The sequence below is a fragment of the Aptenodytes patagonicus genome, chromosome Z (genome assembly GCF_965638725.1).
Source record: "Aptenodytes patagonicus chromosome Z, bAptPat1.pri.cur, whole genome shotgun sequence".
NCBI lineage: Eukaryota > Metazoa > Chordata > Aves > Sphenisciformes > Spheniscidae > Aptenodytes > Aptenodytes patagonicus.
The window spans coordinates 27,864,388-28,152,745 of NC_134982.1; the positions used below are offsets into that span (position 1 = coordinate 27,864,388).

Sequence of the window (288,358 nt, forward strand, 5' to 3'; positions counted from 1 at the left end):
CTAAAGATAATTCAAATGCCAAACAGTCATTTTGGCCTATAGTAGTATAGCCTGTAGTATAATTACAACAGGGCAAAATTATACAAATCCTGCTCTCAGATCTTCAAGCCAAATGATTATGCCAGCAATACTGTTAAAGATTGCAAAGTTTACTCCTATAATACAGAAATCCCAGGTCCCTAATCTGAGCTGTGAATATTGGAAGCCATAAAACCAGCTGGAAGAATACAGTTTACATAGACATCAGTTAAGGTAAATGACAATTAGCTGAGCAGGCTTACAGCTTAGCTGAGAGATCCCAGAGATGCTTGGAAGCAGACCCTTTACTGTAAGCTGACAGCAGTTCTCAGAATACTGTAATAAAACACAGTGTACAGTGCTATGTTAAGCAGCTGTCCATCAGTAAGTAGTTGATACTATCAAATTGCAGTCATAGTATTTGTATTCCATTCCAAAGACTTAAATTATTGTAGAAAACTGGTAGAGCAAATACTACCACTTTGTTCTTATTAATGTTTTGTGATCAGATAGAAAGCAATGCTTTGCAATTGATGTTCATAAGTTAGGTTGAAAGAAATAATAAAAAATGCTCACCAAAAAGCCCTAAAGTGTTAGTGTGACACAAAAGAGTAAGAGCTATAACAAAGTGGATCGACAGACACGTGACCCACAGACAGGACCTAGTATTACAAAAGTGACAGAATAGAGATAAAGGTTTGTTTTATTCTGTTTTTGAAGACACAGTCAAGCTATAGTCTTGCTTTTATGCTAAGTAGTTCCAGCCTCAAAAGTTCTGACTGCAGATACTGGGCAGCTTTTGTTAGCCCAGCTGGCACCCATATAGGGAGACAGTTCAGCGTCCTGTTTCTCTGTGCAGTTAACACTCCCTCACCTAGCAACCAATCCTTTCTTAGGTATGTGCATTTTCTACATCCTTTTCGTACTCCTGTGCTTGCAGTTTTCCACAACAATTGAGTACTTTTCCAAGCTGAGTTTCACTCTGCCTGACTCACATATAGAGAATGCAGTTGACTTGCTAATCTGCCCACGGGAAAAGCTTCCTTAACATCATGGGGAAAAACATATTCTCCTCCCACAACAAAAGACCATTTCAACACCTTTGCCATTTGTCCAGAAGACATAACCCACTGCATACCAAAAGAAGGATTGTGCCTACCCTGCAGACACAAAAGTGATAGCAGCACAGGGTATCCAAATTAACTAGCTTAGGTCACGATAGCAATATCCACACAGAACTAAGGTTAAGATTACCCTGGTTTTTGGATCTGCAGCTCATATTCACCACAACCCCATAATGGCATTAGCCTGTTTGAAAACAGCCACAATCATATGCCCTGGCTTATAGTGCATCTCCCTTGGTTGGGATGGGATCACGCTTCCAGCTCATTTCACCTCCCTACTCCAGAAGATCAAGCACCCACCTAAAACTTTTAAGCAGACTACTTTACCCCCCCACAAGATGATTCCAAATTCCCCCCCCCCCCCACACACACACTCTCAGGTCAGATAACTAGGATATTAAGAGGCAATCTAATATCAGAAACTCCGCTCTGAACAACAAATTTGCACCTATCTAGTATCTATGTGTTGAGAAAATAGGACCTACCATAAGCTTGGCTTCAATATTTACACAATCTTTACGCATATACTTTTATTATGTAAATAAGGATGAACAAATACAGAAGGACACAGTGCAAAGGCATGCGTAGATATAGCAATGGGGTTTACTATAAAAAGTAGTGAAACATGAACCTTAAGGCAGTGAAATATTAATGACTAGGTTTTTTTTCCCCTCAAACAGCACTTGTGTTCAATAAGCAATAATATAAACTAACAAAGATAAGAACTAGGATTAAAAAAAAAAATCCTAACTTTTCAGAGTTGGGAAAAAAGTGAGAACACAGTCTTTAAGATTTTTTTATGTTTATATACAGCTTTTAGGCAGGTTGCTAGCCGAGAACCAGACTAGGTACAGCGCCGATGCGGGTGAAGCCACGCCACGCGTGCCAGGCAGCTCCCGCGGAGAGCCCGCGCAGGACCTGCCGTCCCGCAGCCCTCCCCGCCGGCTCCGTGCGCCCCACAAGGCCAAAGAGGGCTGGAAGCCGAGCCCGGCTGCTTGCCCGTCGAGCTGCTTTCCCCGACCTGGTGGGGAGGCCGGCCGGCCGGCACCGCCCTCCCCGCGGGTCCCGGCAGCTCCACAGCCACCGGCTCGAGTTTTCCGAACCCGTCCGGCTCCGCGGGAGCCTCCCCCAGTCCGCTCTGGGCTCCCCGCACCCCAGCCGAATGCCAGAAACCTGCTCTTCGGCGCGGTTCAGCCCCACTGCCGCCGCCGCGCCTCGCCCGCCGAGAGCCCAGTCGTGCCCCCCGCACCGCTCTCCGCCTGAAGCGCCACCGCCCGCAGCCCAACCCGCAGCCGAGGGGCGCCGAGCAACCAGCGCGGCACCCGCGGAGCCCTAGGAGGGCTCGGCCGTCCCCAGCTGACCCCAGCCGAGCCGGCGGCTCTAGCACCCGTCGGCGGCAGCTCGCACTCCTCCTCTCACCTGCGGGAGTGGCGGCTCTTAGCAGCGCACAGAGCAGCAGCAGCAGGAGGCACAGCCCGCGGCGCCCAGCCATCCTCCCGCCGCGCTCCAGCAACTACTGCCTCTCCCGCACACCCGACCAGTTTCACCTGATACCTGAGCTGGGAGGGGGCGGAGGGCGCGGCCCGGCCGGTATCAGCCTGGCGGCGGGCGGAGCCGAGCCAGGCCACATCCCCCACCCCCGAAGGGCTCTGGGGCTGCCCCTGAGATGGCGGGGTGAGCGTCGCCGGCGGGTCTGCTGCGCCCGCCTCAAAATGGCGAGGGCGCCCCCGCCCCCTTCGGGTGGCGGCTGGTCTCGCCCCTCGCCTCGTGCTCCGTGGCTGCTGGGGCTGAGCAGGTGCCGCGGGTCTCGGCCCTCCCTCCCTCCCTCCCAAGGTGGCCCTCCGGCGGTCGCCCGCCCTAAACCCGCCGGTGGGAGCCCGGCCGCAGGGCCGGGGCGGCTCTTGCCCGCGGCAGCTGCTCTGTTACCAGCTTGTAGCTGAGTAAAGCCGAGGCGTACTGTTTGAGCGGCCAGGTATTTGGAGGTGGTCGTGGTTCACGCCGAGCCGCTGCTGGAGCGGAGCAGGCTGGTGCCGGGGGCAAGCGGGCGAGGAAGCGGGTCAGAGGGGCGTTCCGTCGGACAGTGTTGCTCCTGCTGATCCGTAACGTATTGCTTTGTGTGTGTGCCAGGTTTCTTACTCTTCTTTGTTACGTTGTCATATGACAGACGGGCAGGAACATGTGTAATGGCTGCTTAACCCAACTGCATTTGTGGTACTGCGCTGGCGTGACCCGGGGTAAGAAAGGAGTGTTTTCACTTGTCGGCCTTGCTTAAACTCGGAGTACGCCAACTTCCTTTTGCCTTTGCAAACAGGGATTTCGAGCACAAAATTAAGCACACTGCAATGCTAGCAGTGTTTTCCATTTATCCACACAAATATGAATTTAAGAAATGTTTTTGGGTTTGTAAAATAAAGCACACGACTTATCAAATTCCAAAATTAAAACGACTTGTTCAACCCTGGTTCACACTTGTAGACCAGTTCTCCAGTTACATCAGTAATGCTCCCTCTCTGCTTCAGTCTGCAAAATGCTTGGTGTTCAGCTGGTGATAAAATGGTGGTTTTGGGGTTTTTTTTTTCCTTTTTTGAATGCATATGTTATGAATGTACTCTGTTCTGTGTTGTTCTGAAGAGAAAATTGTTCCTTTTGTGGGCTTTATGTGGTGGTCATGAAATATGGCTGTGAGTTGAGGAGGTCTGCATTGTTCCCATTCTATGGATGGAAAATGGAGTACAGAGAGATGAAGGTAAATGCACTTGGAAGTTTTGGGTGTCTGAGCTGACATCAAGGGCCTCTCTTTTTTGAGTCTTTGTTATAAGTTACTCCATACTCAAAGCATGGTTCCTGTCTGTCATCCACCCCGCTAAGACTGTTTACAAATTTCTCATCTTAGTCTCAGCGTCCTTGCTAAGTACCGAGAAAGTCATAGCCCATCCCTCCAGACTCCCTCCCTGTCTCTTTCTGTCTCACTTGCAGTGCTGTTTTGTTTACTTTACCATTACAAACTGCTTCATGAGTACTTAACTCTGCTCCTAATCACCTTATCCAGTGAGTTGTAGTCTTCTCATCTGGCTTTTTATCTAATCTCCCTTTCAAACAGGCATGTACGTATGTGCTGGCTACTGGTCTCCACAGTGCTTTCCCTCTCGGGTCCCTGGTACTAAGGAGTGGCCAGTCCTCCTCTCATCTGGTTCTGCTATAGCCAGTGCTTTCCTGCCAGCACCCAGTCCCAGTTTTTACTGTTTGTTTTCTCTTGATTTATTCCATCCAGTCTGTCTTTTTGTCCCCTTTACATTCAAAGCAGACAGCTCTTCCCCTCTTTTGCTTGGATCCAGCAACAGTGGAAGGGACTCAGAACGCAAGGGAAAAGGATTAATTGCTGTCACTAAACAAAATCTGCTCTAGGCTGTCCCATGATAGGTCAGAGCTGCAACTGGAGAAGTCTTGTGGCTGTGTAGAAGCAGGTGTCACTGCAGGTGTATCTTCTGGAAATGCAGCTCTGTACTTTGCCTCTGTTGAGTGTAAGGAAACCATGTTAACAGAGGTTTATAATTTGGCTAGGTTTTCATAGGGATGTCAGAAACATGTAATTGATGTGAAGATCATCTCCCTTCAAAATCTTATAAACAATTCATTAGATTCCCAAGCAATTAAAAATGGAGCTTATAAGAGGGGGTGTCAGGCAACTTTAATACCAGAGAACTCTTATCAACCTGCCTTACTAGACAGACCTTATTGTGGCCTTTCAGTACTTAAAGGGAGCTTATGAGAAAGATGGGGAGAGGCTTTTTACCAAGGCCTGTAGTGATAGGACAAGGGGTAACATTTTTAAATTAAAAGAGGGTAGATTTAGAGAAGAATAAGGAAGAAATTCTTTACTATGAGGGTGGTGAGACACTGGGACAGGTTGCCCAGAGAAGTTGTGGATGCCCCATCCCTGGAAGTGTTCAAGGCCAGGTTGGATGGGGCTTTGAGCAACCTGATCTAGTGAAACATGTCCCTGCCCATGGAATGGGACTGGACTAGATGATCTTTAAAGGTCCCTTCCAACGCAAACCACTCCATGATCCTATAACAAACTAATGGTCTCTGGCACTTGTAAGCAGTAGTTCCTGGTGCACAGTCTGTGCCTTGCTAACAAGGCTTTTGTTCTGGTTTTGTTCTATTTACTTTTATCGAGAAGTTGGTGTTCCTAGCTAACTTCTACAACAGGGATAATATTTGTTAGGAATATTCCCCATTTATAGTCTACAAAAGAGTTCTGCCTCATGACTTAAAAAATATTTAATAGAAACTAGAAATGGTCTTGCCCCTGTTCAAATCACTGGGACTTCTCTACAGAGCAATGTCAAGCCTTCACAATTTTTAATTGCCTTTATTGAAGACAACTGATTTGTCAAACCTATTTACAGTTCTAGTGTGCCATTTATCAAACAGTTGGGAAAGAAAATTTAACAATTTGTAAGTAAACACAAAACAATTAGGTTCTTGTTCACACTTGTTTATCATTGGAAAATAATTGCAATAAATACAGCTGCCACAGGAAGAATAAGTACATGACTATAGATGCTTATTAAACCTTAGTTCTCCATTACAAATTGGTAGTTTCTTGGTGTTTCTGCTACACAATTTTTTCTGCTACAAATACATACATGTGTGTGTATATACTGCTATATTATACTATAACGGGTTGGGAAGAATCATCTTGCACCTTTATACAGTGGCTTGAAGGGAGCTTTGAACATCATAGAATCATTAAGGTTGGAAAAGACCTCTAAGGTCATTGAGTCCAACTGTTGACCCAACACCACCCTGTCCACTAAACCATGTCCCTAAGTGCCGCATCTACATGTCTTCTAAATACGGCCAGGGATGGGGACTCAACCACTTCCCTGGGCAGCCTGTTCCAATGTTTAACCACTCTTTCAGTAAAGACATTTTTCCTCATGCCCAATCTAAACCTCCCCTGGCGCAACTTGAGGCCATTTCCTCTCGTCCTATCGCTAGTTACTTGGGAGAAGAGACCGACACCCACCTCGCTACAACCTCCTTTCAGGTAGTTGTAGAGGGCGATGAGGTCTCCCCTCAGCCTCCTTTTCTCCAGGCTAAACAACCCCAGTTCCCTCAGCCGCTCCTCATAAGACTTGTTCTCCAGACCCCTCACCAGCCTCGTTGCCCTTCTCTGGACACGCTCCAGCACCTCAACGTCCTTCTTGTAGTGAGGGGCCCAAAACTGAACACAGTATTCGAGGTGCGGCCTCACCAGTGCCGAGTACAGGGGCATGATCACTTCCCTACTCCTGCTGGCCACACTATTTCTGATACAGGCCAGGATGCCATTGGCCTTGTTGGCCACCTGGGCACACTGCTGGCTCATGTTCAGCTGGCTGTCAACCAACACCCCCAGGTCCTTTTCCACCGGGCAGCTTTCCAGCCACTCTTCCCCAAGCCTGTAGCGTTGCATGGGGTAATCATTGGTTATTGATTATTAAAGCATACCCAAAACTGACAAAAAGACAAGTGAGCATCAGCTCATAATTCCCTGCTCTAGCAATGTTTCTCTGGGGCATGTTATCAGGAAAGTCTCGTGCACCTTTCGGCGAAGGGCATCATTGGAAATGCACTCTCCCTTGCACTTCGAGTAGCTGGTGGGTGTGGTGGTATTAACAGAGTTTAGCGCAGGTGTTCCAAAGGGGACCTTCCAGGGTATACCCCTTAGGTCTTGATTAATTTTTGACAGCATAATGATGTGATGTAATCATGAAGATGTGTGACTGTCAAAGATACTTGGTACCCCTTTATTAAATGAGAAGTGGATGTGGTTTCATTGCAAGGCACTTCTCGGTACTCATGCAGTTTGTGCTGGGATAAATGGGTGGGAGCATTTTCCATATACAGAGCTTGTTTTGTGTTCTTTGTGTCTCCCTGGGAATTTCTGACTTCAGATGGCAAATGTGTTTTCAGTGTGTGGCTTATTGTAGTCATACCACATGTCTGTTGGGGGAGAAGGTTAGGGGTGGCCGTTTGTGCCATATGTCTTACACAAATAGGGATTTTTTTTTTTTTTTTTTTAAGGTGCAAGAAGAGCTTGGTTTTGGAAGGGAGGAAATAAAAATCTGCTAACTTTAAAAATCAACAAGTCTTGTAGGGATGGCACAAGCACTTAAAATATCCTTCAAACAATGCAGTTAGTGCAAGGCTTCAAGGAGGGAGGGTGAAGTTTGGTTCAAATGAAACAGCGTGAATCATTTAATTTTAAAAACTAATTTAGTTTTTGATTCAGAAGACGCTGATGCATCATCTCTCAGTGCTTTAGCCTTTCCTCAGGGTAGCCACCTGGCATCTTAGAAACTAGGAGAGTACCTGGGTACTAAATCACTGCAAGGCTCTGCTTTTGCAGTGCAAGACCAGGTCTCTGGGTATAATAAGCCTTTTTGATAACTATTTCAACACTCCTTGAACGCCTCTATCCTTCCTCCTTGTGTTTCTCATTCGTAAAAGCCCCTGTGCCATCTTAAGCAGTCTCTCTCACTTGTTTTCCTGAGCCTTTGAACAGGTCTCTGTATTTCCTGCTCAGTTCTTGTTGGCAGGCTTGTTAGGTACTACATAATGGTTGTTACCAATGTCCTTGACGCTCTATGTGTGTCCAGCAAGGATCCTAGGAAACAAGAGGGGTTACGGGCAGAAGCTGTATATTGTTCTGTTTCTCCAGTAGCAAAGATCCGTTTCATTTCACTCTGTATTAAGGAAGTCACTTCCATTCCCTCTCTTACCCCATCTACTCCAAGATTCTTGCAGTTTATGGAAATTCTGGCCATGGCAAGTATGTGCTTTATGAGCATGTCGTGCTGATGTGCTATTGTGTTGTTACTACTTGGGGTGCCAATGTGGGTAGCATATTAATTCATGGCATTTTGGGGTCACTGTGTTGGGGGAAGGGATAGGTAGTACGGGTTGTTTAAGGTTGTTCCTTGACGGTTAGTGGGTGTCATCCTGATTTTTCTGACCTTTTGTCAGCAGCGTCCAGTGTTTGTTCCTGACGTTTGGCTTGTATTTTCACTTTTCTGAAAAGCGAGGAGATCCAGGGCTTGGGCTGGAGGCATGACAAAGAGAAGTGGCAAAAGCTCTAGAACAAAATGTTAGGTATGCCCAGTGCCTGGGGGGTAGAAACATAGATGGCCCAAACCTGACTTCACACTGACATAGAAGTACAGCTGTGACTCCTGTTCACCATGACCTTGCAGTAATAGAGGACATGCAAATGTAACAAAATGGCTTGGTCTAAGCGGAATATAAAGCAGTGCTTCTGCACTTGTGTTGACAGTTGCTTAACCTGTATGTCTGTCTTAAAGTGTGCCTACAGCTACATGAAAAAAAGCATGTTAAGGTGCCAGAATCAAGCAATTGAAAATTAGGAAATGCTATAATTTGGGCTTCTTGTGCAATCTTAATTCAGCATGCTTGTGCACATGCATTTTAAAGGGGTTTAGTTATGACATCATATCCAATCTTTCCATGGTGCACTGCATGGAGTGTGCTCATGGATAAACAGAGAATCTCGTACTTACACCTCAACTTACATGTGTAGATATACTCAGGATACTACCATTTAGCTAGTACTGACTTCTTATCCTGCTACTGTTGTAAACTGGGGAAGTACTCCCTCTGCATAGAGAGAGTATACACACTTCTCATGCAGAGAAAGGATGTGCAGATTGCTTGCAACTTATCAGTGCAACCACTAGGTTAGACTGAGTTTGTATCTGTCTGATGTACATAGCACCATTCTGTTAACCTGTGCTGAGGAAATGAAACAATGGATCATTATTAAGCTAGGATAAAAATATGTAATAGCTCAACAAAATGAAACATTGTTATGTGTTGGCGTGTTTGTTAGAGTGGGTGTTACTGTGTCCTTTGTAATAGCCAACTAGTCTCCAGAGCAAACCACCTGCAAGCAGACAATGATAAATGGGAGCTTGCATCAACACATGGAGTTTAAAATAAGGTCAGCATTACAACAATGGCAACAAGATTATTAAAGAGCTGTATGCTTAGGTATGCAACTTATTTGCAGTAGAAATATAGTGGGGAAGGTTGTGGTGGAAAATTAATCACAGTATTAGTTGTGATGAACTGGATAAGGATTTTCCACATCTTTCTCTTTCAGAATCTTGTTGGTCCATCTCACATAGGAAGTTTATTGATGGCTTATCTTGGAGATAACTCGGTTTGTATTGACACTATGGGACTATCCAAACACCAAATTACTTTTAGGAACGAATCTTTATTAGGTAACCATTAAAAGTGATTACTGAAAATGTTGAAAGCATTATGAAACATCTTAAAAGCCCATAACATTTCTCAGATAATTTCTACCCTCTGTATTCCTTTTTAAACCACACCAGTTCCAAGGAATGATTTAACTTAAATTTTACAACAAAACCTTTCTGATGCTAGGAAAAGGTTGCAAAGTCTGATGTGAAAGTATAGTGAAATGTTAATCCTAGCCAGTGAGAATAGGTAAATGGGTTTCCTTCTGGAGATTAATTAAATGAATATTGGGATACATTGACCAAACTGAGGAGGGATTTCTTTTTCCTTTTTTTCCTTCCATTTCAGTTGAGCTACTATTTGTATGTACTGGTTTGTAAAACTGTTTTGAAGGGAGTTGAAAGTTATTTTCAATATAGGTCTATTACAATTCTTGTCTAGTGTTTCTACATCTGCACTGGAAGGAATGTAGGGCGGAGCGTATGAAATAACAATTCCTCTTAAGGTAATCTGAATCATTACAGTGAATCACAAATGCAATGGGAGTCAACAGTATTGTCTTGTAGCAAAGAGGGTTGTTGTCTGTAACGTATGTGAAGAAGTCCTTCCTTCATTCAGCACCAGTAAGTTATTTGTTGGAGGATATTTTTAACTTAGTCCATATCATCCTTAAAGAAAACTGGACAAAGTCCAGAGAAGATGTGAACAATCTGGAGAATGTTTGGAGCAATTAATTTTGTTTGCTCTAAAGAAGATTGTGGAGAGACATGATGACATACTTAAAGTATGTCCAAGACTGCAGCATGTTTTCCATGTTCACTGAGTAGGCTGAAATGTTAGCAAAGTTAGATATTAGGGAAAAGGTTCTAACAATTGGCACTAGTTTTATTGAGCTCTCACTTTCTAGGGAATCTGTAGGATCTCCATCACTGGCAGTTTTAAAGCGGTTTAGACAAACAGAAATGATGTAGGTAAGTATAGTTCATCCTGGTAGGAGAAGTAGGTGATGCCTTGAGTAACTCTTCCAGCCCAGCTGTTAGTGACTCTACAACAATGTTCCTAGCAGAATAAAACCCTAGTCCTTTATTACACTGTGTAATAAAGACCACACTCAGTGGTCTTACTCTTGTTTGGGATCTGCATACAGTAAGATTTGACATGGTGTTCTACACTGTGAGTCAGCCTCAGTGGTTTCATACTTGCATACTTCTGTTCAAAAACAAACCCTACTGAAATGCTATCTTAACCTGATTCTAGCTAGGAAGAGTTCAGATCCTTGGGTCATGCTTCTCGTTACTCAGTAATCATGACTCAGGCAACAGCAAGGTCTCCTGCTGAGATCCATCATGTTTTTGCTTCTGGGGAGAGAAGCTTGTTCAAGCCCCTCTGCATTCTTGCTTCCCCACCACACAGACGACAGCAGTTTTCCAACCAAATGAAGGACCAGGAGGCCAGAGGGAGAAGCATCCAGGTGGGGCACTGAGGGAGAGCAACACCAGCTAGGTTTTAGGGTGGCAGTAGACCTCTGGGAAACCCCATGGGATTTCTACCCATTTTGAAAAGCTAGACAACAGGAGTGGAAAAATACCAATCACGAACCACAAAGTTTGGTGGTCGCTGGGGAGAACTGTGCTTTGTGAGTCTGAGATAAAGAGCATGAAGAGAATGGCATTGAACCACACACCTGGTCACCTTCAAAGAGCAGCATCAAGACGCAGTCTCAGAGACTTGGGAGCTGACTAAATCATAGCCAGATTTTGGTAACTGGGGAGACACAAACCAAAATCTGGGTAGGGGGCCATGGGCGGTTAGTGCTGCCAGACATTTCAGTAGTCCTCTGACAAGAAAGCATTATAAGAAATTAATCCTGTGTACAAACCAGATACGATCATAGTCATGTATGACTTAATGTTTTCCCCCAGAGGGATAGGCAGTATATTGGGGGGGAGGGGTTTAACTATTGAAAAAAATATTTTTTTTAGTGTTTGTTTATTTTACTTCTTCTGCATTTAAAACACAAAAATGCCTAAAAAAGAAAGTCGTTAGTAGAGCACTTAAAGCATACTATAACCTCTCCCTTCTCTTTCTGGGCAGTAAGATTAAATACATAAATAATTCTTCAGTTAAGCAATGCAATTCCAAAACAATCTGTAAGGATTTGTCCTTTTGCCTGTGTTGAGCTACTCCAGGTTGGGAAAACACCATACAAGCACACTGGAGTATGACACAGTTTCCCGGTTTTATCATGACCTTTTTGAACTGATTCCTTCTCTGCCTTGTGGGCATATGTCTCAGATTATTAGCAATCTGTAGTAAGAATAACCCACAGTAGAAATAACCTACAGATACGCTAATGCAGTTACTAGCCTGACTGTTGGCTTCCCTACTGCCCTTGTTCATTTGCATTATTTCTCCTGCTCCTGCCAGCCTGCAGAATGGGATTGCCTACCTCATGCATCTGCTTTCACCAGCCATTCCATGTTTCCCAGTTTAGTAGAAGCATGCATATTTTTCTAGTGTTGTTCTGCTACCACACAGTTACTACTCCTCACAGCACAGTTCCCAGAACACTCTCAGAAGAGGATTTTTTTCCTCCATCACCTCTAGGGGATGCCTATGGAAAAGGAATCCACAAATCAAGGGAAAAAAGCGATGATTTATGAGTGGTGACCTAGAAATACTTTTTTTTCTTTCCCCCTCAAGGTCCCTTCACCTGTTGAGGTCTTGCCAGAATTACAACATACTGTGCAACGTTTAAGTAAATCCATGGCAAATCTACAGAGGAGAAAAGTGTATGTGGACATGTAGGGGTGGGTGGAGGAGGAGTTGTGTGAAAGGAAGAACAGTCTTCCTCAGAACAGTGTCATGAAATGTACACCATATTAAAGCTGTAGGCTTACAGTGACCTAACCATAGTCAATAAAAGGCAGGTCGTGCTTTCACGCATGCGGAACTGCTGAAGTGAACAGGCAGTAGAATTTGAGCTGTGATTTGGCCAGTGCATTCTGCCCCTCTCAGTTTCAGAAGGTATTGGTTTTGATTACCTCAGTTTTATTGACATTACGTAAACATCTTGGTGTAGATAAGGCCTGGGACAGCTGTAGGGATGGATGAACTCTGGCTGAGAATTGTTGATGGCTCCTGAGGAACTTAAAATTTGCCCAAGCAGTAATGCCATTCTCAGTTGTGAATGGATGCCAAGAGTCAGCATCTAAGAAGTTATTTAATGGCAACAATGAGATCCTGTCTGCACCATTAAGCACTTGCTAATGTTGGGATCTGTCTAATCAGAGTGTCTTTTTAGAGTCCAACTGGTATTTGCAAAAAGCAAAATGGAAATGAATTCTGAGAGCTTCACAGAAGGTTTCTATGCCAAGCTTTTAGTTCAGTTGAACAGATAGACATGTGACATTCATTCACAACAGTGCCAACTAATATAAAAATTACATGAACAATTCCAGCATTGTAAAGTAAAGGAGGACTTGAGAACAAAATTTCTAGATCTGAAAACCCTCTTACTCTAAATAGTATTTGTCTTTGTGATTTTGTGTTTGCTTACTCAAATTTCTTTTTTTAGGACCTGTCTCTTACTCTTCCTTGAAAATTGATACTTGTAATAAACAATAAAAGTCATAACTGCTTTAATAGATAAGAAAATATGATTTGTTGAATCACAATATCATTTTCCTAAACGGAAAGTGAACTTAGTCTAAGGTTTGTGCAGTATCAATCCATCTCCCCTTCTTTATTCTGCACTCTTTGGAAGTTTATGATATGCTGCTAGTCTGAATTGTTCTGTAAGTTGCATGTACGAAATATGGCATTTTGACCAAATTTCCTGACTGATTGTGGAAATTTTAACAGAATCATGCATTTATTAACTTCTGACCATGAATTCCATTTCAAGCACTTAAGCTGACTGTTTAGCTGATCTGTCGGTATCTGTCATGTGTTCTGGAGTCTCATCCATGTTATATCCATATGTTCTTAATTTATCAGTGATCTAAATAAGATATGAAAAATTGTAACTTTTCTAGTCATCATGATAGCGAAATATTGCAACAGCCGTCTGGTAGGAGTATGGGGGGGAAAAAATAAATGCTTCTAAGGCCATAGCTTTTTTTTTTCCTCACCATGTGCGTGGACCTGCACTATCCCACTCCACCCCTGTGTGCTGGCCCATAGGTTGGTACAACCACACAAGGATCACGGGATACTCATCCAAAAAGAGGCGGAATTTTAACAGGATCAGTTCTCCAGTCTAGTTGATGGCATGTCTGTGTCGATGTAAAAGAGGCAGTGTTTCAGAGACATGCACAACAGTCCAAGGGCACTGAGCAGGTTGGGCAGTTCATGTGGCAGCAGTCCTGGCTTATGACATTTAAATAGTACATGGCATTAGAGTCCAAAAGGCAGCATGGCAAGTAGAAGGAATTATTGTTTTGGCATTGCCTGGTTTGGCAGGGACTAATATCTTGCCTATTGCAATTTTATGCTAATAAATTAAAATTAAGGAAGTTAAGCAACAGACAGATGAACGTTTCTTAAAAGCTAGATTGAATGGGATTTAAGTTAACTTCTACAGCTGGAAATAATAGACAATATGGTGATCCAGTCACGTTAACAATTTAGGCTCTGATAAAGTCCAACAATATTTATGGCACGTGATAGAAATGATTGAATAACTTCTAAGCAGCCGGGAACACTTCAGTCTGTCTGTTCACATCCTTTACTACACAGCTAGGGGCTGGGACCATCCACTCAAATACTGGTAGCCAGGTTCAAACATAAAAAACATTGCACAAGGGACACCCAGCAGGTAGGAGACCTGTGGAGCTCCTTGCGGAAGGATGCTAGAGATACAAAAGGTTTCTGTAAGTTCCCAGGAAGACTGGGCAACACTTGCAAGAGAGATCCGTTGAGGATTACTGAAGAGACAAACCATAATTGACTTGGGAATTTCCCTGAGCGGAATGCAGTGTAAGAGTGGGAGAGTAACTGGGGAAAGACCGTTTATGTTTGTCCTCCTCTTTTTCTTTTCTGTGCATCTGCTTATGGTCACTGTTGTGGCTGGTATCCAGGCCAGTGGGCCTTCCTTTGAATAGTGTGGTCATTTGCCCTAGTTATCAGGCTCTTCTGAGATGTAGGTTAAACTTGAGTTAGCCAGTTCGTCAGCTGCTTAAATATGGCCATGCGGCATTATGGATGTCATTTAGGTTCCACTCTGATGTCCTCTAGTGCTTTTCTGTGTTTCCTTCTGCGTGCCTAGCAGAGACGCAGTTTGCTGATCAAGAGGACTCCTGGAGCAGCTCTGTGCTCTCCAGGGAGAACAACTGTGTCATGTGTCGGCAGGACCTGTGGGCTCAGCTGGGCGAGCGCAGCCAAATCCCGCAGCAGCAGTCTGCAGTAAAGCTCACAATTCAAGGGCAGCGCTGGCACTTCTTAACCCGCCTTTGCAGAGCTCCCTGCATCATAAGTTATCTGAGGAAGGATAGGGCAGGTCTGTCCATGCTAGCTTGTGACATACCTTACCGCTGGTTTGAGAACAGATACTGTTAGCTGTGGCTTGGGGACGGGAAAATTAGAAAAGCTGAAGAAGAAAAGGTATCTGTGCTGGAAACTGGGCATCTCCCAGCTCTCTAACATGGAAGGGATGTGTCTGTCTGGTTTTAAGCATATATGGCCTTTTCATAGTTTCAATGTCACCCCTCTCTCTAGCTCTAATAAATGCTGTTTTACCATACTTCAAGGGGTTTGCAAATTGCTTTTTTGGGCATTCCTGCCATCATTGTCATTGAGGTGAAAGGGGACTGCTTTTGTCGTACTTAGGGATTATTTGTTAAAAAGCACAGAGATTGGAACCATTTATGTAATTATTTTATCAGCGGGATTGTGGCCTGCCTAGAAGCAGAGCCCAGTGTCCACAAAGAAATGAGTTTAATGGCAAAAGTATGCCGGTTGGCCATGACTCCAGAAAATTATTTGGAAACTCCCCACACTAAGAAAGGACTTGAGGAGGAGATCCACGCAGCTGTGCTGAGTCACGCTCTTTCCACGCAGCCGTCCCGTCTGTTCTCACAGTGTTTATTCAGTGTGGCAGGATCCAGCCTCGTCCCCTCCCAGCGTCTCAGCCCACGTTCCACTGTCTGCACGATCAGGGAAAACCACAAACACTTTATTAGATCAAATGCTGTTATTTGGCCCAAAATTTAGAATTACCACACTATCAAAAAATGCTAGTGTTATGACCAAAAATAATTATTCCATCATTACATTTTGAGGAGGGAATTTTATTTTTGTAAAATAACTATTTGTGATTGAATTATTTAATTTGTTATGGGATTGTTTAATTTCTTTTTAAGTTTAATGAACAATATAGCCATAATTATTATTCACATTTAGAAAAATACTTTTTCTTCTACTTAGCTGAAACTTGTCAAACATTTAAACTCCAGATACATAACAGTCTTATATGATCTAGATGCTGACTATGAAAATGCTTAGTAAATGTGCATTTAGAAATGAAGTGAACAGAGCTGTTAGGATTTGCAGGTTATTTGCTGCACATGCACAGCAGCCACTTTAACCGTTAAAGAGGTGAAAGACCGTGAGAGGATGGGAAGGACAGAAAAAGGCGCTTCCCTCTGCCTTGCTGCAGGGCCATGTAGGAACTTCGCTGCAACCTCCGGATGCCACATTGTCCCTGCTCCTGCCCGGGCTTCCTTTGGGGGTGGCAGGGGAAAGTGATTCCACACAATACTGTACCCCAACAGCCCTACCCTGGTCTCTTGAGCAACAGCACAGCAGTACAGGAGCCCACCACAAATATGGGGCTATTGCTGCAAGGCAAGAATCGGGAAACCTTTCCTTTTCCCTTCTTTCTGCCTGAAACTGTTCAGTGTCTTTAGGGGATGCACAAGGTGGAAGCAGGATTTGGATTGTTAATCAGCCCCTAACGTGAGGAGTAAGCAGTTAATTCCTTCAGGTGGGGTGAAATCATAGAATCATATTTTCTTCTGGCAGTTGTGCTTATTCCAGTTATGCTGGATTGCACCAGTCCCAGGCAATTTTCAACCCTTTGGTGGCCAGGTGACTGCTCCTTGCAGTGAGATGCTTCACCCCAAACCACAGGCATAACAATGCTCAGTAAAAGCCAGTCCTTCACCTGCTTCTTGTGAGGGATAATCCTCTTTTTGTGCTGGCCAGCTGTTCCTGGTTCCGAGGCAGTGGTGTACTGGGCCACTGCCAGGGTCTCTTACGGAGGCTTCAGGTCCCTGCTCCTGCCCAGGTCCTGGCTCGGCATCTGCTATAAGCCTGGGCTTGGCTTCTGCAGGCACAGCTCCTCCGGGGACCCTCTTTCTGCTGCGCTTAAGGCAACTAAGCTCACGATTCTGGCTCTTGCTGACTGAGGAATTGTTCTCCCCTTTTCTCTCTCTCCCTCCCAACCAAGCATTGCTCCAGCAGGGTGAGGTCGGAGATCTCCTGCCAGATTCTCCCACAGCTGGGGGAAGCTCCCACAGGCTTGGCCATGAACTCACACCCACCAGCTTCCTTTGCTAAATCCAAGTAAATACTTTTACACGACAGTTAATAATTTTACATTTAAACAATGTAATCTTACTTCTGCATAGACTTCTAGCAGTCAAGGACTGTCTTTTTGCAAAACAGTATAAAAGGCTGAAGTGCAAAAGCAGCAGTACTTGCATTTTAATTGCATAAAAATTCTGCGTGGTTGTTACAGGTACTCAGTGTATTAGCTATCATCGCTGGGTTTGATGGTAAATTAACTAGGAGTGTGAGTGTGAGAATTAAGAAAGTCTAAATGTTCCACAAATGTTTGCCCAGTGAAAGCTATATTCCTAGGGTTGCAAAGGTTAATTCCCCATATTTAATTCAACATACCACTTGTTGATGACAGCTGCAACGTTAGCCTTATTGCTGTGCATTTTCTGCAAAATGAAGGGCAATGCTTTCTACCTATTTTTCTCTACTGCGGTACCAGGGATTTGAAACAAAGAAAATGTTGGATTTTATTCTCCCCACTGTGTTTAGGTTTATTTATGCTTTGGCAGAAAAGCTGGTTGATCTGGTTTTTCTAGGATGGAGTCATTACTGTATTACCTTCCTGACCTGGTGAAAGATCTCTTTTTTTTTTTTATAGCATGTATATCATGGCCTACACACAAAAATAATTGAAATATGATTAAATTACCTCTACTTATAGAGATAAATTACATTTAAAATCTGTAATTAAATACTCAGTACAGGTCATAGGAGACTACAGTGAAGTATTGTATGAAGATTTGAAGGATTTATAAAAAGTAATTAGGTGGTTCAGGGTGAAGACCCATTCCAAAGAGCTAAAACTTGTGGTATCTGGCTTCTGACTCCCTGCAAAGAGCGTAGCCTTGTTCCTGCTAGCCTCCCACGCTGGGCAGAGCAGCAGGAGGCAGCCCCAGCGAGGTTGGACATGAGCACTGGTAACCTCTGGGTGAACTGCAGGCACAGGCTGTCTGTGCTGGAGAAAACCAGCTTCCTTTGGCCTTATTGGGAGTTATCTGTATCCTCTTGTGGAAGAAAGGTCAAGACGGTTCGTGTGAGTGGAGCTGGGGGACAACATGAACTGCGGTCTCTGCTCTGTAAGAGCCTGACAACACAGTAAACACCCCGATTGCCAAAAAAACCAGCAGGAAAAACACCTGTGCTTTGGAGTGTGATTCCTGCAGGCACTGAGCTAGGGCCGTGGGTGCCTAAGGGCTCAGGTGGAAACTACTGAGGGGACGGGTGCAGCCTGCCCCATGCCTAAGAGACATCAGGTGTCTAATCCAGAAAATCCTGTTTCTGCGTTGCCACTGGACGTGGCAAAACAAAGTTCTTTCTTGCTCTCAACCTTCTTCTCCCCGAAAGAAAATCTACAGAGGAAGAGAAGGAAGAGGAGCAGCACTCTTTTTTACCCATTACCTAAGGATTGTGAAGATCTAGGATCAATGTGTAAAGGGGATTTCAGCTCACGTTATCTCCTTATCCTAAGACAGAGCTCCTACCTCCAAGTTAAAAGATACCGTAGTGCTTGGACGTTTTCATTTTCTCCTAGTGAAACTACTCCATTTTGCTTAAAGCACTTACGTGTTCATTGGCACGCTGGCGTCTCACATCCTATTTATTAACAGTGACCTAGCAGGATGTGACCTAACACCACAAAATCTTAAAAAATGTGAAATAAAAACATGAAGGGACGATCTGTGCATTTCTTTCCACATTCTCAGTGCCTACAACAATGAAGTGAAAAATTAACGTGCAGCAAAACTTCACAAAATTTTCAGGTTCATCCCCAAGAGCAATGAATTCCCCTATTTCATCACTGACTTTGTAACATAATGGCAAACATGACATCCCCACACAGGACCAGCCTTTCTTAGAGTGCTTGGTTGTGGAGCTGTGAAATAAGGCTTGCCTTTCATTTGAGCTTGATAGTGTATGGCTTTTTAACCAGTATGTATTTTCCCTCTTTTTAAGCCTCTCTCTTTAGTTCACAAAACTTTACCACATACCAGACAATTGGAAAAAAATCGCATCTGTTGAAAACTAGACAGTGGTAACAGCGTGTCTGTAGTCAAGAGTTAAAAAGAAGGTGTTGACAGTCCCCACCCAGGTTCATATTACTTTGCAAGTAATAAAGATCAGCTTTTTATTTATTGCCTGTGGCTTGAGCTATCAGAATATACACAAGTTGCATTTTTAAAGGATTTTTATTTCTTCTGCAAAAGTCAGGACTTTATTTTAAACAAAAGCTGGATTCTCATGTAATTAAGTTCAGCATTAAAACTTTAACAAAAAAGCAGTAATTATTATAATCCTCATTATAAAGTCTCTTGGGTGGTAGTTATCAGCTCTTCAGGGCAAGGATTGCATAGTGGCTTAGTCACTAGGTGCACTGTTTTAGCTTGAGTTTTCTAGGTGCTATCAAAATATACACTCAGCTCACTTATAAGGAAAAACCTAGCCTGAAGTGAAGAAATGAGGAGGTAGCCTGGGGTGATGCCAGTGTGTGCTGATGCCAACACTGAGCCATTGGCACAAGAGCTCACCGTGCACAGAAGGCAACTGGGATACGCGTTGCTGCATATACCTTTCTCTTTTCTGTTTTCTGTTCCCCACCCTTGTGTAAGTATTCCTGTTACAGTAAAATGAGTCAGATGATACTATGCCGTATCTTCCCTTCCACAGAATACAGGATCCCTTCCCCATTGGACAGCACTAAAAGAAAGGACTTGAGATCTCTCAGTTCACCCAGTAAGCCTGTACTTACCTGACACTACCTGCATCTTCTGATGATTTTCAGCAGTCAAATACAACTGAACGATATATGCCAAAAGATGAGCTGGTGGGGAAGAAGACTGGCCTGACTGAACAGAGGGCTTTGGCTGGAACTCAGGAAAAAAAGGAGTGTTTATGACCTTTGGAAGAAGGGGCAGGCAACTCAGGAGGACTACAAAGATGTCATGAGGTTATGCAGGGAGAAAATTAGAACGGCCAAAGCCCAACCGGAACTTAAGTTGTCTACTGCAGTAAAAGACAATAAAAAAATGTTTCTATAAATACATCCACACCAAAAGGTGGGCTAAGGAGAATCTTCATCCTTTATTGGATGTGGGGGGAAACAAAGTGACAAAGGATGAGGAAAAGGCTGAGGTACTTAATGCCTTCTTTGCCTCAGTCTTTAATAGTAAGACCAGTTGTTCTCAGGACATGCAGCCCCCTGAGCTGGAAGACAGGGACAGGGAGCAGAATGAAGCCCCCATAATCCAAGGGGAAATGGTTAGTGACCTGCTACACCACATAGACACACACAAGTCTATGGGGCCAGGCGGGATCCACCCAAGGGTACTGAAGGAGCTGGCAGAAGTGCTCACCAAGCCACTTTCCATCATTTATCAGCAGTCCTGGCTAGGACTCCCTGGCTAACTGGGGAGGTCCCCGTTGACTGGAGGTTAACAAGTGTGACGCCCATCTACAAGAAGGGCCAGAAGGAGGATCCGGGGAACTACAGGCCTGTCAGTCTGACCTTGGTGCCAGGGAAGGTTATGGAACAGATCATCTCGGGTGCCATCATGCGGCACGTACAGGACAACCAGGTGATTGGGCCCAGTCAGCATGGGTTTATGAAAGGCAGGTCCTGCTTGACCAACCTGATCTCCTCCTATGATAAGGTGACCCGCTTAGTGGATGAGGGAAAGGCTGTGGATGTTGTCTACCTAGACTTCAGTAAAGCCTTTGACACCATTTCCCACAGCATTCTCCTGGAGAAACTGGCTGCTTATGGCTTGGACGGGCGTACTCTTCACTGGGTAAAAAAAATGGAAGTCCGTGCCCAAAGAGTTGTGGTGAATGGAGTTAAATCCAGTTGGCGGCCAGTCACAAGTGGTGTCCCCCAGGGCTCAGTATTAGGACCAGTTCTGTTTAATATCTTTATCAATGATCTGGATGAGGGGATCGAGTGCACCCTCAGTAAGTTTGCAGATGACACCAAGTTGGGCAGGAGTGTTGATCTGCTTGAGGGTAGGAAGGCTCTGCAGAGGGACCTGGACAGGCTGGATCGATGGGCTGAGGCCAACTGTATGAGATTCAACACGGCCAAGTGCCGGGTCCTGCACTTCGGCCACAACAACCCCATGCAGCGCTACAGGCTTGGGGAAGAGTGGCTGGAAAGCTGCCTGGCGGAAAAGGACCTGGGGGTGCTGGTTGACAGCCAGCTGAACATGAGCCGGCAGTGTGCCCAGGTGGCCAAGAAGGCCAATGGCATCCTGGCCTGTATCAGAAATAGTGTGGCCAGCAGGAGTAGGGAAGTGATCGTGCCCCTGTACTCGGCACTGGTGAGGCCGCACCTCGAATACTGTGTTCAGTTTTGGGCCCCTCACTACAAGAAGGACGTTGAGGTGCTGGAGTGTGTCCAGAGAAGGGCAACGAGGCTGGTGAGAGAGCAAGTCTTATGAGGAGCGGCTGAGGGAACTGGGGTTGTTCAGCCTGGAGAAAAGGAGGCTGAGGGGAGACCTCATCGCCCTCTACAACTACCTGAAAGGAGGTTGTAGCGAGGTGGGTGTCGGTCTCTTCTCCCAAGCAACAAGCGATAGGACGAGAGGAAATGGCCTCAAGTTGCGCCAGGGGAGGTTTAGATTGGATGTGAGGAAAAATGTCTTTACTGAAAGAGTGGTGAAACATTGGAACAGGCTGCCCAGGGAAGTGGTTGAGTCACCATCCCTGGATGTATTTAAAAGACGTGTGGCTGTGGCACTTAGGGACATCGTTTAGTGGTGGACTTGGCAGTGCTAAGTTTATGGCTGGACTTGATGATCTTAAAGGTCTTTTCCAATGTAAATATTTCTATGATAGGCAGTTCTTTTATTTATATTTGTAAATTCTTAGATTTAAAAGAACAATCTCTTGTAGTTAGTGTTATTTCTCAGAATGGTTTATTATCTCACTCTTTTTGTCATAACGAATGTAAGGTTCCAGTAGATGTTAATGGCTAGTTTCCATCATCTGCCTTTCCTGCGGTCCATATATTCTCAATTCATCGTAACTATGTTTGAAATAGGGATTGAAACCTGGCTAATGGGATTTTTTCCTCTAACTTTCAAGGGATGAAAATAATCGCACTTCATCCTTTACTGGGGTTGGCCTCTAAGGAATTGAGGCTTATGGGTTAAATGGCACACATTGTAGCTATTAATTGCTTTCAAAGGGCTTCAAAAGGGTATTTTATTGTGCTTAAATTGGAAGACAGTTATCTCAAAGTGCTTCACAAAATAAAAATACTAACTTTCAGATAATTCAGAAAAACCTTGCATTACTAAATTCTGATACACAATATGATAAAAATTGTGATGAAATATTTTGTGGGATTAAATGGATCTCATTTCATCACGTGCTTTACTAGAGTGACCGGTTATGACTAGAACTGTTCTATAAAAAAAAAAGGACAGACTTTTGAATTTGGTTGGGAAGCATAAGCCTGAATATGATACTTGCAGAACAAAAAAAGGAAAAGCATGAACAGTAGCTCCAGTTTATGCATCCAGACCCTGAACAGTCTGTTGTCCTCCCAGAAGTTCAAAGGGACAGATCTCTGTCTTTCAGCATATGTTTTTTTAATGCTGTTGATTTAATGCTTGTGAAATGTTAAATGCAAACATAGAGTTAAGATATTTTAATTAGTCAGTTAAGATACATTACAAGTTTTCCCACCATTTTTTTCCTACCTCTATTTTTAAGCCTATGGTGTGTTCAGTCTGATTAGTGTAGTGGCAACTGGAAGTAGCTGTATTGTAAGAAGCTACAATACAGTTACAGTGGTAAAAATGTCTTAGTCCCAATAATACCATTCACTGTTGTTGCAAGTAGAATGGCAAGGCAGAGAAAGTAAATAACTAGTTTTTGCTGGTAGACAAGTGTCAAGAGAGATCAGCATAGTTTGTTTCCTCTGTTCGATCACTGACAATACACACGAAGGCTGTTACAAACTGCTATTGGCTTTCTTTTAAAGCAGATGAATTAAGAAAATCTGTGGAACTGATCGTTAATTTGGGTCTGGATCCTACTACAGCTGGATTTCCCACACTGATGCTTGTACATAAGAAACTTGGTTAGGCTACAGAGCTGCTTATCAAAAGGGCTGTCTATACTGAACCAGTTCTTCCCCCACTGAGCTTCCAAGTCCCAATTAGCATCATCTCCAGAGTACAGAGAGGAACAAAAGCTGATTATCAGTCAGCTATGTCATGCTGTTGCAAAAAAAAAGTCAAACACCATACTAGGTGTAGCAAGAAGAGCACAAACTGGAAAATGAACCACATCAATGTATTCAGCATCAACAAAACCTCAGCTGGAATATGGTGCCAGAAAAGATATGGACAGAACAGAGAGGCCAGGGAAGGAGAAAGCAAGATCTAGAGAACAATCTGTTAAAGACAGCTTGAAAGGATGGGAATTGTTTAATCTAGAAATGAGAAGACCAGTAGAAAACTTTAAATACACAACAGATAGTTGGGGAAAAAAAAATGAAAAAAGAAAGGGAAATAAACAGGCCAGTATCACATGCTGAAGGAAGTTGTGGAGTCTCTATCACTGAAGGTTTCTGGAAACAGGTTAGACAGGCATCAATGAGGAGTGATGTAGGGACAGCTGATCCTGTCTTTTGGCAAGCCGATAGACAAGTGCTTTCCTGAAGAGCCTTCCTTCTATCCTGTTTTTAGTGACTCTAGGACATTAACATTACTGTTCCTCTACACTCCATAATTGCTGAGGTGGGCATACTGCCATGAGATGCCAGGATAGTCTTTGCGAGCTCTATCTGTCTCCTAACTTTGTTCCTCGGTGCTTCTTGTTGCCATACAGACTACAGAAATGGAATCGCTAAACCTACCCCTTGGCTGTAGCAGGACTGAGTAACTCCTGACCCTGCTCAAAGCACATATCTAGCTATGGATCTATTTATTGTCTTGTAGGCAATTAGACATTTCTAAAACAGCTGGGCTCCAGAACCAGGAATCAATGCGGATAGAACTGGGGTGACTAAGCATTTATTAGAGGAAAAGGTTTTCATGGCTATTAACTTTGTTGTGTTACCATACATGTGAGTGATAGCTTTTCTGACTCATTAGGACACCTGCCGTTACACAATAGTCTGAGTAAGCCACTTATTTTGTACATGTTCTGGGTAACGACACTGTTAGAACAGATCAGTTCATTGATATTTGACTAGATGATAAATAAGGACAGAATTGTGAATGCGGACTTGCTCCTACAGCATTTGAAGACAGGAGGGCTTCTTCAGAAATTGTGCTCCTGTGTGCCTCCTGAGCGCATGGTGAAACCCCGTAACCAGTGTATGGTGACAGTCGAAGAGAGGCTCCTCTTTTGGATAGGAGCCCTAAGGACTGTCCTCTTCGGTTTAGGCATCTTGGTTTCTTCCAGGAACTTCAGTGGGAATGGGCTAAATAATTAAACCTCTCCCATCAGCAGAGGCACACTTGTTTTTTTTCCTTTCTTTTCCCTTCACCCTGACAATGGAGGGACTCTGGGATGTGTGCAGAGCACTAAGCTGGGCTCCGACTTGGGGAGAGGCCTCCCAGGGCCTGTGCATTTAAGTAGGAGGAGAGTCTGTTTGTGGTACGAATTGAGAAGTCTGCAAGAGCTGCACTTCAGCACATGGTTAAAAGCAGAGCAGACCTTCAGCAGGTAAAAGGCTCTGCAGTCCTGCCCAAGAGTGGGGAAAAGGGAAAATCCCTTGAACGCAATAGTGAAAGCTAGTGAAACAGTGGCAATCTCATGGTTATTAATGATTACCATATCCTCTATTTAGATCAAAAAAATTTATTTTACGAGCTGGTAGAGAGTGTTTCTCTACTATCAACTTTTCCCAGGCCTGCTTATTTGTGGAGTCATAATACAGTGTCAAGAAGCACAGCAAGAATAACGTGTGGAAGGAGGTAATCTGCAAAACAGCTTAGTGTTTGGACAGTTATGAAGTCATGCTTTCTACCTGACAGTGAATTTTACAGTAGCTGTTGCAGAGCTACATTTCTGACACACTTGGCAATGCTGGTGTGGGTTGTGCTGAATCTCACTGAAATTGCAGGTGGAACAACTTGCCTTTAATTAAAGAAACAGTTATACTTGATAGAACTGGCTGTTACACACAAGCCCATGATACCAAAACCAAGATACGTGCAAAACGTGTTGGTGGTGACTCCAACAGAAACCTCAGCAACAAAGCCTAGAAAGCTTTTCTGGATTGAACACTGACTACAAAACAACAGGAGCTCTGAGCAGAGAAAGAGAGCCCTGCTAGTGTCTAGGTAATACCTTCAAACTTTGTGCAATTAAAATTTTTAGTGCAATGAACAGAATTGCCACAGTAAACATCCAGCTTCATAATTTGTACCTTTCCGGATGAAGTGCTCACAACACTCAGTTGGGTTTTAAAATAAGCAGCAAATGTACTGTCTGCTGAAAGTTGGTTATAAAACTGGGACTGTGATAACAAGCTGCACTGGTCATAGTGCAAATCAAGCTGTCCTTACTATGCTTCAGTCAAAACATGTTACAACTATAGTAGGTTCTTGTCCAATACAACAAGCAAGAGTAAAAAACTCTCTAAGGAAACTCTTACACAAAGGACAGCAATGCTATTTGTCCCTACTATTGTCCCGATGCATTTTTTTGATGAGTTTAAGGAGCTACTACCACATGCAAGGACCCTCACACACGCTATTTCAACTGTGCTTATAAAAGTGAGCTCCAGATGTTTTTCCATGTGACATTTGTTCCCAGTGAACTGTATTGGAAGATCATCCTTAAAATATTCTTTCTTTTGTTACGTGCAGTCTCATTGCTGCAGAATGTAACTTGTGGTTTGCTAGAGAAGACCTGCTTTTAGTCTGTGGGGCTGGATGTCTTTATCAGTGTCATTATAAAAAGTGATTGATTCTGGTTATGGCTCATAAAACATCTGGTTTCTGCATTTGAGAAAGAAATACAGGAAATGCCTGCTTGATAGTGCTGCTGTCACAGTTACAGCAATGGATTAAAATAAAGCACTGATAAGTAAGTAATACATACACATATACATGCTGGGCATGGGGCTGTCAGGGTGGGTTCTCATCTTGCATACGCTCCAGAGCGGCTGCATCGTGGGCATCAGCAGCATTTGGTAAGATTGCTCTGTAATCCCACATGCCCGCAGGTCCCAGGCCAGCAGAGAGGCTGTGCCAGTTCACTAACCCAAGGGTGATGCCACCCCTAGCTCCATGGTCCCACCCTCCTCACATAGTTCCTTCCTCCTCCTCCCCCATTGTAAGGTCTGATGCAGGTTGTTCCTCTTAGGAGAGGAGTAAACCTGGGCTGTTTGTACATTGCTCACACAGGAAGACGAGATGCTGAAGGAAAGCTGGAGGCAGCTAGGCTTTTTTCTTTGGCACTGTGACCAAGAGACGTTATTCCTCAGTCAAAGGGAAGTCCTGAATGAAGCTATCCAAGGTCACTCATGTGGACAAAACCACATGATTTTAGGCGGGAGAAGCTAATTTGCCATCTCATTAAGCTAAGTCCTGTCTCCTCTCACCAGAGGTGGATAAATCTTAATGAAGTCTTGTAAAACTCAAGAGCTGTGCCTGCTTTGTGGCACAGGCAAGGCTGGCACCTGCCTATTAATGGGGGCAGCAAAAATCCTTGTCCTGTGTATGCTAGAGGAAGCCCAGGCTCTGCCTGGCCCAAGTGCCCTCAGGCATGGCTGTCATTGTGCTTGGGGCCAGAGGCTGGGCAAGCTCCTGAGCCCCAGAAAAAAGTGAGGCACAGGCTTGCTTGCTGCGCACCCAGAGCTTGTACGCTGCTGCATGCGAGAGCCCAGGCTGTAGCAGAGACCTTTGGCCATGGGGATGGAGGAAGGAGGAGGCTGCCTTCATCCTGCCTGCCCCTCCTCCTCCTTCTCAGTTTGGGTGTGCGACTGTGTTCACAGGAGTTGGGCAGGTGGGCAACTGAAGGGCCGGGAGGGCCGGGACAGCTGAGCCACAGCTGCAGAGGCACCCGCTGCTGCCCCAGCTGTCCCCAGAGACCTGGGGGCTCCTTGTCCCCAGCCTGAGCTTGGGGAGGTCATGCTGGGCTGGGTACATGAAGCTCTGAACGTAGCTCCAAATTGTCTGCCTGCTCTGCTGAGAAGCATCTCACTAGTTCTGTAAGAATAGATTGGCCTTTCTTTAATGGTTTTGAAAATCATGATAATTAAAGAAAATTTAAAATCCCATTTAGATTCCAGTATCACTATCCAGCCACTACAGGTACCTCTCTCTCCCTCAAGCACCTGGCTAAGCACGCAAAAGTTTAAAAGAAGACACTGTTAATATCTTTGTAGAGTTTCCCGTATATTCATAAGAGAACTGTAACCCTCATCTCTGGGCAATGCTTCTACAGACCTCAGATTACGTCCCAGTGTCAAAAAATAGCACTGAATGGAGAAGTGGCTTCTCCTTGAAGTTGCTCTTTGCTCAGTTTGGTTTTTACGTACTAGTCCGGAAGTAGGGGGTGAGGAAAGAAAAAAAAAAATCTTGTTTCATTAGAGTACAAACAGAAGATACTGTGATCAAACAAAGATAAAATACTTTGCTCAAAATAGCAATAGCTCTTCATGACTGATTTTCAAGTTAGGAAATATTCTCACTGCTTCAACAGAACATGTCGGTAGTTGTACAGAGTCTGCTGCACTACTGATCTTAGTTTAAAAACTAAGATAAGAAAATACAAACCCAGAAAGCTACTCAGAATGGTTTAAAGTACCCAAAATATTGTTGTCTTTTTTTTTTCCCCCCACCACAATGTATCAGTTGGGCTAATGAAAGATAATATACCTTTAGACAAGCCTGTCTCTTAACCAATCTTAACATTTTAAATGTAATTTTGAAATAATTTTCAATACTAAAACTCAGTATCTCTGATGCAGAGATATAAAAGGCTTAGAAATATTTTAATTTAACCATTTAATAAAAAATGTCCATATAGTTTACAGCAAATTTACAAATATGTTTCATCTAGTGACTAAAGTGCAATAAGTCCCTCCTTTCACAAACTTTTACTAAAGATAATATGCAAATAAAAATGGGAAAAAAATGTTAAAGTGAAGTAAGATATCTAAGCTGAATTTCAGAGCTTCTGTAAATATAATTTTCAGTGGTAGGAGTACTATTTTCTTGGTGTCACTTCTGTCTGGCTGAAACAGAGATTTGAAAGGTTTGGTCTTAGGATCCTAACCAGGTTTCCATATTGCTTATGGTGATTGCTTTTTCCTGTTTATAAGCCAAAAAATTGAAATATTTAAACATATATCTGAAAAAAAAGAACACTATAAGGAACCAATAGTGAGAAATATTTATAGATAATCTGGCTCTGAAAGTCTGTTCAATTATTTTTCTTTTCTGTGTTCAGGCTTCTGAGGGAAGCAGTGGTGTCTTGCCTGCCATCTCTAGCTGAGTCGAAGGGAGAAACACGGCAAGCCAATGTGAGCATGCTGTGAGCTCCGTGGGACGATGCACTGGGAGAGCCCTGTGCCCAGGCCCTGTGGCACCACCTTTGCTGCTGCCTGGGCACATGCTGCCCCATCCACAAGGATGAAAAAGCATACGTGAGAACTTTCAAAGGATTGCTGCCTCTAGTACATAGTAGTGCAGCACAAAAAAACCCCAAAGACCCCAAATTCCTAACACAAAACCCAAAACTCATCAAACAAAGGCAAGGACAGTGACTTTCCCAGGCTTACTACAGAATGGAGATGAATTTGACTCAATATGTCATTAATTTTTATTTTGGTGAGGGAACACCAAGCCAGATTTTCATTGTAGGTTGACTTTATCAGCTCTGACAGAGTTGCTGTGTGCGATGCATTTGAGCTTAGTGCCGTGCTTTAAATGTCAGGCCTTGCTTTTGAGAATAGAGGCTTGTTTGTGGTGCTACAGGCACCACTATTATAAGGCTGGTAGCACAAAGATAAAAAAAATTATTCCCCAAAACTTTGCTGAACCTTTTTACAGGTTCTGTTTAAAATAAAGCCATCCACTTTTCCAACACAATTCCAATACTGTTTCACCTTTCCAAATCCACGTTTGTTTAGAGGGCTAATCAGTATTTCACAGTTCAGCATGATGTTCAGATCTGGTTCCTAATGATCTCTTCCCCAACAAGCCAAATTACAACAGCCATACCTAGTTATTTTAATGCTTTCTAGTGTTGACTTGGATTATAGCATGTTATTTGTTCAGCTGCTCCAGCTGTATTAGCTATCACTGAGCCATTTCTATAGCACTTGCAATATGCAAAATGCCATGAAAAAGCACTTATGTGGGTGTCCTGGTTTCAGCTGGGATAGAGTTAATTTTCTTCCTAGTAGCTGGTATAGTGCTGTGTTTTGGATTTAGCATGAGAATAACGTTGATAACACACCGATGTTTTAGTTGTTGCTAAGCAGTGTTTATACTAAGTCAAGGACTTTTCAGCTTCCTATACTCTGCAAGCAAGGAGGTACACAAGAAGCTGGGAGGGGGCACAGCCAGGACAGCTGACCCAAACTGGCCACAGGGCTATTCCATACTATACAATGTCATGCTCAGTACATAAACTGGGGGGAGTTGGCCGGGGGCAGTGATGGCTGCTCAGGGACTGATTGGGTGTTGGTCAGTGGGTGGGGAGCAGTTCCATCACTTCTTGTATTTTTTCCCCCCCTGGGTTTTTGTTTCTCTCTCTCTCTCTCTCTCTCTCTCTCTTTGTTTTACTTTCCATTACAATTTATTATTATAATTACAATTACAATTATTATTATTATTCTATTATTTCAAGTATTAAACTGTTCTTGTCTCAACCCATGAGATTCTGATTCTCTCCCCCATCCCACTGGGGGACAGTGAGGGTGAGCGAGAGGCTGTGTGGTGCTTAGTTGCCGACTGGGGTTAAACCATGACAGTGGGTCATTAATTTTAAATGTGTGAGAGGTCTCGTTCATTTTTTAATTTGCTCAGCATCTTGCAAGATCAAACTGTGATCAGATCAAAAAATGTGAAAATTATCAATAAAAAAGGGCTTACCCAGGAATTTACTTAAATATTGCACCCAGCACACCAGGCCCAGCTCCTCCCCCAGCTCTCGGAGAGCTCCAGTGTGGAGCCATAGCTGGTGGTCTACCAGCCGGCTCGTGCTCTCTTTCCATTTCTGGATCCCATCTCAAGTAGGGAGAGGTCCAGTGGCCTGATCGAGTTTGCCTGATGCAAAACATCATGAACACACTTTGCAGCCATGCTCACATTTCTGGCTAGGATTCAACTAAATAGGGAAACAGAGCTAGCAGCCAGCAGACCATTCTTTGTCTGCAGTCAAGCTACAGGGAGCAGGTTATAAGGCAGATGCATGCTTGGTATTAACTGATAAAATGCTTCTAGTGTGAACGCACCAATCCCTGCAAAATCCTTGCCATGCTAAATTAAGCAACCCTTCCCCTGTGAAATGTTATACCAGTGACAGCCACTATATGAGGTGTTTTACCAACAGAAGCCATGCTGATTATAAATCTTGCCCCTGCCAATATTGCTACAACATGAAGCTGGCATATCTGGAACATTAGCAAGCTTTTTTATGCATGTTTAGTGCCTGACACCTCCTCACCTACAAATGTTACTTGGCACAAGTTTGTTAGCTTCCTTCATACAGAAAATGATGCAGCCTAAACCCAACATTATGAAAAAAAAAGAAATAATGAGGAGGAGAAGGTATGGGTGAAACAGCATGTAACATTGATGGGTTTCATTTCTTTTGGTCAGATTTTCACTCCTTCCCCTTCCCCCTGAAACAAGCCGTTCATTTTCTTTCCCAGCTAGCAGTGCAAGGGTGCATCAAGCATGAAGAGATGGTTAGCTTTTCCTGTTAGCTTAAGCATGTCAGTCTAGATTGCAGTACATTCCTGGTTCAGCTTCCTCGAAAGGCTACCACATAGTGCTTTGCTGCATGGCCATGCTCAGCGGTTATAACCTGTTTTGCAAATGCTGTTTGTGCCTGAGTTTGGTTCCATAAACTGCTGCTGCTTGAGCAGGGCTCGCCCTTGCTCTTGCCGTCAAATACAGCAGCAAAAGCAGACACTGAGAACTGTAGCACGTTCCAACTAACTGGTTGCACAGAAATGCCAAATTCACTAAGAGTTGAGCTGCCATTGCCTTGGTATGAGACTCCCCAGTCATGTAGCAGTTTGCTTATTTTTGCAATCCAATCAGGCTGAAGCCTCAATAAAATACAAACAGAAAGCAGAAGTGTGACACTAGCTGTGGGAGCTTAAAAGAGGAAATAACTGTTAATGCTTAATTTCTATGAAAAGGTGGTATTTGCTGTATGTTTTAGCAAGTATAAGGCTGTGCAGCAATTGACTTGTTAATCACCTCTCCATATGTAGCAGAAATATGCATTTGTAGGCTAGCAAGAAGCTTGCTAGAAGCACTTGCAGAGCATAAGTATGAGTAGGATGCCTATGAATGTATCATAGAATGGTTTGGGTTGGAAGGGACCTTTAAAGGTCATCTAGTCCAACCTCCATTCCATGGGCAGGGACATCTTCAACTAGATCAGGTTGCTCAAAGCCCCGTCCAGCCTGGCCTTGAACACTTCCAGGGATGGGGCATCCACCACCTCTCTGGGCAACCTGTTCCAGTGTCTTACCACCCTCAGTGTAAAAAAATTTCTTCCTGATCTAAACCTACCCTCTTTCAGTTCAAAATCATTACCCCTTGTCCTATCACCACAGGCCCTGCTAAAAAGTCTCCCTCTTTCTTATAAGCCCCCTTTTTATATATTGAAAGGCCACAGTAAGTTCTCCCTGGAGCCTTCTCTCCTCTAGGCTGAACAACCCCAACTCTCTCAGCCTTTCCCCATAGGAGAGGTGTTCCATCCCCCTGATCATTTTTGTGACCCTCCTCTGGACCTGCTCCAACAGGTCCATGTCTTTCCTGTGCTGAGGACTCCAGAGCTGGACGCAGTACTCCAGGTGGGGTCTCACCAGAGCAGAGTAGAGGGGCAGAATCACCTCCCTCGACCTGCTGGCCACGCTTCTTTTGATGCAGCCCAGGATATGACTGGCCTTCTGGGCTGTGAGCGCACATTGCTGGCTCATGTCCAGCTTTTCATCCACCAGTACCCCCAAGTCCTTCTCGGCAGGGCTGCTCTCAATCCCTTCATCCCCCAGCCTATATTGATACTGGGGGTTTCCCCAACCCAGGTGCAGGACCTTGCACTTGGCATTGTTGAACTTCATGAGGTTCACATGGGCCCACTCCTCAAGCCTGTCAAGGGTTGTGTTTTCAAACATGCTCAGGCAACATAAAAATACTTTCTAAAGGCAACTTCAGCACTTTAGCTAGTTACCAGGAAGTCAAGAAGTCTAGTTAGATTTGTAAGTCCTTTTTATTTAAGGGTTCTGTGCTCTAACAGCCTTTCCTGTTTGGTTTTTGGTTTGGTTTTTTTTTAATTTGCATGCAAGCCAGAATAGTCAGCAAACCCAACTTCAGCAGTGTGCATGGCAGAGCTGGGAGACTGGTTTACAAACATGCATAAAATCTTTTTTAGTCGTTCTTATTCAGGGTCTTTCTTGATGCTCTTAGCCATGAGGATAAACAGTTGTGTTCACCCCTCTCATTTTTTCACCCTACAAGGTAGGAAGAAGTTGCTCATGTGCAAATGCTCTTGAGCACACAGAGGTTACAAGTGAAAGCACCCAACCACAAAGCAAAACGAAGTAAATAATCACTATGGTTGCCAAGCTGGTTTCCACCTACCTTTCCTTTCCTCCTAGCACCTAATACTGCCCTTAGCACAGCAGACTAGGCAGTCTCTTTTGGCTACCTAAAAATAAACCACTATCATGAAACAAAATATCGTGACATTGAAACAAATCCCAACTATGTAATAGATCTAAAAAGCAGTCCCCCAGCCTGTAACTACAGGGAGCACAGAGGTAATTTTTCCTGCCAGCAGGAAGTGGATGACCATAGTTTTAAGATGCATTTGGATTTTGCTGAAAACCAAACCCACGCCTAATATGATATTAAACAAAATGAGAATGTATCTGAGTATGTCTCATAAACATTTGTGGGGTATTAGCCTTACAAACGATATATACATATATTTTTAGCGCTCATGTACTTAGAAAGTTGCAAATAGTTGAGAACAAAACTCTAGAGAGACCCTGGTAATGCAATACTTAATTATGCTTAAGTCCGTTAAGGAACAGACACAAACCAACACAACATCATGGTTAGAAAGAAGTTTCTCACTGTCACACTGTATGCAGAAAGATTAGGGTTTTTATCATTTGTGCTGGACTGAAGACAGCTTTTATCCATTGCCATACTTCTTGGCAGATTCCTATTGCAAATCCTACATTAACCAAATTCCTGCTTAATTTAGTTTCTGTTTTCGTATGCAGTCCTATTACCTTGTCCTGGTTTCGGCAGGGATGGAGTTAATTTCCTTCCTAGTAGCTGGTACAGTGCTGTGTTTTGGATTTAGGATGAGAACAAAGTTGATAACGCACCGATGTTTTAGTTGTTGCTAGGTAATGCTTACACTAGCCAAGGACTTTTTAGTTTTCCATGCTCTATCGACTGAGAAGGCTGGGGGTGCACAAGAAGCTGGGAGGGGGCACAGCCAAACTGGCCACAGGGACATTCCATACCATGTGACGTCATGCTCAGTACCTGAACTGGGGAAAGCTGGCCGGGGGGGGGCCGCTGCTCGGGGACTGGCTGGGCATCGGTCGGCAGGTGGTGAGCAATTGTACTGTGCATCACTTGCTTTGTGTATTATTATTATTATTATTATTATTATTATTATTATTATTATTATTATTATTATTATATTTAAATTATTAAACTGTTTTTATCTCAACTCACGAGTTTTTCTCACTTGTGGTCTTCCAATTCTCTCCCCCATCCCACCGGGGGTGGGGGGGGAGTGAGTAAGCGTCTGTGTGGTGCTCAGTTGCCAACTGAGGTTAAACCACGACATACCTACACACTTGCTTCTAAAACCGATTTCCTGTTATTTGGCTTCAGCATCCTGTAGTAAAAGAATGCTATACAGAATGAAGTTAGCTATTGGGCTCTACACCACAGCAATTTTAGTAGACGTGGACACAATGTAAAATATAAATCCATCCAGACTTGGCAGGGATAAAGGATATTTCCAAGTCCTAAACATGTGCGTGAAGATTAATCATGTGCAAGAAAGCACACGTTTGCAAATTGCGTAACAAGATGATGAATACAGCCTTTTCAGTATATTTTCTGGAGAGCCATTCAACATTGATTCATTGTGAAATAAAATTTCACGTTTTTTTGTGAAATTAATTGTGAAAAATACATTCCTAACCAAGACACCTAGCATACACTAATGGTAGGAATACCAAAAGAAAAGCTAGTTCCAGCTGCTGAGAATTATCTCCCCTGACACATTACACCAATCAATAGCTGGTTTTCATTTGCTCACATTCCTACAACTATACTGTTTTGAAGTGGAATATATGAAAATGTAAAATAAACAGTTTCAGGGTCCAAGATGCAAAATAATGCTAAGAAAATGAAGTTTACAGATAATTCCAGAAATCATGACAAATAGTGGGGAAAAAAAAAAAGCCTGGAAAGATATTTTCACTTTCTTCTGGAATACTGCACAGATGGAGGGGTTCCATAAGTAAGAATTTAATCAAGCTGATACAGTTCAAAATCCTAAAATGGGATTTCATAAAACCCCTGCAATAAACTGAACTAACAATGCAAAGGATTTGTCTGAAAAAAGGAGTTTATTTGAAAACACTCAAAACCTATTATTAAGAAATTACTTTTCCCCTCTACAGTAACCTATTTACATACACTGTATGTATATATACTATACATATACAGAGTTATAATTTGAATTGTGCATTACTATAATGAATCCATAGAACTATGTATTGTACAAGAATTTGGTTTAAGGTTTTGCATTTCTTGGATAGAATACAGTCTTTTTTTGTCTGAAATTGTCTAAAAATAAAGCATGTGTCAGACACGTTATCTCAATGCATTGCCAGTAATTTCCTGTAGACACTGTTATTCACATTAGTAGAGCACGTAGCCCTTCTACTAGTGGTAGATATTGACTGGCCGCTGCTGTTACTACTGTTAGGATCAAAAGTCTCTTTACAATGGAAAAGACTGAAAAGTTGTCTCTGATACTGAGAAGAAGCATAGTAGTAAATAAAGGGGTCAATGCAACAGCTAACGCTGCTGATGCAAACAGAGAGTAGATAGGCAAAGTAGAGATACTCTAAGCTGTTGTCGTAAGAGAAATGGATATAATGAACTAATAGGAGGACATTTGTTGGTCCAAAGCAAATAACAAAAACAGAAAAAACAGCCACACACAAGAACAAGGCACGTGTCTTCTTATTTTGTTTTGCAACAACAGTAGAAGAACTAAGACGTCGAATGATACACACGTAACAGACAGTAGAAATTATAAATGGCACTACAAAAAACACAGAAGAGAAGATGGAGAAGAAATGGAGGTAATAGCCGTGAAGTTCAGATTCTCGTAGCACATCGTGGCAAGTAGTTATATTTAACTTGGGTATTTCCATCGTTTGCTCTCTGATGAGAAAAGGTATAACCCCACTTATTGCTACAAGCCATATGATGAAACAAATCAGCGAGGCACGTGTTAATGTACGCCACCCAAGAGACTGCATGGGATACACCACTGCTAAGAAGCGATCGAAGCTTATGCTTGTCATTAGCATTATTGAACAGTACATGTTACAGTAGAAGGCAGCAGTGATGAAACGGCACATTTGAGGTCCAAAACCCCAGTCGTTTCCAGAAAAGTGATAGGCAATCTTAAAAGGAAGCACGCTTACAAACAAGACATCTGCAAGGGCCAAATTCAGCATGTATACTACAGCTGGCTTTTCAATTTTCATTTTTTTCAGAAACACAAGTATCGCTGTAACGTTCAGGGGGAGACTCAGCACAAGCACTAAGGTGTAAACTGAAGGAACAAAACGTGTCAGCCATGGACTAGTGAGGTATCTTGCTGTTTGCACTGACACTGTCCGTTGTTCACGTAGGAACGATCCAGTCTGATTGGTGGTTCCTGATCCGACTTCCGAGTCATTTTCAGTATCACCTTCAGTAGGTATAGGGTCATCCTGGTGATTTACAAAAGAGAGTACAAAACTTCTGACCCGTGGTAGGCTGCTGTTATGTGGGAAGGCTGAAAAATAAGAAAGTATAAAGATTAATAAGCAAATATTTACATGCTATGGGGAAGCAAAAATATCTTTCAAAAAGGAAAGCTAAGATCATATCGGCAACACAAAATAATAAGGCTAATTCCTGATTCAAAGTGCAGACTGCCCACAGATGTTAGTCCAGCCCTTTTTGTTTTAGCTCCTGTTACAAGTTTGGGTAAGATGTCTCCTATCTCTTCGTTTGGAATGTTTTTATGATAGGGACTCTATCTGTGCTTAACAACCCAATCTCGCCTACGTTCTCTTTGGGCTACTTCCTCTAAGTAGCCCGTCTCTCTTTGGGCTACTTTAACACAAATACAGCAGTAAGTTTGCCACCCTTGAACTGTCTTTGCCAGACCCTTCATACAGTTTGTAAGAAATGAGATGCTGGGATAAATGCTGGTGTTTCATGCACAAAATTCCCATTAGAAGTACTCGTCACCAAAGTAACAAAAAGTTAAAATCCAATTAAAACATCAAATTACTGAGATATTTCTCTGTGCTCGGGAGACATCCTACTCAATCTGACAGCACCCATCAACACAGATGGCAGAAGTCTGCATGCAGTTTTCAAGGCGGACGTGGCTCAACCTTTTGCTTGCATCAGACAGGTAGCCACGGATTGCACTGAAACATTTTCCCAGTTCTACTTATCCTGCCCAGTGTGCGTCGGTGAGGACAGCACATGTCCAGTGTGCCCTCGGGGCACTTCTGAAACCTGCCACTAGTGTTCCCTCTACGGCAGGGTCTTCTGCGGCATGGTTCGGTGGCTGTGACTGAGAAGAAAAGCGTCAGGACAGGGTGTCTCTGCTTTTTGAACGTAGCTGTAACGAGTTAGGAATTTAGCATTACAAAGTGCTGAATGTGTGGCATGGATTTATTTATGTAAAAAACCCCCACAAACAATCAAAAGAGCTACTTTAGACATTATTTCAGAAAAGTTGTTTGTAGGGAGACTTATTTTGGAAGACTGTCGTTTTCAGCTTCGGCTTAATCTAGTTAGGCATAGGATAATTCAAACATATTATGGGCAGACAGAAGTCACAGAGTTACTACTACTTAAGTAATCATTCATCTGCTTAGCTGTGCAACTGACCCTTTGTTGAATCCTAGACAACTAAAATAAAAATGAAGGTGTGTTAGCTTACATCACTGAGCTGAAAGTACATAGGCATGATTCACCCGTCTAAGATGCTATTCGTTAGAAGCAATTATTTGTTCTACCATAATTCAAACCATTTTTTTATGCAGATGAGAACAAAAGCATCTTAAGGAGGCAGATGGCAAAGAGAGGAGTGGCTGCAGCTTTAAGCAGGCAGTTGCCTCCCTCTGTGCGCAGGCTGTACAAGGGCCCTGCCCAGCTTGAATTTTGGTGAAATTCAGACTTGAATGTGGGGGGAGATCAGAGGAGTGGTAGGGACATTTGGGGATTTTTTAAAGCTGCTGTGCTGTATGTATCATGCTGTGTTACAGCAGCATTCTGGGGGCAGAAGGGACAAAAGAGGGGAAGTGTTTGAGACAATGATTTTCGTATGCAAAGTGACTAGACTGCAACCTCTGCAGGCCAAAAAAAAGATGCTGGATGAGAATTTGAGCCTGGGAGCTTGTTGCATAGACTGCCGTGGGAACAATTTAGTACTTACACTGAAACACAAATGCGCAGAAGTATGTGAGATTCAGTGTTCACACAGAAGGGCACTAAAGCAATTTATACAAGGGTCTATTCCGCCATCTAAAAGAGAACACTAACAAAAGGCAAAACTATAGGTCCTTAATCTTTAACCTTACTTTAAAAGTTTAGTCCAAGCGGTTGGATGGCTTAAGGAGTCAGCTCCTAGCTCAGCAGTTCAGGTGCAGCACAAGTTATATTTAACACCTCTAACTTCAGCCTGTGGCTGACATTCATCTGTTTGCCTGTGGCTGACATAGAATAGTTAGGTGATTTCCAGTACTTGATCATTGCAATAGAAACCTGTCGTAACTGACACCATCGGTATTCATCTCTTTTGGGAGGATCGTAATTGAATGAATGAAAAAACCCCTAATTTCTCATGCCCAGAGGCAAGTCTCCATGGTAAAAACATCAGTAAGGGTGACAGAAAAGCTTGAACAGTACCTCTGGTATCTCCAGTACATACAAGTTTTATGAATTCAAGAGTTTGAATGCTGTGAATATATATTTATTCCACTGACATTTCTAAAATGGAAAATTTCTGAAATGGGAGACAATGGCGATCCTAGTCCCCAAAGGTCTACATGTCCTTCTTGGTTTCTCCATCACTGAAGAACAGTGGAGAACCAAATGAAGAGGTGACACGGTTTCACGTGAGGAAGGCATGTTTTTGGGGAACACAGATATAAATGGACTTGATGAGAGGGAGGGTAAACCTGTGTCTGGACTCAGGAACTGTATTGCCAGGATGACCTCCGCATGACGTGGTAACTAATTGAGGTGCTTCCAGCAAGCACCTCTCTCATCCCAGTATCACTGAACTTTGAAGGCCTTTGCCTGTGCTGCCTCGCCTAAGCTAGCAGCGCTGCAGCAAAGCCACAGAGGAAGTGCTGCAGTGCCTCACTTTCTGAGGACTAGCGAGCAAACCCACCAGTCCCACTGACCCTTTAATGACTGAGGTTAAGTCACTTAATGCGGAGGCGCTTGGTGGTAAGCAAACCCATTTCTCGCCAGTGACTCCTAACTTGGAACAGTATGAAAATATGCTAAAGGAAAAAAATGATTATTGGGCCAGTTACCTTTTATCGACTACTGACCTTTGTCTTAGCTATTGCTTATAGTTAGTTGAACGTTGCTAATAATTTTAATTATATCCTGAATTCTTGGAGCTAACTTATTTACAACTTTCTTATATTAAAGGATTTAGAGTCTGCATAGCTCCATTATAAAACTTTTCTAAAAGTAGAATCCTATTACAATAATTCAGGACATTTCATAAATCATTTTAGTTTAGTTAAAATTCTCTGGAATAATACTTTAACTTGGTGAAAACTATGTGTTCTTTGTCTAAGCAAAGACTTTCTAAGTTCAGAGCTGAACTCAACCTTGATGCTGTTAACAACACCTCCATGCTGTGTCCTGTGCTCAGTCCATATCTACACCTTGAACTTAGATGACAGGAGGTACTACTTGAAAGCCAGCTCTATGGAAAAATGCAATGAGATCTCAGACTTGCTATTTCTTTGCCACTTGATAATATAGAGAGTGGGAATTTAAACTCTCATGGTGAAATTCAATTTAATTTTAATTTAAAAATTTGATAGCCACATATCAGTTCTTTTCCTTTGTGAAGCTGCTTGCGTGTTTGTATGACACAGTGTCTGTGTATTATTAGAAAAAACAATAGTGCACTTCATGCTTTCTGAAACGGAAAGGAAGATAGTAACTGCCCTGAGGTTCTGGATTCCTTTTGTGTCAGTGTTTATTTGAAAAAGCTGATGATCAGAGATTTACACACAGAAGGGAAGAGGATGAAATGATGTCATATTATTTCAAAAGATCTTAATGAACCTTGACAATAAACATAAAGGTCAGTAACGGGAAACAGGCATTACCTATAAGCTGGGATAGTACAAGACAGCCAATACAGTAGCTCTACAGAAAAGATTTTAAAATTACTCTTACATAGCTACAGCTATACCAGAATCTGTCAGATGTTCCTTTCTAGCCATTTAAAAGCTGTAGATATCGATTGTCTCTAAACATTTCTAAATATTTGTCTCTGAAATATTTCACTACAGCTTAAGTAATTTTTAATAATACAAATAATCTGTCAGGCAAACAGAGGTAAAGCTTATATAATGATCATAAATGTTCAAACAGTCATCCTATTTTTGCTAGGCTGTCATCCAATCCTTTTGGAAGAGGTCAAACCTGGTGGATTGCTATTTTTATGACTAATAGTATTCTCATTGCTGATATGACAGAGTTAACAGCTGTATCAAAGTACTTGTAAAATATAAATAGATATGAAAGAACAGGACTAAGAAACTAAGAACAAAGAAAGAGTGGGATAAAGCATTGAGGTTTTCTCCTCGTGGTGTGCAGTCAGGACACTGAACAGTATATATACAGTCCTTCCTTTTCTTCCAATAAGGACTTTGAAAGGCAAAAATTACATTGAATCAGTACGATACTCAAATTGCCTGAAGTTTTGTTTTACTGCTTGTGGTGTTTGCACTGATTCTCCAACAAGGACATAGAGAAATGACGTAGAAAGCTGAGTAAGTTTGGGATTGTTTGATTTTAACAATCTATACTGTGCTGTTTTCCATCAAGTACTACATATTGTTGGTCCTGTGATGAGCATACACATATTCTACTTACCCTGAAAGATACTTTTTTTTTTTTTTTTTACACAGAGCTATTTTATAATTTCCTTTCATGTCTACTTTCATATGCAAGGGGCTACTGCGCATACTGTTCTGTGAAAGGAGAAGCAGAGGCCAAAAAATAGAACAGCTTCAACCCATCTTAACAAGCACTCTTGAGCTCCAGCAGAAAATTTCAAACTATTTCTGTAGACCCATAAATCTGGACAGGATGTTACAAACTGGTCATGCTCATGTCCCAAGGGATATTTCTGTGAGGTGGAAAACTAAAGATTAGGCTCCTACTCAGTCCAATTAAATACGTTCCCTATGTGCTGCTGGACGACTACTAATACCGATTTCTGGGCATTACTGATGACAGGTGCACCCATACAGCTGGCTTGTAACACAAAGTCAGTTCCTCTTATCTCCCCTTTGTATAACCCACAGTAATAAGAGTCTGGAATCTAAATTACTCAGTGGCCATAAATTAGGTACTCACAGGCAGAATGTGAAGTGCATGCCAGACATGTTTATAAACAAGGTAAGACATAATCTTGTAGGACAGATGACAATTATTTGCTTTTGTAAAAATAAACACCTTGTTGTCTTTAAAAAATACTCTTTAGCCCACAATCTCCATTTATATATCATTTGTTATTGTATTACACAAGTGATGTAGTAACAATTTGAACACATTTTCCTAAAGTATTGTTTTCTTGCAACCAGATGTCTGCTCCTTTTTTGCTTTCCTTTCTCGATCGCTTTCACCACAGGTCCTAGCTTCAAGCAATGGTAACAACTCTCTATCCAGCTATCGTTGTCCCAACGCAGGACAGTCTGGGCAGGTTCAGACCTCAGCCAGCCACCTCGGCAGCACCTGGCTGGCTAATCTGCAAGCACCTAGCGCCAACCCTCTGCCAAGCCATTGCTTTTTCACCCACCCGCAGGACCAGCACGGGTCAGTAAGGTGTGAACCATGGATATAGGAGGACCAAGGGAAAAGCGGTGGAGAAGTTGCAGGTGCAAGGGCAGAGCAGACCTGGGGATACAGCAATGCATGGGTGATGGGAATTAAGTACATTGTGGTAGAAACAGGGAAGGTTATCCAGGACAGTGGGGAAATTACATCATTACAATGGGAGTGAGCACAAGGGGAGCAGAAGACATGTTCAGATGGCCAGGCTTTATTAGTTCTACTGCACATGAAGTCACTTGTTTTGAATTTTTCTTTTCCTAGTGATGTAATACAGTAACTATTTTGATCATTGTTTCTTAAGGAAGCAACAAATAAATAGTGTAATTCAGGGTGCTCTTTAATGAAGAAAGACTGTAATTGCAAAAGGCAAGAAAACAAGTTTGAATGTTTCCATCAACTGGAAGAATAGCACCCAACAGTACAATCTTTTTTCTCGCATTAACATATACAGTTTGTTTTTTACACACACACCTTTTTTTTTAAATAAGGACATTTTACTTAGACTTCCAGTATGAACATGGTTGTGGTCTCTTCATTCCCACTTTTCCTTGTGCGAAAAAGTTGTTTAGCCAAAATTATTTGCCCTCTCTGATACTTCCCTCCCAGCTCTGTCCCCTTTCAGCCTTCATCTCCCCTTAGCTGTTCCTCTGATCAGCCCTTTTCTGTATGTAGAGCTTGAACTCAGTCTTCCCAGCAGGCATCTCACAGGGCTGTTATTTGTACAGGAGCACTACGATGACTATGCGACTGAAAGAAACATTAAACTGAATTTTACAGAAAAAATCATTGCTAATCTCTAAATGCATAATCTTGCCCTTTGTGCTGTTGAAACTCTACCAGAAACTGGGAGGTTACACGTATGCGTGTCTTCTCTTACCTTCCTTCCCTCAACGTCTGCATTGTCAGACAAGCTCTGAGCTATACGGATCCACGGTCTCACCAGTTGTAGCACTGATGCTGCTATTAGTGCTATTTCTAATTGAATAACCATGAAGGTCATCTGCTTGGGGTGGATATTCTTAACTATTTTGCGTTGGCGGATCTTCCAAACTTTGTGCTACCTACAAATTCAGCCAGTACTCTACCATCTGAAGTTGTTAACAAAAGGCAATGCCAGTTTTTTAAGGAAGTCCACTAGCACGTCTCGCCAGCCTGGCCACTTCTTTCCATCGTAACTTGCTATTGCCCGGCCGCCTCCTAAGCTGCGGGACAACCGTAAACCATTCTTCCCCACCTTACCCGTGGCATTGCGTCTTTCTCAGACCTATGGATTTCAGATCTATGACATTTCCTTTATTCAAAGAAATAGTTCTCAAAAAGTATCTGTCTGACGTTGCTTTAGCCAGGCTAACCGTGTTTTAGCCTGTTCTCTTGCCGCTGCTGTGAGAACAAACCTAGAGCAGCCTTTCACAACGCCAAAGAAAACGCAATCCTCAGCTCCAATTAAAACTTCAAAGCGGGAGACCCTTGCCCTGGCTACGTGCAGGCCAACGATGCTGTGCGCTAACGCGTATTTTGTTTATTTTCCTCTGCCAAGGCGCACGGCTCCGGCCCCGCTGCCGAGGCAAACGGCGCCGCCGCCGCCCGCAGCTCGCCGGACGGCCGGGCTCCTCGCCCGCCGGGCCGCCCGGCCACCGCTTCCCAGGGGGGTCCCCTGGGACGGGAAAGCTCAGGCCCGGCGGGGCTGGGGGCGCCCCTCCCCGCCCCTCCCCTCCCGTCCCGTCCCGTCCCCCGGCAGCTCCCCCGCGCGGGGCGGGGGCGGCGACTCACCGAGGCGGGCCGCGGCGGCGGGTGGCGGGCAGCCCAGGGCCGCCAGGGCGCAGAGCAGCGCGGGCAGTGCCCGCGGCCCCATGGCCGCTGCGCCGGGGAGGGGGAGGGGGGCGCCGGGCCGCGGGGAGCTCCCTCCGCACCCTCCGTCCGTCCGTCCGTCCAGCGCAGGGGGACGCGAGTGCAGCCGGGGCGCGGCGGCTGGCAACCGCCGGGAGGCTGGGGCTGGGGAAGGGCCGCCCCGGGACCGCCGAGGCTTCCTCCGGCGGCAGGGGAGGCGGGGGCGCCTTCCTGCCGCGCCGCGCCGCGCCGCCCCGGCGGAGGGGGGCTGCGCGCCAGCCCCTCACCGCCCGCCGCGGGGGCGGGGAGGAGAGCCGGGCCTCGGCGGCCCCGGGAGGGCAGGGCGGGACAGAGCCGGCCGCCGCCGCAGCACAACAGCCCCGCCGGCAGCCCCCGCGCTGCGAAAACGGCAGCGGAAAGCGCTGGCACCCAGCTGGGAAATGGGAAGGGGTCGTGGGCTCGGGCAGGGTGAGAAGGCAGGAGGTGCAGAACAAAGGGTTATTCTCAAGGAATTACTCTAAGCTAAGTTTGCCGATTTTTGTTTGTGCAATCCAAATTGCTAATGCCCCACAGGAGCACAGTTACAAGGCCAGCTGAAATACCTGCATTACTCGTAGCTGAAAGGTCACGCTCATTCAGAAAAGCTCCTTAATACATGGATCTGCTTTGTATAAAGTAGGCGACATCAAAGCTTGCTTGTATCGCGTAGGTTCAGTAAGCTGACCGCTCTACAAATACAGGACAACCTAGAAGCAAGTCATTACCCAGCTTTGCAGTCCTTGTGTCTGTTCTTGCAAGACCTCTGGGGAAGTGGTGCCACTCCTGAGCTCAGTGGCACCTGCCTTTGATGTAAGTTTGCAGAAGGCTACCATTGATCAATGTTGCAATTATTTTGTCCAGTGCTTTGTTAACTCTTCAAGGTTGGGGAGGTTCGAAGTAAATACTTGGCATGGCATCTAATCCCAAGGGAGATAAATCAGAAACATCTTGGACAAACAGGGCATCCTGGCTGGTATAAATCAGGCTGTTAGGAGATAACTTGTTTTGTCAGCAAAACCACAGGGATTTGGCTGCAACAGCTGAAGTGTGAAACTGAAGGTGAAGGAGAGTTAATTCTGACAAGGGGAGATCACGACCACCAACGCACGGCCCACCAACTCAAGAAACCCTCCGACCCAAAAGAAGAGAAAGACTGAGTGTGCAGACTAATTAGCATAAGAAGCGAGAGAATCATTTAACCAATAGGTGATAGAGTATAAATAGAGTGTGAAGTTTTGATAACCGGGGAGCTAGTCTTTTGTGGGCTACCACCTAGCTCCCTACTTTGCGCAAACGAGAATAAAAGAAACAGGCATACCTCTCCTCGGTGTGTAAACGGCACTGGGTAACGAGCCCGTGTTCGGCACAACAGTTTTTGGCGACTGTCCTGGTTTCGGCAGGGATAGAGTTAATTTCCTCCCTAGTAGCTGGTACAGTGCTGTGTTTTGGATTTAGGATGAGAACAAAGTTGATAACGTACGGATGTTTCAGTTGTTTCTAGGTGGTGCTTACACTAGCCAAGGACTTTTTAGTTTCCCATGCTCTACCGACTGAGAAGGCTGGGGGTGCACAAGAAGCTGGGAGGGGGCACAGCCAGGACAGCTGACCCAAACTGGCCACAGGGACATTCCATACCATGTGACGTCATGCTCAGTACATCAGCTGGGGGGAGTTGGCCGGGGGGGCCGCTGCTCGGGAACTGGCTGGGCATCGGTCGGCGGGTGGTGAGCAATTGGACTGTGCATCACTTGCTTTGTGTATTATTATTATTATTACTACTATTATATTATTACTATTATATTTCAATTATTAAACTGTTTTTATCTCAACCCACGAGTTTTTCTCACTTGTACTCTTCCAGTTCTTTCCCCCATCCCACTGGGGGGGGCAGGGAGTGAGCGAGCGGCTGCGTGGTGCTTAGTTGCTGACTGAGGTTAAACCACGACAGTCCTTTTTGGTGCCCAACGTGGGGCACGAAGGGTTTGAGATAATAACAGATTAACCGGAGTGTATTAAGGAACTTATATCTGTTAATAGTTGTGGGTCACAATGTTGGTCTCTCTGTTCTCGATACTGATTTGTGTAACCTGCATCATGCTCTTTTTCCTGCTGTACATGTTAAAGATTGGTGTTGGGTTTTGCAGTTTGCTGTGGTCTGCAGTGATTGGTGATGTCTCGCTTGTGAGGTTTGTTTTTAGAACATTGACCTTGACGTTAGTGTGGTATGTAAATTTCGCAATGAAGCCGTAACTGTACCACGGAGACCATTTCATGGAGACAACTAGCAATTACAGTGACTTTTCTGAGAGTTTCTTTACGGAGGAAATACAGAATGGCAGTGTCACTACCTTCTTCTATGACGTTTCCTCCTTCATTACAGTAACTTTTCAGTATTTTGAACATCCTTGGGTAGTTAAGATACTTCTATTGGTACTTCTTTGGAATATTGTTTCGGTTTTGTCTAAAGTTGGTAAGCAATTTAAGAATATCATCCAGAGATCTGCCCCAAGGCTGGATAGTTATGAGTGGCAGGGTGTGTGGGACAAGATGGGCAAGTACCTAGGCCAATGGGCACCCCCAGTGTTTTGGAACTTCACCCCTGAGCAAGTGCAGAATCCTGAAAAGTTAGTAGAATATTTGGACAAAGCATGCTGTCACCCTGGCGACTCCAGAGAGATGCAGATCACTGCAACGTGCTGGGGCCTGGCCCATGCCTACTGAGCCGTGTTCAACACCATTCAGTACCCTCAAGGGGATTTGATTTTGGGTGAGGATAGCCAATGATCTGAGTTATGTGATGTTAAGTACTACATAATATTATATGCCATACTAATGATATTACGATAAGAATCACCCAGATTAATGAAGAATAATTTCAGTGAAACCAAGCAAAGCACAGTGATGATGGTACCAGAACTGACTTCAACATGAAACAATCCAACACCACATACCATCTCCATTTTTCCTGCCCTGGAAGATTATTACGACAGATGGAGCCCGAAGTCATGGACTAAATGAACTCACCGAACATTTTAGAGGGATGGCCCACAGACTAAGGGAATGATATCTCTGTGTGTGCGTGTATATACATATATATATATTAAAAAAAAAGGGGGGGGTGGTGATTAATGAAAACGTACTGGAAAATATGAGACTTGAGCATGACGTAGATGGTATAGAATAAGGGGTGGATATTGTCCTGGTTTCGGCAGGGATAGAGTTAATTTCCTCCCTAGTAGCTGGTACAGTGCTGTGTTTTGGATTTAGGATGAGAACAAAGTTGATAACACACCGATGTTTCAGTTGTTTCTAGGCAGTGCTTACACTAGCCAAGGACTTTTTAGTTTCCCGTGCTCTACCGACTGAGAAGGCTGGGGGTGCACAAGAAGCTGGGAGGGGGCACAGCCAGGACAGCTGACCCAAACTGGCCACAGGGACATTCCATACCATGTGACGTCATGCTCAGTACATGAACTGGGGAAAGCTGGCCGGGGGGGGCCGCTGCTCGGGGACTGGCTGGGCATCGGTCGGCGGGTGGTGAGCAATTGTACTGTGCATCACTTGCTTTGTGTATTATTATTATTGTTATTATTATTATTATTATTATTCAATTATTAAACTGTTTTTATCTCAACCCACAAGTTTTTCTCACTTGTGCTCTTCCAATTCTCTCCCCCATCCCACGGGGGGTGGGGGGAGTGAGTGAGCATCTGTGTGGTGCTCAGTTGCCAACTGAGGTTAAACCACGACAGCGACCCAGATGGGACCACTATTTTAAGCCTTGCCCAGATTGTCCTGCTGCTCCAGATGAGAGATGGGACCGGGAAGGACTCCAGTGTGAACCAACCTTTTGATCGGGGAATCCACCGGTTCCTCTCTGCAGACAGATGACAGGCAACTCAACAGTGCAATGCTATACAGAGGTATTTCTCTAACAGAAGGGGAGGGTGACTGGGAACTTGCGAGAAGTAATTTGGTTTAGGTTTTATTGAAGCTCTGCATAAGTTGCGTCATGGAGATACACAGCAGTAGCATATAATTGTTTCTACACTGTGGTAGACGTGCGACGGTTAAATTATTGCTCACGTTAGGCTTAACTGTGTGCACTGGGATAGTGTATGAAACATTGGATTAGGATATTAAAATGGGTTCCTCCACTTCAAAGGAAGTTCCCCGTTGTTCCCCTCTCAGGTGCATCCTAAAATATTGGGATGAATTTTGGGGAGATCCAACGGCAAAAAAAAGATGAAAAGGTATTGTAATCAGTGGTGGCCACAACACGATTTAGAAGACGGGGAAAAATGGCCAGAAAATGGAACTTTACAATATACTACAATTCTTCAATTAATGTTGTTTTGTAGAAGAAATGAGAAATGGGATGAAATACCATATGTGGATGCATTTTTTGATTTAAGAAATAATTGGGATCTGAGAAGGAAATGTGGGTTAATAGATTCCAAACATCAAGTGGGGATCTACTCAGTACAGAAGGATAAAAAAAGGAAGAATGAAAAACCCTATTGTGTACTGGCTAGGGCTGATGATACTGAGGAGAATGTACAGCTGTTAGTAGCTCCACCTGGGAAACCTGAGGATTCAGACTCAGATGATGAAGGGAACTCCAAGGGTAGCCTGATCTCTGGAAGGACTAGGGGAAAAAGTAAATTGAGTAAGCCAGTATTGCAGGCTCCCTTAAGGGAAGCTGTGGGGCCTGCGGGGGAACCGACATATGTACATGTGCTGTTTACTCCTTCTGATCTATTGAATTGGAAGCAGAGCATTGGATCTTATCGTAGTAATCCAGATGGAATGTACAGTATGATTAAAACTGTAATGATGACACACAATCCTAACTGGGGAGATATCCAAGCCTTGTTAGAATATTTGTTTACATATGAGGAAAGACAGACAGAGCTAGAAAAGGCGAGGGAAGGACTGAGTGGAAAAATTGAAGGTTTGAATGAAAAGATTGGGGGCGCACCAAATCCTGATGATTTTCTCCCTAAAGAGGATCCAGGATGGGATCCAAATAGGAGTGCAGGGTTAGAGAAAGTAAAAATATATCAGATGTTGATTTTGTGTGGGATTCAGAATGGAATTGAGAAGCCTAAGAATTTGACAAAGTTACATGAGGTAAAACAAGGAGAAAAGGAAGCCCCATCAGCCTTCTATGAAAGGCTGTGTGAAGTGGCCCGCAAGTGGACTGATCTAAACCCAGAGGACAAACGCAATAGGATGCTGTTTAATACGCTTTTTATTGCTCAATCAGCACCAGATGTTAGAAGGAAACTTCAAAAGGTAGAGGGGCCGATGGAATGACGGTTTTGCAATTAATGTCAATTGCTTGTAAGGTACATAATAACAAGGAGGAAATAGAAGAGAAAGAGAAGAGAAGCCAAGTGAGATTACGAGTTTCTCTAATAGCACCGACTAATGGTTTAGGGAGAGGAAGATGTTAGAATGTTAGGCAAGGAGAAGGATTTAGGGGCCGAGACCGAGGAAGGGGAGGTACGGATACCACCCTATGTACAATGCAATGTGCATACTGTAGGCAGGAAGGCCATTGGAAAAGAGAATGCCCAGTGCTCTCTAAAAAGCAGGAGGGAAGAAGCTAGGGAAACTATAGGGGTAATGACAGAAATTGGATTAGATTGAAGGGGACCAGAGGCATCTATTAGAGTTTCCCCAGCCGATCCTCTGGTTCCAGTGAAGCTGGGGAATGAGACAATAATTTTTTTAATTGATACCAGGGCTACTTATTCCATGATAACTAGTTGTAAAGGACCTTTGAGTAAAACCAAGGTAGATGCTGTTGGTGCAACAGGGCAGAGCTCTCTCAGACCTTTTTTATAACCAATGAAACTTCTAATTGGAAATACTAAATTGACACATTAATTTCTCTATATGCCAGAGTGCCCCCTACCTTTGCTTGGATGAGATTTGCTTTGCAAATTAAATGCACAACTAACCTTCTCTGAAAATTCTGTTCAGTTACATACTCCTTCAGAAAATGCTTGAAAAGCTCAGATTTGTCTATTAATGGAGAAAATGACAACAGAAGGAGCAGACATCCCAGGAGAAGTTTCAGATGCTGTGATCCCATTGGTTTGGGCCTCAAAGGTACTGGGCCGGGCTAAGAATGCAATTCTGGTAAAAATTGAACTGAAACCCGGACCCGCACCGGTAAGAAAAAGACAATACCCTATTAAAATTGGAGGCCTGGAAAGGACTGGAACCTTTAATAAATTCTTTCTTGGAACATGGGTTGTTATGAGAATGCCCATCAGATTATAATACCCCTATCTTACCCGTAAAGAAGCCCCATTCACAGGAATATCGGTTAGTACAAGATTTATGGGAGGTCAATGTGAGGACTGTGGATGTGCACCCTGTAGTCCCTAACCCATATGCCTTACTTGCGTTGATTCTTGATACTAATGTCTATTTTACCGTGCTAGATTTAAAGGATGCCTTCTTTTGTATGCCTGTGGACGAGCAGAGCCAAACTATTCGCCCTTGAGTGGGAAAACCCAACCACAGGCAGAAAGACGCAATTGTGCTGGACAGTCCTTCCACAAGGATTCAAGAACAGCTGGTAATATTTTAGCAAAAGAACTGGAACAGTGACATCGTGAGTATGAGACTGTGACAATGCTACAATATGTAGATGATATATTGATTGGTTCTGACACACTTGAGGAATGTTTGAAAGCAATTACAAGTCTACTTAATTTTTTGGGTTTGGCTGGATATTGAGTGTCAAGAAAAAAGGTCCAAATTGGAAGGGAAAAGGTCCAGTATATATGGGGTTTGAAGTAATGAAGGGACAAAGAAAGCTGAATGCTGAAAGGAAGGAAGCTATCTGCAGAATCTCTGTGCCCACCTCAAAACAGTTACAAGGATCTTTAGGAATGACAGAGTGGTGCCGATTGTGGATCCCTAATTTTGGTCTAATTGCTAAGCCTTTGTATGATGCTATGAAGGGACCAGAGATGGTGCTGGAATGGACTCGAGAATGCCGAAAGGCATTTGATGAGATCAAAAGAAAATTAATGGAAGCTCCCGCTTTAGGACTTCCTAACCTACAAAAGCCATTCCAACTGTATGTTCATGAAAGACAAAAAGTAGCCTTAGGAGTACTCACTCAGAAATTAGGGAGTTGGAAAAGACCGGTGGGGTATTTTTCTAAGCAACTGGATGAAGTAAGTAAGTGCTGGCCTGCCTGCTTGAGAGCAGTGGCTGCGACTGTGACACTGATTGAGGAATCTCGAAAGTTAATGTTGGGCCAACCCATCACTGTATATGTACCTCACGCTGTAACTTCCCTCTTAGAGAATAATGGACTTCACTGGATATCTCCAAGCCGCTTGGCCAAATACCAAGCTGTGTTACTAGAACAGGATGACGTAACGCTCTCTCTCACCTCTACACCCAACCCTGCTACTCTACTCCCAGTCTCCGAGTCAGGGGAATTACAACACGATTGCTTAGTGACTATTGGACAGGTGTATTCCAGTAGACCAGGTCTAAAAGATAACCCCCTGTGTGAAGCAGATATGGAGCTCTTCACAGACGGAAGTAGTTAAATGGAAAGCAGAAAGCAGGATATGCAGTGGTACAAACACTCAAGTACTAGAGAGCAGGCCGTTACCAAATTACACCTCTGCCCAGAAAGTTGAGCTGATTGCCTTGACTCGTGCTCTGGAACTTAGTGATGGAAAGAGAGTTAACATCTGTATGGACTCTAAGTATGCATTTGGAGTGGTACATGCACATAGAGCAATTTGGAAAGAGAGAACACTGTTAAATTCGTGGGGAACCCCTGTGAAATATGGAACCGAAATAATGAAATTGCTGCAGGCAGTCCTCAAACCAAAGGAAGTTGCAAAAATACACTGCAAAGCTCATCAAAAGGGAAACACAGAAATTATAAGAGAAAACTGAAGGGCCGATCAGATAGCCAAGGAGGCTGCATTAAAGGACCCAGTTTTGGAAGGGGCCTTAATCCCACGGCCCCATGTAGAATTTTTACCACCAAGATACACTGAAAAGAAAAATCAACTGGCAGAACAACTAGACTGTACTAAAGTTGGAAAAGGGTGGAGGATAACACTACAGAAAAAATTGTTAATTCCTGGAAATATGATGGAAAATTTGCTTTAAAGATTACATCTGGAAACGCATGCTGGAGCTGATGCATTAATATTAATGGCGAAAAGGAATTTTTTTGGACCAAGAATGCAAGCCTATGCTGATGTAGTGGTAAAGAAGTGTATGACCTGTTGTGCCAACAACCCGAAAGTAGATAAGAAAGTCACAGACTAGTAGGTGGAAGTGTTAAAAGAGGAATAACTCCAGGGGAACACTGGCAAATAGATTTTTCAGAATTGATTAGATGTAATCAATACAGGTATCTGTTGGTATTAGTAGATACTTTTTCTGGTTGGCCAGAGGCTTTCCCCTGCTGTACCAATAAAGTGAGAGAAGTCATAAGGATTTTACTGAAAGAAATAATCCCTAGATTTGGAGTTCCAGAAGGGATCTCCTCTGACAATGGACCTCGTTTTATTGCAGAAGTAGTGCAGGGGAGTATCAAAATACTTGCAAATTAAGTGGGAATTACATACCCCTTGGAGACCCCAGTCTAGTGGCAAGGTAGAAAGAATGAATCAAACTATTAAAAGACAAATTTCCAAATTGTGCCAAGAGACCCATTTAAAATGGGTAGAAGTATTACCTTTAGCCCTTATGAGAATTCGAATAACCCCTAGGGTAAGAGAAGGAGTTAGTCCTTTCGAAATACTATATGGGAAGGCATATCCTTCCAATCTCTTAACAGGCAAAGGGCATCAGATGCGTATAAAAGGACAGGCAAATATAAAAGAATATTTAATTTCTCTCACACAGACCTTGTCGTCCTTGCATAGGTATCTTAACCAAAGAACTCCTTTTCCTTTGGATACACCAGTTCACTCCTTCCAGCCTGGAGATGCAGTTTATGTCCGGATGTGGAAAGACGAACCATTGCAGAAGTGGAAGGGTCCATATGCTGTACTGTTAAGGACATATACTGCTGTAAAGGTGGAAGGAATTAACGCTTGGATACATTATACTCAGGTAAAGGAGGTACCGCCAAAGAAGTGGGACCTTAAAGAACTTGGGCCTTTAAGGAGAATACTATCCCAAGTCTCACGAATTGTTCTTAGTATATTGAAGAATCTTATGCTAAATTAGATTACATTCAGGGTATCATTTTGTTAGGAGGAATGTTGGTGGTTTGTAGTGTTACTTTTAGTGTATTATTTGTGCTTTTATACTCTTTTGAGCCTAGAAATGGAAACCCAAAAGAAAATCATATTCCTCTGTAGCTTATTGATGCAAGTAATGACCGATGACACCAATTTAGTGTTAAAACTGATTCAATCATTTGGGAGAATCCGTAATTCTAGTAGTATAACAGCGTGCCTTCCCCTGCCAAAGTCAGCAGAGAATCCTTTAGACTGGGGAATTTTAACAATAAAGTTAAATGAAACCTTTACGTCCATGGTAAAACAAAAGGGCGTACTCTTTATGCGTTATATAATACAAAAATCATTGGACAACATTATTGGTCACCAAGGCAGATGGGAAAGTGTCATAGAGAGAATCGGGATACTCGAACTTTAACAATAGGAGCTTTGGAAGGTTGTGAGAAATTCCTGTGGGGAACTACCGTGCCTACAGTTTGGGAAGAAGTAGAAGGAAAATGGACACATATGCAATGCACTTCTTGGTGTTTTATGTGGAAAGGAAAGCCAGCAGTAAACGAGCCTGAAAGGGTGACAATTTTCTTTAACTTAACAGAAGTAAGGCAGGAAAACAAAAATATACATCTGCAATGGAATTGCTCACAAATATTTGATTGTAACTCGATGGAGAAGTCGATACAGGTTATAGCTCCAATAGCTAGGGCTTTTGAGGTTGGGATGTATTTGTAGAAATTTTTCTAGTGGGATGAAGGATACTTAGACAGGAATAACTATTGGAAATAAAAGATTTCACTGCAGGCTCAATACTCTACCTACTATGGGCCACCTTGTTTGAGTAAGTGAAGATGGTACCTGGACGTCCAGATTACCTTTGACAGGTAACACAAAAAGGTGGACTCTGGGAATGCTGACTCTCTGTCCTTCATGGAGGCAAAGACCTCTAGATGTTAAGTGGTGGGGAAGAACAAAACATGATGCAGATCCCTGGAGACATCCATCCACTGGGACAGTAGTCAGTTGGGTATTGGAGTCAATCTTTTCCCCCCAGATAAATTCTTTACAAAATCATATGTGGCTATATAATTTGACTGAGCAAGTGGAAGTCCTGGCAAATGCCACCCGAACTGGGTTAGCCCAGCTGAATACTCAGCTACAGGCCACATCAAGGATGGCATTACATAATAGGTTAGCCTTAGATTTTATGTTACTAAGAGAACATGGAGTGTGTGGATATTTAAAGCTGGGAAACGAAGAATGTTGCATTCATATTCCCAACATAACAAATAATCTAAACCAACAGTTAGACAAGATTAAGTTGGTTGCCAAAGCTAGCAGGGAATTACAGGATTCAATTGCTGAGGGGTGGCTAAACAAGTTACTGAATGGATTTGGATTCTCCCTCACGGGGTGGTTAGCAAGTTTGCTTCGAACTATAATTGTGTTAATTGTAATTCTGATTATTATTTGCATTGCTTTAAGTTGTATTAAGAAGTTAATTGTACGATCAACAGTGGGGACTTATGTGATGGTAGCAAAAAAGCAGAGTGAGGCTTACGAGTCTCGTCAGAAAAACAAGTCTCATAGCCTCAAAGTGGGGAAACGATGTAAGTTTGCAGAAGGCTACCATTGATCAATGTTGCAATTATTTTGTCCAGTGCTTTGTTAACTCTTCAAGGTTGGGGAGGTTCGAAGTAAATACTTGGCATGGCATCTAATCCCAAGGGAGATAAATCAGAAACATCTTGGACAAACAGGGCATCCTGGCTGGTATAAATCAGGCTGTTAGGAGATAACTTGTTTTGTCAGCAAAACCACAGGGATTTGGCTGCAACAGCTGAAGTGTGAAACTGAAGGTGAAGGAGAGTTAATTCTGACAAGGGGAGATCACGACCACCAACGCACGGCCCACCAACTCAAGAAACCCTCCGACCCAAAAGAAGAGAAAGACTGAGTGTGCAGACTAATTAGCATAAGAAGCGAGAGAATCATTTAACCAATAGGTGATAGAGTATAAATAGAGTGTGAAGTTTTGATAACCGGGGAGCTAGTCTTTTGTGGGCTACCACCTAGCTCCCTACTTTGCCCAAACGAGAATAAAAGAAACAGGCATACCTCTCCTCGGTGTGTAAATGGCACTGGGTAACGAGCCCGTGTTCGGCACAACACCTTGGACAGGAAAGCTTGTTCTGTCCTTCAGAGTTGCTCATGAATCAAGAGCTGCTTGAACTGAAACCTATATGAAAGCTATAGAGGAAAATATTCTGGTAACTTTGCAGCTGTTATTTAGGCTCTTTTCTTTGAAAATACTTATTCCACTGGTGGTTTGAGTGCTTTGTATTTCTTAGGCCTATAACACAGTCAAAAGCTTTACAAGTGGACACTCTTTGCTGAGCTAGGGTATGCTGTCCCATCCTCAACTGTATATCCTTCTGTTTACAGCAATACAGACAAAAAAGGGGGGGAAGCTCCATTTAAAACTTGTTCACATGTATTAAGTGCCTTTATTACTGCAGAAGCACTGACCTTTGCTCTTAACTGAGAGTAAAAAACATGGAAAATAAATACTCCTGATTGCAAGTACCAGTTCCCAGTAAGTTCTACGTCTCTATGATGTTCTTCCCACAATCCTACTACTTGCAACGTTATAGCACTGTTAAGGCTGACTCCAATATGCATAGAGTAAGGGCAAGTAATAAATACAAGTTTTACAGCTGGCCAGCCTTTCTACAGTGCTATCATCCCAAACACCCTAAAGAACCCACACAAAACACCTTATACTTAATCATGAACTATTCTTCTTCATCTGTTTAGAAAATGCCTTAATCAGAGATAATTTCTTTTCATCTATTTGCGAAAAGAAAGTGAAGATATTCTTGGGCATTCCTGTGGTCTCACAGCTCTATAAACATACCCAAAGGTAACACTTAAAAATTTCTAAACCCAAAATAGAAGTGAACTAAATATCAGTCTTTCTTAAAATAGATGTGTATTTGTAAATGTTATACCAGACCTCAGAAAAGCATACATTTTCAGTATTTGTATTTCTTAAGTTTCAAGAAGCATTAACCAGTGGGCCAGTGCTTGAGGGATAAACCAGTCTACAGAGTTTGTGAAAGATACGAAGGGAAACTCAGATTGTATCTGCAGGGAGTACCTTAGTTGCAGATATAAGGAACAGTCATAGGGCTATGTCCTGTCATCTTTGTAAATTAGATTACTATAGATATAGCAAGTGAATAAAAAAACCCAAACCTGTGTTTGTTAGATTTTCTGTCTGCATATGGGAACCAAATTAAAGTTAATTTCTGTATCCTGTAGTTACGCAAGTCAGCTTGCTACTTTCTCTCTAGATAAACTGATTGTAATGGAGGTGAAGAGTTCATGCCTTCTAAAGCTTTTACCAGTTACCACTTTTTAATTCCACTTCTTGCACCTTTTTCAGAGCTTTTTTTTTTTTGGCAGAAGCATGTTACAGGACAAAACTTCATTCCTATTAAACGTAGTAGGTCTACCAAAAAAGCCTACAACTACCTAGTAAGATTGCTACATTATTACTATTTGGGGAAGGAGCCATCTTTCTGCTGTTTAATAGAGATTACTCTGGTGCATGCCTGGGGTGATTAGTTAGTGCTCAAAGAGGATGAGGTCAGAAGCATATCTCAGAGGCAAAATTAGTCCTCCAGGAAGAGGGTTTTCTATCTAGTTATGAACTTTTTGAAATCAGATGTGACTTGTCACTCTTTGGATTTGCTGTTAGAGTGAAGTTTGTTGTGTTGCTCCTGTATTCTTTTAAAAAAAGACAGCTAAAGAAGAAGGTTTGCAGATAAGCGCGAAGTGAAACAGAACAAAGCTATTGCTTGTGATGGTGCTTCTGTCTGCTTGGCCAAAGAAGAAAGATGCTATTCTGCAATTTTGTGGATAGTTTTAGAGCTTCAGAGCCCCATCAGAATCAGTAAGTTCCAAAATAAACTAAGTTAGCTGCCAAGCACCCTTAGTCAACTCTAAAGACAAGTGGTAGAAAAATACAAACTGCGGGGCTAACAGACTATTGGCTATTATAATTTTTTTCATTACCACCAGTTAAGGAAGACAAAGTTGAGAGATAGGCAAGTCTTTCAAGGAAAGATGCATTTTCTCCTATGGTGACAACTGATGCATAGGCTCTATTCAGCTGTACTGGCTTTTTCCTCAGGTTTTGCACCAGCAATGCAAGTCTTTCCACAAGACCATTTCATGAATGAAACTGGTTTCATCGAGTCCTATCTAACTTTGAAGACCCTAAATTGCAGCTTAGAGCAGCCTCCGAAAAGCCTTTCTTTTTTGTTGTATTTAGTAGCTGTCAGCAGCACAGAACGGCAGTGGGTGGGCACAGAATTACTTTGCTCATTTGCATGGTACTTAGTACTACCGTCAATCTTATATTTAGGCAGGAATCATTGTGGTCAGTCCTGTTTAGCAGGGGGTCATTGTTTGTTCAATGACAAGGCCCTAAGCTGAAATAGTTAATTATGAAAAAAAAGCTTCTAAAGGAGTTTAAAGAAATTAAATGGAAATTACTCTTTGATGTGCACTAGAAGAGCAGGAAGCCCAAGAAGTGGTTGGAAAAGGTGAGTGCTAGCACACAGACTGTACCTTTTATATGTGTCATTACCTGGGAACCAAATAAGCTTTCCAAACTTGCATACATCAGGAAATAACTGAGGAACATGCTGTTCACATTAGAGCTAAGCAGTCACTAGATGTGTCAAGTGCGTTAACACAAAACAGCGTATCCAGGAGTGACTTACTCCCAGCAAAGGCTGTGGGGCTCTAGTATGTCTCACCCGCAGAACTCCGGGCTTTTGACACATTACATCAAAGCTCCGGTCTTAGGATCAAGATCTCACCTGTGCAGACTTACCCGCTCAGCTAGAATTTGTCAAAAATATGTAGGGATTAGTCAAGTCTGTTACAAATAAAAAGGGAAACAAAAGATCGAGAGTTTAATTCATATTCAAGTACAATTCACTTCTCTCCTTTTGAAGTAGAAGTAAAGTGCTGCTTTCACCTTCGCATCCAGCTATTTTAGGTGAACCGAGGCATTAATACTGCAGCATTTATGTCACGTTAAAATGGCTTATACATAACTGGCTAGAAGAAAAATGGAAGCATGCAGGAGCTGTTTATCTTTTCATTAGGGATATTAGCTGTTTTAAAGTAGTCAAGTGTTCAAATTTAATGCCATGCATAAATGAATATCTCTAAGTGTAATCATTTTTTCAGCTTGTGTAATACCACAGGTCAGTATACCAAGTAAACTCGTGGTCTATATATCTGCCACTGACTTTACACTGTTTTATTCCACCTTCAGAATTAATACTTGTTTAATATTTGCTTTTACAATGCATTCCAGAAGGCCTCACTGTCCATCTTTTAAAATGTTTGTCATGAGGAAAGTGAGAGTAGGAAATCTTTTCTCTTGGTTTATGTATTTATCACATTACCTACTGTACACACTTTTGCTCTGTAGATATAATTGGTAGTTCATCAGCAAAATCATCATCACGTTCAATGGCATAAAGGCCATGAAGTCTTCACTGCTGAGCCACCTTCCCAAAGTGTACTGTGAGAACAATCAAGTTTAATTAGATTCAATTTTATAAAAGCACTGAAAGAAGTTCTTTCACTACCATCCGGATTGCTGCTTTAATGACTCTTAAATGAAATTTAGGAACCAAGGCAGTTTAATTAGGTAATGTTTATTTTACATAAAACAATCTCCAAAGAATATTTAAAAAACACAATCTAAATACTGATTTTATTGCATTTATTTTCTTACAAAAAAGACAGACAGGCACAATTTACGTATTCAAATACTTCAAAACTGAACAACAACTGTTTGCTATTCAGATTTCCCCAATGCCACTCCAAAGGCTGTGAAAGTAGAAAATGTCATTTTACATGAGGCAGTAGTGCATTTAGTAGGAATGAATCACAAAATATATTTTTGTACAGTAAGACGTTATTGTCACTTTATAATTACCTATAAAAATTTTTGAATTGCACAATAAGTTTGCTTTACAATTGACAACTGACAGAAAATAGGCTTAGTATGTAGCTAAATATTTGCCCAAACTATCCCTTAGAAACAAATTAGGATTTCTTTTTGTAAATACTTAAAAGTCTAATAAGAACTATATTATATATCTGAGGTAATTTAAAAATGTTTTAATAGGAAGAGGTTTATATATTCAACTAAATTCAATTTCTGCCTACCTTAAAATCCATACAACCACAATAGCTGAGTGTCCTAAACAATATTTTGATTTGAAAGTACCAACACCAATGAAATCTGGAACTGTTTAAATTAATCTACTTCCTATTTTTCTGCTTCATCATCAATGCTGAAAAGGCACTGTGCATATTCCTCTGAACATTTGGTGTTTTAGGGTTTTTTTAAAGTTAAAAAGCATCCAACGACAAACTTCAAACAAATGTTTAAAAGCAAAAAAATACTGAATAGACTTCCCACTGATGGATGCAGTCCATGATATCTGAAGACACTCATTTTCCATAGAACTTCTTATTCAACAAGAATATGAGCAGATTCACATTCACTTTAGCTTTATCGAACATTTTCATTACAGCCACACCTTCATACTGCATCTGAAGCAAATCCTGTAATCAGAAATAAAATCATTAGTCTCTGTTTGAATCCATAGCTTACAGCAACAAGGTGGGGTCACTTTCATCATGTGATAACCATCTCAAACTCCAGGTCCTTCACAATTTAAACAATTACAAGCAACTATTGGATAGGTGTAGAAAACATTACATGTCCTCTAGATCCCAAATTGTAGACTGTCAGTAACAGCAACCCAGAAGAAATACTGTTTTCTGTGCATTTTTGTTTTCTCTTGGTATTTGCTGCTTGCCACTGAACTAATGTGGCATTTGGTTTCATGCAGTTGCTCTAATATAAACATTAACCCAACACCATGCCCGGCATCCTATGGAAGTTACATAATTATTCCCCACATGATCTGCTGCTCTGTGCTGATTGAATAGTTCATGAATACATAAAAAAATATCTGAAATAGTTTATATTTAGGGGAAATGCAACTGTGACTATATAGCAAAGTAACAAAATTCAAACTGTACCTGGAAATGGAGCTGCACTTTTTCCATCTCAACCCCCAAAAATTTTGCTTTGATTTCAAAGTCACCCACTTCTTCTCCAGGTGTGATATCAAACATCACGTTCTTAAACCTCAAAACAAAAAGAAGGGTAATTGATTATGTATGCTGTGCAGTTTTATATAGTCCAGAGACAGTTTTGAGAAAAAAGCATGCAGAACACAAAAGAACTTTGACTGCAAGTAGTGTAAATGGTGTCAAATGAACCACTCCATCCCTACTGCAATGTCTTCCTGGAGACTTTCTGGTGTACATACAGTATGGAATACAGAGCTCTCAGATCTTTTATATTGGAAAAAAACGGGCTGTGGGAAGTTCAGGGAACAAAGATGACCAAGTGTTCACAGCGTAGGAACAGGGCAGCCAGATTTTCGTTCTGCCATGCCTGAGCATCTCCTTGCAGGTGCATACACACTCTTTGGTTTCAGTTTGCCTTATGTGGCTTCCTCTGCCTGATGAACCCACTTGGAAAAAAATTGCAACCTGGAAAACTTTTTTCCATGCAGAAGATGGATGGAAGGGTGCAGAGGATGGAAGATTTTTCACTACAGCAGCCTCAAAATGGACAGATACAAAAGGGATGTTAAACCACCACATCCATTCACCTTGCCATAGTGAGGAAGTGCAGAAAACCAGGTGTTTACTCAGTTATATGAAAGTGATTGGTCAGTAAATGAAAAAAATAACTTCTACAACTGCTTAACAAGTCAGTCATTAGCAGTGAGTGTGCTGCTGGACTTGTACTGGTTCCATTTAAGTTAATGCCAAAATAGGCTTATTCAAGTATTTTCCCCCAGGTAATCATATAGCAAGGTACAAGGGAGAAAAATGAATTATGACAATTAGGCTTTATCATTCTTCTGAATGTAAAAGTCTGAGGTAATTTTAGGTGTGGCACAGGAAATTGCAAAGATTTCTTTTAACAAAAGTCAGGCCCCTTAAGCTGTTGATTAGAAAATGCTCTGAATTGTTTTATACCACACTTACTGGTTGGTTTGAAGATCTTCAATTTCTAGGATGACACCTTTTTCATGCAGTCTTGCAGCTGTGTACTTTAATGATGCCTGCTTCAGTTTTTTGCTTCCCTTCACCTCCTCTTTTCCATCTAGTTTAATTGACCTCCGTGAATTTCTGGGAAGAGAACAAGAAAAATGGCTTTTGATTTATCTACCAGGTCTTTTATACTTCAACTACTCTTCTAGCTGTATTTAGCTTTCCTTCACTCTTTGCCTTCTTGAACTCCTATTAATGAACAGAATTAACATTCAAAACAAATCTAAGAATTAGAGGGATTTTTAGCACACAGTGAATAGTCTAAACAATTTGGCAATGATTTTGAATCAACATTTTTAGCACTTGTTTAAACTCTATTGTGAAATGCAACCCTGATCCAAAAGAGTCCACAATCATCACTTTAAAATAGCAATTTGTAAGCGTACAGTGACATAGGTGTTAAGTAAGATTGGCCACTAAAGTTCATTTTTGGATCAATGAGGTATGAACAGGAGCTTTCCCATTGCATATCAGTAAAATGTTTTCATTTTGACACTTCAGTGGCATTGGCAGGGGGGCTTGCTCTCGAGTAACTGCATCATACCTGAAAAGTAAAATTCTTTAGGCATTTGTTTCCCCCTTTTCCATTCTAAAGACAAAACCCAATCCTTTTAATGAAGGAAGAAAATCAGTAATTACTTCCCAAAGCTGCATGACTTCAAAGCACGCTAATGGACCTGCAAAGTAGCACCAATATATTCAAAACACATATACATCTCAGGCCTCTTTCTGTAAGGTAGCTTTAAATAAATGCAAGACTTTACTTTCCAGGTTTTGACTCAGGTCACAGTGACAACCCCCATGGACTTTTTAATCCATGGATTGTCAATCTGTTGGAATCAAAACTTTCAACTACAGATTAACACCTGCTCTCCCTCCTGATACAAAACACTGAAATATTAGAAGACAAGAAGACTCAACTCACTTTCTTGTTAAGTTGTCTAGACAAGTTTTTATATAGGTGTTGTAATAATTAATTTGTTCTTCATAAAATGCTGTCTTGGAGTTAAGTGCATTCAAAGTCTGCTGGAGTTTCACCAATTCAGCTTTTCGATGATGTCTGTATCTTCTCTGATTCCGGATATCCTAAATAAATTTATTAATGTAATTGGTTTATTAATTTGTTATTTTAAAAAGTCTTAGCTTATTACCATACAAATCTGTAATTACACAACCTGACTTAATTACTGGGAGAAAGCATGAATTGCCATGTTAGTTCTCACAGGCATGGTACCAGTAGCGAGTACTACAGTTTACATGACTGTATGGAAGACAACAGTCACATTGCCACTCCTGTATACAAGTGGTGTTATCTGGAACTCTGCAATTGTCTCCAGGGCACGACAGACACAGAAGTCATAAGGAAGACGTCGTCTTCATGCTATAAATGGAAGCTTTCTCACAGCTAGTTTCTGGTGAGAGGCCTAAGAAATGAGAGCTTGGGCTTCCTCTAGGTAAGAACTAGCTACTGCTAGACTAGAGCTTGGGTTGAAGGTAATGGTTGAGTTGAGGTAGTCAAAAGCAGAATAAAAGCAACTTCCAGTCCTAAGGCTCATCCCAATCTTCAGATTGCCTTAATGGCTCAAAACAAAGCATCTGGGCTTATAGATAAGAAATAAAAAAGAATGGGGCACTGAATACACATGTAGAATGGTTTTGTCTCAAGTAGAAGCAGATGCAGACACCTAAATCATGCAGGGCTGTAAAATGGCACTTCAGAGTAGATGCAACATGACATACTTAATTATATTAGAGACTTAGCTCACATGAGTAATTTACTCATTTATATATTCAAATATATTTGCAACTTTAAAAAATACAAATTTATAATATGTAAATCACTCATGAGCTATGAGTAATATACTCATGAGTAATTAAAGGTAATTCAATATTACTCATGAGTAATTAAAGATAATTCAATACACTAAGATTCTTACAGCCGGTACTGGGTGTGGATTTGGAACAGGATTTGCTGATTTGTACACAACAGGCCCAGTGCTTTATCAAGTATGTTAATTCAGTTCAGGTAGTTATGCATGAGAGTACTGTCTTTCATTTATTTTGTCAGCAAACAAAGATGATTTGTTTCTTATGTGGATACTTCAGCAATTTAGTGCAGCATTCCCTGGAAAATGTTTATTGTACATCTCTAGCTGGAACTTATTTAGGCTAGATGCCTAAAAACCATCAATATACCGGGAAGCATGTTCCATTTACCTTAGCGATCTCATTTATAATTTCTTGGTACTTAGTTGCTGAAGACACTAGTCCTGCTTGTTCCAATGCCCGGAGATTTCTCTGAATTTTCCTTTTCTTTTGTTCTATTGGTAGCTGCCCGTCTTCAAAAATAGGCTGACTGTGCTTCATTTTCTCTGGAGTTTTGGAATCTAAGATGGCACGCTTTTCTACAAGTTTCAAGTGCTCAGATTCCTGGATGAAAAAAAATCCAGAACAGTTATTTTGCAGCTCACGGTAACAGTTAAGTATTCAAGTACATTGAATTCTCAAAAGAGATTATCAAGAATCAAGGTGCAGGCTTTATTTATATCCTCTTATCACATAATCTTAAAATGTTCCGTTTACTATGTCTTTTGACATACCTTAAGTAACTAATCACAACACCTAGACATGTATTTCAATTAATAAAAAAACATGTCTAAAATCAGCCAGATGACTCAATGACTTCACTTAGTTGTGGGAAGACTGTCCGGATCTCACAGGTATCCCCTCCATATGCACACACTGAGGTAAGCTAAAATGTGCACATTATTGAGATGTAGCTTTGTGTGTCGGTATCTACAGGGAAGTCTTCAACTGGGAGCTCTTCCCCCTCAATTCCCATACCAAGGATAGCTGAGTTCCCCAGGCAGATATTTGCTTGTATTGCTTAAGCAAATAAACTAGGTGTCAGGGAACTTGAGTTAAGATACTGAAGTTCATGAGGGGGGGGAAAAAAAAAAAATATCTAGCAGAAGGATTCACCTCAGGCTATTTGATTGTATTATAACATAGGAGAGAAAAGACCCTGTTTACAAAAAATGTAAAGAAAAAAACTATTATTCTAGTTGTGCTAGTTGACAGCAAGACTTAATTTTTCTTTTCCTCTGAAGCTGTTACCAATTATACAGTAAAAGAAAATTTGCAGGTCTCACATTTTGAAGGCTCTAGATCTGAATAGTCTACAAACAGCAACAACGATTTCATTGTTATAAAGCGGTGGAGAAAGCTGTCGGAGATCTGTTAAGGCTTTCAAATAGCTATAATAAAATATGTACTTTCTTCCCTGTTTCAGGCATAGTATAGCACTTACCTGTTGTGCAGTGGCTGGTGTTTCTAATATTTCTAAGAGCGTATCCCCTGGTTGTGTTCGTATCACATCCACAGTAAGTCTTTTGGTCCTTTTAAAAAGGATATATGGATATTACAAAACAGTTGTCACTGGATCACTTGTGCATTTCATTTCTTCAACAGTAAAAGTAGCAAGCTCCCCCTTTATTATGGATACTTGGTAATGTTTATGATTCCTAGCCTTTTGTGTTTCAGAGCTTCCACTAATAATGTTCAACATCTGGCTTCTACACAGGTCTGAATAGAGAAATACATGTATACTTTTCCCCCTTTTATTTTAGAAAAGTTAACCAACTAGCACAGTAAAACAGTTACTGTTAACATAATAAAAATCCAAGCAACAACTCACATGTGGATTTTAATTATAATCATGACAAAACAGCAGATAGGAATGTAATCTTTGCAAAGCCTGAGCTATGCATGGTTCCATTAAGGGTCATATTTACTGACTAAAGTGGAAATGCACTCAAGACTGTTGAACTTCTGAAGGAATTTTACATCTGACGCAGTGCATTTATGCACGCCACTTAAAGGCAGATGCTTCTCTAGCAGCAACAGACAAGGAGCATTTCCTTGCTAAAAAAAGGGAAGCTGCTACACCCCGATATGTAAACCAGTTCTTTTTTTGGTAAGAGTTTATCTCATTTCTGCTGCCCCTTCATCCATAATACTTCCAAGAACACCCTGCTACAGAATTCTGTTAATTTTGAGGACATGGTTACAAATGAGATTTAGCTCATTATTCTTAAAAAGTAACAGATACTTGAAGATGCAGCTTAAGTTTCCCAGGAAAATGTCTAAATATGATCAAGGCTTCTGTGATAAAACCTCATGACTTGGTTTAAAATGATAGTTTACCTACGTAAAGTTGGGGTTTCTGTTGGTGTTTTCAGGGCTAGAAGTTCTCACAAAAATGCAATAGAATGGGACAAAAGATTTACTCATATGCAGGCAACATTATCCAAAACCACTGAGTATTTGGGTATCATCCAAGCTTCCATGGAAGGGGCAGCAAGGTAGGAATGACTGACAGCACAGGCACACCTGAAGCACTGCTCCTTCCAAGTTAGAAGGCAACCTGCTAAACCTCCTGGAAACTAGTTTGCTCGTCTAGTGCTGCTGTTAACTGCACTGAGTGGTTCTAGCACATTCAACAGCTTCTGAAGGACTGCTGTTAAATGTATTTTTCCTTCACAAACTCTCTTGGAATCCCCTGAAGTTTGCCAGGAAAAAACAAAACAACAAACCAAAATCAGGAAGGTTTCCTAAAGTTGGTTCACTTGGGCTATATCAACACATTGCTGGCTTTCTCTGCCTGACACAACCTTTGTCAGTCTTTGGTGGTCACCACCAGAGTCTCCAATAAAGTACGTGGGACAGCGTTATCGTTTTATGCACCGCCTTAGAAACAGGCACCGATATGGCCAATAAGACATGAGGCTTATTTTCACTTCCTCTCCCTTCAGCTTCCTCTCCTCGTGTACCAAACCTGCTCAGCTCTGTTGTTTTCCAGAAACACCCCACTCGGGGCTGGACACTTCCCCCTTCACCTGTCACTTGGCATGCAGCACCTGCGCACTCAAACCACACAGACCAGGCACCTCACGTAGAGTCCTCTAGACAGGGGTACCAGCAAATCTTAGGATTCTTCACAGAAGCCTTAACAAAACCATTTAAAAAGCAAATATATCGATATTTCTACAGAAGAGAGATGTCACTTGCAGAGAAACAAGGAACATTCAGTGAATCAGCTGTGACTTGAATTTTAGCCAGGTGCCTAACATTTCACAGTTGCAATAAAAGACCTCTCTACAGTTAAGGTAGGAAAGCTAAGCATCTGTATACATACATCTCTTGTGTAAAAGGTAGTGGTAAGTATTTTAACTTTTGATATTGCTGCAACTTAACACAGGTTGCTCATTATTCTTCTGTCAGATTATTTACTAAATTTCCTCAAAATATGAGAAATATTACTTGAAAGCACTTATGCAATAGAGAAGTTAAATTATTTCATTAATTCTCATGCTATTGTTTCAACGTATTTCCACACAGTGTAGAGGATTAAAGATATTTCTTTTGGCCTTGATTTTGCATATTTTTAAGGATTCTATTAAGGGGTAGCATTTTACTCCTACACAGAGGAAAAAGGACAAGAAGCACAATTATTTTTTTTTTTTTAGGGGACAGCAGCAGGCATATCCTTATTACAAAACCGGCCTGGGAAAAGCTCTAGAGCCTTGGTCTCTGGAATACCAAGTGACTAACACAGTTTTGATTTGACATTGTCCTTGCAATCTCTTTACCTTAGATTTCAAATTATATTTGAAATAATATAAGCTAGAGAGAAACCTCAGTGTTTTCTTGTTTAAGATTCAGATCAAATATGTACAATTACAGTGGAAAAACTCCTCTTCCTTTTAGGATAAATAGTAAGAGTTTTCTTGCACTTAAAATTAATTTTTTTTCGCAGACTTTAAACAGGCATTTATGGCTTTTATAGAAATTGCACTACTTACTACAGACATAATAGCTAAGAAATTTCTTCAGAAGTAAGACTTCACATATTACCTAATAAATTCAGTTTACTGATTTGGAAAAAAAAAAAAAACAACCTAACAGATTAGAGTTGAATTACAGCCTGCATCTACACTCCTAATGTTTGCAAAGGTTTAAAATCCTTACGCTGTATTTCCCTTTATAGTGAACTTCTAACCTTCACACTTGTGGGGTAAAAACAAGCATAGTAACAGAGGAGAGCAGTGTCCCATTCTCCCCCTTGTTCAGGAAGCACCAGGATCTTAAATAAGCCAATCCTTATTCTGGACAGCTTGAAACAACTTCAAAAGAGAGATGCCAATAATTTGATAGTAGGTGCTTTAATAAAAATATTTTCGACTATAAAGTAGCCTATATCCCAGGATATTCCAGTAGCCATTTCTTAATTTTCTCACCAAATAGAATAAACATCATTTTCTTTCCCTGGATAAAAGCTTGCACTATTCCTGCTGAAGTGACAGTCGCATCCTTTCCAAATGCCTGATGGCCGTATGTCAGGGAAGTGTTTTCCTTTGAGGGGGAGGAGAGGACAGCGTGGTACTGTCTGTCCCTTACAAGGCTAGACAGATTTTCATCTCTGCTTTCCCAAGGCTGTAGTGTTTTAAAGCAGAATGGTTTTACAGCTTCATGGAAAAGTACTTACTAGGTTAGATAATGATCCAGTCACTGTCCATAACACAAGTGGCACTATGCTTATCTTTCTGTAAGCTTTCCAGAAGAATTGACAGTTTCTCTGACTTTTGCAAGTTTGAGTAGGACTGAACACAAACTGGCTTTTGAAAACTGAGTGCACTCAGCACCTCAGAAATGCACTTAGGCAGGGCAGCAGGGTGGAAGCAACTTTTTTAAAAAAAAAAAAAACAAACAAAAAGCATCACCAGAATACAGGTTTTTGAGCAAAACTTACTTTATCATCAGGCTTTTGAGATCCTGATCTTCACCTTCTCGTAACTCGTATTTGCTTGTTAGAGACAGTGAAATCTCTGTTTTCGCAAGTTGATTCAGTGTGCTTTCCCTGTTGGGGTCATTGGGATCAACAGCTCCTTCCCCTGTAAGGAAACATCTTTTACTTCAAGTTTGCCAACTTTCCCATGATTCAATGCATGAAGCGAATGAGAACCTAGGTAAATTGCTGTAAATCATCACAAGTATTAAGTTTATTGAACAGCACACCCATTCCTACCATTTAGAAACAGACTTTTTTTGGACACTGAACAATCAAAACCATAAGCCAGCTATTTATAAGCCCGGTTAGAATATTTTGGAAATGCCACCAATTCTTGCTTTTCAAGCTACTGATGTGCAAGAGACTCACATGTCTTCTTCTCAAAGAAGAATACAAACAATTTAACATCCTTTGTGCTAACATGCAGAGATAGTGAAAAATGAAAGAGTAGCAGCTATGTTAACAGGCTATTTACTTGGAAGCTGGTATTATCCATGACATCCTAGCTACTTTCTGAACAGTTCACTTCTTACTACAATTAAGGCAAATTAAATATCAGTCACATTTATTCCTTATAACTTTCTAATAAATTTGCATAATTTTTAAAACTTCATTTTTATTTGGATAATTGTCAAAACAAAAAATAGCTGTTTTAAGAATTCTCTGTGTACTTCTTGTAAGTTTCTAGCCAACACTAGAAAATCTTAGTATCAGGTTATTAAAAATCACTTGTTTTCTACCTGCAATTTGAGCACAACTGGATCATTCTGCTCGAAACATTATTAATGTTTGGATTTTGAATCACATCATTAATCTTTAGAGTGAATATTACAGTTAGAAGAAGGTTCAACTATAAGGAGCAATGTTGCAAAAAGTGTTCCGAAAAGAATTCTACAGTAAATGAAGAAGCTGTCACTATGAGACACATGAAAGTATTTAAATCAAGCCCCCATTTAATTCTGCCCCTAGAGTGAAGTTAACCATAAAGATGAAGAACAGCATACCAAGGAAAGACTCTACATCAGGAACAGGTCCCAGCCCTTCCAGCAATTCGTTCAGCAGGTCATTTGGCTCAGTGGCAATGGCATCCTGGTGTTCCAATAGTAGCTATAAACAAATGTAAATGAAGTCATTATCCCAAAAAACCCATTGCCAGTGTCTTTACGCTTGTAAATAAATCTCAAGACTAAGTGCTGAAAAACATGGACCTAGTGTGATCAGGATTATGGAGGACCCAAGGGAGGAAGCCATGCTCAGTTCTGGACTACGAGTTTAGAATTGCTCTTGCTGTAAGACAGCTTGCCGTGCTCCTCCGGCAATCGTCTCTGGAGTGCTGAACATCACAGCTGACCAGAAGTTTAAGATTTGCCTTTAGGACTAACAGAGTATTGCAGAGTAAAGGGCGATAATCCCAAGCAGAGCATTTCAGTGTTGCATCCTGAACTAATCACACAAAGGAAAGAATACAGGGTTGGTGATCCACAGAATAATACCTATTTTCTGTATATCCATTCCAGTAGCTTACAATAGTGGCAGTGATATAAAATATAGTCATTTCTGAAAGGTAAGGAGAAACCAGCTATGCAGCACCTCCTGCACAATTTCTAATAGAAGTTGCAGGAGATTTGTGAACATGTTGCACCTGGGCACATTCTCAAAACTTTAAGCCACAAAAATACTGGTAAGCCAAGTTAATAAAGAGCATGAACAGGACAGTAACATTTTCTTGAAAACAGGCTCTCACTATCCATAAGAAAAGTAATGCCACGCTGAGTTAGATAGAGCCAGTGGCATTAGCGACTACTAGATTCAACAGTCCATTCCCCATAGAAGCAATAGTCTTTACTTGGAGGACTGAAGGAAAGACAAAGTGTCATCAAGCTTCACTGAAATTTAGCTACAGCAAAGCATGCACAGTAGGAAAAAATTCCAGGATTCTAAGTATTTTAAACACTGGACAACTAAAAAGCCTATGTCCAGAAAAGAAAGGCATTACAGACATACTTACAAGACAGAAGTGAGCATTATAAACCCACCTCTCTTACGTGCAGCTGCTACCCCACACTGTACGTAATGTTGACTATGATACCGTGAGAACTGCTGAGAAACGCTATGTGCACTGATTACAACTCCACCATGCTTGATGCTATACAAGCACAGAATGAGAGAGACATTCACAGGACAGATTCTTTGGGGTGAAGGCAAGAGAGACATGGGGAAGCACCAAAAAACAAAGCTGATGAATGCAACAGATCCCTCATTCCAGCTACATCCTACAGAGGTGTGCAATGAAAATTAGGTTTAGGCAAGTGCCATGGGAGATGATGACAGAGGGCAGATTTGACTTTTTCTGAAGCTGAGCTACACATGACAATGGACAAAATGTTTATGCATCTCCTGTTATTCAAACTAATTTTTTCTGGAGCTCTGTGACCAAAATGGAAAGTTTAATTTACACTTGCAGGGAAGGTGCAGTAGAAGACAACTCAGATGAAGGCTCAGGCTCTCAGGGGAGGTTTGGAGGAAGAGGTGTCGCGGGACAAGGAAGATCACCTGGTAAATATACTGCACCCAATTGCTTACTTCCTCTAGGCAAGCAAGTGCGCATAGTCATGTTATCAAGAAAGACCATCTTCTTGACCTCCTTTGTTTGGCAATTTACTGTCATTAAATTACTTCATATTTTGTATTTTATCAGCTAATATAAAATTCCATAGTAATATTTGTCACATTAGGATCAAATAACGTTAGACATGCCACAGATCCACTAAAAGGCATATTTGATCAAGACTATTGTTTAAATGTAACCACTGATCATAAACATGCAGGCATAGGTCTATGCCTTAAAATTAAAAGAAAGAATAGGCACAAAGACAATCCAGCAACTATGTTTTTAGCAGACTAGGCTATTAGTTTTCACTTGAATAAAGCCAACTTGTAATGTGGTGTACTGGGAGTTTGGTATTCTACCTTTTCCATAGTGTATCTGACAATATTTGTGAGAGGTTCTTTTGGGGCTTTGGGGGCTTTTTTGGGGGGGTGGGGTGGGGAGCGGGCAGGGGCCAGTTTGCAAGCCACGAAACAGAGAGCAATATCGCAGTTTTAGGAGGACCATGTGGCAGACATTTAACTTACACCCTAATGAGTCATACTACAGACTGCAGTTAATCTGTTCTTTATGCACGATAAAGAACTGGCAGGATGCCACAGTTTCAGTCCTTCTAAATCAGATGTTTGCATCTGCTTCCAAGAAAACATATGACAGAATGCCAGAGTCACGAAACACACTGAATTATTGTCTATTCCCAGAGTCAAAGGAGCTTCTTCAAATTGGTGTCACTTTCTTAGCCAAGACAGGAAAGTATTTGTAAGTATAAATAACTTAGAAATGTCACACTAGATTAGAACAAAAATGTTCCTCCCTCCCATCATAAAATATTATATTCTAATTGTTGTTCAAGATGATACTTTTACATTGAAGCAGTCTTCTAGGAAAAATGCAAACTAATACTCAATTCCAGACCATTTCAGAGATGAACTGAAGAAGTTATTTCAAAAGGAAGAACGAACACAAAGCCTTCCCCAGAGACTCTTTGTTGCAAGTATTTCATAATCTATACACTTTAGTCTGTTGACTAGTGTCTTTTCATTGACTTACTGAATGGGTATTGATAATTTCTTCAATGGAGATATATATGATAGGTTTGCTAAGGGTCACCATGTCAGAGTATTCATCGATATTGAATTTCTCCTCTGGTTCAGGAACATCACATGCTGCTTGAAAAAAATTCCTAAGAGAACATGAGAAAGACTTCAATAATTGTCCCCTATAAACTCACTTTAGTTAGCCTGTGTAAAAAAACCACAATCAAGTCTTTGACATACATTATATTTCCCTCATAATCTGCAATCTACACTTAGTGTTTGAAGGAACCTTTTGGAGGCAACGTATTAACACACCAATACAAATGACGAAGCATTCCATCTTTCCTGGACAGCTGGTGGAAGATTGTTTTAAAGGTAATTTTTTTTTCTCCTTATTCAACAAGGAGTGATAACTTGGTAAATTTTAAAGACTTAGAGAAGTCTGTATTTAATGCTTTAGAAGTGATGAAAGGATTTCCACAGAAAGACCCTCCGATTTTAGGAAGGCACTTTGTAGGATGAAGTGTGCTGAGAAGAAATTATTTGAAATAGCTGCACAAAATTACCGCTTGGCCTACAAATGTTTAAATTGCTGTTATTCAGAAATTGAGCTGCTCGAAATGACAGAAAATGTGGTATTGTTTATAAATGCAAGAATCTTGAGAGGAAAAAATGCAAAGTATGGTTGAAGCGTTACTTCGACATGACTAGTATGTACATGGAGAGCTGAGACCTGCTTTCCAAGATGACAACAGGTGTCTCTCCAAGCTACTGAGAGCTTCAGGGATGTGCACAGACAACCAAGAAACAGCAAGGTCCTCCTGTCAGAGGACCACTTTGTTTTGCAAAGTGAGAGGACCTGAATTGGAGCAGCTGTGAGAAACAGGGTTTTAGATGAGACCTATAGGGATGCTGCAGGAGCCGTCCTGCCCTTCACTGTGCCAGCCCTGCGCTGTTGAGGAGGGTGCAAGTTTCAGGCTCAGAGGACCTTTAAAGTTGGTATTAGGAAAAAAAAAAGGGGGGGGGGGGGGCTGGGATTCCTCAGTTTGGAGAGGAAAAGCTGAGGGATATGATAAAGTTGTACAAAATCACGGTGGTGATGCATGAGGTGGGTGCAGAATTATTTTATCAAATCCCACAATAATGGGACAAGGAGGTTTGCAATGAAACTAGCAGGAAAACATTAATTTCAAATAAACGAAAGGAAGCACCATTTTAACCGACAGGTAGCAAACTTCTGTACATTGCTACAGGAGGAGGTTGTGGAGGCAGATGTTCTCAAAGGTTTAAGAAGGGTTTGGACAAACTCCTGCACAAGTTCATAAACGCACAGTAAAAGATCTAGGCAGGACTGGGAGCTAATATTGCAATTGCAGTTGCTGGGTGAGTACAAGGGGAACAGGCAGCTGAGAGCAGCCACTGTTGGTGTCTAAGGAGGGTTAGTTAAAGTACAGAGCACAGTCACACAGGGACTCAGTTTTGTATAAAGTTAGCTTAATTAGTACAGGAATTCTTCCTCTTGTAGTGATCAAAGGGCCAGCTAGAATAGGATCTCTCTTTTCATTAGCGTTTGTTATTCTTGCTATAACACTTTCTACCCTATTGTTTCTTCATGTTTATGTCATGCCCTTAAATACTTCAATAAACAGAATGACTAAGTTTCAGTATCTTTGTGTTCATGGCTGATGTCTCAAGGAAACCCATTATATGAACAATGCATTTGCTTTCACGAAGGGCAGACACTAAAGATAGAAGTTCTGAAAGTGAGTTTGTCGCAAGACTCAACAACACTTCAAGCTAATAATAGCAATCACCCAAAAAGATAAGCAATAATCCCAAAGAACTTGTGTCCCAGAGTGTAGCAAAACATGCAATTTCCTATGACTGTGCAAGATGAAAGAATAAAATCTGTGTGGAATGTCTCAGCAAAGATGAAAGAATAAAAACAAAACCCACAACTTTTTCCTGACCAGTAAGTTTTTTCCTTAGACAAAATATTCAGCTGTCCTCCCGACCCAAAGAACACATTATTTCTGCTGGATAATGAATCACCCCACACTGCTCTCACAATCTCTGTTTGCAGTAAGGAAGCCTTACTGCAACCAAGCCAGCAGAGATGATCAGTTCTCAAACTAAAGCTCAAGCAGAAATACGACCTGTTACTCCTGCTTCAACTTCCTCAGCAGTGAGAATTTCTCTATGGCAGATCACGCAACATTTTTAACTCTGAGCAGGGAATTCTTATAAACGAGGAGTCCACCTCCTTTACTCACGGTAGAGGAGAGCTCTTACTGTGGAGGTATTTGTGAGGGCTTTGCATACCTGAACTTCTGGTATGTCTGTGAGAGGTAAGTGTTCATAGATGATAGATGTTCGCTTTCTCCTTCAAAGAGTTTGTTAGAAGCAGCGTGCTGAAGGACTTTTGCCACACAACCTAGGTTCCTCCTCTGGTCAGGGTGTATCTGGCCCCCGGCGGTCATATCAATTATATCAAAACCATCAGGAGCGACAATGGCAGGGTTCATGTAGCGATAGTACAGGAGGTTGCTGACAATCTAAAAGAAAAAATTAAGAGATCTTCCCTTTGCATACAATGATTACATTTTACAAAACACGATCAATCATTTCTACTTCTGGATTAGACCATAGGAACCAGTGCTAGAAGAACCCCTGACATACCTGTTACCTATGTGGCTAACTGAAAGAGCCTGTGGTCTTTTATAAGATGTGCCTCTTACAACACCTCTGTGAACACCAGTTATGGACTTTTACAACCACATTTCAATTTGGTGCTGGCTTTAGGTCAGCTAATGCAAGACATTGAGTTGAACACAATGACAAATACAACTCTTCTTTCTTCTAGATTTTGCAAGGTTCAGCTCCAGAGGTTCATTCTCTGAAGTGCTACAGGTATCTGCCACCATTTAATGCATTCATTGAGAAGGGACTCATTGTTTCTCACGAGGACTGCATGCAGCCCTAAAAGACTAGAGAACAGATTTTCCAAACCACAGTTTCTATAATGATGTTACAGTAACTTGCATTGTACAGATGGTGGCTTCAAATCATTCCTGGTCTCAGAAACAGGCAGGACTTTTCTTTCTGCAGTTTGCCTCAGCTTATGTGTAGTCACCTGCAGAACTTCCAACTTACACATTTAAAGGCTTTCAGTTGGGTGCCTTATGCTCCATTTGCTACTTTTTTTTTTTTTTTTGGTAAGTTCAGCAGTGCCTTGATCTGTATTGCTGGAGTGATGGACAGAAGTACCCCATAAATGCTGCTTGCAAGGATTTCCAATGCATTGTTAGAACACACAAAGCAGAATTAATTTTTCAGCTGAGAAGTTTGAAGTCCTCTAGGCACCAGGAGATATATATATATATATATATTTTTTTTTTTTCCAAACACTAAACAGTATCTTTTTGAATAGTAATAGGGAATTCCTACTGAAATGAATACCTTGTAATTTTAGAACCATTTCATCAAACACTAATGAAAGCATCTTTATTGAAAAGCAAATAGTTCTAATTTGAGAGAGTTGTCAGTCTCTCAGCTGGCTGGAAGGCTCATGGAGCAATTCCCCTAAGCCCTCTGAAGAGGCACCATGGCTGTGGTAGGTTAGCAAAGGCCAGTGTGCCGGTTCCATGCTTATCACTCACACTTTACTTTTCAGCCCATACAAATGTCATTCCTGCAATTTTTACAAGCATCTTAAATAAGTGTAATGTAATGATCTACTTGCAATTCGTTTTTAGAGTCCTTCCTCATTGTATTTAAATTACAATATTAATGCAATTTTTTCTAATACATTTTTTAATATGTTAACAACTTCAGGTGGAAGGGTGGGGGGTGGGGGGAAGATGACCACAGTGATCCCCATGAAAGGATTGCTGGTGGTAAGGACCATAGTACAAAACCAAAACCCAAGATGATTCAGATAAACTCTAACCTTCAAAGAACAGTTACTATCCAAAACAGGTTGAGCACTGTCTTCCATAAGAATTGCTGAGCACCCAGATTAAGATAGCTAGGTTGTGGCAACAGAGTTCCCTTCTCCTCCCCTTGCACCACCCCTTTGTAACCCAAGAAGTGCCAAGTTCCTTCAGTAAGTGCTGGTGTTCTCAGTTCCTTAGAATGCTTAGTGTCAATAAAAATCCCCTTTGGCATTAAAAGAACAAGCTGCTGGCAGTTTGCCTTCAGAAGTCTACCTTTAATAGTTCATCTTCTGTTGCATCTGGGAATTTCTCATGGAGTGAGCTCTTCAGAACTTTGGCTATATATCTCATTCCATAACTACATGTAGAACAGATGAAAAGGAAAAATATTGGAAAGACTTAGATGAAACAAAACATTCACTCTAGTCAGCCAAGTAATTGGCTTTTTCCCTAGCCACTTAAAACAGAAAACGAGGTTATAATGGAAAATACAAAAAGTTTCAAGTACACGAGACCTTCACGAGGCTGCTAAAGCAGAGTAGAAGCGGAGAAACCACTCCCTCTACTGGGGGAGTCATTCAAGAGGCACATATCAGAAGCCATGTAACTTGAAAGGGTCTCCATTGCTGAGTTTCAAGTGAAGCTTCACCGTGCACATGAACTGCAGCTTGGAGAGTCCTAACTCAGCACTTACGGCATCATATTGAGAGAAGAGAATATTGACGTAAGAACTTTGTCAGTTACTGCTCGCAAACTCTGAATCGATGATTCCAGTTTATTGACCACCTCTGTGTGTGTTAATGCTTGTTCTGTGGTTACATCATATGGCAATTTGCTGCAAAGCAAACAGATATTAAACCAGGCTAAACGTATTTGAGAATAAAATACATTTTTTTTTGCTTCATAAGGGCCATCAGTGAACAGAAAAAAAAAGTCAGACAAATACAGTTGAAGTTGGCTAAGTAACAAAAGTCTCAGATGCATTAGGTTCCTTTTTTTGGAGGGGGGCAGTTTGTTTAGGCAGGGGTGCACAGGCCACCATGTACCTTCCCTTAATTACAAAAGGGGAATCCTAATTTAAGGCATGCATCTCCACACCCCAGTCCCAGCATAGGTCCTCAAAAGCCTGGGACACTATTAACATGCTGTTATAAAACCTGGGAAAAAGGCTATAAATTCTTCCATGACATAGTCTACTACACTTGTAAAGATTAAGTAATTGACTTTTGAAGTTCATGACCAGGAAAGCAATCCCTTTGTTGTTCAGAACAGGTTAAAGTACCTGTTTTTCAAGCACCTCTCTCCAAAAACTCTCATTGTGCTGCAGGAAGATGGGGAAGGGATGCATGGGCACAAGTGCAATTTGTCAGAGAAGGAAAGAGAGAGCAGAACTGAGGGATCCCTCAGGTATTTAAATGGTACAATATGTCCAGCTTCCTCACTCACCTGGCCTCACCAGTCTGCATTTCTAGCTGGTTTACCCATGACTTGTACACATCCACAGGACTAGTGTTAATTATGAGGGACTTGTCCTCCATGATCTCCTTCACCACTGGGGCCAGGAGCTGGCGCAGAGTGTTCTGTCCACGAGCACCTCGATTGAAGCTGACGACCATCTTAATGACAGTGGGGTTTCCAGTAACGATATCCTGTATCTGGTCTACCTTAGAGCTGTATCAAGAACAGAAGAGTTCTCAGATCTGACTTATGTATGCAGTTATCTATGTTTTCAAAACCCACACTTTTTAAGTTATCCTATCTCTATGCTGAAACATGTTTATACAGTCTATTTCTTAGGCTTTCATATAAAACAAGATTATAGAAACCACTACCCGAATTCTGTATGTGTTATAATAATGTCCCTGGAACATAGCACAGTTAGTGGCAGCTAATATATACCTGATTCAGGCCCAAGTACTTGTTGAGCAAATACCTGTTAAGGGCATAAAATAAGGTTTTATTGTTTCAGGATGAGCCACCACCATCCCCTTACAGATCATACATTTACACAGAGACAGAAAAGACTTTCTCCACCCTTAAATACTCAAGCACAAAAGCAAGAAACCCTAGTGTATTTTTTTCCAAGGGATTTTTTCATACAAAAATATTGTCCACCATAGAAAGATTTTTTTCTGAATTGGAAATAGCTTGAGTTAATGAGTAAGTTACCCTGAAAACAAATGTCTCTAGTAACAAAAATACGTATACAATTTTACAGCAGTTTAAAGATTAACCATCAAATTCTTTTAGGTATGAAGTATTCATTGAACTGTCTGCAACACAAATTAACTAAAGTCTTCTTGTGAGAGCACATACTTTATCTCCTCTTCTAGAGCAGTTTTGAAGAGTTTGAGAAGCAGATATTCTTCTCGTTGATTGGAGGCATAGTTGTATAGAGTGAAGATGACCGTATCCATAAACTTGGTTGATTTGTTTTGTGGCATCTGGAAAATCAGCTTTGCCAGATACGTGGGATTAGTCTAGAAAACAAACAAATTACTTAAATACTATTTTCCAGGACAAGCTGCCCCTGCTTGCGGGGCAGCTCTCTACATTTCTGTTAACACCAAAAGCATTTATGTTGATTCCCATATATGTCACTTTTCTACACTGGCTTTACTTTTTTCCAAATCCTAATGCATAAGAAACACTGAATACTGCACAATTAGATATCTGTGAGTAGCACCAGTAATGATTTTATTTATAGTCTCTGAACAGTACCTCTGTGCATCAGGTCTATGTATCTGATGATGACAATTTACCAAACGACAATGGCTATCTACCAAGACGACATTGCATACTACACGTCCACTTAAGTATTAGCGGGCATCTGCCCTGGAAATATCTAAAATTCTTCTAGAAAAACTTCAGTGAGATGAGATAAAAAGAGCACAAGAACAGATGCGTTATATGCTGTCAGCTGCACAGCAGACAACTTCCTTTCCACCACATATAATGCACAGTAATAGTGACAGTAATTTATGTGGACTAAAAGTTATATGGACGAAAACATTTCTTTAGTTTTCAGTACAGACTTCAGTACGGACTGAAGTTATTCTCAAGAAAAAAACAGTTATATTTCTTGCACAGTTTAAAGACAGTGAGGATTTTCTCAATTATAGGAAATATTAGAAGTTTATCATAGTATTTGCTGCAGTCTGCATACTACTTTGGAAATCTTTTCATAATCACTACTACAATCACTAAAACAAAGCAAGCAATATATTTCTAGGTTTTCTTTAGCAATTTGCTGCCATGTTAATTTGTACATTAAGATTTACCTGTAAAAGGTAGAATAAATGTTGATAAGCCTCCAGTTTTTTTCTTCTCTCTTTACTCAAACCTTTGATACCCTGTTTGTCAACCATAACCATCTCTTCCAGCTGACTTTTGCTCTTTTTGTTAAGTTTCTTACTGTGCAGTACCACATCCTGCAGACAGATGATCAAAAGTCTAGATTATATAGTCACAAAACCGGCAAATTGGAAAAAATTAACATTTTCCCAACCATGTTAAATGCAATATTCCTCCAAGGAAGGAGTATATTTTGCTGCTCTATTCACTAACCAGTCTTTTGAACATCTTTATCTTGTCACCAGTATGGCTTGACAACAATGACCGTCTGGGAAACACGATCTCATGTACCGACTCATTCATCATTTAGTTAACAATGAATAAGCTCTCAAATATGATCAGAAGTCTACTCCATTCTACCACAGAAAAGATGCTTAAAATCTGCCAAGCAATTACTATTGTCCACAAGTAGCAAAACAGAGTGACATTCAGTAGCAAACTGACATACCACGCAGGACAACAGAACAACCTCTACCACAAGGTATTTTGACAAGATTACTTAAGACACACAAAGAAAGCGCTTAATTTACCAGGAGTATTTTAACTAATTGAGGGTGACCAAGCGCCAGCACAGGTTGCTCAGGGAGGTTGTGGAGTCTCCACCCTTGGAGGTATTCAAAAGCTGTCTGGACATGGTCCTGGGCAACCTGCGCTGGGTGGCCCTGCTTGAGCAGGGGGGTTGGACCAGATGACCTCCAGAGGTCCCTTCCAGCCTCAACTGTGCTGTGATTGTGTAATCCTGAGCTCCTTCAACACGTGAAAGTACTCAGTGCATGCTACCAAGGGAGCCTGAACAGAGCCTGCTCACCTGCAGAGTGATTCTGTTTTTCACCAACAGTCCAATCTTTATATCCATTAAGTTCAAGTCCTTCTCCAGCTGTTGATTGGATCGAATTTTTGTAACCACTTCTTCCCTTAACCTTGTTACTTCTAGTTCTTCTTGGAAGTCTAAGTCACTTTGGTCCAAGAGGTAGGCAAATTTGCGCAGGACAGTCAAGGGTGGATTTTCAGCACCAACTATAGTTGAAGTAAATAGGCTTGTTAGTTGACATAATACTGAACATCCCTAAAACCCTCAGGAAACTGATCACTGCAGAAAATTTTGGAACTGCAGAGAGAAGTTTATGCCAGTTAGAACAATATTTTTGTCATACTGTGTAAGTACAGCTATCCAAAATAGTTTCAGCTGTAAAACAATTGGTTTACAAACACTTGCACCTGCTTTTGAAGGGGAATAGGAGACTGAGAAATCCTGGGTGAAAGTTTAAAAAAAAAAAAAGACTGAACACAGTAACATACTTCTCTCCAAATATACAACATTCAGCTGTTACCACTTACTTAGTGTTCTGTAGTCCTCCCTGGCTTTGTTTGCTCTGAGAAATGCTTGTATCTTCACAATTTCATCATTCTGGAAGGGACCAAGATTAGGCAAAAGAATCTAGTTATGACACATTTCTGCTCAGAAGCACATTGCAGAAGCTGTACCCTCTTTCCTGAGATTCCCAAAACTGCCCGTGTGGTCATATTACCCCATTTTAATGCTTCATGTTCAAAATGGAGAAAAAGGACTTACGTGATCCTTGAAGTATTGCAGCCGTTTCGTGTAAGCTCTCTTTGCTAGCCACATTTTGACCCATGACTGAATCTGAAAATTAAATAAAATTAAATAAAAAACTTAACAGACACAGCACAAACTGTTTTGTGTGTGTGTGTTTTAAACTCACTTCTGACAGTCCTCTTCTGCAGGCATGCTGTTCTCACATGCTCGGGACCATAGATGACTATACCACTGGGCTCCTACAGTCCAGTGACCAGATTAATGGGCTTCGACTGAAATAGCAAGTTGAGTTCAAGGCTCTACCATCCATGTGTAGCATTATCTTTGGAAGTCATTTCTACCTTCAAGTCTCAGCTCTCAGTTGTAAACCAGTCTCCTTCAGAGACAGGAGATCAATATCCCATCTGCAATCTACAATCTACTCATGACATAGTATCCCATTAGCATCTCAGAAAAGTGAACACTTTTCAGACACGTAGATTTGACAGCTTTTAATGAAATGATAACACACTGTCAGCTCAAATATTTTCTAATTTAGTATTATGGAAAGGGAAGCATAAGTAAATCTCTATTATGAGCCACCCAAGTTTAGCAAAGCCTGATAGAAGTCAAACACAGAGCTTTCAAGAAGCAATTTACTTAAGCTGTCATCTACACAACTTTCAACATCACACAACTTTCTGGAGCACAAGTCCCTCCCGTTTGTGTTCCTAGTCTCTGATTCTCAGCTGGTGGAGGACCAAGCCAAGGGATAAAAAGCATACTCAGGCCCCAAAACACAGTGGGATCTTACCTTAACAATAGCAGCAACATTTCCTTGAAGCATCTTTAATCTGTCAACATAGCTTTTCCTTTGTTTGAATCCTTTCCAGAAAGCCTATTTTATAAAAGGCAGGAGAACATTATTACTAATAAGAAACTAATATTTATTAAAATCTACATATATACCCTAAAATCATTAACAGTGTTTATCTTGTAGAGAAAAACTGCCATTGTGGTAAAAAGATAACTAAGGTGTAAGTAAGCTTGCCTCTATATTTTTAAGGTGCCCTGATACATTTCATGTTAATTTTGGCCAGTCTCAGTGCAAACACTTTGCCGTCCAATGCCATTTCCTTCCCTCCCCTGAAGCCATTCTTACTCTTATCACCAGTACACCCATATCCTTTAGCATCCTAGTCACTGGCTTCATCCCACACAGGGAGACTTTGCCAGCTCTTGCCCATTACATCCAAAAGCTGTCCCCTACGTATTTGGCCTGGCCTCCTTCCCAGGTCTCTTGATCTTCCAGAGTCACCCAGGATCATCTTGTAACACAGATAACAACCTCCCAGTTCCCTTACTTGGCTCTCCCTTTGCTAGCTCAGAAGCAAAGTCTTGGCAAGGAACCCAACGACAGGGATAACACAGATACTCTCGCTGCCTTTACCATAATTTGCCTTTCATCTCTATCCAGCCAGTGACACCAGCCTCGTCCTCTACTTGTTGTCTTTTCACAAGTCATTTCTACTTTAATTCCCATAGAACACAATCAGAGAACAATTTTATTTACCTACATTTCTCCACATTTTTGAACCTGTCCACAGACCCTGAATTACTCAAAGAACAGTACAGTTCTTTACTGGGCTCAGACAGCATGCCAGAAAATGAAAGGCCAATCCCAATGACAGCTGCTAGTGGTAAAGGTATTCATCATCATGAATTGTTAAATTAAGTTTCTATAGATTAACAAAATCAGTTGTACATTTTTCTGTAAGTTTTTGGGAGGGTTGATTGATTGTTTTTCAAGACTGGAATAAATTGCTTCTAAACAGGAGGTAGCTATTTCACCATTTAAAACCAGTGTGCATGCATTTGTCAGTGTTCACACCCTCAGCAGAAAGTTTCCTTTATACTCCTTTCAGAGTTCAGCGAACTGAAGACATCCAAGAAATACTGCCAGAGCCCGAGAATACCAGGGTGGCTACCACTCCCTACCCAGCTATGACTTCATGGAGCAGAGGCAAATCACTTCCAAGTGGGGATAGTCTAGAAAGGAATGTATTTCTTAAGTCATGCTTTGCCAAGGAATTTTTGCTTTGGTACTCAACAAATATCTCCTGATCTCGTACTGTGCATAGTTATGTGTACCACGCAAAACCTCAGCACCTCAGAATAAAGCCAGGGCTATGTCTTTCCGAGCTTCTCCCACTGAAGTAACTTAGACTGCAGGTGGATATGATCCATTCTTTTAAAACTGGATGTTTGCTATTTAAAAGCACAATTACTCCAATGAAGGCAAGAACATATTTGCAGATGTAGAAGTTTGAACTGCTGCTAATGAAAAGAGGGAGACAGACCTATTTCAGAATTTTATCAGTGGTAGTAATCAGCCACATCACCTGTCACATGCAGAAAGTTGCCCAAGCCATGTTACCTTCTTGTTCTGGAACAATACCTGTATTTTGATGGCAGATGGTTCCTGGTTTTGAAGGTATGCTTTTCTCTCCTGATAATTTTTTCTGACTAAGAATCCCCTTGCTCGGGCTTGCAGCTGAACAATCAGATTTTCATTAGCAAGCCACAGCTGCTCTCGATTGTAATCTGCTGTAACTTGCCCAACAATGCTCTGTTAAGAGATCATGGGAAAAGGTCATTTAAAAGCAAAAAAACCTCAAGCCAAAACCATCCTGGAATTTGGTCTGTATTCTCTTCATCATCTGTACAGCTTGTGTTCATCCTATCCAAGCCCCTCTGATTTACCCCTAGATTTTAATCAGTATGAAGGAAGAGCTACTTTGCTACCACTGAATTTTATATGAAGGGTAACTGAACTCCTTTCAAGCCTCAGTTACTCAGCTGGATACGCTATTTTGAGAGAGGTTTTTTTATACTTTAGGAGAGTTCTGCTTTCCTAATACTTACAAGTTTTTTGTACAAGTCAGACATCTAGAAATACTAACTGAATCAGGGAGCTCTCTATAGAGAAGCACACTCAAGTATTGCTGCAGTCAAAATTTCAGAAAGACCTACACTGACTTGAGCTGTTTGTGCAGCAGAGTAAACCTGTAAATTAGATGGGCTGCATCAGAATAAAAAAAAAAAACAAATTGCACAGACACTTGTGTGATCTACTTTGTTCTAAGTTATATTTCATGCTAACACAAAACCTCTACAGTAAGGGAGTTTAATTATCACACTCATCCTATTGAGCTTGGAGATACAGGAATGCTGTCAGATGATTAGATTTTAACATAAAACAGTGCTTCCACCTGCCCCCAAATACATAATGAAATTCCTTGTCATAGGCCAATGCGAAGTCCAAAAAATATAAAAGGACAGGAAAGCAATCACTGTCCTCCATCAGTGTCTGCTGGTGGCCATTAAAAGAAATGCTGTAACTTCCAGTTAGGAAGTCCCTGAATCATTGTCAGACATCAGACAGGAGGCTGTGCTTCACTGTCTGCTTAGATTTAAGTTGCTGCTACTGTCAGAAGCAGATACTGAACTAAAGTGATCTTCAGTCTCACCCAGCACAGCAAATGTTTCGGCCACCTACCTGGATTTCTTCACCAGTTAACCATGAAGTTTTTGGTACAACTCCTTCAGGGGCAACACAGGTACCTTCCTCAGTTTCCACATTGTAATAGTAATCATACATGTTTTTCATTACAAGTTTAATCCATGGACTTTCATTAGAATCTAAAAGCAATACATACCATTAGTACACATTTGTGTCCTGTTACACTGATAAGTCACAGCTCTCCCTACCCACTTCCCATCTCTACATTGGCTACGAAGCCATTTTACATGCAGAGTCACTATATATCTTGGGCCAGTTTGTAGTAAGGATGTTTTCAAAATATCCTCTTAGGTGGATCAGGATCATTCATCTAGAATGAAACAGCTATAAGGTTCGTACAGATCCACTGCCAGCTTCTCCAAACCCCAGTGTGCCAAGTTAGTGCTTGCTCCTGAAACAGTGTGAGCTACATCTTCCACCATCACTCACAGAAGTGGAACTGAGACCGTGTTTATAAAAAAATGTTGTTCTTGTCTTCAGGCCAAATGCTGGCCTTATTGACACCTAGCTCACACAGGGCATTTCCGATATCCACATCACTGTGCTGTTTAGTGCTTTGGTAAACAAGGCTGTATCCTGACAGGCAGCAAAAGCCTCATTTCCTCATGGACAAAAGGCCCCAAGGTAAAGCTGATAAGGTCAGTTGTGCAAAATACCCTCTCAAAACTCAAGTTGCAGGATTAAACATGCCCATCTACTGTAAGAAAGTATACTACATTGACAGTAACTTTTTTTTTTTTATTGTTAGCTAATCTTGGCTGCATTAGCTATGACCATCTTGCAGCTCTAACATGACAAAACATCCCATCATCTTGCTATGGGCAGATTCTAGCCCCAGCTTGTGCTGATACCTGCTGCTCTGGCAATGCACAGGGACCATAAATGGGCCATTGACACTCTGGCAGAGCCTAGCTTGATCTTTGACAGTAACCCGTAAGGCTGAAGTGTGCAGCCTAACCCTTCTCTGCATCTGCTAACAGGAAAAAAAATAAATCAGAGTAACATGGTTTTTGGAGAGGATGGACTAGTCTATTGACAGTCACAGAGAAGCTGCCCTAAATTCACTCAGAGGCTGGTTTGAGACTCTAGAAAGTCTTAGGTAGACTCTGGAAATAGCTAGACTCGTTTCTCAGCATGTACTGTGGTCTGGATGATATGTGCAACAGTTCAACATCACATAAAAAGCACTTCGGCAAGTATAACATTTCTCAAAAGATTTAAAACCAGCAACTGTCTTCCTCAGTTTACAGTGACTTTAGGTAAGTCTTCTGTGCTAGTTTTCCAGTTGCCTCAGTGATACGGACATGTGGAACCTTTAGGAAGGTTTTTACCTTCTCTAGTTTTCAGGTTCTTGGCTTCAGAGAGGTTCCTGAAGTAGGTGTCAGCACACTCAGGAATGACTCGTAATTCAAACTTGGACTGCAGTATCATCAGGACTGGCTGTGAATCACCTTTCTCCAAGCTCTTGTTAATCATTGATGTTCCAACAGCCACTAGGGTAAAATAATGACATAGAAAATTAAGTGGTTTATACTCTATGTACCCACAACTCTAGCCTCCAGCAACTTTGATAATGGACTTCTAAGGCTGGCACACACAGACAGCATGACATATACACAGCAATTCAGTGCTTCACCCACTTGCAGCCTCCTTCATGCTTGTAAGGACAAGTATTTCAGAAAACAGCAAGCTTGTTAGATAGAAAGCATGCACTCCGCCCAGGCTGGGATGCAGCCACAGCACAACTGAGAGCAGTCTGAGGGCATAGCTGCTCCCCCATCAAGTGACACACCAGATGACACCAGGGCAGGTGTTGAGGATAGCAGGTAGCCCCCCTCCCATCGTGCCCTAACAGAGACAGGCCATCATCTGCTGATTACTTGAGAGCCTTCTAAAGATGCATGAAATCATTATGTTACAAGCTGTAAACCTTAACATTCACTTTAACTGTACAATGGGAATAAAAACTGATTGCCTTGAGCAAAGTCTTGCAACACTAACAGCATCCTAGTTGGGGATCCTGAAGTGACCCTTTCTTGTCCTCACCCCCTGGGAGCTTGTTTAAAGCTGATGTAGTAAGTTCATAGAATCACAGAATAGTTTGGGTTGGAAGGGACCTTTAAAGGTCATCTAGTCCAACCCCCCTGCCATGGGCAGGGACATCTTCAACTAGATCAGGTTGCTCAGAGCCCCGTCCAACATGACCTGGAATGTTTCCAGGGATGGGGCATCCACCACCTCTCTGGGCAACCTGTGCCAGTGTTTCACCACCCTCAGCGTAAAAAATTTCTTCCTTATATCTAGTCTAAATCTACCCCCCTTTAGTTTACAGCCATTCCCCCTTGTCCTGTCGCAACAGGCCCTGCTAAAAAGTTTGCCACCATCTTTGTTATATGCCCCCTTTAAGTACTGATAGGCTGCAATAAGGTCTCCCTGAAGCCTTCTCTCCTCTAGGCTGAACAACCCCAACTCTCTCAGCCTTTCTTCATAGGAGAGGTGTTCCATCCCCCTGATCATTTTCAGGGCCCTCTTCTGGACCCGCTCCAACAGGTCCGTGTCTTTCTTATGCTGAGGGCTCCAGAGCTGGACGCAGTACTGCAGGTGGGGTCCCACCAGAGCAGAGTAGAGGGGCAGAATCACCTCCCTCGACCTGCTGGCCACGCTTCTTTTGATGCAGCCCAGGATACGATTGGCCTTCTGGGCTGTGAGCGCACATTGCTGGCTCATGTCTAGTTTTTCATCCACCAGTACCCCCAAGTCCTTCTTCACAGGGCTGCTCTCAATCCCTTCACCCCCCAGCCTGTGTTGATACTGGGGGTTGCCCCAACCCAGGTGCAGGACCTTGCACTTTGTATTGTTGAACCTCATGAGGTTCACATGAGCCCACTTCTCAAGCTTGTCCAGGTCCCTCTGGATGGCATCCCATCCCTCTGGCATGTCGACTGCACCACTCAGCTTGGTGTCATTTGCAAACTTGCTAAGGGTGCACTCAATCCCACTGTCTATGTCATTGATGAAGATATTAAACAATATCGGTCCCAATACAGACCCCTGCGGGATGCCACTCATCACCAATCTCCATCTGGACATTGAGCCGTTGACCACTACCCTCTGGATGCGACCATCTAACCAATTCCTCACCCACCAGACAGTCCACCCATCAAATCCATACCTCTCCAGTTTAGAGAGAAGGATGTTGTGGGGGACCATGTCAAAGGCCTTACAGAGGTCCAGATAGACGACATCTGTAGCCCTTCCCGTGTCCACTGATGTAGTCACTCCATCATAGAAGGCCACTAAGTTAGTCAGGCAGGACTTGCCCTTGGTGAAGCCATGCTGGCTGTCTCAAATCACCTCCCTGTCCTCCATGTGCCTTAGCATAGCTTCCAGGAGGATCTGTTCCATGATCTTCCCAGGCACAGAGGTGAGACTGACTGGCCTGTAGTTCCCCGGGTCTTCCTTTTTTCCCTTTTTAAAAATGGGGGTTATGTTTCCCCTTTTCCAGTCAGTGGGAACTTCACCGGACTGCCACGACTTCTCAAATACAATGGATAGTAGCTTAGCAACTTCATCTGCCAGTTCCTTCAGGACCTGCAGATGGATTTCATCGGGTCCCATGGACTTGTGCACCTTCAGGTGCCTTAGATGGTCTCGAACCTGATGTTCTCCCACAGTGGGCGGCTCTTCATTCTCCCAGTCCCTGCTTTTGCCACCTTCTGCAGCTTAGGCGGTGAGGCTCGAGCACTTGCCGGTGAAGACTTGCCAGAGATGCAGCTTTTGCTTCCAGGGCACATAAAAGTGCCCTGAGAGGTGATGCTGTGAAGCATGTTCAAACTTTGAGGTTATACAATGTTATCCACACTCTGATTCAGGAATTCCTAAGCATCCCGTGCTTTAAGCAGGTCCCACCATCACCGAAGGAGCTGATACCACCACACCTGACAGCATGAAGCAGCACACCCACTTCAAAGTGCCTCACACACTAGAGGTATATGCTGCTTTAGAAACTGCTGCTCTGGTCTTTAATGGTGTTTCTTCACATCTAAATTCAAGATCCATGCACAGAGGAACAAGTGAATAGACATATGGCTAGAACATATACATTAAATACCCGCTTAAGTGAACCTGGCTACCTTTGCTGCACTTCACACTGCAACACCAAACACTTTATCTTGTGTATATCCAGATCAATACAAAAAAGGTCCCTCCCCACACTCAGTGCTCTGCCTACACAGAGCTGACTCAAAAGGTGCTCCGTATCAGGAGCCTACATACGGGAGGCACTGCATGAGACTGAGCTAGCAGGAGAGCATTTCAGCAAGAGAAACAGTTTTTCTATGTGGTTAGTTTGGCTAAAGTGGAATGGGTAGCTTTGGCTAGACAGCAACAGATCAATCTCCAAATACATTGGCAGCCAGCTGAGAAACAAAGTGAATGCACGACACCACACCACCACTGTCTGGATTTCTACCAAATAGCATCCTGCTATTTTTCTGTGCTATGAAACAGACCCCTGCCAAGCATGCACATGCTCCACACAAGAAGGAGATGACTTTGTACCACAGGTATTGTGATGCCCAGGCATCCAGCCTCAGCAGTGAAGAAGCAGGAAAAACTGGGAAGCCACACATTACCAGCTTGCTGCTGCTGGCCCAGGTGGCTCTAGGGGCTCAGCCCTACTCATACACAGTGCCATGTGCCTCACCAGCTCTGGTCACCAGTATTTGAACGCTTTTCTTCCCCCTTTTCATCCTATAGTTACGGGTGCTGGAAGCTATTGTTATGAAGACAAAAGAGCACACAACCTAGCTAAGACTTGTTTCTGTAGGACCCCTGCTGTCTGGCTTTTTCCTCATCTTTTAATTAATTATGCCTTTATTTTTGAAGGAGAAAGTAAGAAGAATGTTTAGTAGGGAAAAAACACAATTCAACAGAAATTATTCCCTTCCATTGAAGTGCTAGCAATACTGAGGCTGTTGCTCTAAAGGGCCATGTGAACCCTGTAAAATTATAAGCTAAACGGAGCTTAGCCATCCCCAGCTGCAGGAGAACGGTGGGATTCAGTTTGCTCCTGCAGCAATTGGGATGCCAGTACCAGATCAACACTGTGAAGGGCTCTTTCCCGCACCCATCCTCCCTTCAAACAGCTATGATATATAAAGATGCAGCTGTCTGGTGCAATAAGCCTGAACTCTCAACAGGGCCAAAGATCAGCTTTTTCCTATAACATGGACTCTCTCATGACGGATCCTGCTTTGACAGACAGACTCTTCCTGTACAAGACTAAGGTCAGTATTGGTGTCTATTCCTGAAGGCTATACAGCTGATATTTGGCCAATCTCATTTTGTCCTCCACTTAGATAAGGAGTACAATGGTTGAACTGATTCCAGAAGTGAAGCAAGGTGATGCAAACTGCACAGCAAACACCAGAAAGAATTAGGAAACGCACCAGCATTTACTAAACACTTCTTCCTAAATGAAGATACAAGATACAGAGTCCTTTACTGACAAGGAAGACAGTTTGTAAAAGCCTTTTAAAATGTTAATATTTATATAAGGCATAAAAATTAGTTTGGAAGGGATCAAGACTGTTTCAGTACAGCTATCAGTACCTTCTCTTATTTTACTGCTCATTTTATTGCTATTACTGCAGCAATCTCAAAAATACACTTTGTTCTGACTGAAAAATAAATCTTTGATTGCCTTGCAAAAGTTTTGGAGTGGGACATGGGGAGTTGTTTCCCTTTCAAAAATAACATCTCTGAGATAGGTCAAAATAAATGTTTATTTCCAAGGTGTGATCAACCTGAACTTCAAGTTTAGACTATGTGAACGTAACACGCTAACTTCCTGAGACAGGATGTGTTTGTTATAGGAATATCCGGTTCTGTGCTGTGGGGAAATTTTAAATATCAGTTTTTAGCTGCGAAACCTTAGAGCTCTTCTGAAGAATGTGCTGTGCTGACACTGCTTCCTTTCAACCCAGAGGGCAGAGTACAGTAGATTAGTAATTATTTCCACAAGTGACTTGTTAAAACACTTCTACTGATCATACTTGATTGTGAAAAGCTGTGTATTTGCTTCAAACACAGATTATATGAAAAGATTTTAATACAACATCTAGCTAGTGGATGGAGCAATGGCCTATCATTAGCAACATTGTATGGTATTGGTATATGGATAATGCTGTGCTAATTTCTGCAGGCCATTTATGAGATATATTCTTAATGCTTTTACACCAGTGGACACAAATGAGGATGTTTTCAAGTCGCTCTTTAGCTTTAACTTACATCTGTTTATAAGCTATGCATTTCCTTCCCTTCTCTGCGCTCAGATGTTTCCTCATGCCTCTGGGTGACATTGATGGGAAGCCGTTTTTGTCCGCAAAAGAAGGTATCAGCACTCCTGAGTACAAGAGTTTGGTTGGGACAATGCGTGTGCATCTGACCCCATCTCAGAAAACACAAGCCAGGTGCTTTTCACTACAGATGCATGACCTATGAAAACACTTCAAGTGTCTTCAGTGTATCTGACTGGTTACATTAAGACTGTATTAATTGATTAAATCAATTCTAAAGTAACAGTAACACTAAATGCAGTGTTTCTGTAGCAGGGATAGAAGATTTTGTAATAGCTAGTGTGTTTGTTTTCTTCCACCCACAACTTCCCAAGCCCTAACTACTGACATAGCCTGCCTATAAGTAAACAGGCTGCCACACTGCACTAACGAAGGCTGAATACAGCGCTGCAGGAATGCACCGACTTCAGCAGTTGTATTCACAAGCTCTTGTGCAAAAGAGGGCGACACTGACTCACCCGAAGCCAGGTCAAGCAGAAGGTGAACCCATACCCAATGCCAAGCTCACAGCCTCGGCTGGTCTGTGCTGGCCCCAGACAGGAACAGGCAGGGATGCCATCCTGCTCTCCAGTGTACCCTATACACCCAGCTACACTTGCTTCTACATTACTTGCCAAAGTATATTACGTATTATGAATATTTTTCTAAAATTATTATATTCAGTCTAAACTTTGACAGAAGGTGTTGAGTGCATCCAGTATACAATGCTCTGGCAGAACAAGCTTCACCATTTTTCCCTACAGATTTCTTCCTCTTTAGGGATTGGAAGAGCATGCACTTCTCCAAAAAGCCCAAGTGCTCTTTTTACACTACTTTTAAAGTTAATATGTTCCTAATCTTTGTTTGTTAGCACTTAATGAAAGGCATTATAATGAAATAGGAATAAGCAAAGTTGTAAACACGTAAGAATTTGCTCTTACAACATGCATCAAGATTTGAGTCTTATATAAGCAAAATAAGCTTCTGAATAGTACATCCCTTCCCATTCACACATCCTTCTGTTTCACCAGCTATGTGAAGATACACTGACACTAGAAATCTTGGTCATGATGTTAATCTATATAACCAAATCCACTAAATTATTAGCCAAGGCTTAAGGATTACCACTTTAGATAAAACCAACACCACCCCTGGACATCTAAGTCACGCTAATTTCAGTATGACAAAGAACATGCATTCATTTCTTTTGATGTATTTAAAGGGCTGCCACACTTCCTTGAAGAGGAAAAAATAAATTACCAATTTCAGTTTTTCAAGACTAAGAAAAACAAGAGCAATGCAGATGCAGGGTAATGCTTACAGATTGCTGCTTCTTTTATATTGTTATTGGCATCACTGATTCCTTTTTGTATTTCATCCAGCCACAGAAGCACTGATTCATCTTGGGATTCCTGAAAAAAGAATAGAGAAAAGCCTTGAAAAAACTGGATTATAACAAAAGTTGTCTGAACATACTGATAGAGCTCCGATACAGTCTCCTCTTGCGAAGCCCTTGGACACTAAAATTAATTTGACTGCTTAAAATCAGCAGTAAAACACGTTCATATTCTATTTACTAACTTGAATAAACTCCTGTTCAAATACAAAGCTCTGAAAGTTTTCATGTATAGAAGACACCATCCTGCTAAAGATCAATACAAATTTTGAGCGAAGCTAGAAACGTTTTCATTTCCATGATACGTAGGCAAAGTAATCTGAGTGTGAAATAAAACCATGCATTCTCAGGCAGTACTGTGATAGCAGCATGAAGAGCACAAAGCAGAAGACTGCAGGAAGTTGGCTTTCTTTCAGAATCCCTTATTTGGAAAGGGTCCGCATGTACACCTGAGTACACACTACGTTAGAAAATAACAGCAAAAACTGAAATAGAAAGACAGCTCAGGTTTAGTAATGATGACTTAGCCCAGGTGGCGAACGTTTCAGGAATTAAGCAGCAGAGCAGGTCTCGCTCTTCCTACAGGCTAACAGTGCATGGCATTAAACCCAAGTTAAAATAGAAGGTGCAGGGAAGTGGGCTCAGCATCCCCACTAACCAGTCCTGCTGTGGCTGTCCAGGTTCACAGGTGAACCAACACTTCAGCTGAGAAAATAGGATTTTGGAGCTAAAGTGACATTTAAAATCTAATCCAGTAGGTGGAGGAACAAAATTCATTCTAAAGAGGAAATAGGAGTGCCAGGACTATAATAAACTAATGATGAGAGAAACTGGAATGTACTGATTTGATAAAGATCTAGGAGTATATACACACAAACATTTCAGGAAAAAAAAAAAAACAAAACCAAAACTCTCTCAAGCTAAAACAGTGTGGACAAAGGACCAGCTTCGCAATGAGTATCCCTGGTTTTGCACCCAACTCCAGGTCAAAAATCCAATAAATCTGTTATCTGCAGAAATTACAAAGAGAAAACAGGGTAAAAAATGCTAAAGACAGACTCTTCAGTTTGCATCATATATGTAAACAAGCCAGCAGAATAGCTAAATAAAATCAAGTAGTGTCAGGAAATTGCATGACAGTGGACACGCACTGCAAGTTTTTCTAACAAGAAAATTAGAGTTAACACTTGAGAGAGTGTATACTAAATTCTCAAACTACAGCTGGCAATTTTTAGAAAAGGATTGAGAAACTGAAAAGAATTCCTTATCTGGTGTCCAGCTTTTACACACTAAATACAAGACAAGACACAAATACTGCTCTGGAGCCAAGTACAGCTTATGCCGAGCCTTGCCACTAGCTTGGAAGCCAGACCAAGACTTGAGCTAATTTCATCTGCTGAAGCAAGCCGTTGTTATTTGGCACTCAAGGGGGGTGGGGGGTGGGTGAGGGGGGGAGCAAAGCAGAGGAAAAGGAAGGTATCAACAAAACAGCAGATGAAAATAGGGGAAAGGTTTTAGAGGCTGCAGGCTGTGGAGGGGTGGGAACTGTCTGAGCAGAGCCGGCAGCTGGATTGAAGGAGCACAGACAGCTAACAGTGGGTAGGGAGGTAGAAGGCAAAGAAGGGCACAGTTTTCTTAAGGCATGTTTGCATGTGTGGCTTGCTTTCACGTTTGCATTTGCTAAACTGAGATCACCACACTCTTCCCCAAGCCTGGCTTCTTCCTCGAGAAGGGTACAGAGTTCAGCAACATCGCATTCGATCTGTGGATGAGACCCTTGAGGATTTAACTAAGCACACTCTGATTTTTCCAGAAAACACCTTTTTACCCCAAATACCTGTATGTACAAATTCCAGTAGAACCCCTTACATCGGCTTCAGGCTCATGGTAAATCAGGAGTTAAACTGCTGCTGTAAAGCAATTTTATCTCTGTGTTGGGCAGAGGCTGAAACTGAGTCATGTGTGCATATTTGGATACGTCACACCCTCTTGCTGTAGTAGACAAAGAGCAAACTAGCTCCTTACATAAACCTCATGCCTACAGGATGCTTCTGGAGGACAGATCAATTATTCTTTAGTCCCTCACAGAGGGGGAAAAAAAAATCCCCCACAAAATGCCTCTTGAGATGAACTAGAACAGCATCGTCGTTTGGCTAGCTGGATTTCACATACTACAATGAAGATACTGGTTTTCACTGGACTGCTCTCTCTTACTTCCAGTCTTTTCACAACAGGTGAGTTGTCCTTTTTGTATCTATTCCACATTTTAGTCAATAACATAGGCTTTTTGATAATGTTGGCGCTTCGCCAGCTTAAATGGATTGTACATGCATCATTACAAAAAGCAATACTCTAGGAAGTCTCACTTAAGGCAGATTTTTATTCTTCCATTTCAGTGACACCTTACCTCCCCCGAGCCACTTTCTATAAAGAATTTTAAGGGATCTTTCTGCTCTTACTGAAGATGCATCTTCTCTCTAATATTTCTGTAGTGATATGATAATCTTAAACCTGTAGAGTCTTGTTCTTTCTGCTTTAAAATGGTCAATAGAATTACAACTTTACAGATGGTGCTATTAGAAGGAAATGATCAGATAACTATTGTGACAAAAATAACCAAAGGAAATGATCAAATAATAAGCCCATTTTTTTTCCTCACTAGAATTAAAGCTGTTTTCAAACCAAGCTCATTTTTAAAAGCTATTTTATATATATACTATATATATATATATACACATGCATGCACATATTTGTCTTTTAAAGATTGACTAAAATTAATCTTCTGGATTAACCATACAGAAAATTACTAAAAGGGATGCAGTCTACTAATTATCATTTCAAAACATTCTACCATTTCAAAACATTCTACCATAAATCTGCCAGTGAGCATTGAGAAAACCGTTTTCCATATTTTATTCCAATATGGAAGGGTAAAAGAAAAACCCACAGGTTTTCATCCAAATTTCAGTTCGCTTCTGAATTCCAGATTCAAGATGCATGCTCTAAGCTTTACACTAAGTCTTTTATGCATTAAACACAGCTAAGAAAGTTTTTAAATGACAAAATTAATTACACAGTTGTTCATTCTGCAAAATCTATTTTGCAACACATGGTTTTAGAAAGTATTTTGAACACATTTGTGCTTCATCTGGAAATGTCAATGTCTCGACAAAGTTCTCTACTAAAGACTGAGGAACAGGCATTAATAAAAGTGGCATCACTGGCTTTGCCCACATGCTAATGATATTTACTCACTGAAAATTTTCCTGCTGCATGAAAATTTTTATTCACTTACCAATAAATTTGATCTACTATCAGCCCAAGCATTTGTTTTCAGTTCTCAAGACTAACCGCCCTTCCTCATGTAGGAGAAGCTGAAAAGATCTGGTTTGCTTTAGTCAGAACCTGAAGAATAACATTAATTTGATATGCAAGACCAAAAAATTGAGGGTTATTTCAATTTTCTAATTTGAAAATTTCAGCCTGTTTTAGGCAAGACAGTGCTTTTTGCATCTTTTGCAGTCACGCATTTCATCCATGAAGTGACAAGGACAGTACTGCTGTTTGCTTTGGAAATTCTGATCAAGCCTAGACTAAGGCTGCTGCTTATATGATGAATTACCAACACTGCTACTACTGGGAAAAACCCTCTACAGGTGATAAACATTACACAATTGTCTGATATTTTGCCAAAGATTACTGAAAACATGCAGAACGATCAGCTTAACACTAAATTCACGATAAATTTTCAAGGTTGGGTGTGAGATGACAAATAAAGTGAAGATTGTCCTGGAGTACATTTGATATGAACACCCAAAGCAAAGGAGAATGCCACCAAATCTTTTAAACATAATTGCTTTTTACATGGAGATGCTTACCTTTCTCCATATCTGAAGGTGAATTATATTGCTAATCCAGTAGTTTGCCCTTTTTAACAATTTTAATTTTTTTTTAAGCTTCAGAATTTTCACTGAATGGCTCTACAATCAAAACCGTGTCTCTTATCAAGACTTTCCGTGGAATTTCAGCAAGAGACTACGATTACATCCCCCCTTATGCTATAGAAGGGGAGACAACGACCATTCATATCAGAGAACACAAATGCTCTTCAAAAAAGTCAAATGACTCCACTTTAACAGAAGTGAACAACACCACGCTGGAGTACCTGACCAGTTCTCTGAGCACCAAGCTAATACCCGCTGTCTACCTCAGTGCTGTTTTATTGGGTGTACCATCTAATGCCATCATTTTGTGGATGCTGCTCTTCAGGATCCGGTCCGTGTGCACTGCCATCCTCTACACAAACTTAGCGGTTTCAGATCTGCTCTTCTGCATCATGCTGCCCTTCAAAATAGCATACCACATCAATGGGAACAACTGGATTTTTGGGGAAATGATGTGTCGAACTACCACTGCAGTGTTTTACGGCAACATGTACTGCTCCATTCTGCTGCTCACGTGCATCAGCGTCAGCCGATACGTGGCCATCGTTCACCCCTTCACCTACAAGAGCCTGCCCAAACGTGCCTATGCCATCGCGGTCTGCGCTACTGTGTGGACCATCGTCTTCTTGTACATGCTCCCGCTTTGCATAATGCAGCAAAGCTATTATGTGAAACAACTGGACATTTATACCTGCCATGATGTGCACAATGCCTGTGAAACGATATCTTCCTTCCAGTTCTACTACTACGTTTCTTTAGCTATCTTTGGGTTTTTAATACCTCTTGCAACTATCGTTTTCTGCTATGTCTCAATTATACGAACACTCAAGACTCATGAATGGTTCTGGTACGTTAAAGTCAGTCTTTTGATCCTTACCATCTTTGCTATTTGCTTTGTGCCAAGCAATATTATCCTTATTATCCATCACATCAACTATTACTATTACAACACAGATGGGTTGTATTCTTTTTATCTAGTTGCTTTATGTCTTAGCAGCTTAAACAGTTGTCTTGATCCTTTCCTTTATTTTCTGATGTCGAAAATTAGAAATCAATCCAATATTTATCTAACAATGGTTAAAATATCCAGGGAAAAATGAATTTAGTTTTATATTTATATTATTGGAATTATGATTTTGTACAGTATTAACCCAGGCAGCAACAAACCTCAGGTGCAACAATTAAACTTAAATTAAAAAGTGTTAAAAAACCACAATCTCAGTAAAATTTACTTCCTTCCACACACCACACAAAGGATATCTTCAGAAATACACTTCTCCAGCTCTATAATTTTATCACACACACTGCAACATCTGGTGTACCTAGATTCAGGGCAGTGGCTCTGTGCCTCCATTTCCTTCTGAGAAGTTCGCTTTCATGGCCATGGAGAAGAAACCAGAATATCAGTCACCATAGCCTCTGAACACCAGAAGAGGAATCAACATCCAAACAGCACTTTTAGGCCCATTCATGATTCCCAAATACGTCAAATTAGCTCTCAGCCCACAATCACTGCAGAAGCAGTGATGTGGAAACAAGTTTTTGGCCCAGTGGAAATGGGAACAAGTAAAAGCGCTTTCTACGTGCCTGGGAGCTGTCAAGCTTTCCAGAAGCTCCCTGTCACATAGCCAACAGCAAATACTGTCCTGGATGTTGGAAATAAAGAGCCACAGTCCTTGTAGGTTCAAGGAGCCGTAAATCTACAGCTGTAGACACGGAGCTTGACACTTGCAAGGCAGCATCGCCTATGAGGCTGCTTAACCAGCTTTGCACTGGAGACTTGTTCTTCCACTTCGTCAGCGCCTGCACCCCTCTAGCCCATGAGGATTGCTGGGAGCTAACCCTTATCAGTGTGAATCCAGGCATGTATTATTCTTGCTTGGTAAGCAAAACAGGGAAGCTATTTTGTAGTATTCTCGATTTCCACATCCTCACAGGAAATACCTACAGTGTTAGAAATACTGAAGCTAGTTGTGATTGATTGTCTACATTAATAAAGCAAAGGGTCAGCTTTTACAGAGACTCAAAAGCTACATATACACTGAGTATAAGTTCCTACAAAATGAGCTCAGTGGTTGATGTTTGTATTTGTAACTGCAGCGTGTAAGACAGTGATGAGAAAAAGTGTTTTACATCAGTTTGAGTACAGCATTGTAAAAAAACTTTACTTAAAGTAGTTTGCACTGGAAAATGTCTTCAAGGAATTTGCAGCCTGGAAAGACTTCCCCTCTTCAATTTCTTCTGTCTTCTGATTTAAATTAGTTTTAATCATGCCATTCCCTCAACATGCACAAGAACAGATTTTAAAGATAACTTTAAAATAATCCAGATGTTATACAACCATTGTAAATATAAAAAACGTGAACCTAACTGTAAAACCTGTGTGCCTATCACTCAAAAAATAAAATAACACAGGTACCATTTCAGAGTTTGGCACACCTGTTTAACTTTTCAGGTATCCATAATACACTCCCTAAATACAGGGTTTCTCTTCACTGGGACCTGAAAACAGTTGGTTTGTAATGGCCTTGAGAACTGTTAGAAGCTGTGGTTTAAGATTACAGGAATAAATAAATTGCAGGTTTGCGTTTTCAATTTCAAGCAAGGAACAAGTAGGTGAGATCTGAGATTAAGACCTGTAATGGGTATGGGGAGATTTGGGTGCAGATTCTACTTCCCCAAAGCCACCACAGCTACAGGGACGTGACAGCAGGCTGGTTAGAATAAGTGAGCAGGTTTGACCCATGTTTTTTCAGACGCTGGGAAGCACAGGAAGTTCAGAGGCAGACCTATCTGATCCTTGTAAATCAAATACTTCCTTTTACCACAGCTCACTCTTAAAACATGCTAAATACAATTAAAGGCAGATCTGCTTTATAAACAGGGCTCAGAAAAAGTGAGTAATAGACAGACTTTAGACATTGCACTATCTTTTCAATTCTGTTTGGATTTTTTTTTTTTAAGGAATGTTCAATCTAAATCATATCGTTACCTAAAGAATAGTGAATGTCCATGTGATTGACCAGCATAGAGAGTAAGTCAGATTAATTCATCTGAGTATTTCTTTTGAGAGCACATATAGTACTGTGTTTTGCTCTCTTCCTAAACAGGAGCAATGCTCCTGTTTACAGAGGAGATGTTTTAAGCAGTTGTCAAAGGACTGCAAAAACAAAATACCTCAGGAGAGAAAGGCCAGCGGAAGTCTCTAGGAACATCACAAATTTTTGAGTGAGAAGATTTCAGAGAGATTGCACAATTTTTTTTCCAAAACTTGGAGACACCCATTTGTTTCCTATCAGCACATTCACACAGGGACAGGAGCAGGCACCGGGTTTGCACCCGGGGAGTACAGCAGTGGCTGCCAGGAGTGAGCCAGGACAGGGCTGCTGTGTGCAGGCACATGGGTGCCTGTGGGCTGTAGGTCTCTGCCCCAGGGACATCCCGGCTCTCTATGCATGCACAAAGGGTATGGCATGTCGGGGGCCAGCACTGTGCAGCCACCACCTGCACGGACACTCTCTGCACGCAAATACCAACCCTGGCCCTTCCAGGACAGGTAAAGTAGTCAGCATGCACTAAACCCTCCCCAGCACACATGGCAAGGGAGGAAGCTTTTCAGGATCCAGGGCTCAGTGAAAACAGCCCTTACCTGGGAACCCAAGCAAGAAACTGAGATGTGCAAATGCCTTTTGAAAGCTCTGACAGTGGACTGCAGAAACACAGTTTCAGAGCAGGTACCACAGGTGAGGTTGCGAGATAGCTGGAAGATATTTCTACAAGCCAAAGTTCAGGGACTTTCTCCAGCTGACCATATTACTTTAGGAACGCATTATGTGGATTTTAAGCATCTTTTCCAAACACTGGACATTTTAAGTGCTGTGCTAGTAGCTTTAGCTAATCTTGTGTTCAGTCACATCCTGCAAGCTGTTAGGCTGATCTTTGTTTATGCTTCTCTGAGCTGTGATGTTAACCTGCTTTTGGGGAAGCAGATAGCAATATCCTGCTGAGATAGGTTTAAACTGAAGGCACATACAAGACGGCCAGCTTGTTGCATGATAAAGCCAGAACAGAAATATGTACAAACTCCACTACTATAGAACACCAGGTTTAAGCAACTGAGACTCCTCAAAGTACTTCCCAGAGGTTTGTTAAGGAACACCATGACTCCTTCAGCATGACATGACTCCTTTCTGGCAAAAACCTCAATTCCCATCCATACTGTTAACTCCTGCCTGACACAGTCTAGTAACTAGATCCTTGCACAAATTCATAACTACGTCAGGGCCACTGCTGCCCACGTTTTGTAATACCTGCAGCAACCTAGCAGAATTAAAAATAAGCAAGGTTACGTCAAGTCAGCAGTGACACACATGCAGAATATGTCTTAGTATTAATACTTTGAGAATTAATCCCTTTTGCCAGTCAGAATAAGTTGTAGCGGAAAATTACTTAGCGCCTTGTTGTTATTGGCTTATTTACAACCCCATTGATACAGCTAATCCAAACATCAGGGGAACAGGACAGGGACACACATGTAAGTGAAAAGAACTGACATTTCAGTTCTGACAAACAGCAACAGTCAAAGCTCTAACCTTGCATTTCTGTGCTTTGGCGTGGTACAGAACATCCTGATAATGCCTTGCATATACTGGTCTCACATCTTGCAGCTTGGCTGTGGGCAACAGTAGGGTTTCTAGAGTTTTCTCGGGATTTCCTTGGTCAATTGCTTCATTAATGTGGCCAATTGCAATGATTCCTATGAAACAGAAAAGTTATTAAAGACGTAGTTATCAAAGAAAGATGCAGCTTATCCGATATCAGGTACAAACAAAGCAGTAACATGAAGAACAGAAAAATCAAGTAACAAGAAGCAGAGGCAGCAACAGCAGCTTGTTTAAAATTATTTATGCTCAAATATTCACGTGAAGCTATTCAGTTGCACCGTTTTCCTTTCTGCCACAGTTATTGATTCATCTGAATCTACCTCTTCATAAAAATCAAATTTATCCTTGCCAAAAAAAGGAAAACAGACTTCCCTACTTTCAGGGCAGCAGTATCTACATGAAGCTTAAGGAAAGGTTGGGCGTCACATCTAAATATTCACTTACATATTAGCTCACAGTGCTGAAAGACTTACTTTCAAATTATTTCAGACCAGATTACTTGAAACCCTGATTTGGACAAATACGTACATACTGACCTCCCAGCTACAGCATTACATATCAACTTAACCTAATTTCTTTAAATTTCACCTTAAATAACCAATCTGATAATGTTGACCTTATGAGAAATCACTTGATTGTTCAGACCATTGGCACTCAGGACTTCAGTCAGCAAGTTACATGGCCCAGTGTATTTAATAAAACCTCTAACTCATTTTCTTCAGGCTGGTCTCAACATTTTAAAATCAATTTCCTCCTACCCCCAAATGGTGCTGAAATGTGCTGCTCAGGACACTTTCTCCCTAAAGCCACCCCAGAAGGGCACCAGGCAAAGGGCTTCCCCATCACCTGTGAGGGATGGCATCCCTGCCGGCAGCGGATCGTCTCTCACCAAGTCTCTCCCAGACCCACCACAGCCCAGCTGGTGGGGTCACAGATCCATGCCCTCATAAGGCTTTGGGAATGAACAGTTTTTCTGGAGTGCCACCAAAGAGGAACTGTGCAGACACGTGGGCTTGCTTATGGAAACAGAGGTCACCTTTCTTCCTCCCCTCTCTGCCCCAAATAACCATCCCCGGGCAGAGGCCAGTGTCACTGAAACCAAGTGCAGCTATTTTAGTACTAAAGACTGACTCTCCTAATGTAAGACCACCTTTCTTAAGGCCCGTTTCAACTCCTAGTGACTGTAGAGATTCACACAAAAAAGTGATTATGTCAGTCAAATGAACTGCTCAGCATCCCACCCTGCCAGAGGGCACACATTGCAAGCGAGCTGCGACGGTCTGCAGCAACCACTTGACTAGGTTTAAGAAGCAATAATCCAGTCAGTTTTAGCATTTCTGTAAAATAAAGCTTCTCTTACCCATATGAAACAGTAGCACATACAACACTGATGGCAGTGCAGGAAGGGCACACGCACCATGTGTCAGTGCCCTGGAAACAGCCTGCGCCTTATGAAGGCTCTCAAACTATGCTCCAGACTGTTTCCCAAATGGCAAGTGATCTGAAAGCTGCCCTCTCCTTTCCTTGCTCCAGCAAATTGGGCATAACTTGATAGCCTCAAATTTTAGTTAAAAAAAAAAAAAAATCATACTTCTATATCCAGTGGTGAGACTTGGTCCTTTAGCATTTTTGAAGGCCAAATGACCAGCTATCACATCTAATATAACACCACCCTTTTAGGGCAAATGAAGTTACATTCAGCTTCAAAAATAAACTCTAAATCTATTTATATTAGAAAAAGTGGGCACAAGAAACTCCCGCATAGGATATCAAGTTACCTAAAAGGAGAGCAGGACAGGTAATTGCACTGTCTTACCAACTCCCTTGTGAAAAACAACTGCTTGGATATCATTTAACATTAAAAAACTCTTTTCCACAGGACACTGCCTGTAATTTCTTCCCCTATCCCCCAATATGCTCTTTGCTCACAATTTCTGCAAAATCCCCAAAGCGAGACCGTCCAGCGCAAATACTGAAAGGTACTGCCAAGTGGGCAGAACCACGGCATTTGCAACACTGCAGAAGGCAGGCACCCTGTGATATCCTTCAGCCAGCCAAAACATAACCAGGAATACTTCAAGGACATTTAAAGACCAATGGGCGTTCAAAATTACTTAATGCTCTTCTCTCTTGACAAGTGTCTGTACAAGGCCATTCAGCACAGAAATTTATGTACCAAGGACCAGACTATCATCTCTGTGGGCGATGTAGAGGAAGAATTACTTACTTTCATTTTCTTCTTGAATTTGCATATTAACCAAGTCAATGCAGTTCTGGATATCATTCCAGCTTAAATAATCTTGGCCTTGAGATGAAGCCTCTGACTTAATAGACAATAGTGTATCAGCATAACTATAAGAAGATATAAAATACATAAGTGTATTTCATATAGAAGATAAACCGCCATAAAGAATTAGTCAGATGTACCATCCATCATTTAGTGCCTAGTATTTTTTTCAATGAATGAATTTCAGACAAACTCATCTCTTGCCAGAAATTATACAGACATGCAAGCTGCCTTGCTGGCTCTACACATGCATTTCAGGACCTGAAAAAATGGCCCTGTACACTAATTCAGAGCACTTTCCTTGGCAACGTGGGATGATGGTAATATATACACTGGACATACACTTTGCTGCATGGTGCTACAGATAAATTTGGGAGAAGCTATGGTCGCCTTCTTGCTACACTAAGTCAAAGACCAGAGTTTCTGCCCTAGCATCAGGTAGCAGCACCTCCTGCTACCTCCATGCTCCCTCTATGTGGAGGATGATGGGCCATGGGCAGAGGAAGGGCATAAAAAATGATGCTACTCTCCCCACAACTCAAGGTCCTCCAAGCACAGGCTCTGTAGCCTCTGTCTACTCTTCTTAGAAGTATTACAGATCAAGATGGGCTGGAAACCTGCACAGTAGTGTAAACTCATGTATACATAAGTTAAATAATTTTCATACTCCTGAATCAAGCATACAACTGCCACAATATATCAGATCAAATACCTGTCATCTATTTCCAGCAGAAGCCTGAGAAAGTAATGGTTGCCAGAAAAAATACAAGAGAGAATCATCATTTCCTCCTCCGATTTGCCCTTTCAGCAGCCTGCATTTAAGGGCTTCCTGAGCTGGAGGCTATGTATCACTTTAATAGTTAGAAACAATGCTGTGCTCCATTAATTTATCTACTCTAGTTTGAAATCTTATATATTCTTGAGGAATGAGTCCCACTATTTACATATTTTGTGAGATGGTAGTTTCTTATATAAATTTTTAATTTGATATTTGATAGTGTCCAAACTTTTCTCGCTCCAGTTCTCACAAGAAAATAAAAACTAAAGTTATAAGAGAAGCTGGCAGCTTTTATTAACCTTCCCCACAACATGCACACTTTTGCAGACCTATGTCGTATTTCCCCTAAATTCTCTCTTCTAGGAAACACATTCCTAACAAGTTCATCTCTTCTGGTAGAAAGCCATTGAACATCAACTCCCTCACTGAACTTTTTCTAGGCCTACTGTATTCCTTCTGGCATTGTGCAATCAAAGCTTCCTGCAATATTCAACATACGGTTGGCAGCACAGATTTACATAATGGCATAATAAAGTTTTATTTTATTCTCTACTCCAACTAATTCCTAGTGTTTCGTTTGTGTTGACTGGCAGCTTAATCTAAAGATCAGGTCACAGTAACACCAGCCAAAAATGCTGCACTTGGGACACTCTGGGGCCCATTTCTGTATATTTATAACGTTGCTTCTCTTGCCCACAAGCACCACCTCACGTTAGCAGAGGCCAAGTGGCAGATTGATTTTGCTCCACCTTACGGCATTCTGCTCTCTCTAATCAAAACACTGGCCTCTTATTCCTGTCCTGACTGCCCTCCTTCCAGCTTTGAGACACGTAGCAAGAACCATTCTCAGATTCACGTCCCCTGGCAGTCTGGTGAAGATCTTCAGCCACTGCTGTCCCTTTTGCCTAGTAATGCCTTCCTGCAGCACATGGACGTCACACCCGTGACTGAAAGGCAAGAATCAGCCCATGCTCCCACACCCTCCTCCACATGCTGGGTGCTCAGGTCTCACACAAATTGTAGTGTTGCCTGATATTTTTTGCAGATATGCAAAAGGTAGCAGCACATGGCTGTGACAAGTCAGGCATGTGGCAGTGCAAGCAGCTGGCAGCTGAGTGAAGGCTGTAATTTAATGTTGGACATGCACGCGTGCCACAGCGTTGTACTCAGCTTTTTAGCAAGCAGGACTATGCTACATTTTTCAGACCTTTGTAATTCTCAAGCGAAAAGAGTCAGCCATGGTTTAAGGGACCTCCTGGACCTTAAGGCATTAAACACTACCTCATTCCAAAGATCTTTCACTATTGCAGAGAGGTTACTGATTAACAGTTTCCAGCTACGGTTGGTTCATGTGTTAATGTCTGCAAAAATTCTTGTCAGACTTTAATGTTTGCTTTCTGAGGATATTTTCCCTGCACCTCACGCATCCTCTGCCCTCAAACATCTGAGGTTGTGCAATTGCTTATACTTACAGATACACAACTAGTTCAGCAATTGTCACATTATCCCTTATTAACTTATAACACAGATGTTTATCCTGCAGCTCTTTCAACTTCATAGCCACAACACAGGACAGCCCACCTAGTAAAATGCCTGCTTATCCTTTTGCAGAAGTTGCCAAGTCTCATCCAGACAAGACAAAATGAACCTTTACCGTTGAAGGTTTTCCTCTTCCAGATTATTGAAGCCAATGCATGGGTTTCTGAGATGATTCTTTATCATTAGGATGTCCTTATTTTCCAAGGCCTGGTTTAGCAACACAACAGCTGACAACATTTCTACTGCAATAGACAGTTCATCATGTGCCAGGTAGTTCTGTAGGACAATAACGTACCGCAGTCAGGAAGCTAAATAAGCAGTGTAACAAATTTGAGTTACACAATCTAGATACCACCAAGGAGATGGACTTGATTTAAAAAGCCTGGCAAATTTCCTAGTCACAGGCATGTCAGATTAACACAACACTGGTGATAGAGCTTACTGGGTTTGCTACGCATCCCTTCAGCCTTTCCTTCTTTTGCCCCACAGTCCCATCTATTCTGGTCTTACCCTCATAGCAGGGGATTACTTTTCTACACAGTATATAAAACAGAGTTAGTCCTCATTAAAAGCATGCAACAATTAAAAAATGTCAGTCTATTTGTTGCAACACAAGAGCTCAGCCAGAGCAAAGTGTGTCAAGAAACAAATTCTGTGATTCAATATTGCCTATTCAACCAAAACCAGTCATGCAATACGTAACACCATGGCAAGAGAGTTAAGTCTGATTTTACACAACAACATGCTATGTTTGTGCTCTTTCATGGTTTGACTACATAACATCAGTGAGCAGGTCATAAGCTTTTCACTCTTACCACAGCATTCTGTTGTTGGAGGTTGAACAGCTCAGTCTGATACACAGCAGCAGCAAATGAGTGAACAACAGGCAGCTGTGCCTCCGGTTTCATCAGTGCAACCAGTGTTTTACTAGGATCACAGTTACGAATTGCAGTATTGATATTGTCAACTGCTATAAGTTCTAGAGAACAGCAGGGAAAGAAAAGCCTATTATTTTCATATGCCGTTTGCTCTTTATGCCATGTAGATGACAATTAAGTTATTCCAAAGAATATAATTGCTGTCATTAGAGAAAAAAAAAAAACATATTTGTGTGAGATTCTTCAAGGCACAACTGCTGAATGTTGCAAAAAGTGTCTATTCAAAGGTAGGCAGCAAATAATGGACTGGAGGACTTTAAAGTTTCTGGACTTTTAGATATTAGAGACTGCTTATTGTACCTTTAACCCAAAATAAAGAGCTGACCCCATCCTAGCACAGAGGAAGACCTAGCATCCCTCCTGGGTTTGCTTGCAGCAGGTACTGCTGGGTATGTCAGCTCCAGCACCGCAGTCTTGCTTCACCCCAAATGCACCTTTCCTTCTGCACCGCGTTTCCTCCCTTGCCTCCTCTTTTCGGCAGGACCTAACTCAGCTAGCTAGAACAAGTCTGTCCTGCAACACCAATGACATTTTTATTGTTCATTTCAGGAGGCCTGGTAGAAATCAGCCAAACACGTTGGGGGATTGGGATTTTCAGAGGCTGAACTGATGGAAAATGACATGCTATGGCTTCTAGGACTTCCTCTGCATGCCATCACCTGTTTGTTTGTTTAACGGTGTGGAAGATCAGTCCTCACAAGCACTGCCACCTAGAAATTATCCCCTTCTCTACAGCTCAATTTTCAAATTAAACTGACCACCATAGAGGAGTATGAATGTAACCCTTTTCGGTACCTGAACAACTCGCCTGTTTTGCTTTTTGCTGAACTGACTTCAGCAGAGGTTTGAACCCCAGCAGAAAAATGCTGAAAAACACTTCCCACTTGGGTAGCTGCAGAAACCTTACAACACCCCTGAGCTTAGTCACAGCCACTGTAATTGCACACTTGGAGGAGCCAACTCTGAAGAAACCTGGGCCAGGACACACCCAGGAACACCTTGTACAAGGGACTGCTCTGGTCTTGCGCAAAGGGAAACAACCTTGAAGGTTAGAGCACGTGTGGCGGAGTAAAGAATGACAATTATGTAAATGCCATTTCCATCAGCAAAATAACCCCCATCTCCTCCACCTTATCTTACGGCTTTTCTGTATACTATTATCCAGGGAATCGCTTTTAGTCACCACTGACTACTCAGGTCTGTACAAGACTGCTTGTACAGCAGACACCATCCACAGTTCATGTATGCAGCAACACTCACATCTGATTATACAACACAACGACTTTGAAAACCTTTCTAAGTAACCAGGCCCACCTAAATAAGCCCCTTGCCTCTCATTTCAATTGCTCTGAAGCATGGTCATATGGCACCATGTTGTTCTTGAAGGCTCTCTTTATTGGCTCTTCCTGAGGTTAGAAAAAGCAAAGGCTCTCAAAGCTATGGTGTGCATGCTTTTTTAGAGAAAAGAGCAAAGAGGAAAAGAGTCAGAGTCCACAAATGGACTAGACTAGCTCCGCAGTGAATAACCAAGCTACTGATTTCTACTTCAGGAACTGAGCATGCAACTTGCAAAACACACTTTACATTGTTCACATTCCAGTAACAAAACCCATTATTTTTTCCTTTTCAAATGAAACACAAGAAATAAGTTGCTCTCCAGATCACTGTTACTACTTTTCATACATCACATTTTCCTTCCTCATTTTCTTTACCAAGGAGCAACTCTTTTGGAGAAAGTATGGCTCACCACACCTAATGAATCTAAATAGGCTAACTTTTGAGGTAGTAAGTCAAACTTAGCTTCTGGCTTAAGTTGACCTCACAGTACAGCCTTTAAGTCACATGACAAAAGCAATCAGCCTGGATTCAAAGCATTAGAAATAATACCAGAGACAAAACAGCCAGTAAGCCATGCCCAGATATAGCATGAAATGACAGCAGTTTAACTGAAGCTGAACTTCCTAGCAAAGAAGTTTCCAGTCAAAAGCAGCAATACATGCACTGCAAATTTAGATCCCCCTTAACTATATTTTTTACAAACTGTAACTTGTGTCTTGTGACAGTCTTAGCAGGCTAAGAACAGGTTAGATTGAGGTACATATGTCTAAAAGTGAGAATAAATTTCCTCTGCGATGTGACTGCAAAATATTCTTCCATGTGATCATTCTATTTTAATTCTACAAGGACGGTCATCGCTCCCACGTAAGGATTAATACTGCACTGATAAATATTTGTTCTAGCCATCAAGCCATGCATTGTCTTCAGTTTTAGCCAATGTGTTTACCAGTGGCTCAAGTTATTAAAAGAAAAAAGATACCTCAGATAAAAAGAATATATCCAATACAGCACAGATTGGTGACTTGGCAATTGTGACACTGAGAAGAACAGTTACAAAAATAAAATGCAACGCATATGGTTTCAGTTTAAGAAACCTTGTTTACATGCAAGGAATGGGGGATTCAATTCATCAGCTTAACATAATTAAACGGTGATGGTAAAAAAAGGAGTATTAAAACAGTTACTCACTAAGCTTGTGAGCCTCAGCTTCCGCATTGGCAACACTAACTTCTTTCTGTATTTCACTTTTGTCGAGCATATTTGGAACCCCTGCTATCTAACAGATCAGAAAAAAAGATTTAATTATGCTTTTAAGTTTGATGGGAGTTAAGGGCTAAAACCCCTTGATGGGACACTAGGATTTGATTGTACTATTCCCTGCGCATCAAATACCATGTCACAGTAAACAGAACATTAATCTTTCCCTTTGATTTTCATCTTACTCAAAATGATGGATTTTCTCCTTAAAACCCAACTGACTAATTTGCTGTTAATGATTCAATATTACCTTTTGTTGTATTCAAGTTATAACTCATTTTCAAAGCAAACATAGTATTAGGGGCTGCATGCTATATCTAAAATTTTCTTCTTATATCTTAGTAACTACTTATAAGGGCATCATGCTCTTTGGAGCAGATACAGCTACTTTGGCGTCAATTAGTACATCAGTTATTCTAAAACCTTTATAAAACTGTTTCATTAAGTGACGTTGAAGGTACAAGTAAAGGCAATTTCTCTCTGGATTAAAATCAGCTAAAAAAATGCAAACTGATGCATAATACCCGTTCCATTCAATTACCTGCATTTTCTGTTCTTTAGAATCACACAATTGCAATAGGTACCATGAGGAATTTTGCGGCAGAACTTCAAGTAGGCTCAGAGCAGGACGGTTCAAACCTGCCATCAGCGCCACTTCATCTTGCCGGTCAATAGCCTCATTCACTTGGACTAAAGCTATGTGAACTGAAATGAAAACAATGCTCATAAACAGCAAATACGCTTTTGTGGAAAAAAGTCCATTGCTGTCAGCATCTCACTTTTTGTAAAAGCCAGCTAGGGTGGCAGTCTTTATCCAGCAGAGGATTATTTATTTCGAGACCAATCCTACGAAGGGAGTTTCTGGCTCTGTGCGAGCCCATGTGGGAGCAGTTCAATCACAGCTAACTGGAAGCTTATGAATGAATTTTGGCTCTATATAGAAGAGGGGGTCAAAATTTACAGTATTCTGCACACAAAAGGAATTCAAACGTAAGGAAACAGAGCAGGCAATAAATGATTCGATTCTGAACTGAGGAATCCTTACAGCAAAAACCACAAACACAGACATTAGCCCCCCAAATGATTAGTAGAGAAGGAGCAGCAAGAAAAAAAAACTGTTGTAGACAGAAATTAGCTACTTCTGCGTATTTCATAAGTTTCCGCAGAAATATTTTGCTTGTTCCTGTGGATTCAAGTCATGTTCAGCTGGAATCTGGAAGATCATGTGTTACGTTCACACTTCCGCAAGGATCCAGAATGGCTTACTGTTTATCTTATTGATATTGCCTTGAATCTCAGCTTGTGTCAGCAGCTCCTCGTAGACATCTCTCTCCTCCTCAGAGATTGAACCGTTCTGAGAAAACAAAATTGTTGCTAGTACACACAAATCTTTGCAGCGAGAAAAGCTATCAGTGGGAGTCATTAAAACTGCATCAGCTGAAATATTTGCTGGATGTATTTGTAAAGGAATTTGTTGACCGCATGAACCAAAGAAATTAGCACTTTGTGGTAACTGGCTGAACAATATTTAAAGCATTTTCTGCTTCTTGTAAAATAGTTGTGTAAATATAGTGTAGCATTTTTCAACTACAGAAAGCATTAGATCTCAGGCAAAAAACAAAGCAAATAATTTCACATTAAAGATCTGTGGCAGAGATTATACTTTATGCTCAAAAAAGGTATCTTTTTTGGCAACTTTTTAAACAGAAAATTTGTAATTTCTAAAGCAATTGATAGAGGAAAACCAGTCTGTTTTTGTTTTTAGTCTTCCAGCATTTAATTCTTTGGTCAAAGTTAAGCTACAACATACTCATAGTAATCATATATTTATAAAATGGGCTGTCACCTTGTTGCATTACCATTATTTATCTTATTTAGCTTAAAAGTATTTTTTTTCCTAGTTGCACTAATTTTTAAAATTAATTTAACTTAATTTTTAAAATGGTGATACTACAGCATGAGAAGCAACACGAAGGAACGTGTATACTAGGCATGCTAATAAAATACCACTACCTTAAGTCTTGCATTCGATTCTTTTCTCCTTTTAGCTTCAAAGAGTTCATTCTGATAGTCCTGTGCAAGTTCTTCATCCACGTTTAGCAACATTGCATTTGGGTTCCTCAGAGTTGCAATGGTTTGCTCAGCTATTCCCTTCTCAATAGCTTCGTTAATTGCTATTACTGCTGCATGCACTAAAATTAAAAGCACAACCCAAAATTTCAGTAAGCAAAATATATTCCATTCAAATACTTTTAATTCCTTGACCCCAGGCTTCTTTTAAAAAGGAAAAGCAAATGACGTGATTGACAGTAGAAACAGAACTTCCTTAATTAAATCTGCGGAAATCACCAATCAACAGGGAATCACTTAGCTGTTGCAAGACAACAAAATAATTCTATTAATAGAAGTAGCAGTAAAAGAATCAAAGAACAACAGCTTGTATGTATGTATGTATGATCATGTGAGTAACTGCAACGTATCTAATTCCTGCCCATTCAGTCAGCTGCCACATGCAAGATCTCTGTTCCTTCAGCTTGATTCCCTGGGACTGACACCTACCTCACCCGGGACGCTTTCAGAACACCAAGTTGGAAGCCTTCCTCCTCCCATACATGTTCCTTGTATCTGTTTATTATTAAAACGGCCACCATTTCTTCTGATTTATTTGAAATGAGTGTTTAATATGCATTCAACAATTTACATATTCCCCTTCAAGCATCCCACTCCTAATGCTTCCCCTAGATCACAGCAACAAAAGCACTCAATGTCCGCTCAAAGGTGGCATGTTGCTGTTCTATGTTCACCCTTCTTCCAACTAGGGGTTAGTATTTTACTGACAGAAAATAAGACACGAGTTACATTTTATTGTTCAAGTCCTATGTCATTTAGAAGGCAATTATATGCAGGAATTGAAAGCATTTTCAGTAGTTTTTCTCTTAGTTAAAGCTTCTTTCACGTCCATAACGATACAAGACATATGAAAGTATTGTATAAACCAACTATATCTGAAAGATACTACACAAGAATAAGAAAATTCAAACTCCATGAAACTTTTCCCCCAGAAAACATAGTTAAGACTCCCTGGGCAGGGTGCAACCCTGCATACCACATCTAAGCCTGTCTGGGATGAACTCCTTTCCTAACTGAGGATCTGCACGAGCAGCTGGGGAGCCAGAGAGACAGCGATGTAATGGTCTCTACTTCTGTCACCTGCAAAGCCACAGGACAGCAAACTTCAAAAGGGGTGGGGGTGGGAGAACACCCAAAGGGCTTTGCAGGGTTCCCAAAACATTGTTGCACAGGAAAAGGGGGAAAAGTGCCATAAGACATGCTACAGCCATTGACCAGCTTAAGTGTTAAACCTTTCCTTTGAGAAAACAAGAAAACTTCAACTACTAAATAAATGCTTGACTCCAAGATTTTAAGGTTCAGAAACGCTCTTGTTTTTCCACACAGCAAATTTACATGAATGTACAAAATCAAAACCACTTGCAGCTGAATTAGGTGTAGAGTAATGGCTAATACACCCCACCCAGGTATTCGCTGCACACATTTGGCCCCAAGATCAGTCTAGATGAAGGACTTTCTCTAGAGCTACAGTTTATCTAGACCTTCATGCCACAAAGAGACCCCAACAACTGTCTGGTGGCACATCCATTTCAAAGATTTTACAGTCATTGCTATGTAAAATGTAATTTCTGGTAAATGTTTGTCTAGATCCTACCCCAAAGGAGGAACACAGCAGCTCCCCATTTATCACCACAGCAGCTTGTCTGGGATTTACTTTCATGCCACCAATGAGATGTGTGAGGGAAAACACAAATGCCATCTTTCCTTATTTTATCAGTATTTACTTGCTATGTGGCCTTGCATGGTTTTGCTAAACTGGAGAAAAGCATTCCGTAAAAACCACTTTTTTGGATTAAGTTTAGCTGAGGGTCTATATATTTGAGTTTAGAGCCTTCATTTTCTTTCAGTATATGAAAGAAGTAAGAGATGCTTGTCAATGATTAGGAAATTTGAGTTTTTAGAAATACAAATGTATGTACAAATTTAGGAAAGTAGAACAGAAGAGGAGACCATTGGAAACTCAACATGGACAAATGAAGCATTGTGCTGCTTTTGGCTGGGGTAGAGTTAATTTTCTTCACAGTAGCTAGTACAGGGCTGTGTTTTGGATTTGTGCTGGAAACAGTGTTGATAACACAGGGAAGTTTTAGTTACTGCTGAGCAGTGCTTACACAGAGTCAAGGCCTTTTCTGCTTCTCACACCACCCTACCAGCGAGTAGGCTGGGGGTGCACAAGAAGCTGGGAGGGGACACAGCCAGGATAGCTGACCCCAACTGACCACCAGGGATATTCCATACCATATGACGTCATGCTCAGCACATAAAGCTGGGGGAAGAAGGAAGGAAGGGAGGGAAGGACGTTCGGAGTTATGGCATCTGTCTTCCCAAGTAACCATTATGCGTGATGGAGCCCTCCTTTCCTGGAGATGGCTGAACACCTGCCTGCTGATGGGAAGTAGTGAATGAATTCCTTGTTTTGCTTTGCTGGCATGTGTGGCTTTTGCTTCCCCTGTTCTTAACTCAACCCACGAGTTTTCTCACTTTTACTCTTCCAATTCTCTCCCCCATCTCACTGCAGGGGGAGTGAGAGAGCACCTGTGTGGTGCTTAGCTGCCAGCTGGGGTTAAACCACAACAAGCATGAAGTGAAGCTATACATTCTCAGAGAGGGCAGTTAGTGGAAGAACTTACTTAGCTGTTGGTGGATCATCCATTGTTTAGCATTAAATTCATGCTAGAAAGTTGTTCTAAAATGATTTCACTCTAGCTCAGTTCAGCACAGCATCAGAGGGGAAACATAAGCAGCTGGCATGATGGAGGAGAAGCAAGCAGAAAGACACACTGCTTCCATTGACACTGAACTCTACAAACAGAGGAAGTTCAGATTGGACATTAGGGAAAGGTTTTTCACTGAGAAGTTGGTTGTATAAACCAACTGGTCACTGGAACAGGCTCCCCAGGGAAGCGGTCACGGCACCAAGCCTGTCTGAGTTCACAGTTTAGTTTTAGGTAGTCCTGCGAGGATCCGGGAGTTGGACTCAATGACCCTTACGGGTCCCTTCCAACTTGAGATATTCTATGATTCTATGAACACCCAGATCAACTTCAACAGGCTAAGAGAAGACTGGAGTTCTTAGACACACATATCATCCCCGCAACCTCATATAAAACACAACACATAGGAAGAACGTAATCTCTTCCACAGTTGTCTAATAGGCCTCACTGACATAAGTGGAGGTAGCAAAAAGTAGTCAACAGGTAGATTCAAAGTTAGGAAAGACATGAACAGGTATTGGTGGTTGTTGTGAACCCATCTACCAAGAGAAACAGTAAGAAACCTGATTGGACTTGAAAGAGTAGTCTAGAAGCATGGAATAACAGAGGGGGTTACTTGCAGAATAAGCTCGCTTTGAAGGAACTTCAGCTTACTCTTTGCACACTGATTTCTACTATTGCTGACAGCACAGCAGGAGTCATCAGCAGTTGCTTCACTTCATACATCCTTTTGCTTACTCCATTTTGGAAGCAGGGTGGTAAACCCTTTCCTCCGGCAGGATCTCCACGTCCAACCTCACTAGTGCATGAGGGTTCCCATAGCAGATGTTTCCTGTTCTGGGGCAGGGCTTGTTATTTACAGCAGACTCCTTGCCCAAAGAGACAGAACCAGCATCAGGAAACCCTGCTTTTCTATGGAAGACTGAAAACACTTCAGAAGTTAAAGGAAACCCTACACACACTATAAAAAGCTTTCAGAGAAGGAAGTTTCAGCCCTTTCATCTTCAGGGAAGGAAGAAAGCTCCCTGAAAAAGTACTTTGTAGTCACTAAATCTCTGAAAATTTGCTAAGAAAGGAGACAAACTACCCCCACATCCAAAGGCAGTATTTCAAGAGCTAGCTTTGCAGAAGCATGCACATATTAAGCTATAGCAGGCTGCAAAATACACAATACAGAAAACGTGAATCAACACAAGGAAGCATGTTTTAAGTTAAGGTCTGGAAATTTCAGCACACTAAGTAACGTCATGAATCAGCTTGTTTCAATTATGCTACTTTGCAAAGTTTAACAAAGTTGCAATGGAACTTAATTATAACGCAGCCTTTATTTCCCTCCTCTCCCCCATCCCGTGTACAGATTGTGGTACTGTTACTGGTTTGTATCAACGATCCACTGTGCTGTTGAACGTACTCAAGCCAGCCCTTCTGTTCAGAGTTTGCCCCTCTGAAAAAGGCTAGGATTTTGAACAAAATAACTAGACATCAAGTGTGGATTTAAGTGGACACACTTCATTTCATGTCATTTAAGTTCAAGCTTTTTTTTTTTTGGGGGGGGGGGGGAGGAGGGGTGGTTTGTTGGGTTTTGTTTTTTTTTTTTAAATATATCTATCACTTCATTCCACAAATAAACTGAAATGGAGAAAAAACAGATTTACAGATGGACAGGCTTGGGCAGCAAAAAAGCATTTAATTTTGTTTTTGAGTGGAAGCTGTTCAAGACAGACTCAAAAGGACCATAACTGTGCATCAATCCCCCTAAAAAGGAAAAGTTTATTTCAGATGCATCAGCAGGATGTGCCCTCGAGCAGGGTTCTACCATGCTGTGGGTCACACACCAGCGCTCGGTCAGATAGAAGGCTGCCCATGGAGGCAAGTGGTTCCTCCACGTATGCACCACCATACGTGAGAGAGTTGTCTATCTGGAACAGTGCCTTGTCCTCACAGCAACCTGATCGGGTGTTTGAGGAAAACTGCAAGAGCCCATCACATGAAGGAGGTACAGAGAAGACAACACCTTGTTCCCATGGCCGTCTCTATTGTACCCCCTACGGTGCAGAGGCACACGCAGAGCTCAGTTCATCATCCTAGAGGAGCACTAGCTACCAAAACATTAAACCCTTGCAAAAGACTGTAAGAAATCTTTGTTTCTGGTAGCACTTCCTATGGTTCAATGGAGATGCTCAAAAATACAGACTGAAAAATTGCAGGAGGTCTTGTAACAACAATGCAGTGGGATAGTCAGTGAAAACTTGCTTGCTTTTCTTATTATTTATTAAAAGATGGCAAACTAGATGAATTAAAACACAGAAAATATTTTGTTAGCGTTCTGTCAAGTTATCCAGTAGAAAACAGAACAAGAGCCACACTTACATGCAGCTTCATCCACTGATAATTCGCTGGCCAGAATCCCACCAATTTTACTAAAAGATGGCATCTGTATACCGTACTTCTCTAGCTCCTTTCGCATGTTGCTGATTTCTTCCTCTGTTCACATAAAAAAGAAATATTATCAGAGCAAAAGCATAAGAATTTTTTTTATGAATCACCATACCTACAAATACGGGTGCAATGTTTTTGGAAGTGCTTGTGGCCAGGGCTTCTTAGCAGTTTTTCCTCCCCATTTTGAAGGAATCTAAGATATGACAAGTATTCCATGCAAATTCACTCCCTTCTGTCCTTCAGAGACTGACATTCATTAAAAATAGCAGCCTCCCACCTATTTAATTAGGATGTGTTCAGAACAACCTTGCGGGAGGAGAAAGACCATAATAGAAAATATGTACAATGTTAGCAGATTTACTGGGTGAAGAAACCATCTAACATATGATTAGATAAGCAGTTTATTACCTGTGAAGTCTACTTTTCCCAGTAGGTCCTGAATCTGTGGTGCTAATCCTAGTTTGAACAGATATAAACTGCAAAGAAAAAAATCAGAATTTAAAGTCCTGCATGTGGTTGAGGTGTTTGCTTTCTGTACAAGAGAGAAGTGCTTTTATGAAGCTTGTCCTTTAACCCTGGCCTTTCATGGGCTGATATGGAATAAATTAACTCCACAGTTTTCTTTATGCTGTATTTTTAAGTCTTACATAAAGAGAAGTCTTTTTCGACTTGGTGTTTCAAAGAAGCATCTCTAAGAGAGAGGCACTATCAGTGAATCACAGATCACAGGGGATGTGTAAACAAGTAGAAAACCTTAGCAGAAGACAATTAAAGAAATTCAAAAGCTAATATTGGGAATAAAAAAAAATCAAGATGTGAATGCACTTTAGTACAGCTTATAGCTTTGGATCTATGTACTGTTTTGACTTAGAATCATAGAATCATAGAATCATTGAGGTTGGAAAAGACCTCTAAGATCATCGAGTCCAACCGTCAACCCAACACCACCATGCCCACTAAACCATGTCCCTAAGCGCCTCATCTACACGTCTTTTAAATGCCTCCAGGGATGGGGACTCCACCACTTCCCTGGGCAGCCTGTTCCAATGTTTCACCACTCTTTCAGTAAAGAAATTTTTCCTTACATCCAATCTAAACCTCCCCTGGCGCAACTTGAGGCCATTTCCTCTCGTCCTATCGCTTGTTACTTGGGAGAAAAGACCAACACCCACCTCGCTACAACCTCCTTTCAGGTAGTTGTAGAGAGCGATGAGGTCTCCCCTCAGCCTCCTTTTCTCCAGGCTAAACAGTCCCAGTTCCCTCAGCCGCTCCTCATAAGACTTGTTCTCCAGACCCCTCACCAGCCTCGTTGCCCTTCATTATTACATCCCTTAATTAATAGCTGAAGACACTCAAATCACTGACACCCTTCTTACTAAATGTAGAGGAACAAGGGCCTGTAAGTCCATCCAAGCCTGTCGCGAATATATTTGTGTCATTAGCTGTTTAGCTTTTGGAAAATGAAGTAAGCTCAATTTAAGTGCTACCCAGGAACTAGTATTTTTGTTTCAATATAGCATGAAAAATATCTATACTCATTATTCCTAGAGCTCTGGGGTGCTATCTGAAAAAACAGCTGAGTACATACATATTTTCTCAATATCTTCCAAATACAAGGCATATCTTTGTCTACAGAAGACTGGTGTTTCTATAATTCATCAGTGAAATTCAATAAACAAGTGAGTTTTGCAAGCAGGGATCAAAAAGGTAGATTTTAAAAACAAGACTTAAATAATGCATTCCTCCAAAAGGATTATTTTGCACCTCTTTAAGTGACTTCACCCCAACTTCATACATTGCAAGTGTGCATTATGGCTGGGGGGTTTGTTTCTAGAAGGGCACATTTCCCTTTTGTGTTTTGTTCTTGGGGTTGGTTTTTTTCCTATTAGCAAATTACAGGATGTATTTCAAAGCAAGTATTTGTAGCTGTCACATTTATTTCAGAGCACACAGAATCAGCATTTCATCTTCCACGCTACCACAGCTACTCCTCTGCCCCGTCACAACCTGGATGGTCACAACAGCACATTTCATGTAGGTCGACACTCTTTTGACTGCTGCAGCCCCTCAAAATCATTGCCGCTGCAATTCTCACCCTTCAAAGCAGTCTTAAATGCAAGTTAGTTACAGCAGGAAAAAACCCACATGACTATAGTAACGAACCAGGTCCCTCCGTTACCCTGATCTGCCTGCCAGTCTTTCCTTGTGGGCTTTTTAAGAGCTTTTACTCTTAAGTTTGAGACAGGGACACAGCCCTGGCTGAAGCGCTGGGTGTCATACAAACAGTTATGGAGATCAGCAACATCACTGGGCTACGCTGGTTTTTTTGGGGTCACTACAATAAAAAGACAGAGGAAAAAAAAGCGGTATGAACATTAGAGACGCATGGTTTTGCTTTTCAGCACTTTGAGGAGGATACTGAGCCATGTGCGTTACTTCTTATGCTCCTTTGTTTGGATAAACTTATAACCACCAGGTGGTGCTGAAAATGTGCTTCTACTCTGTATTAAGGTATAATTTCATTTGAAACAGCTCACTTAATGCTTTTCTAGTGTAACTTGAACCTCAGGGAACCCACATAAAATCAAAAGCAGGGGGTCTTGGGGTTAAGAAAGCTGGACATGAGGCATCAGGAGCAGGGGAGAAACAGAGGGGAAAGGGCAGTTCCCAGGTGAAGTTCCCTTTGCATCGCCCACGCAGAACTGCAGTTCACGTCAGCCAGAGGTTCCTGGGTCTTGTTTTAAGCTTAGCTCACGTATAACATGTCGTAAAAACCAGATCTGAAAATAGTGTGCTTTTGTTTTTTTAAACATATGCTTGTTATTCTACTGCTTCCTAGGAAAACAATGTTTTGAAGCTGTCCGGCTTCAGAGGGATAGTTTGTCCAGGATGTAGCAGTGATCTGCTTGCAAAGATTGTTTGAAAACTAAATTTTTTAGGGAAAAAAGTATCTCATAAGCACTGCTATTTAGGAAAAAGAATCACTGTTAGCATCTTAATTTAAATGAAGCAGTTCTTAACCTCATTTAGTCCAGGACCAAATCCAAATCACAAGAAAAATGGTGCAAGAAATGAGAGCTATGCCTTTGTATTTTTCAAGCCTGGCTTGAAGAACTGATGTTTCAACAGGAGAAAAGCAAGAGGGTAATTATATTCAACAGGAGTCTAGAAAGCGTTTGCTAAGTCACTCCTTCCTGGCCAGAGCAGTGCTGTATTTGACAGTGCAAGTTGTTCCACATACTGTAAGTGCAATGGTCTTCATTTCAGACTTGAACCAGGACATATCCTAAAAATATATTTAAACCGTTTCGCTTAGAGTCATTGTCTATCTTCAGGCCCTCTAGCAGCTCAAAGATCAGCAAAACCCCCAAAACCCAAAGACCTTCCCTGTGAAATGTTAACATTTCAGATGTCAAATAGACCTTTTGGATAGATGGAGGTTTTTGCTTCTCTTACCCACAGTTAAGGTTATTTCATGCTTCTTAAAGGGGCAATTAAAAATTATCTTATCAATTTTAAGCACTTAAATTATGCACACTGACTGTGCATAAATGGATTCATGTAGGAAAAAATCTCAGCTAAACATGGCTTCAGGATTTCCAAGAATGGGAGTAAGAAAATACCCTATCTGTGTTAAATTTACATAGTTTTGTTGGAAAGCTCAAGAATCATGTTGCTTCAGAGACATGACTTGATAACAACTAAGAAAGAATGGGAAGTAGGTCAACCCCTCACCTCTCTGAGAAAGTGCTCAGCTTTCCCAAGTTATAAGCCTTTGAAATTTGAGCATGTGCTCCAAGATGCATTAGAATTTAGCATTTAAACCCAATGGTGATTCTTCATATAGTGGTCATGTGCATATGCTACAGCTGCAAAGGTGAAAAGCCTGCTTGCAATTGCCGTTTCTAGATGCTGTGGTGCTGGACCCCGAGAACAACAGGGACACGGACTTCTCCAGGGTCAGTGAACCCTGTTACTGATTCCCTGGAGAGGATGTCTGACAAACCCAGAGAGTAGAGCAAGTGGGGTGCATGGCGTGGAGCCAGTGGGAACAGACACCAGCAGGTCAGTAGTTACAACAACACAGAAGGGGAACAGAACTGGACTCTGGCAGCTCAGTGTTCCTCTGACACCAGCCCAACTCAGAATGCTGCTGGCCCAGCAAGTGCCCTGTCCTTATTTCTGTTGTTTCCCAGACTGCTTTCAATGTAGGCTGTGTGCCATTCAATACTGACACTGGAGTTTGATTTGAAAGACTCCAGTGAAGGACTTACAACATGCATTTTAGGAAAAGACATGGAAATAAATGAAGCTCAACAGTTGTTTCTTCGATTCTTACACCCTGCATGGGATGCAGGCTCAGGGCCCTATACTTTTGTGGGAAAGCATCATACGTGAACGCTTTGCAGGCCTATTCCCCTTCAGTGTGGCATGACACATTTGGTAAGAAGTCCATTTCTAAAATAATAGCTTATAAGTACAGAGTTATAGCTTTGTGTTGATATGCAGCAAAGAAAAGTAATTTAAACAAGACAAACTTGAAAGTGAAAGCTGAGACAACACAGACGAATTCTGATATTGGCATAAATCTTGGGGCACGTCAAGGTGGAGAAAGGAAAACTTCTACCAAAGGGCAACCCATTGCAAAATCCAGTTCAACATGAAAAGAGCTATTGCCATTGCAACGATTAGGCAGGTCTTAAGAAGGTACCTAATGGATGGGCTTATTGTTCATGTAGCATTCAAATCCACAGTTGATAAAGTTCTCCTCCATACATGAGGAAGCAAATATCAGAAAACCTCATCGTGTTCTTCCACCTCCTGCAAAACGTCTGAGCCAGCCCATAACGTGGCCAGAGGGGCATGCAGCCCACTGTGTCAGCCTGAGCTGGTTAACATTAAAGCCCCATGCGTCCGCTTCAGGAAATCGCTTCAAGCTTACACAAGACACTTGCTGACAGAACAGACCACACCACTAAGTTTTAGGTGAGAGCCACCCCAGTCCTGGTGATACTGTCCAGTTAGTATTACACCAGGCATAATAATTTCGAGTGGCAACACTTGTCAAAGATGACAAAAAAAACCCCAAACAAACTAGGGCTACCAACTCTGAACACCTAGCATTCAAAAGAAATATGATGAACTTTGGTGGTATGCCCTGTTTATTGGCAGCGAGTGCACTTAGCAGAATGCAAGAGTGGGCACATCATTTCAAGGATTACATGTTAAAAAATTTCAGTTACAGCATGTATTGAATAGTTTCTGACCTATAGCCCTAGAGCAGCTGATGTGCCTTTGAACACCATTAGGAATGTAGAAGAGAGTTTGGGGCATAAGTTAATTATGTTCTCTGCAAGCCTAATACACAAGAAAGTAATGAAAGGAAAAGGTCTCCATGTGCAGGAAATGAGCTGGGAGAGCCACAAGAGGGAGGAGCTGTCTGCCCACACCACTGCCTCTCACACCAGGGACAGCATGAGGCAAACGTTCGTTACTTTTAGTGCTAAACATCAAGAAAATCCTTAAGGCAGGACATAAAAAAAAAATTAAGCTCTACCTTCAGTGGTGTGGTCAAAGCCTTCCTGACTTTACATTCAAAATCAAGTTGCTCAGAACTTCAAAGCTTGGAAAAATGTTAATTTTTACATTAATTACCTCAGAACACAGTAATTATTTGCTCTTTTTTTGGGACAGAAGGGTGTCAGTTCATCACCATTTTCACTCTGATCAGCACGTCTGCCCCATGGTTATACTAATATTATGCTAAGTTTTTGTTCATTTATTTGGATTCTGTTGCAGTATGTGTTTTGAAATGGTATGTGCACTTTGTGAGGGGGTGTACTCATTGAGAGGGATGTCTACACTAAATTCAATAGTCCTTCATTTCTATTTTGAAAATAATTTGCCCAATAGTCCTGACGAAGTTGGACTTTTGTCTCCAACTTTAGATTAATGAACTTGTAAATTCTGATAGATTTTGATATACTGGTTACCCCAAAGCCATTTCAAGACTTACACTCCTAGATTTGGCAGTTACTTTAACTTTTACTCCCATCACCAATTACCTTAGAGCGTGAATGCAATATATCATCCTAGGGATGTTTTTCCTATCATAGACATCTGTAGTCTCTGGATAAAAGATCTAAAAAACAAAGAACATGCAGTTAAAGATGACGACATATTACTGAGCAGAAAAGTAGCTAAAATGAGCTCTCTGCAGAACCATACCTTAAACTTATAGAAGTTCAGCTGTTACTTCTATACAGTTATGAATCAAGCCTCTTCTGATGTTATTTTAACTTTATCAGTAGTTTTCATAAGGAAGAGTTTAATAAAGCATAAAAGCTACTTAATAAAAGGGAAAAAAAGGGAGATAAGCAGACAGGATTTCAGCAAGATATTTAGAGTCCTTCGGCATGAGCCCAGCCAGTAGGGCTTGTCCTCCTACAGGCACCCAAAACCTGGGATGCAGTTACAATTTGCAAAGCCTCATTGCAAACCAAACCTATCAAGTATGATTTAAAAATGCAAAACTTGTAATTGCCAGCACCCCTAACTGTGTGGATACATCATTTACAGAGAAAGATATTCAGAGAGAGGAATATTAAGCAATTTAGCCAAAAAGTCACATCATAAGTTCCAATTCTGGTTCTACCACTAATTTGTTCCTGGCCTTGGTCCCAGTCACTAAACACTGTTTCTCCACAAAAGTAAAATAAAAGACTTAGCTAACTGTGAGTTGGCAGCGTCATTCCAGGCCAGGCTGGGCACTTGGGTCTGCGCCTTCCCACGGTTAATAGGACAAGACCAAGTAAGTCAGGAGCACAGTGCCCTCTTCATCGTTTGTTCACAACAGGTTTGGGAGGGAGACTCAGGAAAGCTTTTCACCATGACCATCCTCCGTAACAGAAGCAAAACCTTTCATAGGAGGGATGGCAGGGTGGAAATCAGCCAGCTGAATGGAGGACTCAAGTTGGGGGAGGAGGGGGGAAACCTGACCTGGGAGAGGCAGGACCCTCCTCACCTCTACTGCATTTCTGATGGCAGTCACAGGTACCCCTTTCTGCTTATGGGCACCTGCAGCAAATTAGCCTGCAGTGACCAGCCACTAGCCCCTGCAGTCCTTCAGGCAGCAGTCTGAACATCCCTGCTGTGCCCAATCGCACAGCACATGGGGTAGCGGCTCAGGCTGCCCCTACCCAGGCGTCCCAGGGCGGCTGCTGGGCAGCCTGGGCAAGGGAGTACTTGCCCCAGGATGTGTGTGGGTGCCAAAGTGTCCAAACAAGCAGAGTAGGTATTTCCACACAGTCCTTTCTTAAAGGATTTTCATCTGAAAAAGACTCACTGGTGCCCAGAAACAGCAGCAGAGAGGGGAGATGACAAGCGAAGACCCACAAAGAGGAAGATAAATATGAGAGGTGACCCAAGAAAGCAGCTGGTGGAAGAGGAGCAGCAGCATAGCCACGCAGACGCACTGGAGCGTGCAAGGACAGTCTGGAAACAGGGCAGAGGTAGGGAAACTGGGACGTACATTAAGAGGAAGAGGCAGAAAGAGACACAATGAGAGGTAGTAACCTAAAAGAAGCAAATACTTAAGTTTTCCATTGTAAAGCATATTCCTTTCAGGCCCCCACAGAGACTAGACTAGCAATAAGATATAGCTAAAACACTGCTATGCTATCGTCCCCACTTGTCTTCCCGCAGAAGCAGCACCCTGAGCATTTCCACCCACAGCATGCGTCCACAGCAGCCTCAGCCCACACACACCAGCAGCAGCACATAACTAACTGCCACTGCCACTGCTTTCAGCATCACCTTCTCTTCAGATTTGTTTCCTGAATTACCCCTACTGTAAACCGCTGTTTATGCTCAAGCAGATGAAAGGGGATCTCAGTGAGTCAGCGCCTTGAGCCAGTTTCTTTGCTAAAATTTAAAGGCTTACCTTCGGCAGACCAATGGACTCCATTGCTCTTAACCACTGCACAGTGTTGTCGGTGTGCCGAAAATGAAGGCCAGATCTCTATTGGAAACATAGAAGGAAAAGATGATAAAAATCACATAAAGCAAATTCTCTAATTATTGATCCTTCTGTTGCTTCCCAATTTTATATCCTGAAGTCAAGTTCAGGGAATTTTCCCTTGTTTGAACCTGGAGACCAAAGCGGCACAGCCGCAATCCTGCTAATGAAGCATCCTAACACATCAACAGCCCCACGTTGTCCAGCTCATTCTTTTATATAACATAAGCCAGATTTGTACCCATCTGGGTGGACTGTGACTGAAGTGGCCACTTGTACAGCCCTTCAGTAGCCTTTGGGAGTAAAGGCTGGCTGTCAAATACCAGGAACCACTACCTCCAAAATACAGAAGTTGTAACACTGCTCAGCACTACTGTGAAAGAGAGCAGATAAGGAGCTCTTAGTCACTCTTCAGATCTACCTGAATACCTGACCCTCCCTATAGCCTACGCAAGCAGCAGTTAAAAGAGCAAAGTAAGAAAGTTTGGTTTTTTTTTTTTTTAATTTTTAAAGAATCAGGATAAAGGGGGAAAAAGAAGGCCGAACTCAAGTTTTAGAGATTTTCAAGAGAAGCATTTAAATGTAACCAGGATTCTTAACCATGGTTCTGTCAACCATATGGGACCTAGAACAGCTTAATTTCTCAACTCTCGAACAACAGCCAGTGGTTACACCTTAAAAATATCCATTTCAAATTTTTTCTGCCTCCTCTACATGTTGAGATAATGCATTCCATGCAGTGGGACTACTGCATATGCATATTTATATTTCTGTATTATTGAGGAACTTGAAGTTAACGAACAGTTTGCACAGGTAGCAAGCTAAGCTTAATTACTGGTAGCTTGTTTTTTTGCTTCTCAGTGTTAAATTTGGTAAAATAAACACACAGATCTAATATGAAGTGAATGTCCTCCCATACAAAATGAGTAAAATTCGGAATAGTTATCAAGTTTAATCACTGAATTGCTTTTGGCTCCTATTCCTAATGAGAAATAATTGTATAAATGGTAAAGCTCATGTTCTCCCTGGAGCCAGAAGTGTAATTTGTTAAGCTTTAAAAACATTAAGTGACACTAACATAGTTTTTCTAAGGGTAAAACAGTTCTAACTTATCATGCTGGCTTCTTAGTGCTGTGTGTCTTCCATGTAGTCCCGACAGCCTTACGAAAGAGATGCAGAAAGTTAACCAACCACACTTAGATATCTTTAAGAGTTGGAAGACAGACACTACATTTATTTTTTTTTGCCTTGTCAGTGAGAGAACTGAAAAAGTTATTACCTTGTAGCGCGCCTGCTCCACATCGTAGATCTTTTTGTCTGACACCACGTTAGGGGCAAAGAATTTTGCAAGCTTGGCAAGGTAAACACCATTTCTTAAGCCTTCCTCCAGCTCCGTAGTTGGGGGCAGCTCTTCTTCCAAGCAGACCTCCATCCACCTACAGAGACATCATTTGAGAAACATTGTTATTTGTGATTTTAATAGAAATGACATCTTTCACCCACAACCATCATACTTTTAATGTCACTACCACAACATAATCATAATCAGTAAGAGAAAACAGCGCAGGCTAAGGAGAAAATTCTCGTATTCGTTCACGTGGCAGATTAAAATGACTAGAGAATCATATCTGCACTGTGTGGTCGTGATCCATCAATAACCAAACAACATGCTTTAATGTATACATCTCCTAGGGGGTCTAACTTATTTTGTGTTTTTACACACTCAGATCTTTTGAACAGCACTAGGCTTTTAAATAGATAGTAATTTAAGCTGAAACCAGAAGAAAACACAGAGTGCTGTGTATTATTGATGTTTGCATTTAAAAAACTCTGTGATAGCTATGCCAGGGCTGAACCCCAAGAGCATCAAGGACAGCAATGTGCTGGGCAAGGCTGGTTGCTGCAGCCAAGGTGCTCTGCAACCCAAGCTTGCAGCAATGCTCATCTTGGTACAGAGCACTCCCGTAGCTCATCCGCCTCCCGCAGCAGCTCTCCATGTTCACCTGAGACACATAGTGCCGGTGCTGGAGGAAGGAGTGAAGCTTTTTGTTGAAACAGCCCAAGGTACTTTATGCATTTGAGGTCTGCCTGGCAGTGAGTCGGCTGAAACACTCCCGCTGCCCATCAGGTGGAATGGCTTCTTGACAAACAGTGACTAAATCCTTCAAGGTGGTAAACCAGTTATGTTTTTGAGACTTAGATGTGATAGATACGGTACTAGATAGAAAACAGTAATTATTAAATACATAACCAGTTCAGAAGGCTAGTAACAGACATAAAACCATATTATCCAGTATGTTTATATTGAGTAGCGAAGAGAAACTGCTACCAAAGCACTCATGAAAAAGGTTAGCATCCTAATCACTGGACCAGAAGTTCCTTATATTGGTGGTCTAAGTGTTTTGGCCCTGTGATATTATTCTTATTTCTAGCAGCTAAATCACATTACAAGAGCTATAAATCTGGTTAGTTCTTTCCCAATATCTTTTTTTTTTTTGCTTAGGCAATCTCTGCTGTTGTTAGAAGGACATTAATACCATTACAAATGGACAAGAACAAAGCTGAAGACATTAGTTCGCTTTACTTACTGTCACTAAGGCAGCGGTGCTGTATGCTGCGTGAAACAGCATTACAAATCTAACATCACCTCCACAGGGGTGACTTCAGAAACCAGAAAGCTGGGATCCAAGTTGAAAATGAGCCAGTTTTTTCCCCACCATGAAGAAAAAAGCTCACTACATCATTTTATTTCACGTTAAAACTCAAGACAAATGACCAACTCCTTTACACTTTTGGATTTGTTACAGGACATATGAAAGTTGTTTCACTGAAGCACAGACTACCCAAATAGCTCTTCAGGAAACCACCAGCCATAAATCTGGGACGATATCACACAAAGCTGCATGGAGCGAGTGTCATTAGAACTGTAGTTTACAGTATAAAAGATGCTTTGGTGAGAAGAATCATATCTCTGACAAGTTTCCCTGCTCCGTCCTGTGTTGCGTGTTCACTTGTTACGGGTCCATGCCAAGGGTCCCAAAAGTCATCCTTATTAATGACATTTTATAGACTAAATAGATATACACACTAAGGTAAAACGTCACAACATTTGTCTTCTCCAAAACAGAGGGCAAGAAAGAAGAAAAAACAAAGAATGTATACTCCCAGCAAATGTGGGTTTCACCTGAGCCAGTTAGCCCTTTCTATAGAATTTAATTCCTAAAATGTGTCGTCTAGAAAAAGAGTTATATGGATAGCAGGAGGAGCTTGCTGAGCCACAGGAGGTATTCACCATGAGCTGAAGCTGACCCTGTTGTCCAATGGACCATCTCCAGTGAGATGAACCATATGCCCCCAGTGTAGCATTTGGTACCTTGCACTTGATCCTTTATGCTTCTAATTCTCAGTTTTCTTATGAAAACATTTTTCTGACATCTTCAGTCCAGGGCACAAAAAAAAAAAAGATTATATTGGAACTGTCTTTGAAGATACACATGTGCCCCCCAAAATTGCTTTTCTCCCTTCTGGTACAAAAATTTGCTACCTAGAGGCAACTTCCCCTGGCCCAAAACCAGCTGGCGCAGGAGCTCCCCCTAAAAGCCAGCCAAGCTCTGCTATTTGCCCTTCCATCACAAGCAGCTCTTCCTTGGGCTTTCCTTCACCATACAACTGAGGTTCACCAGCAGAAAGAGCTCCATGTGTCAGCACTAGCCCAGGTATTACATTTAACAGCCTTATAGTTGAATGTCCATTAGCAAGGCATCACTTAGTGCTAAGAAAGAAGGGCTAATAGCAACCTGGGCACGGAGAGAACAGCAGCCTTCAGAGCAGGTCTAGGTTATAATTTATAACCCTTCAAATTCCTGTTCTTGTGGCACGAAGAGCTTGCTATTCATAACCTGCTGCTGATTTTGGGAGGCAGAGGAAAGGATGCATTTGGGTGGATTGGGTCTGGTTTCATAAAAGGGTCCATATAAAATTGAATCATTCCTCAAGCTCTAAATGAGATGCTGATCCAAGGTGAAGCTATTCCTCAGCTTTTCAAACCTCCTGTTATTCAACAACAGCAAAACTGGTTTGGATTTGTTTCCAGCATGGCAAAGAGCCTTTGAGATTAATCTGGAACCATACTGTCCTGGACAGGGAGGCTACCCTGTCTAGTGGGTAAATGCAATACACTGAGGAACAAACAGGAAACAGTATGAGGAAGCAAAGAAACCAGAAGGAAGAAAAAAAAAAAGGGGTAATGAAGAATACGGTTGTCAATCCAACAAGTCCAGATAAACATACAAGCAAACAAGTCTCATAGAAGGAGAATGTTAGTAACTCAGTGGAAAAAAGGAAAAAAAAAACCCATAGAGAGAAGTAAATGGAGCACACCTGAAAGATGCAGTCACAGGTCTGCAATAGGGCAACTGTAACTTACAGCTTTTAGGAATCAGTCTCCAAGACTGAGAACACACCTACAGCTGTATTACATGTAAGAGAGGTTTTACCAATGTCTGGAGTTGCAGAACTTAGCTACAACAAGATCTACTGTGAAAGGATTTACTCCATTTTGCACATGTTTAATCAGAGGAAGGAAAAGCCTCAGCATTTGCATGAAATCCTGCAAATATACAAACAACCTTGTAAGTTTTAGTTAGCAAACAGCTGCCCAACTCTGTTACTCTCTCTCCTAGAATTTATTGAGACATCTGTACCACTTTTCTCCCCAATGCTTGCAATTACAGTAGTTTTGTTCCCTTTACACTGATTCAGTTAAAAGGGAATTGTGGTTTTAAACAGAAAGAAGCATTACTTCAAGGTTGTGAGGTTCTGCTTTTTAAGACACAGTTCGGTGAGTTTATGAAAGTTATTACATGACCTGGTGCCGACAGCAGGAGTAGACTGGACTGAAAAAAACAGAATCTTTCTACTTCTGTTTCTTTATGTGAAAGAGAGAATGTCCACCTGACAATAAGGATTTATAGGTGCCTTTGGAGCAATTTATTTTTCTTCGGGGCTAAAAAAGCAGCATTGCCTTTGGCTCGCCCACTGTTTTCCTGAGCACACAGTATTGCAGCGTCAGCACCAGATTTAAGTCTGTTGCAGAAACTGTTCCCCACAAAAACTAGTTAATACCATGGCTAATACAAGAGGAAGGGCCTATAACTGAACGTTAGATAGTATGTTTTTCTTCAATATGAACCTTGTGGAATAAGACTGTTATAGCTATCAAATGTGCGTGTGCATTTCTGCCATTTCTTTTTCTACAATGCAATCCCATAACTAAAACGGTGTTTTTAACAACCTTAACTTACTGACAGATGCATGCCATGAAAATCTGCCACAAATGGCAGAAAAAAAAAAAAAAAAATGGTGAATGTGATGATTGACTTGGTCACTCACTACAGCTAAACCCAAGCCCCACTCCATGGTGGAGGGACAAAAGGCAATCTCAAGAAGCAGACCAAAACATGCAACATCCCTGAAGTCCTGGGTAGCACCATCAAAAATTAGCAATCATTAGAACAGCCCTGTAGAGCTACCCACACCAGTTTCAGGTCTTATCATTTGGCTTCAAACATGTGAAAACAGATGTTTTCCTGAAGAGAGATACTTGGGATCATATACCAGTATGCATAAATACAGCCTGCGTTTATTTTCGTAACACTGCAGTACTTGCCAACACAGAAACTGCCTTTTGATTTGCCTTAGACAAAAACCCAAACCCAGACCTGACCAATGGAAATAAATCTCCAAAACTTTAATTCCAGTACATAGTACTGGAAAGCCTGCCAGGAATGAGTATTGAGGTACAGTTTCCTTTTGCTTTGCTCAGTTCTGTTTTGACTCTTGGCAATCCAAGGCAGAGCGGTTCAGCTGTGAATTTCTGGCAAAATAACAATGATGACTTCTGTGCCAGACCCACAAGCAGTAAACATCATGCTGCTCACCAAGAGATTCCAGTTTCCACATTTGACCACGCAAAACAGCAGCAGTATAAGGAGCTCAGGCTTGCACTTTAAAAGCAAAAGAAATCCTGAATCTCGTTCAAGGCAAGGGTCAAGGGAACTGGAAGCACCAGCGCTGCACTGTGAACTTCACCAGTTATGAAGTTGTCATTGACAGTCGATGTGATCAGCAAAGCACACGCTGCTAGCAGGCTAAGGGACTGGAAATGCTGGAGCCAGTGTTCAGCAGAGAAGAGAGAATATGTTGTATAACCCACCCAAAGCCCATCACATTTGGCACACACTGGCTATTGCAGCAAAATTTATACTTGTGCTGCCCTGTCCTTTTGGATTTATGTTGCAAGATGCAGATCCAAGGGCACCATGTTTTCACCTCCTGGGAAGCAGACCATTGGAGAAGCAAAGACAGGACTCCAGAGCCAAAGAACTCGGAACACTGGATGCCACTATGAAAAAAGGTGTAGTAAAGACAAGGTAAAGATAAGTTACCACCCATTTACTACCTCCCTGGCTCACAACCACAGCCGTTCAGTCTGGTTCAGCACACACACACTGTGAGGAAGTGAAACAGACTCTTGACCTAGAGATTACAATACAGCCATCTCATTCCAAACAAAGGGTGAAAAAATCTTGTTGCTAGAAAATAAGAGTAACAACAATCAGTCCCAAAGCAAAATGATAGATTCTAGCTTTAAATGTCTGTGAAATGGTGGGATTATTTTTTAAGTCAAAACCTTTATCTGAAGATACTTAGAAATATAGAGTTCCACATTATTATGTCTCTAGTTTCTGAATCTAAAGATTTGTTAAGAAATATCAGCTCTTAACTCTCCATTTGCTTTTACTTTTTTAAACACAAAAAAGAGATTTATTTCCACCAACAGTCCCATAAATATTGCTTTAAAAAGGAGGGTGAGAGCAGCAGAAGCAAGCTAGGTGTATTGCTTGGCTGAGCAGGAGTGGTGGTGGTGGCATTAGATTTGTTTATAAGGAACAACTGTGTGTTAACTTTGGAATTTGTTCTCATTTGTTCTCAGTCTATTTGGAATAGACTGCAAGCTTTAGCATGATACTTTTCCTAAACCAGAAACCCTAGAAAAAAGTTATTTCACAAACAGCCACATGCTATTTCCAGAGCAAAAGCATGCAAAGCTTCCATGAAAACAGATACAGACAATTTGAATACCATCACAGCAAGAAGTTCTATAAAAAAACTACACAACCTTGGAGGCTCCACTTAGAGGCTGTGGAGAGCAGTGACAGAGCAGGCAGCTGAGAAAACTACTTTCTTCAGACCTTTTTTCTCACATTCTGGTACATTCAGCCCCAAATCTTCCTTACAGTTGGGAGCCTTGGCTCAAGTTAGAGCTACAGCCCTCTGCTGCCAACTTACTCCTCGAGCCAGACATGCTAGAAACGTGGTCTTCTAAATTTGAGGCTCTAGATTCATACTCCAGTGACAGTCTCTACTGAATCTCAAGTTTTATCCATCCTAAAACCATACTTTGCCTGAAAGAAGACAACATTTTGTGATCATGGGTCACTGGAGAAGTGTGGGGAAGCAAGGCATGACCCAGGTCATTCCAGTCACCACTTCTCTTATGTTGCATACGAGAAGTCACATGAAGATAGCATCGTGGAGGACACTGACTCACTTGGCTACACAAGATCTCAGAACTTCAGCACATAAAATGAGTGTCAAATCCTTTAGCAAGAGATTTTGCTCTAATTGTAGTGCTCTAATTTTTTACCCTTCCATAACTCAGTTCAAATTTGAAGTGGCAGATCTCTGGGTCTCCAGCTAGTGTTAGATTTAGCAGCATCTCAACTTATTTTTATGATTATGATTTCACCAGAGAGGATACTGACTTTCAGGAAGAGCTACACTGAAAACTATGAAACATTCATGTACGGATTCTTTGTGCATAAGTATTAAAATAATACAGATCTCACTGCGCATTACTGCATTTTGTTGAGTTGTGCACACCTGCGTGAAGTTTGCTGCAACATTCATTCCCCTGATCAAAGCTCTTCTGATGCACTTCATGCTCAATTTAGATGAGTAGAAGTGAGCAGCAGTGACGACTTGCCTGCCCCATACAGCGCACTAAACCAGCAATAAATCATTTCAGCAACATTTTTCCACACCAGATTTCTGCTGCCATGGCAACACTGCCTTATTTACAAAATAACCTTAAAGGTGTTATAAAATTCTGATTCACAAGATGGCAGCACAGACACTATTTGTTGTTTTAATCTGTTTTATTCCAGCCATCCCTTAATGTGGGTTAATCAGTGATTAGAGTCCACAAGGCAAGGTGCTGCTCAGGAAACCCGCTCTGGAGCCCCAGCACGGCCCCGCGGCTTGTCGCAGGCTGCTGGGAACCCGGCAGCAGCCAAGTCCTGTTTACTCAGCACTTCTAGGGCAGGGGAAAAAAATAGTTAGAGATTCTCCAGCAACACCCCTCCAGGCAACAGCAGCACACGCCCCTGGGTTACGCGCCTGGGTTTCACGACAGGCCCCCAACCTTTGCAATCAGAACAGGCTTTGTTTTGCTGTCTTCTCTGTTTGCAGAGACATTAAGATTTAGCACCGGGTATCAACCACAAACGCGACAACTGCTCTGCGAGATAACGTGCTGAGCGGGGCCAACGCTAACAAAGCCCAGGCTGGTGGTCACAGGGATGCCTCATCTTATCCCCCTGCTCTTGGCCTGGCTCCAAGCTGCCAGCAGCTGGGGACAAATGCTGAAGAGGCAGGAGAGAAAGCGGTACTGGGAAGGGAACTCACCACACTGGTGGAGGCTGAGCAGCCACAGCGAGTATTTCTCCCTAAGAAACCTCACCTAATTCTTCTCAGCAGAAAGAACAGTACCCAACAGGTTACCTGAGCAAATGAGGTGGAAATACTAAGTCAGTGTTGAAATGTCTCAGGGGGAAAAAGTATCTGGGAAAAGTGTGGGCTGAAGTATCCCTTTTTACAGGAGGAATTGGTTTTTCATTTGGATGAAAAGGCGAAAAAGGATGAATCGGTCCTCTCTTAAAAACCTTGTAAACTCTGTGCGACTAAGTTAACACAGTTCAGATTGACATGAATTACCCGGCTGCAGAGTCTAGACCTGTTTTAACAGTCCTCTCTCCAACGGGCAGCAGAGACCAGAGGCAGAAACACAAACCTTTCCCTGTGTTACTCTGGCAGTGGTGGCTCAGTGGCCTCTGGAAAGCATAATTTCAGGCAGATGACATACTCAAACCACTAATGAAATTTCAGGTAGTGCAGACACAAGCTCCATAGCAAGTCCCACATGCAAACACAAAGGGTCTCCCTCCAACCCTACAAATCAAATAATGTTTTTATCTGAAAAGGAGGGAAGCTAAATTTGGCATGTGAATTTATCTTCATCAAAAACTTAGTATTTTGCCAGTCTGTATAGACACTGATTTGATAAACAGAAGCAGACACAGCAATAAAAGCATTTTTATACAATACACCATTTGTTGGTGTGGAAATGTTGCAAAACAAGTTATTCCCCCAAACACACAATGTTTGCCTTAGAAAAACACTGTGATTGCAAACTCCAAGACTATAGTTTAGGCTTGCACATTATACTGTCTTGCTACATGCTACTGCAGTTTGCTTTGCTCTATTATGTCTTCTACAGCTGCGGTATGGTAATACAGTTTAAGGCACCTTTTAAAAAAACCCGGCATATGGTATTTCAGATTTACCAGTTTAAAGGGTTCTGGCCTGGCATAATTTAATACTCTTCCAAGCAACTCACGTGAGCAGAAGAGTAGCAGAAGATACGTGTCCTTGGCAAGCCACAAAAATGTTACAGTAAAATAACCAATAATGGGTCCTTCAGATAACCTTCACACTTCTGTCATGCAATAGCCCTTCTAATCTTAAGTCACAGTTACAGTAAGCCTTTACACAAAGTCTACACCCTGCCACAGCAGTAATTACTATCCAAATCCATAGAAAACAGAGCTGTAGTCTCTACAAAGTCATCTATCCAACAGTGACTTTGATGAAGCTACTACTAAAGCTAAACTAAACCTGTCCATCAGGGAACCTGCATCTTCAGTTCACCCTCTCCCAAACTCCAGTGCATCACCAGATGTGCTGTTTCTAGCAGCTGTCAAGCTAGCCACACATGGAAGGACAGCTAAAGAAACATCAAAACAACACAGTCATTTTTACATCGAGATCTGGTATTTTATGGTTTTGCCACTCGCACTGCACAGTGCCTTCCATGCAAGTATTAGTCCTCAGCTGTCCAGAGGGATACGCTATTACCTTTCTTTGCAGGTAAGATGACAGGCATAAACATTACCACCATGGCTATAACAGACACACTTTTCTAGGGTAGGAAAGTGACCCAGCAAAGTACCTCCAATGTAGATTCAGCATAAAAGCTTGTACATTGTGTGGGTGTTAAAGCCAAGTCCATGATTAAAGACCAGCAGCAGAAAGAGACACAGCTGTACCTGCAGACTTGCATATTTACTTGGCGACTGATGCAGCTGGGTCAGCAGAAACCCCCAAAGGAGGTGCAGACTAAAGAGTATGTCAAGGCCATACAGGAGACCTATGGCAGAGCAAGAAGCCAAACTCAAGCATGGCAGGATGCAGGGTGCTGTTCTGACTCCTTGACCAGTTCAAGTCCACTGGATCAGATTCAGGTATTTATATTTTACTGTCTAACATCTGACAAAGGTTACTTTTGCGAAAGCAACTAGCAGCAAGTATGCAGGTATAGAAACCACAAAGAGGACCCAAGAAGTACAGCTACTAGACAGGCAGCTGGGACTCTTAAAGAAAGGTGCAGGACAGCAGCCAAGTAAGAATTAAAAGACATGGATGAGAGAACAAGATGTTAAAGAAATTAAAAGACTGAAAGATCCAGCTTGTGAAATGCTGAACTGTTGTTAAAAGTATTTAAGTTATGTAAACACTGCAAAACAGCAACAAGAGGGAGTTTGCAAAGTTTAAACTTTGTCCCACGTCAAAAAGAAACACAAGACAGAGGAACAAAGTTAAAACCAAAGTATTTAGGTGAGAAACTCCATGCACAGCGCCTACAGTTACTTTTTTCTGTTTTCTTCTTCCCATGGTTATGCAAGCAAGGCTCTCCTCCCTCATTTTCACTTTCAGTGGCTGGAAAAGACAGTACTCCCCTACCTACTCAATAACAATCCATAAAGTTTTGAGAAGCATATGCATACAAGTTAGGCCTGCAGTAGATGAGAAAAATGTAGGCAGCAGTGTAACAGCATTTAATAATCTGCAAAGAAATGAAACCCCAAGAAATTAATGGTATTGCTTTATACTGGTGAAGATAAGCAGCCTTTCCATGACAAAAACAACAAAAAAATTCACAAGTGCTCTGCAGCCTGACCTTTATCACCAGAACATAAACTAAGAATTGTTGAACAAAGCTTTGGATCCTCCAGGACCATATCATTATCCCAGTTTCAAAACTACATACTGTTTTCTACAGAGAGCTGAGGCAGCCAGTTAACGCTGATTTACACTAAGGGCGATCTCCAAAATTTCTATACAATATGTAGATACGAGCTCTTGGTGAAGACCTGGCCACAATTTTGTCAGTGCAAGTTGGAATTTTTATTGAGGACATATGACTACAAGCTGCATAAAACAGTCACAGGCATCTCAAACACATCTTTCTAGACAGTATTTAAGAGTCAGGAATAAAACCATTCCTTTAAGAAAATGAACCTGAGAAACTAAGTGTTAGAACAAGCTGATTTAGCTGCAAAACTCTAAAATCTTCCCTTAGAACAGTTTATAGGTAGCTTAGGTAGCAATAGGACAGACTGAAAGTGAAGCAGTAGTTTGAAAACTGGGCCAGGAAGAAAAAACTGATTGCGATCAGTATGGTAAAAATTTAACAGTGTAATTAATAGTATCTCATGCAACAAATACCAGGTGTCTGGTGACAGCACTTCAGTTTAAGGGTTTTGAGATCACCATTCCCAACATCTGTGCACACAAGACAATCTCATCTCCGAGAACAAACAGTGAAATATCCCTATCAATCTGAGCAATCACCAAGTGATAAAAATCTACTGTCTATGCCCCAGTATTCAGGTTACTTAAGACAGTAAGAGAGGTTCAAGAAATACTTAATCAGCCAAGAGCCTGCCAGTCACTAGACAAGGTATTAGGCACTAGCAAGCGTGAGCTACCAGGACACCACTTGATTCAAAGGCAACAAACAGGTGAATGGTACATCAGGTCTGGCTTATGGCACCTAGCACCAACCAAGAACCCCACTGCCACATGACTTAAAGTACCAGTGCATAAAAATATTTTCTTCTATCCTGGAAAAAAAAAAAAAGTGTTTTTCAATCATTTGAATGGGCAAACCAGCTGTCAGCATCTATGTCATCGGCTGACTCCCCCAAGCCAGCCCACATGCTCTGCCTAACTCACCCTGTAACACAACCACCGCTCATCCACGGCTGACCCAGGCTCTGCTGCCCTGTAACACCATTCCCACTGCGGCTACCACTCAGGGCAAGCCATGAATGCCTCTGGATACTCAGTGTCATCACATCAACCACCAGCAGAAAAGCAAAAAGGCAGGCAACTCCTTGCCAGTGGTACCCCAAGACAATAGCATTGCACACAGCAGCTGCACAACCCCAGCCAGAATGCTATAGCCATTACTGGTGACCCCGTTTAAACACAAGATGACATATGCATGAAAAGTCTTATTAAACCCACTTTTGGATGTTGAAGACTACTTATGGGAAACCTCAGTGGTTTACGGGAAGTGGCAAATGTAAAACAAAGTGCTCCTTTGTTTCCTTGTTCATGCATGAAGAGGAAATAAAAATGGAAGAAATTTAAAATCAGAAGGAAAAACTTGACAAGTTTTAGAGACAGACTAAAACTAGTTATGGAGCTCATGTACTACAACAGCTGTGTTTCCAGAAAGACTTCAGCTTGCTCTAACCCTCTAGCAAAACTTTAGGTGCACAAACCCTAGAGAATGGTTTGCCCAACTTCTATAGAAGTCGTTTCTCTGAAAAACAAAAACTACAGAGAAGCTCAATGGAAACAAAGCTGGTGCAAACTGCTTCAACTAACACAGTGCTTCTATTTGGAAACACTCCTGTACCACCTCCCCCAAGATCTCCCAGTTCTTTCAGATACAGGAATTAATGTAAAAACCTCTGTATTAGAAGACAGAGGTAGCGCCAGTCATTTTTATTTTGAAATCACCAAAATGAAACACAGGACAGGCACCCAGGCATCTTGATCAGCCCCCTTTCCTTAGAAAACTGATTTTTAGGCTGGTAAAGCTCGCTTTACTATTGCCACAAAAAGATTACTTCATCTTAAAAAGGCATAAGGGGCTACCATGCAATTTCACGTTAAAAAGATGACACATTACTATTATACTGAGACTCCTCCAAAGATACTTAGTACCACTGCGTTTACTGAAGTGGAAATTAATAAGACAAGAGAGAACAAACATTAAAATGCTTTACAGGAGCACTCTCTTGATTTTCTTAATAAACAGCAGTTAACTCAGTCTCTGAACTGCGGTCAGCCAACAATTTAACACAGAAAAAAAAAAAATCCCCTACACTGATGAACTTGAACCAAAAGATATTTTAAGTCAATTTACCTCACTGCCAAGCCTATTAATGACCTAGATACTTCCATCAAGTTAATCAGCAAACCATCACAGCTTGTTAACTCTCAGCCCTACACTAAGACCTAAGTGACTTAGGTTGCTATTTTGACCTGCAAATTTGTTCCTCCTTTTTCTCTTCCCATTTCTCCACACTTTATCCCAAATGAGTACAGTGCCTGCACAGTGCTAATCATAGAGGCTGGGAAGATGCTGCTGCAGTTACAGCCCAAAGCCACAGAACCCTAAGAACTGGATCCCACTTCCCCTTATCATTTGTAGGGCATGTTTTTGTATGGTTTTAGGAGGGGTTGCGTATTTTGAGCTACTGGTAGTTGCAGCCTGCAAAGCCTGAGTGTCGTGGGTAGTATGAGTTCTCCTGTAAAAGAGGGCCACAGAGATGCTACTAGCTTTCACAGCAATCTCCTCTGCAGCATGCTGAAAGTTTAGCCGAGAATATTAAAAAAACCAATACAAATAACTAATACACCAGCCTGCGGGGTGGCAGGCAATGCGGTGATGGAGAGCGTGGAGACACTAGTCATACACCAGTGCTGGGAAAGCAACTGCCACAAGGGAGAGGAAGAAGAGTGCAACCGTCACTGTGCCACACCGTTCCTGTCAACAAGAGAAATGGGCAGGAAGAGCCGACCACAGCAGCAGCCAGATAAGGGGGACCAGCAGAATGGACGCCAGGATAGCAAGATTTACAGTGGGGAAGAGAAAGCCCGGTAGACAATGTTGACAGAGGTCTAAAAGGGGGTGTGGAGGGATGGTGTCCCTTAGCCCAGGTCAAGAACAAGGTGCAGCAGTACCCCAGCAAAAGGAAGATGTGCCCAACTGTAAGGAATGCACAAGATCCATGCAGTCAGGTCAACTCAACTGGTATTATCAGAATTCTGGACATGAGCACTGGAAGAGGTGCTTGACCACGGGAGGGGAGTTGCCTGTGGTCACAGCAGATTTTGCTGAAACACTGAATCTAAAATTACTCAAGAAATTCTTACGAAAAAAGAGGGAAGAGCCCAAAAGAGAGCATTGGAGTATGTGCACAATTACACTAGCAGATACAACTTGAAACTAAGGAATACACAGTTCTAACTCTGACACAGAGCGCCTTCATCCTTAGACATTTGCCTTCATCTAAGATTTAAAAAGTATGTCTTGCAGAACTTCTGCATGCTTCCTTTGATACCCAGCCAAATCCTTAAACAGCATATTTTACTTCAGCTTTCCATATGAAGATGCAACATAATCAAAATGTCGCCACACTCTTCCTCCTCAGGAAAATAATATGTATATTCAAAGAAAATTAACAGCCCAGTTGCTCCTAATTTTGAACATGAGCATTATATCCTAAAACTGCATTTCAGGAGTGCAAATGTTCTTGCAATGAAATGAAAAGCCCAGCTGAAGCCCCATATCTACAGATGCAGATTTTTGCTGTGCAGAGATGCAAGTCATTTTTTCTCACTAGGCTGCAAAAACACCCAAAGACTCTGACGACAACAACTTCCCTCTACTTCAAATGAAAAAAGGGAATGAGCATGGTCCTCTTGCCATTCTTGCTCCCTCATAACAGAGTCAGCCACTAAAACTTCAGCTGCTTCTAGTACCAGCTTACAAGCAGGAGACATTTCTGGAGACAGCCATGTCCAAGTTGCTTAGATTGGTGGTGCGTTTTCATTACCACACTACAGTAATGGGAGTTTCTCCAAAGTGGAAAAGCAGATCTCCATCTGGTTGCCAAGTCATATCTCGCCCAAAGGCAGTGACCCCATCTCCCATGGCATCAAGTTCTCAAACAAACCAAACCTTTGCAACAGAATCCAAACTTATAATTAAGCGTTCAGCTACTTTCAACATATTTGCTATCGGAGGACTGTAGGTTTATGCTAGGTCCAGTCCCTTGAAATTCAAAAACTGTGTTCAGAAGATACCTGCATGTGTCCTTCCTTGTACCCCCTCACCCCAACACCACATATAGATGAAGCCCTACTGAGATTATGCAGTAAACAAAACCGTATGTCAGGTGTTATGGATCTGTCAGAAGTAGGCTTCTCATGAAGGGAACTAATAAACATTCATACAGAAGAAAGCAAAACCAGCACTACCAAATTCTTGAAGGTAACCTGAAAATCTAGCATCTAGGTGGGAAGGATGTTTATAGATACACACATATAGACATTTGAGGAACTCTGATGCCAACACACAAGACAAGTATTGAGGCATGGCAGTCAAGCAAAGCTAGTAGCTGGGCAAAGGGCATTCAAGAGCTGAGCAAACCCCAAGTGTTGCCCACCCAGTGGCTCAACATCTATCACTCATACTATACCTCTGCTGAGCACTGCTGTGAGGAGCAGGCAGACCACAAGGACATCCAGGTGACAGTTTAAGGTGGGGGGCAGAGGAAGCATATGAAAGTAAAAAAAAAAAACCAAAACCAAAAACCCATACATCCAACCTAATGAGCCAGATGGGGATGGGAAATAAGTAGGCTAGATGAGATGTGCACAGCTCCTACCTGAGCGGCAAGTTTGACAAACTCACTTAATAGCTACTGGAAACCAAAGTATTTAACAGCAACTGTTTTTCCACTAATACTCTTATAGCTTATGTTGTTATTCAACAAGTGTAAGTTATGTTTATGCACAGTAACAGACAGTGAACCTGGCATTGAGAGAAATCCCAGACTAATTCTTTGTCCATCAACTGATCGCTACAAGTACGTAGTCTTTACTCCTCTTAGCTCTACTGAAAAATAGCAGAACGTGCCCAGCATACACACAGCATAATGTCCTAACTCTAAGATATCCCCCTTGCTCAGACAAAGAGCTGGAAATTATTCTTTTCTAGATATCTGCACAAAAGTGCTTTGTGTTCAGTATGGCTGGCCAGGGAAAAAGGGTAAGCACTTATCCTTCAGAAAGGTTTTTTTCTTTGCCAATTGATTCTTTTACAAAAATGTTAAATGAAAGATAAGCTGTTCTTTTCAATACCACTCTGGTGGCAGATGTAGTCTTAAGAAACTAACAACTTGTTAGCAAAATCCTGAGTAACTTAATTCTACATTTATAAATATATATGTTTTTCTTGAATTATAGCATACTCCTTTCACACAGCTTACTTTACATAAACACTGCCTCTCTGCTACATTCTGGCTTGCTTTGAAAAAAATACTCTCCTGCCACTGCAGCACTGTACAACAAGCACACCACATCTCAGGCTGAAGTATTTACAACAACTGGACAGACAAACACCAACTGTGTGGAGCAAGAAACACAGTCAAGGAGATTTAGAGGGAAACTAGGCTTAGTTTTTTCAGAAAGCTTTCAGGTTTTTTTTTTCATGCATTGCATTTTTAAACTAATTTCAGTAGATGTGTATTCTACTACTGGCAGTGCTTACTGGCAAATGACCAACTCCCAATCTCTCTCATGTTGGGTGTTATAGTTAATTAGACCTTCCTATATGCAAATTTTTGCAGCATTTCTATGGGGTTCCTAATCACACAAACTTTACATGCACCTTTTTTTTTAATTAAAATGAAGATATTTGCTTAAGAGGCAGCACCATACATCAGAGTAATTGTTATATAGCAGTAACCACACATCTGCCTTTACTTTGAGGAGTTTTATTAGAAAATGATGGTGAGCAAAACTGAAAAATTGTCTTTATATTACCAATTACCACCATTCAACAGCGGCCAGAACTCAAACACTGCCTTTGTATTATTATTTGTATTGTATTCATTCCTGCTATTTAGATGAAACAGCAGCACTATATGTAAGAACAAAAACTAACCTGTAAAGAGTTGTAGTTCTTTGATTTAAGGAAGTCTTTTTCAATCTCTCCTTGGTCCTCTGTCAAAGTAACTTAATTTTCTATGACAAAATACCTGCACAAGAAATCTTAATCCTATTTGTTTTCTCTAGTTTTCAGGAATTGCCGCTGCCTTCATCTTGCAGTCTATTGCTATTTTACCAAGACTAAAAATAAATTTATATTATTGTAGTAACTTCCATTAGTAGTACGCATGCTTACAAGCACACATGTAAGGCTGCCCAACAGCCATGCAGTTACCCCATTTTGGATCCACAAATCTTGTCACAGTGAAGCTCCAGTCTAAGTGTTGGAATTGTTTAAGCTCTGTTCAACACGTGTGAGTTCGCATTGCCAGAGTTTTCAGAGAGGAGACTATACATGTCAAGGGAAAGCAGAGTGTTTACTGACGCTCAAAAGCATCTAGAAATATTGAAGTAATGTGGATGCAACTCAGGGTCAGGGCTTGAAATAAACAACTGAGAAGAGGAATGCATTGCAACCCATTTTAGTTTTGCAGAAATTGTATCAAGTAGTTCAGTACTTTGCTCTCCTAACACGTAACATTTGATTTATGGGTTTGTTTGGGTTTTTTTACACCTATTTAAAACCATGCACTGTGGACATCTCTTGGGCAATGCATTTCTGACCTCTGAAGAACAATTAGCTGCATTGTGATGAACAATATCCGATGTTCAATGCTCCACAGACTGGTGGAAGAGTAATCTTTTCTGATGGTACCTGTCACATCAGTGCGTAAATGGAAAATCCTGCTCCAGAAGTGGCAGGCAGTCAAATAATGACCCCCTCTAACTCCTTTAAGTTACAGGTCCAAGATGTGATCTGGGTTAGGGACAGTCGAAGGGCAAAGACCTCTTTCAGAAAAAGTTTTAAATTATGATGAATTTGAGTTCAACGCTATATTTAACAGCCTTACCAGGAACATCTGTTTGTATTCTGTTTGCAATAATCAGAAGCAGCAGGAGCAACAAAGCACGCTGCTCTAAGAGGCAGAGCCAGCACTATATCACACAGGGAAATGAAGTGCACAGGCTGAACATGTAAACTCATCTTGCTTAGTGCTGTGCTTAATACAGGTGGGTCAGTTTACATGCCAGTTTTTATTCACTGTTTAGTTTTTAATACAGAACACAGAGAGAGAGATGAAGTAATAAGAAACATGCTGCTCAGTTCATTTATCTTGGGGATACACTGTATACTATATTTCCAGGCCAGGGTCAGACATTTGAAAGAGTGATGATTAGTAGCAAATGAAATTCCACCTACATTCCCAAAGCAGCAGAATTCAAGTTGATACATCTGCCAGCAACAGGAGAGGAACAAAAGGAGAAGAAAAAAAATACAGCTTATATGACTGTTCATTTTCCCCACCAAATCTTATCTGTTGGCCTCTTTTGCCTTTGCCATTTTATAAGGAAAAAGACTTTGGTCCCAGTCTTATTTGATACAGGTTCACAGCATTTCACCTGTCCGTGCTGGTGAATTTTTGACCCCATCCGCTGTGTGTCAGGGTTAGACCACCCTGAGCAACTGCGGCAAAGGAGTCCTGGGGATGGCAGGTTGCTCCCCAGGGCAGCCCTTCCCTTGGTCCCACCAACAGCACAAGGGCCATCAGCAAACATCGGCTTTTCGGACCATGTGGCAGGGTGGGGAAGGGGACACAAAGAAACATCTCATGTCAATACATTAGACATTTGCATCTGAAATTACGTCAAGCCACTCTAGTGAGGCTAAGACCATCATTTCAGGGTTGCTTTAAGGTACAGATAAATGGCCACTGGACAAGGTAACATGCTTCCCCCCCTTCCCTTCCCATTCTCCACTGCTCATTCTTGCCTGTATTTTCCCTCCACTTTTTGGCCACACCAGTGCCCCAGGGGCTGTGGGGGAGAGTGGGACCAGGGAACTGATCCTGATGAGAGCTAACGCAACACCACAAGATACATATGTTAGTGCTTGACCAGATCAATTCCCTGGTCTGACACAGCTTGGCTGCATGAACTACTGCTGGCACAAGGCAGACAGCAGGAGAACAGGATTACCCACCCTGCAGTCATCTGAAAATATGGTTCAAGGAACACTGCAGCTTTTCTTTATGCCTTTTGTACTACCTCCATATTTAATAAGTGCACACACAATTATACAGATTTAAAAATTGAGATATGCATCCGATATGCAGCTATTTCCTTTTTATTCTTGTCAGCCCCATTTCTAAATAGCCTTTGGTTTGTACGTGGGATATTACATTATCCAAATTACATCATTTTCTGGCAACTATGGCAGGCCTAGCTTGTGAGTCACTTTCCAAAATGAGGGGAGAGCCACACTAGGGAAGAACGCGCAATTCAAAGGCTTGTATTGTTCTAGTGGACTGTGGGGTCCACGGAAGTTCAGTTGCTGCTCAGTACAGAAGAGCAGCTAAAAGTCTCACTATTGACTTAAATGAAAAGGAGCATCTTAGAGAAGCAAACAGACAGATAAAATTGTACAGTCCCAAAAGCTAGAGCTACGTGATCACATAGTTTGCATGTATTGGTTTATTAATGGTCGATACATAGCAGATATGCAAGCACACACTGAGCTGCAAGTTACTTTACCTGCATTTGCCAGCTGAGAGTTTCCATAGCTGTAAGCAGCAGTTTCACTAACCCTGTGCACAAGGCAGGGCCATGGGACTACAACAAGCCTTCTCTACTCAACCCTGTCTAACCTTTCAATTAATCAATCCAAGAAATAGATGGAAAGAGACCCAAAAGACTAGGGAAACAACTTCTCATTACAGACTATCTTGAGGAATAATGCTAATTATCACAGAAGTGTTTCCAGTTCGTCACTAAATCCAGACACTTATCTACCCCAAGAAGAATGTTTCCTGTTTAGTCACTAATTGGATCTTGTTTGTAAAGCCAATCTCTGTTTCAAAGTCTGACACAGTTTGGGAACCAGGGTACTATGAGGGAAGAAGATTAAAATGCCTCTCCACAGCTGACAAAGACACTAGAAACATTGTCCATACATAAAAGGATAGAGCATATTAACATACGTTATTTTCCTTTTTGCCTTTATTTTATAGCTTAGGTAAGATCTGACACTAACCCTTTTCAAGGTATATTGGAAGCATCTGATCTTGGTCAACTGCAGAGTCTTACTTAAAGTATTTACTAACTGGAAAGGCTAACTGCATGCTGAATCAGTCACTTTAAATGCTAAGCTATGCAAATGACATTTATTAATTGCTTAAATTTGGGAAGTTTAGGATACAGCTACTCCAAAAAAGAATGAGCACTGCTCATTGAAGGCAGTGGTGCATACAGGAATAAAATACAGGTTTGCTGCACTGGTGTCTCCCCGCTTCAGACTCAAACCACCCTTTCTCCCTTCCCAAATAATGGGGATACCTGAATACCAGAAATGCCGTGGCTGAGTTTGCTGCATGTGTACATCTCCTTCACGTGACACCAAAAACCTCAGACTTTTTCCAGAAGTTGCTACCTCTGGTCACTAAAGTAATAATGACTGTTTAAAATTAACCACAATTTTTATGATTTATATCCAACTTATGTACTTTGCATGTGGTTCTGCTCATCACAAGATTAAGAAACCAACACAATTACCATTAAAAGAAGCTGCCCCCGTGTTACAGTATTGTATAGTGAACTGTACTTTCTTTTAAGTCATCTGCTACTTCACCTTTCTGACCTCTAGTCAAGAAGAGGCCAAAGCTACACTATATTCTTTCAACTCTAGCAGAGAGCGCAGCATCCTGAAGTATTTTGGGCTCCAGCAATGGAGCACACTGATTTCTCCCAGACAGACAGTGCTAGATCAGTATTCAGACACATGTACCAGATCCCCTCCATGGGCCAAAAAGTCCTCAGCAGAAGAACGGTATGGAGCAAGGCTGATGCTAAGCTATCTCTGTCCTGTCCCATCTCCACCCTACCCTGAGTCAGTCCACACTAGTCACTGAGACATCAGTGGTCTCAACCTCTCCCCTCCACTGCAGCTGTGCCTCTGACAGCAGAAGAGCAGCAGAGGGGCTTCATCATTTGTGCCTTTAGATCTATATACAAGAGAAAACTCGCATGTGCTAAGCTGTCACATCAACTGCAGCACCACTCTGCAGAAGTGCAAAGCTGTCAGGTCCCAACAGGACCAGCGGCCCAACGTCCCCCACTGGCTACTAACACCACTTCACATTTAGTCACTGAAAGCACAGGGGCCTTCATCATGTTTAGGTTTTTGTACCATGTTCAGGTTTTTGTACCATGTTCAACTACCAAAAAAACCCCCTCAGTTGCACGTCTTGGTTTTTGCTACACTCATGGAATGCTACATTAGCAGTACATTTCTTTGAAAAAATAGTCACTAGGAAGGCTCCCTGAGCTAAGCTGTCTTACATTTAGATGCTTTTAAAGTTCTGTTTCTGAATGTTAGAAAAAAAATTTATTCCATCAAACCATGATGGTATGTTTTCATGCAGGGGTGGAACAGGCTTACCAACGCAGTTTGCCATTTAACAAAAATGTAAATGAGGATTTCTCAACATTAATCATTTTAATGCCAGGAAACCCTACTGGTTCTTGTATTTTATATCAAATTATTGAAAGCAAAATGCTTCAAGACAGACAAATTCAGGGTTTTCTATCTGCTTGTCTAAAATGGAACACCACTGCCTGTGGCTACACCCCAACACACTAAAATTGCATGTTAAGCTAAAAGTAAAGTCAGATAGAACTTATAACTTCTCAAAAAGGTGGAAAAACAGGTCTTCTCCACACCTGTGAAGATGGTAGAAGATAAGAGGAGGGCATGGCTCTCAAAGGAGTGGAGGAAAGGCTTTGTCTAAATCCTGTGCTCCCTGAATCTGGGTGCAGCAATCACTCATGCTCTTACTAGGCAGATCAGGTCTTTGATTAAAGAGCAACTGTCCCACAGGTTGCTTGCTAGCTGAAGAAGGAGCAATAACAAATGCCCACTTGGGTGAGTGGAGTCTAATCAGTCAAATCTATCATACCTACGTGCAAGTTAAAACCACAAGAGGAAATCACTGTGTTTCTGATGAAAAACTGGAGACCTAGAAAAGCTAGTCAGCAGTACCATTTCAGGTTTTGTCAACCAGAATAAAATGTTGCACAATTTTGTATGTGCTGTTTATCCTTACACTCAAAGGCCAGTACTCAAGACAAACCACTGGACTAGCCAGATCTGTTGCCTGCTTTGTTAAGTCCTCTCCAAATACTTACAAAAGCACTTTTTGTCTGACTACGTCTGATATTGTTACTTTTAGGACCAGGTTCTCATCTACTTATTTGAGCAAGTATCTTAATTTCACATTCTTCTTAAGTCACTCTCAGAGAAAGATTTGTCATCATGATTAGGTGTATTGGGCTCTCGGTATCCAAAGGTGAAAGTTAATTGCACATTTTACAAAACAAGTCCAATGCAATGCAGTTTCCTCCTGCCATCAGGACAAGGAAGGTGCATCGCCAGGAGACTCAAAGCAAATAGTTTAAGACAATTCCAGTCCTGTGCCTAAAAGGTTACCTTCTGAATAGGATATGTTTGTGTTAATTTCAAATTTTGTTATGAAAAACAGCCTGAATATCAGAAGCATGCCAGAGAATATAAATGGAGTGAGAGTTACACAGGCTGGACAACAGATCCCATAGCTCTATACTTTGCTCCCCAGCATGTTCAACACAAAGATGTGCAAATATGTTTACTAATTCGTCTCAAAACCCCTTGAGTCTCAATTTCTCAGAATTTAACAGAGCAATTTTTTTTTTTTTTTTTTAAACACGTCATTCGTCTGAACTACCTACTTCAGCGGATCAACTCATAAGACCTATGGACAACTTGCGGATGCAGGCATAACCAGAGCCTGAAGAAATGCAGCGGGTTTGTAGCTAGCTTCAGTTCTGAGTACCATTAGCCCTAAATTTAAGGTACAATAATTCAGGCTTCTTTGCACACAAACAGTATTGGAGACTATTCAAACAGCTGTGAGAGCACAGTCATTAATTCCAGCAGCTGCACTCTGAGAATGCACAGGTGTGTGCAGATGGTGCACAAGAAAAGAAGCATTCCCAAGGACCGAAGGCTCAAAGTTACCCGGTTGCTTCCAAAGGCATTTAAACACAGCACTTACAGAGCCACTTCAGGCTGAAATTTAATCGATACTTTTTTTTTTTAATAAATATGTCTAGACATTTTTCTGTGCATTTACATGGAATGTACAAATGACTAAGAGGGACTAGTCTAATTATCCTTAGGAGGGTTGAGTTGCTTTCCTCAGCTGCTGCTTAATATTTTGGCTAGTACAACAGATGAGAACTCCTCAGCTCCATGGAAAACAAAGGCTGTCATCAAATTATAGGTCATTACCCCAACATCTTAAAGAAGATTTACATGCTTGCTCTTTGTTGAAGAGGTCAGTGTGTTTCATTAGGAGATATATTCACAATTCAGATGTTTTACCTGATTTGAATACTTGTTCTATGTATGCTTGCTATTAGCATCTCCTCTACAAACCTAGGCATTGCCATGAGTCTGAGGACAGTGGTACTGATAATCTTCTGGAAATGCTTTACTCTGCCCTCGAGGCACAAATGGCCAGAGCCAGCTAGGCTGTTGTGCAGCTCAAAGTAAGTTTACATTCTTGCCTGAATTCTTAGCCTGGGACTTATGAGCCATATCCAGATTATTAACAAAAAAGTGATGCCACATACACAGCATCTGAAGTTGACCATCTGGACACAGCAAGTTAGATGCTACAGCTGTGTAACCGATCCACCTTCAGCAGTGAGAACAAGTACAGAAAGGCTGCGTGTCCCTGTCACTGCCCCTTCAAGTGACAAGCACACTGACCTGCAAAGGCTGCTTTCCAATAAAACGGCTCAACGCTATCACTGAACACACCAGATATATTGCTCTTTTTATACTTAACCTGTATTTAAACCTTTTTTCTTGTAACTAAGTGGTATTTAAATGCATCCTCGATGGGAATAATTTTAAAACAACAAGAATTCTTTTCTTAAGAACCCAAAGCTGATGCTTTGGAATAATTTAAGATTGGAAAGGAGAATATGGGTGGGTCTTTTGCTTCCTTTCAAAGCCTGAAACAACCCCTTCATGATAAATTTTTATCTGCTCAATAGTGCTTACACAGAGGGCTTCTCTAATATATCCATTTCATCAGAGGTAATGACTCTTGGATAGAAAGGAACTTGGCAACTGTCTCTAACTAAGTGTGGTTACTCAACCAAACCAAAGCAACTAAGCCTAACCCATTCTGATCCAGTACAGGCTACTACAATTGCTGAGATACCTCCAAGATCTCTACAAGTACCCTGATGGAAGCAGCAATAACCTCAAAAAAGTGATTAGTACCTAGGGAGAAAACTTGGCATCCAGCAGAAAGCTATTTTCATAAAGTTTCATTATTGCTTTTCCACATATTATAACCAGCCTTTGACTCACTACTGTCATTTCTAGTACTGACCTCCACTGTACCAGAGAGTTCCCCAGTAAAAGGGAAGCCAAACATCTCCTTTCATTACTTGAGCTAACACTTATGAGTAAGAATAGTTAGGCCACAAATATTGGGATTTATTTAGACACTTCCTACTTAATTGTGACAATGTCTAATCAGCAAGTCAGTGATGGGTATGTGGACTTAAGCATACAGGCACTCATGGGGAGAATCAGATGGGACCACAAGCCTAGAAATATTGAATGTTAATTTGATTTCCAGATGAAATGGAAGTGAAATGAAAGCCACAGCCAGCACTATTTTTCTTCACTGCCCAGCACACTGACCCTATCACACCACTCACTGTTCCTACCTCAAATGCTGAACTGAAATACCAAGTGAATTGCAGTAGCTTCCAAATTTAAGGATAAAAGGCAATCACTGTTTTAATGCCTGGAACATGTGGGATGAAGATTAACAATGACTAACATCTGGCTACCATCAAATCACCCTTTGAGGATCAGAGGAGAGCATTAGCTGAACCAAAAGTATCTGGTACCTTCAAGTACAGCAATTGGGGGGAAAAAAAAAAAAAATCAGTCATCAATAAAACTTCCCTTCTGCTCTCCACAGTAGGGCCAAAAGGTGTTGCACAGACTAATAATCCACAGGACAGATATAAAGGAGCATTGGAGCAACAAAGAGCAGATGTAATTTGACTCTGGATTTCCATTTCAGGATGACTTCCTATCTAAAAATATATTCCAGGTAACTAGCAACAGATCTCTTATCTCTCCTTGACAAAGCTGCCCGCAGTAGGAACGGAGGAAAGAGGAATTGCACAAACAGAAGTGAACCTAGCATGCAACTCTGTTGTAGGGAGGCCTACATATAGCTTACACCTTCACTTCAGCAAGGGTTTTCCTTGCCAGAATATATTGCTACCATCACAGCAATAGTATCTGCCCTGCACAAAATAACAAACAGCTGTACTGAAGCCAAATCGATTCTCTTCTTGAGCGATAAACAACATCAGCCAGCAAGGAGCACAGTGCAGGAGCCGCAGCAGTGCCATGGCAACCGCTTCCTTCCCCGGGACCCAGCGGTTGGAACCGGTAGGAGAAAACCTCTCCCAGGTTGCGTCACAACCGCTTCTTTCCCAGGTTGCATCACAGCTGCTGGGGTTCGACTCTGAAAGTGGAGGAAAGCTATTCAGGCCAGGGAGGCTTAGGCTGTAGCAAGCATGATTTGCATGAAAAAGAATCCTCAATGCAAACAGACTACGCCAAGGTGTAGACACATGCTTATTAATAAATAAACCAAATGTCTAGGTGATTTATTTTGACAAATTTTGCACCTATTAAGCCCCAGTGTGAACATCAAGTGAGAATCAACAGATGCAGATCTGTTTTCCATGTCATTATGCTTGTTCTCATGTAAAAAGTTGATAGTATGCAGTTATAGGGTAGGGTGGCTTAAAAAGACAAATATTGCACAATGATTCCTTTCAAGCACAGTGTATTGGCAAACCTCCATCCCTTGCAAACAAGAAGTTTGACCTGGGGGAATGAACTTTCCTAGAATTTAAGATCTCATTAAACTATATAGTTACTGTTTCTCATTAGAGCAAAAAGCTTAAAATGTGAAGGTAACGTAACTTAAAAGTATCACCAACTTTCTGAGCATGCAAACAGACTGCTACAGTGCTTTAGTCATCATTTACTGTCTTTACAAAACCAGGGAGATTATATTGATTCTGTACACTTTTGCTCCTGATGTTCAGGATAAAGAAAGACCTATACCTGTTTGAGGCAAAGCAGGGAACACCAGTAAAGGGTGGAGACTGTCAGTTATATGGAGGTGGCAAGCCTCAGCCTCCCCAAATGCAAAGGCTGAGGAAGACACAAAAGCAGGAAAAACTGGGTTTGGATGTAAGAGAGAATAGTAGGAGGGGAGCCAGAAGAAAACCTCTTCTTTCTTAAACCACAGATGAGGAAGCAGAACAGGAGTTATAAAACTTCAGGAGGTTTGTATTTTGCTTTTTTCCCCCTCAAAAAAAAATAGAAATACACTAACTAGATTTCATCTGGGGTTGGGAACAACCTGTTGAAAAATACAAGATCTCAAGCCCACAGCCACCTTCTTTCCCACTGATGAGGCATGCTTCTTAAAAGGATGCTTCCCTGAGCACACTTTAATTTTCCTGCTTACCACTGGCTAGCAAGCAGCTTTTTAAATACCGTTCAGACTACCCAAATAGTCAAGGATTTTCAGCTAGCTTCAGATCAGGCATACCAATTTGAGGCAAATGGGAAAGACAGCAGCTAGGGAAAGCCTTTGAAGTAGGGATACAGCAGGCAACGCTGTGCCTACAGGATAGTAAAACTCTGCATCAGTTAGTAGACGGCAAGTAAGAAACAGAGCTCTTGGGTTTTAGGATTTCTTAAAAAATGAAAACATAGACAAATAGAAACAGCACAAAGAAAGGCTCAATATTCTTGCACAGATTACATTTCTCCTTCTCAGTGTTAAGAATAACTGCTATAATCAGAAAGAAGACACACACTTCCTACGTTTTACTCAGGAAAATACTGCTTGAGTTTGCACAAGATACATCTGCAGTAAGCCAAATGCTTAAAGTTTTCCTCCCATGCAAAGTCAAAATAAGAGAAGACAAAAACCACAGTAAAAGAATTGGAACTTAAGTTTCACATTCACTTCTCAAAGATGACAAATACCAAAGTCAGGAGCAGATTCAAAATTAAGCATGAGGCAATGAGTGATCCTGAACAGCTGACCCAGGGAATACATCACGAGGCTTTGTCTGGCTGAGTTTTCTTTTTAGACAATTCACAGGTCACAGATTTTACCAGGACAGTACAAAATACTGGCCAAACAGACTCCATTCCTCCCAAGAATAATCCTCATCCCAAGTTTTGATGACTCCTTAGGTTTTGTCTTCTCTCCCCGTTCCCAGACTACTTCATTGGTTTGATGGCTTTTTAACTGTGCCTCTATAAGCAGCACAAGTCTCTTTCAAGTGCTATTTTGGTAAATGTTTTGTTTTGTTTGCTTTAAGTGTCTTGGTTACTCAATCCTTGACTATAAGTATAATGCACATCTTCAAAACAAAAAACACGGCCAGAAAACACATTTAGATTAAGTATATTAACACCGTGTTTTTAACCATCAGAATTACTATAGCAAATTACCATTTGATTGTCAGGTATCTTGGTTATAGAAACTGTTTAATCTGACATGTTCAGAAGTTGTTTAATCTAGGGGTCAGTGACTATCAGGTCTTATGCACCCCAAGAGATGCAAGCTAGAGACCCACTTCCAAGGATGGGCCAACCTCGTTCCCCTCTCTGTAGCTAAGTCCCCTAACAAGTACATAGCTAGCATTCCCTAAAAACTACATAGCTAGCATTGATACACTGACAGTTAAAGCACATCTAAGGTACTTTTAAAAAGCAAGGAACACAGTGTGCTTTAGCAGTTCATCATTAGCTGCAAGTCATTGTTTACAGCGCGAGTAGACAAAATTTACAGCTCAACATTTGGATGGAGCAGAACAAAGACCTTCTTATCTCTACAGAAGCAAGCACTCATTAGCACAATGTTTGAACTGTACCAATTCAGAATTTCCAAAATCAGAAAGAATTTAAAAAAAAAAAAATCAAGACTAATATCGCTGTTCATAGCATTACATAAAATATTCCCACCTCAGCTGCTAAACCGAGGGAGGATTCCAGCAAGACTACGTGCTGGCAGCCACCAGAAACCCACCATGGGGCAAGCCTGCTTCACCTGACGGTCATCCAGGCTGCTATCTCCCCGCACACCATGTTACCCCCTGAGTCCTTATCCATCACTTTCATGGCAGCTCCAACCAGACCAGGTGGAGAAAGATGACAAGTCTCATCACACTAAACACCAACCCTTTCTGCCCACTCCTCAACAACACAGCCTTGCGCTCCTGTCTATCCCCCTCCCACCTGCCTTTTTAAGGCAGAGAATGAACAATCTATTTTCATCCTTGAGGCTTGTTGCCTCATCCCAAAAGCCATCCTCAGGATCCCAGGCCCTCCTTCACTGCTTTTCCAGCTTCTTGGACTATTTGACTATGATCCTGTCGGGACAGGCTCTTGGGAGAGGCTTGCGGAGTTTGCTGGAGTTCCTCTGCTCCCTGTGTGGGCCACCCCTACCCCCACACACCATCAGGCCACATGTTTGCCTCTGCTCTTCATCTGTTTCCTCTCCTTCAAGCTCACACTTCAGTTTGTCTGACATCATCCTGGTGTAATTTCTGCCATAAAGACCATTCACGACTTTGCCAGCCGATTTTCCCAGGACATAGTCTGAGGCTCAAACAGATGAACAGCAAGACAAGCTTTCTTCAAACTCAGGAACAGGCTTTATCAGCAGTGGCTAGCTAACTGCAACCCTGACTCTCTCCCTAACTTTCAGATTCAGCTGATGAGACAGAAGTGCCCGATCAAGCCTCACACCCAGAACAGAGCACTTCATCTTTCTCTTCCCTCCTTCACTGTTGACAAAAGCATTTGGTTGCAATATCAGAGGAAACATCTTTCACCTGTTTCTTTTACCAATGCACATCCAGTCTATATATTGTTATTTCCTTCTCCAAATCTTATGCTTTGACACACACAATGACAGCAGTAAACCATCTGCACTGCACCGTGTTCAAAAGTTTTCATTCTCCACCTGCCTAGCAGAAAGCCATGTGCATTACAGCAGTGCCATTCTTACTGTGCAATGTCTTTTATAGATACTGAGACAGGATATTCTCTGTATTCATCCCTAATCTATCCAATTAGGTCACTCAAAGTTCAGTGTTGCATGCACCACTGCCAGACAGGGTATCTGAAATAACAGTATTTTCTCAGGTACTCAGAAAAAGCATGACAAAGGCAAGCCTCAATCAACGTGACTACATATAAGAAAGCAAATTTAAGCAATGCAATAACAATGTCATAGTCTGAACCTTTAGCCCTCCTGATATATTCAGTTGTAATACCTTATTATTGAAGCACTTTTCTAATATGAGATCTAATGGGAGTGGAAGGAAAGAAGTGGCAGAAGAAAAACTATCGTGAAATACTTCGGCAGCTAGCATCAGGTCTGTACCCTTAAAAGCATTTTAGTCTCTCCAATACACATGATCAGGGTAAAGATTTGCCAGCTGTAATTCTTCCACACCAGAAGAATGGAGCTGCTGCTGGCTTCAACAGGGCAGGCACAAAGATGAACATGTAAAGAGCCTAAGAGATTGCATTTTTGAAGTTTTAGGAAAAAAGCTATTAGCAGGCTCCTTAGCGACTTGGGTGCGCGTTTCTTTACCATTCACATAATGGAAAACTGTGAGGCCCACTGAATACATTAACAAGTCAAACAGAACAAAGCTATTGGTCCCCTCTCGTATCCCGGCACTTTCCCAGGGTGACAGGAAGAACAGGTCAGGTTCACTACAAAGCACCTACTGAGTGTTTCTCACACGGTTTTGCTCAGGAAAGTGGCAGGAGTCCACCTTCGACTTCCAGGCAGGTATGCCAAGTTTATAATTCAAAACACTTCTTCCAGTCTCCAACCTTGAAAATCCACAATGGGACTCAAGCTATTTCACCTACTATTTGCAGCGGTTAAAAAAAACACTTCTGCAGATCAAGTCATAAATCTTTAATCTGTCTTGACAAGTTTACATCAATTAATGAATTGTAGTTTGAAGTCTTACCCCTAAGAAAACCCAGTACAGTTCACTAGTAGCACCATAAGCCAGCGTAGCTAACAGAAGTGAGTTACAACAAAGGCTCATTTTTATCACCAGCTCAAGCACTTCTGACCTTTAAAACATGACCTCTATTCAAGTCAGGATTGCACTTTAAACTCATTAAGTCACTTTCTAGTCTTTCCATACTATGTCAGGGTACTTCATCACAATTTCTGAATGTGCGCCTTGAGAGAAACTTTCCAATAGATGATGCAGCAGGAGAAAAAAAAATGTCTGAGGTTATTCAGTTTTTTGGCTCCTTGATCAGACTCCTCAGAGTAACAGTCATCATCAAAACATTCTGCAACACTGACTCAATAGTATTTCAACATTTAAATGTCAGACGTGGATGAAAGCTGTATTGTGCAAAAGCTCTAACAACTGTTATTTTAGAAAGTGCTTTATCAGACATTACCAAAGCTGTACTTCTAAAGAAAGCAGTTTTCTTGTTTTACTTGCATGCTCTAATGTTCCCCAGACAGAAGTTTTACTAGCAGGCAGCCATATGAAAGGATTCACTGCTTCAAGGTGATAGCCATTTTACACTAGACACATGCTAATTTTAATAGTGGCACTCAAAAAGCTGAATGCCTCATGTTAAATATTTGGACACCTAGTTCAGCCACCAAATTTGCACATCCTTTTCCCAAATCCTTGCTCGGCCAGTCTTGAGAAAAGCAGATGTTCCTCTTCTGTGGCAGGAGGAGGAAAACCCCAGCTGCAGCTTCTATTATATCTGCTTCCGCTGTTCTGCTACAGATGCTCAAGAAAACCAGTGCCACCCCTGCGAGGTGCCTGCTCTGTCATACTGCTGCATGTTCCAGCACAATTCTCTGGCCTGAAACAAATGGCTAAAAAAACCCCAAACGTGACCAGCAGAGAAAGGTCAGGAACTTTGTTCACCTGCCCCTTAAAATGAAACTGAGAATTGGGAGACCTAAAGCCAACAAGAGGAAGTCATTCCTTTGGTGCCTTCTTAGCGCAGGCATGAGCCAAGAGCTCAAAGTTTTGTTCGTCAAAGAACTGGACTGGTTTTCATGCCTGCCAAAAGGACAAGAAGCTGTCATAGCATTTAGTTTACAAAAACTGAATGTTTGTGTCATCTTATTCTTTCACTCTTGGTTAAAAAAAAAAAAAAAGGGCTATTGTGGTGTACTGTTCTTAAAGGCCACATCAGTTTTATTTTCATCAATTGCAGGGCAACCAGGAAAAAAAAAAAAAAAGAATTTGCTCTTCCTTGAAAACTCCCAAGTGGTCCTCACACTTTCTCTCAGCCCTACTCCCTGCCATTCCTGTAAGCAAGAGAAAGTTAAAGACACAGGTAAAAACAAAACATTCTACAAATTTCTTACGCTTTTTTGTTGCTGATGAACCAAAGCCTTTGATATGCAGCAAGCAGACAATTCTTAGTAATAGTCGCCTCTTTATTCACATGCTGGGTTACATGAAAGGCCACACAACACACTCAGCATTAATTATTAATCTAATAATGTTATCAAAATACCAGCTAAGCAGGATCTTCACAGAAGATACGATTCCTCCAGTGTCACACAGTTCACAGACAGCACAGAAACAGAGTAACTGGAGAACCTTGTGAACTCTGCCCTGAGAAAGTGGTTTCTTTTGCAACACATGGATCTTGACATCACTTCAAATAAGAAGTACTGCATGCATGTTTCATCTTTGAACTTGCCAGAAACTAAAGAATTAATGAAAATTCTGCACTGCAATGTAGGTGTCAAAGTTTTTAGGAAGCCTGTGAAGAAACAGCAGAGTTCAACTGTATATTTTTAAATCTAATGACAAACCACAAGAAAGGAAAAGTCCTTAGAGGTGGATAGATCCAATTCTTTCTGCACTAAAGGAGAATCCAAACAAAAACTACATCAAATACAATCTTTTGCCAACATACAGATTTTGGCCTCACCATCAGAAAGCCGAGTAAATACAAATAACAGCTTTGCTGACCCCAGTGAATGTTTCGTACATCAGGAGCCCCTTCTAGATTTCAGAGGAGGTCTCAATTCAGCAGCTGCAGTCTGTTGCCTCTTCGTTAGTATCTGTGCTGGTTTTGGCTGGGATAGAGTTAATTTTCTTCACAGTAGCTAGTATGGGGCTCTGTTTTGGATTTGTGCTGGAAACAGTGTTGATAACACAGGGATGTTTTAGTTACTGCTGAGCAGTGCTTACACAGAGTCAAGGCCTTTTCTGCTTCTCACCCCACCCCACCAGCGAGTAGGCTGGGGGTGCACAAGAAGTTGGGAGGGGACACAGCCGGGACAGCTGACCCCAACTGGCCAAAGGGACGTTCCATACCATATGACATCATGCTCAGCATATAAAGCTGGGGGAAGAAGAAGGAAGGGGGGGGACATTCAGAGTGATGGTGTTTGTCTTCCCCAGTAACTGTTATGTGTGATGGAGCCCTCCTTTCCTGGAGATGGCTGAACACCTGCCTGCCGATGGGAAGCAGTAAATGAGTTCCTTGTTTTGCTTTGTTTGTGTGAGCAGCTTTTGCTTTACCTATTAAACCGTCTTTATCTCAACCCACGAATTTTCTCACTTTTCCAATTCTCTCCCCTCATCTCACCAGGCAGGGAGCGAGCGAGCGGCTGTGTGCTGCTTAGTTGCTGGCTGGGGTTAAACCATGACAGTATCTCAGGTTATTAAAGGTCAATCTTTTTAAATCCTCCAGTTACCCCTGCTTTCCTAGTCTTTTTTTGTACTGCAATGGACAAGTTCAATCTTTTGTTACATATCTTTACAAAGGTCTGAAAATGCTGTTTAACACATTTTTCTAAGAAGCAAAATAATTACTGTTGACATTCAAAATAATGTTGCAATCTCAGCCAGTAACCACCACAGCAATGAGTTAGTCCCTACCAGTTTCAGGGCACTGAAAACTCAAGCAGACCCCATCTTTTTAACTTATAGTCTTCCCTGATGATAAACAGCTTTTAAAAGGAACACAAGATGCTAGAAAAATACCAAGAAGTCTCCCTGTACTCCTAGTTTCTCCTTAACATAGTGAGAGTGCATAAGCCCACAAGTAAATAACACCTTCTGGAATAAATTCCTGTTTTAAAGTATGTTCTCTCCTATTACTTCTCACTCAGGAAAATAGTATGTGCTACTAACCATCATGTGATACCACTTTGACCTTGAGGAAGTAGAGAAAATGTTGAAATTGGAATCACAACAGAAGTATATTTATTTAGCAGCAGCAGATCAAGGTCTCTCTCTGTGGGGACAGAAGGCAGCAGGAATATTAAAGTATCCGCCAACTTTATAAACTGGACACAGAAATATGCTAATACCACTCAATACTCTTGCATTTACCAAGACTTCAACTAAAGTATTCTCCCCCCAAAAAAAGATAGTAGCCATCCCAGTATAAAGCATTAAGTTAATCAGAAAGTTAGATCAGTGCTCCTGGGGAGGAAAACTAAGGGAAAGGGACGCAAACAGGAGATATGAAAATACTGTGAAAGCATGCTATTAAAAATCCAAAAACCTGCAAACACGCCGCTCTTTCAGTGCCATCAATACATTATAAAGAGCCCACTTTTTCCCCTCTCCCAACAGCTTGTGTTCAACATAAAGAAGTGAAGAGTTTTGATTTTTGGTTTTGAAAGCAGCTGAAGAAAGTGATACACTCAGTAACTCTTGAGTCGCAAGTCAACTCTTCCCTATTCTGTAGATGTTCATCAGAAAAATGGGAAGCCCTAAAACCCAACTTCAGTCACGAATCCCATTGAACTCTGTTCCAGCAAAGAGTGCAGCTGAGACCAAGGGATGGCAGTCCCTCAAACATACTGCAAAGCAAATCCCACATGAGCAAGTCTGTACATCATGTAAACACAGACGCGCTCGAGTAAAACGCACTGAGCTTTCCTTGGGCCATAACAAGGGAGGTGATACAATCTGCAGCTTGGAAGCTGTCAGGAAAGAAAGGTGTTCCAGCTTTTAACATTCACCGATGCTGCACTATTTCATTGCTTTGTTTCTTTAACAGAGCAAAAGAGGTTTGGCACAACATTTAGAAAGAGGTTTGATGTAAATCATGCTATTTATCCATCTTAGAGGAGCCTGTTTGACAGCCAGGCTTTAAAGACACTTCTGTCACAGAGCATGACTTAATAGTGCATTTGATGCTCTGACGCTTTCTGTAAGACCAGTGACAGAGTGCCCTGTGAGTAAGCATGGCTGGCACACAGCAGCATCCTCCATGCACTCACCCAGCCTCCCAGTCCAAGAGCAACAGCCAGGGTCTGTACCCTGCATTCAGTGGTCCTCCTCAAATTCCTCCCACTTTTAAGCCTCCGGTCTGGGGTACTTTTTGCACAACTCCAGCGCACCATTCCCCTTTCCATGCTCCCACTGCTTCTCCCTATTTCCCTCACAGGGAAACAAACACACCGGTGCCCTGAGCGTAACTATGCCGTAGCAGGGCAATTCCTGTGCGGTGAGGGGTGCCTGGCTGCAGGAATCACTGCAGCTTTATTGCCTTCATAGGCAAATTCTTCCTTTGGCCCTACAACAGGCAGACTGTTGGGGAGCAGAACGATAAAGGTCATGAAAAGCATTGGGTTTAAGCCAATTTCATTCATTACAAGAGTTCCTCTTAGACTCTTACTTACTGCACCAAGTTTTATAATACTCCCATTCGCTTTGATGGTAACCAAGTTTTAGAAATAGTTAACATGCTATAGATGGCAGAAGAGCTCGAGCTGTCAGACTAGCTTTATCACTTCCCTTGCAGGGCAAATGCACCACCAATAACCCAAAAGCTTTAACAACCCAGGTGGAAGAAATAAGAGCCAGGGTCAGAATCGGGGCTCTCAACTCTGCTGCATCTTTACAATTGCAAATCTACAAGCTCTCATCCCAGGGCAGGCTAGCTGTTTGTCCTCTGTGTAGCTGGAAAATTATGCATGCAGTTAACCATCATCCTGACAGAATAAATCTATACTCAATGCCACAATAACAACTCACTTGCCAACACTTCTCAACTCAAATAAAAACAAAAACCTGCAAGATTCTCTCCCCTTCAAGCTGGTAGAGCTGTTACTTTCACTAGTTGCAAGTGTCTCTACTTCCAAGCCAGGACCTGCCTAGCATGTATAGTCACTGGAACCCCTGTGAAATCCTTCCTAGCACTTCAAGCTCAAGAGCAGCTCCATTCATTCACTTGAGAGGATTCATTTACAGCCCTTCCCCCAGACTCAAATTTGTCAGGCTCAAAACCCATTCACAGTTCTCAGTCTCTACTTGTGAAACCAATTTCAGGCCTTGGCTGTCAAGAATGATGCTAGCATGCAGTAGAAACAGTGGAATACATTAAGTGTTCAAGGCCATGTCCTGCTGCCACTGCAGAAACAGACAACCACTATCAGTTCTTTATCTTGCAGCTAACACAAAGCTAGTTCTGAATGCATACACTGGGGGCAATTACAGCGAGGACATTTTGGGCCACCACTTCTCTTTTAACAAAGAGAAACAGATAACTCCATGGATTGTTTTCTCATCTACACATGCACAGAGGTCCTCTGACCACCTCATGTGATTTGGAACTGCAAAATAAAAACCTTGGCAAGGAATATTTTTTGTTTGGGTTTTAAAGAAAACATTTCTTCACACACACGATTGAGTAAGTTTAAGCTGTACTAATTCAAGAATGCATGCCAGCTCCTGAGCTTGGCTGAAAAACAGACACATCACTTAAATTTTCCAAAGAGTGACTTGGCTTAAAGAACATTTTCCCCTGTCAGTGCTAAGATCTGGGACTGAAGAGATTATCCTGATCTGCATAAGTATCCTTATGCACTCCTGTGCACTACAGAAAGTGCATAAGCAACTGGAAGAAGTGTGGGCAGCTGGAAAACAAGCCAACAATGAAGAACCAAGAGCCATCTTCACAGCCCTCTCTACCTCAAGTGAGGTGGAGAGAACTTGAGGGGTTTACTTGGCCCCACACAGAAGCTTGCACATGCCTATCTCTACATCTATCAACAAAAATAGCAAAAGCAATTATGGGAGGCTGCCACACCATCAGCTTCAAACGACAACGGCTCCACATCAAGAAGAGAAGGTCCAAATATCCGAGCTCCTGCAAGGTGCATATGTGCTCTTAGCAACCCTGGGACACTGCTATACCCCATGTCTTAATAGATCCTTGAATTTAAATGCTGGTCAGTAGAAAGCCATCTTTCTTAAAGCATGTGAAACACTGAGACCAACAGCAATCAGAAGCACCAGACAGTATACACAGCGGGCCACAAAACCCCGCTACTTAACCAACTTGGTTATATGTCTGACCACATGTTGCTTTAAAAAGCATCTTCCCAAGTCATAACTGTCAGCAACCTAGCCCCTCACAGAGGGCTGCCACTCATCTCGTAGTGGGGAACGCTGTGGGGTTTGCAATAGTTGTATCTACTAACACAGGATTCACATGGTCTGTAGTGAGCAACATCAACAGCCAAAGCACTTTCTAGCATTACTCCGTACCTAAGCTAGTAAGTACAAACTGCCACAGTGCTCCTTCTCCAGTCAGTGAATTGCTGAGATATTTGCACCAAAAGTGATTTTTAAGGTAACCCAGACCTAAATCCCTCAGCAGCTGCCTTATCCCATGAAGTGTTTGCCTGCAGTAGCTGGAAGGCAAAAGCCAGGTGCAAGGTCACACCTCCACATTCAGTGAGCACTGACCCCTCCGCTCCCTGGGTTGTTTTTCCGATCCAGAACTGGAGGTATAGTGGCACATTGGTTCTTTTGCAAATCTCAACTATTACTGGACCAATTTTACGATCTCCAGTCCCAAAGCTGCAGCTAAGCAAGTCGTAGGGACCTGGATTTCTAGCATCCACAAAGCTATAGCAAAACCCTCCTGTTGCAGAAGCATGTTTCTTGTGAACACTCAATTTCTTGTTTCCAATACAGTGAGATCCCACCAGCACATACCTGTTGGCTCCTCACTGGCAGCAGTGGTCTACACAAAGTAGTCCTATAAAGGTCACTAAGTGAAGTTGCTGCTGCACCTCTTCTGATCTATGAGGAGCCATTCACATCTCCCCACAGCAGTTTCCGCAAGAGCCCAAAGAAACACTTCTTCCAAAGATCAACAGCTCTCTAGGACATGGCAGTTGAGAAAGGAGGATCTCAGCATGTGAAAAGTACACTCCTGCAAGGGAGCTGTTAAAAAGCAGATTCCATCAGCCCAGGTAATTTCCTCCTCTAGTCCAAAGCAAACAGACACACAGTCACATAAACAAAGCTTTTTGAATGCTACGCTAGGGTTACAGCATGATGGGATACGTGCCAGGCAGAATGCACCACTTGCTGGTCAGCTACAAGAGCAGTGCAGCATGCAACCATCACAACCCACAGTCCAGCATGGGTGGCACGGGCATACAGCACGCGTGCCCTGGCACACAGGCTGTGATTTATTCCATCATTAACACGCAGGGAAGCAAAAGCCTTGGCTGCTCTCAGATGAATAGGAACTACACCCCAACTTACTGAGCAGAGTCCAAACAGTGCAGAAGGACCTACCCAAAGGTTAAGAGCAACAGTTAAGCCCTTCAACACTAAGCAAAGAATAAAACAGTGCCCTTCCATCCCAAAGTTACTGCCACAAGTTCTTCCCAACAGCAACTTCATATGAATGCCTCAGGCAAGGTGCAAACCTCAAGTCCATCTCCTACCTCTAATACCCACAGCTCTGTTCCTCCCTGCACAACTCAGCCTCAAGCCTCCCTTTACCATCCTTCCAGATGTGGAAGTTTTGGTCAGTGATGTTCAAGAATCCCTTGGCAGCCTACTTCCCTACTCCTTGGTTTGCTCCATACGCTACCATAATGACTCAGCTACTACTGATACCTTAGTGAGGCCACCTCAGGTTACACTTAATATTAACTAGGAGCTACTCAGGGTGCAAAATGAAGCCATCGGTTTGATCTGACAAGCAGCTAGTCTTATAGGTGGAGTATAAAGTCAAACAGGCTTTCAAGTTGCACCACAGATAATTTAAGTTGCAAAGGGGAAAGTGAAAGAGAAATGAAAATGCCGTGTGCTTTCCTGGTAAAGCTGAACCTACAAACTACACCAATATAAGGGCATCAGAGCATAAACTAGCTTCAAATTTGTCGCTTTTCTATTTAAAAAAAAAAAAAAAAATCACAAGTCCTTTTACAAGAGGGTGGTGCCTGAAACAAAGGTGGAAAACTTTGGGAAAGAGAACTGCTCTGAAGTGACTGTACTGTTAGCTTCAGTGCATGCTATGGGATAAGTGCCATATGGTTTAGTTTCCAAAAAACAAAGGTCACATCCATCATTACTCAGCAGCATTATCCAGCAACTATACACAATGAGCAATGACCCATAACATGTGCACGAATTACCTCAACATCCCAGTGAGCAGGTCAATGCATCCTGTACAGAAACAGGAGTTCTCTCATAGTAGCACAAAGGTTTTTCTCTCCTTCAGATCTTACTATTAAGACTTTTCATATGCAAATATCGCTATCCAAGCAATTATTCGATTGATTGATATCACTGACACTTGCATATGAAAACTCTGGCATATCTGCACAATTGTTCAACTCAATAGCTGGCAGTCTGTCTGCTAGGTAAGTACCCTTGAGGATGAAAACATGAAACAACGAGTATACTTGCTGATCGATACCTGTGTGTGGACTGAGCTACTTCAGGGATGGGTATATCCTGGCTAAGTAGGATTTTTCCAAGAACTTTATCTCTTGAAGCATCTTAATTTCAAACATTTGGCCTTTACAGAGCTGCTGCCAGCCATGTTCACTGGTGTTTTATTAGGCTTAAGACAGACAGAGGGGGGAGATGAGCCAAAGTTCATAGTCTACAACGTGTCAATAGACTCCACTCCCAGAAGGATTTTATTGACAAACCCACACAAAACAGGCTACCAAGAAGTATCTTAACATTTTCTGCTTATAGTCACCTAGTCGTACAGCTGTATTACAATTTTACGCATTTACCTCTAAACGCAATGCTTTAAAGACTTCCTGTAGCCTGAAAGAAATGGACTCAAAATAGAGCATTTGAGTAGCATTAATTTACTCATGAGCTGCCAGGGCTGCACAGTTACCACAACTTTGCTTATGGAGAAACAGCAGCACACAGCCTTGCAGAATTCACTTGTACCAAATCTTTGTAGGACCTTGGTAGTCACCCCCCAGGAACAGGGTGGGCTCCAAAGCAATCCTCGCACAGTCCTGACAACTGGAGCAACTTGAGCTTTCTATGGTGCAATGGTACTGCAAAACCGTTAGCTTTAACTGAAGCCAGTTAAGCACTTCAGGGCTTGACCTTTTAAGTATATTAAACTGTATGTACATTTTTACACAGCAGCTTCCAACTGTGATCTCATCAGTGACCAATACCACAACTAGCCATTGCAAACCAATTTAATAAAACCCAATACAATGAAGGAGGCAGGTTTTGGAACCTTAAACATATGGTTTGATTTTCTATTGTGAAGAAATTGGGAAAGAATGAGGATTTACATTTTCAAAATAAAAAAATGGCTTCTCAGAAGAAATTTCCTGGATAGTTTTCCTTCACTGTGTCTTCATTGTCCAAACATTGAAGCTAAAGCTTCAGTGTTTCACACAACTTCTTGTCCTATTGAACGGCTGAGTAAGAAAAGTAAAAAGAAATAAGACAAATGCTGGCAGTTCCGGTTATGAAATTGCAGCATATACATTGTGGAACAAAGTGTATTCCGTTTCATGCAGAGAGAGACAAGTAAAATGAGGCCTCCCATGGTTCAAATTTAAGCTTAGCATAAGAAGGTATAATTTCCAAGAAGCAAAGAGAAATACTACCTGCTTAATTATGGGTGATTATAACCTTAGCCATTCACAACAGATTTACTGTAAACTTGATTTGCATTATATGCCAAAGCTTCAACCATGGTTTAAAACCCCTCAAATCTGTATTATCATTTACAGCGAGCTAACTGCACATCTGCAAAGAGACAAGCAACAGCAAAAGCCGAACTCAAGGCAGAATCTATGTCCTGAGTATTACAGAGATAATCTTTGGGAAGGAGGATTGTGGTAAATTTTATCTGTTAAAATTAACCTAATCCAATAAGACATTAGGGCTTGTGACACAGCTGTTCATGCCCACCTTAAGCCTTTGTTATTTAACAGAAGAATTTCCCAAGCAATACTGGAAATGCATTCATGTAATCTCTGAAGAGCTTCTGTTCGAGGCACCCATGGTTACATTGCTTGAAGTGAGTAAATCCCTACTCCTAATTGCTTATTTTTGATTTTATTCTTCTCGGGAGTTCAAGGACACTGGAGACTATCCATTGCTCTCTACTTTTTTTAATAGGCAATGAACTTTCCTTAAAGACAAAAGTAATAAACCAAATGACATATGAGCAACCAAAACCTCAATTTATCTGGTATGTATCAGATTTTGGGAGGAAAGGGACCAGCAATTTAACAGAACAAAATGTTTTTCCTCCATTATTAAATATAACACCCTATTCAAACAATACTGACCTCTGCAGATATTACAAGCCTGCTCACAGTGTTTAAAAAACAATTTCCTATGCTGTATACATATAACAGACACTGTGCCTAGTACAGAAGGTATTTGCAGAAGCATCAGCTACCAGCAACAGGATTCTTCTTTCATGTTAAACTTGGAAAGTTTTTATTAAAGCTGGGCTACAGGAAGTAAGTGTGCAAACAGTGGTCTGAAAAGCAGCTGAAAGTACACATTCTTCACCCTTTTAATTAACTCTGGCATTTCCAAATACAGAGCTGCTATAAAATAATATTTTGATTACAAATATGGCAAGGAAAAAACATAACTCCTGCCACGGTACTGTATATAAAGCTATGCTCTGCCTCAATCTTTTGCTATTTATTGCTTATTTCAGTATTACTTACTCTTCAATACGGGCCAAAGCACATTGTGTTTGCACACTGCTGATTAGCTGAAACAGTATTTGCTGCCATTTCAGCAGCTGCCAACTGAATGGAAAAACTCACCTTGCTTTACTCATTTCAGTCTGTTTATTGTCATTGCTATCTATAGCGTCCTGAATACTAAAAAAATCCTCTCCATGCATTCAGGTTTTATAGAAGCAAAACCAGCTTGCAACAGAAAACAGAAATCAAATACATCAGAGAGGAAGTTCCCACTCCCAGGTTTCACCCAGGAGGGCGCTGCTGGGAACAAGAAGGCAGCAGCCGCAGCTCAGGGCAGTTTCACAACAGGCTGCAGCACCTGGGGCCAAAGGCACCATCAACCCAGGCCCACCACCGCAAGCACACAGCTGGGGAGGGGGCCCTGTGCATCCCAAGGGGGCTGCTCCAGCGCTGGGGAGTAGGGGCGAGCACCCAGCTGGGACCCCTCCATTCAGCAGCAGCAATAGCCGATCCATCAGCTAGCACTGCCTGTGAAACTGCACCCCCAGCATGCTGAAGGGCATGACCCACCATGTGCCTACACCCAAGCCTCCCAAGCTTGTGCTGGTCTCCTTTTGCCGCAGTTTGAATTACGACCCTGTTGCTCCCTCTGAGGCTGCTATCTCACCTTCCAGAGTCCTCAGTTTTGTTCAGGCTCTGTTGTGACAAAGAAAATGCTATAATCATCTGCAAGCACAGAACAGAGACCGCACATCAACATGCTTTACCCCTAATCAAGTACACAGAGAGGGCAATAACTGGGTAGTGAGAAGAGATATGGCATTTTCTCATGCTGCTGTTTCACCAGGCTGGGAAGAATGCAGCCGTGCACCTTCACCACCCCAGCCTGTCCCTGTCGCCAGCCTGGGCCCCCCAGATGGCATTACTTGCCTCCTGAGGAAGCAGGGCTAGGGGCTACACAGCTATAAGACACAGGCATTTCTGCTTGTTTCTGCAAGTTTTCTGTACATGTTCATTGCCAGGTTGTTTTCACATGAGTAAGAGTCCATCTCGGGGCAAAGTCTCATGATGCAACTGAATTATCCCAACAGTTTGCTGTGAAAGGAGAAGTTTCCCTCACGCTCTCTTTTCCCCCACAGCAGCTCTGTCCACCCGAGAGCACCCCCAGAGCCTTCACCATCCCACCATCACCATCCTTTCCTCCCTAACAAGTGATGGGGTTGGTGCACTGAGGCACAGGAGGAGGACACTCCACAACATTGGGCTGCCACATCAGCTCCACCCGTGACAACCCAACCCCTTGGTGGGGGAAGAACAACGCCCCTTACACTGCAGCACTCATCCCCACTTCATGCATTAGCAAGCATTGGCCACGAACATTACCAGCAAATTCCAATTTTCCAAACTGAGATCCAAAAATGCTTCCAGGTACCTAACAGCCCTGGGAGTGACTGTTCTGTCTGCAAAGTCCTGCTGGCAGAGCTAAAGGAGCGTTTCTTCTAGAAAACTGCTGATGGCATGAACCCATAGGAAATACAAGGAAGAGGAGGGGGTTACTCATAGCAGATGCTAATTTAAGTCATTAATTGTAAAAATAACAACATTTCTTTGTGAAATATCAAGGGAGATGCTTCAAACGAACTAGAAGACTTGAGCTCCAAGTGACAAGTAGCCCTGGGAAGGGGGGGAGGGTGAAGAAAGCCAGGAAGATACGTTAGTAATAATAGTAGTAGAAGAGAAAAGACTGGCTTTGGAGACTAATTGTTATTCCTATCTTGCCAGAAGCCAGCAGGCAGGTGAGTTGCAACAAACCAAGAAGGAACCTTGAGTAAAGTCAAAGCTTGACACAGTGAGGTTTCCTGAGATGGTGGAGCTGATGTAACCTCTCAGCAAGCGAGATGGAGACCTGTTCGGCCCCCCTCTCAAGTGTGCGGCTGCAACCCATCCCCTTCCTCTTGCCAGCACTGATTGTCCTCTGACCCCTTGATCAGACTAGTCAGCTCACTAAACCACTAGAAAACTAACTCAGCAAAAGAGCTACAAATTTCCAGCCAGCATAGCGAGCTGACTCAGCTGACCAAGGGCAATCTCTTGCAACTGCATGATGAAGGCAACAGGAGTGTGCAGAGCAGGACAGTCCTCTCTGGCAGCAGTAAGACACTTGCCATCTTAAACATGTGAATGGGGAACCGCTCTGTAGTGGAAAGAGGAAGAAGGAGCAAAGGAGGCAGTGTTTGCTACAGCAAGTGGGGATGGCATAGTGAATAGGAAGTAAGAATGGCTGATTTTTATAACACCACCCCTAGGACAAGATTATTGGCAGCTAGCTGCCCCACGACTGCTAAATAGGTAACTGTCAGTGCCACGCAGTGATGGCAAGGGGAATGGTGCAGAAACAAAGCCCAGGGCACTGTTTTACAGTTGATTCCTGACTGAAGTACGCTGGGTTACTCCATTCTAAAGATTCTATGGTTTGTCATTGCACTGAGGTTTCCCAGCTTACACTACCAATCAGAGTTTCCTTTTCTCTACAGAAGTTCCTAGGAAAGTCATCCAACTGAAGTTTAGGACTAAAGACACCATCATCAACAAATACAGAGCAGAAGCAAGATACTTACCAGTGGCACCCAGGGCAATAGAGTACAACAGGCATCTTTGGAAAATTCTGACCAGACTGAATGTAAAATATGCTTTTACATACAATAATAGCAGCACTTCAAGCTACTCCAAAAGCACAAGGATATTGCACCTTGTTTCCTTGCTCCGTAGTTATGAAAACAGTTGAATATTTGTTTTGAGAATGAAGTGCGCATAGCACAGTACATTTGCACAAAGGTGAAAAAAAATCCCTGTGCACTTGCAAATCAGTGCTTCATCACAGGCTGTTGCTTCAAGAGATGAGTACTCCTGACCGATGGGTTAGAGGAACTAAAGGAAGAGCAGAGTCCACGTTATCTTATCACCCTGCCTGCACTTACCATTGAAACACTGAGATGATATGGATCATTAATCCAGTAAGATCCCAGGTGATTTTCTGCCATCTTAGCAATCTGAGTCGCTCCACAAGCACTAGTGCCAAGAAGGGAGCATAACCACACAGCCAGGAACAAAAGACCTTCCCCAGTTAGTCACATAGGCCTGACTCAGCTTCTCACAAAACCACAGCCTTAGGTTTTAGTACCCAGCCCCTACTTTCATTGAAGATGGTCACTGCAGTAACTCTGAGGAGACTGTCTTGATTGTTTCCAAATCCTTCTTTGAATTAAACTTTTCACATTGGGCATTAGTTTCTCATGCTGAATGCTATAAAATTCCAACGTTAAGTTAATCCAAGTAATTCAAGAAGTTGAATTAAAAGTTACAATGCTCAAGAACACAACAGGCCTGAACTTCTGTATTTAAAGGCCAGGTATAAGTGTGCTTTCATTTACTTACCTTTTGGCTTCTTCTAAGTGGCACAGATACTCATAAGCAATGTTCTGACGCCTCCTCTCATCCATTTCCTCCGCTGAAAGCCTTTCATCATCCACAATAGCTGCAAACAGAAACCCATATCAAGTTACACACGAGTCAGGGGTGATTCTTAGAGCAATTTTACTGAGAACCTAGGCAAATTACTGCAGAGGAGAAATGAAAATAGTCATCCATCCTCCTCAAAAGAGGTCTTTTATAGCATGGTGCACAAAGATATTTAGATCACCAAGAAAATGCTGTTCTCTGTACAGTGAATTCCACAAGTTTCACTTATTCAAAACAAAGCGTGTATTGCTTTTTGTCCATCACCTGGTTTGGGGACAGAATGGAGGACTCAAACACATGGGCCTGAGGCTGGGACCCAGCAGAGTTTCAGCTTACACATCCTCAGAGGGGCTTGAGGACTCCCATGTGGGAGCTCAAAGCAAGCAGCAGATGGAGCAGCCCCGTGCTAAGCAGAGCCTCAGCAGGAGAGATGAAGGCGGCAACACCCTGCAAACATATCTCAAGGGCAACTTGGGAACCAGCTGCATCTTCAGCAACCTGTGAGGCTGTGACAGACCAAGCTGCCTCCCACTGATGTGGCTGATAAGGGCTGTAATCAAATGAACAAGCTGTGGTATTCACATCCCTACTTACTGCTGCAACCACATCACCTCCCATAAAAGCACACTCCCAGCCTATTAAGGATGACTCTGTGCACATCTCCAGCTGCAAACGACCCTGATTATTAACAACTACTACCCCATAACTGGTCTCCCTCTCTTTATAGGGTACAGAGGACCTCTGTGAGCAAATCTGCAATTCTTCCAAATGTTTCTAGCAATGAATCTGAAGGACCATACAGTAGTGCTAACTTCTGGCTGAGTTTCAATCACAGCATGTGAGGCTTTTGGAAACAGCTTTCAGCATAAACCAGTTACCAAAATGACACCCTATTTATGCTAGCAGCTGCCAAAAGAGCTGGCCCTGCCCCCCCTCATGTTTCCCAGCCACATACTCCCATCACTTCTCCTGTCAGAGCCGGCAATCCTGCGGCTGCATCCGGGAACGAGAGCAAGGGGCAGCCCCCGCCGAAGAGCGACAGCTATGAAGAGACTCGCTTCTGGGAAGGTCAGGTCCCTGATCTGAGCTGCTGCGCACCTGCAGGCACGCCTGTGCAGGCACAAGGGAGGGAACGGAAATGCAGGGCTGGGCCAGCCACTTTCTGCAGCAGCCCACAAGCCGGTTAGCTGAGAACATCAAGATGCATCCTCGGTAAAAAAAACACAGGCCCCTCTCCTCCTCAAATGCATTGTGAGATGCTTTTTTAGTTCAACTGCCACACAGATTGTGCAGGCCACGAGCAAGTCTTCAGCATTTCCCTGATGCAGCTGCCTCATGTAATGGGTAAACACCTTCCAGTATCTGATACAGGCAATTCAAGTAAAAGGCATTATAATAAACCAAGAAGCTGGGCTTTATAAGTACATGCATACTTTGAAGGCTGTACCTCAGAAAAAACCAACACAGAAATCATCCCACATGCATTTACTGAGGACACAAAAGAAATGACATTACTCACCCACGTTTTGGATTGATGCTACCACACATTTGTTAACGTATCATATAGCTGCTTTAAGCTTTGTATTTTCAGTTTTAATCACCACAAGCATTGATATCTCTCATCTTCCTTTGCTTTTAAGATGGCTCTTCCTAATTACCCAGAAGTTCCATACACCGATAAAACAAATACGTGCCTTGCTCCAAGTCCCTTTTAAATCTGGTAGCTCCAATAAGCATGACTCACTCTAAAATGAGCTCTCAGGTACTGTAATCAGGTCATCACTTGCTATGAATTAAAACATTAGTTTGGAGGCAAACATGAGATGCAGGTTGTAAAACACTCAGCCTGGCAAACTGGCCATGGAGGCAGCTGTACTGCTGCTCTTGCCCATGCCACTGTCAGCACATCCAGGGCAGGCTGCTCCCACTCCCTGACACAGCTCCTCTGCTGCAGACGGGTCCTGGCTCCCCAGAGCGAGGGAGTATTGATGAACCACCACACTGAAATGTAATATATATCACTTTATTACTTATGACATTGAGCTCTATGGCCACTTTTCAAACATCATAGCTCTCCCTCAGCTATGAGAGCCCCACAGATGAAGACAAGTGCCATCAGAGGAGCCCAGCTGACCATCCTAGTGGGCTATAGCCCCGTCAGCCAGGATGGGACAGCCAATACCGGACCAAGCCTTCATCCCCCATGCCCTGCTCCACTTAGCTCATTAAACAGCCACTTACTCCTGCTCTCCAAACACAGCTCACACAGCCATAAGCAAAGCAGCAAAAAAGGCAGCTTGTCTGAAAGTAGGAGTAAGAAAACCACACAACCCATTTGATAAGTATCGGTCTAGGAATTTACCTGAGTAACACTGATGCTTTACAATCTAGTCCTGGATCTACACATCCACAGGTCCCTCCCATCCTCAACAAGGACATCCCAGATCAAGCAGCCCTGGCCAGCCTCAAATCCCTCATTAAAATTATTTGCAAAGATTGATTCAGGGGGTGGATGAAGGCACTGACAGATATTGTGGGATTGTAATAGTTGTTTTGCTTAGGAAACCCTCCAATAATGAGGGAAAAGGGCAAGAGGTGAGAACAAGTAACTTCTAGACACTAAAAAGTAGAAAACCCAGATCCTTTCTAGAAGAGATACTGTATTAGCAGCTTACAGGTAGGAAATAGGCTTCTTTCCTGTCAGGGCCAAAGCAGCTGTTTCTGGGCTGAATATCGGAGCACGGAAAAGGCAGAGCACAGGGAGTGCCAACACCTACAGTGCTTATGCTGGGAGGAGTCTCTTGCAACACCGGCCTCTGATAAGACTGATTACACGCTTTCCCCCTCCAGCACATACTGGCTTCAAAGCGACAGTGCTATCACATCAAATAAGCGGTTACAGACACTTTTAGAAACAGCAATGACAACCTGCAGGATAGAGGTGGCCCCAGGACTGAGCTGCAGAGGAAACTACTTTGAAGACCTGAGTCCTTAAAGTCTAGTCTATATATTTTGGCAAAGGCTTCAGTCTTTGACTAAGAGCCCTGCATATAGCTTTCCTCAACTTCAGACAAACACCCTATGAGTGCATCCATCAACCCAGCCGCACGAAGTTCAACACACAAACAAGCCTGGTTTGGAGATAGAAAGCTCAGTCTTTCTGCCTAACAGGGCAAATGTTAGTCAGAAGACTGGGAAACTGATGAAAGAATAAACACATCTCTGCTGTATCAGTAACTTCTTGATAGTGCTCAGCTCACAAGGGAAGAGAATGCTGCAATAAAGGATGTTATGGGGCAGAGTAAGCAGGGCTGGGCTTCACCTGAAGACCTCCAGCCCACTGGTAAGGCCAAGCAGGATCCAGGCAGACACGAAACGTTGCAACTGAAAAGGTCCAACTGCCACAGAACACAGACCACATGCACACTACATAGAAGCTATACAGGAAAAAAAGGCATCTAAAATAACATGATTCAATTCATCAATTTTGTGACTTTTGATTCAGAATTAAGAGGGATAATATAAAATATTCCCTCAATGACAGAATGTTAATAGTACGTCTGGACTACTGACAAGAACTAATAAAAATGCCAGTGTAGCTAGCCTAAAAGCTCTCAATTTCAATTCATTTTAGATGTTGCCACCCTGTTAGCCAACAGTCAATACATACAAAGCATGTGTGCTAAGACACCAAGTTCCCTCATTATAGATATTCCTTCATGGAAAAACACTAAAGGAAGAGTGTGTAGGAAACACTGCACGGAGCAGTGAGCAGTACTAAAGCTTAAATTGCCACACCTAATTTTGAACAAACACGAGAACAGACTTATTCTGGCACTCAGTATGATGCAACAATTGTCTAAGTAAATTCTTCCCACAATTGATTCAATGGAAATACAAGTCACATTCTACTAGCAGCTTCGTACATATTGTCATTCCACGTATTTATCACAAAAATAAGTCTGTTTACCAGGGAGCGTTCATAAATTGAGAGACATGAGCATCTTCCACCAGCTGATGTATCGCACTTATATCCACCCTCATCTTTGTCTGAAGTATTTGTCCTGTGTACCACCATCACAGAAGAAACAGAAGAACAGGTAAGGTAGTAGCTAGGACAAGTGGATGTTTGGGGTTTCGTTATGGATTGCCCAATCCAAGACAGCCACTCCAGTTGTTGGCAAATACTTGGAGCTTTGTCAGCTGCTGACCACAGGGCTGCCAACACAACCCAAAGTGCTCCATGCACCTACAGTCAACATGGCACAGGCAGCATTTACTGAGTCTGACTCCACATTAGTAGACAACATAAAAGCATTTCAACCTTCTGGATTTGAGTAAGTTTTCCAAAATAGGGCCACCACTTCTGAAGCTGCAATATAATTACTGAAACTAGTAATCAGCCCAGGTGTGCAAGAGCCACTGGAGCCATGACCTTACAAACAGTGTCTGGAAAGAGATTCAAAACTTCAGGTTCACATAAGATATGCTCAGTTTACACAAGAATTTTAAGAACAAGTGCTGGCTGTGTAAATGTTGCCCAAGTTCAGAGTTAACCCTCTTATCACAACCATGGCAAGGATTTTGGAGGTCCCAGGGTCACAGAGATAATCCACATCAACACCGAGCTTACTGGATGTCTCCCATTAGTATGTTTATACTTGAGATGACATTAAATAAGAGGTGTTTTACAGGTCTAATTTGCAACAGTTTTCAAATAGCCCATGGATCCATGGATTGTATTTTTAAATGAAGTTAAACTTGAAATTTCTGTAATAGGTAACCAAAGAGCATGCAAGGAAAAATAACATTTGTTTTAATTTCTGAATGCAAATTTATAGGACACTTTACAAGCCATAATTCTAAGTTATTCAGGGATAACAATTCCCCAAACAGACAGTTTTGTTATCTTAAAAAACTGAGGCTGGAAAAAACCCTGCAAAACCCATAGCAGCATTTAAGGCTTCCTGGTCATTCATTTGCACTCAGACATATGACTATCTGCAGTAGCTCAAGAACAGCACGTGGCTGCTTCTAGCTGGCAGACCCTTTAATAAGGCGTTTGCCACAGACATACCAAAAGAGTTCTTATACTGAAGAAGGCAAAGAAAGGAACAGAGGCTTTTATTTCCCAGGGCCAATCCCCCTCAGTTTCCTGCCACCAGAGACTTTTTCCCATGGAAAGTGAGACGTGAGCAAGGAGGAGGGCGGCTCTTTTGGCACCACAACAGGGAAGCTCAATACACAGGACATAACAGAGGATGGAAAGAACAAAATCCTCTTATGGTGACAGAAAAGAATTTGTAAAGTCAGGATTGAGGGAGAAGAAAAGAGATACATGAACAAATACTGTAAAATGCTGGAATAAAAGTTTTTCACCGGAGTATTTGAATTAAACATTAGCTAAACCACATTTTGCAGTCCCAGCTGTGTGCTGTCCTGGCCACGCAGTAGGCAAGGCAGTGCTCCGGTGCACTGGTGAGAAATTCTGCAAATTCTGCGTATCCCCCCCTCACACCTTCCTGCCTCCGCCACCCGAGCCCATCCCCACATCCCCAGTATTAGCACACTGAAAAGCATTTAACAGAACCATGCTGTAACAGCTGAAAACACAAAAACAAAAGCCGAGCCCCTCTTGCACAAAAACTCCTGACAAACACTTTGCTGGCCACAGCCAGCCCCAGTGAAAGCTGAGCCTGTAGGCTCAGCTGTAGGCAGCGTCCCATTTATGTCTGCCTGCACCATGAGGACGAGCTGCAAACGTTAAGCGTTTGCTATCACAATTCAATGCTGTAGTTTCAAGAAAAATCTAGTTGCATTTTATACAGTCAAGGTGACTTAAAACCTTAGGCTATATGAGAGCATGTAACTATTTTGTCCTAGTGTGAAAGAGGCCAATAAATACACTGCCATATTTTATTCCTAGTAAAATTTGTACTTTCAGGTACCCAGCATCCCAGGAGTGCCTGTCCAGGGCAGTTCAGCTTTGCGGTCACTCCTAGGTTGGCAATTCAGGTGCTGCTACTGCACCAACGCAGCACCAGCCAACCCCCATAACAGAAGGAGGTCTGATCTGGCAATGCTCTGAGCCAGGCTTCTTGCTACCTGAGCTGCCCTCACTGCAGTGGGGCAGGAGTTTACGGCACTGCCAGGCAGCTGGAAAATACATGGACAGGATTACATGTACAGATATCAGAAAAACACTGCTCAAAGCTACAGAGGCAGAAGGAGTTCCCTCCCGAGCCTCCACTCCCAGTATTGACTCATAGGTATCTAATGCAACAGTCTATTAAACATGCAGAAGAAAATATGCCAACTTTAACTATGTGAACAGAGATCATTCAATAGGCTACTATGAAAAAATGGCTTTATAGCACCAAACACCTATTACAGGTGTTCTGTTATTAAGGTATTTAGTACCTACAGGTCTATTGTTAGCTGGAAGACATTTATCTTTGGATGAAAAACTTAAGGCTCCAATCAGAACAGCTTTCTATAGACTTCCTCTGTCAAAAAGCACAGTCACAAGCAGCTAGCACATGTCCTACAACAATAAAACCAGATGGCCTGAGCCTTTTTCTATGGCTCCAGTTAAAGGAATTCTGTCCATTCCCTGAACATTTGCTCCAAGAAAGGGCTCTGGACAAAGGCAAACACTGTAAGCACTCAAAACCACCACAGCTGTGAACTTGGAGGGCAGCTTGAGATAGTAGACTAATACACTTTGTTAGATTATGAGGCTCTTCAACATGGCATTTTTCAAATCTTTCCAACATTGAACTACTCTCCCCCTCCCTTAAAAATGGCTATGTCTCTTCTAATCTAGTTATTAGGTTGTCCAAAGTATGCAGGCTCAGATTTTCATACAGAAATAACACACATCTTCTGGCCAGCAGACAGACATTATCTGCTCTCACAAGGATCACACAGGATCTACAGGGCCACCGTTCTGGACCAGATCTCACCGCCAGACACCACGCAAACAGGGAAAACAAACACACACCATTAGCATGGGAGTGTTGACAACAGAAGTCCAGTAAAAAGACATTCTGATGTAAAATTGAAAGTGTTTGCTACACCAGTCTTTCCCTTGAGCTTTCTCATAGAGCCTCATTCCTGTGCATTCACTCTCCTGAGTCCTCCTCCCCCCATTTCCTTGAAAAAGGTCTTATTTCAGTCTTGTGTATCTGCTGCCACAAGTCCAACCACATCCATTTACAGAGACTGAACAGTATTACTAATGGACCTTAGGACTATCATACCAAGGGGACGGTGATGCAACAGCAACCACAGCCTGTGCTCCTGGAGCCAAGTGTCAAAACTGCTTGGTTTTACAGTCTGTAAAGTGTCAACACTGGCAGAAGGCTGTGGGACTCCTCAGACGTGTCTCAAGATACTTGAATTCCCACAGAGTTTAGAAAAAGTGTCATTTAACCACACAGACACAAGATAGCTTTGGCATTCAGCAAGTAACCACAAGCACTGCCAGAACGTTTAACATTCATTTTTCTGCTTATAAGTATACATATCCTTTGCTCTACTTTTAAACCTCAGGCTTTCTACAGTACCATCAAGTGAGACTTTAGTAGAGGCAATACATGAAAAGACATTAAGTAGTTCTGACATTATCTTATTGTATAATGATACCAGAGCATGGCCACCTCTTTTCTAGTAGAGTCCTTTAACCTTGTGCAGAAAAGTAACACGATTCATTTTAACTTCAGTATAATTGTTCTGTATGTTTGGAAGAACAAGGAGAGAGAGTAATGGAATTGAAGGAAGTATATGAAAATCCAACTCCAAACAATTTCAGTTGGCTTCAGGCATTGCCATCTACAATTACAAACATGAAATGCAATTTATCAGCCTATTGCCAAACCACTTCCACCTACATTTAACTGCCAGTCTCACTGTTTCCAGCAATACTTCACATAACTCCTTAATAAAATTGTAACTGTTTATCTTTGCATATTTTGCTAGCTGGTCACCTCAAGGCACAACAGGTTTCCCCAAGGTTCAGGTGCTCAAAGAACACCTTTAAAATTCTAGCTCCTTTCTATGAACTACCCAGTTGACCTTAAAACTCTTTGCTAATAAACCCTCAGTCTATGTTCCTGAAAAAGTTGCAAGCCTAAGGAAGCACTCAGACTGATGAATCCTGAAGAGACAGTGAACACCGATTACAAGTTATTTCTCTCCCTTACAGGCCATCATACCTCCACTTGTCTAGTCCAAAAGCCATTAACATGGCCAAGCTTGAAGGCAGCTTGGAAAAGGCTACACTGGTAAGTAGTCGGTCTGTTTAGTTTCCAGACGCTTACAGCAAGAATGATGGTTTTCATGCGGGCTTTTAAAAAAAAAAACCAATTTTTTGAAAAGGCTGGTTGGTCAGATTAGCACGTCACTGGAGGCTTGAGGCATTCAAAATAATATTGCACATTCCAGCAGGAATTTCCAACAGGCTTTCCTTCTCCAGAGGTTAATTCATGAGGAAACAAATAGTAAAGCATGAAAGATTCCTCTGTCAGCTTTATACATTCACTGTTTTCTTAAATAAAGTACTTGTGATTTGAATTCCATGTATTTTTGACACATTTACCATTTGCTCCGTTCATTTCACTGGAATCACTTTAATCTGTTTGCTTTTTGTTAGCAATATACATTAACAATTTTCAATAAAAGAGCCAAAATTTTACCACATGGATTCCATTTCCTTACATTTTACCTACTGTGACCTCAGTTCAACTTAACACAAGCAGAATGTAAATGAAATAATGAAAAGGACAGTTTAATATTGCCAGGCTAGTAAAATACACTACTCAACTATGAAAGACACAGAAAAATGTTAGTGTCTACAGCACACCTCAGTATCAACCCTGTAATTGGGTTTAGTCAGGAGAAAAATGCTAAGTCTTTTGCCTACAAATGCCATCAAATTTATTTCTAGCATTAGAAAGTTTATATTTCATTTTTTGCTGAAAAGAATTGTAGGTATATCAATAAGTCAAATACATATACACACCTACATAAAAGGAGCAGTGACTTGTGGAGGGTAAAATACTTTGAAGATTACCCAAAAAGGGTGAAAAGCTCATCTGAGAGGCATTCATCCCTACGCAAGGAGCTGGAAGCAGAGGCACAACAGGTTAACAGCAGAAAGAGACGTGCCTGCAGCCTTCTGCTGAACCCCAAAGGCAACTTTCATTATGTGTAGGCACACCACCACCGCCTATGGCCACAACCCCACCTGTAAACATCTGTGGATCACGTACAGGGCAGAAAGCCACTGCAGAAGCCAAGTGGAAGAACAGGAAAGAGGGGCTCGAGACCACTGGGAGGAAGGGCAGGGCGCAGACTGAACTCATCACAGTGGCAGCAGGAAACCCAAATTCAGGTTTGTCTGCCCCTCATCTGTTCGCACATGTTGATGTTGACCCACGGCTCTATTGCACTCCTACTGCTGCCAGGTTAGATGCTCTGCTGTGCAAACAGCAGCTAAGATCACCCTAATTAAGTTGAGTCATCTTAGACAACACGCAGGACCAGAATAAAATACGAGGCTTACCGTGGCAAAGGGGGACCCTAGGGACTGAAGAAGCTAAGCATGTCTGACAAGAGCCACTGACGCTTCGCCAAAAGGCAAACTAGTTGAAGTCCACAACATAAGTCCAGAGCATAACACTAAGGTTTTCAGTCACTGTCATTATTCTTTGGTAGAAATTCAAAAGACTGATGGCCATTTAAACAGTAACCAATTAAGATAACTCCCTGCAAATGCTGCACAGGATTTTTGGCTAAATCAGAACCTTGTCCAATTTCTTTTTCAAGTTTGAAAGTGTCAAAAAGCTCATCTGCATTACAGTCTCAGACCAAAACAGTGATTTATAGATACACTTATAGTAAACCCCTAGTACCTGGAGGCTACTTTTGGCTGTGAGAAAGGAGGAAGACAAGAACAACAGGGACAGGGGGAGTGAGAGAGAGGGGAAGGGAAGAGCCCCTCACACCTCCCGAAAAAAGTCCAGCACGATATTCTGTTTGCGAGAGAACAGTTGCCGAATGGATTCAATATTCAGATCTTTGGGAGGCTGACATCAAAAAGCTTCCTACCAGCAGACTCACAGTACAGTAAGCAGCTGGAAGAAACGTGGCAAGGTGTAGCTTAAACAACAGAAAAGGAGGATGGCAAGCAGGAACGCTGGAATGAAAGACAGAGAACCTGAGGAGAAAGCTGTGTCTGACTGTCACTGAGTAACTCAGACAAGAGCTACATGAGTCTCAGGATCTGAACCATAAGACTCAGGAGGACTGAAACACCTGCCTAGGAAAAGCCGTAAGCAAGAGCATCACTTAAGCACTGAGTAAATTTTAAATCATCATGAGAAAGTCTGCAGTGTAGAAACCCTCAGCCCTGACATCTGGTCTTAATTCTTCCTTTGACAATTCATCATCCCCTGCTTTTTCCCCAACCAGTATGTTCCAGAGTCCTTCTTCTACGAAGGTCCAAACAAGTCATCTACTTCACTCTCTCCATACTCTGAAAGGAACTCCGGAAAATACCTGAAATGTTGCAGTACATTTTTCCTTCAAGATACAAACACAAGCATGTGAATAAAAAAAGAAAAAGTATGCATGCCGTGAGGTTTGCAGCCTTAAACTTGGAGAACACATTTCCCTCTGACTGCCTCGCTTTTCATTCCTAAGTAACTATTACAGTCACAATATCCTTGAAGTTTGTAATTCAAATTCTTTCATTTACAGGCACAATGTTTTTTTTTTTTTAATCTTAGTGGGGAGAAAAAAACCTTAAACATTAGGGATAATACATCTGAAAATGTAGTTTGCACCTACAGATCCATAGAATGAGATTGAACAATTTTAATACAAAACATGGCTTAAAATTCACAAGAACATAAAGAAATGCTATATGATGCAGAACATCAACATATAGGTATAGTAAGTTTAGATGATAAGCAGGGTCCCTGGGCACCCAGAGGCAGAGACTGAACAGAGCCATGGCGGTTCCTGCCCTCCCTCCAACATTCCCAGCTCCCCTGGGAAGGCAGATGAGCTGCTTGTGAAACAACTCCCAAAACCACTGTGCACTCAGCAGCGGTTTCTGCAGCTGAGATGGCCCAGCACAAGCAGGAACCACAAAAAAAAGGATGGAGGTGCAGCATTAGGCTCACAAGCTGGGATCTCACCCTACAACCTCTTGGCCTTGCCGACTGTGCTGGTCCACATAGGTGCAGAAAGGCACAGGGGATGGAATCACACCTTCTTTGTTCCAGCTTCATGGGTGAGATGGTATGTTCTTGCAGGGAGAAGGCAAACTCAGTGTATCCACGCAGGTAACCAGTTCAGAGGCAGTCCCATGTCAGCAATGACCTCAATAATCACCTGAAGCCTGCTTGGCTGCCTTCACTCCACAGTAGGCAAGCAAGTGCTTGCAGAGTTATTGGAGTTGGCACCACTGGCTCCAGGGTAGCCTCCTCCCAGTGTTCCCTGCTAGGTCACTTCGGGAGCACACCACACAGGCAGGCAGACATGGCTTGTGGAGCAATTGCCCACAATGCTTCTGGACAATGCCAGCCCTTATTTCTCATTTACATACATACCCAGTAATAAGAATTGTTTTTTCCTTCATCATCAGGAGTTAGAAACATAGGAGAGAACAAAAGCACAAAAGATTTACATCTCTAATCACAGACCTTTGAGCACGGTTTGAAAAGAGCAGACAAAACCCCACCCTTCCACTCAGTACATCCAGAACCTAAATACTGAGAGTCAAAACTGCTCTGTGTGACAGTGACACATCTACCATTGTACATATCACTGCAAAATCATCAGATACGGAGTGAACCAGATGTTCCTCCTAACTTATCAATAAACCGAGTACTTCCATTTCCAGAAAAAGTCACTGACAGCTGCACTCACAAGATAAGTTTTCGCCCAGATCATACACTCACAAATTTCTAAGTATAACTGTATTAGTTCTGCTAAATTCATATTTCCTCTAAACTGACACAAAACTTTGTCAGTCTCATCTTGAAGAACTTAATTTTTCAGGTTACGTGCTTGTGTCTGCTCCATAGCCCACTCCAAAAAGTAAAGTTTGGATTAATGCAGCAAGTACTGACCACGGGCCAGCCTCCTCTCTGCCTTGAATCCATTTCCACTAATGAAAACACCACAGTGACAATGCTAAATAACAATCATGAATAAAATATCAGGAGCATATCGAAGCATTGTGTAAACACCTCAAAACAAGCATTCTCCTTGAAATAGCAATACCAAGACCACTAAAATAAAGGAAGCGTAACTAGCTTTCAATCACTGTTATGGCAACCATAGTACAAGCAACACAGATAAACTTAACATCAAATTAAGCTTTGTGTTTGCAAGTTTTGAAGTCTCTACCCAACAAGGAAATTCACATCCTCAAGGGCTGAGCACTGACTTTTATCATCTTTTGCGTAGATGCAGTGTTTCCTTTGTTGAAGCACTACTTCAAAAATCAAGACTTTTGCTAGGACCATTGTTCTTCCTCCAAGCTTTGCCCTGGTTTCCAGCTCACACCCTATGGTTAGCCTCTTATAAGGCATTTACAGCTGCTACAGGGAGCAGAACAGTCTGAAAAAAATAGCTGCTCCATCAGCAGTATCTTGCCCAGGTGAGTCTCTGCCATTCCTGTTCTATATGGGAACTATTTCCATAGAGACCCAATGTCACAAGAAGCCTTGTTTGTCAGCAGTTATTTCAGCTTCTCCTGGCCTGCACAGTAAAGGCTGTCAAGAGTGAGCACAAGCAAAACACTTCTACCTAATTGGTAACAGTTTTCATGCAAACTTCCAAGAAAATCTATACTTTATAACTTGAGGAAATTAAATTGAAATAACTTGATTGGATGTAAATTTGCATCTCAAACGTGCCCAAGAAGCTAGTGCAGACCAATTCTGCTACTGCTATAGGAGGCCAAAAGTCTCGACTGCTCATTTCTTCGTCCTTTTGGAGAGGCCAGATAGACCTGTCAACGGGCAGCATTTGCAGCCTGGACAGAAGCAGCCTACCAGTCAACACCCTCCCACCATAGTTTTAGGAAAAAGGATACATATGAATGTTTCAGAAATCCACCTCTATTTTTATCAGGAGTCTCTGTAAACATTTATGGAGCTACTTGATTTTGCTTAAGTGTGGCCAAAAAAAGGGGAAACTGCTGAGTGTTACTGCCATTGGTTCAGCGTTATAGGAAACACCAGCCCTTGCTTTGCCTGTTACTACCCACAATACTAAGAAATTTGATTAATTTTGTTCTAAAATAACTCACATCAGTGAAATCTTCAGCAAAACCATGTGGTGTTACTTCTCATGATCTGTATAAAGATAGAAATTGGAGCACAAGCAAGGAGCTTGTTTTACATGTGATAAAATCTGTATGTTTTCTGGAGCATTCTAACCTATTTGTTAAACATCATTACCATAGTCAGAGGTAATGTAAATTCAAAGCAGCAGGCAGTCACGTCCAATCCTTGCAGGTAAGCTGTCTACCCACCTTCAGTAGTCAGCTGCCGTGCAACTTCAAATGCCAAACCAAGGCTGGTTCATCTACCAGCCTCCACTAAATCACAGTGAAGAAATCCGTGCTCTGCTTTGGTCTGAAAAACAGTGTTCAAAACAACTTCTGAGCTCAGATATAGTGAAATCACATTTACTGTGTGCCTGGTTTTGTAGAAACAGCTGACCATTTTTCCTTGGTAAAAGCTGTGTCCCAGATTCATCTAAACATAATCCCTGCTCTCCCCAGGACTCTTTCGTGTTCCTTTTCAGTTACACCGCCACATATCCATGCTGATATTTCAATGCCTTATTTATTCTGCTATACTGTATTGAGAACATATGGAATTTAAGACTTGTTTACCACTAAACAGAGGCTAGCCAGCTATTGATTGGGTAAATCAGTTGGGCTTGAAAAACTAAAAATCCCAGAAATAAGCAGCACATACCGCAAGTCACATCTCATCCCTACAGTTTTGAGGCCCTGCAAGTCGAGTAATTTTACCAGCAGAAAAGGGTTGGAAAAGCATCTTGAATCTTACTTTATGTACAAAAAGCATTTATTTTTCTTTCTTGTTCAAGTAGTCTAGTGTTTAGACAGTTTCTTACAATTTTCTTACCACTGCGGCACTGCCTGGCGAACACTGCAGTGCCTTTACTGACACTTACAGCTTTATGAAACTACAGCGCTAGAGACGAAATTCCCTCAAAGACATTTCTGTAACTCAAAACTCCCTGGGCAACAGGACAGCTGAGAGCAGCCCCAGCCCTGGCAGGCAGCAGGGCACTGGGGTGGCAGCGGCACCACAGCAGAGGCACGCAGGGGGACACCACAGTGACACACGCTGCTCCTTCCCGTGTGCCCCAGTCCACGCTTGTGTGCTGCCTGCACATTTTGCTGCCCCACTGCACACGCTTTCCAGATCTGCATGTGCAGCACTAAAACAACTTAAATCAACTTGACCTGCCATTCCCCCAACCGCTTGTGCTCATCGCTGCTCCAGCTACTACACTGTGTTGGCAGACCTGCCTGCAGGTTTGTGCTGTGAGCCAGACTGGGGACCTAATCCAGCCAAAAATAATCCAATGAAAGAAGTCGAGGTTGCTTCTTCCACCAGCAGAGCTGACTGAAAGCACATGTGAAACCACAGCTTCAGGGTGCGGTTCCAGAGCAATTTAAACACATTTAAATTCTGGCTGCCACAGTCCCACCTGGCCAGAAAGTCCTCCCCCACCTCAGGCCGGCAGGCGGCCAGGCCCTGCAGAGGCCTGAAGTGACTGCAAATCCAGCAATGCAAATCAGCTCTGCAAAGAGAGATTAGCTTCCTGGCATTAAGTCTCCGTGCCATCGTATGAGCATTAGTGAGAGGTGAAGACCACAGCAGCCTGACAGAGCAGCTGAAGGCACCTCAGCAGGTTCAGGCTGCTGAAACCTCACCAGTTGCAGCAGTCTGGAGCAAGGCGGGAGCTGGGATCCCGATGTAATTAACACAAGTTAAAAACAGCAGCTTCTCTCATGACAGAAGATGACCCTAGATACAGGATCATGTTTTCAGCAAAGCAAACCTGTGTCCTTGTTTAGTTTTCAAGCTTTTTACCTTGTTTCTAATCAATTCAACCAGACTATTAGACACAGATATTCCCTGTACTTATCTATGATTCCCCAAAAAACCTTTGAAACACCCCTTTAAAAACACAAGTAAAACATTTATTGGCCTATAGTTTGACCTTACAACCCTGTGAAAGAGTGGTTGCCTTAATGAAGCACATTTCTGTACAGAGTTTGGGCATTTCCCATTCCAACTGCCCCTGGATTAATCTGTGCTGTGCTCCTAAAAGGTGTGAGGCTCCGATCCTGCAAATATAACCAGTGTACTGAGCAGCTTTACAAATCAAGCACAAATGCAGGAGGATACCCTTAACTTTCAGGAGCAACAGCCAGTTGAGGATGGATAGCACTTGCCAGCAGACTTTGGAGCCTGGTAAGAATCGGTTTAAATACCTTGCTAGATGCCACAAAAGCTTTTACTGCACTTTGAAAGAAGCAGGTCAGAGTCCACAGGGGAGGACTGGTAGAAACCACATCCTTCATCACCCACTTTAGCTGAAGCCACAGACTGCTTAGCCTGATACACCTAAACCAAGAGAAGCACCTGGGATAAGGACAGTAGTTTCTGCCAGCTTTGAAGCCTGGCTGGCAGGCAGGACAGCACCACACCTTGAGGCAGCAGGTCCTTAGGAGCTGGCAGCGGTTTGCCAGCAGTTGTGAGTCAGAGCTGTAAGGTGCTCCTTGAATCTAACTCCTGAAGAATTTATACCTGGCTGACCTCTTAACTTGGGCAATAAGTGATAACAAAGAACTGACATAATTCCTCCAGGTAAGTGTTTCTTGCTAGTGCATACTCATTTGAACAAAACAGTAATTTAACACTGGAATCAGCCACCTGCATAGGTTCTTAATAGCTGTTTATGTGCTTACATGTTTCAAAAGGTATTTAGGAGCTGTGCAGAGTTTGTATGAACACCATCTGATTTGTTATCTCCCTTGATGGGGAGCAGGAAAGTTGATCTCCAAACCAAAGCATCCCTTTTCTCCACTCCAAAGACCTCCATGCGAGGACCATAGCCCCATCCCCTCCCTCTCCTGCCACATAGCCCACCCCGACACCCTGCCAAGCCCTTGGCCACCACACAGGAGGCAGTGCCTGCCCACCAGCCCATCACCACCAAGGACCAGGCTACCCTTGGCCAGTGCCACAGCAGCTGGCAAAATACAACAGGAGCAGTGCCAGGAGCAAGGCGTTAATCACCAGCACAAACCTGCCCCTGTGGCACGTGCTCAGCAGGCCCCTTCTCCCCCCAGCTGTGACGATAAGGCAGTACGCATCCTGCAGACAACCCTCTTCAAAGCCCAGCTGGCACCAGGCTGAAAAGGACATCATTGTTTTCCGAAGGTGAACACAAGCGCTGAGGTGCAGGATGTGCTGACCCATGAATGAGCTGTGCAGGGCCCAGCTCGTGTCCCAGCCCATCATCAAGGATCGGCAAAAGAGGTGCCTGCAGCAGACACTCCTCCCCACTTGCCTCCCCTCCCCAGGGTGTGGGCACCCGCCCCCTGCCCTCCCTGATCTTGCTCCCCAGGACTGGGTGGGCATCGCTTTTCCCCCCGTCCAGTACCTGTGCTTTGATTCCACAACATGTGGCAGTTCAAGGATACCTGTTCCAAAAAAACACCGAAACAGCCTGAACAAGTGAAGCAAACACAGCAGGTTAATCATTTCCTGCAAGGAGCAGAGCACAGGAGAGCACGCTCGCTTATCATCCCACTGAAACATGACCCACCAGTCCTGCCTATCACTGCCAGGCATTTTTTTTTTTTCCACCTTACATGTAAGATTATTCCTAGTAAATCATAGTCAGCTTGAACCAGCAACAGGATCAAGCAAATCTTGAGCCAGAACAACTACGTAACTGAAACACCACTTAACAGAAGAAGCAAGCTGCAGATCTGCATACTTCCTGTTCCCTGCCTCGAGTATTGGACTTGATCTAGCACACTCACATGTGCTATAAATCCCGTTTCCAGCGCAATAGTAATACTTCCTGTTTCAACAACATTCAAGTAGCTTTAAGCATGCTGTAACATAGCTCTGTCCTTTCTTTACCAACAGACTTTGGGGAAGATGAGCCTGCTTTGTACAAAAAGCGCACAGAGAACCACTCCTACCAAATGAATTACGTGCACTTGGTTAAACAAAGCAGTTAAACTTTTCAAGTTCTCATTCAGCAGTTTAATTATTAGCAACCTACAAAAGGGTGGAAGAGATAAACAGTGTATTTGGTTGCCAAATTACACCCATCAATAAAAAAAAGAAGAAAAGTGTTCTCATAAGCCACAAGTACTACAAAAAAGTATACACCCAAAATAATATATATGCATAGGATACAGTTAAGCTTCTTTTTTTTTTTTTAAGCTTTAAAAACCCCATCTGTTTTCACTTAGAAAAATCCTATGGAACTTTTACCAAAAGATTTTTTTCCCACTCTTCAATTGAAAAATAGCCATTTGTTTTCCTGCGCTTAATAGACATGCCGACAAATTTATAGTTTCTAAAGTTAAACACTTTTTGAAAAGCCACCGGTTTGCAAGCTTTCACATCCTGCCGAAGTAAGAAGCTAGGTGCAGTTTCATAGAGAGGCGTAGGCAGTGTTTCACTTTACGTTTGCCCCATCTGTCTCCACAGCCAGGGCAGCTCTCCCTAACAAAGCTTCATGCTGCTTATTTGTCTCATCTCCTAACTCCTAGTGCCAAACAGAAGCAGTCCTGGGAGCCAGGACCAGAAGTACAAGCAACACCCTCATCACTGGATACCAAAGTCAAGTTTCCCCCATATTTACCCATCTATGCCCAGTGAAACAGCTGGCTTTCCAGCTTTGGTAGGAAAGATGAAGACTACTTTAGCTGCTTGTCTCCAAGGGATGTGTTTGATGATGCTGAAGTATGTAGTTTCTCTCCTACTCCATATACAGGGACCTGGGGCATACGTTAATTCAGCTACTCTGAGCATGGAAATGCCTGAAATCCTTTGCAAATCCAGACACTCATGGCCTCGCTCACTGTAGCTTTATTACATTCCTGGAAGTGTGGTGAAGCCATTCAGGCATTTCTTACAAAACTTAAGTATTCCTTTCTGCACACAGGTTTCAGGGAGACCTAGCTATAAAGGACCTGAGAGTGTTAGGGAAAAGGCATTCTCGAAGATACACCGCTGCCTGATTCGCTATCTTCCTATGTTCAAAACTTCACAATTAATCTGTGAGGCACATCCAAGATTTATAGTTTTTCTCTTCATCATCTTCAACAGCACCAAGCATTTGTGTCATAAAAATAGCTCATACCTCGAGTTGTGTTACAAGTCCCAATTCTCTGCAATTCTGTGAACCTCTGCATCTGATTGTGGAGGGATTGAGAAATAAACCAGGCAACAGCTATAGCCAGACTGGAAACCAGCTACGTAAATTCAGTTGCAGTGTGCCTGTTAACATGGTTTCTGCTGTATAATCTGCTTCCTTGTGCTTGTATGATCTCACTTGAGTTGGTGCTGGACATGAATATCTGAAAGACTCAATAGAGCACCAAGAGAAATCTCTTTCACGTCTTTTTTAAGCTATTCGCAGCATGCAGAGTTGGAGGCACCTTTCAATATGCGGTCCAGGAAGCCACAAGTCTTTGGCCCTAACCGGCTAAGAGAAGGCTCAAAGACTTTGCTCTGAGCTCCTGTTTCTCCCACGAACCATGTTCATCCTGAACTAGCACCCACCCAGAAAGGCATCCTCTTGTTTGGTTTCATTCAGTGATTTCCTGACTTTAAAGACGAAAACGATCAGCTTTAAGAATTTTTTCTAGATGCCTATCTCTGAGTTACTACATCAGCAAAACTTGTAATGCAAAGCTAGTTTTTAAGTTAGGGATATGTCTTCCCAGTTACCCACTTTGTGCTACAAGGTCTTATACCCAGGGACACTTTTTTCCCCAGTGGTATCCATCAGGCTACAAAATGTAGCCAAGATTTGCGTATGTCTTCCTCTCTAGTTATCAAAATGAAATGCTACTGAAAACCATGCACTGGTTCATATATTTCCTAGTAGAGAATTATGATAGTAAAATGCTAACCTTCTTCAGAGCAACACACAAACTCTGCCAGGACCCTGAAGCCAAAGTCAAAAGTCCAAGTTAAGTTAAATGTTTAAAACAGTACTAGGTTGCTAAAGCAAGGAGTCTTAGCAATTTGATAGCCTAACTTGGACAACTTATTAACTCTTCTAGGAAATACAGCACAGATGTGGTGTTCAACATAGGGACCTGTTTGCCAGTTATCCAAAGTGCAGTTTTAGTTATACAGAGAACCTACAACTTACGATGGGCTTCCTAAGAGCTCAGATAATGCTCGTGTAAGTTTTCTAGTTACGGAGCCTTTTCTTTTTTCAGCTTTTTAAGATGCTGCTTCTCTCCTCCTCCCAAAATGGCAGGCAAATACAGTGTAGATAAAGCATATTTGGTTTTCTAGACACAGGCTAAGAAACCAAACATGCACCCATACTTGTCATATCACTACAGACAAGGCTATGGTTTGTTCTTTGGTGGATGGAATTCTCTGTGGAGTTCTTCGCTGTATTTTTTTTTTAAATATAGGCATCGATGCCTGGCATATTTGAGGAGCCTTTTCCCAGTTCCTTGAAAGGAATGTTGTCTCAAAGGTTCCGGCAGCAAAAAAAAGAGGATGCAGTGTGGTACAGCAGCCACAACCTCTCACTCAGAGAAGGACAGTATAGCCACTGGAGCCCAAGAAAGCAGGCAGCATCGGTCAGAGGGGAGGTGGCATCAGAAAAGCCAAGAAGGATGCTCTCATCCGCTCCTCTCCCTGGGACAGAAGACCAAACAGCAGGAGGGTGGCTACAACTCAAACCACCAAGTTCTCCCTGGTCACTGCAGTAAAAAGGTCTGAACTATCATAGCAAAGCATAAATACTGAGAGGACAGACCATCTCATCAAAACTATATTCAGCATCCTTAATGTGGTCATTCTTTCCCCAAAATAAGTAAGGCCTGAGATTCTTAAAACACTCTAAGCAGCTCTGGCAATAAGGTAAATCATCCTCAGCACCCAGGCAGGAACCAAGGCACACAGGATGAGCCCTTTGCTTTAAGTCAAAGCCTCATCTTTGATCATATTGGACTTTATGGCAGACTAGCAAGTGCCACATGTCCAGACTCACATGTTCTGATACCAGCCAGACCAGATCTGCTCAAGAAAGCCCCTGTTGCTGGGGGCCTGATGGGCACACCACAGACATTCGAGGAGTTTCTGCATGTCAGGCAAGTGGACAAAGCACCAACCTGGGGCTGGAGCACCATGCGGCACGCTGCCCGGACACTGCCCTACTGCACAGGCAATGGCACAGCAAGCGGAGATGACTGGGAGATTAGCTTCACAAGCAAAATATTCACCTTTGCTAACTACCTACGTCTCCAGCAATCACTCCAGAAAATGTTATCAGCACTGACAACTGTGAACACACCTTCAAGAGTCTCTCATCCGCCTACTAGGTAGTGCAACTGAAAAAATAAAACCTACAGGCAGGGTCCATAGACTGCCCCAACTGGCAGGCATCAACAGAGGAAAATGCTCAGGAAGGCACAGCATCCTCCAAGCTGAAGGTCTCGCTGCGAAGCACCACCTTTTCTGTCCACCCTGGGTGGAAGTGAGGTGACCCCTAACATTATCAAGGGTTTTTGTGCTTTTTTCTAAAAAGGGGTTTCAGAACCAGTTTTAAACAAAGCTGCTACGCTAAGACCTGGGAAGCTGCTCATCAGACCACAGGATACCAGGGCTGTTGTGAGCTTTGCAAATAATTAGCATGTCCACATTTTGTGATGTCTGAAATATTAGAGGCATTTCTTATAGGGATGGCAAAGCCAAAGGCTTGCACTGCTCTGCCCGCAGGAACCAGGAGAAAGCACAGCCCGGTGCAGGACCCCAGTACGGCACCGTGCTGAGGGAGCCCTGCAGCGGGAGGAGGGAAGGTGCTTCAGGGCTTTTCTTAAATACAGGTTTGGGAAGCAAATACACCTCCTCTGAAAAGAGTTGCCTGGTACCTGCACTGCTTCTCGCCTCACCCCAGTTATTATTTAAAGTTACGATGTTCTAAGCCAAAATTATAAAATTAGAAAGCAAGGTTTTAATTTTATAATCCGAAATTCCGAAGTGATAATCCAAAGGTTACAAAGTTACAAGCCGAAGCTATAGCCACAATCTCAAGTTATACAGTTAAAACGCAAAGCTCTAGCTCTAACCTAAAACTCCCAAGTTGCAATGCGAATTACAGCTACAATCCATTCAGAAAGTTTCAGAACAAAACCAGCCCCATGAAAACCTGTCCGAAACCCGGCCGGAGCTCGCTGCGAGCTAACCTAAAACAAGCCGGAGCGCTGCGCGCTGCAACGGAGTCTGCCGGGCGGGTTTTATTTTCCCTCAAGTCCCTCTTTTAATACTGAACCGAGAAAACCGGCAAGGCGGGGGGGTGGGGTGGGGGGCTGGGAACGGGGAGGGGGGGAAAAAGCCTGAGGCGCCCCCCGCTCCCCCCGACCCCACTCACAGCCGTAGCGGGGCCGCTGCAGGGGCGCCAGCTCCTCATGGTGCATCCTGCCGCCGCCGGGAGGGACGGGGCCGGCTGCCGCCCGCCCTTCTTATGCGCGGCCCGGGCCCCGCTGATTTGCTGCCGCCCGCGGCCGCGACCGCCCCGCGCGGGGCCGAGGCCACCCGGGGCGGCTCCGCGCAGGGCCGCGGGGCGCCGCCGACCGGGAGAGGCGCGTGTGCCGCGGGCGAGGCACGGCCAGGAGAAACAAAAAGGGAAAGGGAGAAAAACAAAGAAAAAGGGAGGGAAGAAGAAAAAGAAAGAAAGAGAGAAAGAAAGAAAGAGAGAAAAGGAAAAAAAAAAAAGAGGCAAAAAGGCGGGAAAAAAAAGAGGCAAGAAAAGCAAAAAACCCTGAAACCAAAACGTAAAAAAAAGCCCCCTCCTCAAAAAAAGGCAAAAAAAAAAAAAGGCAAAAAAACCAACCCAGCCCCACAATGGGAAAGGCCAAGGTGCCTCCCCTCTGGCGTTTTGGCAGTGCAAAGTTGTGAAGAGAAGTGAAAAACCAAGCCCAGGACTCCCACCTGTGACTTTGCTCTTTTCAAAAACTCCCACCCTCCACAAGCAGCGTTTTTGCCAGGCTGGGAAGCCACCGCTGCAATCTGCAGGGCACCTTTGGAGTGAGGTGCGCCCGCACAGGCCTGTCCTATGTTGGTGCCCCTTTCCGAGGGGTTTTGTGAGGGAGCGGGTCATGTGCCTGCATTCGTGGCTTCCCTGCAGGGTGTCCCTGGTATCCTCAGAGGGGTTGATTTCAGGCAGCAGAGCAACAAATCCATGGGTCAAAGGTTCATGTTTTGTGGCCACAGGCTCCCAGGTGACATCTGAAATGCACCTGGAGATGGGCAGGGGTTTCTCAAATGGAGATGTATTATAGGGCAGCACCGTATCTTCCTGGCGGTCTCTAAGCCCCTCTTCTTGCTGGAAGAGGGAGAGTGAAACAGTGTCCTTGCACAGCCACAACCTGCCTCGCAGAGCCCGTGGGACACAACACACCTGAGCATGCTTGTGTTTTAATGCATAGCCAGGTGCTGGGTGACTCTCAATGGGCATTTGCAGATTGTCTGGAAGATTTCAGTCATTTCTTTTTCAAAATAAAACAGTGCTGGATCTACAGAGTCTCCTCTGTGGTTTTCCACAGTTTTGAGGATGTCTGTAGATTGTTTGCAAGGCCTTCGTTTTGCTTATTCCCTGTCTCTGGCCGTGCTGGGTATGGCTCACAAGTTGAAAACATGCCAGGGGGGAAAAAGACACTCCTGATACTAATTAAAACATGGATTATTCAGGAGGAAAGGACTGAAAGGGTACAAGAGGAAAATGATGCCCAACAGGAAACACCGTTACTTTTCTTGAGGTCATTTTGATTTTCTCTGCTCCCTTTTCCTCCATCCCTAGAGCCCAGGGACGATGACTTACTGTAAGGGTGTGTGATGCAAGCACTGGTAGAGCTGCAGTCTGCACTTGGCTTTCTGAATTCTTTCTTGAATTTTAAACAATCACTTGCTTCTCCTCTTATAAAAGAAAGAAAGTGCGTGACCAAACCCAACATGGAAATGAAGAAATTGCCTTCCACAGTTTAAAGTGCATTTGAGTTGATTGAAAACATTACATTTGCTTTAAATGACAATTTGACTGCCTTTTATAATGTTATACTTAGTCCAAGTCAAGAAAATATTGAAGAAAAAATGTCTTCTTCCATTTCTTTTATTCTTTAGTCAAAATCAGACACTTCGAAGTTTTCTTTAAAATATTTTTTCTGACTAAAATCGAGTGGCCTTGTCCCCCTAAAAGTCTTATTTTTGACAGAGCTACATCACATTTTAAATGACAACACTTCTCTCTTGAAAAGTGCACAGCCTGGTCTGCAGGGTGTGTAGACGTGGTGTGACACAGTGGCACGAGGGTCTCTCTTACTGAGGAACCGTCTGGCAAAGCTCTGGAGGGTCTCTGTGAGATGATGCCAGTCTCTGGTGTATTTTATTGCCCCCTCACTTGCTGTGGTTGGAAAGATGTTTGTGGCGTGTGCAGCCGCGGTGTCACGTGCGTGTATGTTGACACCACTGGTGAGAAAATGTTCATCCTTGTCTCTCAGCCTCAGTACCTGCAACATGTCCTCTTCTTCCTCTGCCCCATGGCTCCCCTTGACCTGGACTGGCACCACCATTTTTGTCACTGCATGGGGACTCAGCTAATTGATCCAGATGAAAAACTAACCTTTTTCTTTTGCTAGGGTTATTTCTTAGGCCAGCAGTTCCTCCGTCACTTTCACCCAGCTGCCTCTCGAATGCGAGTGCCAGCACAGAGCAGGGGGCAGCCTGGGGGGAGAAATGAAAGGCCAGGGTAGTGAGAGGTTTTTGGCAGCAGTAACCTCCATAATGCTCGCAGAACAACAGTCACGACAGGAACCAAATGCTCTCAGTGGGAGATGAGACACGTAAAAGAATATTGGAGTAACAAGCAGCAGCCACGCGGGTCTGCTAACGACCTTTTGCATTAGATTTGTTAATCCCTGGTTTTCCGACTTGAAAGGCAAGCTCCATCAGCTGTTCATGGCGTGAAGATTTAGGTACCTCTGGCAGGAGCCAGGCAGAGGGGTGGCAGCCTACCCCTGCAAGCTGCCGGGTGCTGCACGTCAGGCGGGGGAGCAGCCCTTCTGTACCTCCCTCCTTGCCTTCCTCCTTCTTCCCCTTCCAAAGCACCACCACAGCTGAGCCCAGTGCTCGCTCGGCTGGCCAGAAAGTTTCCCTGCAAGAAGAGCAGCATGCTGTGTATTCTCCCACCGTCTCCCCACCGACGTAAAATCAACCACACACTTTTATTGAGCCTACACCACAACTAAGGCTATGGACCATATTCTCTTTTAAGTACTCAAGTGCTCCGCTTTTACAGTTACTAAGAAGCATGCGCTTAAGAAATCAGTGTAGTCAGCTATCTAGAGTAAATGTTTGAATGTGAACATTTCCTGTTCGCACTCTGGGTCCCTTAATGGAGCTTAATATCAATGTCCTCACCGTATTATCAAGGACATCATGCTGTGGATAACATGTTTCCCACTGCATTCTTGCTAACAGTCCATCTCCAGCCTCTGCACCTGCCCATGAGCAAAGCAACATGCCCCCATAGGGAGTGAACGTGGGAGCAAGCTCAAGGTGAAGGGGCTATATTTAAATACACCAACTGTATTTTCAGAGGCAGCTATGGACTGCTCCAGATCTAACAGAGAAACAAGCTGAGGGAAAACTGAGAGGAGGGAGGGATGAAAATGTACCCTTCCTACATCTCATTGCCTGCACTTGGATCAAAAAAACTGCAGAGGCCTCTGCTACTTCGTGTTTCCTGACAGTCCTGTTGTGTACAAAGGGATTTAATATGGTGAAGGATATTGATATTTGAAATTCTTGGTTGGCTTATGTAGCAGTGACGCAAGTACATGCAGGTAATTAGAGACACTAGGCTTTTTGTTGGAAACAGCAGCTTTAATGTCACTTTTTCTGTGACGATACCTTTATTTTATTGGTAAATCGTATGCCTTGACTGGCTGTGTTTGTCCTACAGAAAGGAAAACTGCATTTGTTAATTTAAAAGACAAGGTTTTTTTTCTATTAGGTATTGCAGAGAAAGACCATATCCTTTTTATTTTCACAGGAGAGAAAGCCCGAGCTGGAGAGATCGCCTTGGTAAGAGGGAACGGGGAGCTGCTTCTTGGGTGGGTCAGCCTGAATCTGTGCAGCACAATACGGAAGCAGATTAGCTCCAGGCAGGCTCCCAGTTACTGCAAGGACCTTTTCGATTGCTTCCTTCACGCAGCTAATTAAAGGCTGACAAGCTCAAGCTGGACTTGCCACACTGGTGCTTGTGCAGACTCAATAACAGTGTGTCGTAACCAAAAATGTCCAGCCGTCCTTTACACTCCCTGTGCAGCCAGCAGATCTTTCCCTGACTGGTGAGATGGACCCCGGGTGCCTCAGCATGGTGCAAGGGTCCCCTCAGCCCTGCTGGACATCAGAGGTGGCCAAAGGGACAGTGACTCACAGGGGCCACCGTGGTAGAGCTGGTCCCCCCATATGCTGACTAGGATTTCAGCGGGAACGCCAGGTGAACCCAGATTAATAATTTTGCATAAATTGCAGTGAAAAGGCCACGACTGCTGTTTACGAATCCAACCCAAAGGTCAAGAGACTCTCAAGGCAACATTAGGAAACACAAAATCTGGAAGTGCCCCCCCAGCACGGCTGCTCTATGGTCTGCCGTGGGTCTTGCAAGCAGCCGCCTCTGCAGGGAAGGGGATCAGCTGTGGGGATCAGCCCTGGGAACCGGGCTGAGTTACAGCCTCCCCCTCAGCACAGCATTCCTGTTATGCATTATTTATTGTTGTGAGGTGAGTAAACAAAAACGTAATCACATAATTGACCACAGGGATCCCTGAAAAAACATGGCTAGCATCAGTGGGGAGGCTGTAACTCCCCCGCTCCGGAAAAGCAAGTGAGGGACATCGCTTGCCTCTGTTCCCTGCCTTGTGCTCCTGGAGGAGAGAGGCAATGGTGCAACCCAGTGCTCCCCTTCCCCGATTCCCGTCTCAGTTCTTCCCTTCCAACGAGTGAGGGCCTGTGGTCACAGCAGAAACCCTAACTGAAAATGTATATTAAGCTCAAGTTAGGCTGGAGCTAAGTCAGTCAAAGCATCCTAAAGAAATATGAGATTTCACAAATTCAAAATACTGTGGCAAACTGAATGGGTGGGTAAAATGGAGACCCGGAACAGAAGTGCTGAAGTGCTTTTCTCTCTCAGCAGCAACGGTTCCTTGCCGTTGAGGAAGTGATTTTAACTTCTGAACTGTCCTGGCGTACAGTCGGAGGCAACACTGAATACCAAAACTCAATGTCTAGAGGAACACATTCCTCAGATTTTATAACGGCTGCTAGACGAGCCAAGGTAATTGGAAATACACCCAACTGAGCTCTATTGGGCATCAATCTAAACAAAAAATAATAATTATGTTGTTATTTATCTTGAAATTGAAAACCCAGTTTTTAAAAGCAGAAGAAATAGTTCATGGGATGGAAGGAAACCAAACGTGGGTAACTTTGAGCCAAACTTTTAGAGAAAGAAACCAGAAGGTGTGTATTAAAATGTGCACAAAAGAATGTTTTTGTATAGCACTGACACCTGAAAAAGAACATGATTAGAGAAATTACTTCAATGTCAGAAATCTGTCATCTTTCTACCACTTGCAAATCTCATGTTGTTTGCCTTAAAGCTGCAGCTACCAAAGTAAGAAGGTGCTTAAGCACCTGCACTTAAGTTGTTCTGAGGAAAAGAGCCTTTCTAGACCTTGTGTTTTGAGGGAAAAGCTGTTGTGCTCATGGGGCTATCTGTAGGGTCACACCATTATCTTGGTCATGGAACTGAGATGACTTAACGTTCCTCTTCCCTGCCCAAAAGCTGTGATTTTTTTTCAGAAGCCAGCTCAGCTCCCAAAGAGCTGCTTGAGTATAAAAGAGGGGGAAGTGATGTGTCCTGTGCTGAAAGTGAGAAGCAGCGGTGGGGTGGGAATACCAAGTTATACCATACCTTGCTGCATCTACCTCTAATTGTAGAGGTATGCATCATGTTATGCATCCTAGCCTTACCTAAGGTGCATTTCTAAGGTGTACTTTTATATGTTCTTTCCTATCAGGTGAGGGGTCCCTCCGCTTTTCCCATCCTGGCAAGACTTGGTTAAATCCTGCCTGCCAAGGTACCTTAGAAACCAGTTTCTCTGCTTGAACAGGTTTAAAAAAAAAAAAGAAGTATTTGTTCAAATTGTCTTGGACAAACGCCCTGGTTCCTGCAAAAGTGGCAAGAGTTTAGCAAGACAGAGGTGGAAATCTTTCTGCAAGAACTCTGCCAGAAAAGAGCTTTTTCCATTTGCCTGTCAGAATAAATATTTATTCATTTAACAGAGTACTTCGGAGTGGAGTGACCCTCCTTGTCTAGACGTAATGAATGACCATAAAAATGAATTCAGAACTGTTTGAAAGCAGGGAACATCTGTGCCCAGCTGCAGCTTGCAGATTCAGCAAGAAAGCATTGTTTATCGGGTTGGATGTAGCAAAAGTAGAATCTTGATTGTTTCCTCACGTTATCCACAAGCTATAAGTGGTCTGCTTGTGGCAGTGTTTCTTTTGGGGGGGGATTATTTGGGGTTTTGGGGTGGGGGTTTTTTTGGTTTGGTAATACAGCATCTGTGTCTTTCCTTGTGATTGCATGTACTTAGCAATATTTCCACTCCACTAAAAGTCTATGCATCATTCACTCATTAATGTATTATTTATTTATTACTCTTGAGGCAGAGCGCTAGGAGCTTTACATTTACAGCGTACCGACTGACAGCTAAGGCAACCTTACAACTATTTCTTGCCTGCCAACAGTTGCCCCACAGATAAAGCACAGGCTGAACTCCCATGGCTTTCCACTAGACTAATTCTGGTCTTCTTATTTCCACCACTTTTCCACTGGCACAGCTCCAGCCTTTTGAAAAGCTCCTCATTATTCACATTAGTGTAAAAAAATGAAGAACGTGTCTAAAAGACTGACAAATTCAGGCTCCAGGAGGCTTGGCGAGGAGAGCTAATTCCAGCATCTAGGACCCTTCACAGGGAACACAGTGTCAGCAGCCTCCTCTTATTTAAATCAAAATGGCTTCAGTTTGAATTACACTCCTGGAAGCGGCTTTGTTGTTTTTCTAAGGAAAAAGGGTATTCCTCAGATAACCAGATCCCAAATCAGTTGCGGCAGTAGCATTAAAATCAGTATGTGGAATTCCAGGTAAAAATGAACCGGAAGCCTGTGTAGGCTGGGGAGCACCGGGATCCTGACGCTGGTTCATTGGGTTATGGCAGCATCGCTTGCGGAGAGGCCCAGAGCCACCCTTCGCTCAAGACTTGTCCCACCAGTACGTGTGGCAGAGGTGAGCCAGTCCCCGGCTCAGGACACTGCACATCTCACAAGGCGCGCAGTGACCAGGCAAGCAAAGGATCTCAGCCTGCTGCTGGGCAATGATAGCTGAAACTCTGTGCAAGCTTTATATTAATAAGATCTTGCCTGATCCTTTCCATTAGCTATTTTTCCTACTCCACCTGTAGGTCAGATTGGCAATTGCACTGTTTCAACGTGGACCTGTTTGTTTTCTATAACCATATTACTGGCAGTAAAATATGCTCCCCTGACATGGCCAGCATTAACTTTTCTACATAGGGAGGGTCCTGTGTCGTAGTGAATGGATATTTTTCCTTGGTTTCAACATTCATGTAACAATAACAATGCAAAGAAACATATTTAATTACAGATTACTTAAACGGATGTGTGTTCTTACCCACGTTTTCTTCTTTCGGTTTATGATCAGTCAATAGTTCTGATATGCTTTTGCTGGGCAAAGTCCAGAGTTTTTCCCTGGGAATTGGGCTCCGTATGCCCATGTATTCCAGTCTTTAACAATTATGTATTTTATATGTATTTTAGCTCACAAAACACAGTATGACAGCCCTACTAAAAGACCGGTTAGAGTTCACACTGGCAGTGTAATACTGCTATTCCTGTAACTCAAGAGTATAGCAATATCTTCCTGTTCCTTGGTCCTACTCCAACATCTTTACTAATAGCTAGTGACCTCTTTTTTTCTGAACAGATTCACCATTTTATTCAAATTTAAAAAGCTCTGATTTTAGCTAAAGACTGAAAGGACAAAGTCGAACTCCTCCTGCATACTAAGAATTGGGCTGCTGAGTAATTATTCTCAAGGAACCTGAGCTTAATTTCCATATAATTTTAAAGGACAGTAACAAAACAATCATTTATGTAACTCCTTATGGACAGAATGGGAGGGGGGAACATATTCATTGACAGCAGTTCACCAAGGGCCCAGAACTGCTGGATGGGAAATAAACCTAGGAAAAAAGATCCTAAGTGCTATGTAATCCTACATACCAGGAAGAGTGCCTTTCAGATAGTCTAGCTGTACCACCAATGCTGCAACACTGTAGGCAGAATTTGGAGTTTGTAAGGGAGTCCTTGGGGGAGTGTGTGCAAGTACAGCTACTCAAAGCTAAAAGATGTAGCAAATACAAAAATCCACTAATGGCTTCACTTCCAGGACGCTGGAGAAGGTGGCTTAGTTTTATCTGATTTCTTACTCCTAGTCTCTGTAAAGTTCAGTCTGACTGCAAAGCAAAGGATGTTTTTCTTTAAAGTCAGGAAACCCCTGAGATTCCCGGGGTTAAGTGGCTTGCAGTCTGTATGGGCACACAACACAATTAAATACGTTATGATACAATCTGTTGTAAAATGCACAATTCAGAGCTGTTGTAACTACTGACAAAAGCACTGTTGTTCTGCAATAATCCGACTCTGTGCATTATCATGAAACTTTTTTAATTGAAGTGCCATTTGCCTGTGGGAGAATTGAGATCAGATCTGTAGCCTAGGCTGCATCTGATCAGAATTCAGCCAAACTATCTGGATATCCAACCAGCATTTTAAGTGATTACAGCAGGCATTTCACACTTCATTCTTGTAGCTAACGATTCTTAAATACCTATTTTTTTTCAGCATTGGACAGTGTGTTTGAGGAATACTTTGACAATTTCCCATTCTGTGGCTAGCAGTGCCACAGTCTGGCTTTTCTGAAGGATAACAGAACTACTCTTGTACCAGACAAACTGACACTGGTTTGTCTTCTCATTTTCAAAGCTGGAAACATTGCCTGGATTGACTGGCATTTCCAGATGTAGTTTGTTCAGGCATTACCACTGATGGCAGCAGCTGCAACTTCTACCTCCAGGTCTAAATGCAGGGACAGCATTTGGCGTTCTGAGCAGAAGTCATACAACACTTTGAAGATGGCAGTGTACCCTAGTGTAGTCAATAGTAGTACACAGATCACAGCTGATAGACCTTTGTGTTTGCATAATTCAGCAACTGACGTGGTCAGGCCCTTACTTCAAGCTCTATCCTCCTCTCCCAGGAAGTCTCTCTGTAACATGGCTTTTGGTGTCTTCCCAAGCTATTTTGCACATACAACTTTAGTCCGCTATAGTAATACAAAATCATTACTGCAGTCCTAATCAGACCAGTTAAGTCCGCTCTGGGAGCCAGAAGTAACATGATGTGAAATGCATCTGTATGCTTTCTGCAGAAAGAGTGGATTCACCTGTAGACTGCGAAAGTTTCCACATGGTGCCACCAGAAAACATGGAATGGTATGATTTTCAGTTCAGCTTAATATTTTTAGGAAAGTCTATAAGGAACTTTAAGCCAATGTTTCTTTTCTCTGCTGTCAATGTAAAGCACTATAAAAAAGTTCCAGAGATGACTAAACGGGATGGGGAGTGGTTCAGGTTAGATAGTGAACTCACATCAGCCTAATATATCATGTGCGTAACTTTACAATTTCAATGGAATAAATAATAATCATAGCCTAGTTGGCATCCTAGTGGAAAGCAAAGCATATGGAGGATGTACATGATCTATTTTAACATTTGGTCTCAGGTATACACAGTGCTGGATACCACAAAAAGCCTCCTCCTCTTATGTTTGCATCCACAGTCTCTATGTACTTGCCTTGTCTCATACAATGTATAGACACGTGCGCGCACACACACACACTGCTCTGAATTAAGCATCACCTTTTTGCTAGCATAGCTGTGTCAGCCAGGAGTATATTAATGTATGGTTGCAAAATTCTTCAGAGAAATGCAGTCCTACAAGCCAAAGTGTCCCTTTTTGCAGGATGATGTGCTCCAACACAAGATTCCTTGCTACTGAAGCTTTTCTAGAGATTAGGTGAAGTTTCTGAAAGGTAGGTATGAAGAATATGTGCAAATCTTCTCCCACACTCCCTTTTGGATTGTTATCTTATCTTCTGCACGGAAGAGGTAGATTTCTTCCCAGAATGAGACTAGGAGACATAGCATAAAAGCTTCATCTCCACTAGAGGACAAGAGCAGTGTAGTTATAGTACCAATCCCCTTCAAATGCAGGTAGATGAGGGTGTACATCTAAGGACACTTAAAATATGGATTATTACTTATGTTGGTTGAACTTAATAAACAGAGAAAGTTTTTTCTGTACTGTACCAGAAAAAACTCCATTTGCCAAAGGACAAAATCATACATGTCCTTGGTTGTTGGGTTTTGCAGACAGTGCTCTTGCATGAGCTGAAAAACGCTTCAATTCACATGTAGCTTAACTTTTCCCTACTGGTGACACAGCTGAAGAGGCTCATGTGTTTTGTCTAGTCCATCATCTGTTTGAAATAACCTAAATTTGGAGATGTATTTCCGATCCAGCCATGGAGATGGCAGAATATAAATAACTCAGCAGTTTTTTGTTATTTTAAAGCTACCACATCTGATCCATTGAGGCTTTTCAGAGGCCCTCAGTGCACAAATGCAATGAAGAACTAATGTTGTTGCAGTGCTGCTTCAGGTTTTTGGGCTTGTTGTTTTTTTTTTTTTTTGGTGAATAACAAGTTCTTATGGAACCATAGTTTTTTGTATAAATTCTCATTGGCCTTTCAGATGGATGGATCATCATACCTTGCAGCAGTATGCTTTTCACACAGAGTTAGATTAGACCCCTTGGCTGATAACATACCCCTGCAGTGCAGTTATGTAGTGAAAGGCCAGATGTCTATTTTGTGCAATTATATACCATAAAAATATGAATCCCAGATGGTTAACTAAAGAACTTTATCTCTTGCAACCATAGCAACTTTTACTCTGTCTTTTTTAATAATCATTTACATTTCTTTAACTTTATTAACTTGTTCTATGTTTTCTTTTAATACATGTTCAACCTCTATTATAGGCACTAAAGATGAGATACATAAAGAGCCTTTGTAAAAGAACTAATTAAGGTAAAACAACTGTTTTCAGTATTCCGTGGGTAGTGAAGGATGATGTTCTGGCTATCATCACACCTGATATGTATTCATTGCAGAGAACAAATCTTTATTTGAATATAGTGGAGCAAAAAATGCCCCTTTATTAATCTGGTGTACACTAAATAACTTTGCATTTGTTACATATATGATAAATATTTGGCAGATAAATTTATAAACACTTCCACGTTTTAAAGATTTATACTGTACACAGTCATCCTACACAGAGCATGCCCTTTCACAAGTATACAGACAGCTTTCTTCAGGGGACTTAATCAAAACACTTGGTCAAACATTTTGGAAGTTGGCAATCTGACACAGAGGAGCATACTGGAAAGATGCGTTCACAATTGTACCAGCTGGACTTGAAATGAAAAATTCAGGACTCCAAAAGAGAGAATTTATCAAGGCACACACATGCAAACACATACATACAATAGTGATGACTGTAACCTGGTTTACAGGAGATCACACACAGCAGTAAAGAAAACAAAGAAAGAAAGAAACAGAGAGGTCAGGACCATTGCCAAGATCTTGTTGCAGATTAGCAGATCTGGAAGTAAACATGTACAAATGGGAATTTGACTTCAAAGTAGCTCATTACCATATATACAATATGTACAAGATCCCTCGCATTAAGAAATGGACAATGTCAGAAATGGTTATGATTTTCTTGACAACATATTCACACTAACACACCTGCGCTTTTGTACACTAACGACAGTTCGAAAAATTGTACTCCCAGTTGGCTCAGAGCAGTTGGCAATTTGAGTGGAAGTTTAGTAGGAGAAACCGTGGACAGAAAATAGCTCACAAAAAACCAGGGAAGAATACGTGTTTTCCTTCTGTTGCTCAGCATTAGAAAATGCCAACAAGTTTTAAAGAAAATCAGTAACCTGACAATGCCAATAAATTACAGTGAAGGCAAACAGCTCTGCTTTCAGTACCTCATCCTTGATGCCTGACTTCTGCACATATGTCATTCCACTGCAAAGGAAACTGCCCACTTAAAAAAAAATCTCATTATGTATAGTATATTGTCACATATATTTGAGGCCAAGTATGAGATACAATTTAGTTGTCACAATGTTATGCAGCTGAGGGTAACACAGCAATTTTTTGGAAAGTTCTAACTGGGATTTTTAATACAATATTCTATAGAAAATGGCTAAAATAAGCTGTCAGTTGATTTACTAGGCTTGCAGCATGGGATGCTATTAAAAATCCTTTTACTGTTTGAGAAACATTACATTCATAGGAAAAAGCCAAGCTAAAATTATTCATGTTAAAAAGAAGGGCTAAATGAACACATTTCTCTCACACCAGCAATTCCAGCATGACAGTATACACAATCATGTATTTGATATTTTTGAAAAAGAAAGCTAAGAACCCGATCCTACAAATTGCTTCACTGATTTAAACAGGGGTCAGTTTACACACACAGTACTTGTTTCATGTAACACTTTGCAGGATACTAAACCACTAGGAAGACAATAAATGCAGTCACTAGCAGCTTGGTGCTTTTTTTTTTAACTCTTTATAAATGAGCTAGCTTTCCTACAGCACTAATTTCATGCCTGCTCTCATTTTTGTTGCAAATGTCAGAAAAAACTTTCATTTCACTTGTGAAACACTAATGAAGTCAGTCACCATATCAGAAGGGATCTGTGGCAGGAAGAAACATGAAAGAGCTGTAAAGTTTGTCCGAAAATGATGATGAGAGGTTGTGTTTTGTAAGATCATTCTCAAAGTTTTAATATTCTTTTTTTCCTTCTAAACTATTGGTTTTAATCTATGTTTACAAATTTCCAAATAGAAGATAGTATTATCTATTGCTACTTTGAATCTGAACAACAATTTTCTACTTTAAACTGTCTATTCATGATCACAATTAGAAACTATATGCTACAGTCTCACTCGGTGAGCATATTTTCCTTTTGGAAAGACTCACTACTTTCCAAAAGTACTATTACGTGAGCATTGCTACCCTTTCATAGTCTCCTCCCAAAGGTTTGGTATAGACCGGTATTCAGTTTATCAATTCACAGAACACATGGGGAAAAAAAAGAATTGCAGGCTGCTTGAGTTTGTTTGTTTGTTTGTTTTTATTCTTAGTATAGAGTCGGCTTTCCTATAGCAAATGTACATTATTAAGTCCTGTGGAAGGAATATGCCCTTTCTCCTGCTGATTTCTTAGTTCTGTAGCATGTGTGCATGTCCCCCACCGGAGGAAGCACACTGGAAAGAGTGGACGTCCTGCAAAGAGGGAAGGTGAAATGTAGCGGCTGCCAGAACTTTTGAAAGAGCTCTCTCCACCCTCACTGCTCTGTGTGTATGTGCTGCTATTTTCACCCTGGATTTGCTCAAACTATAGCTGCAATTACTTTATACAGCACTAATTACTGTAGAAGATCTTCATGGATGTTAATCATTAATTGAAAGACATCCTGGCAATGGCTCTGTTTCAGGCTGGTCAAAGATTGCTGATAAGAACAGCAGCAAACAATTGTTTAGCCCCATTACAAGCATGACAGCAGCTATGTATGCAGAAACAATGAAAAACATGCAACACAGGAAGACACAGACATTTTCTCATATGTTACACGGAAGTTAACATGTTGAGATCCACTTGGAACATTTTGAAGGACTTCTAGCTGAATAAGTCAAAATTCATAGCTTTTAGGATTTTATGTATCTGAGAGTGCTCTGTCTCCTAGTCACTGGAATACGAGCAGTGCCTCTGCACAACGTGCTGGTTTGCTGTTTGGCACAGTGCAGCAGCGGGGGGAAGGCTACAGCTAAGTCAGAGCTCATTTTCCAGACCGTTTCAGCAATTCCCCTCCAATGCTAGAAAGCTGATGGCCAGCTAAGATGAATCTTGGCATCCAAACAATTTTGTGCATGGATAAGTAAAGGGTTCTGCACAAGGAACGGAGCAGGATGTTATGTGTGTTCAAAGCATAATGCATAATGCAGAAAGTAACACTATCATCGAGAACGGGATGAGAATATGGTTTGTAAGTCTTCCATCCACCTGTGTTATAGGGAGGTGTGTGTGTATATGTATATGTATGTGTATACTCACCCATGTTTGTGTCTATATGTATTCACCTCTAAGTGTGTAATACTTCTTCTTTACAATGTACAGTATTATATAGCTGCAGGCTAGGATTTAAGGAAAACAGCTGACAAAAATAAAAGTAATTGAACCCTAGGCCTTGAAATCTTACTCATCACGGTTTACATTTAATTTGCTTCCGTTTCATTATTTTTTCCTGAACCTCTTCTTTTGAAGGATCACCTTTTAACTGGGTAGGACAGGCCTACATGAGATTCACAAATGATTTTTATCACATAGCTAGTGAGGGACAGGCATATATTTACAAGGCAGACATTAAGAGGATAGCAGACGTATTATAGGTTAGAAAGCATGCAGTATTATCAGAGAGAAATGCTAGGTGACAATTCTAGCTCTAGACAACAGATGAAGCTGGAACAACACACAAAACATCGGACTCTTGCAGAGTACTGTGCTTGTGATGAGTTATGAGTGCTGTCCATTAGCGGCAAGTAGCTTCAACTTGCTTGGTCAGGACTACTGGTGAAAACTGAGTGGCAGGTGGTGGATGTCCAAAATTAGAAAGTAGGACGCTAAGCAAAAAAGCAGATCCTTAGGATCCAAGAGAAATGAGCTTAGGTGGCTAGCCGTGGAGAGAGTGGTGAAAGCCAGCCTGCCAGCGATTTTTCTCTCTCACTTGCAGACTGACGTGTCTGGCTACAGCTCAGAAGTGTTGATGGCCAGAGTAGGGGCAAGATCTCTACAAATCTTCTCGGTTATGTGACATTAAAATATATATTCATGAATACCCTGGGTGGAAAGGACAATACTTTTGTCTCAGGTCATCCTCATCCAAATACTTTTGTTGTTAAGTAATCTCCAGTCTTTGGTTATTGGACTGTGTACTGGTCAGAAGGGAGCAATATGTTCTAGACCTTTGTCAAGCAGGGAAGATAGTTTACCCCAGAAAGCAATTACACCTGTATTTTCCCCCATATTTTTCCTAAGTATTTTGGTCCTAGTAAATGTAGTTTGTGTGTATGTTGTGGGAGGAGACTGCCAATAATTACTGTTTTATTCATTTTTAGTTGGACAGGATGTGGGGCTAGTTTCTAGCCCCTTCAAGGGCTAGAAAGCATGGCTACATGTTACAGGCCAGCGTCTTTGGAGATAATTCAACCTACTATCAAATAAGAAAAGTAAATAAATCAGGCCCATTTTGTCTTTTTCCTGTTTCTGACATGCTAAGTCACTGCATCAAAGAAAGGTCCTGAATGTGGATGAAGTTCTATATAATAATCTTACACATCTAGAATAGGATTAAATATTGAAGGATCCTTCCTTTGCAGGAAGAAATAGGGTATTCACCACTGCAACAAAAACAAAGAATGCAGATAATGATAATGGATCAAAAAATATTTTGCATCCCTTGGTTGAAATTGTCAACATTAGAAGAAAGCAAATGAGGCTGATTTCAGCATATGGATGGGTTGTAGACTGGATGAGGGTAAGTGAAGGTAAGGGAGATCTGCAGGTAGCATTATAAATTAGTGCTTTCTATTTAATTCAGGTTCTGAATCGAGTTCCAGATTTTCTGGCTAACATGTCTCTGCTAATTCCACATCACTACCTGATCCCTGTCTTGCCTCCAAACCGCGAGCAAAAGTTTGTCTTTTCATGCTGTTTCCTGAACTAGCAGCATTGGAAAGTGCTAATTCAGACAAATACCTAATATTTTACAGTGAGTTTAATGAACAAGAAGGCAGGTAATGCAGAGGAAAAGCAGTCTCTCAGATGTGTTTTCTTCTAGAATATGGTTACCAAACGTGTTTTCTTTCAAGACTCCAGAGGAAGTGGAGCATTTCTGTTTTCACTTCTTGTGTCTTTGACCCCCTGAGTGCAAGGATTCATTTCTTAACATTGTGATTGAAATTTCAATTGCATTTCCAGGTTATTAAACAGGAAACATGGCTTGTAGGTTGTATTAGCATGATATCATCTTGTTCAGGTAAAGGGGTGCGACTGGATGAAAATGTCTTTCTCTGACTAATGAAGATCATTTTAAAACACACAATGGGGAACAGAGCTAAAGCCCAGCACACAGAAGCTGTCCATATGAGGGGCTGAGGACTATATTATATTGCTAAGAATTGGAATCAGCAGTTCTGCCTCAAGAGCAGTTACATGAAGATAAGGCTCCATAGCGGTAGAAAGAGAAAACAAGAACAGAGAATAACATTTCCTCCAAATGGAGCTGAGCTAGGTGCACAGACCCCCATATCTGCACCTACAGCAGAAGGAACCCAACAAGGGCCATTCTGAGAGGAGACCCCTCCTTGTACTAGTTCAGCCTTCTAGATATGTAGGGAAATGTGCAGTCTGGCTGCCTTAAAAGGGTGAGATTTTCTGAAGGACTTTTGAGTTTGCTTTCCATCTTGGTTTAAAAAGGGATGGCCAAATTGCAAAAGATACATGGCAAACCTTCTTACTGAATGTTACTATGAAGTCAGAAGCAAGTGAGAGCAGGAGCAGTGAGGTTTTGCTTCCTTTAAGATTGGCCCTCTGGTAAGAAAAGCAATTTGGGATGCAATGAACAGAATAGCATGAAAAGAAAAAGAGCAGAGCTTGAGCTAGCAGTCTTACTTCGCCCCACTTTTCTAAGATGATGAACAAAGGGTAGACTACTGGAGCCATCAGGAAGGAGGGCTAACACTTTTTCACCTGTGTTGAAGTTTTGTAGTATACACCTCTGGAAGGGCACTGGCTAAAATCAAGCATAGAGGAAGGCTTCCCAATATATCATTCATGAGCAACCCCCTTGAGCACACCAGAAACCACGAACACCTAGTCCTGGTTCCCTTGCTAGGAGCCTGTACTCAGCCATCAATGCAATGCATACCGAATGTTGTAGTCCATGCTTCCAACCAACAAGGTGCTAACGTGAATATAGCCAATCTGGTTAAAATGTACAAACACAATGAGTAAGATGATTGCAAGAAATAAGAGTCTGCTAAGTCAAGCTGTACTTTCAGAAAACCTATAAGGAGTAAAACTAATTAAAATAAAATTTCTTTGCCAAAAATGAAAACGTGGTCTCTTTTGTGACAGTTTTCAAATTTTAAAGTAGTTGACCATCATGGTTAATACTATTCTAAATGCTGTCAATCTTCTCTGTCTTCAGGGACCATTGTACTTTTTGTCATTGCTGTCGTTGGGATGAGCCTTTCAGCTTTACAGGAGAAGAGTGCTAGACCTTATAACCTACTTCAATTTAGACTGAAAGGAGTTTCCAATTAGTGGTCAGTCAGTTCAGTGACCAAAACAGGCAAATAAGCAGTTTTGATTATGTGTGTTTGATAGCTCTGATACACAAATGTTATCAAATTTGGTTCTCTGTGGTGTATCAGGGATCTAAACAGGCCACTAAGTGATTCTTTGTATGAGATATAAGTGAATAGACACAGAAAGGAAGTGCAATTCCTACTGTCCAATATTTATTACCTGAGATTGCTTTGGAAGCTGCAAAAAAAATACAGATTCACCAAAGACCAGCCAAATCACTTTTGCTCATAACTTCAGTATCATTTGTGTCCAGATCTCCATAGATTAAGAATTTCTGTTCCAGCCTGTGGTTTGCACCTATCTAACCAAGTATTTATAGCTTGAAATTGCATTCACTTCTTTTGTCTTTATGAGATAAGTATTTACTGCACTTAAGCACAAACAATTGATTGTTCAAACAGCTTTTATGCTGGCTTGTGCACTAGTCCAAATCTGTTGAGCCAACTGGCTCACCAGCTAGAGAGATTCTAGCTTTAGGTTTTGGTTAATATGTTGGAAATGTTTTTTCCTTAGTTTGTCTCTTCCATTTACTTTTTCTCTCCTTTCCTACCTACTATTCTTTTTTTCCTTTTCCTACTTTAGCACTTTCACTCTAATCCCGGACGATGCAAAGTCCATGTAGTTGGGAATTTTTTTCATCTTTACTAATTCCTGTTGTTGCTATGTTCCACTTCATCCAGACTTAATCACATACTTATGATATAGTCAGGATTTAGGATAAGAACCAGCATTGAAATCAGCATAATTTTACATGTAATGAGATTTTAGTGTGTTAGCCTTGAACCGTACCCCTCAAAAGTTGAACCTTATTTTTCTGTGGCCCATTTCCTCCACACTGGTCAGGTGGCATGAAGTGTTGGATCTGGATGTTCTTCAGAATTGCATACAGAGGTGGACAGAATATATTACTTTTAAGTGGACAGTGCATAGCAAGACAATGTAATATTTTACCATTGCTGTTGATGTTTACTCCAAACATGTACAGAGGCTTCAGATTTCAAAATAAGTTGTGCAGTAAGTATGAGGAGGTGGACACATGCTAGTAATGAATGGCACAGAGAAACGGGGTTCAAATATAATTCTCGTTGGAGAAAACAGCCTTGAAATAATATTAAGACTATGACTAGTGGACAAAAGCCACAGATGCAAAACTAAGGCCAGCATTTTGTTCTTAACCTGGAACCTGGTGAAAAAATAATTCTTCCTCCTTTTTTTTTTTTAACATAGTTTAGAAATTTAAAAGATGTTTAAGTTAGACTTAAATATAAAATGTTTAATCTCAAATATCTTGACTGTTTATATTGCAGAATAAACTCACTTCCTAAACTTTGTTTCTTACTATATCATATTTAAATTATCAACATCAAAAAAATGCCCACTAGTTTTCCATACTCATGCTTTTTTTAATTCAGCCATTTTTCTCATTTGTTAATAGCAGAAAACCACATCGTGGGCTAACATTTTCATGCTACAATGTGTAGCACAGGCATTTGTTAATAACTGAAAAAATGTAACTTTTAGAATCAGTAAATTAAACAGTGAACTTTAAATGTAATGAATGATCTTATGTGGACTTTTACTGACTCTTTCAATACAACTAAGACGATGACTGACACAGAACGCAGTGATAGATATTACTACCCAAGTTAAGTTCATGTATATGAGCAAGAGAAAAATTAACAAAAAAAAAAAAAATCTATCCTACTACATGATGACCTTATCTGAAAGCCTAATTTCTTTGACAATGATTCAACCACCTAATAAATGTTGTTAGACATAATTAGAAAAAATACTGATAATTTTTCCCTTCTGTTTTATACCGAATTTATTCTTTGAAACTTGAAACTGCAGATAGTTCATCAGCTGATACAAGTTCTCTTAGCTCCACTGAAAGCAATGCCAGTTTCTGTCATCAAAGGATCTGCCCCTTTTGTCTGGTAACTTTATAGATTTATTTCTCTTTAATTTTCAATGCTAACATTTTAAAGAGATCCCATTGCCTTTTGCAGAGCAGTGGGACTGGTGAGGAACTCTTTACTGTAATCCAGAACAGCCCACAGCATATGGCTTAGAAGGAATATATTTACTACCATTTACTCTCCATCCTTGCACTTGGTCTAATGAAGACATTAGCACTCCCTGCAAGCTCCCTTGCCATGGCTTCTTTCTTAATGGCCTTTCAGAAAGATATTGGAAAGTGTTAAATGGTGAGATATCTCTAGAACTATCAAAAATCAGCTGAGAAAATGGTTATATAAAGAAGTGTATAAACTGTGACATAATGAAGGTGTTTTTTATTATTGCTTTTCTTTGTTTTGATATTATTTTAAAAAAATCTTTGGAGATATTTTAATTCCATTATACTCTATATTGAAGTTATGACCTGACTAAATTTACTAGGTGGCATTCTACAGCCACATATTTTTGTAACCATTCTGTGACAAAGAAAAATGTATTAGAAATGTAAATATCAAACAAACTTTTTTGAAAGCATCTTACTTTTCATATGGTTCACTGGCCTGATTCTTCCTTTATTCATATTTACAACATAAATATTTGCATTGATTCACTCCTGGGTTAAGACAAATTCAGTGTTTTAAAATGGCAAAAATATTCCAGATGCCACAGGTGAGAAGAAAACAAAATTTTTCTGGAGGATCAGCAGCAAAGAGTGAAAGTGCTTATTTTGTTATTCTCTTTGCTGCTCACCCGTATGGGCTTTTCATCTCCATGCAATAGCTGCTGCCTTCTCCTCAGCGCATACGGGGTGAAGTCGGTAATCTTTACTTTAGATTGAACCTGCCTAAAAAGGTTTCCCAAAAAAGAGGCATTGACACAAATTTTTACCATCTAAGCACAGCCGCAGAAGGTCGGTATTCTCAGTACTGATGCGGACTGTAGAGTTTCTCAATTAATGCTGCATGCATTGATACATGTGATAGTAACATTCTCTGCACCAATACCGCTAAGTAGTTGACTTGCACGTCTGTGCTGTTACAAAAGCTCACAATGCCATGGCCAAATTTAGCATGTATTTTTAAATAATATGGCTGCTTGCATTTTAAATATCTGATTATCAGTATGGTTTTTACCTTTCTGGATGTGTCACTGAAAGTGCTTTAAGAGGTAGCTTTGCAGTTTGAAGTTAAGTGGTTTTGAATAGCAACGTATGCAAGCAAACAAAAGTGAAATTTAAAACTTTCATACAGAGGTTTCTAAATCTCTGCCACTCCAAAGTATCTTTTGAGTTTGATTTCTGACATCTGAGCACTCTACTAAGCGTTGAGAATCTGAAGCCTTTGCACCATCAGTCAGGAGAGTCGACATTTGTACGAAGAAGGAAATAAATAATAAATGGCTTTTTCCAGTTACATCAACACCTGGGTTCTTGTGTCAGGAAGCCGAAGTCCTACCAGACCTCCACATACTAGAACAGTAGAAGCAAGGAGAATAGGGATTGCTTTGGTGATACCAACGAGGGAACCGAATATTAAGTTTCCAAGTACAGCTGCTGCTTTGCATAGTGCATTCAAAAAGCCAAAGCCTGTTGCCCTAGAAGAGAAAACAGGAGAAAGTTAAAAAATGGGTGAAAGAATAAAGCCTTTGAGACAAATCCTCAGTGGGAATAAATCAGTATAGCCCCGATATCTTAAACAGAACTTATCCAACAAGGATTTTGTGCTTGTCTTTATAATATGAAATCAAAGCTCAGGTGCTACAGCATTTTATTGAGGCAAATTCATTCTGCTGCCTCAGGGACCAAAATGTGAAATGAATGACTGAATAGGTAACTTTGCACCTCTACAGTAAAACAAAGGACTTGCAAACGGAAATTCAGTAACACTTAAAATGCTGGACTGGGAAACAGGAGGTGGGAAATCTTTTGAGAGCTACTTGGTGATTTGGGAAAGAAGTCACCAGAACAAAAGGATGATCATCTTGGGGTACTGAATAGAAATGGATTTCTTACAGGTGGTATACATGTTCAACCAGTGCTTTTTCAAAAGGCTAATGAGACCTCCAATAGTAATGAATGTTTGTCTCTTACAGCAAAAGAGAATAGGGCATAAAAAAACCCTGCTTGGTGCAGAAGACATATCAGAGAAACTTTGGAAAAAAGGGAAAGGAAATAGATTGTCAACAGAAAGCGTGACCTGGGCAACTCAGAGGGGCTTTTGCATTGCAGTGGTGTGATTTTAGTAGTCTGGATTAAGTATTTTAGATGCTTGGTAAGCCATGCATAGATGTATTATGCAAACTGCCATCATTTTAATAAATTGTGTTTGGACATGACTGTATGATTCATAGTTGCAAGAACAACCTTGTCCTACCAAAAGCATCCTAACAAAAATATCTGTACAATAGTAGAATCTCTAATATTTCTCAAATCTCTTAGAAGCAAAAGAGAGGACTATGCAGAGGTCACAGTGTGCTCACTCAAATAAAATAATAAGAATCAGGAAGATAGAAACTTCTATTCAGAACAAAATTTTCCTTTTTTGTTAATATGAAATACTGCCATTAGAACGAAAAAGCCCCCAGTCTAAACAGCAGCGATTAACAGAAATGCTAATGGTCTGAGTGACTAAAAAGAGCCTTAGTTACAGTACTGAGATGCATGTGAAGGAAAGGAAGAAGTCCTGTGCTCAAATGTAGCCTGAATTCCTAGGAAGTAAGTTTGAGAAACTTCTACTGGAGCTCCTAAAGAGCAGCCCAGAGAATCAACTTGAAGCAAGCAGACTTGATCCCAGCGGAGGACAAGAATATAAACTCTCAATGTTCTTCACAGAACTCTTTTTTGATTTTGATAACAGCAAACCATGGTATCAAGGGAGAAAAGATTCTCTCCTCAAGCAACCAATGGACATGGCCACAGCCCAGAGTGTCACTAGTTCATCTCTTCTGCTTTTCTGCAAATCTGGCCGCTGGATCTCAATAGTGTTGATCAGTCAGGCCCTTTGGTGTCCTACATCAAATTCTTATACTGGGGGAGAGGTAAAAGCTTCTGTCTAGCACAGTTGACCAGGATATAGGGGGTTTCAGCACTGTCTCTGCCCTGACTATCTGACATGCTGTGCTTCAGAATTATACCAGTCCTCATATATTTGAGGACCTACACCAAAATCATGATGAAGGTAGGTCTAGATCCTTCTGGTATATTTCTAAATTGCTGTAGTTTGCTCTAAGAAGCAGAACTCTAGTTAACCCACTGAGTCAACTCCAGAATCTGAACAAGATTCAGAAATTCAGAAAAAACAAGATTACTAATTTGAAGTAATGGTATTTTGACTGTCAAATTCTTAAATCAGTTAAAAGGATGTTTGCAGAACAGAATTAAGACGTGGAACAGACTAGTTAATATAGCCTCAAAAAGGTTTTTTTCCATTAATGTTAAATATTCATTTGTTCATCGTTACAGACCAAAGTCAAACCTCTTCGCCTAAAACATTGTGGAATTAAAATCAGAAGAGTTGATACTTAGTGTTCCAGTGTCAGCTCTGTGTATTATATGCCTTTTCTGACCCCAGGACAAGGCACAAGTTAGTCTCTTTTGCTGGGAGATTATAATCACAATAAATTTATTATTAGTTTGGCTGTATGTCTCTTGCAATTGACAGCAGTGTTTTGGTCTCTTTAAAATACCTGAGATTTAGCAAAGTAATTATTACTTTGCCTGAAATAATCATAATTCCACTTTGTGCAAAATGTGACACTCATCTAGATATTGCATGACAGTAAGGATCAGTGATGTCTAAGGAAGGAGAGACCGGTCATTCTGACAGCAGAGCAGAAACTACCAGAAACAGTGTGAAAAAACAAGCAGAAGAGACTCAGATATGCCTCCTGATTGTTCAAAGCCCTTACGTGCTTTTTTTTCTAAATTTGATTAAACCTGCAGTTTACATATTTTTACTTATTGCCAAGAAAAGCTAAGCGTGCACATCCTGGAGATAACCACCTCCAAAGTGACATGCTCTGATGTCCAACAGTGCAGACCAGTGAGGGCTGCCTGAGAGCACAATGCTGAGAGCAGATAAGGAAACTTTGGAAGTGTTGCTTGTGAAGATTTCTGACAGAGAAACATTTGCAGCAGTTCCTTGAAAATGCCTTCCTCAGAAGAGAAATGAGAAAGTTAAAACTTGCCCATTTTAAGGAAGACTTTTGGAGGAATCAGTCCAAAGGAGGAGTGGGAGATGCACTGAAGGAAGCAGCAAAGAGCCACACTACTGGAGTAATCTTTCAAAGCCTGTGAGAAGAAGATCGAATCTCTACCAAGAAACATCTGTACTACAAGGGCAGATAAAGCAGAACATCAGAAGAATATCTGGAGGAAGCTGACCAGAATGGCGAGAAGCTCCTGAGAGGGAAAGAGCTCCAGACTGATGCATCTTCTAGGGTGAATAAGAGTGCAGATAGAAAGGAGGAGCATGAAGAGGAATGACTGTGGTAAAACAGACTTTGTTGCAAACAGATAGGAAGAGGTTAAAGACAGCACAGCCAGCCTGGAAAACAGAGTTTATGTGACAGGATAACAGGCTGCAGCTATTTTGAACAAGTCAGGGGAAGAAGGAGAGGAAAAGAGTCAGAACTGCTCTAATTTTGGCCTCGTTTACGCACAGAAAGTATTTCTAAAGTTACGGAGGTGACTAGTTGTGATCAGTGTCTGCACATGTAAATACAATTTCTTCAGCTACCAGTACTGATGTAAAACCAAACTTGCCCCCAAATAACAGTAACAGGAAAAAAGCAGTGTTCACATAGAGAAAACAGACACTTAGTCATCAACAGCCTCAGTATATTCAGAGAGATACCAGAACTCCCCAAAGAATACATAGATATAGCTAAAGCAAATTTGGATAGATACAGGCAGGAAATCTTTGGAAAGGTAATAGCACAAAACATATGGGGATGCTTTACTTATATTCAGTGTTGTTTTATACTGCCTTATAAAGGTAAGCTGTTTCACAGATGCTATTTGCTTATATTAACTAGTTATAACAGGGGTCTGAACATAATTTTCTGAGCGATTTGGACTATTTCTTTTCATGTGCTGGTATCTACAGATAGCACCTTCAGGGCTGCCACTGTGATCTAGATCTATTACAGATTATATACCCAAGATTGCCTTATTAAGGTGTAAAGTAATTTTGTAATACAATATCTCTCATCTGTGAGCAAAATCAAGGTAATTTGTTGGCACTGAACAACCAGTTCTGCTTTGTGAAATGGACTTATTCAATTTTTCCAATTGTAAGGGGTCGTTATTAGACTAATCCCATTAATGTTATCAAATTATAAACAAAGAAGAGTAAGACAAAGTAAGCCCATTTTAATAGCCTTTGGCTGTCCTGATGATGCAAAATGACCAACTCAGCAGAAGTTCAATCTCTTGATCTTTAAGCAGTTTTCAGGCATGTCCTTTTGCCTAAAACATGCACATCGTTGGCAGGAACAGTAAGATTTTTACAGGCTTAAGTAAAATGTTGTTGCGACCTGTACCTGAAAAGCGTTGTCACTGTTCAACCTTCTGCCTTCATATCCTTCAATTTTACTACTGTGTTTGAATGTGAATTTGTTGTATACTAATAGTCAGAATGAAATCATTGAGAAAACTGTTGAGCTCTAGGGATAGCAAATTCAGACTCGTTTTTTAAACATCTTTCTTAGAGCAGTGTTTGTGATTCAAATCAACTAAAACCTGTATTAATTCATGTCTTTATAATTAATTCTACTGAATCCAGGGGCGTAAAAATAGCAGGCAATAAATATGTTGCAATTCACATACATATACAAGCATAGTCTTCTCTTGCAGCACTAGTACAGTCTTGCTACAGTGTTTCAGGAAAGTGCTGGAGTGTACGGAAAGTCTGCAAATGATCAAAGATATGTGGTGTGTCATCTCAGCATCATGAATGAATTAAGTTAAAAATTCCAAAGGCATAAGGCCATTACTATATACACCAATTTCCATTATGGTGATCAGTTACTGGGCAAAGCACTGGCACAAAAATGTCTTTTTGACTCCATGAGCAGTCCTTATTACTGGTCAAGGGAGTTCGGTAGCAAGAATCCTTTGTCCAGCTACAGAATGTCAATAAATCCTTCAGGCACATCAGTAAGATAATGCTGGTGAATCAACCTGAGATTGTCTTAAAAAAAAGTTATGGATTTTAGTACTGATAGGCAAAAAATGCAGAAGTCTTATAAAAGTGTCAGGTCTGAGAGAAAGCTGGATGTTAGAGAGAAGGAATTTTCCCCAATGCATTTTACTGCTGTTGCTGGGAAAGCTGCGATGAAGAAAAACATTTAGCTTCCTTTCACCCAAGCCCCACATAAAAATGGCAAGAGTCCAAACAGTTAAAAATAGAGGGATTATCCAAGCCTTTAGATTAAAAGGGCTTGTTTCCTGGTTGCCACATATGGTCCTTCTTAGACCAGGTTCTTATATTCCTACATAAAATACTTCAGGCCCACTTTTCCATTGCTGATAGTCAGAGCACCTAAAAACGTCATTGTCCTGCAGCGGAGTGCTACTAAACGTGTAGCACAGATTTTGGTAACCTTCTTGCCAGAGCTAGTGCTGAGCCTGTCCAGCACTTTACAAAAAACTCTGAATATCACTTTTATGGGTGTTGATAATATGCAAAGGCTATGGAAACAGAGTTTCTGAATGTACTGTGGACAATTTTCTAATGTCCAGACCTTTCAAGATCTTTTAAAAAATGAGTACAAAGATGCATATCATAGCTTGGCCGATTACAGCACTTGATGTGCAAGTAAAACTGTGGAATTTGCCTTCCTGCCTTGGACTACTGCCTAAGGCATTGCACAGGTTCAGCATATCATGCCTTAAAAACAGTAATATGAAATTTCAGCAAAATGCTGTTGAACCACATCCACAGGATGGCAGTAGAAAATAGCTGTCAGGAAGTCTACTGTAAGTCGATGACTGCTGTTAGGACTCAAAAGAATAGAAAGCTTCTTTACTGACAGCCACAGCAATAAAAAGTTGGACTTAAGTTACCCTGTGAATAATGTTTATTGCTCTGGGAATAGATTCTCAGGGCTAAAGAAAAGAAAAAGATAAATATAATGAACTGAAGATAGGTGACTTCTTAATTATGACCAAACCCTTATGAGCTTATTTCTGAGGTATTAAAAAAGGGCAAAATAGGATGACTTCATTTTATAGCACACCTTGAATTCTAAATATTCGTGGCCAAGATTCAAACCCATATGTCTGGCAGCTGTAGTAAAACTGATGAATTGTTGGTTACCTGATGCAATCTGACCTTGATTTATTCTGCGGGAGATGACCTATTTCTATTCCACTTTCAGCTTAGGTTTGGCTTATTTGTTGTGTCCACTCCTTGACAAGACTCTTAGTTTATAAAGTTGGTGCTTCCCAAGTTAGTTCACAAGAAGATATGTATCATTTATGTGAAAGTAACGATTGCATTTTGAAGTCATAAAAATCTCCTAAATGTTACTTCTTCAGAGAATTTTCACTCTTTTCCATTCATATTTATATTACAGGCAGAGCTAGGAAACTGTGCAATGTTATTGCAAGCCCCTTGGGCACACACATTACAACACAAGCCATAATTACCTCATCGTACAGTATTTTTTTTCCACATCACTCTGCCAATGCACAGAACAAAGAGGGCTTAAGGGGTAAACCATAAATGTAGTGAAAAAAACTTGGTTTCCCTCATCTGCTGCAGAAGTTGGAAGGTGCTCTATGAATAAGGCTGGGAACTGCAAGATGAGAAAGCAGTCTCATGGTTAAGGTAGTTGAGTGCTGTCAGGAAAAAGGATACAATCCACACCCCTGCCGCAGAATTTGTATATGATGCAAACAAGTCATTTAAAGCTAACTAAATGGTCATTAAGTATGCATTTCACATTTTCTGGCTGCTCAGCTTAGCACCTTCAGGTTTGTGTTGCTGAGGTGCTGAGCACTTACAGCTGCAATGGAAGTTACACTTTCAGCTCATTCCCTCTTCTAAAATGCTCAGTGACTGGGATTGTTGGTACCACGCATGTCAAATTGGGTACCTGAAGTCAGTTTTAACAATGTCTTTTTCCTGTGTGCCTCAATTTCTACATCACCTCCTTTCAAAGCAGTGTTTGGAAAATACGGAAAGTTTATGAAAGAGTAGGAAAGCACTCTAGGAGCACCCAAAATGTTCACAAGACTAATATCTCTCCTTCAGAGCAGAGCTTCCATGGCTATAGAATAGTTTGTTTTGGCTCTCAAGAGAGTCACGACCAACCAAAGACTTTTCAGAACCTGCTGACTGCTGAGCAGTCCAGAATAGCACAGGCCATTAAGAAGATAAGGCAAAAGATGAGAAAAGATGAGACAACAGATGGATTAATACAGGTTCTTTACATTGTGGAGCTGGATTAACTAACATGCTTGCTGGAAATCAGCTAGTTTATAGCTAGTCGTCATGAGTGTCCTTTAAAATTTGTGTATTGAAAAGTAAAAAAAAAAAAAAAAAAATTATCAAATCATTATTCTTTCCCACCATGCTGTCATCTGCAAGACAGAAACCTACCTATGACTAGCAGTAGTAACATATCTTCACCTTTTAACACAACTTCATCATCTACCTGAGAACCATTTGAAAACTATACAGTCTCTAACATCTTATTTTAGCAGTTGTGCAAATCAACTGAGATTTTATAAAGAATTTGCAGGCAAAAGCTATGTTATAATGGCATAAAATTTGAAAGTAGTCATCAAGAATTTAGGACAAACTACTTAATTACCTCAAATACAGGCATTAGTAAATTAAAATGTAAATACGTAGATGAGTGTGAGTGCATACGGAATCCAAATCTGTTAAGTTTTTGAAGCAACCTTAACATTGCCCTGCAGACAGCTGATGAAGAGGAAACTGAAATGTGTGTCGTGTATCATATACACCACACATTTCCAAATTGCTCACCATACCCCTACCTGGCAAAAAGCCAGTATGATCCCTAAATAACCTGGAGTACAATTTATGAAACACCTTTTGTACTACCCTGCATGACACTGGCAAAGTGCCAGTGGTTTGGCAACTGGCTGGACTCCAAGAGGAGTTGTGCAGGAGGAAAAGGAGGGGCTGCCCAGCCTGGTCTCTTGTGCGTGGTAGCACGAACTGGCCTCCTTCCACACACTTTTCTTCCAGCCCAACCTCCAGCTGCACTTTGCTGCTGGTTTGTGGTCATTTCACTGGTTCAGAGTAGGAAAAAAAGTACATGTTGGAACAGTAAAATAGTGACAGAGTGAGCAAAGTTGTTGTGCTTGGATTGCCTTTTGAGGGGAAACTGGAAGCCAGTTTCAGGACCAGATTCACTCTGGATGCAGCTTTAAAGTGAAAGAGGACATCATCTTAAGCATGAAGGACCTTGTATGCAAAAACAGATCAGGCAGCTTCGTGTACCATAAATGCCTGGAAAGGCTGTTCAGCCCTACAGCTACTCGCAGAGCCTGGATATTCCTGACAACTGTGGCAAGTCATGCCAGGCTATGGAGATCAGAGGAGTCCTAGAAGGAAAGACAGGACCGTCAGAGGTGGGCAATGGTGGCTGTTAAACTGGATAAAAAAAAATGTCAGGGAAAAAAAGTATGGGAAACAAGTTATTTGAGTCCCTGCAGGTATTAATTTTCCAATAGTTCTATGAAACATGAAGAAGTTTTGCCTCAGTCTAAAAAAAAGTGTCTAGGAAGTGACTTCTAGAATTGCTTGTTTCCTTATAACCCAGCTGTCAATAACTGGCAGTGATGGTTCCATCGTTTTTGGAACTTTGGGGAAAAAAATCTCATCTACAGTATATATCAGAAATGTCTCTCCTGGCACAGGTAGATTCGGTGTATCAGCCTTTTTTACATCAATAATATAAAGTGATAAGTTTTCTATCTGAGTTGTTGCAAAAAACCCCAACAACCCAGTTGCAAGTAAATTTCTGAGGTGGAATTCCAGACGGCTATTATTGAACACATAAGCTTTTTAAAAAAGAAAAATGGGGAAGAATTTGCTACAATCCCAAAGCTAGCATAAACTATTAAAAACAACTATTAGCTACAAATACAGATGCTCTGGAATAGATATCAGTTACATTCCTTTTATCATTCCTAGTAATGATGATTATTTTTGCTTCCATTAACATCAATGGTTTTTCCAATTATTTTTCTTTACTTCATTTTAAGAAAATATTTGTGGCTGTTACATTCAGGAACACCAAAATAGCTATTTCTAAAGGATATTTATTAGAATTATATCATAGAATTTGGATGATGGAGTAATTCTTGCCAGAAGAACAATTTCCTGAGGTATAATAAAAACAGTAGTGCTTAATATTAAAGCTTAGTGCTTTGGATTCATAAGTAGCCTAGTATGGTTATTCGATACAACCACAAAAACGGACATCAATTTCTTGTGTGAAGCAGCATACATTTTTAAAATGCCAATGAAAAGAAAACAGAGAAGCCAGTCTACAGTCTTCCTCTCCTGATGGACAATACTATAGCCAGTTGCACCTCTGCCCAAAAACTTAGACCTGCCAGCAAGGCATTACACATTTATAAACTGGAAATATTTTTCACCATATTTGAAACTTCTAGTGAATGACATAATGAATAGCACTGTGACAGGAGAAAACACACTGTCCTTTGGCGAGAATCTGGGCAATTTTACAGCAAATTTATTTAGGGAGGGGCAGGGGGAGAAATATCCCAGTCTATTCAAGAAAATGCAGCTTTTACATTTTTACACTCGACATACAACAGCGTATGACTCGACTGTTCTTCCTTCAGTCCATTAAGTGACATAACATCAGCATTAAAAAGTACCCTGTATCTGAAAAAAACTCCCATGTTGTCTAGCAGCAATGCTTGCAGGACATGAAAATTGTCCTGAGCTTTCCTGCAAGAGCCATGAAGAGTCAGGAGCAGTGCCCGAGACATTTTTGTATCTGCTTAATGCTCAGTATGTACACTCCTAGCAACCCTGCATACACATTCATAGCAGACTGGTTAACAGCTCAGCATGGTTCAAGCCCACAATCTCCTCCAGAAGATGCTGTTCAGCTCCAGACAGTGATTTTTATTATCATCCCCACCATTTCACAGCCAACAGACAAATGCAGCTATATTGCTATTTTGGACCAACTACTGCCTTCATAGCCACTAGGGGAAACCCAGAAATATTCTAGTACTGTTTTCAGAAATACTACTCATTACCTGTGTTTTAAATGAGAGTAGCAGTTAGACCTTCATTTTTCATAAGATACTACATTTGTGGTATTTTCCTGATTAGGTGGTTTTTGATGCAAAATACATACCAAATAGCTCAAAATGCTTGCTATTCATAAGACAAACTATTTGTTCAGCCCACTCAAAACACCACTACCGCTGTAAAGCTCATACATAACCATTTCTATTTACCATTTCTGCTGGTACGTAGAGATAGTGTCAGTGAGGTTAGGAGAGGTGTGTGCACATACCTTCTGTCTGTAGGATACAGCTCCACAGTAATGACATCTAGAGAGTTCCATGCTGAGATGGTGAGGCCATTGTAGAGGCACAGCATACCTATCATCATGGATTCACTGGTCCCAAACCACAGGAAAAAACAGCTGATGCCAGAGAGAACCATGGAACCACCTAGGTACAAGACAGGTGAGCTGTATTTAAAGAATGATCTTTGTTTGTTTTGTCTAATGTTTCTATTCACACAGTGTAGCTAAATAACCCATATATCTGAGTTAAAAACTAAAGAGGCCTCCTCTGCTGGTAAGACTAGTCAGGCAGACAAATGTAAGGGGCTCATAGAAAAAAACCGTAACTCCTCAAAGATTAGGATATATCATAAAGTATTAAGCTAGAATCCTCTCTGAAGTCCCAAAGTAAGCTGCTTGGGGAAATCTACCCCCATTCTTCCTTGTTCATCACCTTCTGCAATTACATGAAACTCATTCATATATTGTAGCAATAGAAACACTGAGCGGGAATTGCATTTGTATAGAGATATTCTCCTAGAAAATTAACACAATGAACTACCACATAGTTATTTAAGCAAATTGGAAACAGATTTGTCATTGCAGGTAATTCACAGGAGGTATCTTTCAAATGTGTTACTTTGCAAAATAGATAACAGGCAAAGGATTGCTGGCCCTTCCGAGGAGCTGCTCCACTAGCAGGAGGGTCACCTGTGCACATCTCACTTTCCTTTCAGCTGAAGCAAAGACAAGCCAATGGTCAGCACTCTCCAAAATCTCATCCCAAATGCCTAAATAACGGTCTTGTAATATCAGCGTGGAAGAGCAATGACTGATAATGTGGCCTAGCAGAACTGGTTACAGAACCCTTTGTTCCTAGTGTTTATAAATTGAGGGCTTTTTAAAATGACACCTATGATGCCACATAAACGAAGTGTCTGCAGAAGGAATGTTTTGCATCTCTCTGAACAAAATCCTTTAAAAAGAGAACATGTTACTTTATTGGGAGATCTTTAGGTTTTGGTGGTGTTCCCCATTTTAAAGTGAAGCCCCTACCTAGCATTGTTAACCGTCCAATTCTATCCATCAGGAGAGCAGACACAATATTCCCTGGTAACACTGCCAAAGTTCCCAGGAAATTAACAAAGTAAATCCAGTAGGCACTGTAGTCGTCATCGAAAGAAATCTGGCATCCTGTCCTGATGTGGAAAAATGTGCAATTTATCAATTCGCTGTTAACAAATTTATATTGCTCAAGATCTGTGGAAAGAAGAAAAAGAAACATTTCAGCTAACAGCCAACTCCATGTGCGGCTTTTGATTAAAAACATTTCAAGTTTAGGCAACTTTAATGACAACTCGGAGCTTTCACTGCTTCTTATAATGGGACTAGTAATTGCTGTTAATTTTGATACCTGTTTATCATGCAAAGCTCATGAAAAAGAGCAACTAAGGCCTGGAATTAGGCAAGTTATATTAATGTATTTCAGCTCTGCTTGGACTGTATTTGGTTAAGGCTTTTCAGCACCAGCTGGTCTTGCATAAAAAGCACCAGGTATTTGCAAACTTCTATCACTCCATCTTGCTAGGTATCAGACCTTCCATTTCCACACCAGACAGCCTTTCAGATGAGACTGCTGATCGTGCTCAGTTTGGTTTGACTTCCTTTAAAGCAAAACATTCCTACAGAATTCAGATTAAACTAATTTTCATTTCTGAGAAGGCCTCGTGGTCTTCAGCTCGAACATGGATGAGTTACTACATACAACCATTCAGGCCATTCTTCTTCCACTACAATTTTGGAGATCTCTCCCCATCCTTCCACTTTCTTTCTGTTCTTCCTGTCAGCCTTATAACCCTGAATCAAGAATACCTTCCTTCCACACCATGCAAAGCAAGCTAGGTGTTGCTTGCTCTGAAACCTAACTCTATTATTAATACGATTGCTGGAGTTACAGGAAAACGGTAAGAAGTGCCCCATCTTTCCAACAAGCTTAGTTGGCCATGTTCTACTTTCAGTTATGTTTTATTAAACTGAAAAAAAAAGTCTTCTGTTTAAACGTATGAAAATATGCATTCCTGTTTTTGTTAGAATACTTAGGAGAGTGGAGGGTAGTTTGAATCCTGAACTCAGATTCCCATGCCACAGCAAGCTCAATGAACATAGTATTTCACTAGTCCCGTTTAGACTAAGTAAAAATACACTAGTTAAAGCTACCAGTTAAGCAGTAAATAAATTTTCTCTTCTCCAGACTGAATCTCTTTAGAGATTATTACAATCAAAGAGATGTTTATTATCTGATTCAATATTAAGGCCTGCAGTATCTCCAGTGTGGGTGTGATTCTTTCACTTCTCTGTTATAACATTATGGAGGCCTGTTGCTTTTTATAGCTTTTTATTCCCTACAAGAGGGCTCCTTGTATGCCTTATTAGAAATCCAGAAGTTATAAACACAAGATGAGAACATGCAGCTGAACAATGGATGTTTTTTCTCATAATACCTGTGTTGTAGAAGGTGGTATTCACGAAAGTACAGTTTCTGAAGTATGTGTTCAGTGAAGTAATGTCTTCAAACACACAGTTCTTAAAAAGTGAATCTTCAAAGGTTACTGATTTAAACTTCATCATAATAAACCTGCCCAATACAAATAATTTCTGTCAGTCTACCTTCATAGGTTAGAAAGAGCAACAGGTCAAGCTGATGCAGCTATACAGGTCTAAAAAATCTCAACCCCAGAAACAGTGATTCCTTAAAGGCATTCTGAAGACGTAATTAATGATTAGCTGATTTTAGAATATTATCATTCAGAAAAAGCATTAATAAGACAAATAGCTCCACATAGCTACTGTCCACAACTGGTAATACAACTTCTTTGATAATATTTCTGTTATTACTTGTCCTCAACCATCAACCAAAATCAATGTCATGACATTCATGGAATAGCCTTGTAAAATCATTATTACATGTAATTTGACATTACAGTTGGAAATTGGGAGATCATGCTCCAGAAACTCAGTCTCTTAGAACAAATGAGCACCTGCTGGTACCAACAAGCTGGAAAGAAAGAATTTTTTAAAGAACCTTTATTTCTCCAGATCAACACACTGGGCACCATGGCAGGCTCAAGTGCAAAACATACTGGTCCAAGTGTTAAAATCTGGTTTCACAAAATGGTTTAACATGAACACAACAATTACATTGCCAGTTATACAGCTAGATATCTAACTGAAAGTATATGTTTGTTACTCCTGTGTCTGTAGATGCAATTGCAATTACTGTGTACATAAAACAGGTATAAACAAATTGTCAGTAGTTTTTCTTATTTCTGAACATCCTCCTTCCTACTGACTCTCATTTAACTCCTAGGTCTTTAATCATGACTGTCAATCAAGTCATTAATAGAAAAAGTCAATGACGAAGTGTATTAGTAGCAGTAACTTTCTACCTCAATTTTACTAGACTAAAACAATGCTGTAAGCCTTTTTTAGGATAATTCTACCAAATAACGTCATTATGCTAACAAAAAAAAGACAGATGTAGCAATACATCATCATTTTTGTGATGTCTTTTATTTCACATGAAGGTGTGGAAAAAGCTACGACTAAAAAAGGGCAGTTTTGCTGGCAGACTTCACCTATAGGGGCAACAGTTTGAAAAGGAGTTCTTTAATTGTTGTATGGCAGTAAGAACTGTTAAAATGGCAAAGCCTTCCAAACACAGACCTGGCTCTGCTCTAATTAAACCTGGTGTGATTAGCTAAGTATTTTTCTTATTACAAGACTAATAGCAGGAATAGGAACACCCAAAATATGCTGCCTATGAAATAGTAGGAATTAAACTCTCTCGCCAATGAAGTTGTTGGAATCACATCTTTAGGAGAAAGGAGAGCAAAAGCTAATTGTGTTTATCACAGGAAAAGACTTACTAGCTAATGAATTCTCTTTGTTTATTGGTCACAAGAATGGTGTTTTCAGCCGATTAGTTTTAGTTACTATATCATTTATCATTTGTGACAGACTCTGATTAAAATCAGGCTGGCATTCAGTGTCAACTCATTATCATTTTTCATATAGCACTTTCCATTTGAAAATGTAGCTTAATTCCAGAGAAGAACAAAGAAAGTTTAGAAATTAGATTAGTCGGTTGGAACAGAAATAACAGACTACGTGTCCTTCATTCTTCTGATGCACTTTTTACCTTTGGACAGGAAACATGTTGTGACTATATTAAAATTAGTGTTGCGATGATTTGAATTAAAACCCAACAGAAATGTAATGAAGCAAAAAGTCAAGTATTGATAGATCTTCTAGTTAAGAAAGAACATGAAGGAAATACTTAGGTTGAGGGTGAGTGGAGTATTGAAAAGTTTGTGGAAGAAGAAGAATATCAAATGAGTTCATACTTCTGTGGAAAATGTTTTGTGACTCTCAAATAACTGTCAGAAGCCTATTAAATTTGCGTATCTGAAAGAATAAATCAGTGTTTTAGAGTAGATTAATGTTAGATTTTAGTGTTTTACAAGAATTTTCAGTTCAAATTGATAAGACCTCGGTTGACAGAGTGCTGTCAGTTACTGACAGTAAATGGTTCTTTGCTTTTTTAAGAGAACATCTACCTCCTGGAAAGGAGCGTAACTGGGAAGCTATGGCTAGTTTAAAAATGAGATAACTGACATTTTTTGTCTGCGATGCGTAAACCTTTAACTGTGTCAAAACTCAAGTTCTTATAAAAATAATTTTAAAAGCCCCATATTACTAAAATCACTAATTTTATTCACTTAGATACAGATTTTCCTATGGAAATAATAATTACTTAGCACCATGACATCCAGGACCATTCACATGGTTGTTCTGTATATTTCTTAAGAGAAACCAGATACCTAAAACAGCTGTGTTTAATTTTCCCCTAAGTTACCTAGTTATCTGTAAAGTCCAGATAGAGCCTTAATATGTTTGGATTCAGTTAAAAAACACAAAAGGCATTGCCAATGTGTTGTTTCCCATTTCAGAGCTGTTCATACTTTTTATTGATTTACAGTAATGTTTAGCTTTTATTTTTTTGTGATAAGATCCTAACCTCTCAATGTTCAGCATTTTCACTGAAGCGCCTTTCATCGATATAAGGAAAGAACCGGCAACAGAGATCAAAGTACGTCCTTCCCCAGCCCCCTTACAGTATGCTGCATGTTTTGGGTCTGAAAACCTTTGAATCCCAACGTGAAAGGAAGTATCATTAACTTAGGCTTTTCGGTCTGTTTTTCAGGATGACAAAGGAAGCTGGGTTTGCATGCGGGATCCTCATACAGGAACCACCAGGGCATGTACAGGTCCACTTCTCCCCCTGCTCCACAAGTCATAAGAAATTAAGAACAGAAATAAATTCCCACTGAAAAGTAACAAAACCATCTATCATTAGCAAATGGAGAAAAATATTAGATTATTAGGACATGCTTTAAAACATGCATTTGTTTATTCCAGCCAAGTCAGGATATTAGGAAATCTCTAAACCTGTCATTGATGTATTCTCCATTGCTGTGAATCTGATTTTCCAATGTGAAGTTGAAGACAAAATGTGAAACCTCCTCATTGTGGAAATGTTTCACTCGGGATGCATATTCATCTGACTGCAGATGTTTAATGACATCAGGAAACCAGACAGATAAGCCGTAGTAGCTGTGAAAAACAGAAAAAGCTGTCACCAATCTTACTTGCTTGGAAATCTGTGTGCAGTGAGGATGAGCAGCTCCCTTGACTGCTTACATGATGGAGCAGTTGCTCCATCATAATAAAATTCTCCATAAAATAAAAATTTTGAAAGATGCTGACACCAGAAGATGCCAGTTTTGTGAAGCAGATATTCTTGATGAGTCAGGCTTGCAACCAAGAACAGACTAACCGATAAATATAACATTTTGTGGAAAGATACTGAATAAAACCTTTCTGAATAAAAAGGATAATCATGGTGACAGAGAATTGCATGCAGATTATTCTTCTGTCTGTCAAGTCTATCAAAATGGTTTAAGATCTCAAGCACTCTTACCCAAAAGACAGGGTGAACCATACAGCTGTAAGTTTGATCGTATTATCCTTCACTGGGTAGTTGAAGCATCTCATAAACGTCAACCAAATCTGTAAATCATTAGGAAATACATTTATTTTAAATCATACTTTGAACAATTTTGCTAAATGATAGAAGCTTTTTTATTCTGATTTGCTTGCTTCTTCAGGCCATCAGAGAGGGCAGATCAGCTCTTTGATACTGGTCACAGCTGTACTTCTCATACAAGTATGTTCCAGCTTGTGCGTGTTCTGTGACTTTCCAGCTTCTTTTCATAGAATCATAGAATGGTTTGGATTGGAAGGGACCTGTAAAGATCATCTAGTCCAACCCCCCTGTGATGGGCAGGGACATCTTCCACTAGATCAGGCTGCTCAAAGCCCTGTCTAATCTGACCTTGAACACTTCCAGGGATGGGGCACCCAGAACCTCTCTGGGCAACCTGTTCCAGTGTCTCACCACCCTCAGCGTAAAAAATTTCTTCCTAATGTCCAATCTAAATCTATCCTCTTTCAGTTTAAAACTGTTATCCCTTCTCCTGTCACTACGGGTCTTGGTAAAAAGTGTCTCTCTGTCTCTTACAAGCCCCCTTCATATATAGAAAGGCCACAATAAGGTCTCCCCAGAGCCTTCTCTTCTCCAGGCTGAACAACCCCAACTCTCTCAGCCTGTCCTCATAGGAGAGGTGTTCCACCCCTCTGATTATTTTTGTGACCCTCCTCTGGACTCACTCCAACAGGTCCATGTCTTTCCTGTGCTGAGGGCTCCAGAGCTGGACGCAGTACTGCAGGTGGGGTCTCACCAGAGCAGAGTAGAGGGGCAGAATCACCTCCCTCGCCCTGCTGGCCACGCTTCTTTTGATGCAGCCCAGGACATGGTTGGCCTTCTGGGCTGTGAGCGCACATTGCTGGCTCATACCAAATTTTTTCTGCACCAGTGTGGACTGTATCCATTAATTCCCCCCTGCTCTGATAACTTCAAACTTTCCTAATCTCTAGGCAGCTTCATTTCACTATCTCAAATAAACCAGAGATCTTGTCAAAAATGTTTTCTTCTCACTTCCCAGTATTACACTGCTTTAAGTTTAGACAAACTATATTCCATAATTCAACATACACACTCAGAGTCTGATCTATCATAACCTATCACAGAAATTGGTACTTCAGCTATATGAGGAAAAGCTGGGACTACCCCCACATCAGAGATGCTACAGCAGAGCTGACTGAGAATGGTATTTTCCTCTCTCTCTCTCTCATCTCAGGATGATCATCTCCTTTTGAAGAGGCAGTCTGTCCTAGGAGGTTTCAGCACACATCATGCAACAGGGAAGGTGCTCTGACCCAGAGGCTAGTCCAGTGAGATAACAAGGATGTGAGACAACCGAGCTGCAACTCCTTTAAAGCTGGTTTAATAACAAGGCCAAATTGTAACATTTCAGTATTCAACTACTCCATTTTTGGACAAATAATTATAAAAGTAGACACTTTCTGGATTTTTTTTTTTCATAGGGAAAATGCCATTTTTCCAAGCAAAGCAATTTTGTGACAAACCTTGGTTTACAACACTTCATCATGGCTCTGGAGAACTTTAAGATGCCGGATTTTTAACAGCTGTGAATATTTTTGACTTTTTTTTTTTAATTAATAAGTCTTTTCTCAATTTTCATTACAAGGTTCAAAGATACTGCATAATTTTGGTTTTGCAAAAAAGTAAAAAAGGATATGGAGCACAGTCCCAGTGAGCTTGTATTGAACTCTCTGAAATAGCTTTAATGTAGTTTCCTAGTAAAACATTTGACATGCCTAAAAATACATGCAGATACGATGCCTTATAAAGATTTTATTGACATTCATTTACACAATTTATTCACGACTTTACCATTTGCAAGTAATGTGGCTGCCTCAAGTTCCTGCTGATAATTTTTCATCTCATCATGTGTCACCTCTTTCCATAGGTATATATTGATATGCATTCCCAGTACATATTATATTGTGGTGCTTGGGAATATGGCTATGTAACTATTAGCCATCACTTGTGTGAAGACCAGTGCAGCATTTTCCTCCTCAGAAGCTGGGACCAACCTCTGTGATTCACCTGTGCCTCTTCTGGGTCAGGAAACCAGAACCTTACGCTGGTTCCTGAATCTCTCAGTTGCATGGAAAATGTAGCATTGCAGCTATCACCAGCATGAGCTCAATCAACCCATCCCATTTCTGAAGTCTAATTAAAAAGATGAAAGGTAATTACAGAACGAACAGAGATGTTGTTACTTACACCATATAGCTCTGTGCGAATTCTAACAAAACACCTCCTGTACCAAGTTCCTGTATCGCTCTCTATTTCTATGAGCTCGTCTATCTGCTTTGGAGTTTTAATCCTGTTAACCTAGAAGTAAAAATAGAACAGCAAATATTTGCATTTTCTTGAATCATTAACTGCCTGTTGAGGAGTATTGGAAGGTTTTAATAAACCCCATAAACTAAAAATGAGCAGATATTAAACCTGTGTCTACACTAGAAATGCTTGAGAAATATAAAGGAACAGTAGCACACTATAATGCCAAAGTTCATTATGGATGCAACTGTATTGGAAAAGCTCTACATTCAAAGTATGCAGGAAATCCATTTCTTCTGAATGAAACAAACTGGTACTGTCAGGTTCTGCTAGAGTGTTGCTGTACATAGCCCTAATGCCACAAAGGATAAAACATTATTTAAACCCTCAGTTAACCGTGTCCAGAATTTGCTATCAAGTTGTTTCTGACTTGCTATCACAACATTGTTGAAAGTCTATGGATTAAAGATAGAGTAATGAAAATAGAAGTATTTGAAATGTCAAGAATTAATAGTTGAATAACATTTTTCTTTTATTCTTATTTCTTGTAGTGTTAGACAGGGAACTCTGTCTTTTGGATGTTGACTTTGACTATCCTTTTTAATGAAGAAAGAAAAAGGTGAAACGATCTGGAACCACACGTTATTGCTGTTATGAGCAATCATCTACTTCATCTAAAGTGAAATGAGATAAACAGACATCAGGGAAAAATAAGGATTTACCAGTGACAGAAAATGTGATGTTGCCTACAATGCTAATTTTCATTTGCACTTTCCTGTGTAGCAGAACAAGAATGTGTTATATGGTCTTTCCAGACACAGGACCAACAAACTTATACCATTGTATGGTTTTGGTTTTGGCTTCCGCTCTGGTCCCAGATTCATAGCTATATCATAAAAGGCAGTGTATTCATCCACAGTTTATTTAAAAATAAGACAAATAGAGAATGGAAAGAAATAAATAAAATAGGGAAAGGAACTGACATATAAGGAGGGAGAGCGCAACAGACTGAGTGTTCAATGTTTGGTTGCAGTTTCTGAAGGCAGCAATAGCTTTTGTTTCTTCTTAACAGAATGAGGACAGCACCCCCCACAGAAGTATCAGAGTGGATTGCAGGACATCAGGGAATAGCAGTATTGATGGTAAAGCTCTAGTTTTCAGCCTACTGCTTTTACAGATGTATGCTGTTTAAAATGCACCAGCAGCCTCATCCCGTGAACAAAAACAAACAAAAGCCCACTAAGCGGTTTTAGCTATAACCACCCTCATTTCTGAAATACTGCAGCTCACTGTCTTGCCAAACCATGACTATATCAAAAGCCTGTACCCTGCTCGTCAGGCCTCTTCCAATAGCAGTAATCCTGTCTGCATCATTCCACTGATTTTAACCTTTTCTTAAATTGCTTTTATGAAACACGCTATAGAAAAGACTGAGTTGAGTCCTCCGAGATTATTTAAGACCTTGTACATACAGACAACCTCACATGCCACACCTCCGGGCAGAAAGGGCATGTGTTTTGAATCACACTATATATAAACCAGTACCACTCTTGTAGGCTCAGGGGCAGCCTTGTCACCATCCTGGCCACCTGGCTCATTTGGAGCTGTGGAGGTTGGGGAAACATGTATATATCCTAGGACCACTGTATGTGACTGGGGACAAAAAGCCCCTGGCCTTGATGGTTCTTTAACATAAGAAAAGTCCTATTGAATCGGGACAATGGTCCATCTGGACGGTGCAAATTCAGCTGTCAGTATATGAAGAATGAAAGAAAAAAACAATAAAGAATACCTATTTTAATGAAAATGGATCTTCTGTTTAAAAGAAATGGCTAGAAATATGCAATGTTTTAAATTTTACAAAATCAAGACATGCTGCAAAGGAAAATGTTTGCAGAAAAAAAGATTAATTAATACATAGGAATGGAAGAGTGGAGAGAATTTTGGTTTTAAAGATACAAAGATTTTTTTTTTTTTACTCAAACATTTAAACCAACAGATCCAATGAATGTATATTTTAGGGACCCAGGAGGGTAATTAAGCATGTACATAAATGTTTAGCTTGGTTAGTCCCATAATAGAAGATACTATCAACTTACTACCATCTCTGTTAGTGTCACTGCTCTCAGGACAGATTTTCAAAAGTATTAAGAGCCACCACCTCCACAGTCAGTAACTAGAATACATCCATTTTGGAGTTTCTAACTCTAAAACCAACTGTTCATCAGTTGATGCCTTCCCTGTTCTAAAGGTCTGAAGATAAAATCCTCAATAGTATGAGTAACAAAAATAAACGTGACGTGAAAAAAGCTTCTAGGAACAGATGACATCAATATAATTATGAAAACATATAAAAGGAAAGCACACTAAAACTATAGCAGTAATGGAGAAAAAGTTACATCAGCTGTAGAGTTAGAAAACACTATCAAAGCGTATCTGGTGTAACTAGTGACACGAAGTGGGGGAAAAGAGTAATGCGTAAGTCATAGAATGGTACTGGGTGAAGCAACGGGGTTTAGGAGAGCTGTGTGAATAAATTACTGAGACAAAATGTCACAATATCCAGGACTAACTTATATTAAAAAAAGAGAGAGACTAAAAGGATGTCCCAAACAAATTATGCATAAGTTCTTTGCTTTCTGGGTTTTATAAGATGAAGTGCTAATATGGTCCGATGAGGAGACGATGCATTTTCTAATCGTATTAATGTAAGCTAAAAATAGAGACTTCTATACATGTGTAACCTTGACGTACAGTACAGTGTTTCTAATCCTTCAACTCCTCAATATCTGGAGTTGAGTTTTCCCAATGTTCATGGCAGAAACTGGCAAAAATCCCAATAAAGTGGTGGGTTTTCCTTACTCATGCCTTATTCATGTCTGACCAATTAACAAAACCAGCTATAAATAAAATTCTGAGTTCAACATGGTTCAGCATCACATTTTAACAACCGTAGAGAGGAAGACTTGTTAGATCACAAGAACTGGAAACAAGAAGCATGTGCTTTGTTTTCTTCTCCACGGCTGCTTTAGGACATGATTACGATTACGTCAAACTGATGTGAGACTGTGGCTGATCCTTCCTCCCACCTTTTGTCCCAGCACATTTCTGTCTTCTTCCTCATGCCTAAACCAACACCGTAGGGGGACAGGCTCTGTGCTATGGCTGACTGTGCAATCAGTCAATGAATATCAACGCTGGCAGAAAAACAAAGAGTGACCGGGGGCAGGCATACTCTGTCTGAAAGCAGCTCAGATCAGCAAAAGCCAATTGTGAAATTACACCCTAGCTGTGCAGTGTTAGGCAAATCCCTTTACTTGTAAATGAAATCAGAAAATAAAATATTAGGTTTGATGGGATTAGGGGTAGGTCACCGGTGTACCAATAAATGTGGATTTAATATGATAGATGTGCTAACCAGCCTTCTTTCAGGCTAAATGTAGGAGTTCTTGAGCTTCTTTGTGGAAAAAATTAAATGGAGGCAACGGAAACTACATTCAAGGCAATAAACTGCAAGTATCAATGGAATAAAGTTATATGGTCAGATGGTCATTCCTCGAGACTGCCTGTAAATGCAGAACCTTTAAGAGGATTTCTTAATTGAGTTATATGTGCATTAAAGTAAGAAGAAAGCCTCTGGAAGAGGAAAAACGTCCCACACATGGCTCTGAGAGGGAGCAGAGTGCCAGCATTCCCACAGCACAGCACAAGCTGGAAAGGCAGACTGGATTTCAAAGCAAGAAAATGCCTTCTGCTGTTTGGTCCTACTGTATCCAGGAAGACAAAATTGTTGTGTATATTCTTCATAAATAAGGAAGATGCCATAAAAAAGTCCCACATCTGAATTACCAATTTCTTCTCCAAATAGATACAACCCATCAATACTTCGAATATGGCCTTATCATTAGACCTGCAAGTCAACAAGCTACAGTTGATCTTCCAAGATATTTTGAGAAAATTAAATGTCTGAAATTACTATTTCACAGAAGTGAAAATGAATTTTTTAAAATTATTATTTTAGCTGATAAAAATGAATAAAATAATTTCAAATGCTTTAAAGACACAACAGCAAACTAATTTGGACTGTTATTATTAAGAGTGAAGTAAACTTAGTAAACAAAACACATATGGAGTCTATTAAGTATCTTGGTACACCAGAAAATTATCACACTGTGGGTTCATACGCTTAAGAATATGTTGGCTAAAGGCTGATATCTTAAGATCTGCTGTATATATAACAATTTCAGTAGGAATTTGGTTCTTATATTCAGGTATTTAGACTGCAAATGATTGGCTTTGTCATGCAGAGTATTAATATTGATTGCTCAAGCCCTCCAGACTTTGCCAGTCAGCAAGCTTGCTGATGTGCTAAGCGATTAGCTTTAAAAGCAATACTCACTGTGAAGACTTTCTCAGGCTGACCACGAGCTCGCATGTTTGTGTCGTGAATTTGCTTGAGTATCATCCAAGCTTCATCATGTTTTCCAACCTAAATGTTTGGTCAAAACATTTCAACAAAATGTACATACAGATGAAGATATTTACTATAGTCACTGAACAATTTTAATGCCTGTTATATAGAGGTCATAATGTAAACACAGAAATAATTTTGACTGGAATCTAAAAACCATTTGGAAAGTTATACCTCCAGCAAGAACCGCGGGCTTTCTGGCATAAAGGTGAGGGCTACCACAGAAGAGACACAGGGCAGTGCGCAGACGATCACAAATACTCGCCAGCTGTGGAACTGGTAGGCAGAGCCCATGCTGAAACTCCATCCTATGAAAGCAGAAATTCACAAAATGTAGAGAAATAAGGAGTATTGTACGTGGGAGTCTGCAGCTTCCTGGAGTTGCAAAATGATACCTGTATTTAAATGAAGCCTGACTGATCTCTTCTATTTCCACAAACATCGATGATTTCACAAATAATCTTACACTATGAATTTCAGCCTTTTGTATGTAACTAGTCATGCTGGAAAATGGCCGTATTATGCAGGGTGGGAGACTTCCTCATGCAGGGATGAAGAAGCCTCTTTCAAGTCTCTTAGTAAAATCTGCATGAAGGTAGTTACGTGAACCAAACAGGGACAGCATCACATAAGAATACATATACAAAGAAATAGTTTTCTATGAATACTGGAAGAAGAGAGAATTAAAAATCTACACTCAGATGATATATTTTAAGGAATTGTACAGCCTTCCTTATTATTATTAACTTTTTCTACAAAGAGTTAATTTTAATACTCTTAATAAGAGTCTCCTAATGTAATACAGTGCAACACATAAAGCATTTACAGTGCCTAACTGCTGATTCCATCTTGTTCCAGAGCACTATACCACTCCTTAAATTTTGTTAAAAGTAAAGTGACACTCGTCCCCCCTGCCCCATAACTAGAGGTACAGGAAAAAATACTCAGTATTTAAACTTCTATCTGAGATAAGCAACCTTAACACTGAAGTAGAGAGAGAATTTATGATTATATAAAGAAATTAAGAAAAAAGAACAACAAGAAAACAACTCTTCTCAGCTGAAAAATTGATTTTAAGATACCTCTGAGTGCTGGCTAATAACATGCTGTAGAAGCCATTGTTAAACTATACTGAGAAGAACACAAAAGGAAATACTGGAAAACCTCTATGTGATACCGCAGGGCTGGTAGTCCAGCTTTTTAATAAATATTGATTGTTTGGTATATTATAACTGGATTATTGAAATGCTAGAATTGTAAGAAACCTAAGAATTTCTCTTAAGAAAGAGAAAAATATTATCAGGGTAACTACCTGGCCTTTTAGTTTGGCTTCAATACAGCAGAAATTTTCAAGTAAAATTTTCAAGGGTAACTTATTAAAAGATGAGTAGAAGATAAGAGTAATGATAAAGGACAGAAGAGGTTACTGGAAGAAAATGGAATCCTGGCTAATGAAAGAGCTGACGCCAGATTAATCTGATATATTTCTTTGCTAACTGATTTTTCGAGACAAAAGACATGGTTAATTAAATCTGTCTGGATGTCGGTAAACAACTGGTACAACATGGTACCAATTGGCCTATTAAATAGTTCTTCAAAGAAGGTATTTATCTGTTAAATGTATACTGTATTTTGGAATTTAAAGATCTCATGCTGTGGATGATAAATACATTCTTGGAAAAAAAAATCCCTTCTCATATTAAAGTACCTGCATGTTACCATACAAAAAATACAGTCAACCCATAATTTATTTTTGCCCTTTATCAACAACTCTGTGAAACATTTTGATCTGCGGACTTGGGAACCTGTTTTTCTCGTCTCCTACAAACTTGCTGTGTTTCTGAAATTATATCAGCTTGCTCTACAGCCTCATTTAGCTATGCCATCTTTAGCCCAGGAAGAGAGAGGTAAAATCAATGACAGTGTTGGCAATGAGCTTACTTTTTTTAAGTAAGTCTCCAGATAAACATACCTTCCCCCTCCACAGTTCCCTCCAACAAAAAGAGGCTGTCTAAAATTTAATATTAAATTTTATTCCAAAATAAAACTTGGAATGAAAATTTAAGATTAAACAATACAAACAAAAAAGCATGTAAAGTATATTAAAATTTACTTTTTACTGATTTTTGGAAAATGTCAACTTTTGATCTTTTGGAATTTCAAATCTTAAATAATATGGGTATACTTTACATCTAAATTGGAAAGGGAAGAAAATAAAGAAGGAAAGGTTTACAGTGAGTTAATAAGGCAATTAGAAACCATACCTGTGTTTTGGGTATTGTGTACACATTCTATTGTAATCATTAGAATAATATTCTTCATTATATATTCTAAACTATGGTACAAAATCACCTGATACAGAACTCACAAAATTATTTCCTTTTGGTTAAGTTAATTTTCGGTCTGAGCAGTGAGCTAATGTGACTTGCTGGGCAGCCGTGCAACTGCTAGTGCCATGGGGAAGGCGGCACAGGATGGGGGGCTTCATCTCTCAGAGCAGCACGGTCAAGGTACTGGCTCTTGTTGTCATTAGAAACTGTCCCAGAAATACACAGAGCCACTGGTACATTTAGACAATCTGCTATTCACTGCTCTGGTTTATGTTTTATGAGACTGAGCTGCATAAAGGGCACTTCTGTGGTAAATGAAATCAACCTGGCTTTATACCTGTTACAAAACAACAGCAACATAGAATCATAGAATCATAGAATCATTGAGGTTGGAAGAGACCTCTAAGATCATCGAGTCCAACCGTCAACCCAACACCACCATGTCCACTAAACCATGTCCCTAAGTGCCTCATCTACACGTCTTTTAAATACCTCCAGGGATGGGGACTCCACCACTTCCCTGGGCAGCCTGTTCCAATGTTTAACCACTCTTTCAGTAAAGACATTTTTCCTCATGCCCAATCTAAACCTCCCCTGGCGCAACTTGAGGCCATTTCCTCTCGTCCTATCGCTTGTTACTTCGGAGAAAAGACCAACACCCACCAACACCTACCTCCTTTCAGGTAGTTGTAGAGAGCGATGAGGTCTCCCCTCAGCCTCCTTTTCTCCAGGCTGAACAACCCCAGTTCCCTCAGCCGCTCCTCATAAGACTTGTTCTCCAGACCCCTCACCAGCCTCGTTGCCCTTCTCTGGACACGCTCCAGCACCTCAACATCCTTCTTGTAGTGAGGGGCCCAAAACTGAACACAGTATTCGAGGTGCGGCCTCACCAGTGCCGAGTACAGGGGCACGATCACTTCCCTACTCCTGCTGGCCACACTATTTCTGATACAGGCCAGGATGCCATTGGCCTTCTTGGCCGCCTGGGCACACTGCTGGCTCATGTTCAGCCGGCTGTCGACCAACACCCTTGTGCTCTGTAGCCAGTCTTGGAAAATGCTGGTGATAACTTATTTTAAGGTGTCATTTATTAATGTAAGTGAACCATGCTACACAATTAAAAGCAACGAGGGCACTGTTCATCCTGCTGTCATCCTGACAACCTGCAAAACATCTTTTTTACTCCTCAAAATATCTGGGGGGCATGTCAAGTGAAATGTTCATTAAGTTTTTTATTGCTCTTATTCCATCTTTTTCTGCATGTATTGTATCAGCTGCTGCAATTTATCTTGTGATTTAACATATCTGCTGAATTAATGATAATAGTGAATGTCAGGATTATAAGAAGCAATTGGTAGAAAAAAAGCCAGCTGCAACACAGCTTTCTTAAGGCTGCTCTCAAGAAAGCACCAGCACTAGATCAGCAGAACACACCTATATTTTGAAGGCAGAGCAAGTTTAGATTTATTCTTATGTTTAACACATCCCATTTTCCTAGGTCATGAGCTAATCTGGAAAATTGAGCCATTAGAGTAGCTCTGAATTTAGCTCACAAAGTGGCTTTCATTCCTATTGTACATAAGTCTTGAAACCAAATGGAAGTGTGTTCTTGGCTATAACTCAATTTGCTTCTCCCTTCCCTGGTTTATGACACAATAGCAAAGACAGCAGCTCTACACGGTTGCTTTCAGAGCACTGCACAGCAACCTAGAGCTAAACTTCACCCTTGCTCCCTGGCTATGTCGTATTCAAGAGTCATTAATCTTGAAAATGGTGGCAATTCCCAATGTTTTATGAATTACTATAACACTTGGCCCAAATGCATCTTGGGAATGATGTGCTGTAGAGCAACGTAAAATCCGCAATGACTGAATCTGAAGCTGCTGCAGCAACCTTTGTGCCGAATACCACCCTCTCACTTTACTGACTGCTGGAAAAGGCCAAGTGAATCACAGACAGGGCAATTGCTGATAACAGAAACACAGCAGCACACAGCAGAGCAAAACCAGAAAGTACAAGATGCTAATCTATATCTAATCACCAATTTATATGTTGAATTCAATGTTAACAAAATTTTCCCTTCCAACACAGCATTTCATCTGCTCCGTAATAGTAATAAATTAAAAGGATATTATAAACAAGTTCTTGCTCCAAAGGAGAGAAAAGAGCATTTCTGTCATAGACTTTCTGAATAAATATAGAGGTAAACCTGTCCATATTATGCTGAATTTTATAAATGTATATTACCTGATAAACAGTGGTATCTTCAAGGACAAGGATCGTCTTTTACAGTGGCTAGGTTACTAGAGAACAGACTAATGGGGATGATTTGCTTAACTTTCCAAAATGAGGTCTGAAAGAGAACTTGATAGCTCTCTACATATCCATAAGGGTTACACTAAAGTGCAATGTGGGCAATGAAAAATATGGGTGCTTACAGGCTCTCTATAAATACTGGCTGACAAGGGGAAGGTTTCTAAATACCAGAGGAATAAAGTTGTGAAACACCTTTATAAGAGACTGATGTGGGCAAAGAAAGCCTAACGGAATGTAGGGATTTTATAGCATGGTTAGCTAAAGACCGACCATACTTGGTAACAATTTTTGTTAGTCATTCAGTAGGAATCAGAGGCACTAGATTCATGGCAACGTCAGAAATTGTCAAAATCCAAGTTTGCATAAGCTTCTCTCTTTTGATAGATCAAAGGAGGGAGTAGATGCAAGAATATCCCTAAAATTAGGGGCGGAGGGGAAAGATAGCCAAGGAATTTATAGGAGTTCATAGACTCGATAGATTCTTCTGCAGAATCCTTTCAATGATTTTATAACTTTTCTTAGTTCTGTTTTAACACAAAATCTTTGGTCAGAACTCAGCTTTCTAGACTCAATTTTTAATGTTTTAAATTTGAAAAATTTCCAGTAATTAAGATGTGTTATTGCTCTAAATTGCCATGTGGTGGCACTGATACCACACGTAATACAAATAATAAGTAAAAAATTTCTGCAGAAAGACTTCTGCTATTAAATAATGTTGTTTTGTTGAGTATTTCCCAAATCTAAGCTACGTCAGAATTAGAAGGAGGACTGGAAATATTTTGCAGCTGGCAGTACTGAAACACATTATTATTGCACTTATATTTAGTCTGTCTTGGCATTACCAAGTTTAACTGTGTGTGACATCTAGGATTTGAGCCCATATATTTTAGTGGTACTGATTAGAATAGTAGTAAAACATCACTGAAACTGAGAAAAGTAGTTCAGGTAAGTTATATAGCTGAGGAAGCTCAGTCAGACATTTTTACAAGACTGAGCAAAACACATGATTTCCAACCAATGCAGAAATCATGTTTTCAGAATTATTCTGTACTTGTATTAATGTGAAATTCCAGTAACACAAAGTAGAACGCTTGTCTTTCCTGTGATTAGATTAATAATATCGCATGGGAAAGGCGGTGTTATTTTTAGCCTATATAGACAGTTAGATACTCTACAAACCCACTGGCTCAGCAGGTCAGCTGCTGGTAATTTCTGCAGAGGGATTCCGGAAATAGCTGAAGTGTGGCAGGCCATGATGGGGGTATCTTAACAAAGGTGACTGCAGAAGACTCTCTAACTCTCATCTGCGTCTGACTGGCTCTCTAGCTGATGCTATTAGTCCCTGGGAACCATGAGGATCAACAGTTCAATGAAAGAAGTAAGTAATAGTGTTAAACAGATATATTTTACAAATACATTAAACTCAGACTTGGTCTGCTGACACTTAAACCTATGAATAAAAGGAACAAGGCATTGTCTAAAGACACATTTCCTCTCTCGCAGAGGAGGGGGTTGTTAACCACTGACACCCATCACTTCCCTGTGTTGGCCTTGATCTTCTGAAGACCTGAGATTATCAGGTCTCCGATCGCTCCGGTAACATCATCTGCCATTCAGATAAGCCCCAGGACAGCTGCAAGCAGGGCTGACCTCACATAGAAAATAATGTGCACTCTAATAACATCAGACACAACTCCTCTATCCAGTGCATGGCACTGTAGTCCAGGTGAGGTCTCCAGGTGTAGTACCTCTGAATAGTGACATCAATAATCCACTTTTAAAATGTTTCTAATACCTGCTATAGTACTGCCCAGTTTTACTTTTCATTGAGGAGGAAGTTTGTATATCCCCATAATTCAGACAATGATATGGTATAATACATGCCCAAAATTTGAGGTTTAGTAATGATATGTCAGCCTTTCATTTAACCTTACATATATTCCATGCAGAATATAGCACTTTTGGGTTTGTTTCCTTGCTATGGAAATGCTAATATATCTGTGACAGGCCAGTTAGAAAACCCATAAAAAATAGTTTCAAATCAGAATACCTAGCAATGCCGGGGGAAAAAAAGGCAAGGGAAGCTTCTAAGTCATTGTGTGCATGGATTGCAACGGTCTGTCTGAAATTTGACTTTCATTCGGCCCTAAAATATGGCTGTATCAAGATGCTGTGACTCACAGTAGCCAATACAGGCAAGAAGTTAATCTCTGAAATGGCAGAAGAGATGAACAGATGTAATCATGTAAGAGAATTAAAGCAGCAATTCCAAATAAGAGAACTGCAGGCACCCAACAGCCTGGTCATGTCATCTGTCTAATCTTGGCAGATGCTAGAGGTGGCAAAGGATGTTTAATCAGTGGTCTATTTATGATTAGGAAATCAGGATCTCACTTGTCGTCCTAGCTAGATAAACGTGAATACATGTAGGGACTTGAAGTCAGCTGTTGTCAGTACTGAGCCTAGTGGGAATAGCATGTCTGTACCTTGACTTCAACAAAGGAAGCTGTTCTTGCACTTCAATTTTCTTTACTGGGAAGGATATTGGGCCAACTAAATAAAACAGAGATGTGAACAAGGCAAAATCACTCTTTAGCAGTTCACATTTTACGAAGTGTTACAGGGCAGAAGGGAAGTTATACAGAACCAGAGAGAAAGGACTTGCAAACTGAATTGACCATTATAAATTTTCTGCATAATCACCCCATATTCTCCCCTTCAGTGGACTATTCCAAAGACACAATAGTTGTAACAAACAGTGGCAAAAGAGTAGAAAGAGGCAGCTTAGGGCATTTTCCGAACTGGTTTTGCCTCTTCTGCACTTACTATATGACTGAGAAAGGTATGATAACAAGAGGATTCCTGTACACTTCACAGAGCTGGACAAATAACCTTTTTACTTATGCCAAGCAGCACTGAAACAAATAAATTTTAATGATTACCTGTATACACAAAAAGCATGTTAAAAAGAAAAAAAGAAAAAAGATCTTGGGTAAATGCACTTTGCAGGGAGCATTCTGGTTTGAATGGCAGCTGTAAGACTTAGCTGGCAGCAAACCAGCTGACAGGAGATAAGGATTCCTCTCCCTCTTAAGTTATTTGTCTTACATAGAGGTATACATGTTTGTTTATTCACTTTAGTTAGTCTCCAAGCCACCACTCTCCCTAACATCATCCAATTACATGGCAAGTTACTGGCACTCTGCAGTGTTTTATTGTGTTTTTCTGTGTATTTATATGCTGCATCTCTATCTATAAAACAGGAATAGTAATACTTACATAGGTTAAGTCTTAACTCAGTGCTGGAAGATCTCAGTAACACTGAAGAGGCATGAAAATAAGAGAAAAATCAGAGCCGAAGTATACAGAGTTTGGGAGAAGACTGTACTGTCCAAATCCATAAAGACAGACTATGACAAGAAATGCAGAGCCATCACCCCATGAGGGGAAACAGAAAGGATAAATATCACATTTGTACAAAACTCTCTACGTGGTTTCTTGCTATACCTGCACCTCATTCCTAAGGGAATTAGGGTTGTTCTCCAATAGCTGCTTGGCCCTGGAGAGGTGCTCAGCTGATGTGGGATCATCACACAGAGCTTTGTGAGCTTTTCCTAGATTGATCCCCTGATTTAAACTATTTGTTACACCCATCGATATGATACAGCATGAAAATAAGAGCTAAGAGCAAAGCATTCCACTTACAGGAAAGGAACAAAGGATGTCACTGCTGAGGAGTGGAGACAACCTTGTGGCCCTCCACTTCTGTTTGTTTAACTTTGGCCACTTAGAATTTTCCATTCTCAAAATAGGGAGAAATAATAGAAATGCATTTTGCTAAGATGTCATGTTGATGTAAATGTCTCCACCTGGCCACCGCCATGCAGGATCCAATTTTGCACCTTAGCAATCCTGAATACAAACACAATGCAACTAACCTATAGGGCTGGAAACCTACCAAATCTCAAAGCACTTCAACACAGAATTGCAGTGTCTTGACTTTGGTCACCATTAAGAGTTTCGTCTCTGTTCTGAGTCATTTTGCCAGACTTCAGACACCTGTTACCAGGAATCAAGCCTGAATAACTTCTACGTGGCTTCATTCTGAATGCAACTATCGTTATAATCCTTGGGAAGTGGGTGTATCCTCATTCATTACAGTCCCTGGATAATGAGCACAGGTTTTGAATATTTTCCAGGGCAAATCTGTAATTTTCTGCTTAGATCTTAAATCAGTGTTTCTAAAACATTCTACTTGTGTGTCTTCAAAATAGCTTTCTTCCTGGCTACCTCATACTTTATAAAATACAAATCAGTGCAAAAACTCTCTTGAAACTTATGTTAATTGTGTATTTCTGAAATTTAAAATGAGAAACACCATCTTGCAATTGAAATTATTAAGTGAGTAAAAATGCGTATTCCAGGCTAGAATGTTCTGCACTTCCCTGATGTACATTCATGACCTTTTTTCAGAGAAAACTGCCCAAGACTACTAGAAATTAATGCAGATGGGCACAGGTCAAATTTTGTCCAGGGTTCAGATGCAAAACTTGAGAAGAGCTGTGATTTGTAATCAAAAGCTCAAATGTTTAATTTCCCTATAAATGGCTGCTTTTGACACATTTCTGCACCTAAATTGGATTTGGAAAATTTTCTCCTTTTTGTTAAAGATCTGATATAGATCTACATCTGCTTGTAAGTAGAGAGATTAGGACTCATATGGCACCCTCCTCAGTCCTATGGAAACCAATGCTTGCTGTAAGTGCTTGGATGTAAGATTCTTTTATACATACGTTTGCAATTTTCCTGATGCCTTTGTAATACTATGGAGTCAGAAAAAATCAAAAGTAGTGCTGAGGTGCAATAGGTCAGTGGTTTGTGACCTTCCTGAATTTAATGACCACTAGACATTTTTCAAATGGATATGTAGAGTCCTACATGGCTAACTAAGGCCTATGGATGAAAGATTGATTTGTCTTAATTATTTTTATGGGCATATAGCCTAGAAGCATTTTATGAAATCCCCGTTATTGAAAACCACAGCAGTAGCTGGCAGCATCTGGAAAGAAAACTAAATCAAAGAATGGTCTAAGAATTTTCTTAGCTTAACAATGAGTTAAAAAGTGAGCATAAAAATTAAAATGTATTTTTCCAATACAAGCAAGATCTATTCAATAATTACACTGAGTTCACATTATAGTCCAAAGGGGAATGGAGACTGAAGAACTGGAAAGATGATATTCTAATTACTCACATATTAAAAAAATCAACCCAGAATAGGCCACCAAGGGTTAATATTTAGCTGATACCATCAAAAATCTCATTACAAGCACTGTGGTACATAATTGATCTGACTGTTTGGCTGACTGAGTCAGTGGCCCCGGAGATTTATGTACTCATGCAGTTCTGCAAAGCCCTCACTTGGGTCTGGCTCTGTGCAGCTGTTCAGTGAAGGCACTTCACAATCCGCAAAACAAAGAGGTAAAATCTGCTGGCCATGACTCTGACAACATCATAACTTACAGGCTCGTCAGTCTAAGAAGAAAAGGCCATGTCATGCTTTCCAGAGATGACAGATCAAGCAGATGCAACTAATGTCAAAAATAGTGGGGGAGAGCACATGTTAAAAGATACTGCTGTCAGAGCTTAAAAATATCATGATCAGTGTCAACATTGAGGGTCTGCAATCAAATGTCACTAAAACGTGCTTCAAATTTTGTTTGTATGACCTTACTTTTGATTTCTTGTAAAGATTTCTACCTCTCGTCTCCTACATGTACTTAGTGGTTTCCACTACTTTATTGTACTACACCTAATTAAGAATTGAAAAATGGTTGACTAATGAAGTTTGAAACATCTGTTTGGACAGTGCTAAAGAGTACAGTAAGAGTAAATCATCAACAGCAGACAAAATTCACTTTTATAAGTAGACAATGTAAAATTGCCAAATGCCCTGTGCAGCAGTCGTTATGAGCCAAGTCTGAAAGAAAACACTTGTCTGCAACAAAATCTGATTATATTGTTGTCCTACCAATATGCAAAACACAGATACAGTGATCTCTACAGATTTCTGTGTGGTGCCCTCCATGGCCTAGCCATAGCTCTGAGCTCACAAGTTGCATTATATTTGGTGTGACAAGTTGTTGTAGACACTACTAACAGCAGCTGTTAAATGTGGAAGCTAACTGAAAATGTAAGTGTTCCTGTCCTGGTCCAGGACTTCCAGTGATTTATGTGCGTCTGGACTAAGGATATTTAAACGATGGGCTCACAGTGAAGAAGAAAAGAGAAGCAATTAATCAAAAAAGACAATCAGAAAAAGGCACAATAAAACAGTGCAGTTTATGAAAAGAAAATGGCGCCTATTTATCTAGCCTAACTTTTACGAACAAAACAACCATTGAAATGCTGGAACATTTTCTGAAGAATACAGAGAGGACATGTCTTTTACCAGTGATGTGCATTTTACCTTTCGCATGCTGCTGCAGCGTAACAACAGAGCATCTATGCAATTCAAGAAACTCTTTCAAAATTTATTATATTTTATTTGTTCAAAAGTTGTTGCAAGAAAAATCTTTTTTTTAATGAGCATTTCAGTGTTGTGATTTAAGTCTCATCTCCTTTTTTGCTATTTAATTTATCTCTTCTTATCTTTTTTTTTATTTTAAACAAAAAGGAGCAATATCCTATCACTGAGAGAGAGACAGATAGACTAAACAGGCAGTTTATGTGATCTAATAATTAGATCAGATGTGCATTCTAAGAATCATCTTCTAATCTAACAGCAGTCTATTAAACAAACCTGGTCAGTTGAATACATGGCGCTTTTCTGTACATACTGTGAACCATGGGTCAGAAGTCCTGGATTCAAACTTTGGTCAAACACTTCCAACACAAATATTACTTGCACTCACAAATCAAGTACTAACGACCCTCAGTTATAATCTATCACAGCTATCCAAGTGGTGGTTGTGGGGAGGTGGATTTTGCTTACGGAGAGGCAGTTGCAGTGTTTGAAATGTAGTTATCAAAGCGAACAAGGAAAATATGATATATTAAATAAACAGAGAATTAGATTCTATTTTTCTTTTTATAAAGCTTCATGACTTCCTTACAGAGTCTAGAATATCCAGATATCATGAAGGAGTCAGATGCTTATATCTGAAATACATAAGTTTCCTGTGGGAAAATAAAACAATCTAAAAGCCTTACCTTGATCTCTTTAGCTGTGATTCCTCACTTTTTTATTATATGGTGATGCTGCCTTCAGGAAACAACTAGGAGGGGGGGCAAAACTTTCAATGCCCCAAAACAAATAGCCCCTGTACTAGAAAGGAAACAGGATAATACAGACTCAAACAGCAAGAGAGGAACAGAGAGTGGTAGAAAGCAGCATCTCCTCACCTCGGCCAGCATCAAAGCTGAGGAGATCAGGAACTGAAACCTCAGCCCAGAGCCCTCACTACCAAATCTTGCTGTTTCTCTTTGCTCATTTTATACTGTTTTCTGCTGGCATCTTTGGAAAGTGTAAAAATACAGCCGTGTTGGGAATATTAAGCAGACAAACACCATAGGGGAGGTAGATCAGTTTTTTCCCATATATTTGTACAGGTCCCTCCTCTATAAATATGAGCAGAAAGAATATAGTCAGATGCTGTATTCAGATACTCAGATACACATGGATAATTGAATATACCTTAATCGAATTACTTTCACTGAAGTAGGCATGATTTTCAAAAGTAACATTTAATATTTTTCTTTGAAGAAAAGTATAAACAAGCTTCCTGAAAAAGAAATCCAATGACATTCTGCAATTGATTATGTTCATTTTATTTTAAAGGCAACTGCACTGCAAATTGAAAAATGATATTCCAGTTGTATAACCAATCTACAGACAGAATATATTATTGAAGTGAAAAGAAATTATTACTAAAAGGACAATCACTAACTCCTTCAGAGTAGACAGTTTTATAAACCAGACAAACAATATGGAAGTATGGTCGACAAACTTGTACTCTTGTACTGTGTTCCAGAGGAAATTAATATATTTATGTATCTGAATAATCATAGAGTAAGACCAGTGACCTCTTCTTTTGCCCATCTGTACAAATTACGTGAATTTTTCATCTGTTACAGACCAATCACAAAACCAAAACCTTTTTTGTCTTTTTGACATTAAAAATTTGAACAAAGAACGAATCTCATCAGATTAGCATCTTACTTGTTTCCGGAAGTGAAAAGCAAGGGTTATGCCTGACTCTGCAGACATTTCTGATGGCCGGCCACTGGCCAGACTTCTAAGGCAGCTTCATTAACTTGGATGTAATTTTTCTTAATTTATACTCAAAGCCAATTCATTGTGTGAAACTGAGTTTTCATTAAAACGAAGGTTTCTGTGGAAAATGATGTTTATGGCATTAGACAGTGATGTTTATGGCAACAGTCTCTTCACCTGTCTGTCAGTTCCTCCACCAGCATCATTTAAAGCCATTGACCTATTTCAGCCAAACCTGACAGGAAGAAATAGTCTCAAAGATAATTACATTCTCCAAAGCACCGTGAAATGCACTGCCCAGGCAGAGGGGAGAGACCCCGTCAGAGAACAGAGGAAAAGGCAAGAGAAGCCAGCGGTCCCTCAGGGATGCTGTGGCCAGCCTGGGGGCTGGGACCACACCGTGGCCGCGCCATCCATCGGCTCTGGCACCAGTCTGACCGAAGCCAAAACATGCTGCCTCCTCCCTGACAGCAGCTAGACCGGAGCAGGGCTGTAATGCAGCAGGGAGCATGGTGAGGGTGTGGGAAGCTGAGTGTTTCTTATTGCACTGGTGTTAGGGACAAGAAAGGGCAACTGTAGAGACTATAGCAGAAGGGGATCTGGAAAAAGCAAGGGGAAACTTAAAGTACTGCCATGGTGCCTTGTAAGGGATATAGGGGAAGACTGGAGAGAGAGGGGTCACAGGGACATTGACAGAAACCCCTCGGAAACTGGGCCTCATAACTTCTCTGCTCATAAAACAACTTGTTAGTTTTTTACTGAACCTCTCAATAAACAAATTTTGTCTTTCACAGTCAACCTAAAGAGCCCAGGAGAAGGTTATATCTGAAGCTCACTAATGAGCATCTTTAGTGCTCATTAAGTAGATGTACTAAAAGCTACTTAAGCTTCTAACGTTTGCAAATATAAACATTTAAATGACCATATAAAACCCTGCATTAGGGCACAGAAAATAGCAAACTGATAAACAAAGTGATTTGTTTTGCTTTCCTGGCTGGATTTGCATAAGCAGCTGTTCTAAATTCTGCTGTGTTCTGTCATTCTTGTTGTTCCTAAAGACGAAGATTTTTTAAAAGTATACACATTCAGTATAATCTAATTTCATAGGATTATTTCAAATGAAGAGCAATTCGCAAGTAGGAGTTGATAACTCAAGTTAACATTAAAACTGCCTCGTACCCACTTCAATTAACTCGGATTTAAAAAGTATAGATATCGCTTCAGCCTGCAGAGTACCAGATTAATGGAAGTGCACTAAGTATGGGGGGAAGCACAGCACAGTGGGGATCATTTTGCCTCTTCGTGGAGTGCAAAACAGATCAACACATGTTGCATTACGTAGTAGATGCCTTTATGTCTGATCTATTCCATTTGTTCAGCATGACACAGTCTCATAGCAAATGCAGATTCAATCTTAATAAGCTCCAACTTCTTTTAAATCTCAAACAGTATTTTTCATTGGTTAGGGTATCCATAGATTCATGGATTCTGAAGACAGAAGATGTATCAGAAAGGCAATTGTATACAGAAGGCAAAATTGAAGACCTGCTCTTGGTTTTAAAATTTGGATCAAATGTTTCCTCCAAGTTAAAAAAAAAAATTTGATTTAAAATTCTGCAGATTTATTAGTGTATTCATGGGCTTTTTACAACTGGGAAAAGACATATGTAGCTCTTCCCCAGGCCATCTTCTTTGGCACCTTTCTTTGCACTGCACAACTAATAAAATTCAGAGATCTTCTGCAGAGAACAGAAGCTACTCTGTAATAGAAAATGGAGCCTTGGGCTCAGCTTTTTCCAAAGCAGCTGCTGCCATGGCTTGGATTTGTTCTGAACCACCATGAAAAGGCAGACTAGTAAGGAAAGGTTTGAGAAAAATAAGAAAAATAATGTTTTTTAAATTGAGAGTCCAGAATTTTCAAGATTAAAGAAGGAAAGACTTTTTCATTTCTCTTTCTACCAGTGCAGGGTTATTCATTAGAGAAACCTTCTGTCTTCCTTTTGGAGCTACCAACTAGAATAATTTGATAGACAGGCATTTTCCCACACGTGCTGGGAATGTCTGATGCTGCTCCTTTTTATTTTTCTTCTTCCCTTCCCTTCCCTTCCCTTCCCTTCCCTTCCCTTCCCTTCCCTTCCCTTCCCTTCCCTTCCCTTCCCTTCCCTTCCCTTCCCTTCCCTTCCCTTCCCTTCCCTTCCCTTCCCTTCCCTTCCCTTCCCTTCCCTTCCCTTCCCTTCCCTTCCCTTCCCTTCCCTTCCCTTCCCTTCCCTTCCCTTCCCTTCCCTTCCCTTCCCTTCCCTTCCCTTCCTTTTCCTCTTTTCCTTCCCTTTCTTTCCCTTTCCTTCCCTTTCCTTCCCTTCCCTTTCCTTCCCTTTCTTTAGTTCCTCCTTTTTTCTTTGTTTTCTTCATTTGCTCTTTTCTTGCCTACCCCAGCACCCACTGGAGCAACAACATCTGTTTAATAGTTCCCTGAGAACAGGGGTGGATGGGACATTGAGGGGGCATCCAGTGCATCCACTTGCTCCAAATCAGAATCAACGATGGCCCCTACAATATTCTCAAAATATGTTCATCTAATATTTTCTTAAAGACTTACAGTGACTGAGATCACTGCTTCCATAGCAGTTTTCTTCAGATGCTTAACTAACACACCATTAGAAAGTCTTTTTCATTATCTATACTATCTCCCCTTGACAGAAATTTCAGCTCATTACTTTTTGTCTTATCATCAGTAAGCAGTTTATTCCTTTTCCCTTTGCAGCTAATCATGCTTTTCTCCTATTTGCCTTCTGCAAGATTAAAGAAGACATTGCTGATGCACCTCTTGCATGACTAAATCATTGATGGCATCCTATTTCAGCATGTTCCAACTTCAAACAAGGAAACCAAACAGCCATCACATAACTGTTTTTCCTATTTCCAACTCACATTAATCAGGTGTTGGTGTACAAGGAACTGCAGTAAATCATCTCTGTAGATATGACTACTGAATATAGTTCCTTTCCCTGGGCACAGTCACTGCAGTGATGCAGCAATATGAAATCAGTCAAGTGTGGCTCTTTTTATTATAAATCATGTAAGTGCATCCTGGTCTTTTGATTGGATGGGTGCATTGCATCAGAGATAGTCAAAGTGCTCTCTGGGGACTACAGCAAAGGAAAGGTGGAAGAAGGAACTTGGTGACCCTTTCCCTAAGATGAAACTATGATTTATAATACATTTATAAGCTGCTGGGCACCTTGCTGCTGAGGAAATGCTGGGAGCAGCTGATGAAATAGCCATGAGTGAAACGAAGCGGTTCCTCTGATGCTCAGATCCACCTCTAACATACATTTCAGAATTTAGAAGCACTACAAGAAATATTTAAAATGCAGCGATATCTGTAAAACTAACAGCCACATATTTACAGCATCAACTTTGACACTTTGAAACATAGATTTGAGCAGACAAATTGTGTCTAAAGACGCTTTACAGATATTAATCTGTACAATCTCAACAAAGTAATTAATAGTGTTTTCTTCCACAGACAAGTAATAATGAGGTTAAGTCCCTAATTTTTCAAAGTAATAAAGAATTTTTTATGCTCATCCAGGTACAATCCCGATCTAGACCTTGAGACACCCAAGTTCATGGGTTACTGTTGAAAAATATGTAGCCTATACAAGCTGCTAGCAAAAAATCCGGCTTCTAGTCCTTCATCTTCTTAACAAAGCTGTTCGTTAACCTTTTAATTTCTACAAAAATAAATGCTGACAAACAGAAAAAGCTCCACTTTTTTCTTATATTATCTAAAACATATATCATGTAACATTTATGTACTGGGGAACAACTGTTTCACGGCATTCATCTTGGAATAATCATCACCACAGAAGACTAACCTTTTGAATCCACTTTGCTAATACAATAAACTCCTGTCTCCTCCTAATGGGAGGAGACCAGCAGGCTAGACTGAAATTTCTGTACGTCCATACTTGCAGCTCCCACCACTCAGAAGGGTCCAGTTCTGCTCATCAGAAGTGCTGGAAGATGGATGGCTCCTAAGATCCTTCTGCTTTTATTGCTAATCAAGTACTCACCATGCCCTATAACCCCACTGATAATACATGGCATTGGCATAGGATTTTTTATCCCAATACTGCTGCTGCCATGTGCCACTGAGAAATCCTTTAGCCCCCCCCCCAAAAAAAAAGGTAGAATAAGGGAGTTAAAAGTTTTTCTGACTTCATTGCCACTGAACAGTTTTAGTCCATCACATTCTCAGTTTAGTCTGCTGCAGGCTAAGAGATTAACTCCTCCATTAACACTGTCTGGTGCTGCACATGCTCTGAGATGCACAGTGAGCCAGTAGCTCTCCATGTCCTCACCTGCATAGCTCCTGCTTGCAGCTCTGCTTACCTCCTTGCCTATTTTACTACAGTGTAGATCACAATGGTTTCATACAGAAGTGGATTTTATTGCAGTTTTGAAGATATGTTTACCTTTTTTATCTACAACTGGATGACACAAGAACAAAGCAAACATGACAATAGAAAATACTACAGAAAATACTCTTGAGCCACCTACAAAAAGGTGACAAAAAGATCTTTTTGATTGCCAGTAAATTTAATTTCTTCAGGTGAATTTATCTGCTTCACCTCAACAATCTTCTGCTATAAACTGAGAAATGTTTTTCAGGCCACTTTGCAAGCCACTTAGTCAAAAGCAAAACAGATTGCTCCACCCTAACCACAATTACACTCAGTTAGAAACAGAAGCCATTTATGGACTCCTCTGCATAATGAAGAGACTTACCTACTTATGGAAAGTAGAATTAAGAACAAGCAACGGGTCTCCAGTAGTAGGTTTGGTGAATTTAGCGTGCTCCTAAACTATTGAGGACAGGCTGTGGTTTGATGTGCCCTCAAAAACCTCCAGTGATGGAGATTCTGTAACCACATTTGGCAGTTTATGTTAGTACTTTATTACATCTGTATTTAAAACTTAACTTCTTTCCTATCTAGACTAAATCCCAGTTTCTGCCATTTAAACTCACTTAAGGATATTAGCAGGAGAAAAGTAAAAGGCAAAGATCTTCAGAGAAAAGTAGGAGCAAATATATTTTACAGACCAGGAAAAGGATACAAAATTTCCAGTAGGAGACATAATTAAACATTTTTAAAATAGATTTTACCATTTATCTTTTAAATACAATATTTTGCAAGTCAAGTGTGAGGCCATTGTTTGGACACTTCTATGTCTGCATTTTTAAGTTCTGTGTTACTGTAAAAAAGTTATTATCTTTAAAAAAAAACTTTAAAAAGTAAATATTCAGAAAAAATTGCTTTCCTTAGTTTAGTAAAATCCTAATGACTGGAGTAGAAATATCATTTGTAATGTCCTCTTTCATTCACAGGACAAAATACCAGTTGTTTGCAGATGCAATCAAAAAATCTGCTTAAATAGCGGGCAAGTTAATACTTTCCTACTCGTACCTAGAGAGACACATTACAGCTAGGCAATAAATCTTCTATTCTGAAATTGAAAGCATTTTCCTTAGATTTCTTATTCCACTTCTTTCTCCTCCAAATTTGTGTTCCCTGAATGGTGCTAAATACCTCTCTTATGAACACAAGTAGCTGGTCCTCAATTAAGTGGAAAAAAGACTTTACTGATGACAAATGAATAGTTTAGATGAAGATCTGTTATGTGATTACACTGGTCTGAATAAAATGCTTACACTAAAGACTTAAGTTTGCTTTTTCCCTTGAGTCTGTTAGAAAGTAACGTTTCCTATTTCCTTGATTCTGTATTATTAATTTTGTAGTCTTTTAGTGAATAATCTAGCCAAATTTGATTGGAATTTAATGGATATATATGGAAGTAATGTCTCTGCCTCTGATCATACCGTGAAGATTTGTTCACTAAAGCTGTTTAACATGGTTGTCCCCTCTCTACCCTGGTAAATACCAGAAATGGGGGGCTAGAGTGTGGGGAAAGCTTCAGACTTCAAATGCAGCTTATGCTGTAGCAGCCTGGACACCTGGACCATCCTGGTCATACTTCTCATCACCTCCAGTTCCCTGCCTTGCAATCTAATTTCTTTTCAGCCATGTATTCCCCTTCTTATTCAGGAATAAGATTTACAAATCAATTAAGTCAATATTTGTTTGTCACTAAGCAAAATACTCTAGGGAATGTTGTGAATTCCAAAAGGTTTTTCTGTAGTTTATGAAGCCAGAAAAAGCTTGTATGCATCATATATGCAAACCATAAAACTAGACGGAATACCAAAACTGATAGGTTAAATACACTGAAACCCTTATCCAGCTTCCCCTGATTTTTAGTTTGGAGATACGGCACAATAAAAATAGAGATTGATTTTTAAAATAATGCAAGTGTATGGCAGGCAACAATTTTTTTTTTTTTAACTGATAATTTTATAACTTTCTTTTGGTTTTTTTTTTTTATTTAAAGGGCTAAAATGGCTAGAAAAACTTGCATAATTCTTTTTGATTCCTATCCTCAGACTAGCAGATAAACTTGATGTAACAAAATGGTAATATATCACTGTCTGGATTTTAAACTGAAATGTAATTTCTTACTCTTAAGATTCTTCATTATTTGTGAAAAATGAACCTTTTAAAGAATATGGTAATACATATTTGATGCATTTGAGAGTCTTTGAATTAATCTACCTTGAAACATGATGCTCAATTTAAAGTTGCATTTGCAAAATGATTTATAAAACAGTAATTATCCTTCCTATCCAACCTGACCTAAGTAGTGCATTTTCTTTGTAGCAGCCTAATCTGGGACTTTGTTAATTGGCAGCAATTAGAAGCATTTCTCTGCAGATGTTTCTTCTAATAGCTTTTCCATGACCTGAACTTCTCTTTCAGAGACCCTGAACAAGTCTACATCCATTTTCAATTTTCAAACAAAAGCCAACAGCTATAGACTTCAAGAAGCCCTGGGACAGAGATGCTTGTCTTCCAGGTGGTATTAGCCTTTCCATACGTGGTCACTGCAGCACTACATCACACAGATTCCTCTCTTAACAGCATGCTGATGCCAAGGCAACTGTTAGCTTCCCTTTATTTTGTGTTTCAGAGCGTTACTCAGGTTTCAGACGCTCCTGTGCTGCTTGAACAGAAACAGAGATAAACTGTTAAATATGGAGAATGTAATCTTTGTTTCCTCACAGAAAGATAGAGCTAAATGTTCAAATGCTAAACTTGTACAGTTTCACTGTCTGCCTTCGGCTAGATAACATGTACTGGTTGTGAATATAGGACTTTTTAAAGTGGCTTATGTAAGAAGCAATACAAATGAAATGAATACATTTGTAGAAGAGGGAGAAGAAAAATCTATGAAATTATTCTACTCTGTTGGCCTGGTATTTTTCTATTCATTTAAGAATAATTCCACTATGCTCAATGTCAGTTTATTGTTTTGCAACAGATGCAACTTCATTCACTGCCGTTGAGTAACTTCTGAATTCAGCTGGGAAAAATCAACTCTGTCTACTCTTCAGGTGAGAAGCAGAGACCTCAGAAATCCCTATGCACTATATAAATGAGCCTTAGAAGTGGGTGGGCTGCTTTGTTTATAATTATGTTTTGCTTCCTGGTTGGTGGAGATGTGAATGATGAGAAGGACTGGAAGTAATTTGGATAAAAACCTGTATCTTTCCTTAATTCTGGCAAAATAATTCCATGGTAACCATGTAGAAATTGTAAAAGATAAAATACTACTACAACAGCCTCCTCATGAACACACGTGATACAAATGGTGCAGCGACCTGCGCTGGTATTCACCTGGCCTGGAGTGTTTCCAGGAGGGTACAGTAATGTGTGACTGTGCTCTCCCGAGTGTCAGAGCTGCGTTTCCCCTGGGAGCCCTTGGCAATGCCTGAGAGCTCGGCACAGCATCATGACAATGAAGCAGTTTGCCCTTGGTCCTGAGATGGGGTGATTCCCTGTTTGTACTAGGAACTGACACAGGTTTTAAACTTCACAACATAATGAAAAAGTCTGATTTAAAGTGAAGACAATTTTAAGACCTCATTAAAACCCATAAATACATTCTGTTTAATTTTGCCAAAATGGTGTATAAATCCACTTCTTTTCCTCTGAGAAAGGATTGTTTCTGTTGTTTATAGCTTGCTTTTTAACCCTCCTTTTAGCTATTACAACTTTCCTGAAAATACTGCAAGGAGAGTGATTTATATCTGAAGAATACTGTCTTTTAAAATTGGGGTTTACATTCTTTTGTGTTAAGTGATTTCATAAATATTTTTGCAGAAGGACATACAAAAAAAAAATCAGTGTGGCATGGCTTTTTGTTGCTGATATTCTTCCACTACTAAAGAAAGAAGAAAATTATTCCCTTTAGTGCCACTGCTTTGGTATAAGGAAGTGTATTCATTGAGATATACTGGCATGTGATGTTTTAAAAGCACCTCAGTAAAGGTTATTGAGTTATTTATAAAATCTCCAATGAAATTAGACAACCTATGTAAATCAGTCTGTCATAATGTTTGCATTTTCCACTGAAAGATAAAGAAAATAAAAATCCATAGGAAAGCAAAAAGTACTTGGCATCCAGAGCAATTTACTAATTGGAAAATAAATAAATTATCCACATTGCGCTTTGTCAGCAAAAATTCCTCTCTTTGATTCCAGCAATGCAAAGCCAAAAGGCAAGGTTGAAGACATAGATTCAGGTTGTGTGTACTGGACTCTAAAATTAATTTTAATGCAACAGTCTAGATATTTGATTAGTCTGCACGATTGTAATTTATTTCTGGACATTACCACTTGCTAAATGTTCCAATCACTTTGGGCAAACCTTATGAAGTCCTCCTCTCTTTCACAATCCAGCTGCGATAAACCTCATTGCTTGGCTAACGAAAGCTGCTTTGGATGCCAGCTAACTCACAACGCTGCTTTACTTGTCTTGAGGAGTGCCAGGGAGAAATGCTTGCAGAGGCTGATTTTTAAGAACCCCTGAGCAGTCTCAGCAACCCTGGAGACCCGTGAGCACTTAACTCTTCTAAAAGGCAAACCCAAGAGACTAAGAATTGAATCTGTACCTCCACATAATGTTTAACCATGTCAGGGCAGTAAAGGGCTCTTTCACAAAGTGACTTATATTGCATGTGTGTATAACTTCAGCCATTGCAATCTTTCTGTCTTATTTGCCCTCATTCACCCCTACAGCATTTAAGTGCACTCTGTTCCATTTCTCTATTTCTACAACACTAAAAAGATCTACTAAGAATGAAACATTCAGCACAGCTTTATATTCAGAACTAGCACTGCAAACTTTAAGATAGTCCTTACTTTTCTTTCTCAAGAATGTATAATTGACATCTTATCTCTGTATCAAACAAACAAACAAAGCGAGCACAAATTTGACATCCAGCAATTTAAAATTTATTTTCTCGGATGCAAGTCTCCACATCACCTATTTTCTCCAGATTCAACAATAACACCAATTATATTTTCATGTGTCCAGGTTTTCAGTAATTTAGAGAATCTGACTAAACATGGGTATTGGTTAACTTTTGTGCCTTTTAATATATTGTTTGTTATTTAGGGTACAAGCTATTCCCATTATTTCCACCAAAAGGAATAAATTTTTTTCTTAACAGCACGGTCAGTATTTTGAGAACAGACATGAAGTCCCCTCTTTAAACTATACTTTAAGAGCTTTGCTTTCATACTGGAAGAGCTACAAATCACAAGGAGATGTTTTTCTTACCATAATGAGGAATTATTGCCCAAGCCATTGCAGAAGCGTAGATGCCTCCAATCATCCAAAACATACAGAGCCAACTCAGGTGTTCACCTCGTTTCTCCCGAGCAAGCACTTCCGAAAAATAGGAGAAGACTGTCGGCACAGCTCCACCAATCCTAAAAGGAGACGTAGATCATGGATTAAGTGAGAGATTAACAGCTAGTTGAAGTCTGAACAAGCCCATAGCTGCAGTCATTGAAAACCCAAACTACAAGCAGCTTTTCTGGCAAGAGTGTTTGTTCTCAAATTGCACCATGTATTGGGGAACTCTTGAGGAAACTTGCACCAGTTTGGACACAATTTTTGTCAAATATTTCGTTGAAAACTCTGTGTACAATTCATTACATTCAGTGATTCAAGGGGATTGCCAATGTGCCAGCCGCTGGAACAGAAATCAGCACAAAGCGTTGACTTCCACCGTCACAAAAATCCTGAAATGATGGCAGTCTACTGACAAGTGTCAAAATACATTGCTTTTAACTGAAAATATTAGTAATTTTTCCAAAGAATAATAGATATTTCTCTAAGTCTTACCTCTGATGCTTTAGGTAATGAAGAAGTAACTAAATGCCAACTATGTTACTAACACTTTTTATTTCACGCATATTTAAAAAGATGTTCTATTCAGTTGCATTACGTGATTTGCTAAGCCCATGCTGGTTTTTTACTTAAGTTTTTTTATGAAAAGCCTATGCATTCATACTATATTCAGTTTTCCACATGGTATAAATAATCACTGACTGAAGGTTAGTTGGGGAAAAAAAAAAGTTCAGTTTCATTTTACAAAAATGAGAGTAACTCAAATTATGTATCATTTTCAGCACCAGCTGCCAGATCATCTTTTACTGTCTTTACCTATTCACTACCAATGCAAGCTGTCAAATGTTCCACAACAGGACAAGTCCTTGTGGATTTTGTCTTTCCCGCTGAAGAAAATACCTGTGAAGCTTGAAGAGATATTCTCACATACCAGATTACATACTTTGAAGCAATATCTTGCATGGTTTGAATTTTTAACTGAATTTTAAAGATAAATAAATATTTATGCTGTCATGTGGGAGATGCCAAAATGGGAGCAAAAAGAAGGAAGGTTGAAACAGATTAAAACAAATATTAAAAAGGAAAACATGAATACAGAAATGGTATTTCACTCCTAAGACAATTCAGTGCCATAGCAATACAATTTAAGACATCCTCAGGTACAACGATGAAATACTGGATTGAGCTGTTATACTTGTTTAGGGATCTGCTGTTTTGTCACTTTCTTCTAGACAGCTCTTCATGAAGTACTGCTGGTCAACTCTTAGCTTTACAATGAATGTTTCCCATAGTTGAGCCTGCTAGCTTTTATCCCCTCTGCCAGTTCTGCAAAGGTTTATACCTCCATGAATTCTTGTTAGATATACAGCTAACAAGGGCTGTATCTCATTTCTTCTCATAGGTGAAAAAAATAAAAGCCTTCACTAGTGAACTGCCCTGTCACAGGCAATGGGAGACATTGTCCACGGGGATTCTCCTGTAAGCCCGGTGTGAGGAGCAGTGGAAGGGGCATGGCCAACCGTGGAATCACAGTTTATTTTGCTCTGATGGGGAAGCCCTGCTCCCTCAGTGGTGCTATGGACTCAGGGCTCTCCAGTTCCCAAAGTATAAGCGGATTACAGCTATGATTTCTTACCCTCCAGGGCTCAGGCACAGCTTTGAATTGCACTCCCACAATATTGCCCAAATACAGTACTCACGGATCTAATTAGAGTTCTTTTTCTAATGTTGAAAAGTGCTGATGAGAACTTACAGGTGCCCACTTTCAAGAAGACCTCAATTAACAGATTGCTCATGGCATGTAGGATAGTAACATTCATGCAACAATACTCTACCTAAAGAGAATAATTTTTGGTAAGTGCTTTTTTCTCTGATTGCTTTTGCTCATTAAGGAAAGTATAGTGAGTGGTAAGTAAATATATATTTGGTAATTTTCCTGTTCTATTATCCGATCTGTTCTTCTAAATTTACAATTTTCTTCATTTCATATGTCTTTTCATGAAGTACAGAATCTTCTATTTATTTTATAATGCAGTTACTATGGTAGTAAATATAGCCTGAAACCATCTGTGCTATATAGCACAATTAATAATAAATCACATTTAACACTTTAATAGTTTTCCTATTGCGAAGTGCTTGAAAACATTCTCTATAAAGGGTTTGTTTCAGGCAAATATAGTCCTTATGCTTATGAAATTCAAGACTCAACATATAATCTTCTTGAAATCCCCCTTAAATCTCCTAGGTTGGAATTCCGATGAAGTGGGTCTTGCAGAGAGTTTCCAATGGGTGGAGTTAGTCATGCATCCATAGGTGATACAAATCTTTGTGGGATGATGGTTTAGAAAATGGGTGGATGCTTCAAGTGGAAAGAACATACCCTGTCTTAATGTCATAAAATGTACAGAGATCCTGACCAAAGGCAGGAAAAAAGGCATCTCCTACCTGTCAGCACGAACCAACTGTACCATGGAGGACTGGAGGTTGATGCTGCTTTAGCATTTAAAAATTGATCCAGATGGGTTGACTCATATGCTATGTCCTAACGGTCCTCCAAGGCTACAGAAGAAGCATTGTCTGTACCAACCAATTTAATAGGGCAACTTTTCTAATGAATAGACCTTTTAGACATATAAGAGGAATTCTGGAGCCAGCAAACCAAAGTGTTTATTTAGGATATGCAAATAAACAGAAAAAAATTAATCAGCTTTGGAAAAAACCCAGTTTTTCTGTTTCATCTGGTGTGATTAAGTTGACATTTCCAGTGAGTACACCAACAGGCTAAGAAAACCTTAAAAGTCCAGATACGATGTTTGTATTGATTAAACAGTGAAAATAACTTGTCTACTGTCTAAAGAAGAAATAAAGGATGTATTTTCATCACACAGACAACAGCTGCTATTTAGAGTTGCAGATCTCTGTTTCATAGCAACTGTGTAGTAAAGTGTGTTGTGCACTTCTTCGTACCTTAAGAGTGTGAATGGAAAACTTGCTTCTCAGCTGGTTAAGTTCTTCCTTCTGGCCTCATGTAAGTGCGGAGTGATACTGCTAGAAGCTTTCAAGATACCAGTGCCTAAAAAGGTCTTCCTATGTCACTAATGCAAAGCTATTACAATCACTAAAAAACCTGTTATGAAAATCTTAGAGAGGCTAATCAACAGCTGATTTGAAGAAGAGAGTAGGGAGATGGAGAGGAAGCATCCTGCTGCAGAAGACTTTTCTTTTGCTCTTATGCTGAACAATCTCAGGGTGGCGGTAGCCATGCCTTCACTCCCTAAAACTTGCTCCCAAATGCAGAGCAAGTGACAGCAGAAAGGGAGAGCAGGAAGAGCTACAGCTGTTATCATACCAAACAACAATGAGGAAACTCCTTAAAAACTGTGTGGACCCAGAGAACGTTTTTAAGGAGCAAAGAACTTTCTGTCTGACTCCTGCAGAAATTTTAATGTGTGCTTGGTACCACAGCCATTTATTATTATAGAACTAATGTGGTATCTGGTATACTGAACATTGCTAGCAGGAGCATAAACTACCTCTCAAATACTTGGGCAAGAGAAGATCAGAGCAACTCTGACTTCTTCGATCACACTCTTGTGAGGATCTTTCACATACTTCAGCAGCTATTGCACATTATGAATTAATTCATCAAATGTTCTTATTAAAAAAACCCCACCATATCACCCAATAGCTGCAAGGAAGAATGCACTTTCTATAGTAAAAAAAATCCTAGGCTAGATCCCACCTTCACTTACACTCATATAAGCCCTTAATAATTCAGTGGCTCCAGTTGAGCCCTTCCATATTTACATGGAAGGAACAGAATTTGATCCTCAACATTTTTGTATTACAAGTTTGAAAGCAGACTGCCTCTTCAGTATCCCACCAACACTGTGTGGAATGGATGGTGGCATGCACAGGGGGGAATTCCAAATAAAATCAAAGGCAGAGTTGCCACAGAGTCTTATGAGGAGCGGCTGAGGGAAGTGGGGTTACTTCTGTTTGGAGAAAAAATCAATGACTGAACATGTTATTTGGTGCCCCAAAATTCTTATTTTACTCTTACTTCTTACTCTTTTTTTCAGGATTAGGTTCTTAATATCTTTCTAGCTACATTTTTAGGTTTTGGCTATTTCTTTCTGTCTACTTTTGCTCATATACAGACTCATACACACAGAGTCCTCCACTGTCTGGTACCTATGACCTGCAGCTGCATTTAGACTCTAAGTGAAAGCCATCTTCTACATAGTTCAGCTTCCACTCAGCGTGCATATGGCATGTGTTTTGGGTGGTAGGTCATATTTGCTCAGTTCTGTTACTTCAAAAAAAGAGTTGTACTGTTTCTTCTATTTATCCACAAAGAAGGGTGGCTCCTTATCCAACATTTTGATGCTTTTTTTTTTTATTATTTTAGATTCAAAAAGAACAACAGTTATTCAGGGGGAAATGACAATACAGAAATAAGCAACTGATCTAATCCCACTTTTCAGCAAAAGAAGGTTCAATTTATGACCCCAGAAAATCATCCAAACTGAAAGCTATGCTTTTATAATGTTATTTCTGTACACTCTCTATTCGTGTTTGTTCTGTGCAGTTATGGGGAGGGGGAAACCAAAAAGAGATTTAAGTGATGCACCCTAGGAGAGTAGGATTCAGTGAAACAAACAATAAGCTAAGGTACATTTGCGTTTTCTTTGTCACAAAGAAAGATGATAAATGTCTGCTAATCTACCTTCAGAGCCATGATTTGTCACAACAGGTTTTGGCAACTGCACAGTGTGACAGCTGGGATAAAAACACTTTGGTGAGGCATTCAAGAACCTCTGGCTTCAGCTAGAAGTCTTTGTTTATTTGCAGATTCACTAGACAAACAGGCTTGAAATGCAAAAGCATACAAGGAATAGAGATAATTAGGAAAAAAACCCTTACAGAATGCTAAATGCACAAGGCAGGATGGTGTTCTTCTGAAATACCTTGTCTTCTTCTCTTTCAAACTTGGACAACATCCAGACTAAAAATAAAGATGGTGTCTGTGTGAGATGGCATTTGCAAGTTGTCACCTTGTTATTTGCAATTTGTTAAAAAGTGATAGAGCTCAAAACACAGATTCAGTGTTACACTCCTGAGATTTGGAAACAGCCCACCACCCTTTGTCCTTCTGTCCAATTGCACCTACTCTTCCCTCTTCTTATTAACCTTTCTCTACCCCCACTACCACAATTCTCATTAAAAAACATCTCTGTTGTTTTCCTTTCAGAACTGCCATTAGACTGGTAAAGTATCTAAGAATGAGCAGCCAGATTGACCGGTTCTCCTTGAGAACTGTTGGATAAAGCCCTACAAAACTGCAGCACACTATAGACTAAGCTTTGCTGATCATTCTACCCATGTTTAAATACAAGTGCCGCTTTGGACTATGTAGACTAGAGAAGTTGTCTTTCTGGTACACACGTGGCCTGTATGCTATTAATAGCAAGAGAGTCCTTGTGATAAAGATTCACGTGATTATTTACTGAATTCTACAGTATTGTCAGTTCTGATGGAAGCTGAACTGATGAGTAAATAATTCATTCCCCAAATTTACCCAACACTATGTAAAAAAATCAAGCCAAATTTGATGTCAGATTCAAACATAAAATTGCAAAGAATTTGCCTGCAGTACTTGGTCAGCTAGATATGTCAGATAAATTGCTTTCAGATCTGCCAGTATTGATAATCACAATTTTTTATGAACATTTTCTTTTGCAGATTTTCTTCTTTTTTGTTGCTCTTTTCAAGTTTTTACTTTTTCTTTTGATTGCTTTCTGTCATGTAGGCTCGCTACCTTATTTATGTTTCCCTTGTCTAGTCTTTCTCTCCCTTTTGTATAATTTTCTTTTCCTCATAAGAATACTTTCCTCTTCTCCTAACAGTCTTAGGAAAGACCACTTCTCTCCCAGATATCCCAGGTTTACATCAGTCAACTTTTACCCACAGCTGAAGCTGCAAGGGCTGGATCAAAGCTATTTGGAAAGCTCAGCCCTTGCCAACTGCTTCCTTGGCTCAACTGAGAAGCGTATCTACCCTTTTGGCATACGCTATCAGCTTTAAAGCCAGTCACCTGCACAGCTATTCATTAGCTCACAGTGTAAAAACACTGATAGCCATGGGTGGGAGACAGCTGGGAGCTGGAGAGGAATTAGAGGTGGTAGGATTACAACCTTTTGAGGGTAAGAGGACACATAGGTGTTCCGTGAGAAAGAAGTGGAGCAAGTGGGTATGAAGAAGTAAAAGATAAATACAGCATGATACTAAATACTCATGACACACAATTACAAAAGCAGCCTGTTGGTCTAAATCTGAAGTTCCTGAAGGCAACTGCTTGTGTAGGCCAACCGTCTTGTGCTGTGTCCACGTGGTCCATATCTCTGCTGGAACATTTTTACAGTTGTTGTGCATATGGACGGCTTGCATGTTCTTCCTGTCTTGGCCATTAAGAAAAGGGGGATATACAACACTACACATAACGTACAAAAGTGGTAGTAAAAGTCAGCGTGGGTGGATTTGCACAGGCAATCACCTCAAAACTGCTAGTTACAAGAAACTTCATCCACAGCTTTGGATTTTTGCTAACTGTTGATTCCTCACAAGAGCGTGAAGAATCCAAGAAAAGATCTAAATGATGAGTTTAGTGCTACTACATTGACATCTGTACTCTTCAGTAGATCCCGGTAATGCGGACAGAGTACTGCATGTAGCTTTCGAGATATTTTCTGAGGAGGGGTTAAGAAAGCTGTCTGGAGGCGAGTCTCAGATTTAATGAAGTACAGTCTGAAGTCTTCTGGAAAAGAAACACTATATGATAGTAAAGCTCGAGAGAGACTCTTATTCACAAGGGGCAATGGGCAGGCAAAAGGCTTCCTAATAGTTTTTGGTTACGTAAGTTAACCATATCTTAGCTGTATTTCCTAACCTTTCTGTGGGTTTGGAGAAGAAATTTGGCCAAACTGGCAATTTTGGCAAATTAAAAGAAATCTCTGTAGTCTGGACATAATGTCTGGTTTGTAAAATAGGTTGTCTGAAGAATTTCTAAACTGTAGTTCATCTCAGGATATTTATTTCAGCTAGCTTTTTACTGCATGAAAACTGTGATTACTTTTAGAAGTAACATTTGGGCTGGATAAACATGATACTTTTTCCCAAACTGTATCATCTTTGGTTATTTCAAAGCAAACAAAATGAAATTTGCTGGGATAATACAAATATATAGTGCACTTTCAAGTACTTTATTCTAAATTGAGTTGTTGTACTTAGAAAAACTGCATCTAAAATTATCTAAAAGTATCAAAAATAGTAAACTAATAGCTTAGATTAAATAAATACAATTTTTTGTGATGGAGGTTAGATAAAATTCTCTAGCTGAGAATAATACTTCACAGCGGCAGTGTTGAATAAGCAACAACTCCAGTTCCATTCAAATTAACAGCAATGTTATGAGTCATGTTCTGGTATTAGAAACCTTCCTTTGGCAATTTCAAAGACAGATCTAACAAGGTGTTTTTTGATGATAATTCTTTGCACATTCCCCAATGGCTAATGATGAATATAGCTCACAGTTTCTTGTCTAGGTCTTTTTACTTTGTAGGAAGCCATGTCGAAAGCCCTCCTAGAACTTTATCATGCTTTTGGATTCAATTTCCTTTTGAGTTTTGATTTTGGATTAATCAATCGAAAAATCATAGTTATGATACTATTTTCTGTAAAAGAAAATGATTTTGCAGAGACTGCCCAATATTTCTTTATTCTTTTCACTAGCTTAAATTCACCTTTCAGACTTTCATATCCCTCAATGCCCTTTACCCAGAAATATCTTAACATTATTTATACTGTTTTGTATTCCGAAACACTTTTTTGCATGTAAAATTTTTACTAGTTTTAGGTTTTTCAGATGCAAAAAAAATTATTAGAAGGGATTTTTTTTCCCCTAAATAGTTTACTTCTATAAACACATTTTGATTGCAAGAGAATCTGAGAAGAATCTATTTTATAGTATTTTTTATAAATAAAATCTTCTATCAGACACTGGTTTTATTTTTCATGCTTCTTAATCTATTTTTATATTATCCAGAAGACAACAGACCAGTTTAAACTCTATACACCTAAATGATTTTATATCTTTTGAATACTTCTTCATATTTTATTGACTTTTAATTATATGAAATTGTCCAGATAACTCTCTGCCCCTTCAGAAAGCTCTTCTCCCATCTGAGTAACAATACTATTTTGCTGTTAAAACATATCATTCAGTTCTTTGCTTAAAATTATTCCTATTTCATATCTGGGCTCTTTGATTCACACAAAATTACTGGAACAAAGCCTTCTCCCTTGGTAATAGGGATATATATTCAGTGTCTTTCAGTAAGAAAGGGGAACTGGCATCTACTCTTCAAAGACAGGACCTCTAAAATGAGGAGAGGTTATAAAGAGAAATTAAGTTGAATTTCTATTCCCATTCAACTGACACAACTTCTTTTTCATTCGAGCAAGACGTGGGACGTAGTAAAGAATGCAATAAATGTTCAAGATTTAATTCAAACCCTTTAAGCAAATTTCCTGTCATAATGCAAGAAGATATGGCTTCAAAGCTGGCACAAATATCTGGGAGTTCTTCAGTGAGCGATCCCGAAAAGAGTTTGCCTTCTTGCACATCAGCTGATGCAAATTATCTGGAAGCAGAGACCTGTAAGATGCATGCTGTAACAGTAAGTATATTTGTGCCCAGCTGTTTAAAAGTGAAAAGATTTTACTTTGCTGCCTCTGCAGCTGGCACGTTCTAGCCTCTCCTTTCTTGGTGCTTGGCATATGATGTGTCTGTTGCTGTTACAGCTGCTCTCAACATAGGACCATATCCAAAATGGGATCAAAAAACAGAGGAAAGGCAGATGTTACACAAATACCATCTTGACTATAGCTTTTAAGTGAAAAGTAAGCCTTCTCTGAGAGCGAGTGAGCAGATGAGAAAGAAGGGCTCCAAACATGCAAAGTCTGGTGGAAAAACTTCATCATCACAGGCAAACAGTGAGAACAGAAGAAGGAAGAGCTTTCCCTCATCTAGAGAGTATGAAGCACAGATTCAGTTCTAGAAACCTTGTGGCTTTTATGATGCAACTCTGATACCAGCTGAAGGATGTTACTCTGGGGAGAAATTCGGTCTTTGAAGAAAACAGCAAATGAGAGCCAGTCATTAAACTTTCTCTGCAGTAATTGCCATGAGGAATGACTCTGAAGCTCATGCTGTCTTGTGTTTTTTGTGGTTGTTTGCTTGTTTGTTTGGGGGGGTTAAAATGTAGTACATGGTGGCAAATTATCTATCATCTATTCATGCAGCTCTCAAAAATGAGGTAGGAGGACTTTGGACACAGTGGGGACCCACACAGAGGTATAAGATACAGATATGAAGGGCCTGCTCCTTCAAAGACCAGTAATCATAAGCTGGGTACACAATGGAACGTGCTTCCCAATCCAGGACATACATCTATCACGAGCAAAGCTACAGGCACTGCACATTACTGGAAAAGCTGCTGCTACGGGTGACGAGGAGACCCTGCAGGCAGGTTTGGCACAAGGCATGACAAATACAAATTTTGTCGTATGCCCCAAGAGAGGCAATCTGAGTGAAAACCAACAGTGTCACAAACCTGTCTGTCAAAAGACAAACCTTAGGGGCACAAGGGTCTGGTACTGCCCCCATGAATTGGGCAGGCTAAACAGCAATACAACAAGCTTCTGAACTTTGACAGGGTCATGGAAGAGTGAAAATGTCAGGCAACATGATCTATGTTTCTCTATGGAGAGACAAAACATAGCACCTGGAACTGATAGAGACCCATGTTATGAAAAACATGTAAAGAAGCTGGATTGGATTTTTTGTTTTGTTTTTCTAAGTTTTTTTTTAAGAATTAGAACAGTTGCCGTTTCCTCTTGATCTCTTTTAGAGTCATATCGGACAATTTGGTGACAGATTGGTGGAGATTCCTCTAGCAAAAGGACTCTTCACATTTCCTTCCTCTCTCTCCTTGCCCTTCCATCCCCCTTCCTAAACCAGTTTAATAGTACTTAGTGCTACAGTAATTTCTTTTTGGTATGGGTGTCTAGCCCTACCCTACTTCAGACCAGTTCAAGTGGTTTCTAAAACCACAAACATCACACAACAGCGTTAGTGCACTAAGGCTACACAAACTACAGCCAGCAAACCATACAAGCAGTGGACTTCATGGGAATGGCTTTACAGCACAGCATACTGTACTGTGCTCTCAGCAGCTCCTGCCTGTTCAGCATCCTAAAGATTGATAGTGGCCTGAAATGGAATTGTAATTGGGAGTTTTGATCTGAATCAAGCAATTACCAGAAGTGCTAAACTAACCACTCTGCAGAACAGAGCTCTTGATTATCCAAGGGTGCGCTTAAGGTAGAAGCTTTCTCAGTAATTTACTTGTGTATCTCAATCTCTGCTCATGTAAGTTTAAAATTATAAACTTAGTCGACCATTGCCAATATCTTAAACTTTTCCAACAACTGGGAAGTTATTTAAATGAAAAGAGAAGTAAAGCAAACACAGGGCCACAAACACCGTTCTTCTGGAGAGAGCAATAACATTTAGCAGACTCTTGGGTGCTGTTTTAAATTTGACAGTCTTTACTGCAGTGTTATTATAAACAGTATTATGCACACAAAGACATTAGAAACTTTACAAATACCACTGAAATCTTACAGCACACCTGTGAGGAGGGTATTGTTTTGCTGACTGAACAAGCAATACATAGAGAAGCTGAGGCATAAAAGAGTTAAGCAAGTTGATCAAGTTCTTAAAGCAAGTCTGTTGCAAAATAATAACAGAACTCAATCTCACAATTTGCAGTCTGTGTCTTTCCTCTAAAGTCATTATTCTTCCCCTTCAGGTTGTTATTTAAGAGCGTAGTAGCCACCTTGTTTAATTGTCTCGCCCCTGACACAGACTGTATTTCTACATTAAGTAATGTGCTTTTGCAAACAGGAAAGTTTTATTAACACAGAGAATTGTGGAAATGAACAAAACCAGAGGAGCTTACCCAAATCCAGAAAACAAGCGACAGAAGAGGAAGAAGCCATAGCCCTGGACAAATGATGAAAGGAAGGCAAAGAATCCATTGACAGACATGCATATCAGGAGTGACTGTCTCCTTCCCACCTTGTCTGCCAAGCCTCCCCAGAAGAATGCCCCCACCATCATACCAAGGTACACTATGCTACCTGCAATACACAAAAAAAAAAAGATGTTGTTTTGTGAGCTACATAACTGACCACAATTGACCACACCAAAAATAGTTGATCTTCCATATTTACAAAACAAACAGTATACCGATTAATTTCTCCTTTCTCAGTGAATAGAAATTATATGCATAACTTTGCAAATGTATCTAGGGAGAACAGATTTCCTACTGTGTCTTTGTCACCTGTTACCAGACATACTGAAGCTTAATATAATTATTAAACAAGGTGCCTCTAGCTAAAACAATTAAAATACAGGCAAATAAGACTGAATGGGAGAAAGAATGCCACTCTTTCCTCAGTAATAAATTGTATTCATGTTAAATACTGCAAAAATTGTAACTTCCTCTAAAGAAACAAATTGTCTAGAATATAAGCAGTCCTGTAGCGGATTAATCACTGGGAGTAAGATGTGCTAAGTCCAAAGGAAGCTGATTAAGGAACAGACACTTTCCATTTGAGATCTATAGAATCAAAAATGTCCAGCTTGATTGTTTTTTTCCTCCCTCCTACTTCAGCGTACTGCTTTATTTAAAAACGCACTGTCCTGTATACAGAAAAGCACTGGAACGTTTTGGGGTTTTTTCCCCAAAGAATTTTGAACAGATACATTACAGTTTAGCTACATACATTAAAATGAGATGACAGAGAAAAATTATTTTGGGGTGATTTTTTTTTGATGTTAATGATGTTTTCTACATAAAGTACTTTCCACAGAAAGATAAGTTGAAATATTTAACACTCTGACTGTTCACATATTAGCATATTGTACCTTATTTCCTTTCCAGGGACAAACCTTCTGTGGGACTTTTGGCAAAGATGCACAAGACATTGAGCAGACTATCAGAAAAAAAAGTAGTTCCCAAGCTTTGGACAGAACCAACCAGATTTGTATTTTGTTTGATACATGTATTATTCTTTTTCTACTTACTTTCTTATTGAACTTCCCAGATTGGGTTTTATCTACCTAGCAGCTGCTACCATCTTATATGTCTACTACAGAGCAGGAATTAAATATAAAGTAGCTGGAAGAAGCTAGAATACTAGCAATCCTTGTTCTGTGCCTCTTTTCAATCAGCCACAAGAACGGACAAATTCTCCAGAAACTCTGCTGGGCTTTAATTGCTGTTGTGTAAAATTCTGGCTTCCAAAAGAATCACCTCTGTCCTGCAGAAGGCAGCTGGAAAGGAAAGCAAGCTGAAAGAAATACTTAAATGCCTGGACTTGGTTAACTGCATATTAACGTAGAGGTCACTCATCAGTATTTCCATGCTTGGAATTCCAGATGTTAACATCTGAAGTGCTGACATCTGCAGGGTCTCATGTCTCTGTTCCCCCTCATGTTTTGTCCAAGTAGTTTCCACTGCTGCTTCCTTATGAAACACAGTTTTAAAACATTTGCTAGAACACACATTGTGTTAAATGTATATTAGTGTGCTGGTTTTGGCTGGAATAGAGTTAATTTTCTTCACAGTAGCTAGTATGGGGCTATGTTCTGGATTTGTGCTGAAAACAGTGTTGATAACACAGGGATGTTTTAGTTACTGCTGAGCAGTGCTTACACAGAGTCAAGGCCTTTTCTGCTTCTCACACCACCCCACCAGCGAGTCGGCTGGGGGTGCATAGGAAGTTGGGAGGGGACACAGCTGGGACAGCTGACCCCAGCTGACCACAGGGATATTCCATACCATATGACATCATGCTCAGCACATAAAGCTGGGGAAGAAGAAGGAAAGGGGGGACATTCGGAGTGATGGCGTTTGTCTTCCCAAGTAACCGTTACGTGTGATGGAGCCCTGCTTTCCTGGAGATGGCTGAACACCTGCCTGCCGATGGGAAGTAGCGAATGAATTCCTTGTTTTGCCTTGCTTGTGTGTGTGTCTTTTGCTTTCCCTATTAAACTGTCTTTATCTCAACCCATGAGTTTTCTCACTTTTGTTCTTCCAATTCTCTCCCCATCCCACCAGGGGGGAGTGAGTGAGCAGCTGTGTGGTGCTTAGTTGCTGGCTGGGGTTAAACCACAACAATTAGCAAGATAGTTATATTTTGGTTAGGTAAGTATGCTGTTTTTATCAATGCCCTTTGCCATTGATTGTGACCAATACTAGCAAATCAGTCTTTTCTGCAGCTACCTTTTTAGACAACATAAAATAAGAACAGGATATTTCTAGACTGACTGTCTTCTCCATGAGTCCCTCAGGACAGGATGACAGATCCATTGCTGCTCATCACAGGACCATTAACCATCTCTTTACCTAAGCAAGACCAAGAAGCTCCCTAAGAACAACAGTTAAATGTCTTCTCAAAACAACTTTTGTCAATGGACATTTTCTAGCTATTACTGGGATCTTAGTCTTTCATCAAAGGATATTGATAAGAATGTAGGTAAATCCAGAATTTGCAGAATTCCTAAGATATCTTTGTTCTCTTTCCTATTAGCCCAGGAAGGACACAGACACTACAATATTCTTTTTGGTTTAGAGGTACTTAGCAACAGACCTTTATCAGATAGCTCCTTCATTCTGATCAGAAATTTTTATTCCAATAATTGAGATTTTCTTGATGATGCACACACAGCTCGCACATTTTCTGGTCCTAAAGAGACAAAGCTTGGCTAGTGGCTCAGCATATTCGCTCAGCTGCTTTAAGAACTCTCCTGTGGGCAAGGTTACTGTACCACGCTGCAGGTAGACCAGTACTCACAAGCAGTTTGGAAACTCCACCCAGCAGAGCTCGTGCTTGCTTGTCAATACTAGTTGAAAGAACTTAGCAAAAATAGTTCAATAACTGCATTGCCAGCAGACTGATTTCAAAAAGGCAAATAAAATGGTTAATTTTTACTCTTAAGTGAAATTCCTTACATTCTTTCATACAGAAACATTGTTGGGCTTTCCCAGTCAACACTCTAATATTAGAAATACTCAGAGAAAGCCAATCAAATAGTTTTGTATTTCTTTATATAGATAACTTCAAAATATTTCATGCAAATAATCTTAATTTTACCAAGTAACTACCTTCTTTGTGATGCACAGAAATATCAAAACACTATGAATGATGAAAGAAAAAAGTTTCCATATCTTGAGAGTTTAAAAACTTTAACCTTCTTTTTGATGACAAGTCCTCTGGTCATTGTACTGTGCTTTGACCTCTCTTATACCCATGTAATTCTCCTGAAGAGCATTTAAAAGATGCTGCTAAAAATAATATTCTCCTCCTATCCATAAACTGCTGTAAATAAGCTGCTTTCTGAGCTGCACCATTAGCTTATTCTTTCCCACTATATTAACTTCGAATTTTTTCCTAATTGCCTTGCAGACCCTCCACAATCTCTCTCCCCCACCAAAGATCTGTATCCATTCCATGCAGAACCTACTGCAGCTACCAATGATACCTATTTTAGTGTATTTTCCTGTCTTTCTTCTTTTGCATATTTTCTGTCTCTCTTTATCCAGAACATAACCCTGCCTGCAGCCCATAAAGGAAGTCCCCTTCCTCTCAACTTTCAAATCATTCCTTAAGTCCTTTCCCCCCACAGCAATATTCACAATAAGCCATAAAAGTGACAAATGGCAAAGGAGCACTCTAACTATGAACAGTTAAAGTAGCTGAACAACCACCTAACAAATGCAAGTAACCAATGACATTAGATTATCATTTTACCTTTCATCATCCCTTCCTTTCCAATTTTTGTAGCTCTTGTTTATTATGTCATGCCACTGGTCAGAGCATAAATCTCATGAGGAAAATACTATTATTTTTTTGTACACCGTTCTCAAATCACATATTACATTTTGCATAAATTTATATATATAAAAATTAAATATCCTGTTGTTGGTCAGACCTTGCTCCCTTTTTTCATTACCTTTAAACACTGGTCATCAAAACAATAATTGTATGGGTGTCCATATATGTATATAGGTTTTATTCTAGCATGTCATCCTGAGGGTGGTACACCCTTTTTGAGCAGCTAGCTACTACTGATCACAAAATTGTCTGCTTTTCTTTTTCCTTTTGCTACAGCGCACTTGTGCCTCTAAAGAAGTTAGGTTATACAGCACAAGGCACACACTGATTTGACATCCAGCATGATCCTAGAAATGTATTTTTTAAAATTAAAGTTTATTTTAAAATACAAAGACTACTAGTGATATCTGTAACATAAGTCTTTGGTTTTCCCCACAAAGTAACATGTAACCTCAAACTCTGTCATTTGGTGGAAAGGCACTGAGAAGAGGCAAGTGGCAGCTGAAAAGAAACTCATGCCATGCTAAAATGAATATTCTCTTCTATTGTTCTTTTACCAAGTTTTAACAATCTGTATTTTCTTTCCACAGCAGAAATTCTGCATACTTCAGTGATTTTCCCCATTGTACGAATGTACAAAATACACGCTTGCATCCTCTTCAGATGAGGGGACCCAAGTCTGGAATTACTTCACACCATGCACACACTTTGGCTACCAGGTGGCTAGGTACTTTTTAAATGGATGTGCACACAGCATCTTTCAGGTTGCTAGCAACAGCTTAACCTTACAAAGCAGCCAATCAATAATTCCTTCAGTATCCAAATGCTAGTTTATGGACAATTTAAGCATTGGGATAAGAATACATGCATGACCAGTCACTGAGGTTCAGTTAAACGGTATTTTACTCCTTGTGCTGCCATAACTTCATTACTTGCCACTGTCTGTTGCAATTCATAGCCTGGTATCTAAATGATAGCCAAATCTTTCTGAGAAATCAGTCTGTAAGTATACACTTCACTGGGAGAAAATAAAGCAATTAAAGTCAGACTTCCTTGCAACAGAGAGACTCAGGCTATGGGACTCACTGATGGTCGTCTTTTGCTTTAACACACCTATTACAAAGTAGATACAAAACTAGCCTGAAGTTGTTTTTTTCCTGTTGTGTTGTTTAGGTAGTTTGTCTGAGTGAGGAATGCATTTCATACAACTGAAAAAAGTACTCTCATTAAAAAGAAGACGACTCTAAAAATAAAATTAAAATATTATTTATATTTTGGAAAATTAACTTATAAATGTGGTCCTAAGACAGCTCCAAGAGGAGAAAAACTCCTTTCGTAAGAATTATACTGTACTTTAATCAGTGTTTTATTTATTTGTACTAGGATCTTCCCATATGCTATTCTTTAGAATATAACAATTCGTAGTGAAGAACTCCAATGCCTATAAATAGCATGAGTAAGAATGTCCAGATTTATCTTTGTTTTAACCCTGATAAACAGCATATTCAGAGTTTAAAGATGATAATGTTTCAGAACTATACTTAATTATAATCTGTTATTAGTTTCTTTGATCAGAAAAGACTTTGAAAAGAATCGCAACCCATGCAGCAACTAACTTCAGTCAAACATAACGTCTAATTAACTGTTTATAATAGGAGGTAATTAAAGCAAACACTTTTCCATTAAGACGACAAATATAAGAAAACTGTAATAACTCCAGAATTGGCAGAACAACTCCATTTTCTAAAGCCACTGTCTTTGCATGTCTAAAACCATCTGTGTAGTCAGAATATTGGATCTTCATTTCTTATTTGTTATATTATGCCATTCACCTCCTCAGAGGTACTAATACTCCAACATTCTTACATAAAGAACTGCCACAAACTAATATTCCTCTGTAACAACTATTTCTTCTTTTCTCTAAACATTGCTTGAAGTGGTGGAACAACAAGCTCTATATTTACAGAATGGTAAATTTTTAAGGTGTAGATCTAAGTGGTTAAAGGAGTAAAACATTAATTGTTCAGCCATCTGAAAAAGTTGATGGGTACTGTTTTCCAACAAACATGTGAGCCAGCCACCATATTAACTAAAATTAAAATTTTGCATGAGCCTTTGCAAGTTCAAGACTTCTCAAGCCATGGATTTCCTTTATCTATATGCTAGCTGTTTCCCACAGCAATCATTTTGTCTCTTAACTTCAGACGTTAAATGATTGCTCTTACCTAATAGTATGCAATATATGCAAATCCCAAATGCCACAGCATACCAGGCTCTTTTTCTATTACTACTCTTCAGACTAATCCACTCCTCCTGCATTCCCTTTCAGGACAGCTGCAGACAGGCTTCAATCTGCAATTTCATACTCTAGCGCAGATGCTTAATTACACATTTGTTTTGAAGGTTTTTGCTCTTCTGCTTGATATATATATTTACAAACAGTCAAGTTTTACATGCTATTACATTATTAGAAGTTTTTTTAGCAATCATGGTAATAGGGTTTATCTGTTTAAATACATGAAAGGTATAAAACTATTTTAAAATGAATGCTGAAGCTCTTCAGTCTCCGTATAAAAGTTCATACAGTGTCTATCACACTGCCGTGATTCTTGGACCTTCGAGTGTGACTTGCAGCTGAGTAACCTGTATGCTTAGTTCTCTAATAGTAATAATTCCAAAGTGACAAATCTTTGCATGACAGACCACTTAGCTTTTGTATATTTTTTTAGCTGCTTAGTGCACAAGACATTCACAGTCAGTAAAAAAGGAGAACTTTATCTCCATAATAACTGAAGAAAGATATAAATTCACACTCATTGAGATGAAGGAAGATACTGAATCCCTGTGAGATCAGTGAAAAAAAAGACAACCTTTTCTCCTTTTCTGAAACATGCTGAGCAATACAGAAATGTTAATGTTTTCATGAAGGGAAGAAAAATAAAATATTGCCTCAATCCAAAACAAGTTTTAAAAAATGTTTATTAATTTCTAAAAGTCTGTTTCTCTAGTATTTACATAGGAAAACAACTCAGGGAAATGCTCTGATGTAAAGGCTGCTAAAAATACATAGCATATAATTCACAGCTCAAATCAATCAAATAAAAACAATACAATAAATAATCTCTCTGCTCCATCAACAGAAAAAAGAAAACAAGCACCTCCTTATACCACTTTCAAACATACCTACAAAAGATCTGATGACATTCAATCTGATACCAATCCAGAAACGTCACATAAATAGAAATCAAGTGAACTGTATCTGGTTCTCAGACAAAATGATCGTGTTCTCAGACAATTATGATGAACTGCAATATTTGATAAAGGCACTCAACCATGAAAGTCAGGAAAATGGAACTGAAAGCAAAGCTGAGCAAAAGCAAGATCATACTCAGTTGACCAGTGTAGATAGGAAAATGAAAAAGCAAGTAAGTCAACAGTTCTACGTGCAAACCTATTTACGATCTTTAATGTAATAAGGGAAAAAACATCAGCAGCAACACAAGCAACTAAAACAATACAGGTTTGTAATAGTATGAGAGGCATAATCTGATGATTGATTTAATCAAAGGAAAACTGTTGTGAGGTAGCCAAGTACTGTACTTCTAAAAAAAAGCCTCACAAATACAAAACAAAGATAGAGCCTAGAAAAAGTACAAAATATTAAATGGAAATTAAAAAAACAAAAAACACCACTTTTTTTTTTTTCATATTTTTTCCTTTTCAAAAGGTTCTAGTCCAAATTTTCCAGAGAACTGAACTCAAAAAGGGAAGTAGATATAGAAGCCCACTATGGAACCTCCAAGATAGCTGGAAAAAACCTGAAACTAAGTGAATGGGACTTACAGCATACTCAGAAAGCAGAAAGCACCTAATGCAAGACAAAATTTGACAATACAAAATTTTAAGTCAATGAAATTTTAGACCAACAAATACCTACAACATATTTGTCTTGATTTAACACTGATACTGAAGTGAAAATGGTCTCATGGCATGGCTACCCAAACTCACCACCCAGCTGTGCTCTTACAGAGGTCACAGATGAGCCAGGAAGACAATTTTTTTTCTTGGGAGGAAAGGAGAAGTGAGAACAGTTCTGTCCTCTCCATGAAATAAAAAACCTCCACAGTTTTTTCCAGGAAAAAAACTTGCAAATATTTCTAAATCATTAATCTACTCCAGTGTGTATCCACCCTAAAGGAAATTCCAGAGATGAAAACCCATAGCTGGAAAGGTTTGACCAAAGCTTTTCCAGTGTTATAACAGAAATACCATCAACGTGAAAGTCAAAGGGTTCCACAACAACATTCGCACAAATTTCATTCAGGTATTAGTTAATTTTTGGTTTCCTCTGGCATACTTGTATTAAATTTATGTACCTAATATGTCTGCTTTTGATTTGTTTCCTGTAACTCGGGTGTCAGATTTACAGCCTGAAGTGGTTTTGGTGTAAGGCTCAATTTAATTCCAACAGGAAAAAAATTGTCATTTTGCCTCCATGTTTCCTCTCGTCGGGCTAATGAGACTGATTCTGGTTTATGTATTAAGTGCAGAACAAGGTGGTTTAGCTCTGGACCTTTATATTACCTGCTGATTTTGAAAAACAAAATATTTTCTTGCTTTAAGAGTCTATATGATATTGAGTCTCCTTACAGTTCTATGGACGTTCACCTTATAATATACCTAAAAAAAATATAAGCAGGTGTGCTGATACATGTTTTTTTACTAATGAAATAATACTCTAACAGATGAGCTTCCTGTGTCCTCAGATATTATTTTAATTGAAACACTGTAATAACAAAAAGAACAACTGCTCCTGCTTTTCCTCAGATCCAAATTAGATAAATTAATAAATGCATAGAAGAAGCTCAGTAACTGCAGAGATTGTGACACGTAATAGATTACTTGCTGGGATGAGGAATTTTCTTCACAGCTGTATTTTCTGATAAGGCAGCAAAATAGAGAATATGGTAAACTGGTACCTTTGCAGTACATTGTCATCATCACTTCTGCCTTAAGAACTTTATCATGTCAATAACTAAGTCTTTAAAAAAAATGCCATCTACTACCAGATGCTAGCATCATTTTTATTTATTCCATAACAGATTTCTCAATAAAAAATTGATCAAAGTTATTCCATTTTCTTCATTAGAATCATTTACAAACTGAATACTGGTAGTGATTATTGCAGCAAACAGCAGCACACTGCTGTTTCATACTGCTATTGCTTGGCTAACTAAATTAACATGCATTATAGAGAAAAAGACCAAAGTGCTGCTTCCTTGATACTCAAAACAGAAACAATCAATCAGCATTCAAAGTTAGCAACACAGGGCTGTAAGAACCAGCCAATATGTGGTATTTTTTTCCCCATAACAAACTATATTTTTACAAGACGGTTGTTACCAATATGCAATATATAGAGCATAGGCTTTATCAAAAACTCAGGTAATCCCAGGTGATGATGTGAAGCTGTTGACAGATTCCCTAGGTGTTATCACTAAACATACTGTTCTCACACTATCTTCTCCTTTGATCCAACAGTTCCCTCTGGCATTAGCGAGAAAATCCTAACAGACAAGTTTCAGATAAAACACACATAGTTAAGCTGTCCTAATACTCCTAATTCCTGTTTTCTTCCACTGCAACTGTGGAGGTTTCTCTGGATTTTTCTACTTTCAGATTTAGATGCTAAATTCAATGCACTTGTTGCCCAGCTCTGAATTGACCTTGTCATGCTAGAAATTGCTGTGACTTTGCAATTTGAAATGCGCTTCCATGGCAATGCTGAGGATCAGAATGATTATAAATGCTGCATATGATTGAACAGTGCATAGCACTGTGCAATGTGCTAGATTAATTAAATTTCAAAGCAAAAAAATATATTTCACTAAAGCTTTAAATTGCCCACGCAGTCATCTACATTAGTCACCTCATTTCATATCAAAACTGTTCATTTTGGCTACATCTTTTATTGCCTGAATGTTAATTTCTTATTTGCCTAGTCCTGCTTCTGACTCAAAACAGAGCAGAGTCCACAAATACCACTAACTTTTAATTAGTGCTGAATAAAAACGAAAAGCCCAGAGTATATACACCTACATTAATAACAGATGCATCCAACTCAGCAAATCAAAACACTTGATAGTAAGAACTAGTTAATAAAACTATGCTCCTAGTGAAGGCATCTGTACAATATTAAAGCTAACAGTTGATTATTTCTTCAGTGTTTAATCAACCATTAAGTCTCCTTACTGTAGCCATATTTCAGTACTGTGTAAACTTCTTTCCTTGTAAATGGGAGGAAATAACTTTCTTTTATTTTGCTTCATCCATAGAGTGGCTGTTACCACCTTTGTTCCAATTAAGTGAAACAGTGGGGGAAGAGAAATGATGTTTAAAAAAAAATTAAAAAAAAAACCCCAAAACAAAACAAAAGACCTTCCACTGGTTTCAGCAAAAGACATTGAATTAGGCCTAACCTCATTAGGAACAGGTTACCAAAATTAATAAGGGTCTGAAACTCACACATCTCCCAAAGTGCCTGACAAAAGACCTGGTCTACCTCACCTAGCACACAACAACATACAAGTGAAAAAGGAAACTTCCATTCCTAATGATCTTCTTTCTGCTTTCCCATTTAGAGTCAGTGAAATAGATTAACTAATCCAATGTCAGAATGAAGAATAACAGATCAGAATAATCCTCTGTATGGTGCCAATACACCTGCAGGTGCTGGTGATGCTAAACAGGCTTTTTAATTACATATTTACAATAGTGCCAGGAGGCACTGTTATATTGTCTAAATGGAAAATTATTTAGATGACTGTATCTATCAGTTCATGATCTCCATTTAACAAGACTTGCTAGTGGCAACTTCAGAACCAACCTTGAAAACTGCCCTGAATTCTAGCAGATTAGGAAAATATTTGTGCTCTGTGAAAATGAGCAGGTCTGACAAATGCCAGACAAAAGCAATACACAGCACAATAGAGTCATGCATCACATGGGTTATATTCATCCATACTCCCTCAACTTCATATAAGGCTCTCCATTGCTAATCAGTATACAGCAAATAATTTCAGTTCAGCTAACATGACATGAAATTTGCAAATGGGCCCCCTTTGCCTATTCTTGAGAATGTAGACCTTTTTAACACATGGATGTAAAGCCAGTGTTATTTTACACCATTTTCTTAATTTTCCTGCTTTACATTACTCTCCCAACTTTCTACAATCCCCCCCAAAAGTCAGGTAAAAACATCTGTCTGCCTGATAAACAGGTTTCTGTGAGTCTTTGAAGACACTTTGTCCATCACATGTTTATCCTGAGAAAAGCTTACTTGTTAAGAAAAGCTAGAATAACTTGACATATGTAATGTGTCATCAAAACCTCTTGGTTTTGTTTCCACTAGATGGAACAAAGACTGGTAGATGTTGGGTAAAAAGGTCATTGGTTTAAGAGAGCCAGGGAACAACATTTTACAGTTAGTGGTAGGGAAGAGAATAGTTTATTCTCTTGCCCATCGAGAAGTCTGAGTAGTAAGCAGAGTTGCCCTGGCTGTAAAATCTGAGATTCTTCAATTAAAAAAAAAATCATGGACAGAACTTCCCTAAGTCGCCCATAATTCCAGTCAAATAATAAATCTGCAAGTAATTCCTCCCGGACTACTGTGGCCTGTTAGTTTGTTGTAGTATGTGAAACTGCAAAACCTTAAATTTATATCATTCCTTCCTATCAAGTCTTCCCATTCTGTATAGGGCCAACAAAGTGTTGAAAAATAGGTAAGAATAAATGAAAAATTAAACTGTATTATAAATGTCAGTAAATAACAGTGTCCTGAACAAACTGTTAACTATCACCATAGCTGTTGTTAAACAAGTTTTTGCATGAATAGTTAAAAAAATTTACATATGTCATATTCATGTATCTATTCTAGCAGTAACTCAGTATCATTCCTTCACTGAAGTATTTATACTTGTATAGTATAGTGACTTTGATTCTGCATCAGCTATGAAAGTAGTGATATTCCATACATGTGAAACAATACCAAACTGGTACTTCAAACAAGGGAACCAGGTGTGTACAGTGAGAATAGATGTACCCGTCGCAAGGAAAGAATTACATCTGCCATAAAATGCAGTCAGGGTAGAATAAAACATTAATTGTGTTCTTTACTTTTCAGCACTGACATTCCCTTAAACGAGCCCAAGGTCTGGAATAAGTATCTATCATGATATACAATTTGCTTCCAATTCTTCGAAATACTGATAGTATAAGATAAAGTGACAAGTCAAACTTTGAAAGGTTCTAAAATCCTTGATTGATTAAATCCATGGATAAAATGCATAGGAAGAAATTTACTCAGCTGTGACAAAGAGCCATTAAATTATGTTCGTTCCATGTCTCAATGAAGTTCATTAACACTTTCTCTGTGAAAATATTTCTTCTGCTTGCCGAGGAGCTCATAAGTCCTCTCTTTCATTTCACAGCTCAACATTAGATGCAAGATGCAAAATTAGAGCTACAAATACACAAATAATGAAGATAAACATTTTTATAAATGAAAGCTTGCTGATCATAACTTAACTGCATTACAGAATTAACCAAATGGACTTGGAAGGGAGTGCACCATCATATTTAAAATGTTCGGTTTGGTTAAAAAACCCCATTTGACACATAGATTTAGAAGTGATGTATCATCAGCCAGAGATCCCATGGCAGTTGAGAGAGGGAGGTGACAGCCAAATTAAATGTGTGAAATCACCATAGCCCTCAAGCTTTAGCTTTGGGAGGCATTTCCTTCTTTTGGCCACTTTTGTAAGGTTGTAAATTTGTGTGACTTAAATGGTAAAATCACTGATTTGTGATGGGATAGGTAGAGCCAGAAAATAACCTGCAATGCATAAAAAAGCAGCCCAGCGATTTTTAACTATTTTAGATACAATCAATCTCCAAGACAGAGATTTGAAGACAACTGCAAGTGCATAATTATTTAGCTTTATTTTTGTGTGCAAATAAATGGTACAGGCATATTTGCACATGGTAATGCATGTTTGTAAGTGGTTAAATATACAAGTAACTTACTGGCTATTCACACAATCTTCACAAATACCGATGTTATCCTAATTGCAGGCTGCATTTTTCACCGTTTAAATAAAAGCAAGTTTCCCAATATCCACTGTACTCATTGAATTCAGCTGAAGCAAGCATAGCTTAAACCTTGAAGAAATGTAATATTCTGGCAACACGTCTTGCTCAGAAAGTGAGCTAGTACTTTACTACCTGTACGTACACTGATTGATCTCTGGCATTATTCCAAGGTATACAAGTGTAGTTAGGTCCATTTAACTAAAAATGTAATAAGTAAGTATTACATTACTTACAGAGCTCTCAAAAGATAAGTTGGTTAAAACAGCATTTGGTTGTGCTGAAAATGCATACAAACACCAAGGCTCTCAGCTATGAACTGCAATGCAGTCATTTCATGTTGGCTTGTATCGAGTGTGCTACTCAAGTTAAAACTGCATGACTGAAACTGGGTGTTGAGCCAGGGAAACATTATATTTAACCCCAGGCTAAACGGTGAACCTCTTAAAAGCGAAGAGTGAAGATGTAAGTTAACGGTGTCCAATATCTTGCATTCCTCAGTGAAGCTGCATGCAGGAACACCATGAAAGAGGAGGAACATTTGACGTGGTAGTATTGATCTCCCTGTTAGCACCAGCTTCAGTAAGGTTGTTTGGGAACAACATCATCCTCAGAAAAGGAAGGCAGCTGTGACTCACCTTAAGTACTGGCTTATAATGGGAGCCTGCAACAGCACAGAGGACTGAATACACTGCATTTCATTAATGGTTCAAATCTGTGCTCCCAGGTCCTGTCTTGTGACAAGCCCATGATATTCCATGAGATACAGGTTTAGTCCAGTTTGTAACAGACAAAAATTACATTGCATATTCTCTCCACTGTCCCTTTTTTCCCCTCAGAAAAGAAAACAAACAACCACCATCTCCACTGGTCCACATAATGTAGCTGCTTAGAATGGATAAGGATCTGTCTCTTAATTTCTCTTCCTCAAATAATTGTGTTTGGAAGGCAAGCAGAAAAAACACTGCAGTAGGAGTACTTTAATAATGTCATTGCAAGGGAACTATACCAAAGATAAACAGCACGCATGATGGCATTTGTATTTCTGTCATCTCCTTCTGAAGAAATAAGACATTAATCCTGCAGGCCAGTTTCCACCTTGCTACAGCATATTTAGTGCACAATTCAATGACTGCAGCTCTATTTCTAAATCTTTCTATTGCTGCTAAAGATTTATTACTACTATTAACTGTAAGTGCAATGGACTCTCACTGTTATTTGAAGGAGATTCCCCACACTCAAAGGTATGCTATGGTTTCACTAAGTATTCTTAACCTAGATGCATTTCTTGTGAATACAGTTGTCCTGGTTTCAGCTGGGGTAGAGTTAATTTTCTTCCTAGTAGCTGGTACAGTGCTGTGTTTTGGATTTAGGATGAGAACAATGTTGATAACACACTGATGTTTTAATTGTTGCTAGGTAGTGCTTACGCTAGTCAAGGACTTTTCAGCTTCCCGTGCTCTACTGACCGAGAAGGCTGGGGGTGCACAAGAAGCTGGGAGGGGGCACAGCCAGGACAGCTGACCCCAACTGGCCCAAGGGATATTCCATACCATATGATTTCATGCTCAGTATATAAACTGGGGGGAGTGGGCTGGGAGGCTGCTCGGGAATTGGCTGGGCATTGGTTGGCAGGTGGTAAGCAATTGCATTGTGCATCACTTATTTTTTTTTTTATTTTATTATTATTATTATTATTATTATTATTATTATTATGCCTTAATTTTCTGTCCTATTAAACTGTCTTTCTCTCAACCCATGAATTTTACTCTTTTTCCCCCCCCCTCAATTCTCTCCCCCATCCCACTGCAGGGAGGGGGGCAGAGGGAGCGAACAGCTGTGTGGTGTTTAGCTGCCTGCCAGGTTAAACCACAACAACAATAATTCTCAGGCCCATATATAAGTACCTAACATTTCAACATCTGTGCTCTCTTCAATAAAATTTATACAACAGCCAAGAGTCCACATTAAAAAATTAATACTGAATCTTTTTCTCTATCCCTGAAGTCTAAGATAATTTAAAAAAAAAAAACCTTCAACATGCTTTTCATAATAAAAATATAGATCTTCCCCTGGAAGTTTCAACTCTATAGGAACACACATAACAGTAAAATATATAGTAGCAGAGCCTGATTTTCTGTATTTTAGGTTACTGGTGGTCTATTATGTCACCACAAAACTGGTACCCTGCTAATAACTGGAATATAACCAGAAGACACTCACTCACTTTCTCCTACTGTATTCTATGCAGGAACAAGCAATAAATCTCACCTGTATCTAACGACCTATAATAATATTTAACAATAAAAGAGAACAGTGCTATACCTAGATGCCTACTTATAGCAGCAGAAAGGAGTTTTACTCACTGCTATGTAAGGTCGGTTTCATGACAACCTGTTACAATTCAGACCTTTTAATAAGTAAAGATGTGTCAAATATATGGTTAACTGTTTCTGTCTTCTGCATGATAGTATATGGAGGAACCATGCTGTCAAAACTAAGTATCACTGGAATTGACTAGATAAGAGAAAACCATAATGCCTGAAGTAGATTTCGTTTTGAAATAAAGTCTTAAATGTCTGAATTTTAAGAAGAAATGCAAAACAGAAAATCGGCTGCTCAGTATTATACTTCCCTAGTTTTCAGTCATTGAATTCTGGACTTGGCCCTGAAGATAGAATTTCAGTTAAGCCACAAGTGTAACATAACCTGTCATAAACAAGGCTGGTTAAAAACAGTTTCAATGAATTCACAAACAGCAGTAATCTTAACTGATAATTAAGATCAATATATTTAGTTTTCATGGCCTTTTTTCAAGCTTTAAAAGTATTTTTATTTACAATTAGCAAAAAGAAAAAGCTTGTGATAAAATGCTTACTTAACCATCAATTTGCAAAGACAAAATCTTTAGCTTCCATATTAAATCATAGTCCTCAAAAAAGATTAGCAATCCCAAGAAAATTCCTCCTCCCCTCCAAATCACTAAGTATCTGGCCTACACAGAGAATCTATAGCTACTTAATAGGTGGGAAAACAGAGGAATATCACAAGCACTGAATGTCAAAGAAAACTCAACATAAAATTTTGCTTAAGATCATTTTAGTTTGAACCTCCACAGCAAGAGAAATCTCTCTAAAAGGGAAGTTTGTTGCTTCAGCAACAAGTTACATGAAGGAAACCTATCCAAGCATGAAAAAGGGAAACCACAGACCAAAAATCTGAGAATAACAATTTGATTCCAGATTTGTCCCTATATTTATGTCGCTAAGGATGTGTGCAAGGTCTCTAGTGATGAAGTGAGGTGCCTAAGCACGTTGGAGAATCCTTCTAGGCATGTAGATGCCTGAATATTTACAAAATGGTCCTCTCAGACTCAGGTCCTGCAGACCTTTATACACTGACATTTTGTCGCATGCTCCCAGATTTCTGCCAGATCCAGAGAAAATCCATACCAGCTCAGGAGGAGAACAAATAACTCAAGCTATATGATCTTGCCCAAATGAATTTAGACTCTAGTCTAAACCAGCAAGCCTGTATACAACCCATGAGTTCAGAACACTCTTTCCTTTAAAGGTTTAGTCAAGTATAACAACTGCAATATCTCTTTTAGCTATAGGAAGCTGGAAGTGTTGCCTATTTACAGACAGTTATTTTTTAATTTATGGAATCAGAAAAACGAGTTGGGAGGGACCTTTGGAGAGCTCTAGTCCAAACTCCTGCTAAAAGCAGGGTTGCCTTCAGAGCTAGAGCACGTTGCTCCAGGCCTTCTTTAGTCAACTTTTGAAAATCTCCAAAAGAACCCACAGCTTCTCTGTGTAATGTCTCCCAGTGATTGACCACCTCACTGTGAACTTTCTTCATTATACCAGAAGTTCCCTGGTTGCAACTTCTGACCTACTGTGCTCTACTGAGAAAAATGTGACTCCACCTTCTCTATAGTCCTCCTCAATTACATCGCCAAATAGTATAGACAGATCCCCTCTTAGACCTCTTTTCTCCAAGCTAAACAAGCCCAGTTCCTTTTGTTTCTTTTTATATGCCATGTACTCCAGCCCTCTAACGACCTTGCTGGTCCTTTACTGGGTTTGCCCTAATTTGTTAATCTCTACTTTCAGGTGGCTCCACAACAGGACAGAGAATCCCACATGTGGCCTCAATAGTATTGAGAAAGGAAAATAATCACTTCTCTCTGCTTACTGGCCACTCTTGCCAACGCAGCCCAGAATGCGTTAGCCTTCATTGCTGCAAGGCATTGTTGACCCATGTTCAACTTGTTTTGTACTAGGAGCCCTAGATCCTCTTCTGCAGAGCTGTTTTCTACCTAGCAGGTCAGTACCTAGCCTGTACCAGTGGTTTGGGTCATTCAGTCCCAGGTGAAGGACTTGTATTTGTCATCAATAAGTTTCATGGAAGGTATTTGTTATTGAATATAAAGTTGTTGCAAAAGTTCAGTGTAAAACCAGAATTAAATTAAGTAGCAAAAATCTGGCAAGCTAGTACTTTTTTAAACTATGAGGGGGAAAAATTTCAGTAATCATCATCTGGTATTCTTAGCAGAGTTTATAAGCACTTCGCATCAACTACTGAGCCTCTGGGGAGCACTTCCTTGCATGTAAGTGGAAGGACTGTCTGGATTAGAATTATGCTGGGTTTTATTTAATAGGTTTTAAGAGTAAATGTAGGAAGCATTGCATTAAACCAGCTAATATGCAAATTGGCAAGCAATGTAGAAGTGCTAGGCACATGCCTGTTGTCCCAGACTGAAAACTACTTCAGCCCAAAAGACCTAGTTAACGCCTCTGATACTCTTCTTCCTACAAATATTATACAAATAGGAATTATTATATTCTGATAATAGAGAAAACTATTACATCAAGGCATTATTTGACACTAAACAAATAATGTTTAGAAATTTCAGAAAATCCTTTGATTTCTGAAGCAAGGCCCTCTTGGGCATAGCGATCATGAGTTTTCGTCATAGAGTTTTTGATTCTTGGAGAAGTAAGGAGGGTGGTCAGCAGAACTGCTACCTTAGACTTCCAGAGGGCAGGCTTTGACCTTTTTAGGAGGTTGACAGAGTCCCTTGGGAAGGAGTCCTGAAAGGCAAAGGAGTCCAGGAAGGCTGGACTTGAAGAAGGAAATCTTAAAGGTTGAGGAGCAGGCCATCCTCATGTGCTGACAGATGAGCTGGCACGGAAGAAGACCGTCCTGGCTGAACAGAGAGCTTTGGCTGGAACTCAGGAAAAAAAGGAGCGTTTATGACCTTTGGAAGAAGGGGCAGGCAATGCAGGAGGACTACAAAGATGTCACGAGGTTATACAAGGAGAAAATTAAATGGGCCAAAGCCCATCTAGAACTTAATCTGTCTACTGCCATAAAAGACAATAAAAAATGTTTCTATAAATACATTAGCAACAAAAGGTGGGCTAAGGACAATCTTCATCCTTTATTGGATGCTGAGGGAAACAAAGTGACAAAGGATGAGGAAAAGGCTGAGGTACTTAATGCCTTCTTTGCCTCAGTCTTTAATAGTAAGACCAGTTGTTCTCAGGACATGCAGCTCCCTGAGCTGGAAGACAGGGACAGGGAGCAGAATGAAGCTCCCATAATCCAAGGGGAAATGGTTAGTGACCTGCTACACCACTTAGACACACACAAGTCTATGGGGCCAGGTGGGATCCACCCAAGGGTACTGAGGGAGCTGGCAGAAGTGCTCACCAAGGCACTTTCAATCATTTATCAGCAGTCCTAGCTAGGACTCCCTGGCTAACGGAGGAGGTCCCCGTTGACTGGAGGTTAACAAGTGTGACGCCCATCTACAAGAAGGGCCGGAAGGAGGATCCGGGGAACTACAGGCCTGTCAGTCTGACCTTGGTGCCAGGGAAGGTTATGGAACAGATCATCTTGGGTGCCATCACAGGGCACATAGAGGACAACCAGATGATCAGGCCCAGTCATGGGTTTATGAAAGGCAGGTCCTGCTTGACCAACCTGATCTCCTTCTATGATAAGGTGACCCACCTAGTGGATGAGGGAAAGGCTGTGGATGTGGTCTACCTAGACTTCAGTAAAGCCTTTGACACCATTTCCCACAGCATTCTCCTGGAGAAACTGGCTGCTCATGGCTTGGATGGGCGTACTCTTCACTGGGTAAAAAACCGGCTGGGTGGCCAGGCCCAGAGAGTTGTGGTGAATGGAGTTAAATCCAGTTGGCGGCCGGTCACAAGTGGTGTTCCCCAGGGCTCAGTTTTGGGGCCAGTTCTGTGTAGTATCTTTATCGATGATCTGGATGAGGGGATCGAGTGCACCCTCAGTAAGTTTGCAGACGACACCAAGGTGGGTGGGAGTGTGGATATGCTTGAGGGTAGGAAGGCTCTACAGAGGGATCTGGACAGGCTGGATCGATGGGCCGAGGCCAGTTGTGTGAGGTTCAACAAGGCCAAGTGTCGGGTCCTGCACTTGGGTCACAACAACCCCACGCAACACTGCAGGCTTGGGGAAGAGTGGCTGGAAAGCTGCCTGGCAGAAAAGGACCTGGGAGTATTGGTCGACAGCTGGCTGAATATGAGCCAGCAGTGTGCCCAGGTGGCTAAGAAGGCCAATAGCATCCTGGCCTGTATCAGAAATAGTGTCAGCAGTGTCAGAAATCAGCAGGAGTAGGGAAGTGATCGTGCCCCTGTACTCAGCACTGGTGAGGCCGCACCTCGAATACTGTGTTCAGTTTTGGGCCCCTCACTACAAGAAGGACGTCGAGGTGCTGGAGCATATCCAAAGAAGGGCAACAAAGCTGGTGAAGGGTCTAGAGCACAATGAGGAGCAGCTGAGGGGACTGGGTTTGTTTAGTCTGGAGAAAAGGAGGCTCAGGGGAGACCTTACTGCTCTCTACAGCTACCTGAAAGGAGGTTGTAGCGAGGTGGGTGTTGGTCTCTTCTCCCAAGCAACAAGCGATAGGACGAGAGGAAATGGCCTCAAGTTGCGCCAGGGGAGGTTTAGATTGGATATTGGGAAAAATTTCTTCACCAAAAGGGTTGTCAAGCATTGGAACAGGCTGCCGAGGGAAGTGGTTGAGTCACCATCCCTGGAGGTATTGAAAAGACATGTAGACGTGGTGCTTAGGGACATGGTTTAGTGGTGGACTGGGCAGTGCTAGGTTCACAGTTGGACTTGATGCTCTTAAAGGTCTTTTCCAACCTAAATGATTCTATGATCCTATGATTCTAAGCTGTTTGTTGTTATTCATATTCACAATACCTGTAT

General features: G+C 41.0%; 5 protein-coding genes across 12 annotated transcripts in view; 1 reads left to right on the plus strand and 4 right to left on the minus strand.

Moving 5' to 3' along the window:
• Positions 1 to 2,912, minus strand: part of F2RL1 (F2R like trypsin receptor 1) — a 7,174-nt gene extending 4,262 nt beyond the window's left edge. The window contains exon 1 of one of the 2 annotated variants that reach the window (XM_076362663.1): positions 2,697 to 2,912. In XM_076362663.1, coding sequence (XP_076218778.1) covers positions 2,697 to 2,772 — 76 coding nt within the window. In that variant the 5' untranslated portion in view covers positions 2,773 to 2,912. Of the gene's footprint in view, positions 1 to 2,561 lie in introns of both variants that reach the window. The other variant, XM_076362664.1, reaches the window with a different exon arrangement.
• A 31,865-nt stretch (positions 2,913 to 34,777) lies between these two features.
• F2R (coagulation factor II thrombin receptor) lies at positions 34,778 to 43,412 on the minus strand. Its single transcript, XM_076361872.1, has 2 exons — positions 43,331 to 43,412; positions 34,778 to 36,239 (listed from the first exon to the last, which is right to left on the minus strand). Exons 1-2 carry the CDS (start codon positions 43,410 to 43,412, stop codon positions 35,044 to 35,046), a joined length of 1,278 nt encoding a protein of 425 aa, XP_076217987.1. The 3' UTR covers positions 34,778 to 35,043.
• A 14,984-nt stretch (positions 43,413 to 58,396) lies between these two features.
• IQGAP2 (IQ motif containing GTPase activating protein 2) lies at positions 58,397 to 190,543 on the minus strand. 5 transcript variants are annotated; one of them, XM_076361609.1, is made up of 38 exons: positions 190,480 to 190,543; positions 168,685 to 168,784; positions 124,866 to 125,022; positions 123,512 to 123,589; positions 121,635 to 121,711; positions 115,978 to 116,045; positions 115,501 to 115,614; positions 110,300 to 110,478; positions 109,553 to 109,640; positions 108,828 to 108,991; positions 108,218 to 108,305; positions 105,569 to 105,732; positions 104,869 to 105,029; positions 102,377 to 102,501; positions 100,078 to 100,241; positions 91,467 to 91,557; positions 85,139 to 85,300; positions 83,784 to 83,926; positions 82,683 to 82,853; positions 81,039 to 81,122; positions 80,261 to 80,332; positions 80,026 to 80,095; positions 79,496 to 79,704; positions 78,615 to 78,764; positions 77,650 to 77,813; positions 76,780 to 77,004; positions 76,028 to 76,168; positions 75,607 to 75,691; positions 73,721 to 73,953; positions 71,412 to 71,544; positions 68,758 to 68,860; positions 67,715 to 67,856; positions 64,214 to 64,301; positions 63,121 to 63,333; positions 61,829 to 61,989; positions 60,838 to 60,981; positions 59,815 to 59,923; positions 58,397 to 59,331 (listed from the first exon to the last, which is right to left on the minus strand). In XM_076361609.1, exons 1-38 carry the CDS (start codon positions 190,523 to 190,525, stop codon positions 59,218 to 59,220), a joined length of 4,980 nt encoding a protein of 1,659 aa, XP_076217724.1. In that variant the 5' UTR covers positions 190,526 to 190,543; the 3' UTR covers positions 58,397 to 59,217. The 5 variants fall into 5 exon arrangements, with proteins under 5 accessions (XP_076217724.1, XP_076217723.1, XP_076217726.1 ...); XM_076361608.1 differs by having other exon boundaries at positions 110,297 to 110,478; XM_076361611.1 differs by lacking the exons at positions 108,218 to 108,305; positions 108,828 to 108,991.
• F2RL2 (coagulation factor II thrombin receptor like 2) lies at positions 93,580 to 96,701 on the plus strand. Its single transcript, XM_076361613.1, has 2 exons — positions 93,580 to 93,775; positions 95,498 to 96,701. Exons 1-2 carry the CDS (start codon positions 93,718 to 93,720, stop codon positions 96,583 to 96,585), a joined length of 1,146 nt encoding a protein of 381 aa, XP_076217728.1. The 5' UTR covers positions 93,580 to 93,717; the 3' UTR covers positions 96,586 to 96,701.
• A 10,936-nt stretch (positions 190,544 to 201,479) lies between the features above and the next one.
• The window catches only part of SV2C (synaptic vesicle glycoprotein 2C), a 124,309-nt gene continuing 37,430 nt past the window's right edge, over positions 201,480 to 288,358 (minus strand). For all 3 annotated transcript variants that reach the window (XM_076362022.1, XM_076362023.1, XM_076362024.1), the window contains 11 exons: positions 268,012 to 268,192; positions 256,853 to 257,004; positions 234,362 to 234,495; positions 234,116 to 234,205; positions 229,657 to 229,767; positions 227,365 to 227,453; positions 226,833 to 226,997; positions 223,826 to 223,959; positions 222,381 to 222,584; positions 221,331 to 221,490; positions 201,480 to 211,382 (listed from right to left, as the gene is read on the minus strand). In XM_076362022.1, coding sequence (XP_076218137.1) covers positions 211,199 to 211,382; positions 221,331 to 221,490; positions 222,381 to 222,584; positions 223,826 to 223,959; positions 226,833 to 226,997; positions 227,365 to 227,453; positions 229,657 to 229,767; positions 234,116 to 234,205; positions 234,362 to 234,495; positions 256,853 to 257,004; positions 268,012 to 268,192 — 1,604 coding nt within the window. In that variant the 3' untranslated portion in view covers positions 201,480 to 211,198. The remainder of the gene's footprint in view (positions 211,383 to 221,330; positions 221,491 to 222,380; positions 222,585 to 223,825; positions 223,960 to 226,832; positions 226,998 to 227,364; positions 227,454 to 229,656; positions 229,768 to 234,115; positions 234,206 to 234,361; positions 234,496 to 256,852; positions 257,005 to 268,011; positions 268,193 to 288,358) is intronic.

Coding starts and splice junctions, on each gene's coding strand:
- IQGAP2 (XM_076361608.1), bottom strand. CDS start 190,525: ATGCACCATGAGGAGCTGGCGCCCCTGCAGCGGCCCCGCTACGGCT. Junction 102,502..104,868: donor GAAGAGGAAAACCTTCAACG/GTAAAGGTTCAT, acceptor ATCTTCTTATAG/TTATGCTGATACACTATTGT. Junction 79,705..80,025: donor GGAGGACTACAGAACACTAA/GTAAGTGGTAAC, acceptor CTTCAACTATAG/TTGGTGCTGAAAATCCACCC.
- F2RL2 (XM_076361613.1), top strand. CDS start 93,718: ATGAAGATACTGGTTTTCACTGGACTGCTCTCTCTTACTTCCAGTCTT. Junction 93,776..95,497: donor TTCCAGTCTTTTCACAACAG/GTGAGTTGTCCT, acceptor TTTTTTTTTAAG/CTTCAGAATTTTCACTGAAT.
- F2R (XM_076361872.1), bottom strand. CDS start 43,412: ATGGGGCCGCGGGCACTGCCCGCGCTGCTCTGCGCCCTGGCGGCCCTG. Junction 36,240..43,330: donor CGCCGCCGCGGCCCGCCTCG/GTGAGTCGCCGC, acceptor CTTATTTTTCAG/CCTTCCCACATAACAGCAGC.